At 31.7% G+C, this 266,172-nt stretch overlaps 8 protein-coding genes and 1 long non-coding RNA gene across 11 annotated transcripts; 6 read left to right on the top strand and 3 right to left on the bottom strand.

The window, feature by feature from the left end:
• Positions 1 to 6,549: 6,549 nt before the first annotated feature.
• LOC143079435 (phagosome assembly factor 1-like) lies at positions 6,550 to 73,947 on the top strand. Of its 2 annotated transcripts, none has more exons than XM_076254773.1 (14): positions 6,550 to 6,712; positions 11,786 to 11,868; positions 13,652 to 13,735; positions 42,277 to 42,320; positions 51,098 to 51,177; positions 57,407 to 57,486; positions 58,930 to 59,033; positions 59,493 to 59,605; positions 60,220 to 60,296; positions 60,675 to 60,815; positions 62,283 to 62,365; positions 64,285 to 64,399; positions 72,691 to 72,822; positions 73,716 to 73,947. In XM_076254773.1, the coding sequence occupies exons 1-14, from the start codon at positions 6,565 to 6,567 to the stop codon at positions 73,776 to 73,778; spliced, it is 1,347 nt and encodes a 448-aa protein (XP_076110888.1). In that variant the 5' UTR covers positions 6,550 to 6,564; the 3' UTR covers positions 73,779 to 73,947. The 2 variants fall into 2 exon arrangements, with proteins under 2 accessions (XP_076110888.1, XP_076110889.1); XM_076254774.1 differs by lacking the exon at positions 6,550 to 6,712 and adding an exon at positions 6,812 to 7,022.
• Positions 66,002 to 69,878, top strand: LOC143079437 (uncharacterized). Its single transcript, XR_012979408.1, has 5 exons — positions 66,002 to 66,407; positions 67,557 to 67,620; positions 68,101 to 68,182; positions 68,856 to 68,989; positions 69,739 to 69,878. It is a non-coding gene; the product is annotated as an uncharacterized LOC143079437 (long non-coding RNA).
• A 9,900-nt stretch (positions 73,948 to 83,847) lies between the features above and the next one.
• LOC143079434 (poly [ADP-ribose] polymerase 2-like) lies at positions 83,848 to 112,971 on the bottom strand. The gene is made up of 18 exons (XM_076254772.1): positions 112,853 to 112,971; positions 110,102 to 110,277; positions 109,067 to 109,190; positions 107,354 to 107,560; positions 106,452 to 106,652; positions 100,251 to 100,366; positions 99,584 to 99,756; positions 95,733 to 95,835; positions 94,945 to 95,019; positions 91,073 to 91,157; positions 90,716 to 90,854; positions 89,542 to 89,605; positions 88,685 to 88,816; positions 87,965 to 88,089; positions 87,167 to 87,266; positions 86,208 to 86,306; positions 85,397 to 85,521; positions 83,848 to 84,691 (listed from the first exon to the last, which is right to left on the bottom strand). The coding sequence occupies exons 1-18, from the start codon at positions 112,872 to 112,874 to the stop codon at positions 84,541 to 84,543; spliced, it is 2,217 nt and encodes a 738-aa protein (XP_076110887.1). The 5' UTR covers positions 112,875 to 112,971; the 3' UTR covers positions 83,848 to 84,540.
• A 9,884-nt stretch (positions 112,972 to 122,855) lies between these two features.
• Positions 122,856 to 186,935, top strand: LOC143079433 (uncharacterized). Of its 2 annotated transcripts, none has more exons than XM_076254770.1 (20): positions 122,856 to 122,969; positions 143,658 to 143,864; positions 144,669 to 144,885; positions 145,509 to 145,646; positions 146,127 to 146,398; positions 147,428 to 147,952; positions 148,540 to 148,704; positions 149,428 to 149,581; positions 153,241 to 153,421; positions 154,091 to 154,186; positions 155,095 to 155,364; positions 156,434 to 156,561; positions 158,046 to 158,275; positions 159,046 to 159,184; positions 159,744 to 159,987; positions 160,552 to 160,672; positions 161,751 to 161,901; positions 178,082 to 178,194; positions 178,958 to 179,165; positions 180,277 to 186,935. In XM_076254770.1, the coding sequence occupies exons 2-20, from the start codon at positions 143,741 to 143,743 to the stop codon at positions 180,908 to 180,910; spliced, it is 4,110 nt and encodes a 1,369-aa protein (XP_076110885.1). In that variant the 5' UTR covers positions 122,856 to 122,969; positions 143,658 to 143,740; the 3' UTR covers positions 180,911 to 186,935. The 2 variants fall into 2 exon arrangements, with proteins under 2 accessions (XP_076110885.1, XP_076110886.1); XM_076254771.1 differs by lacking the exon at positions 122,856 to 122,969 and adding an exon at positions 127,351 to 127,490.
• Positions 186,936 to 191,170: 4,235 nt separating this feature from the next.
• LOC143079432 (mediator of RNA polymerase II transcription subunit 10-like) lies at positions 191,171 to 196,179 on the bottom strand. Its single transcript, XM_076254769.1, has 4 exons — positions 196,003 to 196,179; positions 193,414 to 193,497; positions 192,733 to 192,835; positions 191,171 to 191,621 (listed from the first exon to the last, which is right to left on the bottom strand). The coding sequence occupies exons 1-4, from the start codon at positions 196,131 to 196,133 to the stop codon at positions 191,529 to 191,531; spliced, it is 411 nt and encodes a 136-aa protein (XP_076110884.1). The 5' UTR covers positions 196,134 to 196,179; the 3' UTR covers positions 191,171 to 191,528.
• An 879-nt stretch (positions 196,180 to 197,058) lies between these two features.
• On the bottom strand, positions 197,059 to 202,056 carry LOC143079431 (mediator of RNA polymerase II transcription subunit 10-like). The gene is made up of 4 exons (XM_076254768.1): positions 201,878 to 202,056; positions 199,300 to 199,383; positions 198,619 to 198,721; positions 197,059 to 197,509 (listed from the first exon to the last, which is right to left on the bottom strand). The coding sequence occupies exons 1-4, from the start codon at positions 202,006 to 202,008 to the stop codon at positions 197,417 to 197,419; spliced, it is 411 nt and encodes a 136-aa protein (XP_076110883.1). The 5' UTR covers positions 202,009 to 202,056; the 3' UTR covers positions 197,059 to 197,416.
• Positions 202,057 to 208,301, top strand: LOC143079430 (mitochondrial import inner membrane translocase subunit Tim21-like). Its single transcript, XM_076254766.1, has 6 exons — positions 202,057 to 202,452; positions 204,310 to 204,372; positions 205,368 to 205,465; positions 206,568 to 206,641; positions 207,083 to 207,182; positions 208,099 to 208,301. The coding sequence occupies exons 1-6, from the start codon at positions 202,173 to 202,175 to the stop codon at positions 208,186 to 208,188; spliced, it is 705 nt and encodes a 234-aa protein (XP_076110881.1). The 5' UTR covers positions 202,057 to 202,172; the 3' UTR covers positions 208,189 to 208,301.
• A 31,509-nt stretch (positions 208,302 to 239,810) lies between these two features.
• On the top strand, positions 239,811 to 254,000 carry LOC143079429 (TNF receptor-associated factor 3-like). The gene is made up of 9 exons (XM_076254765.1): positions 239,811 to 239,871; positions 242,528 to 242,766; positions 243,636 to 243,740; positions 244,256 to 244,429; positions 245,959 to 246,039; positions 246,886 to 246,960; positions 248,336 to 248,455; positions 249,655 to 249,747; positions 250,244 to 254,000. The coding sequence occupies exons 2-9, from the start codon at positions 242,536 to 242,538 to the stop codon at positions 250,397 to 250,399; spliced, it is 1,035 nt and encodes a 344-aa protein (XP_076110880.1). The 5' UTR covers positions 239,811 to 239,871; positions 242,528 to 242,535; the 3' UTR covers positions 250,400 to 254,000.
• A 7,149-nt stretch (positions 254,001 to 261,149) lies between these two features.
• On the top strand, positions 261,150 to 265,102 carry LOC143079428 (tyrosinase-like protein 1). The gene is made up of 3 exons (XM_076254764.1): positions 261,150 to 261,499; positions 263,477 to 263,589; positions 264,091 to 265,102. Exons 1-3 carry the CDS (start codon positions 261,158 to 261,160, stop codon positions 264,998 to 265,000), a joined length of 1,365 nt encoding a protein of 454 aa, XP_076110879.1. The 5' UTR covers positions 261,150 to 261,157; the 3' UTR covers positions 265,001 to 265,102.
• Positions 265,103 to 266,172: the final 1,070 nt, after the last annotated feature.

The raw sequence follows: 266,172 nt of genomic DNA, 5'->3' as shown, positions 1-266,172 counted from the left end.
TATTTTTTTGAATATAGAAAAAAGAGGATGAAGGTGATGAAAATTTAATAAAGAATTGTCATGCACAGGAGCGTCTGAAAACACCTACCTACAGGCATATAAATGTTTCATTTTAGTTTATAAAAATGTGTTTTCTGTTACAAATCATGATGTATTGTTTTGTGTGTACATGATATGCTGCCCATCAAGGGCCCTTCATAGCAATAATAAATATTCTTATATTCTTATTCTTATACATTTCTTGGAATTTGTTTTGTTTTCTATAAATGTAAAAGTTCATAATATCACGATTAAATATTGAATGATTTATGATTTTAAATATGAAAAGTATTCGTATTTATATTTACTCTGCTAAAAGCAGGAATACAATCATCCTGAAAAATAGAAAGACTTGAAACGATAAAACACATTTCAAATTGACCTAATTCGTTATTCTAGCAAACAAATTGAACAAGTAACCAAGATTACAAAAACTAATCTACATTTGTGTCCTATCAGATGTGCAAAAAAGCAAGCAAACTATCTATTAGCTTGTACGGAACTTCATGTTTGACTTCATCCATTTTTATTTTTCTTAACTTCATCCATTTTTATTTTTCATCCTCTGTTTGTTATATCATTTATACTGATATCGTTGTTTCAATTCGTCGTCAGTTCGTCGTTTATGTATCCATAATTAAGTTGTTCAAATTTGGTAAAGAGCCCGTAAATGAATGACATCAAATTTTCAAACATTTTTTAGTTCCTATGGCATGTCGCACTTCCAATGGTATTTTTTACCTGAATAATAATATGGCAAACATAAGGCAGAAGATACCAAGGGCAAGTTCAAAACTCATAAGTGGACAAAAATATTAACAACGCATTGAAAAAAAAAATACGATGAAATAGCAAACCTTTCTCAGTGAGAGAAAAAAAAAACGACACAAAAAATTAAAGACTAAAAATAATGTGAACCACAAAAATAAAAACAGGGTTGAACATGGGTGTCGCCGTGAATTTTGAGCCGTTTTTGCCACAAAACATTGATATTACCTTGTTCTAAACAAATACCCGATCAGACGCGGATGTTTGATTTTGAAAAGATTGGGGGGGGGGGGGGGTAGGGGCAAAAGAGGGGCCCTGTCGCGGCCTCTCGCTCGGTTAAATCCTCCTCTGCCGATTGCATTTCAATGAAACATCAGAGAAACTGTAGTCGTCCATAAAGTGCATTTTACTTTCTATTTCATCTTTTTCACTCGAATTATTCTTTCTGGGCGTTTTTTTAGGTGGGGGCAAACATCGACTCTGCGATCGCATCTGAGAATTATATATTATTGTACATCTCTATAATTTTCCTCTTCTTTCTTGCATTTCTTTTTTGTTTCCCTTGGTAAATGAAGTATGTGCTCAAACCAAAAAAAAAAAAATGTCGACTTCCCTTGTATCATGAGCAACTAATGGAAGTTTTTAATGACCTTGACTGGCTATACAGCCTTGCACGGTCGGTATTATGAGCCGATGATCGACGTTGGTTATCATATATAGTCTGCCAGTAATTTTCCTTTTTTTTTTCATTTTCAGTTTCTTTTTTTTAATTTCTTTGACTTGCGATTTGAATTAATCCCCGCTTAAATCAGGTCGCTATTCACTATTTAATTGTCGTTTTGTTCAGTGTTGAAGTCCATACAGTTAGTATAGATTTTTTACATCCTTCTCATTTGGTCTTGGGTGGAGTGTTGTCTCGTTGACAATCATGCATATCGTCATGCATCTTCTTCGATTGTGAAATTTTGGAAATTGCTTCCAGTTTCCAGTAACAAAAGCAACTGCTTGTCTAATTGTCGATATTGGAGACTCAAATCAGAATTTACTCCAAACATGTCCCCTTTTCCCTTTTCGTATTTTTACATTTCTACATACAACGTTTTGAATGTATAACACTAAGAAGACTGTATTAAATTCGTAAATACCGATAAAAAGGGTAGTTGTTTTGTGTGTAAAATATCAATTAATTAATAATCAAACTTAGCATTCGTACTATTCAGTTTTAGTATATTGTGATATATATGTGTTTTCAAACATTACATGTTGACTGCGATAGATTGAATAACAAATCAGATCATTTTAAAAACAAAAACGGTATCCCATACTTTTTTTAGCACTGAGAAAGAGGGCGTTTCTTATTATGCCTAAACAGTTTTTTATTTGCTGTCAAAATCATGTTCAAGTGTCGACAAAGGCAGATCGTTTAAAACATTTTTGAAAATTGATTTCTTCTTCAATGTAATAATTTGCTTGAAATGTCCCGTTCAAAGTAACGCATCTTTTATATTATGATGCAATGCATAATCCTTAATTTTAACAGAGACATATATATTGTATTATATGTTTCTGATTTCAAGTTAAAAAAAATGTACTAAAAAAGCTTTGCAATACAATTTCGTAATAAAAAATAAAGAAAACATATTTTTTATTTATTTATATGTTTGTGTTTGCTACAATTATATTAATTGGCGAATTTCAATCAGCTTCACTGTTGATAAACTTTAAGGGAAGGGTTAAAATTGAAAGTCACATTTTTTTTGTTTTAAAAGCAGAAACTATCATTTCCCTCGTAAAAATTGGCGTGGCACTCCTCCCACGAAACAATATTTGTATCATACTTTTTTCCATTTTCTTCTGTAATTGCTCAAACACTCTTTAAATCAGGCATGCTGTTAGTATTTCATATCCCTTTAAGCATTTTTTTTTTACAAAGATATGACCCGGGCTTTATAATTTGATCCCCATGATGATTCATCTCAATAGATGTGCTGCAAAATTGAATTTTCTATGAGTAGTATATCATGTATATGCCGAGTGTATGATATACCAGAGATGACGATGCAATATATTTTTGCTTAAAATAAACGATAAGCATAAATTATTTACTCTATTGACACTATAAACGACAGCTAAAAATTCGATCTGACGAATGCTGCTTCAAATTTTAGGCTCTTTTAAAAATTAAAGCTATTCCTTTATCGATAAGGAATTGATGGATAATTTATATCTCTTATTCACGTGCACTGCAACTCCAATATGCCTTAATGCAACTATAAAACTTTTCACACAATGAGTTTCACTTGTATGTTTATGACATCGTGTGAATCTGATCTGCATATATAAATGGTTGAGTTTTGAAGATCTTGATCTTATTCACCTTTTAAAGATTACTTTTAACAAATTTGGAACCGACTCCACCTTCTGTAAAACTCTTTGTGCGAATGCCGATAGTTTTTGAACGTTTGGGGTTAACCTGATCTAATTTACGCGATAGTAAGGATTCTGCAAATTTGCTGGAGTATGTTGGATTAACTTTTATATGGTGACGATAAACTAGTGTTAATTAATGAATGGCTATTATCTATTTTGATTTTATTGAACCATAAAAATAATTTTTGACTCTAAAATCAAAATAAATTATTGCCATTCATTATAAATAAATTTCTATCAAAAATAAGGCTCAAAGAACTTTTTATATCATTTATATTAACAATAACAACGTACACACATGCATGCATGTTGGCGTATGAATACACAACGTCAGAGTGGGCGTGTCGCCATCAAAGTTGACAACATTGAAAATAAAACTAATAATTTTAACCAATCAGAAGACAGTAAAAACACCAAATTTATTTATTGGTCCAATGGCAACTTTTTCATGTCCGGACGAAAAGGTGTCGATATATATCATTTTATATGAACCATGTTATGTATCATACAGACACGCTGAGTCGGATTTGTAGTCCTAGCTAATAGGTCACAGGAAGACATGCTCTACCCACACACATTATTCGAAAAAGATACAATAGAATGTGTTAACAATTATAAGTATTTAGGTTTAAATAAAATGTATATCTAGTGGACTTTTTAAGCAAGGAAAGGAAGAATTATACAAAAAATCACTAAAAGCTGTATTCAAATTACAAAGATCTTTATCATCTTCCAATCCAAGTATTTCTACTCTATTACATATATATGACCATACAATAAAACCCATTCTAATGTATGGCAGTGAAATTACAGGTATGTTTAAAACTAGCTCTGCAGCATGCCAGAAAGAAAGTGAATATTTATATACAGCATATTTATATGAATTATTTTTTAGATAAATCCAATTTAAGATATATGAAGTATATATAAGGTGTAAACAAAAAGTCTTCTAACCTAGTTGTGCTAGGAGAGCTTGGTAGATTCCCTTTATATTTTTCAGTTGTATTATCAATGCTAAAATATTGGTTTAGAATAAAGAATATGAAAGATGGTTTACTGTATGATACCTATATGTGTAACAAAAACATGTTTAATAATAATAATATTGAATGCTGGTATTCATCCATACATTTCATTTTTAAAAAGCTGAATATTCATAATTTGGAGGTGAAGCTCAACTTTTTTTATCAAGTCAGTTAAGCAAAAACTTTGTAATAGTTTTGTAAAATTTAGGAACACAAAAAGAACAGATACACAGAGTAGTAAATTAGATACTTATTTCAAACTTAAAACTTGTTTTTCGAAAGAAATGTATCTATCTTTAAACAATTTTCAATTGAGAAGTGCCATATGTAAAATTAGAATCAGTGCACATGATCTCAAAATAGAAAGAGACAGGTATAAAACATTATATATAGAAAGAGACCAAAGGCTTTGTAAGAAATGTACTCTAAATCTGGTTGAAGATGAACAACATTTTATAACTAGTTGTTCAGCATACAAAAATGATAGGGAGATATTTTTCAAGGAGATAAACTGTATTTGTCTTAATTTTATACATCTTTCAAATGAGGCAAAATTTGTTTGGTTATTTACTAATGAAAATTTGTCTGTACTTAGATATTTAGGGAGCTATATATTACATGTCTAGAAATGTTAATTAATGTATGTAATAACAATGATAAGTGTAATGATTCTATGGTTCTGATCCTGCCTGGAATTAAATTATATGATTTTATAGCATGAAGATAATAACATCTGTTTGAACTTTTTTTTAATGTTTCATTTTAGTTTATAAAAATGTTTTTCTGTTACAAATCATGATGTATTGTTTTATGTGTACATGTTATGCTGCCCATCAAGGGCCCTTGATTGGAATAATAAATATTCTTATTCTTATACATAATTATGTAAAGATCGAAAATACTAAAAACTGACTGACTGTTAACTATAAAAAAGAAGATGAGGTATGATTGCCAATGAGACAACTGTCTACACTGAGAGACAAAAATGTCACAGACATTAGCAACTATAGGTCACTGTACGGTCTTCAACAATGAGCAAAGCCCATACCGCATAGTCAGCTATAAAAGGCCTCGATATGACAATGTAAAACAATTCAAAACTACATGGCTAAATATTTTTTTCTACATAATTTACTAACAGATTTTCATGGCTAAGAAGAAGGTATTGGCCACAGAGCGAGAGAAATGGAAAAGAAATCCCTTTTAAGAGCAGTTCGTCTGACAAGTCATGTCTAAACGATGTCTGAATTAAAATCAGTTTTGAATATAAACGATGCTCCTATAAGACAAGAATGTCGAGACGTCTGAAATAGATGTAACTAAACTAACTGCACGTGTGAATAGCTACAGAGGAAGACATTCTTGTTGGTCATATCTCGAAAATGAAAGCGAAAAAAATAATTTGTCTGACCAAAACCGATGTTCGTAACCTTTATGGCTAAAGAAATGGTTGCTAGATTTAGAAGAAGTTATCCTTTAATAAAGAAAGTTAACAGCTAGGTATGACTGGTGCAAGAAAAGGACTGAGTTATCTTCATCCATATCTATATCTATTTGGAAACCTTCAAAGGAAGTGCAGCTGGCAGTATGGTACTAAATCCGAATGTTATATCAGCAAATTTTAAAAGGCTTGGTGATCTGAGTGAATAAAATAGGCATTCAGAATACACTTAAACGCATCTTTAATACTGATGAGACCGATATGAATATAATCTATGAGGTGTGGATTTAGTAAAATTTAAGGAGCTCCTGAATTATTGCATAATCACTATAGAAACGGCAAACTTAAGTAATCACACAATCATTTAAAACCCCACGAAGAGACTAAGGCTCAGATTCAAAATTATTTCCTAACACGATAACACATTGTAAAAATTAAGAATATCCTCAGAGACAGAATTGTTGAGGTCCTGAAATTATTGTGAATAAAAATTTACATAAATACAAAATCCTGCAAGACATGGCAGAGTTCAGTACATTACAGATGTGTGTAGACACCTGTCTGTAGCTTTTAAAATACTGCATGTGGTCATATAAATCATGATGAATGCGCCTTTTTTCTTCTTTTTTTTGTAGTTTGGTGGCTGTTTCATTGATGTATACTCAGCACCCGTCCCTTTACTTATATTGAACTGAGACTACTATGTGTTATAGTAGTCTCAGTATTGAACTAGATCGTAAGTCATTGCATGATGAGGTGTACATTCGTAACTTAAATAATTATTGAAGATACATGATTAATCTATCCGGCCAATTGAACAGACCAAGGATTTACTCTTTGGATTGACTAATTAGATATTTAATGTTAAACTGGTTCATCACCTCGACCTGTCAACTATCAGGGTGCACTCTAATAATTGAATATCAGTCACTTGTAGAAAATAGACAGAAAAAGAAACAAGACCAAGGGATCTATGTTCCAAGTGCATATGTGTACCCATGCAAGACATGCAAGTAGTATTTACTTTACAAATCCTTGATACTTAGGTGTGATAAATTATGTTTATTTCAGGTTATTTGAATTTGGCGCTAAATTAAAGATGCATTGCGCAGGTTGAATAAACCAAAACAAAAATGGCGATATCATAATGACAACAAACCAGAATCAACAGTCTAAAAATGTCTATAGAATTTTATAACGTTTCATTATAAAACCTTTATCTTAATGCCGATAGAAACTATAACTTTAAATTACCATGCTCGATCTAGAAGTAGTCCCGGAAAGGTCACTTGGAAACGAGCAATGGGAATTTATTCTTGGTGAGTATGACGATGTCATCTTTTAACAAGTCATTATGTCAGATTTCATCTGAAACTACAAATAAAAAAAAAAAACAAAGAGATCAGTGATATCAAAATTCATAGTGCTGATATCTGTAAATAAATTATTTCTATCGTTTCGTAATTTATAATGGACATCGATTTCACACAAAAAAAAATAAATAACAACGGTGAAGGTCGAATGTCACAAAACAGCTGATCACTATTGGATAAAAATACATGTAGAAACAAGACAATAAATAACAAAAATTGGGAATCATAGACTCAAGATTTTTGCATTTCTTGATCAAGATTTTATTTAACTGTTCTACATTTAATTGCCAAACCTTTTAAGTTAATTATTGATCTTTATTTTGATAGACAAAAGACTTGAATCTGAGATTGATCGACCAAAATCTTGTCCGATCCCATTCTCATTCGTTCTCTTATTTAAACAACAACCCAATCAAAGAGTAAAAAACAGAGCTGAAGGCCACCAAAGGTTTTTGAACACAGCGAGAAAATCCAGCACTTGAAGGCTGACTTCAGATGGCCCTTTAACAAAAAAGTGTATAAGTTCAGTGAAAACGGACGTCATACTAAACTCCTAAACATATAATGAAATAAGATAAAAGGAACATACAAGACTAACAAAACAGAGGATCCTGACTGCGACCGGGTTAAACATGATGAGCATTTTTAGTCAGATCTCAACCCTCCCTCTATACATGTACATGTACCTTTTTTTTATTGTTCAAATATCAAATGTACATTTAAACAAAGGGATTGGACAAAAGGCAGTGCCTATACAAATCCTTTCCCATACAAGATGGATTGAATAACATGCATGATAGTATATAATTTTCTGATAAGTTAATAGATCATACGTTGTTGCAGTGAGTCAGGGGAGGCAATTCCCCCACTTCTTGAAGTATTTTATTGTGTATATGTATATAAATAACTATGTTTACAAAGTCAAAGCAAGACCTACTGAAGGTGGTGTCGAATTTTATACCACATTAATAAGTGTTGGTAAGGAATCAAGTAGATCATTAAGTGATTTTTTACTCAAATTCACAAACTCACTGCAACAAAGTTGTTCTATTTATATGAATAACAAGAATTGATTGGCCCTTTTTTGCAATACATAAGTAATTTAGTGTACCATCTTATTACATGACTATTAATTTCTTGATTTTTGAAAATATAATTACTAATACAAAAAATAAAATAAAATATATATAAATTTATTTGCAAAAAGATGCTAAACACAATTGGTTGTTTTTTGTGTTAAAAGTTAGGTTTGTCTTTAATTAAGACTAAAGAGTGGTACACTGTGGTTATAAGCTGATTTCTAAACAGTATAGTATCACATGAAATATTATAAAAATCTTCCAGTTTCATGAATATATTGTTGTACATATGTAAATATCTCTGTGTTTTCATCAATATTAAAGTCTGAGCAACCCTGTAGTAGGACATCAAGATTGACATTATTAAAGTTACTTATTTTTCTAAAGAGCTTATATCTCTGATAAATGTAAGATGGACAAACATAAAAGAAATGAAAATTATCTTCTACTGGATCTCCACAGGCACATATAGAGCTGTCTGACAAATGATCACAGAAAAGGTGTTGTTTTAGATCACTAGCCTCATTTCTTAATTGGCAGTGGATTATATTAACTTTACGTGAACCAGTGGAAAAGAAAACAGGACAAGGACTTATGTCCTCATTCAGTTTTCTTTTAAATCCTGTAAAGCTTAAAATATTTTTAACTTCTCCATCAAGTGAATTCCACTTTTCAAGAGTATGTGGAATAAAACTGTTCTTATAGGCTGTGGTTCGACACTGAGGAGTTTTAAATTCCCTTTTTTTCCTCAGTCCATACTGGTCATTAGTGTTTGTATACGACAAGATATCAGCAGCAATATAACTAGGAATATCTCCAGAAATAGTTTTATGAAGAAACAATAATTTGTTTTTCTGACGTCTATTCTGGAGGGAATCCCAACGTAATTCCTTATATAATTTCCATCTAGGAGTTCCCTTTCGAAACCCAGTTACAATTCTGGCAGCAGCTTGTTGTACAGACTCAATTAGATCGGATTCTTCTTGTGTGCAGTTATCCCAAATTATGTTCCCATATTCTAAAATAGGCCTTATAAATGCAATATAAAGTCTTTCCAGAGACTGTCTATCAATCTTATGTTTTAAATATCTCATAATATTAAGACGTTTACAAGCTTTTGAATAAATATCCTGTATGTGACTAGACCATTTGGCATTAGATGATAAGGTTATACCAAGATGTTTATGTTCTGAGACATTTTCTAGAGGTGCATCATTCATGCATAATGATGTGACATCAATATTACTTTTTCTCGTAAAGTACATAGATTTGGTTTTGTCTGCATTGAAGGTTACACCCCATTCTCCTGCCCATTGATCTAATGATTCTAGATCTTGCCCCAGGGATTCAGCTGCTGATCTCTCATCATGTACAACACAATATAGACAAGTATCATCTGCAAACAGTTTTATTTTGTTTGTAACCACATCTACTATGTCATTCACAAACAATAAAAACAGAAACGGGCCCAAGATGGACCCTTGAGGGACTCCTGCCTTGACAGTATTCCAGTTAGAAAAAAACCCATTTACTCCAACCCTTTGTTGTCTATCAGAAAGATAACTTTTGAACCAGTTAAGCAAATTACCCTTTATTCCATATTTTCTTAACTTATATAGAAGTCCCATGTGCCATACACGATCAAATGCCTTTGACACAACGCAAAAAATAAATCTGACATCTTTCCCTTTGTCAAGATTTTTTACAATCTCATCATATAATAAAAGTAACTGATTTATAGTAGAGTCCTTGTTTCGGAACCCTGACTGTTGGTCAGTTAATATTGCATGATCATGTATATAGTTATGTAAATACTTAAAAATAATTTTCTCCAATATTTTGCTAAAACAATTAGTAACAGAGATAGGTCTGTAGTTTGAAACATTGTCCTGATCTCCTTTACCCTTGTAGATAGCTGATACATTTGCAAGTTTCCAATCACTGGGAACTATTCCTGATTGTAAGCTTTTATTAAATATGAATGTTAAAGGTGTAACCAGTGATGGGAAAATTGCCTTAAGAAATTTTGGAGGTAGCTTGTCAGGTCCAGCTGGTTTGTTAATATTTAAAATTTGGAAATGGTCAATCACATCCTGCTCTGTTATCACTATGTCAGACAGCTCATAGGGTGCCAAAGGTGGAACATTAGGCAGTTGAGGTTCTGTGTCAAATTTTGATATTGAGCAAAAATAATCATTTATGGCTGTGGCTTTCTCAATGGGGTGAATGAGAATCTCTCCATTTACCTTAATGGGAGAATTTTGACTCTCTTTATTTTTAAATTTGCAAACACTGTTAGCTATTCTCCACCACTTCCCTGGGGGGATTGATTTATCGACTAGGGAATTATGCAAGTTAATCAGGTACTGACGTTTAGCTTCTCTTACTAGATCAATCACTTCATTTCTAAGTTCTTTAAATTTTTTCCAGTCTGAAATTAAATTTCTTGATTTAGCTTTTTTGTAAGCACGGTTACGCTTTCGCATTTTAACTTTAATACTGGTTGTGATCCAAGGTTTGTCCCTGGGTCTAACCAATACTTTTTTTTTTGGAATATATGTGTCCATGACATGATGAACTTCTTGGTTAATTAGACCATTTATCTTATTAATGTCATGTACCTTTAGAATAGACAATGTAGATTAAACAAACACACAGCAATAATTTTGTGAGGTACTAAACCTTGGTGTTTTATATTATCTTTGGTGCTAATTGTTCAACCATAGGCTAGCATAGGGCCATGAATAAAGGCTTAATTTAATTGATTTGATAAGCACAGGAAAATTAAGAGAGAACCTGGTGTAGTGGTTAGTGCATCGGAATATATAGCTACTAAATGTACTAACACAAAGGTTCCTGGTTCGATCCAGGTTTAAGGGATTGAATTTTCGAAATCTAGGCACCATTTGGTCTTGAGAAATGATGATAGTCTGTTTGAATGGGACGATAAATTGCTGACTTGTGTTAAGAGAGAGTCATGAAAAAGTCACCCTTGTAGATTTTGAAAAAAAGCTGGCAAATGCTTTACAACAATACAAGGCAGCACTTGCACCCCCAAAGTGGAAAGGGATTAATATAAGTTGCAATAATTTGTTTCCCAATCAAATATAACTAAATATGCTAAAACTAATCAGAAATATAAGAATTGCCTGTATTTAAATAGAAGATGATGTGGTATGATTGCCAATAAGACAACTCTCAACCAAAGTTCAAATGAAGTGATTGTAAGCAATGACAAGCAACAGAACAGCCTTCAACAATAAGAAAAACCCATTATCATACTGTTTGTTGGCTTTTAAAGGCATAAACTTGAAACAATTCAATTGAGTAAACTAATGACCTAATTTATAACAAAACAATTTACAAAAAACAAAAATGACAGATATGAACCAACTAGTACATTGTACCACAACCACTGTAAGATTATTCCTTACTCATATGTATGAAAGCAAACTGAATTTTCCTACTGCCATACTTGCATGTATACGTATCATTCCGAATTCCAGGCAATAATTGCTACTGTTACGGCACTGACACTATGATAGGCAAACACCAGTCATTCACCCTGGGGATGGATGTACCCTATAAATTTGTTTTAACTCTGTAGAATGGGATATTTTTGTTTTACAGGTATGCCATTCAACCAGGCTATCAGTATATTAAAAAGACAAGATAGATACATTAAAGGGGTACAAGTATGGTATAGTGATCAGGTGAGTTGGAAAATATTCTTATAATTATATACATGTTCATTGTAGAAATATGTAATGTATAGGCTATGGACTAGTGACCCTATACTGACTGGATTCATTATCATTCGTTCATTACCAATTTATGTGGAATTTGTGAGTAGAGCTAATTTAACCTGGAATTCAAATGTTCAACAAAGTACAAATTTTCTATGGGCTTGTACGCAATCTTTGGCAAAACCATGCATTCAAATATCCACCAAAGTTCCTTAATCCAAGAAAATTGGTACACTTGAAAAAAAAAAATGAAGCCTCAGTACATTTTAAAATGTTATTCAACTACACCGTGTAGTTGTAGTAGCAGCAATTCCTCTATCTAATGTGGATTCATAATATTCGTTGGATACCAATTTTCATATATCTCTTAAAACCACAAAATTAAATATCCACGAATATACATTTTTTCCTCAAACCACGAAAATTGGTACCAACGAAAATAAATGAATCCACAGTATTGAAAATATATGTATTATAGCCTAGGATTGTGTTATAAATCAGTGCTATCACTCTCAATTACCAGCAATCACATGCATAACACAAAAATAGGATTCTTTTGAATTTGGTTTATAGCTGCGTTAAAAAATAGAATGCCCTGCAGCTCATTTTGCATGGTCCATTGGTCAGTGTTAGTTTTTATGCTAAGATTTGTTTTTCTGAATATATAGGCAATGGGTCAAGTTTATTAGGTGTATTGAATAATTTGTTAAGAACACATACATGTATCCATATGACTGTCTAACTTACCTTGATCTCATTGGCATTGATCATTAATAATGTTAAGTTGATGCAGTACTTGTAGTAAAACTTTAAACCTTAAAGACTTTTATATAAGTATCAATCATGATCAGTAAAGCAAACTAGACTTTTTGGTAAGTACTCTTGTTTTCATGCAATGGTATGGTTGAAGGTAATGTTGATAAATTGATTGCATGCAGCTAGTGTAATGCAAATATTTATAGATTATCGTTGATCATCTCAACGAGATTGATTTTCTCGCTTGAGCTAGGACGGCGAAAGCGAGAAAGGCAATCGAGTTGAGATGACCAATGATAATCTGTTTATCGCTATTTTACCTATGACGACATTGTCAATTTCATGTCAATTTTGTTAGCAACGCCACGTGCCTGCTTAGTTTCTAGGGATTATTATCAATCTCAAGCAAGAAGCATGATATGAAAAATTATCACAAAAAAAAGATCAAAGGAAAAATGCACAAAAAAGCGATAAACATGTATATAGATATTATTTATTGTGATTAATTGATTTGTGTTTGTGGATCGTCCAGTTGTAAATAGTTCATGCATTTTCAGGACAAGAACACATAAAAGACAATAAATTAAATAGGTGCCCAAAGAATTTTTAGCAAAGATCTCTTTAAGGGATACATAAGAGAAAATATGACCTGCCACTGGAAAAGAGGGTTTGTTGGGTAGAGATGGAAATTGCCTGATAGTTTGTCACACACAGACCTCTAAGAGGGGACATTGCAAGATGTTCATATATATTTGAAACAGCTCTTGGTACAATTTAAAATAGAATTAATTAGTTAATAGACGAAGGTCTGTGGTTCTCTCCAGGCACTGTAGCTTCCTCCACCAATAAAAACTGACCTCCATGAAATAGCACAGTGAAAAGTGTTGAAAGTTTGGTTCAATACAAATCAATCTATCAATCAATAAGTTGCCAGAAAACAAGTTACCACACAAGTATAAGTCGAGATGTGAATCCTATTTTTGTTTTGTTATAGTATCCCCTGCAGATGGACCTAGTGTTGAACCTGTCTCAAGATGGTGTCAGACTAATTTTTGATCCTATCTCACAAAGACTTAAGGTTAGTAGTATACATATAATTTTGACCAGCAGGAACCTGCTCAGTAGTTCCCCATTTTTGTTGACAAATACATAAATGAGATGATGTACAGCAACAGACAATAATCACTGAATTACAGGCTACTGACTTCAGAAAGGCACATACAGAATGGAGATGGATTAATTCGTTTGCTTTGGAAACCCTTCCCCTAGCCTGGGACAGTTGTGTAAGAGTACAACATAAGAACTATAAAAATCAGTTGTAAAGGACTGAACTCATTAGATCAATACTAAGCAGAAATACATCTAGTCTATTTTGATACAGGGATAGACACCAATGTTTACCCAATTGTCTGTGACAACAAAAAGGTGGATTAACTCTTATTTTCAGTAACCCAGATGATGTTTTAAAAAAATAAAAATTTCTCAAAATTAAGTCTAGAAGTGTATGTTAACAAAAGTCATAGTTATAAGTTGTCTTGTTCTTATTACAAATAAACATAGAACTTTTGGTGCAAGAATTTTTAATCATTGACCCTTTCCATACATATTTCTTACTGAAAAAAAAGGAAGTAAAATCACAAAAATACTGAACTCAGAGGAAAATCTAATCAGAAAGTCCATATTCACATGGCAAAATCAAATGACAAAACACATCAAAAACGAATGGACAATAACTGTCATATTCCTGACTTGGTACAGGCATTTACAAATGTAGAAAATGGTGGATTGAACCTGGTTTTATAGCGCTAAATAATGAATGCAGTTGACAGTGTCCTTATTCTGTATTTGGAGTAGTGATAGAACAATTTTTTTTGAAAACAATCATTTTCAAGTTAGTACAAGATTTCACTTTCAATTCAAGAGCAAATGATTGACAATGATTGATGCATTTCCTGTGTTTTAATGCATGAAATATTTGCCACTGGACGTTAAGCAACCAACAATCAATCAATCCTGTGTTTTATTTGGAGATTGTAACTATTTCAAAATTAATGTTCTGATCCAAAATTTTTACTGTATCTAGGTCAAGCGCATTTTTAAAGAGGAAAAAAAAGTCTTCAAAAAAAGAGCAACCAAAGACATATATATAACAATGAAACACACTTATTTTGTCACTGATAATGACTGATTGTGAAAAAATTGTCACTAAGTAAAACTAAGTGTTATTTGACTGTAAAGCTTGTTCCACAAGTCCAGTGAGTGAGGTTTATTTACTACTGGCAGTTAAAAATTTAAACAGTTAGTTGGTGAAAATAAATCTGTTTGACTTTCAGAAATTCAAAATCAACAACAGAAAAACAAACACATACTGCTTATGACATTTTTACAATTGATATATTGGATGTGTACTGATTGATATTTAACCTGGGAAACCCTTGTTGATTAATAGTTGAAATAGGTTTTTGAAATAGCTTTTAGTAACTGAAAGATCTCTAAGATCGATAATTTGTCACATGTCTTTTGTGCTCAAATGTAGATTTGGTGATTCATGCTTTTCCAACCAATTTTTACAGTTCTTTTGTTTTACTTTTAAGGTTATTTTTGGAAATTAATTAAACACTCACAAAATAAGTTTTACCCCACAACATTCATCCAGGAGCCTATGATTCAGAAGTTGTCATTGGGTGCTGTCTGCCATATTTATTTTGTCATTTCGTTTGCAATAGATAAGCTGGTTGGTTTTCAGTTTTGAATTTTTTATCATTTTGTCATACCAGTAGATTTATAGCCTTTAGTTGTTTATATCCTTGACTTTAGGTCTCAGGTGGAAACATTGTGGTTATCTCATTGACAATCATACCACATCTCCTTATTTTCATATTGAATCATCAAAAATGTGTCTGGCTATAATATTACACTGACTAGAAAAGGTCAGTGCAAAACAAATATTGGTATTACTGGCATTCTGACCACTAGAGGGCATAAAGCAATATTATACATGGATGTTTTGAGGAATGGTGAAGTAGGCTCTGAGGTGGGTCTCATTGGGGTCTAAGCATGACTAAGGAGTGACTATATTTTTTGTATGCGTAACACATGAAGGTCAAATTATTGTGCCATGAAAACTGGAAATGATGTCTAGCGGGACACGAGAAATTACAAAAAAAAAGTAGAATTCAAATGCTTACGTACATAGTGTAAGGGGGATACAGGAATCTGACAAAACAGTAAGTAGGATCCGGGATCAGAACACCCCCCCCCCCCTTTCCCCCAATGAGACCCGCTCTGAGGAGACTTTAGTTTCCACTTGTTGGCCTTAATACTACAGCATAGATCAATGACTATGGTTATTTTTTAGGAGCCATATTCTCAGATGAAGACAAAACTGAACTATGGTTCTTGTTTTAAAGGAGCCATATTCTCAGCTGAAGACAAAACTGGACTAATATATGGTTCTTCTTTTTAGGAGCCATATTCTCAGCTGATGACAAAACCTTTTCTTTTGTCTGTCAACTCTTTCCTTATTCATTTTGATGTCATAAATTGCTAATCAGGTACAATACTCTTGATAATAATTATGAAATATAGACAACAATGCTACTTCTCGCATTTTATATTTTATAAAAGATGCATCTAACACATTGCATTTGTTTAAAATTCTAAAAAAAAGTGTTATGTCAGACTTTTTAGTCATGTAAATTACTGCATGTATTGTTTTAAAAAACGTCTTTCTTAGAAATATTTGTTAGTTGTTGTTACTGCAAAGTAATAACTGTAATTTATTGAATTTTGTTTTGTAAAGGATACAAGAATTTATGTACATTTTACATGTATTTTTCTTGTTCAAATATAATTTACGGGTAGTCTCTGGGTTGCTTTGATAAGTTATCATGTACTTTATCCTGAAATAATAAGTGTAAAGTATGTATCATAAATAAATGAATCTTCATGTGGCAGGTCACATGATATTGAAAGAAATAGAGATTTTTAAGTTCAAAGAAAAAATCTAGTGTACAGCACCGTCTGAACCATGTACACCATGAAATAAGACTAGATATGACACAAAGCCTCATAAATTATCATTCAGAAAATTCCAAACTTTGTTTCCTTAGTGTCAAGAACTAACTTTTCTACTTGGCGCCCTTTTTTTTACCCCCCCCCCCCCTCCTCACATGCTGGGTTGCAAAGCATGGGAAATCCTGTATGTCCTTGCCTTACACTAAGACGTATGTTTATAGAAATCTTGCAAGAATTGTAGACCTTTGAGCGTGTACAAGATTTGGCTGACAAATGCCCAGTATTTGTGACTCCAGGCTTACAAGTCTTTGCCTTCACTTTTCAATGCTGGTAAGGCAGCAAATATCATTTTAAATCTGATATATATATGAACTAGCCTGTTATCAAACTCATGTACGACCTTGACACTCAAGGATTCTTTTAAACAAACTTCTAGATACTCCTGAATAGTCATAGTATTTTCTTATTTGGATTGCTTTTGGAAGATAAGTTTAGTATGCCAATTATGGATTGTTACAGTTTTTGTACAGGTTGATAATTACTATATATATTTCTCTGTCCCTCTAAGGATGCTACTATTTTGCAACTTTATTATACAAGATAGAACATAGATGGAATTTATTTTTGCTTTCTCTCAATTGTTAATGATGTGCAGTTCAGGGAAATTTATTTTGTGTAAAATGTAATTGACATTTTGTTTCAAATTAACATCAATGTAAATGTAATGATGCATTTCATTATCTTGTCATCTGATGATTAAAATTTGTATTTCTTAACAAAATACAATTTTTTTCTTTATAAAGATTCTTTTGTTCTTGTTAATTATGCAATTATTGCTTGATATTTATTGACAAAAAAAAGATATGTTTAAAAATTCCCTACTTTGCTTGTTGCAAGCAGTCTGAAAGTAAAATTGAGAATAAAATGGGCCACTAAACAAAATGTGTACTAGTTCAGTGAAAATGGACATCACACGAAACTCCAAAACATGAATGAAGTAAAATTATAAAACATGCAAGACTAACAAAGGCCAGAGGCTCCTGACTTTGGACTGGATCTGACTGGCAGTTAATAGACAATTTTTGTTCTAATAGCCCTTGTTTTCTTGTTGAAAGAAGCCATATAATACCATTCATCTATAAATTCATATCCATAATCAGCATTAGCCTTAGAACTTAATTCCATCCTTTTGATTGTCATTTATGGTAACATGAATTATATATGTTTTCACATTTAAACACTATACTCTTTAGAACTTTATTTCATCTTTTGATTGTCATGTATGGTAACATGTATTATATATGTTTTCACATTTAAACACCATAAGCCACAGCTGACCATCAATTAGAAAGAAGTTTTACGGTATTAAAGGGGAAGTATTAACAGTTATTCCATAGAGAGGCGAAAACCTCATCAAGACTTAAATGACCACCTTAAAACATATAATTATGTTTTTGTTACTTGCGCCATAAATCTGGAAGAAATAGACGCTGATCAATCATGTTAAACACATTATCTAAGATTGACCACAGTTGGTGTAATAATGCAGAAGGCAGTTGGTCAGTCCAGCTGTTTTTGTGGCCAAATCTTTACAAAAATGTGGTAGTGTTTGGGTTCATTATTTGACCATAATTGTTAAAGTGTCCTGTACCCATTGTGCTAGTTTTTAACAATGCAACTTTAATGTCTATGATCATTATCATAATTTAGGAAAGATGAAGAGTCCTGCAATGTTTGATTGTTTTATTGACATATATCTGTGACACTTACTTTAAAGAAAGTTTCTTTTTATCAATTTTTTTTAAATTTTATTTAATTTTAAGAATTATGACAGCATAAGAATATAGTTTAACTGTACAGTGATACTTGGCACACCTCATCTTAGATTCTTAATCTGCAGTGGTGTGCCATAAACCTAGCATTGGAAAAAAAAGAATTGGAATTTTATTTGAAAATAAATTCTTGGAATGAATGTTAGTGTTATGCAATGAATAGAATAACATGGATTTGTCACAATTGTTCAAACCACTGTAGCGTTTTAAGAAATAAAATGTAAAAATAGGTCTTTGAATCATTGTCTGGTGACAATAACTTGCCTTACTCCTCCTTAATGCAAGCTAACCTTACTTGACCTCATTTCTGCTTTATTATTGAGTATGCACAGTTAGTACAATTAACAAAAGTTATTAAAAAAATTAATGCATGTCTTTGGTAAAGTAAATAAACTATTATTTGACTTTTTATTCAATATGTTATTAGATCTTTGTTTCTGTCATTAAGATACATATCCTAGCTTGTGAGGTGATAGGTACAGTTTGACAGTAATTATGAGTAAGACATTGTATGCTTAATTTTAACAAACTAAAACAAGGACCTTTTGATCTGTTTTTAATTTAACACAGTGATCCTTTATATAATATATTCATAAAACAGAATATATTAAATGTCAGACATGGTTTTACATGTATAACTACAGATTCTGTTGTAATCCTTATGTTTAAAATTAACAGTATTGAAAAACACAAAAGATTGGGGAAATTTAAAAGGACAAATATGATCAAAATATTTAAATCTTCCTACTTCCTTCAGCAAAACTAATCAGCAATATAATATTTACAGAATGCTGAAACAACTGCAATTTTTATGTGACTCTTTTAGTAGTAGCTTGCATTGAAACATTGAAACATTGAAACATTTTATTTCACTAAAGGCCTCACATGAGGCATGATAGTACAACAATATAACAAACATATTTACAAATGCATGAATAAATGGGAAGGTAAATATCATTTGTAAATTGACATTACAATTTTACAGAACTTGGCTAAGCCAATAAGAACAAATTTATCTTTGCTATTCATTAAATTAGAGAAGCTCATAGTATTTTTAATTTTACAAATATCTGCAGGCAAAAATTTCAGCCTTTCAGCATTAAAGAAAGTACAATCATATATATAATGAAATTCATCTCCTAACACATTGCTGTTACATAAATCACATATTCTTTCTGATCTATCAATGCTATAAAATCTACCACATTCAATAGGTAACCTATGACTACTGCATCTATATTTACACAAATTAATTCTAAGATCAAAAGGCAATGTAGTTAAATAATCTTCAAAACCAAACTCAGACTTATACATTCTATAATTTAAACATTTTGAGGTATTAAATATCTGAGCCTTCCATTCATTTACAAACAAATTGTGGTAATAGTGTTTCACATTTTTAGACAACTGACAATTTGTATCTATATATTGATTATTCCAGGCATTAATAAAACCACATTCAGATATAATATCTTTTACACAATTCAACCACTTAGAGTGGTAAACATTACCAGAATCAAGTTTATATAGCATTTCATACAATGTTCGAGAAATTTTCTCTTTTTTGCCAGTAACAATACGTTTCCAAAAACCAACCATTCTTGCTTTAATATTAACAGACATTGGTACTCTACCTAGTTCACCATATACAATGCAATTAGGTGTACATTTTTTAACTTTCATTATATATTTACAAAATTCTAAGTGCAGTGATTCAATAACATCATTTTTCTCATACCCCCAAACTTCTGCACCGTACATTAATATAGGGGCAACCATAGCATCAAAAAGTTGTAATAATACATCAATAGGTAAATACAATTTTCTTGCCTTACGTAATACATAAAACATTGCTTTTCTGGCTTGTTGAACCAGTCTAGATTTATTAACATGAAAAGTACCTTTTCTAGAAAATACAATACCTAAATATTGAAATTCATCAATAACAGATAAACGGTCATAATTATATGTAAAATGAACATTATCAGCCTGTCAGCTTTTAGAAAATATAACAACATTGGTTTTTTCAGTATTAACTTTGAGATTCCATGTTTCACAATATAAATACATTGCATTCAATGCTGATTGTAACTCAACTGCAGATTCTGCAAAAATGACTGTGTCATCCGCATATAACAACAGATACAATTTAAAATACACTTCAATATCATCATTGTCAAACAATAAATGAGACATATTACAAACATCATTCAGACCACTATAAGCATGTGACATAAACTCAGTCAAATCATTAAGAAAAATAGAAAATAATAGGGGCGAAAGGTTTTCACCCTGCCTCACACCAATATTAGATGCAAAAAAATCTGAACAATTAGATCCTTAAATGACAATTTAACTTTTTGTTCAGGAGTTATGGTCCTTGAAAGATTGAAAAAAATCATGTTTTCCTGTGTGTTTGTGCTTTATTTAACTCATGAAACATTCAACCGAAGCTTTTAAAATTTTTATATTTTGTTACTGATGACAAAAAGGAGATCAATTTAAATATTGACTATTTTCACTTTCACCGTTCAAGAGTTGTGGTTCTTGAAAGATGGTGTATCCATTTGTGTCCATGCTTTAACTCATGGACCCTGGTTCAACCAAAGCTCATACAAATTTTAATATGTTGTTACTGATGACAATTTAAATAGATGTCAAGTTCAATACTGATGATTGTCACTTTTATGGTTCAGGAGTTATGGTCCTGATGGTATTGAAAAATGCCACTCCTCAAATAATTGTTAAAAAATCTGCTTTGCTGTCACTCTGACAGCATCGTGTTGAGATATTTTGTCCTTTCGGCAAGTATCTTGAAAAATATATCAAATAAGTAGAAACTGTAAACAGCAAAAATTATCAACCTAAAAAGTAGAGATTTTGCAGAATATAGTAATAATAATCCCCCCCGCCCCTCCTCATTCTTTATTTTGAGTTATTTGTTGGTGTTTTTTGTTTGTTTCATTGCTTTAAAAGTACATGAAAACAACATTATATGTGGCCCAGGGTAGAAAACATGAAAGTACATGATGACCAACGATGTATATTTTGTATGTGGGGGTAGGAAACCATCACGTTCAATCCTGTTCCTGGCTACCACAGTACACTTTAGAAATTGTTTGTGTTTACTCATTAGACATTGTTTTGTTTGCCAGAGGATAGCACCATTAAACTTTGATATTCAATCAAGCCTCTTTCTTCATATTTTCAGTTTACTAATTGAATAATTTGACCACAAATATCTAAAGTCAATTTGTACTCATTATAAAAAGATGATTTTTTGTTTATTTGTGAAATGATTTTTACACCTACTGATAGTCATGCCGATACTTTCATGTTTTGATACCATGTGAAAAACGTAATTAAGAACACGTTTTATAGATGAATAATATATATTGATCGGAATTAACAATTAAAACCTTGAACTGTATGCAGTAAAGCATTCCACATGTATAACTGCATGAATAAATACCTTTTATTTAAGCCAGCATCGTTATTATTAAATATTTATTTAAATATCCTCATTTTGTAAACATGTGTATTTGAACACTATATGCATGATATGAAAGAAAAAAAATTATAGAAAATTTTTATTTATATGATTCCTACAGGATTGGTTAACAGCGTTCAATATTTCCTTGTATGACACAAATAACAGAACTTAAAGTATAAAAAAAAAGAGTTGCGATAATAAATGAAAACTGCTTTCATGATACTTTATCATACTGTAATATTCCGAGTTTTCTAACAATGCCTTAAATTGTTAAATAAGCGCTTTGCAGAAGAAAAAGTAGGCTGAATTCATTGCTATTTTGTCATTTGATGATGATATTATTTTAGTTTTAGAGATACTATGGACAGTTATAAGTGTGTGGGTATCATTTTATTTCATTATAGTCTTTAATGTCATTAATATCTGTCTCTGTAATGTATGTTTTGTCGTTAAAAAGACATGTTTGTCTTCTCAGAAATGAAGAAATAAAAACAATAAAATTAAAAACAACTATATTGAGATTTAAATCCTTCTGATAGTCGTCAGAATCCCACAGGCCTGTAGCTTCCTACAAATGGGATTGGAGAAGTCTCTGATGTAACAAGGAAACCATTTCCTTTTGTCTCTATTAATAATCACACATGATTTGTGGTTAATGTACATAGTTTGATGTGGTTATAATCAAACTTCATTTGAGGTAAAAATATTGGAAAAATTAACCTAAGAATAGCTTTGTGTATTGCGTTATAGAAACATTCCTAATATGCTGTTTTAAATTGTATTTGAAACTGTTAGTCTTGCCAATGTTTGTTACCATATGTCTATAAACTACAGTTACATTTAGTTTGCACATAATCTCAGAAGCATTGTATCTATTGTGCAACAACACTGAGGTTGCGAGTTAGGAACCCAATCATGGCAGGTGCATTCCATTCATATCTTAATTTACTAGTAATGCCTGTTTTTCTGGCGTATATGGTGCAGGAAATGCTTACTCTTCCGAAGCACCTGATTTCACTCCCGATTTTTAGTGGAGTTCGTGTTGTTTCTTATTTATTATTTATAACTGTTGATGTAAATGTCCTTTGGTTTTGTGAGTCTTTGTTTACTCCTTGGTTTTGAATGTTATTGTCTTTCTGCTGTAGGTCTGTGGTACTCTCCAACTGAGTTCCTCTGTTTAGAAAAAATGGCCATCAAGAGTGCTGAGAGTGGTGTTAAATACAAGTAGGCAATCAATCAATCTATTGTGTATTATGTCACTATAGCTTTTGAATGTAAATGTCAAAAAGGAACATTTCATGTGCATCACCAGAGAACATTGAAGCAGGAGGCATTTATATTTATTACTAAATTTCATAACCCTGGGTTGTCCTTCTTCCTCGTCTTATTTGAAAACCCATAATAAGCAATGCCGAATGGGTGTCACAAGTAGAACATCTCAGCCCTTTGATGCACTAGTCCCCCTCTACAATTTATTTTATGGAGTTTCATGGTGTTTAGTCTTATTAAGTTCAATTTGTTATGTAAGCCCCAATTACTCAGTAAAAATCAGGCCATAGGCTAAAAAGGTGTGAAATGTCAAATTCAAACCATTGGATGAAAAGGTGAAAAACTTCTTCATGAGGTGATGGATTCCAACCAATAGTCAATTCTCTTGTGTGCCATTATTAAGAAAAAAGCTGGAGCGATTTTAAATTCGAATGGAAATAATGATATAAATTATTTATTTAAACGTGTAACAGTGTTTAAAGGCCAGTTAATATTGATCCTGACGTGCAAATATATTGTACAATGTAGAGTTGAGTAAACACTTCCTGAAAACGTAATGTACATCATAGAGTACATTCGTTTCTTCCGGAGAATCAATTACATCCCACTGTATAAATCAATATTTCTTGAAAAGTTAATGAACAGAGTAAGTACAAAAAGTTCATCGTGAAAAAACCCAACCCTTAAGTACATGTACACTGAAAAAATACACTAGTCAAACTGACTAGCTTACCTAGTCAAATTGACTGTCCACAGGATGACTATGTCAAAAGTCAAAGTGACTTTAAAAAAAGTTAATTGACTTATTATTTTTGTAAATTAACTAGCTTTGCTAGTCATTCTGACTTTGTTAAAATAGTTTTTGTACTAGACCAATAGTCAAGTCTATTTATCATCCTAGTCAAGTTATCTCTTGCTATGAACGCAGCCTGACTAGCCAGTCCCTAAGATAATGCATGTTCCACATGCATTTCCTCATTCTCAAAAGCGTCCAGTTAAGAGAGAAAAGAATTTGACTGCAAAATCTAAACATACATAGGCTTAACGAAATCAATCAGAAATAAACTTCAGGAAACGACTGACAATAAACCCCACTAAAGAAAACATGTCTTCGGTTGATAATTGTCTCATTTATATTATACCAAATTTCTCAATTATGTACTTCTTGTTGATTTTATAAACCTGTTAACATTTGTGTATTTCTTGTTTTTTTGTGTTATCTATTTTAGAACACTAACATTAGAATAGTAAATAGAAATACTCTAAACAAAGCAAAACATTTAATATCATTTATTTTGATAATCCTGGTCCAAACTTGGTCATCAATTGTTCTTGGTCCCACCAATACTTCTTGGACTGTTCGGAATTCATCCTTGTTCCCTGGTTCTACTTCCCAGATCTGCAAAATACAGAGATAGAATGTAAGATGTGAATAGAATTGAATAACCGATAGTGAAGTGTGTAATGAAACTTTAGTTTCACGGACTCATTTTTTTTATGTCAGCCAGGTACAACATATACATGATGTACTCCTGAATAGTGATTATTTCATTATGCCATATACACGCCACTTCCTGTTTCTGACCTAATATTTCTGAAATATTCAACTTTTTGGTTGTTTCTTTCAAAGTACATGTACATGAGCAGCAATGAATTACAGACAACAAATAATTATTATGCATTTTTATGAAATATACAACACAAGTTCACTTCTCAGCAGAAGAACTGGCTCAAGACAGCAGATGCATCTTTCCAATCCTAAAGGAACGAAGATTCCTTGTGTCGTAAAAAAATAAGTTGTTTCAGTTTGAATTTTGCATTTAAAAAAGTAAAGGTTAACTGAATTCATTTTTCGGTTCTTTATTTTCAAATGTACAAATGTCCATTTAATTTTACTTCAGTTTTATTTTCAATATTTTCTGTTCTTTGACCATACACTTTTTTCTTCATTTTTTTTACATTAATAAGGCCATTAGTTTTCTCATTGAATTGTTTTACCTTTGTCATTTCGGGGCCTTTTATAGCTGACTATGTGGTATGAGCTTTGCTCGTTGTTGAAGGCTGTATGGTGACCTATAGTTGTTAATTTCTGTGTCATTTGGTCTCTTGTGGAGAGTTGTCTCATTGGCAATTATACCACATCTTCTTTTTCATACCAAAATTTTCAACAAAAACAGGGAGCTCATGCCCCTGGGTCCCCTCTAAATCTGCCTCTGCAATACAGAGTGCAGTAGATACTTTTAAGTATCCTACAATCTTAATGAATTAAAAACATGCTTCCAATAAAATCTTTGAACAGTGTACAGTACACAATAAATAATTTTTCAAGAAATTTCTTTGTGCTGAGATTTCACCTAAGACTGATACAGTATAGCACGTTATTTTCGCTGGGTGTAAACTTTCGCTTATTTTCAGGAATAGAACAAAATCGCTAAAATTAAATTCCGCCAATGAAAAAGGGCACATGCAAAGGTATTGATAAAAAACTTGATTCCGCCAAAATAATAACTGCCAATTTCTTTTCGTAAACCTTATATATTCAATGAAAATTGTGAAATTTTATACCCACCAAAATAATTCGCTATAAGACTTAAAAAATATGTAAAATTCATAGTGTTGTTATGATATTGTAATTATTATGTTTATTTATGTTGGCCTAATTTGTGTTGTATGGCCTGATAGTTGTTTACCAAATAATCTTATAACTGTGCAGTTTAGGAATGATTGGAACTTTCTAGAATGATCCTTATAAAAGATGCGTAATTTAAACTTCTACGTTATTCCAGAAACTTCCGTTGTAACTTTCCAGGATTTTCCACAATGTTCCATTATAGAGTGTTCTAGAATTTTCCATGACAACACTATATATACAGACACTAAAGTTAAACTCTCATAATTAAACTTGGACATAGACATTGATAGACATTAGTATTCACAGCATTTGGATTGACACTTTTATTCTACAAACAACATCATACTGGATTGTGACATTAGTAGTGAACGTAATATTCAAATTGGATTCCAAAGGATTTCCGGATACAGATAAAGATAACAGATTGGACTCATATTTTGACAGTTAAGTTAACAGTAATATTTGTGTAATACTTTTTGTAAACTTTTGTATATTAAATATTGTTAAATTTTACTATTGGTTTGTGTCTTTTGTTGGCTACAATTTAAAGGCGATTTCTGGCCGTAACAGAAATTGGGGGCTCGTCCGGGATCTTAAAAATATTTTATTCAAAATTTGTTTAGTATTTTTATTATAACTAGCCAACAAAATTCTACAAAATGGCATTTGATGCTGGTAAATTTTTGAAAACGCCAGACCTGGAGAGTTTTGATAATTTAAAGAAAGAGGAATTAGTGTTGCTTGCTAAAGAACTGAAATTAGTTTTTAAAGTATCTATGAGAAAACAAATTATAAAAAATTTGGTTATAGACAAATTAGTTGACGCAGAAATTTTAGGTGAAGAGGCTCTTGAACTTAAGGTCGAAAATGTAGATGCCTTTAAATTAAAACAGCTTGAATTAGAACATGAATTTAAATTAAAAGAACTTGAAATGAAGTTAAAAGAACTTGAAATGAAGGAAAGGCTAGAGATGGAGAAAATGAAAATTGAAATGGTCAAGGAAGAAAGCAACACTAAAGTCCAGTCGAAATCAGATTATTTTGATGCAGCAAAAAATATACGTTTGGTTCCGAAATTTTGTGAAAAAACAGTTGATAAATATTTTCCACAGTTTGAGAAAATTGCAAATAATTTGAAATGGCCGAAACCATATTGGACTACGATGCTGCAAAGTGTTTTTGAGGGTAAGGCCGCTGAAATTTATTCCGCACTTCCATCAGAAAAAAGTTCTGATTATGATATGGTAAAACAGGAGGTTTTGAAAGCTTATGAACTAGTACCAGAAGCATATAGACAGAAATTTAGATCTTATAAAAAGTTTGATTCACAAACATATGTGGAATTTGCTCGGGAAAAAGAAGATCTATTTGATAAATGGCTTACTTCAAAGAAAACAGATAACAATTTTGATAACCTAAGACAATTGATGTTATTAGAAGAGTTCAAACAATGTGTTCATTTAGACTTAAAAACACATTTAGACGACAAAACTGTTGAGTCAATACATGATGCAGCTGTTATTTCAGATAATTATACTCTTTCACATAAAAGAAGTTTCAAGAGTCAAAATGTTAATACTTCCAGTGGAAATTACAAAAATCAAAGCACTGAGCATACTGATAGTAAGCCTGTTTCACAGAATAAGAGTCAGTCCAGTTATAATATGTCTAGTCCAAAATTTGATACTTTTGAGAAGAAGTCACTGACTTGTGCTTATTGTAAGAAGATTGGTCACCTGATGGCTGATTGTTTTAGACTCCAGAAGAAGAATGAACGAGATAATAAGCCAAAGTCCAGTGCTTGTACGACACCTTATATTACCAGTACGTTGGAATGTCCTGCGAGTCAGGCTTTTAAGTCCAGTTTTTGTGATTACATGGAGGAATATAAACCCTTTATGTCTGATGGGTTTATTTCTATTGTTGATGATACCACTCTTCAGCCTATTAAGATTTTACGGGACACTGGAGCTTCTCAGTCTTTATTGTTAGAAGGTGTGTTGCCTTTGTCCGAGAAGACTTCTGTTGGTGCCTCCGTTTTGTTACAAGGTGTAGAGTTAGGTTGTATAGATGTTCCTCTCCATCGTATTTATCTGAAGTCAGATTTGATAACTGGACCAGTTATTGTAGGTGTTCGTCCTAATCTCCCTGTAGAGGGTGTTACATTATTGCTAGGAAATGATCTAGCTAGGAACAAAGTGGTTGCTGAACCAATTGTTACCAGTGAACCGGTGGTGGATGTTAAATCACCTGAAGATGATGCTGAATTGTATCCAGCTTGTGTTGTTACTAGGGCGATGGCTAGAAAACAACAAGATGAGAATTTGCAAGAAGACCAGTTTGATTACATGGACCTTTCTGACACTTTTATAGCTGATATTGAAGATCCTGGTAACTCAGAAAAGGCTATTATAAAACCACCTAGTGTTCACAAAAATGTTATTATGCCATGGCCAGATGTGAACAGCCATTCATTAGACCGAAATAATTTACTCGAAGAACAACATAAAGACCCTGAGATTCTTCAGCTCAGCCAGAGGGCTCAACCACAGGAGGAAGCAGACAAAGTGGCCGAATGCTATTACCATCAAGACAATATTTTAATGAGGAAGTGGAGGCCTCCTGATGCTACCCCAGAGGAGGAATGGAGAGTGGTGTACCAAGTGGTGGTGCCTAAAGTTTATAGGCAAGAAATTATTAGTCTTGCCCATGACACCCCTTTGGCTGGACACTTAGGTATAAGGAAGACTTGCCTAAAAATATTGCAACATTTCTACTGGCCCAGACTTAGAAACGATGTTGCAGAACACTGCAAATCATGCCATATATGCCAGGTTGTTGGTAAGCCTAACCAGAAAATACCACCAGCACCTCTTCTGCCTATTCCAGCCTTTGACGAACCTTTCAGCAGAGTTCTAATTGACTGCGTTGGACCTTTACCAAAGACCAAGACTGGAAATGCGTATTTATTGACGATCATGTGTACATCTACCCGCTTTCCTGAAGCTATTCCGCTCAGAAATATCAAGACACCTACTATCGTCAAAGCTTTGATCAAATTTTTCACATTAGTAGGACTTCCTAAGTCTATTCAGTCCGACCAGGGATCAAATTTCATGTCAGGTTTATTTCAGCAAGTCGTATACCAGTTAGGGATTGCTCAGTACAGATCAAGTGCTTATCATCCAGAATCTCAAGGTGCCTTAGAACGTTTTCATCAAACATTGAAGAACATGATTAGAACTTTTTGTCTTCAATTTGACAGAGACTGGGATGATGGAGTTCACTTTCTACTTTTTGCGGTTCGAGAGGCTGTTCAAGAATCCCTTGGATTTAGTCCCTTTGAGTTGGTATTTGGTCATACTGTAAGGGGACCGTTAAAATTGATTAAGGAAAAGTGGCTTACTGAACATACTGACTTGAATCTTTTAGACTATGTATCTAGATTTAAAGAAAAATTGTATACTGCTTGTCAAATTGCTCAGAAAAACTTAAAAAATGTACAGAACAAGATGAAAATATGGTATGATAAAGATGCCAGGGACAGAGTTTTTGAGCCTGGTGATAGCGTACTTGTATTTCTGCCTGTCCCTGGACATCCTTTACAGGCTAAATATTGTGGTCCTTATACAATAGAGAGTAAAATCAATGATTTGAATTATATTGTAAAAACTCCAGGTCGGCGTAAACAAAACAGAGTGTGTCATATTAATATGTTAAAACCATATTTTGAGCGTACTAATGAATGTGATAGTAAACCAGTTGCCACTTTAGGCATGGTTAAATTTGAGAACAATCATGACAAACCAGATGTAATTGAACCACCTTTTAGTTCTAAAACTATGGAAGAGACAGTTAGATTGAAAAATTCTGAAATTTTATCAAATTTAGACTCAAAACTTGCACATCTGTCTTTTGATCGTAGAGAAGAAATAAAACCTTTGGTATTTTCTTTTAAAAATCTTTTTCCAGATGTGCCAAACAAAACCACTGCTGTTTGTCATGATGTTGATGTAGGAGATGCTTCTCCAATTAAGCAACATCCTTACAGGCTCAATCCACTCAAACTTGAAGTTATGAGAAAAGAAATTAAATATATGCTTGACAATGATATTATTGAGCCGAGTAACAGTGAATGGAGCTCTCCTTGTCTCCTTGTGCCAAAACCAGATAAAACTTTTCGTTTCGTGACTGATTTCAGAAAAGTAAATTCAGTCTCAAAATCTGATTCCTATCCGATTCCAAGGATAGACGATTGTATTGACAATATTGGTCAAGCAAAATTTGTGAGCAAATTTGATTTATTGAAAGGTTATTGGCAAGTTCCACTGACACAGAGAGCTCGTGAAATATCAGCTTTTGTTACACCAGATGGCTTATTTCAATATACTGTAATGCCATTTGGCATGAAAAGTGCTCCAGCTACATTTCAAAGAATGATCAATAATGTTATAAAAGATTTAGACTGTTGTTATGCTTATATTGATGATCTTATTGTATGTAGTGATAGCTGGGAACAGCATTTAATACATTTGTATGATACTTTTGATAGATTGTCACATTCAAATTTGACTGTTAATCTTGGTAAAAGTGAATTTTGTCAGGCCACTGTTGATTATTTAGGGCATACAGTTGGCCAAGGTCAAGTAAAACCTATTATGGCTAAAGTGGAAGCTATTTCCAAATTTCCACCTCCTACAAATAGAAAACAACTGATGAGATATTTAGGCATGATAGGATTTTACAGGAAATTCTGTTCAAATTTTGCTACTGTTGTTCAACCATTGACTCATCTTTTACGAAAAGATTCTAAATTTATCTGGAGTGAAAATTGTCAAAAAGCTTTTGAAAATAGCAAATCACTTTTAATTAATAGTCCAGTTCTGATTACTCCGGACTTTGAAAAACAATTTAAGCTTGCCGTTGATGCAAGCGATGTAGGAATAGGAGCTGTTTTATATCAAGAGACAGATGAAAATGTTGAAAAACCTATATCATATTTTTCTAAGAAATTAGATAAACATCAGAAAAATTATTCAACTATTGAAAAAGAGTGTTTTGCAATGTTGTCAGCACTTCAACATTTTGATGTATATTTGAATCCCACTGTATATCCTATTCTTGTTTATACTGATCATAATCCTCTCACCTTCATGCATAAAATGAGAAACAAGAATCAGAGGTTGACTAGGTGGAGTTTATTGTTACAGGAATATGATGTAATTGTAAAACATATTAAGGGTAAAGATAATGTAATAGCTGATGCTTTATCTAGAGCTTATTAAATCACTTTGTATATGATGTATTTTTGTTCATATTATTCATGATAAGTTTTTGTTACACTAAAACTTCTTTTAAGGGGGGAGGTGTTATGATATTGTAATTATTATGTTTATTTATGTTGGCCTAATTTGTGTTGTATGGCCTGATAGTTGTTTACCAAATAATCTTATAACTGTGCAGTTTAGGAATGATTGGAACTTTCTAGAATGATCCTTATAAAAGATGCGTAATTTAAACTTCTACGTTATTCCAGAAACTTCCGTTGTAACTTTCCAGGATTTTCCACAATGTTCCATTATAGAGTGTTCTAGAATTTTCCATGACAACACTATATATACAGACACTAAAGTTAAACTCTCATAATTAAACTTGGACATAGACATTGATAGACATTAGTATTCACAGCATTTGGATTGACACTTTTATTCTACAAACAACATCATACTGGATTGTGACATTAGTAGTGAACGTAATATTCAAATTGGATTCCAAAGGATTTCCGGATACAGATAAAGATAACAGATTGGACTCATATTTTGACAGTTAAGTTAACAGTAATATTTGTGTAATACTTTTTGTAAACTTTTGTATATTAAATATTGTTAAATTTTACTATTGGTTTGTGTCTTTTGTTGGCTACAATTTAAAGGCGATTTCTGGCCGTAACAGTGTTTTGATTTAAACTAAACTAATTATATATAAATACCCAATGAACTTATATTGCTTTGTTTTTCTCATTATTAATCACTCAAGAATGAGCAAGAAGGGCACATGCTGACATGTACGTTTTCTAGTCACCATTTCAACAAAAATGTCATAGTGTTTTGATTTGAATTAAACTTAACACCCAATGAACTTACATTACTTTGTTTTCATCAATATTAATCACACAAGAATGAGCAAGAGAGGCACATGTAAGTTTTCTAGTCATCATATGAAAATTAGATGTACAACATGTAAGAAAATTAGATGTACAACATGTAAGAAAATTAAGTGTACAACATGTAAGAAAATTAGATGTACAACAAATAAGAAAGTTAGATGTACAACATAAAGTACAACATGAAGTTCAATATTTACTACTTTGTTTTTTGATGTACAACATAGAGGTCAAAAGGATACATTTTTTTAAGTTTTTTACTAAAAAAATTATTAAATATGTAATACTAAAGGCAACACATTGGTTCATTAAAAAAACAAAGGATATGTCAAAGCATAAGGTTTGAAGTAACAGCTTATTATTTAATGGAATAAAAAGTAGATGTCAATTTCAATGCCTCTGTCGCAGAGAAGGGAACATTACTGTGGATTTATTTATTTTCATGGGTATCAATTTTCGTGGATTAAGGAAAACTTGCATATTTGTGGATATTTGATTTTGTGGTTTAGGCAATATCTGTATACTAAGCCTAATGAAAATTTGTTATTCGTTGGACACATGAATTTGTGGTTCACCTGTACCCACTAAATCCACGATTATCGATATCCAACGAATAATAATGATTCCACAGTAAATGCACATGTCTGTCTGTCTGTAGGCCCCAACATATGGGTTTTCATTCTCTATCATTAGTTTGCTTCAACCAAATGTAATGAAAAATGTACGTAATGCTTATTACTATAAACACAAATTGAGATGGAATTTAGGTGGTGCCACTTAACCATTCTTGGGTTATGCAATCAGGGGCATCAACTGTTTCCCATGGACAGGACAGAATCTCCATTTATTTCAACTAAGGTCAACTAAAATTAAATAGTTGATTTTCATCCAGATTTTTATAATCATTTTTTGTTAGATTACTCGAAGAAATACAAAACTGAAATTTGAAACAGGAAGTTTTGAATGAAACGAAATTATCGATGGTTACTGGTAACAGACATGAATAAAATACGAAAATTGTTTTTTTTTTAAATAAAAAAAATCGGGGCAGGACGATTTTAGAGGGGTGGGCAGGGATGAAAATCTATCAATTAATTTTAATTGGCCTAATAGGAAAGAAAGAATATTGAATGGTTGGAAAAATACCCCAGTATTATTCTTATTAAAGGTAATATAAGAGAGACATACATATTTTTACTGTATTTTCTGAACTTATTCTTTAGATATTTCGCTGAATAGGTAGGGGAAGGAAATGAATAGAAAATAGATTTCATCTGATTATATATCAGTTTATTAACATTGTAAAAAAACATTTTTCTTAATCTGTAATATAAGAAACTAAGCAGATGACACGAAAATTCCATGTGAGTTACCAGGGCTTCTTCTGGTGGTTGCCATTTCTGCATTTTGAGAAAAAAAATGAAAATTGTTGCCATTCAAATTCTTTATTGAAGATAAGAATTTGGCGGAAGAAATATAACTCAATTACCAACATTAGATTCATCACAACATATATAGTAAAACAATTTTTATGAATTTATCACATCCCAAATTAGAATTTAACAATTACTCGAATGAAAAATGAAAAAGTTGATAATGAAAAATTCAGAATATTGAACTGGAATTTTTCCTTGTAATATTTCTGGATTTTTTTCCTGTGTAAAATTCAATGAATTATTCTTTTGTGGTAATGATTATTGTTTATAAGGTATTGATAAATCTGAAAGTCATATGTCTTGCAAGGAAAAACTTCCAGAACAAATATTTTATTCATTGTAACCCCTCTCAGCAGGATGTTGTTTTATTGTTTTTCTATAAATGATGAATTATATTTTTATTGTCCCTTTGTATTGAACAATTCCCAAATTTGCAAAAACGAATTGAACTTTGTGTAGTATCTTATTAGCCCGTTCAAATGAATGTTGTCGGCCAACGGTTTGAATTTGTCTCTGTCAACTGCAGTCGTGTTTTTATAGGATCTTGTATCAGAAAAAAGTCTGTGGAACCGTTTAATTATTGAGTTAAAATGGAGTGTTGCAATGTATTTAAGATTATTATAAATCTATAATTAGTATGACAAAACAGTTTCCATTCAGGTCACATGTATGAAATAAAAGAAATCTATAACAAAGCAATTAGAATTACGAAAAATTTCATCGCTTGCTTTATCATAGTACTGGTATAATTTTGTGATGTTCTCAATTAGCATAAACCTTTTAACATAAAAACTTTTCCTGTAATTCATTTTAGAACTTAATGCTATTTTCTAGTTAGGTTTAAAAATTCAGAATACACCTATTTCGTATGTCCAAATTTATATTGCCTTCAAAATTTTCATTTATTATTGGAAATCTTTTCTTTTTATGAAATTTTTACAAGGGGATATTTTTGCAATTTTTCTTTTTTGTTACATAGGGAAAATAAACCTCATTTAATTTCCATTTGACAGTAAACCTGTTTGAGTTACACATTAAATCACGTCTAAGTAGATCTTCAAAGTTTAGACAATTGTTTTTTCAATGTATCATTTTCTTTGAATTGTCTCCTATATTCCCTTGCCTTCAGTCTCTTGTGAAAATGTTTTTCCATAAATTACTCTTAAACAACTCCTTAAAAATAACAGTTCTTGATGATTTGAACATTTTTTTTACATTTTTCTTTCAATCATGTTACACTTGTCCATTGCAGCTGTCCTTGTGCTAAAGAAATAAATTATTACTTTGAACTTGTAATTGGCCGTAAATTATCATTGTAATTTCATCTCCACCTTTTCAAAAACAATTTAAATAAAAAATATTTATCAAATGAAAGTGACTGTCTGTTTTATAATATTTTAATGATAATTGTTTAAGATTTTAGTGAATTATCATCTTTATTGAAGTTTCTTGTATGATGGATCATGAAAGACACCTGCAATTATGCTTCAAAACAAATATTGGACCACTATTGCAAATTATACATCAGGGGTTATAAGGTTCTAAACAATTTTGACTATTTAAGATAATGTTATTATTTAACATTTAATACAAAATTTCCTGCTGTTATTTCTTCAGACAGAAATTACAGCACAGAATCTATATACTAGTAGCATTAAGATTTTTTTTTTGCAAAAATGACATTTTTTTTACATATGCTGTTAACTGCTAGTAGTCTGTTGTTATTTATGTACTATTGTCATTTGGTTTATTTTCTTTGGTTACATCCTCTGACATCAGACTCAGACTTCTCTTGAACTGAATTTTAATATGGGTATTGTTATGTGTTTACTTTTCTACATTGGCTAGAGGTATAGGGGAGGGTTGAGATCTCATGAACATGTTTAACCCCTGCTGCATTTTTGCGCCTGTCCCAAGTCAGGAGCCTCTGGCCTTTGTTAGTCTTGTATTATTTTTAATTTTAGTTTCTTGTGTACAATTTGGAGTTTAGTATGGTGTTCATTATCACTGAACTATATATATATATTTGTTTAGGGACCAGCTGAAGGATGCCTCCGGGTGCGGGAATTTCTCGCTGCATTGAAGACCTGTTGATGACCTTCTGTTGTTGTCTGTTCTATGGTCGGATTGTTGTCTCTTTGACACATTCCCCATTTCCATTCTCAATTTTATTGTAAAAAATTGAGAAATTAGTTAATTAACATTTCTTAATTATCATTATACATGTTATATCAGACATAATATGCTGAAAACCAGGAAATGATAATGAAAAAAAAATAAAAAAATTTAATGACATGATATTGATATTTATTATTGAAAAATTGTGTGACATGTTATCCCTCCTTCATATGATGTTATATCACTCTCATCGGGAATCAAAGATTGTAAATTTTTTTTTTTTTACCTTCAATGTTACTAAAATTAAGAAATAAAATTAGGAATATGTCAAAGAGACAACCCCACAAAAGAGCTCCTGATTGGAACAGGCGCAAACATGTGGTGGTGGTTAAACATGTTTAGTGAGGTCTCAACCCTCCCCCTGTACATCAAGCCAATATAGGAATAACAAACACACATTTTAAAATATGTACAGTGAAACTCACTTTTAAAGAAGTCAGAATCTCATATCAGAATAGGTAACAAATAAATTAAACAAGATGACAATAATGGATGTTTTCAGAATTGTTTGTGTATTTGAAAATAAAGGTTTTAAAGTTAGAGAGCAAAAAAGCTTTATATGATATTTTTTTTATAACTAATTATAAATGTATTTAAAAGAAATTTGGTTGGTCTTTTTATTTTAAAGATTTTAACAAAGAAGCTTGCATTGATTGATGAAACAAACAGATGATATTATTTGTATAAAAAAGAAATAAATATTAGTTTGATAGAGTCAATTTATGCATTTATTGGACTGACCTCCTGTTCAGGTCATTCAAGACCACGTTCACTGATGACCTTTTCTTTTTGTCCGAAATTTAATGAAAGTGACCACTGGTCTTATTAATGAAGGTCCAGTTGTTTAGATAAAAAATCACAACAGTAAACTTCACATTTTTATTATACAAAGAAGAAATATTGTTGACTTTTGCTCACTTTAAGTGGCTAAAGAATGGTCAGTTTAGGGGTAGAAGGTTAATTTGGACATAAACTAGCCAGTGGTCAGCTCAGGACAATAGACTTCTCAGCTGTCCACCTGCCACTCTATTTATTCAGAATATGAAAAAATAATGACCATAAGTTTGATGGAAAATTAGCATTTCATATGGAGTTCTTAATTAAGTGTGTTCTTTAAAGGAGAGTATGGATTTTGAAAAGAAAATGATCAAAATTTTTAAATATTTCTAATTATTAGTGTTGTCAATGTTTAACCGGTTAACCGTTGGAACGACTGAATACCGAATACCAAAAATGCTAACCGGTTAACCGGAATTTTTTTATGCCCCACCTACGATAGTAGAGGGGCATTATGTTTTCTGGTCTGTGCGTCCGTTCGTCCGTCTGTTCGTTCGTCCGTCTGTTCGTTCGTCCGTTCGTCCGTTCGTCCGTCTGTCCCGCTTCAGGTTAAAGTTTTTGGTCAAGGTAGTTTTTGATGAAGTTGAAGTCCAATCGACTTCAAACTTGGTACACATGTTCCCTATGATATGATCTTTCTAATTTTAATGCCAAATTAGAGATTTTACCCCAATTTTACGGTTCACTGATAGAAAATGATAGTGCAAATTTCAGGTTAAAGTTTTTGGCTTCAGGTTAAAGTTTTTGGTCAAGGTAGTTTTTGATGAAGTTGAAGTCCAATCAACTTGAAACTTAGTATACATGTGCCCTATGATATGATCTTTCTAATTTAAATGCCAAATTAGAGTTTTGACCCCAATTTTACGGTTCACTGAACATAGAAAATGATAGTGCAAATTTCAGGTTAAAGTTTTTGGCTTCAGGTTAAAGTTTTTGGTCAAGGTAGTTTTTGATGAAGTTGAAGTCCAATCAACTTGAAACTTAGTATACATGTGCCCTATGATATGATCTTTCTAATTTAAATGCCAAATTAGAGTTTTGACCCCAATTTTACGGTTCACTGAACATAGAAAATGATAGTGCAAATTTCAGGTTAAAGTTTTTGGCTTCAGGTTAAAGTTTTTGGTCAAGGTAGTTTTTGATGAAGTTGAAGTCCAATCAACTTGAAACTTAGTATCCATGTGCCCTATGATATGATCTTTCTAATTTAAATGCCAAATTAGAGTTTTGACCCCAATTTTACGGTTCACTGAACATAGAAAATGATAGTGCAAATTTCAGGTTAAAGTTTTTGGCTTCAGGTTAAAGTTTTTGGTCAAGGTAGTTTTTGATGAAGTTGAAGTCCAATCAACTTGAAACTTAGTATACATGTGCCCTATGATATGATCTTTCTAATTTAAATGCCAAATTAGAGTTTTGACCCCAATTTTACGGTTCACTGAACATAGAAAATGATAGTGCAAATTTCAGGTTAAAGTTTTTGGTCAAGGTAGTTTTTGATAAAGTAGAAGTCCAATCAACTTGAAACTTAGTATACATGTTCCCTTTGATAAGATCATTCTAATTTTAATGCCAAATTAGAGAATTTATTCCAATTTCACAGTCCTTTAAACATAGAAAATGATAGTGTGAGTGGGGCATCCGTGTACTGTGGACACATTCTTGTTTTCAATTTTAATTAGATTTGATAGAAATGGGTATTGAAATCTTTAAATTGTTGTGTTTTCTTTAAAAATTGTCAATGTGGTAATTACTTTGACAGATCAATTGTCCAGTATATTGATTGGTAATGTTAATCCAAAAATATAAAATTAATTAGAGCTCGTTTCTCACCTCGTGGCAACATCATAAGGAAACATAATTAGTTTCATGTTTTTTATGCCCAACCTACGATAGTAGAGGGGCATTATGTTTTCTGGTCTGTGCCTCCGTTCGTCCGTCCGGTTAAAGTTTTTGGTCGAGGTAGTTTTTGATGAAGCTGAAGTCCAATCAACTTGAAACTTAATACACATGTTCCCCATGATATGATCTTTCTAATTTTAATGCCAAATTATAGTTTTGACCCCAATTTCATGGTCCACTGAACATAGAAAATGATAGTGCAAAGTTCAGGTTAAAGTTTTTGGTCAAGGTAGTTTTTGATGAAGTTAAAGTTACATCAACTTGAAACTTAGTACACATGTTCCCTATGATATGATCTTTCTAATTTTAATTCCAAATTAAAGTTTTGACCCCAATTGCCAGTCAACTGAACATAGAAAATGATAGTGGGAGTGGGGCATCCGTGTACTATGGACACATTCTTGTTTAACAGTAATTTTTAATAAGTAATGCAATTTAATTTTACGATTTACTTAATTATTTCATTTTTGATCATATATTGTGTAGACCTACATCTGAATGTGCAATCTCCATCATGCAAGACTTTGTCATACTTTAAACTAAATGCTAACTCAAAAACTGTAAAAAGCAAACCAACGTGAATGTAATCAATGTCTTTTAGATATTTTGATTTGAGCGTCACTGATGAGTCTTATGTAGACGAAACGAGCGTCTGGCGTACTAAATTATAATTCTGGTACCTTTGATAACTATCTTATACTTGATGGTAAGAATATCAGGATTAATCAATTAATTGAAACACCTCACATTATTTTCGGAGACAACAAGACAAAATGAAAGAATCATCGGTTTCAGACATATTCAATTCTACGAGATCAAGACATCTTTTTTTTAATTTTTCAATTTGAAGTTAGTGCAAACACCATACTGTGTACTTGATTATTAAAAGTCAAACTTCAACAGGAATCTTACAGACAAGCCTTATAAAACCAAAGTCCAAACTTCAATTCATCGTATTATAAAAAAATGTAAATGTATGACTTGGATGGAATGTAGTCACATTGACACTCATACCACATCTTCTTATAGAGATGTGTAGGGTACTTTTGATAAGGCCTTCAAACATTAACTTAAACTACCGGTTAATCGGTCAAACGATTATACGAGTGACCGGTTAGGCAAAAGTGTACGACTTGACAAGACTACTAATTATCTCTGAAATTGTAAATTTGGATAAAATATACATTTTAGATTTTTTGGTACCTACTTCAATCAAGTTTTCATTAGGCTAAAACTAGAATTAAAATGTTGCCTACCTACCCTCCTAATAAGCAGCCTACCAAAAAATTTTATTCATCAAATTGTGTCAAATTTTTTTAAAAAGATGATATCCTTCTCTTACTTTGTTTTTTTACTCTAAAACATGTAGCTTATGTTGTTCGCCATAAAAAACCAAACAAATCCCTGCCTACCTACCAACTCTACAAAGCATGGGTAGGCAACAACAAACAATGAATTGTTGAAGGGCGACCTTATGTCCTTCATTTTAGTATTACATTTGTGTTAGTTTTTGTAAAGGATGTGTATTTACTGGTTTTAAAGTCTTGGCAAAGACCTATATTGTTACAGAGGTTCTTTGTATTTAATTTCTTATTTAATTTCTTGTGATTAAGTATACTAACTAAAATTGTTAGTTTATTTTTTGGATTTTTTTTTTAGGTTGTTCGATCAATTATTCATCTGGATTAAATCAAATATTTATTGTCGTATAAACTTTACAGTTTGTGACGAAATTAAAGAGATTAAAGTTAACCAGAATTCCATGCTTACATCATACTCATACTTTTACTTCCTGTATCAAGACCTTGACATGAAAAAATAATATTGGAAACCTTTATCCCTTGAAGCTTTTTTGCTCTCGTTCTCCGTCATGGAAAAAACTGATGTCCATCATTTAATTTAAAAACAAAAAAAAGATGGTGTCATTGTCTGTGGCTGCAAGGGTTTTACGTAAAATAAAATGCTGAGATTTTTTATTACGGAACCCTTTTTAACGTCGTAGTATACTTTTGTCTATGTTAAAAAAAAAGTCAATATATTTTGCCTCTAGTATGGAATAATTTGATCATTAATTCATTATTAAGGATAATAGCTGTCAGAATTTATTTATTTTACTGAAATAATGACTTTTTTCCCAGAATTCTCTAGAGGTTATAATCTCAGTCATTATATTGACAATCCTACAAATTTTAATTGTTGATGGCTTTCAATAACTTCTCCAATAATTGTCATCGGAATTCAGCGGCAAGTTACGTAGAATCTATACTTATGTCATACCATCATTTACCTCATTCCATAATCTCCGTTCACTTCTTAATCCACGATCGACATAAAACTCAATTTGTATTGTGGTTTATAGCTTTATTCCATAAAATGTATATTTTTAGTATTAAAGAACTTGTTTATTAAAATGGAATCGTAGCTGCATTTGCATGTAAAAAGTGTGATTAATGTCGGGAAGAGTTTTGGGGGTGTTTATTTTGCAATAACTGTTTTTGGTTAAATTTTAAATTGGAATCGCAGATAATATTACTGGAAGGAAATGTTGTACTCCTTAAATCCTTAGATCAAATAACCTTATTAGGTTTTGATAATTATGTAATAAAGGTAGAATCCAACCCTATTTATTCCATATAAGGTAATAATGAAATGTTATAATTACCTGTTCTACTTATAAGGAATAATTTTGTAATTCCAGTTATCATGGTCTCTTAGCTTTCTGCAATGATTCTCAACAGGCGAACAGTTGACTTTAAAAATTTCAGATTTGAATAAAACAAGGTGTTACAAAAAACAATGTATGCTACTTTGTCTATTAGAACATATATCCAAAGATTTGTATAGTGAGATACACATCCTTGATTATACAAAGACGGGTTAAAATATATTTTCAAGGGAGATAACCTTTAGAGATTGAAAATATTTCAAGGGAGATAACCTTTGGAGATTGAAAATATTTCAAGGGAGATAACCTTTGGAGATTGAAAATATATTTTCAAGGGAGATAACCTTTGGAGATTGAAAATATTTCAAGGGAGATAACCTTTGGAGATTGAAAATATTTCAAGGGAGATAACCTTTGGAGATTGAAAATATATTTTCAAGGGAGATAACCTTTGGAGATTGAAAACATATTTTCAAGGGAGATAACCTTTGGAGATTGAACAACTGTCTATTCCTAAGAAAAGTGAATTTACATAATTTGTGATGTCCTGATAATAAAACAGGATAAAATAATCTATTCTATATAGAACAAGACACATCTTTTGCTAGCCAAGGGTGACATTCATTCCCTCCACCTCTGCTAGCAATGTTGAACAAGATAATCATTTAATTTAGAGAGAAATCTTCATTGCAAACGTTCCCATAAAAAATCCTTACAGGGTACATGCAAATTAATATGAAGTTTCTTTATATAAAAATAAAGAGATGTGGTATGATTGCCAATGAGACTACTATCCACCAAAATTCAAATGAATTGGATGTAAGCAATTATAGGCAACAGTACAGCCTTCAACAATGAGAAAAACCATACCATGTGGTCGACTATTTAAGCCTAATTTCAGCCAACAACATAACTTACAAAATCAGCCAATAACAAAACATAGTCAACACTTTCCCTGACATACAATTTTCCTTTAGCATATTACCTACATGTATCAGTATTTTAGAAGTTTTAAGGATTATATGATGGAATTTTATATTTGTATTCTCTGTGCATTTCAACATGAGACACTGTAGATATCTTCATATAGTTAATATGGATGTGTCACACACCAACATTTTCAACTAGTAAATAGTGTGTGTTGAATTTTGAATTATGTTTAGTATAGATCACTTTTATTTTTATATATTTTCAGGTCATTGAAGTGAATAACTTGGGAAAAGTAAAGTTAAAATATTGGTATGTATAATATTGTATCTGTCTAAAATAAATCTACACTTTCCATGATTTTTTATGAGTAAAGTAATACTTTTTTGTGGATTTAGTGGGTAAAGGGGTTATAAACCACAAATTTATAGTTAAACTACTCGGTCACCTCCCGTCACCTGGACACCTGTAATTGAGTGGTCAGATAGAACATGCTTCTTTTTCAATTTATGCTAATTAGATACAAATTGTACTTAAAACTTCAAAAGACATCTGCCTGATAACAAGTGTCCACTTCTGGCTAGCCTCTTAAACTGGACATGTAACTTGTTATACAATGTTGTATTTTAATACAAAACTAATATCTTTTGTTATTTTACGGAAGATGGTCAAGGCACGTGTGATGTATGTTTCTTTGTCCAGGGGTGGTTTGGATAATTAATTGTGAAAATATTAAATAATTTGTTTAAGTGATGTATTTAGAGTTTTTATTTCCACCCGTGTGGCCTTTGTCCGAAAGATCTGTAAGATTTAAAGGGGCTTAGATATATTGACGATGAAAAACTTATTAAAACAGTAAATATTCTATAGTCTGTGCAACTCTGTTTTGAAGGTTACGGAGATGCTTTTAAGTTTAGTATTGTCTAAACAAATAAAATTTTTATCAAATGAATATTTGTATGAAGTACAATTGATGAAATATTAACCAATTAATATTATTTATTCCTTCTTATTATTCAGTCCTGATATTTATTAGTAAATTGAAACTGATTTACTTTGTAATATTTTAAGGAGTACAGATTATTGTTTTGCTGACCTATGAATTTTACATGATTGTACAATGTCCTTAAGGATTTGGAAACTTCTGAATCTGTTGACCACAAAGTAAATCATGAAAGATCAAAACATCATTGTTTATTTTATTCTGTTATGTCACTCTCAGGAGTAATTAATTGAATTTATTGAAAATAGCATAAATCACAAATATTAGGATTTGATTATTGATATTAATACTACATTTTATTGCAATACATTTTTGTGTATTTGGTAGTATCCTGAACATACAACATCGTGAATTTAGAATTAATAAAAAAATATGTCTTTTGATTATTGATTTATGAATACATTTTTTTTAAATTGAATCTATAAATAAATGTTATTTCTAGCAGATGTGATAGATTAGAAGCCATCAATGCCTAGTAATTTCTGATGCCCCAATTATATTTTGGGAACTGGTCCTTTTTACAGAAATATGAAACAGATACAATGCAGTTCTGATCCAATGACCTTTTATATTTTTCTTGAAATGAGTTGTTTCCCGTTATACAATTCAAGTCCCGAACAGTTTTAAGCATTACATGTTCCGGTTAAAAAAATATGTTAAAACATTTTAGGCAGCAAAGCGGCTGAAAGATGAACTTGGTCACCAAATGGGCTAACCATTATTCTGAATTATGCCGCAGACTTTTTATACTATAAATACAGTATACTAATCTAAATATCAATCTTAATTTATCTTACAGTAAGCGTCACATGATTTTATGTGGGCAATTTAAATATTAAAAAAAAAAAATATGATAGCAATGTTTCAATGATTTTGCTATATTAAGTTCTGATATAATGTTGTTTTGTTCACGAGATATTTTTGTTTTGTTTTGAAAGAACACTGTCGCTCTTGGTTTTTTTTATGGTTTCAGTCTAAAACATATCAGACAGAAATTTACCTGACTAAACCCTACGTGTACTTCCCAATTTATCATCCTCATCTTTGTTTTTCGTGAAATAATTGACAAGCTTCGCTATTAGTAAAGCATAAATTTACTTGTCTGTATTTTTACTTCGTGGATACTGTTCCGACATTCAAGGTACAACATGTATATATAAATTGAAGAAGAATGTGAGCAATTACTAAGTTTTATCATAATATTTAAGTAAATGAGATGGACACTTCTCAGTACTATTATAAAGACCTACACGCTGAATCTTTTTTTTTTTTATTTCTCCTTTGAACACCTTATTCCATACTCTTGCGTGCTAAAAGAATAATTGGAGACTTGGAAAATTAGATTAAAACAAAAATTAAAGTCTTTGGATTGATCTAAACAGAAGTTAAAACATCTTCAAAATAAGAGGCTAGCAGCCAAATATTAATGGTGTTATTTTATTACAACAGCCAATGTGCATTTTGCTTTTACTCAAAGTCTTAGGTTGGCCATCGTACTACAGCGTAACCACCATCACACTTCAGCGTAAATATCAACAAGTTAACGTCACAATGTTACCATCGCACTTCAGCGTGTTAACCATCGCACTTCAGCGTAGACCATCACACTTCAGCGTGCCCATTGCGGTTCGGCGTACCATCGCGGTTCCAAGTCCTACAGAAGTTGGCGAATGATAGGGGAATCCTATAAGTCCCTTAATTTCCTTATGCAAAGAGAAAGGCTTCTTTCTGACTCACTTATAAAAATACAGATTGGTTATTAATAACTGTAAGAATGCACACATACCAAACATATATAGACATGAAATCCCCAATCAAATATTTTTTGTAAGTCTTTTATTTATATATCCTATAAAACATGTTATATGTATATATATTCTTTTGTTTACAAAAAAGAAAGGTATTTAACGCCAAGAAGTCCAAAGACATTTCCCACACGATGATAAAAATAGTCATTCTTAAGTAAAAGGATTATTTTTGTACATTAAAAAGGATTCCCGCTGATCAGTACCAAAGGAATTCGCTATAAATATAATCTATATTTAGTAACGTGCACTGTTGTTTTGATTAATATAGCTTAATCAATGATTATTTCCTTATATCGTTACTATAAAATGAAGACATTCTGATAAACAAAAGTTGCGTGTATAAATAAGCTATAAATAAATTTTATTGATATACACAAGTTTACAGTGTGTTGGAATCATTAGTTTAAGTGCTCGCTTGGGAAAAGAATATTTTTTATTTGTATGTCATGGAAATTGAACAGTCTAACATGATTTTGATTCAGCCTAGATTCCCTAATGATATAGGGTTTGGTGGCAGGCTTTGCATTTTTAGTTAGTTACAAATCTTCAAAGATAACTGTTTTAGCCGATCTTTGTGACAAAATAAACATATTTTTAAAAATCAAATATCCATTTAAAATAATTAATATTAATAAGGGGTCTCCATGACAAAGTATGTATGTGATAAAATCATAGATATTAACTAGTATAATAATTTTGGTGGGGAACTATATTTTCATTGAGTTACTTATTACTTAAGGTAACTAATATTTAGGGTATGGGGAAGGTGAAATGGGAGTGGAGTGGGACAGTATACATTTTTGTAAGTGACCTATTTCAATAAAATAAACATTTTAAAAGGTGTAGTTGTAATTTTTACTTGCATTTTTCGTGGATATTAAATTTCGTGGTTATATAACAAAGTCTGCATACATTCCTTTAGAACATTTGTGATTCTTTGAACCTTAAAATTGGTGGTTGCCCTGTTTCCACGAAATCCACGAAAATTAGTATCCAACGAATAATAATGTATCCACAGTATAGTAAATAACCCATTCATATTTTGTTTCAACAAATGTGTTTATGAACTGATGTAGCACATAGCAGCAATTGACATTTTTGTCGAGCCTTCAACTTTAGTCGAAAAAGCGAGACTAAGCGATCCTACATTCCGTTGTCGGCGGCGGCGGCGACCACAAATATTCACTCTGTGGTTAAAGTTTTTGAAATTTTGATAACTTTCTTAAACTATACTGAATTTCTACCAAACTTGGACTGAAGCTTGTTTATGATCATAAGAAAGTATCCAGAAGTAAATTTTGTAAAAATAAAATTCCATTTTTTCCGTATTTTACTTATAAATGGACTTAGTTTTTCTGCGAGGAAACATTACATTCACTCTGTGGTTAAAGTTTTTATACGACCGCAAAAATTTTAATTTTTCGTCGTATATTGCTATCACGTTGGCGTCGTCGTCCTGCGTCATCTTGCGTCTTGCGTCGTCGTCGTCCGAATACTTTTAGTTTTCGCACTCTAACTTTAGTAAAAGTGAATAGAAATCTATAAAATTTTAACACAAGGTTTATAACCACAAAAGGAAGGTTGGGATTGATTTTGGGAGTTTTGGTCCCAAAATTTTAGGAATTAGGGGCCAAAAAGGGCCCAAATAAGCATTTTCTTGGTTTTCGCACTATAACTTTAGTTTAAGTAAATAGAAATCTATGAAATTTTGACACAAGGTTTATTGTCGAGCCTGCAACTTTTGTTGCAGAAAGCTCGACATAGGGATAGTGATCCGGCGGCGGCGGCGGCGTTAGCTCACGTCTTAAAAGCTTTATATTTTAGAAGGTAGAAGACCTGGATGCTTCATACTTTGTATATAGATGCTTCATGTTACGAAGTTTCCGTCAGTCACATGTCCAATGTCCTTGACCTCATTATCATGGTTCAGTGACCACTTGAAAAATAAGTTCAAATTTTTTGTAATGTTGAATTCTCTCTTATTATAAGTAATAGGATAACTATATTTGATATGTGCGTACCTTGCAAGGTCCTCATGTCTGTCAGACAGTTTTCACTTGACCTCAACCTCATATCATGGATCAGTGAACAAGGTTAAGTTTTGGTGGTCAAGTCCATATCTCAGATACTATAAGCAATAGGGCTAGTATATTCGGTGTATGGAAGGACTGTAAGGTGTACATGTCCAACTGGCAGGTGTCATCTGACCTTGACCTCATTTTCATGGTTCAGTGGTTATAGTTTAGTTTTTGTGTTTTGGTCTGTTTTTCTCATACTATATGCAATAGGTCTACTATATTTGTTGTATGGAATGATTGTAAGGTGTACATGTCTAGCGGGCAGATGTCATGTGACCCTGACCTCATTTTCATGGTTCAGTTATCAAAGTTAAGTTTTTTGAGTTTTGGTCTTTTTATCTAATACTATATGCTATAGGTCAACTATATTTGGTGTATAGAAATATTTTATGATCTTTATGTCAGTCGCGCAGGTTTTATTTGACCGTGACCTCATTTTAACGGTTCATTGCACAGTGTTAAGTGTTTGTGTTTTGGTCTATTTTTCTTAAACTATAAGTAATGGGTCAACAATATATGTTGTATAGAAGCATTGTTAGCTGTACATGTCTGCCTGGCATGTTTCATCTGACCTTGACCTCATTTTCAAGGTTCATTAGTCTTTGTTTAGTTATCTTGGTTAATGTTAAGTTTATGTGACAGTAATGAAGCTTAGCTTTATACTTAGGACTATCAACATAATATCAGATTAGTATAGAAGGCGAGACATTTCAGCGTGTGCACTCTTGTGACTACAAAAGAAAGGTTGGGATTGATTTTGGGAGTTTTAGTTCAAACAGTTTAGGAATTAGGGGCCAAAAAGGGGCCCAAATAAGCATTATTCTTGGTTTTCGCACAATAACTTTAGTATAAGTAAATAGAAATCAATGAAATTTAAACACAAGGTTTATGACCACAAAAGGAAGGTTGGGATTGATTTTGGGAGTTGAGGTCTGAACTGTTTAGGAATTAGGGGCCAAAAAGGGGCCCAAGTAAGCATTATTCTTGGTTTTTGCACCATAACTTTAGTATAAGTAAATAGAAATCTTTGAAATTTAAACACAAGGTTTATGACCATAAAAGGAAGGTTGGGTTTGATTTTGGGAGTTTTGGTCCCAACAGGTTTTTAGGATTAAGGGGCCCAAAGGGTCCAAAATTGAACTTTGTTTGATTTCATCAAAAATTGAATAATTTGGGTTCTTTGATATGCCGGATCTAACTGTGTATGTAGATTCTTAATTTTTGGTCCCGTTTTCCAATTGGTCTACATTAAGGTCCAAAGGGTCCAAAATTAAGCTTAGTTTGATTTTAACAAAAATTGAATCCTTGGGGTTCTTTGATATGCTGAATCTGAAAATGTACTTAGATTTTTGATTATTGGCCCAGTTTTCAAGTTGGTCCAAATCGGGGTCCAAAATTAAACTTTGTTTGATTTCATCAAAAATTGAATAATTGGGGTTCTTTGATATGCCAAATCTAACTGTGTATGTAGATTCTTAATTTTTAGTCCCGTTTTCTAATTGGTCTGCATTAAATACCAAAGGGTCCAAAATTAAACTAAGTTTGATTTTAATAAAAATTGAATTCTTTGGCTTTTTTGATATGCTGAATTTAATCATGTACTTAGATTTTTGATTATGGGCCCAGTTTTCAAGTTGGTTCAAATCAGGATCCAAAATTATTATATTAAGTATTGTGCAATAGCAAGAAATTTTCAATTGCACAGTATTCAGCAATAGCAAGAAATCTTCCATTGCACAGTATTGTGCAATAGCAAGAAATTTTCAATTGCACAGTATTGCGCAATAGCAAGAAATCTTCAATTGCACAGTATTGTGCAATAGCAAATATTTTCAATTGCACAGTATTGTGCAATAGCAAGAAATATCTAATTGCACAATATTGTGCAATAGCAAGAAATTTTCAGTTGATTGGAGTTATCTTTCTTTGTCCAGAATAGTAGTTGAATCAACTTAAATCATTGTTTTATACAATACACAATGTATATTCACTTTTACTACCAACTGACAAATTAAAACAATCTTTACCATTCAGTGATAACAAGCACTTTTTGTTACATTTTAATATTTTATGATGTATTTAAATGAGTAGTTATTGTTGCAAACTCCATTAGAAATTTGAATTGAGATCAGTTTTGAAAAAAGGGAAAGGGGGATGTGAAAAAAAAATGGTGGGGGGGGGGGGGGGTTAAATTTTTCTCATTTCAGATTTCATAAATAAAAAGAAAATTTCTTCAAACATTTTTTTGAGAGGATTAATATTCAACAGCATAGTGATTGCTCAAAGACAAAAAAATTATTTTAAGTTCATTAGACCACATTCATTCTGTGTCCAAAACCTATGCTGTGTCAACTATTTAATCACAATCCAAATTTAGAGCTGAATCCAGCTTGAATGTTGTGTCCATACTTGCCCCAACCGTTCAGGGTTCAACCTCTGCGGTCGTATAAAGCTGCGCCCTGCGGAGCATCTGGTTAAAATTTTAATAACTTTCATAAACTATCCTTGATTTGTACCAAACTTTGACAGAAGCTTGTTTATGATCATAAGATAGTATCAAGAAGAAAAATTTGTAAAAATAAATTTCCACTTTTCCGTATTTTACTTATAAATGGACTTAGTTTTTTTGCCAGAAACAAAACATTCACTCTGTGGTTTAAGTTTTTAAAATTTTTATAATGTTCTTAAACTATCCTGGATTTCTACCAAACTTAGACAAAAGCTTGTTTCTGATCATAAGATATTATTCAGAAGTAAATTTTGAAAAAAAAAATCCCTTTTTCCGTATTTTACTTATAAATGGACTTAGTTTTTTGTCGAGCCTGCAACTTTTGTTGCAGAAAGCTCGACATAGGGATAGTGATCCGGTGGCGGTGGCGGCGGCGGCGGCGGCGGTGTTAGCTAACTTCTTAAAAGCTTTATATTTTAGAAGGTGGAAGACCTGGATGCTTCATACTTTGTATATAGATGCCTCATGTTACGAAGTTTCCGTCAGTCACATGTCCAATGTCCTTGACCTCATTTTCATGGTTCAGTGACCACTTGAAAAAAAGGTTCAGATTTTTTGTAATGTTGAATTCTCTCTTATTATAAGTAATAGGATAACAATATTTGATATGTGCGTACCTTGAAAGGTCCTCATGTCTGTCAGACAGTTTTCACTTGACCTCGACCTCATTTCATGGATCAGTGAACGAGGTTAAGTTTTGGTGGTCAAGTCCATATCTCAGATACTACAAGGAATAGGGCTAGTATATTCGTTGTATGGAAGGACTGTAAGGTGTACATGTCCAACTGGCAGGTGTCATCTGACCTTGACCTCATTTTCATGGTTCAGTGGTTATAGTTAAATTTTTGTGTTTTGGTCTGTTTTTCTCATACTATATGCAATAGGTCTACTATATTTGTTGTATGGAATGATTGTAAGGTGTACATATCTAGCGGGCAGATGTCATGTGACCTTGACCTCATTTTCATGGTTCAGTGGTCAAAGTTAAGTTTTTGAGTTTTGGTCTTTTTATCTAATACTATATGCCATAGGTCATCTATATTTGGTGTATGGAAATATTTTATGATCTTTATGTCAGTCACGCAGGTTTTATTTGACTGTGACCTCATTTTCACGGTTCATTGCACAGTGTTAAGTTTTTGTGTTTTGGTCTTTTTTTCTTAAACTATAAGTAATAGGTCAACTATATATGTTGTATAGAAGCATTGTTAGCTGTACATGTCTGCCTGGCATGGTTCATCTGACCTTGACCTCATTTTCAAGGTTCATTTGTCTTTGTTTAGTTACAAAAAATGTATCTTGGTTAATGTTAAGTTTATGTGACAGTTGTATTAAAGCTTAGCTTTATACTTAGGACTATCAACATAATATCAATGATGAGTATAGAAGGCGAGACATTTCAGCGTGTGCACTCTTGTCTTCCAGTTAACATTACATACAGTCTGCAGTTAAAGTTTATAAAACATTTATTAGATTCATAAACTATCCTGGATTTTTTACCAAACTTGGAAGCTTCTTTCAATCAAAAGACAGTATCGAGAGGGAAATTTTTATTGATGTTTTTCCTCATTTTTGTTGAGTCTGCGATTAACAGCAAAAGTAGGCGAGACACTGGGTTCCGTGGAACCCTTACGAATTTTTCTAATGTTACACACTTGATTTTTAACAACATGTTGTTTGTTTTTTTCCAGTGGAGTCCACTTCAGCTCTCCACAAGTACAACCTACTATAGAACAGATAGACCAGTCCTTTGGAGCTACTCACCCTGGAGGTATGGTTGTTAATCATTGCATATTTGGTTTTGAATAAATTTGAGAATGAAAATGGGGAATATGTCAAAGAGAAAACAACATGACCACAGAGCAGAAAACAGCTGAAGGCCACCAATAGGTCTTCAACACAGTGAGAAAATCTCCAATCCGGAGGCGTGCTTCAGCTCAAACAAAATATGTATTCTACAAGTTCAATGAAAATTGAAATCGCACTAAACTCCGGAACATATAAATGAAACATACAAGACTAACAAAAGCCAGACTTGTGACAGGCCCAAAAATAGTGGGGTTAAATATGTTTTGTGAGATCTCAACTCTCCCACTATACCTATAGCCAATGTAGAATAAACAAACACCCACCAATATGCACAGTAAAACTCAAGTTATTGAAAAATTTGTTCTGTATTGAAGTTTACCTATACCAATATTATTGAAGTCTATAAAAATTGGTATACCACAAATAATTATGAATGCATAGTATAACTATTTTTAGCAGCAGACATTTATTTTGAGCGCCAATTTACATTTTTAGAAATTGTACAGTAAAAAGCAATATGTGTTTTGTTGATAAACCGTCATATATCTTTAAGGCATTAGTTTGTTTACTCAAAAATTTATTTTATTCATGTAAAATGTTTGATATTTTGGGTAATGAACTTGCCTCGAAGATTCTCACCAAGTTATTGATATGATGGTAACCATTCATTCATATTAAGACGTCAGTTTCCAAAGAAAGAATCATTTGAAAACATAAAAAGAATATTGTTTCATTATGTAGACAATATTGACGGTTAATTGTATTCATCAAAAGTCATTGATCGAGATTATAAGGCTGGAGGACAGAAGGTTCCGTTCAATAAATTCTTGAATTGTCTCGTGTCTAATGACCTTTAGAATTGCAAAGACCGTTAGCTACCCGTACATTTGTTTATTAAGAATTTACATGGAGAAGGACATGCAAGATTTTTTTACAAATTCTTATGAGCATTAAGTTTTTTTTAATTGCACATGAACAATTGTTTTCGACTCCTATCTTCAGATTGATATGACCCTTTAAGAGTGTCATTATAACTAGATTATTATTTATCAGTTATCATAGTGAAAATGCTCTTTGTTAACTAAAAATTATGTAAATAATACAGTTTATTTTGCCATTATTGACAAGTATGTAACTAAAATATGGGGGAATAATTAAATTACGAATAATAAAATTATTGGTACCTTGGATAAAGAAAATTAAAAAAATTTTCTATTGAAAGTCGACAAGCAAAAGACACTTTTTGTGTCCCCTACGATAATTGCCACTGAAGATGGTGATACATAGATATTGGTTCTTTGGCTAAAGACAAATATTTGATAGTCCTTTCCTTCACATATACCACCGTGCTCTGTCACTCTGTATTTGACTTGGTTTTGAGATGAGTGCAGGATTTACCACCAACCTCACAATGTGTATCATCAGTGAATGGAGATTAAATCAAGTTCTTCCTTCACATATATCACCCTGCTCAATCACTCTATATTCAACATGGCTTTGAGACAATTGCAGGCATTAAGTTTAATTGCATCATTTTGTTAGTCTATTATCCTTAAGATCCTTGCTTACTGCTCAATAATAGAGCAAAGTGAAATACAACGATGTGTGTATAGGTTTTCAGTTTATTTTTACACACAGATATTGTTAGATTTTAGTTGCGAGCCATAATTTGATGAATGAGCACGATGAATGTACATCAAAGCTGCCCATTGTGTCTAGTTTCTGATATTTTACCATATTTATGTAGAAACTGATTATCTGTTTATTGTTCTTTAAGTGGTCTCTCTCCCCCCCCCCCCTCCCCCCCCTTTAAGACAGTTTAATGCTTGATGAAAGCAAGACTTCTCCTCAGACATTGTGACATTGCTGATGCTGCCTTCTCTGGTCTCAAATCCATGTTACAAGAAATATGGAGTGACTGAGCAGGGTGATACATGTGATATTTGCTAAGGGAAGTACTACCAATTCATTTATTGGATGTTTCAACATTGCATTATTTATGGGATAGAATCCTTTTGTTACACATGCAAGCAGCCAGGCAATTTTTTTTTATAGCATTCAATTTGTTGAAAATCATTTATGAATTAATGCAAAATGCATTTTTTATTCAAAATTTAATAATAATAGTCTAAACATAACTATTTACATCAGAACCAACAGTTTAATTTGCACATCTGATTGATAAATTCATTGTTTACAAAACATGCACATGCACAGTCCTGGTCAGATATGAAAAGTGTTTTTAAAAGGTGTTATTAGATATACATGTAAGAAGATGTGGTATGAGTGCCAATGAGACAACCCTCCATCCAAGTCACAACTATGTTAAAAGGTAAGTCAATATAGGTCAAAGTACGGTCTTCAACACTTAGACTTGGTTTACACAAAACAGCAACCTATAAAGGGTCCAAAAATGACATGTAAAATAGTTCAAACAAGGAAACCAACACTAATCTATGTAAAAAAACAGAAATGAGAAACACAAAAGACAACCACTGAACAACAGGTTCCTGACTTAGGATAGGTGCAAAAACCTGCAAAGGGTTTAAATGTTTTAACAGGTGCCAACCTTCACCCTAACTTGAAAATTATAGTGTAACATCACAACATACATTTATCAGGAAGGACGTGCACCCTGCGCCTATAGCGCATATTGACAAGTAATGGCGCATACAGTGACAAATGTAAGCACCCATGTGGCGCACGATATTTTTCACTTCGTTTTTGAAACGTTAAGATATCGTCAAATGAATTTCCGATCGTGTTCCGTGCCGCCATGTGTGTGTACACAACTGTGGGTTACAATGTACCAAATAAAATTACATGGGCGCAGCCATTTTATGAAGGGAACATGACATAGAGATAAAAATAGATGGCTCTCTGTGATTGGTTGTTATTTCATTTATGTATATTTTTTTTTGGAAAGCATAATGAATAAAGTTTCATGCAAGCACATACTGTCCTTAAATGTATAGGATGAAGGGTCGGAATTTTTTTTTTAATGTTGATCAAAATTACGGAAAATTTAATGTGAAATCGTAAGGTATCGTAAAAAAACCCAAAATACTTCAAGAAAAGCCATGGGACCATATATATTCAAGTGCGGTAAAATCACAAATAGATATTGAGCTTCAATTAGACAACAACAGTTTTTCCATAATTAGTTTATTAAAGACGCCATTTAAGGAAATAATTGCTAAAAATAGCATTGCCGGTAATGGGGCCCCATTTATATTCTATTTTAACTTATGGATCAGAAGTATGGATATCAGAATTCAAACCAAATTTTGAAGCATTAGACAAAAGTAAATTAGAAAAAACACAAAATTCCATATTCAAAAACATACTTGGGGTTCATGGAAAGTCTTCCAATCTAGCAGTGCGGTGTGAATTGGGCACTTTACCCATTAGCATTAAATGTTATCAACTTATGTATAAATACTATGTGCGTCTCAGTGATATTGGTGAACGGTCTGGTGGTCCGCATGAAATTCTCAAGGCTGCTTTTGAAGTGGACAAAACTCTCAGAAATAGAGAAAATTCATGGTCTAATAAACTATCTGAATTAATGAAATATATTGGAATACCCTTAAACAAGCATTGTAATAGTAATTTCAAACAGAAACTAGAAGATTTCTACAAAAATAAAATTATATTTGAACTATCTAAGATAAAAGATGGAAACTGTGGTAAACTTTCATTTTTTAGTAAAATTTATACTAAATTTAAACAACAAGAATATTTAAACTTTAATATTCCTAAATACCTTAGAAAAAAACTCACTAAATTAAGAATAAGTGCACACTCATTAGCAATAGAAACTGGTAGGTATGCAAGACCAAAAATACCCTCTAATGAGAGATTTTGTAAATTTTGCACAGGAAAAATTGAAAATGAGATACATTTCTTGATTGAATGTCTGCAATATAACAAAATTAGATCTAAATATAAAATTAATGATATTAATTCAAATAATTTGGATGAAAATTTTACCAAAATGTTAAATCCTATGTCTGAAAAAGAACTAAAATCTATTTGTATGTATATTGAAGAAGCTCTTGATTTGAGAGACCACCATACCGTTTCATCAGATAATAATCTTTTACAGTAGTTTGTGAATATACATATATATATCTTATATTGTGTGTTTTAAGTAAATTTATGAAAATCTAGAATAATACTGATGTATAAGTTTATGGTATCAATATCAGTTTTTAATGTATTGGTTGGTATACATAGAATTGGCTTATGACTTGTTATATGCATCTTTATTTCATTTATATGTTGTTTAATATTATAATTGTCTGTATTTGGATCACGCCTCTATTGTGCTCTTTCCAATAAAATATTGAATTGAATTGAATTGAAATTGTGTAATGTTCTTCAAATAATAGGAGCACCTATATAATTTTTAGATGTCTCGTGTGTTTCACTATCATAATAGAAGTAAGAACCATGCGATTTAACGTCTCAGTGTTTTCCTATTGTAATAATAGAACCATGGGGTCTAACTGATAACCTGAAAAACGTAATTAACCATCATTCATGATATATTTATTTTATAAACAACTTTAAATTTGTGAAATTTGGCTAGCCGTACAGATGAGATTTATCTCTTATAATAATCTCATTTAGTTTAGCTTGCTATTATTTCGATTGAAAAACCCCATAGCCTTTTTAGGAATATAGTTTTTGTCACCATAAACTTAACTGTCCTGTCATTTTTTGGTCTTTGGCTCGTTTTGACATCTTGTAAACATGACTTCAGCGATTTGTTGTTTTGTTCTATGAATTAATGGTACTCTGTTATTCTTGTCACTGTGATGAAGTTATAATAATACAAGAAGTGCAGTGGAAATGCCTGAAATGTCCTCTGATACGGAACGTCTGGAATAAGTATGGTATCGACGAAGACCCAAATTTAATGTACAAAAAAACTATGAACATGAACAAGGCAACAGTACCAGTTTAAACATTGTAAATAAAGGTTGACTTAAATATTGTTGGGGTTGGAAGAAGTTATTGTATATTCATTGAAATTGAAATTACAAAATCACAGGAACAATATCCATGATTTTATTTAAAATCATAAAGGTAAGTATCAACATCTCTTTGCCAAAATAACCTGATACTTTTTTTTACAGAAGTCAATTCAAATGGCCCACTCACTTGACAACATGGCCCATTATTTTTTAAAATAGCCCATTGAATTTATTTATGAGGGGCCCTGGGCCCATAGTAAAAAAAACCTTCCAGATCACTGAACATATAAAGTAATACTTAGATTGTAATTTGCCTTGACATTACTGACTCAAAGAGGATGTTGAACCAGGATTTATTATTTATGTGGCCAATTTTCTATATTCCCAATATAACTGAATGAAATTCTTTTAAGGTTTTTAAAAAGAACATTTGGTGTTAATTTGATAATTATATTGTACTCCAACACAAAGAGTGGGTGGTTTAATGCATTAACTTTTTCTGTGTGTCTCTCAGTCCATCAGTCTAACTTTTAAGTCATGTTTCATAGCTTCTGTAATATGTGATATTTGGTTTTGAACTTTATTATGATGGGTTGTACTTTTTCAGAAAGTATTACATTTCTGTTTGACAAAACACATCTGACATATACTTTGAATTTATATAACGGGGGTAATATAAAAATAAGGACGTGTTGTGACATCTGAAATGAGGAATCATAAGCTAATTGGTCTGGATCTTTATAATGATTAGTTGTACTGTGTAAGCAATTTTCAAATCTAACTTCCTGTTTGATGATACTTTTGAATTTTTTTTTTTAAACTAGCATGGAATTTTTTGCCTAATTTCTAATAATAATTTGGGATATACTTTGCCTGAAATTGCATGCAAGGAGTTATTCATGACCACACTCTACAATCTATCCATTGATCAAATGAAATTGAATTGAGCTTTGTTCTTTTAATGTTTTCAAATCAATAACTATATGTTAAAAGTTTTGAAAAAATATTGTAAACATTTTAACTTCTCATTGTAGCCTCTTTTTTTTTTTATAAGAAACAAAATGTGCACGGTACATATTATTACATTATAATTCTAGCTTATTTTCTATTTTAGATATTTGTATCAGTTGTTTATAAATGCAAATTGATTATCATGGATGAAGAAAGATAACTCTAATCCAAAATTCATATGTTTGGTTTCTTTTTCAGTTTACAACTCTGAGAAGCAATTGTTTGTGTTGAATTTTAGAGGATTATCGTTTGATTTTCCCATAGAATCCAAGTTTGAGGTAAGGTAGCATTTTATTATGTTCTGTTGAATATTTTTTTAACAATTATATAGGAAAAAATGTTAAGTTATCTCTATTTTGCAAAACTAGAAAGAACATTATATTTGTTTGTTGATAAAAGAAGATCTGGGAAAAGACCTCAGTGAGACAGAGATTTTGTTTAAAAAATTAAAATTCATGTCATTGTTTATGTCTTAAAAAACACTTATAAGATATTTTATGTTCTTAAACAAAACAAATTTCAAACTAGTTTTTGTCGAGCCTGCAACTTTTGTTGCAGAAAGCTCGACATAGGGATAGTGATCCGGCGGCGGTGGCGGCGTTAGCTCACTTCTTAAAAGCTTCATATTTTAGAAGGTGGAAGACCTGGATGCTTCATAATTTGTATATAGATGCTTCATGTTACGAAGTTTCCGTCAGTCACATGTTCAATGTCCTTGACCTCATTTTCATGGTTCAGTGACCACTTGAAAAAAATGTTCAAATTTTTTGTAATGTTGAATTCTCTCTTATTATAAGTAATAGGATAACTATATTTGATATGTACGTACCTTGCAAGGTCCTCATGTCTGTCAGACAGTTTTCACTTGACCTCAACCTCATTTTATGGATCAGTGAACAAGGTTAAGTTTTGGTGGTCAAGTCCATATCTCAGATACTATAAGCAATAGGGCTAGTATATTCGGTGTATGGAAGGACTGTAAGGTGTACATGTCCAACTGGCAGGTGTCATCTGACCTTGACCTCATTTTCATGGTTCAGTGGTTATAGTTTAATTTTTGTGTTTTGGTCTGTTTTTCTCATACTATATGCCATAGGTCAACTATATTTGGTGTATGGAAATATTTTATGATCTTTATGTCAGTTGCGCAGGTTTTATTTGACCGTGACCTCATTTTCACGGTTCATTGCACAGTGTTAAGTTTTTGTGGTTTGGTCTATTTTTCTTAAACTATAAGTAATGGGTCAACTATATATGTTTTATAGAAGCATTGTTAGCTGTACATGTCTGCCTGGCATGGTTCATCTGACCTTGACCTCATTTTCAAGGTTCATTGGTCTTTGTTTAGTTATCTTGGTTAATGTTAAGTTTATGTGACAGTTGTAATAAAGCTTAGCTTTATACTTAGGACTATCAACATAATATCAATGATTAGTATAAAAGTCGAAACATTTCAGCGTGTGCACTCTTGTGTAGAAATCTTATACATTTTCTTTTATGTTCAAGAATGTTCCCTTAAAACTCCAGTAAAATTTCTTCATATCATAATTGTAAGTCATTAGTGTTTGACATTGTTTTTTTGAAATTGACTCTTTGTGTGTTTTTGTTCCCAGAAATGCATCAACATAGATACTTACATTCTAAAGATATAGGAAGATATTTCTATGTATTCATTTATTAAATATATTTACAACTTAAGCAGCATTTATCTGTATTTTCAGCCTAAATATGCCCATGGTTTAGGATCATTACAGTTTCCTAATGGTTCCTCCCCGGTTGTATCTAGGATGTGTATATATACAGGAAGTAGTTTAGTTGAGACAAAGTAAGTTAGTTTTCATGATTTATAGAAAAAAACCTTTGCTGCTCAATCTTAAATTTACCTGTAATTTCATGTTTAGACAAAGAAAATGTAGTTAGGAATTTCATGATGTACGGGAAATTATCAGTTATTTCTACATGAGTAATGTCCCTTTGGAATTTACTTTAAATATTGAAATTTTATTGTAAGCATTCATACACCTACATTATTTGTAGGATTTTTATGAAACTTGGAGAAGTGCTGACCAAATATATTTACCAGAGTTAAATGCCTTTTAAATACAAATTACTTGTATACTTAAAATAACATAGCTAGCAATCTCAAGATTGGTTTCTTGTTTGACATTTATTAACAGTTTTAAAAACACCAATTTTTTTTGAGTTATTGGCCTTTGGCAGATTGATGCAACTAAGGAAGACATTATAATGCTGTTCTTTTATTGCTTGTTTCTTTATATTTCAGAGCACCTCCACTGCCAATTCTTTGTTTCCATGGTAACTGTTATTTAGATTGTTTAGAAGTATTAAGGGAAAGAAATGTGACTAAAGGATTAAAGTTCTTGCTAGTAACTGAAGGTTTGTATAGTAAATGCTTTTATATGTCTACATTTTAATATACAGCAGATGTATTCTTCATAAAAATTATATACAATTAAGAAATTCATGGGCTTTCCTGGATTTCATTTAATCAGGAATTCTTTTAAAAAGCTGATTATTTGAAAGCCAAGTGTGTATAAGAACCAAAGCAGTAGAAGATATACATGACTGAAAAGGACCTAAAAAGGATAACCAAATCCATCTAGTTTCAACTTTTCCAAAGGTAGTTTAATAATGTATTTTTTTTTAAATATAAATTTATAAATTGACAATTGGAGAAGGGTTTGTTATTATAAATTATGTCTGTACCAAAATATTAACTACTGAGCTGAAGGTACCCTTTGGACTGAAAGTCCATTAGAAGCCATATTTGACCCAGTGCTGTAATATTTGAAAGTCCTATTAGGAATGATAAAGAATGCAGCTATACATCAATCAGACAGCAACCTATTAAACATATTCCTCCCAATACATTTGACTGAACAGATTACCTTTAAACTTAGTCTACAACTCAACAGTAATGAATTGTAATATGTGTTAAGCATACAAATGTGTAGATAAAATTGAGTCAATAGAACAAAATTTTATTTCAGGAAATGGTCCTGGTAAATTAATAGACCCAAGAAAAAAGATAGTAGAAAGAATAGTACAGTTTGGTGATTCCAGTCAGGTAATAATTTGTTAAGCTTACGTAGAAATCAAATATTGCTAAGCCATAAGCCTTTGGAAATTTTGCAACTAATGCCATGCAATACTCTCAGAATGCTCGTTTTTCTTAAATTGCTCTTTTAATAATAAGATAGAATATTGAATACTTGCAAATAAATAGTTGATAATTTTTCAACATCTTTCTGTTTTTCTGTTGTCATACAAAACTGAATTGAAAGGTAAAAGTATGGATAAGAGCGTGTTTTCAAAATATTTACTTGTAAATCAAAACTTAAAAATGAGTTTGATTATATTTAGGACTCATATTACTGTGGCTTCCTAATACATTATTGTATCTTAATAAATATAATAAATTTTCATGATTTTGTTTTCCTTATAGGATGTTATTAGTGCCTTAGGTTGTCCTGGAAAGGTGTACTATAAAGCAGAAGATAAAATGAAGATTCATTCCCCTTATGTTCACAAGCGGATACGATCTCAATGTTCCGATTATTTCTTTAATTATTTTACCCTTGGTGTTGTAAGTATTGGTACATATGTTTGAAAGACTTACAATTCAACACAATAAAGTTATTGTGTATTAATAGTGATATGCACAGTTTGAAATATTTTGATCAAATTTAAAAAGAATAAAAATCTGATAACCAAATTCAACCCTGCAGGATCCTACTCCTATGCTTGTGCTAGTCATTCATATGGGCGTATGACATTTGCGTCGATTTTGAAAATTTTCATTCTTTCATTTGCGCCGATTTCATTTTTTCATTTGCGCCGATTTTATATTTTTTCCTAATTGGATTTACAGGTAAGTTACAGGTAAGTTTATACTTTTATATTGGCTGAGCATAGAGTATAAAGACAAATCAAGTGACATTGCAATTGGTAAATGGCTATCCCAATGTTTCAGGTTACCATTCCTTTCCCTAAATGAAATCGATGACTGCTTCACGTTTGACATTGTCTGACGCTCCGCTCCTTCTGATGACAAATGTCATACATTCTTAGACAACGTACAAGTACACATTCCATAATGGTTAACTAATTCGTGATGGTGTCCATAAACTTAACGAAGGGATGATTTCAACTTCACCATTTGGAACTCTTGGTTTAATAGCTTCCCTGTGAGAAAATGCGAACTCTAGAAATGCCCCCACCAGTACGTATGCCAGACAAAGAAAAAGATGGCCTTCGTTATCGACAATTACGCCAAATATAGAAGATGCGAAATCATACGAAAGGAATATATTAGATGTGTTGCCTATACATACTCGGCAAGAACAGATTGTATTCCGTTTTTATGGATTTGAATGCTGCACATATATTTTTAATTTGTCATTTAAGTATAAACAAAGTGCTTTTATCTTAGGTTTTTACTTCTTGATTTTAAGCAGGAGACAACAGTTTTATACATGTTATGATTGACAATTCATAACATATGTACAACTGGCTAACGGAAGAGGTCTTTAATGATAAATGAAAATAACATTACTGGGATGGAAAGTTGTCTCATTGGCACTCATACCACATGTTCTTAATCATTTCACCTGTAATTTACCTGTTATTTACCTGTAAAAAAATCGGCGCAAATGAAAAAAAAAATCGGCGCAAATGAAAGAAAAAATCGGCGCAAATGAAATGCAGATCGGCGCAAATGCAAAACGCCGATTCATATTTGAGATGGAAAAGTATTCAGAAATGATGCAGAACTAGTGAGTAATCTTTCTTCAAATGTTCAGCAGTTGATATGCTACCATTTGCATGATAGACCTGCCATTCACTCTTTATTATACAAAAAAAACAAAAAAAAACAGAAAAATTTTGTTTAACTGGTATTTCATAAAAATGAACAAATGCATTTATGTGAATCTTAAATTATAACTTGGATATATACTCCTGGTCATTCTCATTCATGCAAAAATCGACATACTATCTGTAAACCACAATTATCTCAATACACAAAATAATCAATACATACATTTTATTTCAGGATATTTTATTGGATGCCAATACACATCAAGTAAAGAAGTTTATTCTACATACTAATTTCCCGGGTCATTATAATTTTAATATGTAAGTTACAATATTTTACGTTTTTGCAAAATGCAACAGTTGTTGTTTTCTTTTAAAGACATAATTTTTTGCAAAGTAGATTCTGAATTTGGATGATGTAGATTTATTAGGAAAGTGAAGTTGATTTTTGTCGAGCCTTTCGACTTTAGTCGAAAAAGCGAGACTAAGCGATCCTACATTCCGTCGGCGTCGTCGTCATCGGCGTCGTCGTCATCGTCGTCGGCGGCGGCGTCCACAAATATTCACTCTGTGGTTAAAGTTTTTGAAATTTTAATAACTTTCTTAAACTATACTGAATTTCTACCAAACTTGGACAGAAGCTTGTTTATGATCATAAGAAAGTATCCAGAAGTAAATTTTGTAAAAATAAAATTCCATTTTTTCCGTATTTTACTTATAAATGGACTTAGTTTTTCTGCGAGGAAACATTACATTCACTCTGTGGTTAAAGTTTTTAAAATTTTAATAACTTTCATAAACTATCCTTGATATGTACCAAACTAGGACAGAAGCTTGTTTATGATCATAAGATAGTAACAAGAAGAAAATGTTGTGAAAATAAATTACCACTTTTCCGTATTTTACTTATAAATGGACTTAGTTTTTCTGCGAGGAAACATTACATTCACTCTGTGGTTAAAGTTTTTAAAATTTTAATAACTTTCATAAACTATCAAGGATTTGTACCAAACTTGGACAGAAGCTTGTTTATGATCATAAGATAGTATCAAGAAGAAAATTTTGTAAAAATAAATTTCCACTTTTCCGTATTTTACTTATAAATGGACTTAGTTTTTTTGCCAGAAACAAAACATTCACTCTGTGGTTTAAGTTTTTAAAATTTTTATAATGTTCTTAAACTATCCTGGATTTCTACCAAACTTAGACAAAAGCTTATTTCTGATCATAAGATATTATTCAGAAGTAAATTTTGTAAAAGAAAAAATCACTTTTTCCGTTGTTTACTTATAAATGGACTTAGTTTTTCTTCCAGTTAACATTACATACAGTCTGCAGTTAAAGTTTATAAAACATTTATTAGATTCATAAATTATCCTGGATTTTTTTTACCAAACTTGGAAGCTTCTTTCATTCAAAAGACAGTATCGTGAGGGAAATTTTTATTGATGTTTTTCCTCATTTTTGTTGAGTCTGCGATTAACAGAAAAAGTAGGCGAGACACCGGGTTCCGTGGAACCCTTACGAATTTTTATTGTTTCAAGAAATATGATAGTCTGTTGATTGACATTTATCTATTTATTTCTAAGCGACAATGCTTACACCACTTATTTATATTAAAAAATGAATATAACATGTTATAAATTTCATAAGTATTAAGCACTTACCTGCAGTTATCTTCATCAGAAACACTTAAGGTGGTACCCAACACTTTCACTAAAGTTAATTTGGCTCGTTTAATTTTCATAAAATCTTGACAAAGTATTTACTTTGACCCTTTTACAAAAATATAAAAAAATTAAAATAATTTGAACCAAGCGTTTTATCAGAAAAATTACACTGGTTATATAGCAGCTTGACAAACACTAATTTTGATCATTGAAAAGCTTTATATTGCCTTCATAACGCAACGTAATTAAAACGTTTAGCTGATATTACAAAGTTATCCCCCTGTAGTGTTAGGTACCGCCATAAAGTCAAATATTTAAAAGCAAAGAATGTATAAGAAACAAACAGGTGAAAGGCTATATCACCAAGAAGGAGGTAAAAGTTGCCAAATCCATTTGAGGTCAATTTTGATTGAGGGAGTTGAAACCCTATTTTCTAATGATTTAAAAAATTATGAAATGGTCAGTTTTAGAGAGATTTGTTATGAATCATATCAGTACTAAATACTTGGCTGATGATACCTTCGGGGTGAAATGAATACACGAGTACACAAAGTATATATCTGTTTGTAGGTACTATAGATGTGAGTGTAAGATTCCTGTGATGGTAGAGAACACTAAACCTAAACTGATACAGACAGGAGAAAATGAGGACGAAGAAGTGAGAGTTATTACAGCTTATTCTAAAGTAAGCCATTATTACCGTACAGCTATGGCTTATATAAAAGTACTTATTGTTATGTACTGATGTTAAGAACAAATGGAAAAAGTTTGTGTGATTTGCATATTTTTATACGACCACAAATTTTTTTTGCGGTCATATAAAACATTAATGGATCTCTTTGAAATTTAACTAGAAGGTTCAATACCTCAAAAGGAAGGTTGGGGTTGATTTTGGGGATGATGATCCAAACCGTTTAGGAATAAGGGGTCCAATACAAGCATTTTTCTACTTTTAGGATATTAACTTGTGTATAAGTATTTCAATTGCTCTGAAATTGTACCACAATGTTTAATACCACTAGAAGAACATTTGGATTCATTTTGGGGGTTATGGTGCCAACTGTTTAGGGCCAAAAAAGGGGCCAAAACAAGGATTTTTGTAGTTTATGTACAATAACTTATGTGTAAGTGTATGGATCTCTCTGACCTTGTACCACAAAGTTTCATATCACAAAAAGATTGAGTTTTGGGGTTATTGTCCCATTCATGCAGGAATAAGGGGCCATAAATGGGCCAAAAACAAGCATTTTTCTAGTTTTCAGACAATAACTTGGTTTACAGTCAATGACTTGTGTTTAAGTGTTTAAATCTCTTTGAAATTATACCACAAGCTTCCATACTACAAAGGGATGTTTTTTTTTGGGGGGGGGGGGGGTGTTATGACTTAAATCTTATAGCAATAAGGGGCAAAAAAAGGTGGAAAACAAGGTTTTTTTCTGGTTAAAGGACAATTTAGACCATTTAAAAGCAGTGTAAGTGAGGTAATCCAATTTTGATTTAAGGAATACAGTTATTTATCTATGTTTGATTACCTCCTTTACCCTTCAAACTGTTTGAAAATTATGTATTAAAAAAATGACGATGTATTTAAATGAGAAGTTCGTGTTAAAAACTATAAAACTATAAAAACAGCAGTGTATTGCTTAAAAGCATTTTTTTTTCATTAGACCACATTCATTCTGTGTCAGAAAGCTATGCTGTGTCAATTTCAAATATTTAATCAAAATCCAAATTCAGAGCTGTATCAAGCTTGAATGTTGTGTCCATAATTGGCCCAAGTGTTCAGGGTTTGACATCTGCGGTCGTATAAAGCTGCACCAAATTTGTCACATAAACAATCTGAAACCAGGAGCTTTAAAAAAACTTGATGAACCAGTTATTTTTAAACCCAGTATAAATTATATATAAAAGAATACAAAAACAAATATTCTAATATGACATGCTTCTTTCACTTTGTGAACAAACCCATGCTCTAAATCCAATAACATTTGTTTGCACATGCGTATATTGACTTCTTCAGAATAATGAATTTGATCAAATTATCATGCACTTAAGGTATCCGACCCATAATAAAGATTTACGGAAAATTTTCCGGAGTTTACCGAGGTGTCAATTTTTTCAACACCTCGGTATTTTCCGCCTAGTAAGCGAAAGTATAGTTATTATTTTTAGAATGACGATTAAAATATCAGAAAGGCTTAATTGAAGTATATTTTCATTAACTATAGAGTAACCGCTCATTTTTCCGAAAAATTGTCCAATTTTGACAATCCGGAAACAGAAGTTATGGTAAACAAATATGGACGACTCGGTCGGCTGCCAAGACAGACGAAGGCGTTTTACCAAAAAAAGTACGCCGATTTAAGTCTCTTCGTCTTATCGTGATGCAGAAATAATGTGTGCAGTTTGGATGCAACTGGTTGTCAAATATGTTGTACCGGCATAGGAAGATTAGTTGATAGAAGGAATGTAAACACATCACGCACTTGTCCTTTTCATCTGGCGATCTGCTCTGGGAGACGATTTGAATGGATCGTTCATTTTTATGTTTTAAAGTTCTGTATTCATATGTTAAGTGTATATCTGGATGGAATTGAACCGACTTCCTTATGGTTCCTATTACATGGAGAACCTAGTAAACCAAAGGCCAAGCTGATGCCAAGCTTCAGTGTAAAACTTTGAGCAGGTGCCAGGTAATTTGCATTTACAAATCCAAACATTTTAAAACTTGAGTTGGACAACATTGTCATGTTAATTATGCCCCACTACACCAGCTTGTCTGGCAAAACAGCCGTTAGATGTCATAGTAATCTAAACTAGATACATGTATGAAAAAAATGATTATTTAAAAAATAATCCAGGTCTGTCAGTTTATATGTTTGTAATAATTTAGGAACAAACACCCAAGTCAAGGCAAAAAACAAATACAAACATATTGATAACAATAGGCTACCCTTCAACATGTTCAAAAGTTGAATTGCCATGGTACACATACAATGTACATGTATGATCATATTGTATTGTACAATGTAGCATGAACCATCAATGACTGTTAAACTTGTCACAATGACACAGACACTGCCACAACACTAATTAATTGATACATGTATATACTAGCATGACTATACTGTAATATATATTTGATAATATCCATCTAAAAATCATCTGATAATTTAATCAGTATTTGATTAAAAGTAAAATGCTCATGTACATGATGTAGGATACAAAGAAACATAAATAAAGAGCAAACAAACAATTGACCGTATATATCTGGGAGTTTTTTCTGTTTAATTTCTATGAATGTAAGAAGAAGTTGATACTTTACATGTACAAAACAATGTACGTGTACTTCCCATTTTAATCTGATATCCATACTATAATTAATTTTTTTTATACAATAACTAGTCGAAAAATTTAAATACAGACAAATATTCAACGACTGAGCGAATAAGACACAAGTTCACCAAGGTGCATTGTCCCTGAGTTAATTTTCAGCGTTGTACATGTTGTAAGGTCACAAGTTGTAAAGCTTTTCAATATTTGAATTCTTTGATTATTTATTCTTTTTATTACATCATGTACATGTACATTGGCAAATAGCATTTTTACAACAAATATTATTCTATTATAACATGTATGTGTTTTTTAATATATGTCCAGTTTTCACTTTATTATATTTGGTAAGAAAATTTGTATTATAAACTAACAAACATCATTTGTACATACATACATGTTCAAATGATGTACATGTACATTGTACTGCTACATATATACATTCCTTATCTATGTGCTATCAAAATGAAGAACATTTTTGTAACAGAAATTTATATTTCATTTTTTAGAGAAACCATCCTTGTTAAAGATGTGACATTAATCCCTCCAAACCTACAAAACACAATTGATAAGGTAAGTTGCAGATTATCTGAGATATTTTTGATTATCATCCCAAGAAATGTAGCATACATGTATTACTCTTCTTTCATTTATATATGATAATGAAGATACATGTATCTTGTAATTTGTACAGTTGTATATGTATTTCTGCCATCTGTCACTGTTAATTTAAATGTACATTAGGGGTCAGTAAATAATCAAAACATGATACATGTATAAAGACTAATGGTGTGTATTTTCATTAAATAATACACAGGGTTTTTTTTTGTGTTCAGATTGATAGCAATTTTGTTGTCAATTGTTGTAGTGTCATTGATAAATGAATGAAATAAATGGTTGTACCTAAAATTATTTGAAACATGTGTGAACTTAACTTATAGATACAATTTACATTGTATTATAACCAATTTTTATTTACATTTGTATATCTATATGTACATGTACATGATCAATCTATCAATGATGACAAGGAACTTTTTATTTAAATTTCAGAGATGCTAATTAAGCTTGTTAATGACTGTGGAGAACTTATGCTACATTTACCTAATACACAGACAAACACAGATGGGCATAGGTAATAAATAGAGCAGTTTTCTAAGATACATGTTCATGTTTATTGTTATATCATGTATATTATGCCTTGTCTTTAAAAAGTATAGATATGAAACATGAACAGATATGTACATGTTCCATGTTTACATGTATTAGAGAGTTATCTAACCTGTTTAAAAGCTGATAACTACTTAGTACTATCAAAATTTTAGTCTATTTGTTTCTCTATTTGTCCATGATTTATCTTATAATGGATATAAAGTTGGATAAAATATTCATAATGCTTGCATTGGTACAAAGTCATTTTGAAAATAAGAAGATGTGGTATGATTGCCAATATGAAAACTCTCCCCAATACATGTACTTCACATGACATATAAAGGAACCACTTTAAGTCACCATACAACCTTACACAATAAGACAAACCCATACTACATAATAAGCTATAAATTTAAACAATTCAAAGGAGAAGACTAAATACAACTACTGAATTATTGGTTATACAGCATTAAAATACAACTACTGAATTACTGGTTCCTGACTTGGGACAGGCACATACAGAATGTGGCAGGGATAAACTAGATTGAACTTTATTAAAAAATTACCCATTATCAAACTAAAAATGCCTATTACTAAGTGAACTCAGATAACTCTGCTGTTTACATATTTGTTAAACTATAATTTGCTTCTTGTAGAAATTAGCCTGTGAGATCAAGATGCAGATATATCCACCAGATACCAAATGCCACACCAAAGCAGACATTTTCAAATGTTGAGAGACCTATGAATACATCTACATCCTTCTTCGGACTTTGAAACAACTGATTGAGTATGTTAGCTAACATTTAATCAATTATGTTTGAACAGTGCTACACAACAGCCTGGGTGGATTATGCTTTTTCCACCGGCCCACTCCAACTTTAATCTCTTTTTTGTTAAAATATTGATATCTAATGCTTATCTGCTTTTTTTCAATTGATTGTACTTGCAAGTCTTTTGATTAAACAAAAGAAATTGCATGCCCACTCCTATGGGTGGGTAGAGTTGACAATCTAGAAAGTTTGCCCACTCCCACTGTGGACGGGTGGACAACGCAAAATCCACCTGAGCTGTAGTGTATATTTGAAAGTCAATGACTTCTATTAAAAAAAAAGAAAAAAGAAATCTAGAACTTTACAATCTTTTTTTTTAATGCCCCTATTTATATACAAAAAGAAGATGTCATATGATTGCCAAAGATACAACTCTCCACAAGAAACCAAGTGACACAGAAATTAACAGCTACAGGTCATTGTAAGGCCTTCAACAATGAGCAAAACCCATACCGCATATTCAGCTACAAAAGGCACTGAAATGACAAATGAAATATTATGCATGGTGGGGGTGAAATAAAAAGTGTCTTCTGACCCCTGATCCCCCTACATTTATTTCTGGAACATCCCTCAGTGTTGCAACACATAAACACATTTGGTAGTCAGATTGCTTTCAACCATATACTATAGTGATAGTTTTCTTCTTCAGAATGCTAAATTTAAAAGTTTTAATTAATTTGTGATGAATTATCTTTTTTACTTCCAGTTAGGCAAGATGTTATCTCTCATATCAAAGAGATAGAATATGAAACTGGCAGCCAGTATTGATATAATGTGGTACTAAAAGCTCCAATACCATCAGGGGCTGAAGACATAACAGGAATTGTGTGGGATTTGACCAACCTTAGACTAAAGAGAAAAGTTGTTGCTGCATTACAGATATTTTGAACTCAGCAATTTTTATTAATGTTTTTAATGTTAATTCTCTCTCTTATGAATACTATGATATCTATACTTGCAATGAGCATGAATTGAAGTTCCTCATGTCTGTAAAACTGTTTCCCCTTGACATTGACCACATTTCATGGATCGGTTAAAAAAAGTTATGTACCCATGGTCAAGTCCATGTATCAGATTCAAAAAGCAATAGGTCTGCTTAATTTGGTATACTGTATGATTGATCCTGATCTCATTGTCATGCTTTATTGATCAATGTTAATATTCAAAAGATTTAATATTGATTGTACATTGTATATATAGATATGATAATATTTATTTGTATCCTTTGAACCATCATGACCATGTTATACTTTCATGATAATGTACAAATAAATATTGAAATGTGATAGAGTTTATTAATATCATCGAAGAAGATTATTTCTATTATTTATTATGTGCATGAAGTAGAATAAACACTTTCTGAAATATTTCATGGGAGATAATTAACCTAACTGAGTTCAATGTTGAACAGGAATGATGGGGTATTTTTTAATGAGCTCTAGTTAATGCTGGTGTGAAATATAAGAAAATGTATCCTCAGTCTGAGCCCTAATGCTTTCATGTGATGTGTGGTGTTGCACATTGGACAAAATCGAAAACATGTAGCAAAACCATAAATATTGTCCAACATGTTTAACCCCACCACATTATGTATGTATGTGTCGGTCCCAAGTCAGGAGCCTGTTATTCAGTGGTTGTGGTTTGTTTGTGTGTAAAATATTTGTTTTTTGATAATTTTTTTTTTAAATAAGGCCGTGTGTTTTCTCGTTTGAATTGTTTTACATTGCCATTTTGGACCTTTTAAAGCTGACTATGCGGTATAGGCTTTGCTCATTGTTGAAGGCCGTAGTTACCTATAACTTAATTTCTGTGTCATTTTGGTCTCTTGTAGAGAGTTGTCTCATTGGCAATCATACAACATCTTCTTTTTATTATATACTTTTGAAATATGAGCAAAAGGAGAAAATTTTCATATTTCAGGTCCTAAAATTACCTTGACCTTTGACATTTTGACCTCAAGGTTGAAGCTAATCCTATATCTAATGCATATCATAAAGTTATCATAATTAACAAATGTAATGAAAGATTATAGTACATAAAGGTAAGTTTACTATAGAAAATTGAGCAAAAAAGGAGGTCATTGTATAATTTTTGCTCCTAAAATTTCTTGACCTTTTGACCTGTTGACCCCTAAAAGTTGAAACCAAACCAAGATCTTTTGAATATCATCAAATGGTCTTTATTTACAAAGGAAGTGAAGATTATGGGACCAATAGGCAGATACACTTTTGAAAATTTAGCAAAAAAGGAGATTTTTGTTGATTTTAGCTCCAAAAATGACCTTGACCTTTGACCTTTTGAACTTTACATGTCATAAATATCATAGTTTATTCTTATTATAAGATTATATGAAGTATGGTTAGTTTTGCTAAAGATTTACATAAATTATACCAAAATACATCAGAACAGGGATACCAAGTCTCCATTTACAAACTGTGACCTTGACATTCTAAATCAAAATTTCTTGAAATTGGTACGGTAAAAGTTTCTAAAAAATTTTTTTAGGATGGAACAATATGTAAAGTTAATTTAAATGTCATTTTTTAATGCTCTGCTAAAATATTCACTTTTGAACTAGTGAAGATATAAAATTGACAAATTTTAGACTTTTCTCCTTTTTCTATTATTAGTAACAATAACACAGTTCTAAAAATAGAATAGCAAAAAAACAATTTATTTTTTATGTTTAATTTTACAAGGTTACATGTAAGGTTCCTTTTAAAAGATAGATTAGTAAATTATACTATATAGATTTCTTAAAATTACATCCTATTAAAACCCCTTATTTGGCATTTGAGGACAAAAAAGGGGGGGCACTGTAACCCAGCTCTGCTGTTAACCTCAAATATTTTGCGGATTTTTATTTCATAGTAAGAACTCTTAGACCCCCCTACTTACAATCCTTGATAAAAATTAAAATTATTTTGCTTGTTGTATATTGGCTAATTATGGGCCGAATACCTTAATATATTTCCTTATCTTTAAAACACTTTCAAACTCTTAAATGGTGCACATGATGTTACTAATTCATTTATTATGACTGTAATGTGTTGCATTCCGAAATTGACATATTTGACCTAGATATGACAACTGTTCATGCTGGCTGTTCAAACTCCTCCCTCTGAAAAAAAACGTTTGCTTCTCTACCAAAAAAAAGGGAGGTTCATGGAAGAGCCTACACAAACGCTTTTACACTTATACTTATCGGACATAGAAATTACCTTAATTGTCCTATTCAGAATCGAAATAATTGATGCAAGCTGTACTTTATTGTAGTTTTAACACAGGTAGGCATTATATTTGTGTTATTTTAGCCCTCACTATCACTCGGGCAAAAATAATCACGATTATATAATGCCTACCCATGTTAAAACTACAATAAAGCATAGCTTGCATCAATTATTTCTTAAATTAAAAGTGAAAGGCTGACCATCTTATGCATGTATGAATTGGGAGAAGTTTCTTTCACAAATGAAAAGAGATGTGTAATTGAACTTTGAGATTATGCGAAAACAGACTTTTCTTTTTGGCCAAATCTCCCTACACATTATAAATTCAGAAACTTTTGCGAGGATTTTATAATTTGCAAAAAATGTGATTTTGTTGAGAAAGTTCATTAATTTCTCTGATATACATATAAATAAATTATTTATTTCAGTGGGATTCTGTTCAGAATTACTTAATACGACCAGACCAACAACCAGTGATATTAAATAGATCAGCATCTACAAATACAAGTAACCCCTTTGGATCTACATTCTGTTATGGCGTACAGGATCTTATATTTGAGGTAAATTATTTAAATAAGCTGTGATTTTTAACCTGAGTCTTGCCAGAGACAAATGTTGCAGAAAGTTCAGCAAAGGGATGCTAATCCAAGAGTAATATAAAGCATAATTTTTCAGAAGGTGGAAGAGCTAGAATTTTCGTATCTAGTATAAAGATACCTTATTATCTGATCTTTCTGTCTACTATTTGTCCATTGTCCTTCAACACCTTTTTCAGTGTTCAATGACCTTTTAAAAAAATCAGTTTTTCTTATTGTGCTTTTTTAAAGTTTTGAGTTTTTGTAGAATCGTTGCAAGGTATCCATAAAAATTAGAAGATTTGGTATCATTGCTAATGAGATGAATCTCAAAAGAGACCAAATGTATTGTAGTTAACAACAAAAATTAGCAAAACTCATATTGTAGAATAAGCTATGAAAGCCCTGGAAGTGACAAATGTATAACATTCATATGATAAAACTAGCAGCCTGAATTATGTACAAAACAAAAAGCAAAAACAAATATGATATACAGCAAGCGACAACCACTGAATAACAGGCTCCTGAAATGGGACAAGCACATACCAAAAAGTTCATCAGACAGGGTTCATCTAAACATGGCCTCTTTTCAGGGTTCAATGGGCAATGTTAAATTTTCAGTAAATGTATTAGGTCAATTTCTCAGAGGTCATTGTCAAGTATATTCTGTGTAGAGATAAACTCAACACAGATACCAGGATTGAAATTTTGTATTTGGCCTTTTTAGTCTGCAAAAGATGCTCGAATCAATAATCCAATTGAACAATTGAATGGTAGAAATGATTTTGGAGATCTTTTTCTGATTTTATTCAATTTAAAAACTTAAAATGTTTTATTATATATAAGAGTGAATGCACTTGTTTGATGTTATATTTCAGGTAATGCAGAACCAACATATAGCATCAGTAACTTTATATAGACCTAAATCTAGTGTATCTTGATCTCACGTCTACTTTGATTGGCTTAAACTTTCTCAGTTGATCACACAGATGCCAACCTGCAGCAACAACAATAGTGATTGGCTAATGAACTAACCTATCAGAGATATCATTGGAACTAAGTGTAATTACTGGTCCAATCTGAATGAATTAAAGTATTTGAATTAACTAATGTACCAATCATTACTGTTATTTTTGTGTTGCCATGACTACAGAAGAGGAGAGAGAAGAAATACATCGCTGACTGAAGAATTCCAATTGAAGCTCAAATTATGAAAAAACCAGTGGACCAGTTTAAACGGCAGGGATGGCCTAGACAAAAAAACAAAAACAAAAAAAAATCTCCACATTTCTCATCATTAAATGTTTTAGATATTGATTTTGGAAGCTGATTTTAAAGATGATGCGCCCGAGTGTGATTAGTTGTGTCGGAATGGAACTATTTTCATACGGATCAGTGAATCATTGCTATATGTCGCTGTATGAATTTAAATTTTTTCATACTTAGCCTGACCACTATATATGTTGCTGTCTGAATGAAAATGTTTTCATACTGGTCAGTGTACCATTGCTCTATGTTGCTATATGAATCAAATTATTTTCATACTGGTCAGTGTACCATTGCTATATGTTGCTGGCTGAATGAAAATGTTTTCAGAATGATAAGTGTACCATTGCTATATGTTGCTGGCTGAATGAAAATGTTTTCAGAATGATAAGTGTACCATTGCTATATGTTGCTGGCTGAATGAAAATATTTTCAGAATGATAAGTATACCATTGCTATATGTTGCTGACTGAATGAAAATATTTTCAGAATGATCAGTGTACCATTGCTATATGTTGCTGGCTGAATGAAAATGTTTTCAGAATGATGAGTGTAACATTGCTACATGTTGCTGGCTGAATGAAAATGTTTTCAGAATGATGAGTGTAACATTGTTATATGTTGCTGACTGAATGAAAATGTTTTCAGAATGATGAGTGTAGCATTGCTATATGTTGCTGGCTGAATGAAAATGTTTTCAGACTGATCAGTGTACCATTGCTATATGTACCTGCCTACAGAATTAAGTCAAATGTTTAATGATATTCTATTTACCTAAATTAAATGGTAGCAATATTGTACCTCTGTTCATAACATTCATTATGTATTTGTTGCAATGTTTTTTACCATACATAATTGAGGTTGCTGATTTTGTCATAAATATTAATGTAATTTTGTGTGTAAAACTTAATCTACAAAAACAGATGGTTTGATCTTTATCAGATTTTTTAAAATAGTAAATTTTAAAACCACTGAGTGTTAAATATTCTTTTCCAAGCAATCCTTGTTAAAAAATAGCAAATATTATGCATGTGCTGGCATATATGCAGGTTATCAATTTTTACTAGTTTAAGCATTATTATTAAATTATATTGTTATTTTAAGATATATATTTGTTTTTTAAAGTGCTAAGAGTTGTATTTTACTTTGACTTAAAAAAATCATTTAACTTTAAGATAGTGGTACAAAATGTGTATACTTTTAGGTTTAATTTTATTTTGAATATTGAAATTTATGCTAATTGTGACATTATAAAAAGATACATAAGTTTTCAAAATTGACATCTTTTTCTATCTAGTCATTGTTTTAACTAATATTCATTTGGATAATAGCCATCAAATCTTTATTTGAAAATAAAACTAGAAAAGGGACATTTTTGGGCCTTTTAAAACCTACTTCATTGCAACAAGAATAAATCATTTTCCCATAATCATCTATTTCAATGATCTCGTTAAAATATTTCTGTGTGAGAATGTGAATTGAGTGAAAAAAATTCTTTCAAAATACGCAATTATTATCAGGTTTATATAAAAAATGGGATACAATTACTTTGAAAAGAGACAAAAATGGGATACAATTACTTTGAAAAGAGACAAAAATGGGATACAATTACTTTGAAAAGAGACAATATTTCAACACAATGTGTTTGATGAATAACTTGCATGATACAAAATTCAAAAAAAATTGTGTTTGTGTCTGCATGAATATCTTAAAACAATGAAGTGAGTGTTCAATTTTATTTTGAGCTTTTAGAAATAAAACATTTATTACTGTCATTTTGTGGGTTTGAGAATGATCATTCTTCATTTTTAGAAATCTTATGAACAGGTAATATATATCTTATTTTCTGCAATTATAAAAAGTAGGACGATAATTAACATTGTCATTATTAGTCTCCTACCAACGAAGTCGAAGGGGACTTTAGATATGTTTCAATATAAATTTCAGCCTTTAATTCCTACCACCTTTTTATCCTTTAATGAAATATAACTTCTACAAAAGATTTTAACTTTTACTATTTTTCCTTTCACACAGAAATTGTGCTCAAAGTTATGTCAGTATTTGTGAGTGACTGTGATTTTAGACCATCCATTTCATTTTATCTTGTTAAACTTTAGTTTTAGGTGCTTGTTTATTTTATAACCAATTATTTTACCATTAATGGTACATTGTCAACCATTTAACCTTTAATTTTATTGAAGAAAGTTCTTGCTCTGATTCCATAATATCCATATCACTGAATGAATGATAGTTCAAAGAAAAATGGCAACCACTATCAATCCTGAAATTTGTTTAAATGGCATATTTAAATTTTGAATTTCCCACTTTAGGAGTAGGGAAGATAGAAGTTTTTTTTATGAAATATGGAAAAAAATCTAAAATATCGAGTTAAACAAAAGAATTGGAACAAACGAAAAAAAATGGAGAAAACAAATTTTGAAGGGTAATGTTCGGAATAGATTGTATTCCTGAGGTGTCAAACAAGAATTCAACTGATTGTGATATTGTGCTTATTTGTACATACTGAATATTGTAATATATTTATTCTTTGTGTAAAATAATCGTTATGATTGTGTATGAGTAATTAACATGAATAAAGTATTTAAATGTATTTATGTATAGATATAAGAGAAAAAGGGAAGAAATATGTACAAAAAAAACGACAAAAGGGAATCAACTAACACAAAAATAAATAATTTACTTAAAATAATGCAATAGTTGTTTTCATATATGCAAATATTTCAAACCTTTCGATATATTGTCACCATTGCTTAGTCAGTTTGAATATATGCATTTTTTACCCACTGCATTTAAGTCTATGTCATTAAAAAATATAATTGCTTTGCTCTGAACACAGGTACCGTATTTGGCCGTGTATAGTATGCAGTTATGTATAGTCCACACCCCCTTTTCATCCCCTTAAAATCGAGAAAAAAAGTTTTTTTCACCCACCCTTCCATCCATCTATCTGATTATAGGTTGTCTCTTTGATTTTACTCACATCATTTCAAGACTTATTGGAATTCCAATGGGGACTAACTGTGCACCACTTATTGCGGACCTGTTTTTGTATTGTTATGAGTTACAATTTATGACTAAAATTAGCAAAGACCCATCAAAACAACATTTGATACAAAAATTTAACAATACTTTTAGATATTTGGATGATATATTGGCTCTAAATAATGACGACTTCAGTATGTATACTAAAGAAATTTATCCTGTAGAACTTACTTTAAATAAAGCTAATGATAACAATGACCACTGCCCTTTCCTCGATCTTGATATCTATATCATAAACGGGAAGCTTAATACAAAAATTTATGATAAAAGAGATGATTTTTCATTTCCTATTGTTAATTATCCATTTTTAGATGGTGACGTTCCCTTGTCACCATCTTATGGTGTTTATATATCTCAACTTGTACGATTCGCTCGTGTATGTAACAATGTATTAGATTTTAGCGAGAGAAATTTATGTATTACTGAAAAATTATTACACCAGGGTTTTCGATATCACAAACTGGTCAAAACATTTACTAAATTTTATCACCGGTATAAGGAAATAATTCGTAAATATAACTCAACATGCAGACATCTTATACGTTCAGGTATTTCACATCCAAAATTTTATGGAAATATTCTTTATAAAGCACAAAAATGTCAGTATTCTCCTCAGAAACTAACAAAACCTTTAAATAGACTTATTAAAAGGGGATATAGTTACGATACTGTTGTCAGGTCATTAAAGATTGCATATTTTGGCTTTAACATTGATTCACTGATAGGGTCTTTGCATCGGAACTAAACACATTTATTTCTAAAAAAAACAGTTGTTGGCATGACACGGGTTATGTTCTTCTCATATATTTTATGATAGTATGATACTAAACCCCTAACGGGAGGGATTGTACCTGATATTCATATGATGAAGACATAATCTTTCAATCAGTTTAATTGAGGTCTGGAGCTGGCATGTCAGTTAACTGCTAGTAGTCTGTTGTTATTTATGTATTATTGTCATTTTATTTATTTTCTTTTGTTACATCTTTTGACATCAGACTCGGACTTCTCTTGAACTGAATTTTAATGTGCGTATTGTTATTCTTTTACTTTTCTACATTGGCTAGAGGTATAGGGGGAGGGTTGAGATCTCATAAACATGTTTAACCCCGCCGCAATTTTGCGCCTGTCCCAAGTCAGGAGCCTCTGGCCTTTGTTAGTCTTGTATGATTTTAAATTTTAGTTTCTTGTGTATAATTCGGAGTTTAGTATGACGTCCATTATCACTGTACTATTATGCATATTTTAGGGGCCAGCTGAAGGACACCTACGGGTGCGGGAATTCTCGCTACATTGAAGACCCATTGGTTGCCTTCGGCTGTTGTTTGCTCTATGGTCGGGTGGTTGTCGCTTTGACATATTCACCATTTCCTTTCTCAATTTTATTGTTTGTGTAAGGTATTTCAATTAACAATTACCTCTATCTTATCTAATTTATATCTAGGATGAATTGTAATTCTTACGGTCTTCAGTTATGTGCCTTAAACATTTTTGATTTTAACATTTTTTTAGAACAACTAATAAAACATTTTTCATTGCTAATATTTAACTTTAATCTGAGTTTTATCTGTAGGGCATTGTGTTGTGATAAATGATATTGATTGCTTACAGTTCTTGAAACAAGCAAAGATTACATGTTGAACAATTATGCTGCATGTTTATATGAACATGATGGATTTTCTCTTATACCTAAAAATAAAGCTATGAATATCTGCTTATTTAAATGATAAGTTGCAACTTAACTTAGACCATTTTCAACTTCTTTGTAGATACCTTATAGAGAATTGTTCTATAAGTATTTTGGATTCATGAGTTCTTACTTTTGTAGTTACCCTGGTTAAAGAACAATCACAAATTTAATAGTCCATAGATATGAGTGTTGACTTATTGGCAGAATTTATAACAATAAGAAAATCAAATATCCATGATTATAGTTTTTCCTCTACTTATGAAAATTTGGTACATTGTACTCACAAAAATGTGTTAAATCCACAGTAATTTTGACTTCCACACTTTTCCTTGTTTTCAAAATTCCAATAGGGAACATAACTCTTATAATTGTATAAATAAACCAATTTTTCAAGACATTTCAGCCATTGGCCTTCTTCAGTTGTTTATTTTTCCTCTAAATAACATGGCTGACATTTCTTTTTCAATCACTGAAAAGATGTTGACAAATAGTGTTTGTGAATAATGGTTAATCCAGAGAAAAGAATGTGTATGTGAATAGAAATGTAGTGTACAAACTAGTTCCTTGATATTAAGACAAATTGGTCTAAAAGGCATTGTTGAACTTGAAGGGAAGTTCTACCCTGAATATATTGTACAGCAATTGTGTGTTCAGAGTTGAAAAACTGTGAAAAGAATCAAAGCTTGCCAATGTTGTAATTTTTGCTGTATATTTCATTTTGCATTTGTGATAGCCTTCTCAGGGTGCTTCGAATATGTTTTTTAACGTTATTTATAGAAAGTTGCTTTTATTTTACTCCTGAAATTTGATTCTTATATTTTATCAAAAAAGTGTGTATTAACTTTTTCCAATATAAAATAATTTTATAGTGCTTACACAAATACCATAAACATTGTTTTGGATAACATAAATCTTGCCGAATAATACCATTGGATATGCAAAAACAGGAGGCTGAAAAAATTTTCCCTTGCTTCAGTTGCTATAGAAAATATTATACTTTGTTTAAGAAATTATTCAAAAGGTACTGCAAAATTTCATTTAAATGATAAATTGGATACTTAGTCAACAGTCCTTTTATATGAAAAAAAGCAAATACAGCATATGAATTTAATGCAAGATGTTTGTTTCACAGATGTACACAGAGATTTCCCTACAGTTTTCTATATATATATATATATATATAGTGAAATTAATCACAAACATTGAAATCTCATTACAGAAACTCCACGTTATACAGTAAACAATAAGCTTATTTTAACAACTAAGTGAAATATTTTTACATAAAATGAATACATAATTTTTGTTTCAAATAGCAAATGAATTACAACGACCTACTCATCAGCCTTAATCCATACTTATTTTTCCCTTGATATTAATCATTCCACAAGTTGTATTTTTTTATTTCTATACAGAAGAGTTTAAACATCACTGTATCAGAGTCTAAGATAAAAAAAAGAAAATAGTGTACAACAGATATCTGTTGTAACTATTTTGTTAACCAATCACAAAGTTTGAAAAAGTGTTTCAAAACATACCCATAATGCATTAGATTGAGCAACAATGAATCAGCATTTCTGTACTTATTTATTGCTTGACCATTGTTTACAATTGTATGATATGAAGCTTGTGTATAGAATTTTTGTCATATTAAAGTATGAAAGCTCAATTTGTATGTGGTCAACATACTTAAAATGTTGCACAAGTATGTTGTATATGAATCTTTGTGACAGATCTATAGCCGTTCTTTGTGTAATCATTCATGCATTGTATGTATTAACTTTTATACATGTGGAGTGAAAAAGTATGTATTAATTGAGTTCTTTTTTTATCATTTTATGTATCAGCCCTGGGTTTAAAGATTGGTCTTTCATGTATGGAAAGGAAAATAGGTTTATGGTCAAGTCAAAGTAACTTACTGTCGTCTGCAGATGAATTGTTAATTTGATGTCTGCTCTTCATTGTTTAATAGTCCACATTATGTTAAGAAATCCACAAGGTGTACAACCTTACTGAAGTTTATCTTGTTTTCAATTTAATCATAAAATGAAGATTGTGAAAAGTCAAGCACATGTGCTTATTAAGGTGGTACCCAACACTTTCACTAAAATTAATTTGGTTCGTTTAATTTTCATAAAATTTTTACAAAGTATTTACTTTGACCCTTTAACAAAAATATAAAAAAATGAAAAAATTTGAACCAAGCGTTTTATCAGAAAAATGACACTGGTTATTTAGCAGTTTGACAAACACTAATTTTGATCATTGAGAAGCTTTATATTATTGCCTTCACAACGCAACGTAATTAAAACGTTTAGCTGATATTACAGAGTTATCTCCCTGTAGTGTTAGGTACCACCTTAATTTTCAAATTTTCTGAAAGCTTAGAAACATGGCCATATGTCAGCTTTCTTTTTTTATTTTAAATGCAAGGATATTAAATAAATAATTAGATAAATATTGATGTTGCATGTTTTTTCAGACATTCAAAATACATGTACCTTAAAAAGATGAAGTAAATATACAAGATTGGTATACATCAGTGTTGGAAAAGCAACAATTCAAACATTGAGTCAAAGGGGTTACACATTTTAGATTATATTTAGATTCATCACAATAACATGCCAAAAATTCATAGGATATTTTTCATTACTTTGACTTGGCCTTGTTAAGGAAATACATTTATTTTTCTGTGTAAATGAAGTTTTTGAATAATAGATGGATTATAATTGATAGGTATACCTTAAATTTGTCCTTTAAAACGGAACGGATATTAATTCACACACACAAAACAACAACATTGAAGCGTTGTGGTACTTTTTTATTTGGAGGTTAAAGAGGTTAATTATACCAAAACTAATATTTTATATTGTTACTGAATTCATAAGATAATAATAGTTCAAAGATCATTGGCTTACTATTGAAATGATGATAAAATATAATTTGAAGAAAATTGTTAAATGGATGTATGAATTTTTCATATTAATGCATTGATGAACAATCCTAACAGGGGATAATTACAAAAGTTTTTATATAACTACTAAAATGTATACTTTTATTGTGTGAAAGTATGAACTGATTTCTCCCTGTCTCACCCAACATCCTGAAGGAGACAGGGAACATGCACCTTTTCTTGTGATATGTAAAAAGGTTTTATGGTTAAAGGTCAATAAAATGAAACACCTGCAAGAAGATTAGAAAGACTTGAAAAACTCAAATACCTTTGGCTCTAGTTTTTATTATCTCTCTTACTTAGAAAAGTCTCAAAAGGTTAAAGTTCTTTCTAGACTGGAAATCTTAAACTTTGGAATCTTGAGATTTCTTTGGACTTGAGTTCTTCCATTGTTTAATTTCAAATTTGGTGTTTTTATCATTCAAAATTTATAAAATATGAAGATGTTTTTATCCTTTGAAATTTATAAAATATGAAGATAATTTCAGAAACAAAATGAAATTAGTTTCATATGTTTATATTATATAACAGTCATAGACTATTACTTTGAATTTGATCCTCCAGTTCAAAAAAGGGGGATATAGTTGTTTACTAAATTTGTTGAGTCTAGAAGTTATATAAAAACTTTTGAGATGCTCCCTTACATTCATGATAATCACTCATTTTATGAGATTATACTATATTACGAGGGTATAAAAAATATTGGTAACACTTTCATATTATTCCAAAATTTTAGTCAGTAATTATTTCTATGATCTTAACATAATATTTGTTTTAAAAGGTGAAATTGATTTTATGATTTGAAATTTTTATTGTGTTCAAATGTCATTGAAATGAAGTAATTTATTTTTATTAAACTATGCAACTCCATCGTTTGTGTGTTTTTTTTTGTTTTTTTTATAGTTAATTGACAAGTGTTCATGTGTGCATACATGATGTATGTCTTGGTAAAATGAGTTGTTATATTATGAATTCACATTTATCTGATAACCAGTTTAATTCTAAATGTCAAGCTCTAATTTGTCAGTGCTATTAATATAAATACAAGGAGATGTGGTATGAATGTGAATGAGGATATATACAGTGCTAGTTTACAAAGTTATAGTCTGCAAGAAGATGTGTCAACCTACCTGGACACAGTTGAAGGCTTTATATTGACCTATAGATACTTACTTCTATATCACTTGGTCTCTGATTGTCTCTGACATTGGAAATAATACCACATCATATTTTTGTGTTCTTGTGTACTATGGTTTTCATTTTGATATTTAAGGTGGTACTAACGCCACAGGGAAATAACTCTGTAAAGTCAGCTAAACGTTTTAATTACGTTGTGTTGTAAAGGGAATAGAATGAAATTCAAAACAGTGTGGCTGTGGCCATTGATTGACACATTAAATTCATCTATTGACTGGGACAATTTAGGTGAACGTTTGTATGTAATGACCACTGCTCACTATGTACTTTTTAAAGACACTTAAACTATGGGGTCACCAAAGGTTCTCAACACCTTAATAAAGTAATTCGAAAAATTAATCAGAAATAACACGATGTTTTGATTTATATCAATTATATAAATCAAAACATAAAGGTTATTCCTGATTAATTTTTCGAATTATTTTATAATTAAAGGCGTTAAGAAACCTTTGGTGACCCCACAGTTTAAATGTCTATCGTAGGTACGTCGTGAACAGTGGTCGTTACAGACAAACGTTCACGTAAATTGTCCCAGTCAATGTATGAATTTAATGTGTCAATCAATGGCCACAGCCACACTGTTTTGAATTTCATTCTATTAAGCTTCTCAATGATCAAAATTGGTGTTAATCAAACTGCTATATAACCAGTGTAATTTTTCTGACAAAACGGTTGGTTCAAAATTTTTGAAATTTTTATATTTTTGTTAAAGGGTGAAAGTAAACGCATTGTTAAAATTTTATGAAAATTAAACGAGCCAAATTAATTTTAGTGAAAGTGTTGGGTACCACCTTAACTTGAGCACTGTCTCATCGATAAGAGAATCCATAAATACAGGAGCAAAGAAGGTTTAAATCTTTTTATTTTAAGAGGTTTCAAATCTAACAACTACAGAACTTAACAGAACAGTATACATAAAAAATGAATGATATATAGCCTTACAAATGTAATGAGTTCATAACATTTTAGTATAGGCAAAAACATATTAATCCTTAAATTTGATGAAATAAGTTATTGATAAAAATGAGTTTGATGAAATATTTCATATTAATGAAAAATGTTGTGAATAAAATTGACACAAGAATATATGACAGGTCAATAAGGACATGCTTGTACATTTTAGTGTGAGGCACTCTAACAAATAACTAATGCTAATGTAATAAACTTATAGTTTACAAATTATAAAAAAAAAATAAAAATACAACCTTCACATTTTTTTCATGATTATAATTTTAAACCTATGGAAAATAAGTCTCTCTCCTTTTGTTCTTGATGCCAATGCATTGCAACATATTAATACTCATTTCTACATCAAGTTTATAGATTCATCTCACCTATTCAAAGTCAACATGGTATTATATCTATAAACAATAAAACCAGAAGGCTACACTAGAACTGTTCACCACACAATTCATCTATAAAAGTGTCAAGCACAATACTGTCACTACACTTGTGCAATAATTCGTTTGTTCTAACAACAGAAGTAAACATTTGGTATCATTGTAACTACTTCCCCCTCAGTATATCACCAACTCATTTAAAACTTGAATTTAACTTGTATAAGATATTTCATTCTTATTTGCTGAGTATTATAGACGATGAATTCATTATAGTTCAGTGTATATCCTGAAGGGTTCTTCACACCGGTGTTAACTGGTTTACCAAGAGGTACAACGGTTCCACATGGTCTGAAATCAAAAGAAACATTTTACCATATAGTCAAATGAATTTGTATGAAAAAAATAGACTTTTCTAAGGTAACCTTCACCAAGAAATAAAATGTACTAATGTAAATTCATTTATTTACTTAGGTAGGAAATAAGCTAATCATAGATACCAGGATTAAATTTTGTATTAACACCAGACGTGTGTTTCATCTTCAAAAGACTCATCATTAGTGACGCTTGAATCCAAAAAAGTTAAAAAAGGCCAAAGAAAGTACGAAGTTGAAGAGCATGCAAGACTAAAATTCCTAAATGTGTTGCCAAATACAGCAATTAAGGCAATAGATTCATGAGGAAGAAAAGCCTTAGTATTTCAAAAAGGAATTTTCATGAATTGGGGAAAAACATGTATTTTGGTGGATACTAAAAACACTTGATTTAAGTGATTTTGATTTTTTTTTACATACATATGAATATTAAAAACTTATGAGACAACTATCCTTCATAGTTATTGTTTCCCTTATGTTTTATTTTGATACTTACAATGTTTTGGTTATTGAGGGGTCTGGACCTTATTGGTTTACTTTTTTTAAAATTGTTATTTGGATGGAGAGTTGTCTCATTGGCACCCCCACAACATCTTCCTATATCTACTTATGTTTTATTTTGATACTTACAAAGTTTTGGTCATTGAGGGGTCTGGACCTTATGTTTTATTTTGATACTTACAAAGTTTTGGTCATTGAGGGGTCTGGACCAATTGATCCCAAGCCTCTTACACTGTGTTTTCCTGCAGGTAATTTATCTGCCTTATAATCTGCTGCTAATAAATCATTCGTTTTGCCCAATGAAACCTGAAATAATAATATAATTCTATGTTAATGTGTACTTCACAATAAATCTGCCTGACAATGTATCCTCTAGAAACAAAAATGGTAATCCCACCTCACCAAAGGTGTATTTACTTATCCCAACTTTGATTAAAGTTTCAAGTAAATTGATGAGAGCATACCAAGTTAGTGTACAACATTTGGAAAATGGGCATGAATCTAGCAGTTAAAGTCCCTTAACTCTGGAAAAAAAATCAACCAGAAAATGTTCACTAAACTTTTAGCAATCCTTACAAAATTATGTTTCTAGTCAATTGATCATTTATGCTTGGTATAAAGTAACATTTAAATTGCCATATAGAATTGTAATCTGGGCGGTGCAGGAAATTTTTTATTTACTATAATAACTTGAGTTTTGCAAGTATGGTAATACACATACACATTGTTTTGCAACATGGATATAGGAGTAAATATAATCAATGACTTGACATGTGCATATATATGATCTTCAGAATGATCACCTCATTGCACTATAGCGTGTGTTTTCTAAAAAACACAAGAAGAGAATAATCGCAACCTGAACAAAAGGCTCAATATATTTATCCAGTCAGTAACAATAGGTTTTTGATTGCACTGTGTGCAATATTTACCTGATGAAATGATACCCTGTCCATTAAAAGACAGGAGTAGTAAGGATTAAGTTCACATACCTCACTCAGTAAAATACAACCAATATTTTTAGATCTTGATGCAAAGCAGTAGTTAGCACTCTTACTGGACATGTCAGCAAAGTAGACACCTTTACCAAACTGAAAATAAGAAAGAAAAAAACCATTTATAAACATATAGTATTATAAATAATAGATGCTATGATAAAATTTGATAAATTATAAATCATATTTTTATTTCAATCACTATTTGATACTTTAAACATAGATTGTTAGCAAATTGTAATATTCATGACTTTAATCCTTAAACTTTTACGCCTGTGTGTTAAATTAGTGCTTCAAATATAAGTTTGCCCTTCACATCAATAATATTGCTTTATATAAAACATTCACACAGGGCCTACTTTTGTGCATATCACGTGATTGGAAAATAAGTGAAACTAACCCAACACTTAATTTCCCTATTTACAGTATTCTACATAGAAATTTACTGACAAATTCCATTTGACGACGTTTTTGCAATATTTATTGGTTTCGGTTTTGTCAAATGCATGTGAGGATTTTGTGTCATGAATTAATACAAAATATCTCTTCCTTTCGGTTAATTCTAATTTCCTTTTCTCTCTTTTGATTGAAGCTGTGATGTTTTTATTTTATGACAATCAAATTAATAAAACTTGGGTAATTATGATATAGATCAGAGTTTATATATATTCAGGTGTATAGGTCCTTAAGTTTTACAAAAGTTGACCATAACCTTTAACTTACTTAAGACAATGGAACATGCAGGTTGACTAAAGCTACCTTGGTTTAAGAGTATTTAACTATTGATGGCAATGAGTAGTCGAGTACTCAAGTATCTTGACCGAGTATCCGAGTATTAAATTTCAGATCTTTTGACATCCCTATATTTAACAGATAACTTACCAACTTATCAATGACAGGAACTTTCACTAAAAAAATTGCCTCTCTTGACACAGAATTTCTATCTGGTAACTTACCATGTATCCAGTTACAGGAGCTTCTGGTGGAGCAATGCGTAAACCTTGACTAAGAATTCCAACCCAGTTTGACAGTCTAGAACCATGCCACAATAACTGTCTGTAATGGATATACATAGGATATGTTTATAGATGGTATATTTCATTGAATAAGCTTTATTTCAGAAGACTCAATCTCCCCCCATATCCTGATGAATAGAAAACTCACTTATTTTTCAATATTTGTAATGTCTCAAAATAGGTTGTTTGAAAGTTTCATATCCTGATGAATATTCAAATCACTCTCTCTTTTTGAACTTGTAATATCTCAAAATAGGTTTTGTTTGAATTTTACATACTTTAATAAAATTTCCTTTATTTTGCTTTGTGTATAAATTATGTAAATGTAGAATGAATATTCATCATTGTCATACAATTCTAATCAGCAATTATCACGATTTCAGGTCATGTGCTCTGTGATTGGAATGATTTAACTGATTAATGTCTTTTTTCAGTTCCTGTTCTTATATGAGATCAGTGATTTTCATCATTTGATTTGACTATCATCTTGCAAGTAATTTTTTTTATAAAGATATAAGAAGATGTGGTACAAGTGCCAATGAGACAACTCTCCATTCAAGTCACATATAGTTTATATTCAGTAGCAGATTTTCACTACCAAGGACAATTTGACAAGCATAATGGTTATGTCTGTTTTGTCATTGGGAATAGTCCCCAATATCATCCCTACAAAACTCTAGAATAATGCTTCTTTTATTTAAATTTGTTTCTTCTACATTCACATGATTCATACAGCACCTGTTTCCAAGGTCTTTGAAATTTTTATCTTCTCCATGTTTCTTCATCTCAAAAAGACTGACTATTTCCATCTTATATTGACTATGAGTCGCTGCATGTGTATTAAGTAAATATTCATTTACCATCTGAAACAAAAACAGTATACACTGTAATAAAAGATCTGTTATAAATCAATTACAAACTAATGATACAAATTCATATTTGTTTTAAGATTCATCTTCTATGATAAAACAACTACTCTAACAAGCATGCTGAGAGTATTGCATACTGTCCCATTCCCGATAAAATTCATTGTATGGAACAAAATGCTAACTGGATCTATAAATGGTGTAAACTATTAGACAAACATCAAGTCAATATCTTCAAGCATGAAAAAAAAGGCCTCCAAAAGTGATTATTTAATTGAATTTTCTATGTCCAAGGATCATAACTCTGCACAAAACCATCAGACTGGAACAAAATTCAAACTTGATCTGTAACTTGTCATGATAAAACAATACAACAACTTCAAGCATGGAAAAAAAAAAGTGTGAAAAACTGAATTGCCGGACTGACAGATGGACAGAGTGCAAACCTCAAGTCCTCTCAACTTCATCTATAGGGGACTAAAAATTAAAATGTAGCAAAATGTTAACAAACGACCAAACAATACATTGATCTATAATGTGTTTATCCCACGTGTTAATCATCAGTGTTGTTTTAGAAAGCATGTGTATTTACCTTATAATCATCTGAAGATTTTTCTACAGGTACAATATCAACATTGAGTGATTTATAATGTCTGTCTATTGGGTTGTCAGACATATCTCCTTGTTTCAGTACTTTAATTGCAATCTCAATATCACTTAATGCCTGAAGAAAGAATAAAAATCGAAGTAAAGTATATAAAATTCTTAAAAGTTTATATTTGAAATGGTGAATTCAGATGAGTCAATATCCCTAATGCGCCTCAAAAGTTGTGTGTAAACAAAAAATCTCTGTGTAGTGATACAAGACATGTTTCTATTTTAACCATTTGTGTTGATTTGTAAAGTCGAGGAGCATAGAATAAATGTGTGAAAACTATGGTGTTATTAAATGTATTCAAAGTATTAAATTTTCAAAGAACTTATTGTGTGAAAAAAGGAATTTTTTACCATGAGGAGCCGCATCATAAAAGAATTTTCAGGATATGCTAAATTACAATAAAATGAGTCTCACTTCGTACCCCTAAAAAATAATCACATATGTGTAAATGTCTTAACTTCGAAAACCAGCCATCATACACACACCCAGGTTTATGATATGGACTGAGGTTTCCATTGCCACCTATGGAAAGTCAATTGCACAAATTGCCCCAGATGTGAAACATTCCAAATTTATTGACAATGCTGCTATTTTCTAGTTTCTGTTATTAAGTATCATACATTCACATATTTTTTACAGAATTAGCCTCCAAAATGGTCAGCCATATTTCGTGGTCTTATTTTAACCTTTACACATTAACTTCCTACTTTTTTTGATGTTGAGTTGTTTACAATTTTATAATGCTTTTAAATAACATAAAAAGAATCTTACCTCTAGTAAATGAATCTTACCTCTAGTAAATGAATCTTAGCTTTTACTTCTTCTTTTGATCTAATCAATGGTGGCTGTGACATACTGAAAGCAAACAAAACACAAGATTTCTAAACAAGAATGTGATCATAGTACACAGATGCCCCACTTGCACTATCGTTTTCTATGTTCAGTGGACCGTACAATTTGGGTAGAAACTCTTAATTTGATATTAAAATTAGAAAGATCATATTATAGGGAACATGTGAACTAAGTTTCAAGTTGATTGGATTTCAACTTCATTAGAAACTACTTGACCAAAAACCTGAAATGTGACAGACTACGACTGGGTAGACTAACAGACGAAAGGATGCAGAGACTGAAAAACATAATGCCCATAGGTAGGGCATATAAATAATATTACATGCACCTCCATTGTGTATAATTAAAGGCCATTTAAAATTGGTTCCAATTGTTCCATAAAATGAGGAGAAAAGATCATTTTCAGCTGAAAAATATCACATTCTAAACAATTTTTTGTTCTGCTTCACAATTCTGAAACTGATTAAAATTTGACTTTGATTTCCAGCTACTGCTCACTGATGATACCCCCGCTGCAACTGGATATTTTATATAGTGTAGACATATAAATATTTGGTAAACATGAAATTGTTGAGTGATGAATCTGAAAAAGCATCACACGGTATAGCTAACTTGTATCAACAGTGAAACCAAATTTCAGAATCCTTATGATGTAGTACCTGAGAAAGACAAGACAAAAAATATTCTTAGACGGATGGATGGATGGACAGACAGAGGTTTAACAGTATACCCCCATTTTTTTAAAGCGGGGGTATAATAAATATTATCAGAGTATAACCATGTTGTATTCATATTCTAAGTTTCTGTCAAATCAATATAAGAAATCTCTTTTTACAAGAACATGATCATGTGAAGAACTATGGGCTGTTTCATAAAAACCTGCATAGAAACCAGTATCCAGGGATAGACCTTTTATTACAGAATAACCACCCGTCTTAGGAACTTTTAAAACCCGCATACATTTTTAACTTGTACAATATAATTTAATTTAACCCACCTAATGTAAAAAAATCAAATTGCCCTTCCCCGAGTCTATTGTATATTTTTTATGTGACAGCCCTAACAATAAGTGTTGCTTCTGATTCTTGGTTGACCTTTGTATAATTGTCTTACCCAAAAGTATGTGGTATTCTGGTGTAGAATTCATTACAGGCTTGTGTCAAGTGTTGACCAAAATCTCCTTTGTTTATACAAGTTTCTATCTTCTTCAATGATGCATAACCAGCCTTCACTTGGTCAGTTGTTAATTTACCTGTTCAAAAGAAAATTTATTTAGCAATCACTTTCAGATTTTTCAAGCATCTTTAATAAATGTTTTTAATGATTATGTAATTTAAACCCAAATTTATTGTCATTTGAAGACATCATAATGAATAAGTGTACTAAGTTTCAAATTGATGTGATCTCTGACTTGTTTAGTTACAATAATGCGGATGGGAGCATGAAACGAATAAAAATAAAAGAATTTACCCAATGGAGCCTTTTTAGCATCATATTTCATTTCTTTGACAGCATCTTCCATAGACTTTACATCACATATCAAATCTATCAAGTTCTGAAAATAAACATATTTCAATAACAATGACTGTACTAAAAAGCCTGCCTAAATATATCTTATGGTTCATGTTAACTTATTGAAAATTTTAGGAATAAGATGGACAAATTTATTAGTATGTACTCCTAAATAATTTCAGTGAACATGACAATTCAGATATCAATTTCATATAAAAATATTTGATACTACAAAATGTATATTATATAGAGATTAAAACATGGCCTTTTCCATATCAGCCTGGGTATCATGCAGAGACCCCCATATCAGCCCGAGACGGAGTCGAGGTGCTGATATGGGTCGAGGGATGAAACCCAGGCTGATATGGAAAAGGCCATGTATTAATCGCTTTATCATATACTTCCGACAGTAGTTTCATGTAAGGCAAATAAACAAATGCAATAACTAAAACAGTCAAAAACTTTATAAAGAAGTTAAATCATGAATCAAATATACTAAAATTGTCCAACAACAGCATCACTACCTCCATATATATATGTATGGTAACATTTCCTATAGAGGCATTTTGAAACATTGGAAATTTGGAAGAGTTTTATGATCATTACTACTCCATGTTTGTTGTACTATAAAAATGATTCTTAATTGTCAACGGCATTTGTTAGTAAGTACTAAGCTATCCCCACAAAAGTTCCCGTAAATTTTGACGTCATCATAAAAAATATCTGACGTCACAATGGAAAAGGAAACAATCGATAACACCAGAAGTAACTTGCACGAGAAGCACTGTTATGGGTTTTTGCACGAGACGCCCCTGATATGGGTTATCAGCCCAGGTGGGAAATTATGGCTTGTGTACTTCGCTCATTACACATATGCAAAAGCTATCATATCAATGCTAAGTATATGATAAACAGAGATATTGTTGGCTTTTTTCAAAACTACCTCTACTTCTTTTTACTGGGAAAATATGCGTCATTTTCATCAAATTGGGAAATTTATAATGACCATGAATTTGACTGGAACTTCAATTTGCAGACCCCTTTCAAGAGGTAAACCCTTATTTGAAATAAGACACTTAATTGTCAGTGATGATACATAAATAGACCCTCAAATCTGCACATAGTCATTTTGGGCAAGAAAAATGTTTAAATGAGTGTTTTCCAGTTTGTATTCATGCACAATTACTACTGAGACTGCACTGTTTGGGAAAAAAGTTGTCTTTTTGGGAATAATTTTAAGCCATTTTTTTTCAAATTGGGAATCTTCTCCAGGGGAAAAAGCCTTTATTTTCCAGTAATTTAAGGCAAACAATATCACTGTTATATGACACTCATACAAGTTTCTACAGATTCATATATATTTGGATATGGTCTCATATTCACTTACCTCAAATCTTTCAATTAAGAAATAATTGATGCACACTATACTTTATTGTAATTTTAACATGGGCAGGCATTATATTTGTAATTATTTTTGCCCGAGCCATAGTGAGGGCTAAAATAACACTGATACAATGCCTGCCCATGTTAGAACTACAATAAAGTATAACTTGCATCAATTATTTAGATTCTGATTAGGACAATTAAGATAATTTCTATGTCCGATGTGTATAAGTGTAGAGCGTTTGTGTAGGCTCTTCCATAAACCTCCCTTTTTTGTTTGTAAACAAGAAAACGATCGGCAATGTGATTTTTCAGAGGGAGGACTTTTTAACAGCCATCATAAACAGTTGTTATATCAAGGTCAAATATGTAAATTTTGAATTGCAACACATTAGTTATAATAAATGAATTAGTAACAATTGTGCATCATTTAAGAGTTTGGAAGTGTTTAAAGTTAATAAAATATAGATTTAGAGCATGGGTTTATTCACAAAGCAAAAGAAGCATATCATATTAGAATGTGTTTTTTTATTGAATCAAGTCGTATAATCATTTCTAACAATTTCCCTTTTCAAATCAGACCACGGAACCAATATATCTCCTACCAAACTTATGTAAAAATTGACCCCAAGATCATATTCTCCATCAAAAATGGAATCTGTGTATAATCTCCTAATGATTGGAAAAGCAGTTTGAAAATAAATGAGGAATGCGTTGCAGATGCCATGACTTAACAAGAGGCTCTCAAGAGCCTGAATCGCTCACCTGGTAAACAATGCCTTATTGAACATATTGAACCATGCCAGGCAAACATGTACAGCTAACAATTCTTCAATATTACAAATATATATGACTTACTGTTTATAAATAAAGAAAATGAGACCAAAACACAAACACTTAAAACTTAGCAATGGACTGTGAAAATGAGGTCAAGTTCAAATAAAACCTGCGTAACCGACATATAGATCATAAAATATTTTCATACACCAAATATAGTTGACCTAATGCATAAAGTATTAAAAAAATAGACCAAAACTAAAAAAGTTAACTTTGACCACTGAATTATGAAAATGAGGTCAAGGTTAGATGACACCTGTCAGCTAGACATGTACACCTTACAATCATTCTATACACCAATTTTAGTAGACCTATTGCATATAGTATAAGAAAAACAGACCAAAACACAAAAACTTACCCCTATGTTCTATTTAAAGTAAGGGCGGCCATGTTTTTTGACGGATCAAAAATCGAAGCACACACTTTGTGCAGGATAATCTAAGGAACTATCATGCTAAGTTTCATCCAAATCCATTCAGTAGTTTCAGAGGAGAAGATTTTTTAAAGTTAGCAAATATGATGAACAAATTGTGAAAAATTGTCATTAAAGGACATTTACCCCTTAAGGGGTCAATTGACAATTTTGGTCATATTAACCTATTTGTAGATCTTACTTTGCTGATCATTTTTGCTGTTTACAGTTTATCTTCATCTATAATAATATTCAAGATAATGACCAAAAACTGCAAAATTTCCTTAAAATTACCAATTAAGTGGCAGCAACCCAACAATGGTTTGTTTGATTCATCTGAAAATTTCTGGGCTGATAGATCTTGACCTAATGAACATTTTTACCCATGTCAGATTTGCTCTAAATGCTTCCGTTTTTGAGATATAAGCCAAAAACTGCATTTGACCCCTATGTTCTATTTTAAGTAACGGCGGCCATGTTTTTTGACGGATCAAAAATCGAAGCACACACTTTGTGCAGGATAATCTAAGGAACAATCGTTTTAAGTTTCATTCAAATCCATTCAGTAGTTTCAGAGGAGAAGATGTTTGAAAAATTGTTAACGACGACGACGACGACGACGACGACGGACGCCAAGTGATGAGAAAAGCTCACATGGCCTTTTAGGCCAGGTGAGCTAAAAATGTAAGGCAAATTCTGCAATTTTTTAATTCACAAAAAATATAACTAAAGAATGGCATAAGTGATGCCATTTAAACTCAAACTGCATTTTATTTACATTTAGTATAAGTTTTATAACATTTGGTTGAGGCAAACTAAAGTTAGATAAAAGAAAATAATTTTGGGTCAAGGTATGGACGTTCAGTCGTACAGACAGACACTTGGGTAAACTATGGCGGGGGCATAAAACCCATTACAGACCAGCTTTTCTTAAAAAAACAACAATGTATAAATGAATATCATTTGTACAGGACTTTCCTTATATTGTTCCTACAGAGATTGATTTGAAATAGCTAAATGTAGAAAATATGACAAAAATTAAAAAAAACAGAACGATGCAATCCAATGCAAATAGTTGCCACTGGTGGTTAGCATAGTAGAATTAAATTTTCTTCATTACCACATTATTCAAAATCTTTTTTTTATCTTTTACAACTCAATGCTTGGTTTAAGATTTGTGGAAAAATATGAAATTTACCTGAAGACTTTTGTCTAGCTTTGAGTCTGGATATTTCATATCTTTTGTAACAGCAGTATCTACAACATCTTCTCCCTATAAAAAAGAACAAATATAATAAAGTAAGTGAGTCCACATCGTTAAAAGTGTCACTTATAAAAACATTAGTATCTTTAAGCAATCATAAACAATATTTTTTACAAGGATGTGTACAATTTTTTTTCTTAAATGTAATCATGAAAACAAAGTAAAATTTTTCATTTGAATTAACAATAGAACAATGATGTACAGGTTGTCATGCTTAGCCTTCCACAACGTGTAATTCAAAGTATCTGTACACAGGAAGTAGTTTTCTGACCAATTTATTACTTCTCATCACTATTTGAGCAACACTGAAGAAATATTCGTTGTCAAAATGCACATCAGGTGATGATGATGATGAAAGTTTTTAACGACCTTGACTGGCTATACAGCCCTTGCATGGTCAGTACATCTGGTGAAGCAGTATTGGTACCATCAATGCTATTGAGATGCTGACCAAATTCCAAGACAAGTACAATTGTTTTGGTGAAATATGCGATAAGTTTTTTTTAAGTTCATTCAAAATATTGAAAATTCAATGCATCAGCACAAAATGTTTGGGTACAGTATAAACTATCGTTCAACCATATAAATTATTATTATAGTCACAACATTTTTAAAATATGCATAATTCCGGATGTGGTGTTTGTTGTTATGCAGTTTTCAATATCAATTGCATATTTAAATGGTCTGAATTTCAATCAACAATTTTAAGTTTTTTGACTGACCTTGCTATCTTCACCATAATCCATAGCTAACATATCATATTTCCCAGGTGAGTGAACAAATTTGCTGCGATTGGCCCAGTCATTTTTTGTTTTATCTGTAAATCTTAATATCAAGAAAAAATAATATATTTAATAACAAATATTTAATACTCATTCACCGTAGAAACTGTCAGAAGTTCATTTTTTCATAGAGAAACATTACCGTACATGATCATACATGGATTTCGTAAAATGGCTGCCTTATTATAGAAAAACAGGCATTTATATTATTGATATCCACTTTATCAACAAGAATATCAAGCAAGCCTGCTAGGGTGAGCTGATAAGTCAGTCTTACAAAATGAAAAGTCGTTACTGTGGATTCATTATTATTCTTGGGATACCAATTTTCGTGGATTTCGTTGATACAGGCAAACAACCGAAATTAGATGTTCAACGAATGACAAATTTTACAAAGGCTTGTATGCAGACTTCGGTAAAACCACGAAATTAAACATCCACGAATATGTAAGTTTCCATGAATCCACGAAAATTGGTACACACGAAAATAAATTAATCCACAGTATCCTTTTTATCAGCAATTTGTCTTGACTGAAGAGTTTTTGGTCGAGAATATGAAATAAAATGGAATAGTGAGTAAACTACTTTTAGGCGTACACAACATTAGGATAGTTGTAAAGTTGTATGAATGAAGTTGCATGCATTTCATTGCTAAATTGGGATGAATTTAGGCATGTGATGTTACTGCACAGATACATAACATCATTGCCTAAAATTTTCAAGTATCAAGTCTTGTCCATGATCTTAAAAATATTAGGGAAAAAGATCACAGGGAAAATGTACAAATTGCCCATAAAATGTCATACATAACAGTTAAAATCAGTATAGCTGAATGAATAAACATAAAGCCACTTGTGTTCATCATCCAGTAAATCTTCTGCATACAAGAAACGCAGAAAGTGTGTATTGATTATTATTCATGGAATACCTATTTTTATTGATTTAATAAGTATCGCAGAAAGTGTGTATTGATTATTAGTCATGGAATACAGTCGACTCTCGTTATGTCGAAGTCAGCCGGACCAGAGAAATATTTCGACATACACGTAGTTCGACTCAAACGAACACCGAAAGTTCGACAATCTAAGGAACACAACTCTTGCTTAGCTTGGTAAAGCTAAAATAAATCCAGGTGAATATGGCAAGGGGATCGATATTATAGTATTCAATTGTTTCAATTAAAACAAAAATCCAATGGCTTTTCCAAGAGAGTAATTTCCAATCGACAGTTTCATAATTCAGGTCGCTAATAGCTGACAAAATTGTTTATTCTAGGATACAAGAGATTTAAGAAAATTTTGATTTCTATTCATTTTGTTTTATATGTTTATCTCACTCTTTCTTTTCAAAAGAATATATAACAAGATTAAAGACGCCGTTTGAGTAGTTTTTAGGTGATCATCAACGGAAGCCATAATCCTCACTTTATACACACCCAAGCTCATTAGTGTAAATCACAAATTAATTGTTTTGTAAACAATTTAAATACTTTTTCATGAACATTAACAATGTATCACTAATTATTTATAAAAATTCTATGAAAGATAATCTTAGGTAAACACTCATGGAAATAGCATGTCATAAATCAATGCGACCGGAAATTTAATTACATGTGTATTGTCAGATTAACTCTTCAATCCATTTAAATCCCGGAGGTCATGTTTTGACATATGTGTATTAGTTCGAGATAAAAAATGAATTTTGAATGCTTTTGTTAATCTTGGGACTGTAAATTTCGTTCGACTCAACCGAAATTTTGACTCATCCAATTTCGACTCATCAGGAATCGAATTACATACTTTTGTATGGATAAAGTTCAGGACCACGTGAAAACTTTGACTCATCCGAAATTTCGAGTCAACCAAGTTCGAGACAACAAGAGTTAACTGTACCTATTTTTATTGATTTATAAGTATCGTAGAAAGTGTGTATTGATTATTATTCATGGAATACCTATTTTTATTGATTTAAGTATCGCAGAAAGTGTGTATTGATTATTATTCATGGAATACCTATTTTTATTGATTTAAGTATCGCAGAAAGTGTGTATTGATTATTATTCATGGAATACCTATTTTTATTGATTTAATAAGTATTGTAGAAAGTATGTATTGATTATTATTCATGGAATACCTATTTTTATTCATTTAAGTATCGCAGAAAGTGTGTATTGATTATTATTCATGGAATACCTATTTTTATTGATTTAAGTATCGCAGAAAGTGTGTATTGATTATTATTCATGGAATACCTATTTTTATTCATTTAAGTATCGCAGAAAGTGTGTATTGATTATTATTCATGGAATACCTATTTTTATTGATTTAATAAGTATCGTAGAAAGTGTGTATTGATTATTATTCATGGAATACCTATTTTTATTGATTTAAGTATCGCAGAAAGTGTGTATTGATTATTATTCATGGAATACCTATTTTTATTGATTTAAGTATTAAGTATACATTTACAATAGGCTAGTATCAAAAGCTAACCTTGGCAAAATCATGAAATCAAATATCAATGAAAATTGGAAACCACAAAAATAAATAAATTAACAGTAAATGATCCTGATATTGCCCAAGACATTATAACAAAGTCTCTAATTTATTTGTTTAATGGTGTTTTACATTGCTTTCCATACATGTTTTTTGTCAAGGAAATTTGAGCATACACCAACAGTAAAATCTATTAAGAGACATAAGTGACATACATGTATATCAAAATCTCAGTAGACTGACCAGAAAATTGACAGTGACTTATGGTTGCTAACTTCTGTGTCATTTGGTCTCAAGTGGAGAGTTGGGTCAATATCTTTAATTGTTTTTACATAGGCTGTAATGGTAACGTTTTTTCCTGTAGCTCAGTCCACATTGTAAACTTTGATATGTATGATAGCTCGTTTTGAAGCTGTGACATTTTCACATATGTGGTTAAATTTTCAGGTACGAAGTGAGATTACTTTTTCTGTAAATTAGCTTACACCAAACATCCTTTCGTGATGAGGCTCCTAGTGATAAAAAAATCTCTTTTTTAACACAATAAGTTCTTTGAAAATTTAATATTTTGAACACTTTTTATAGCTCCATAGTTTTTACACATTTATTCTGTGTTCCTCTACTTTCCTAATCACCACAAATGGTTAAGCTCAGTTATTTGTAAAAAAATAGAAACATGTCCACTACCACTACACAGAGTTGTTGTTTACACATGACTTTTTGAGTGCCTCATTTCGAGGTGCATTAGGGATATTGACCCAGTTGGTCTCAATGGCTAACTTATCACATCTTTTTATTTTTACATTCAACAGAATACTGGATATAACAAAATACTTTCATTTTGAATATTATAAAGCAATGGCTATTAAGACTTACAAGTGTGTCTTTCTATGTTATAATGTTCATGATGTTATACTACTGTTTCAGGTTAGGGTGATGGTTGGTGCTTGTTAAAATGATTAAGCCTGCTGCATTTGTTTGCACCTGTCCTAAGTCAGTAATCTGTTGTTCAATGGTTATCGTTTGTAGATGTGGTTTATATGTGTTTCCTCGTTTCTCACATATATTTTTTTATAGATAAGGCCCTTGGTTTTTCATGTTTAAATTGTTTTACACTTGTCATTTTGGGGCCCTATATAGCTGGCTTATCTGTGTGAGCCAATGTTCCCTATTGAAGGCCGTACTTCAGCCTATGATGATTTACTTTTTACACATTGTGACTTGGATGGAGAGTTGTCTCATTGGCACTCATACCACATCTTCTTATATCTATTGACAGATTAATACACAACTTACTTTTTACAGAATGTTTTCTTAGCCACATCTAAATTAGTACCACATGGAATTAGGTTATTTTGACCTTTATAACCAACACGCCCCCATCTAAACCAAACATGGTAGGACTTCTTACTGTCTTCCTCCAATAACTGTATCATAAAGTATTTGTTGTTGTTGTTCCCAACATTAGTCTGAAATTAATGGTCAAGATAATTTTATTTACAAGATTTTATTTTTCCTTTTCTTACATTGAATACTTTATTCAACTCATTGATGTGTTGTTATTCCTTTTTTCCACTGACATTTTTTTTTGATATGACTCGTCATTCATATTTCAACAGAAGTTTTTTTTACTGATATTTTGCCTGCCATTACTTAAAATCACAAAAGTTCCAGCTTAAATTTGCATCACAATTCATTTAACAAGTTCACTTAAGATTGAATTCATGTTGAAGCTGTTTGAAGAAGTCAGACGGATATTCAGAGCAAAATCTAATATTGTGGAGAGTTGTCTCATTGACAATCATACCACATCTTCTTTTTATTTATATATTTTTTTCAAACATTGTTTCAAATTTTAAACATACATTATATATTTCAACAAATTTAAGTCTTTTTAACATGCATCATTTTATTATGAAATTGTAATTTTTAACATGGAGTTAATTGTATCTTTTTTACAAACCTGATTTAGCATACAATCCCAGATATCTTTTCCTTCATAAAATACATGTGCTTTGCCTAACATTTGAGTACATTCTGAATCTACAGGTGCCTTGCCTTTAATGACAACTGTCTTTACTGTAAATACAATAAACATGAGCTTTGCCTTATAACTGAGTACATTTTGAACCTACTGGTGCTTTCCCTTTATATGTAACTGTCTTCACTAAAAAAAATAAGGCTCTAAAGAGCCTGTGTCGCTCACCTTGGTCTATGAGCATATTAAAGATTCATGACAAAATTGTGTTTTGGTGTTGGTGATGTGTTTGTAGATCTTACTTTATTGAACAATCTTGCCGCTAACAATTATGTTTATCTATAATGAAATTGGCCCAGAAGTGACAATGGAAAATATTTGTAAAAATTTACAAAAATTTACAAAATTTATGAAAACTGTTAACTAGAGGCTCTCAAGAGCCGGTATCGCTCACCTGATTCTACTTGGGTTTTTGAAATCATATAAAAAAAATTTCTAAAAGATTTTAAGTCATTTGTATGCATTTCCCATAGGGTCCTATGTTAAACTAAGTCCCCCGCTGGCGGCCATCTTGGATGATGGATTGGCTACAAAGTAACAACACTTGGCCAGCACCTCATAAGGAAAGGAACATTCATGATATGTTTGATTTCATTTAATTCAGTGGTTCTTTAGAAGAAGACTTTTGTATGCATTTCCCATAGGGTCCTATGTTAAACTAAGTCCCCCCCACTGGCGGCCATCTTGGATGTTGCAATGGCGACAAAATAACAACACTTGGTCAGAATCTCATTAAGAACATTCGGCCATCTTGGATAATGGATCGGCAACAAAGTAACAACACTTGATCAGCACCTTATAAGGAACATTCATGCTATGTTTTCTTTTATTCCATGCAGTGGTTCTCTAAAAGAAGTCATTTGTATGCATTTCCCATAGGATCCTATGTTTAACTAAGTCCAGTGTTTTCCCTAGGCTATTCAAGCATAGCGGTACCGCTACGCATCAATTTCGACCGCCATGCTTTCATCATTGCCGCTATGCATCCCGCTATGTGTGAAAATCGTAGCTGTGTAAAATATTTATTATCGATATTTTAAAAGTGAAGTGAAAAGTAACAAATATCCGCAGGTGATTTAAACTCATCCGACTGATAATTGGATGCATCATGTAGCGCGTGCCGGGATTTTACAACCTTCTTAATTAGTTCGTTATACTTCTAGACTTCAGTTACATAATAGAAGTTGCCAGATAGCTAATAAATAAATAGTCAAATTAATCTCCAATGCTCAAGACGTGAAGTACTTTCTGTGAAGAAAAAAAAATAAAATAAGTTTAACCTTTTCTGTAAATTGACTTTTACCTGTGCCGTGGCTAACTTTTAAAACGGGTTTTTGACATCGTTGTTTAACAGAGATCTTTACAATGTATAATCTTGGTCAGGTTAGTTTATAAAGCTAACATAATTTCACCGAGAATGAACAACATATAATTTTTTTAATAATTTTCGCAGTTACTTCAACAGTTTATAGAAGGTCATAGAACGTCGATGAACTATTTTTTGATTGGTCTTAACTAAAAGATATTTTTAGATTAGTTGCGGTTGATTGATTTTATCAAAGAATACACATCTCCGGGCCGAGTAAAAGACGGTCTTTTTATGAAAAATTTAAAAGATTTGATAATTTACGGAATAATTGTTTTTTTAATAAACTTGTGTTGTTTTATTTTTATTTTAATGGGTCACAAGCTTAAATACGCGTAGCGGCCTCAATTACCGTTTTTAAACAAGTGATCACAAGTGGGGCTAAATTTCTTTCACTTCGGCAAGATAGGAATTTTACAATTATGAATCGTTATAAATATATCAAAGAGGGGTGTATTGAAATCGATAGTTAATTTTCATGAAATAAAATGTCAGCTTAGTTTCAGAATAGGTAATTGCCAAAAATGTCATCCGTCGTATGTCAGGTATAAGTCAGTGACGACTTCTTTAATTAACACAAATATACTTTATTTTATTGTTTCCTGTATTAAAAATGTCTGAAGTAATGATGACACTCAAACTTGTATTTAACAACTTGCTGTTGATGATGAAACCATTCTATCCGCATATAATCCCTGCACTACAATATTTTTTTCAGACTCTAGCCAAACATTTCAAGTCAGTTGGAAGTGAAATAGAAGTTCTGGAAGAATGTTAAACACTGAGAACACTGTTAGTGAAAGAATGTAAAGACATGACATTTAGGAAGACAATGAACAAAGTTGCCAGTCTTGGAACTTTGTATCCTTGTCTGTCTAAGTATGCAGCAATTGGTCTTGTTTTGCCAGTTTCAACAGCTGATTGTGAAAGATGTTTTTCCTGTTTGAACAGAGTGAAAACATGCTTGAGAAACAGACTATGCCAAAAAGTGCTGAACTGTTTAATGCATATATCAATTGAAGGACCAAAGGAGGAAGCTTTTGATTTTGACAAATGTGTAGTGACCTTTGGAAAGTTAAAACAGAGGAAAATATCAACAAAATAAGGTGTACCTGACATTATGTGTAAATAACTATTGCAGACCAGGGCTTCCAAAATTTTTTTGAGCCAGTCGGACATTTTAATCCCTAAGACTAAGTCACAAAAGGCAACTATGGTAATCAGATGGCCATCTCAATGATTGACATTAGATTAAAAAAGAACGATATTAAACTTTACTTTGTTATGAATTTGTTGTTTTGACGTAAACTGTTAAATTGGCAGTGCATCATTCAAAGTGTGCACATCAGCGTGATCATATCTCCTGAGACTCTTTATTTGTGGAAAATGACTTTGTCTAAAACTTTACTTTCGCTTTTAAAGTCACATTTTCAAAACCGGATGTTGACTTGACAATGGTAAAACATGGACCATAAACGGATACCTAAAATCTGTGTATGTTACAAAGCACGACTGAGTGAAGAAGTTCTTTTCATGTTATTTCTTCAACAAAATACTTGAAATGAACGTTAGATTCAGGTATCAATGATAATTTTAGCATTTTTGAAGAAATGTAGGATGCATAATTAAATTTCCCAATGTCTGGTACTGAAAATAGTTTACCTGTCACCTGAACAGGTAGTTTTCAGCTGGATAACAACTAATTAGCCTTGATTAAAATTAGAAAGGATTGAAGGGTTGTTTTGATAATAATTAATCGTCATGTCACTTTTATGACCCGAAATGTGTTGCTGTTAAAGGCAAAAGGTTGGGTCAAAAAGATCGTGAATTATGTTAAAATGACCGAAAAAAACTTGAAAACTAAAAAATATATGACCGTTTCATGCTTTGCCCAGCCAAATTTTACCGGACATAATACAATTGTCCGGAATATATGACCATTTTGGAAGCCTTGTTGCAGACTGGATTATTTTATTTTTATTATTGTTTGTAACTTAAGGGCTTTCATTTATTCCTCTCATCTGTGATAAATGCTTTAGAGTTGCATGATTTGTATGAATTGCTATAACTATAATAAAACAATTAGATTGGTATATTGCTTTTAATATATACATTATGTAGTGTAAATAGTTCTGAAAAAAAGAAGTGTCGCGCGACGCGTTGCAAATTAACCATGGACCCACCATGCATGAGAAATTTTCTAGGGAAGACACTGTAAGTCCCCATGCTGGCAGGCATCTTGGATGTTGGATCCGCTACAAAGTAACAACACTTGGTCAGCACCTCATAAGGAACATTCATGCCATGTTTGGTTTCATTCCATTCAGTGGTTCTCTAAAAGAAGACATTTGGATATATTTCCCATAGGGTCCTATGTTAAACTAATTCCCTTGCTGCCAGTCATCTAGGAAGATGGATCGGCTACAAAGTAACAACACTTGGTCAGCACCTCATAAGGAACATTCATGCCATGTTTGGTTTCATTCCATTCATTGGTTCTCTAAAAGAAGTCATTTGTATGCATTTCCCATAGGGTCCTATGTTAATCTAAGTCCCCATGCTGGCAGCCATCTTGGATAATGGATCGGCTACAAAGTAACAACACTTGGTCAGCATCTCATAAGGAACATTCATGCCATGTTTGGTTTCATTCCATTCATTGGTTCTCTAAAAGAAGACATTTGGATATATTCCCATAGGGTCCTATGTTAAACTAAGTACCCCGCTGGCAGCCATCTTGGATGATGGATCGGCTACAAAGTAACAACACTTGGTCAGCACCTTATAAGTAACATTCATGCCATGTTTGGTTTCATTCCATTCAGTGGTTCTCTAAAAGAAGACATTTGTATATATTTCCCATAGGGTCCTATGTTGAACTAAGTCCCCCGCTGGTGGCCATCTTGGATAATGGATCGGCTACAAAGTAACAACACTTGATCAGCACTTCATAAGGAACATTCATGCCATGTTTGGTTTCATTCCATTCAGGGATTCTCTAAAAGAAGTCATTTGTATGCATTTCCCATAAGGTCCTATGTTAAACTAAGTCCCCCGCTGGCGGCCATCTTAGATAATGGATCGGCTACAAAGTAACAACACTTGGTCAGCACTTCATAAGGAACATTCATGTCATGTTTGGTTTCATTCCATTCAGTGGTTCTCTAAAAAGAAGTCATTTGTATGCATTTCCTATAGGGTCCTATGTTAAACTAAGTCCCCCGCTGGTGGTCATCTTGGATGATGGATCGGCTACAAAGTAACAACACTTGGTCAGCACCTCATAAGAAACATTCATGCCATGTTTGGTTTCATTCCATTCAGTGGTTCTCTAGAAGAAGTTCAAAATGTAAAAAGTTAACGACGACGGACAACGGACAACGGACGCCAAGTGATGAGAAAAGCTCACTTGGCCCTTCGGGCCAGGTGAGCTAAAAATTGACTATAAAGGACAATAACTCCTTAAGGGGTCAATTGACCACTTTGTTCAAGTTGACTTATTTGTAGTTCTTACTTTGGTGTACATTATTGCTGTAAATAGTTTATCTGTATCTATAATAATATTCAAGATAATAACCAAAAGCTGCAAAATTTTCCTAAAATTACTAATTTAGGGGGCCCAACAACAAGTAGCCCGATTGGTCTGAAAATTTCAGGGAAGATAGATCTTAACCTAATGAACAATTTTATGCACAGCAGATCTAAATGCTTTGGATTCAGAGATATGAGCCAAAAACTGCAGTTTACCATATGTACTATTTTTAGCCAGGGCAACCATCTTGATTCACGGACGGGGTCATCTGACTCATTTTTTAAACAAGATACCCTGATGATGATTCTGGACAAGTTTGGTTAAATTTGTCTTAGTAGTTTTAGAGGAGAAGATTCTTGTAAAAGATTACAAAAATTTACAAAAAATTGACTATAAAGGGCAATTACTCCTTAAGGGGTCAACAGACCATTTTGGTCATGAGACTTATTTGTAGATCTTACTTCGCTGAACATTATTGCTGTTTACAGTTTACCTCTATCTAAAATAATATTCAAGGTAATAACCAAAAACGGCAAAATTTCCTTAAAATTACCAATTTAGGGGCAGCAACCCAACAACGGGTTCTCCGATTCATCTGAAAATTTCAGGGCAGATTGATCTTGACCTGATCAACATTCCCCCCCCCCCCCCCCCCCCCTCAGATTTGCTCTATGCTTTGGTTTCAGAGATATAAGCCAAAATCTACATTTTACCCCTATGTTCTATAGGCGGCCATCTTGGTTGGTTGGCCGGGTCACCAGACACATTTTTTAAACTAGATACCCCAATGTTGATTGTGGCCAAGTTTGGTTTGATTTGGCCCAGTAGTTTCGTAGGAGAAGATTTTTTAAAAGTGAACGACGGACGACGACGAACGCAAAGTGATGAGAAAAGCTCACTTCGCCCTTCGGGCCAGGTGAGATAAAAAGCACTATGAGAGTAAAGCATAGTCTCCTACCAGTTAAAAAGTCATTATATTGAAACAAAACGCAAAAAAAAAAAATATTACTTGCATGCATTTTTTTAAGGTCAAAGGACTATTACTTAGCAAAATAATCATCTCAATGGAACAAAAAAATTGAACTAGATCTATAACTTGATCTGTAACTGGTCATGAAAAAAAATGTACCAAATATCAAATTGCTCAAGCATTAAGAATAAAAGGGTGGAAACTTATTTGCCATACTGACAGAGTGTAAATCTTAAGACAGTGAAAAGCTTTTCGTACCCTTTTCTTCAGAGCCATTTTCATCAGCTCCTGATTTTCCTTTCTTCCCTCCACTTTTAGCAGCTTTGCCTTTGCCTTTACCAGCTGACTTTGAGGTCGTAGGTTCATCCTCAGGTTCTACTTTTACTTTCACAGCATCTCCTCTACTTGATACTCTTTTAGGTGCTACCTTCTTTGGTGAATCTATTGGTTCAACGGCATCTGTATCACAAATAAACGTCCTCATATAGATTGAACTTTTTACAAAGTATCATATCAAATTGAGTAATAAGCCTATCAAAATTTAAATTAAATAGTAAAACCAATACTTTCTTTCCTTCTATTTTTATTAAAGCCACATTCATCACTATGTGCTATTTGTGCCAATCAGATTTTATTAGTAGACAAAACCAGAGTGCCTGGAGAGAACAACCAAATTTGGGTAGGAACAAACAAATAATATCCATCAGCTTTAAAAAACATCTGTATTGTCACTATCAAAAAAGAACATTCAAAATCTTAAATCTTTGATTATCTTTTTTTCCTCAGCATTTTCACATCATTTGTTCAAATATATTTTAATTATTAGTTTTCCAATAATATAGGGTTATTGCATAACTATTGGGGAATATTGTTGTCCCGAGTAAAGTTTTATATTGCACGAGCTTGCGAGTGCAATATATGTTCTACTAGGGACAATATTCCCCAATATTCATGCAATAACCCTTTTATTGTATAGCAATATAATATTTGAAAGTAAAAATTGGTTTAAACTAAGATTTTGAAGTTGATGACGTCTTGAATTTTGAAGATTTATTGCACTAGTGCAATATTAGAATTTATTGCATGCTAACTTTTGGTTATTTTCTGTGGGAAATATGATACTGCTATGCAATGAAAGTCATTCTTCTAACTTTTCTCACCAGATTTACATCGATCAATAGTACGAGCTACATTGGTGACTGTATTAACCTGTTCCATTTGAGCAAAGTCTATATCATAAGCTCTGTGGTTGGCCACTATATTGAGATCCTTCCCTGAAATTCTGGCATTCTCTATTTCGACAGAATGTTCAGCATTGTATGGAATCCATTTACCCTTCTCATCCTCCCACTGCCATACATAGTAATCTAAAAGAGATAAAGCATTATATGGATTTCATTTACCCTTCTCGTCATACCACTGCCATATATAGTAATCTAAAGAAGATAATTATAGTTAGTTCTCATGTTGTGTTGTTACACCACATTGCCAAGGAAAGGGTTAAGCACTCAAACATGTTTTTCTTAACATGATTGTCCCAAGTAAGGAGACTGTAATTCAGTGGTTGTTGTTGGTTTCTGTCTATCATGTTTGTTTTTCATAAATTGTTTAATTACATAAATCAGGCCTTTAGTTTTCTAGTTTTAAACGTTTCACATTTTTTCAAGTCTTTTATAGCTGAGTCCTTAATATAGATTTTATCGGATTGTTGAAAGCTGATTAGAAATAGCTGACAGTCCATGCAATCATTAAAATTTAATATAAAAATAATATCAGTTAGATTTAGTATTTTAATGTGTGGTTATTCGTGTCTTATATAAAAGGTGTTGTGAATAGGAAATTTTTATAGTCCCACAACATCTCTCATTTATTTTTTTGTGTCGATTTTGAGGATTAAAAGGAGTAAACTGTTTTCATCAGTTGTTTTACTTGAAATGCAAAATGATTAATTAATTACTAATGTCAGTCAGGGGCACTACTTGCAAAAGTATTTTTCATTTACTTCAAGAAGTAAAAAAAAAATATACACATATAAGTTAATTATAATGTTTAAATAGTCTCCCCTTAATTTTCTCAAAAATTTACTTGTATCAGTGAATTTGTCTTACAATCCCACAAAAATAATCAAGTTTTGAGAAGTAAATCATGCCTTTAATGATTTTTTCGAGGTTAGCTCATAATTTTTTATTAGAGTTCATCTCATTAATTCAACAAAGAAACTGATTGCGCAAGCTCTTAAAAGTATTTGCACAAGGCCTTCAAAAATTGCTCCTTGGGGCTTGTAAATAATCAGTGTTCTGAAGATAACAGACAAATGGGATTTTCATTGTCCATGAAATCACACTTAAATGATTAGTAAAGACATCTGCAAAGGGCAGACAATTCAAAATTCTTTTTGAGCAACAAAATCCTAAGAATTCAAGAAAAGAAGATAGGATGATTTTTTACTTACACAAGTAAAAAATTCTGAATGTATAAGGGACATAGCTCAGCTATTTTTTTTACCTATACAAGTAAATAAAATTCACTTGTATAAGTATCCTACAAATTTACTTATGCAAGTATATTTATATTACTTCAAGTAAATAAAAATTACTTGTTCAAGTAGTACCCCTGACTGAATGTACTTTATGCATGTGATTTGTCTAATTCAATTGAATTAAATCAAAGCGAGAACTCAACCCTCTATATATCGTTTTAGTAATGTTTCTTCAAGGTCTAATCAAGGATGGACCATACTTATTTTCATATGAACAAAGTGTTGAGAGAAAATAAAAATTTGAGCTACATATTTTTTATCTTGGGATTGACAGTTTGCATCTATTTAAACATACACATCAAATAAACAAACAGAACACATCAATTAAACATACCATCACTCTTATCATCTTTAACAGCTAATCTGACCCTTCTTGACCACCCAGTCTTACTGTTCTTCTGTACCATTTTGTCAAAGACAACCTCTAAACTGGCACCACCAGCAACATCAAAACTCATCTAAATTTACAACAGTTTTTAATCATATTAGCATGTTTAAATGTTACTTAGGTTTCGTGTTGTTCAGTCTTTAGTTTTTTATGTTTTGTATTGTGTTCGATTGTTTGTCTGCTGGTCTTTTTTTCCCCTTCTTTTTCCCATGGCATTGTCAGTTTATTTTCGACTTATGAGAGTTTAAATGTCCCTCTGGTATCTTTCTCCTTTCTTTTAAATATAACTGAAAATATGATGACACTAGATACACCTTAATGCTTTTGACAACAATATTCACTAAACTGTACTGAACATTATACGAAGTTGTATAATAACCAATTCATTTAGCTTGAACTAATAACATTTTTGAGAGAAAAATAGTCAATAGAGGATAAAAAAGGAATATATTTACTTTAAACATTGTACTTAACTATAATACATGTAATAGTTATGTATTTACTCTGAACTGTTGTCTAGTTATAGTTGTAGTAACTTTGAACTTTAATATTACTTTTTATTGTATAGCAATATAATATTCCCCACAGAAAGTAACCAAAAGTTAACATGCAATAAATTCTAATATTGCATTAGTGCAAAAATCTTCAAAATTCATGACGTCATCAACGACAAAATCTTAGTTTAAACAAATTTTTACTTTCAAATATTATATTGCTATACAATAAAAGGGTTATTGCATGAATACTGTTGAATATTGTCCCTCATAGAACATATATTGCACTCGCAAGCTTGTGCAATATAATGTTCTACTCGGGACAATATTCCCCAATATTCATGCAATAACCCTATAATACAATAATAGTTACATTTAGTTTGTTCTGTCATGTCTGTAGAAGTAATATTTTGTTTGATCTACAAATAGTTTGAAATTGATAGGTACATTTACTTTGTACAATAATATATTTTTTACTTTGACTCACAGATGGTTTCTTTAAATTAAAAGCATCAGTAATACTTTCATTTTTATCATCAGAGTATTTTGTCCAGGTAGATTTGTCACCTTCCCATTCCCATCTGACTGTTACACCATCAATCTGTGAACCAAGTTTGGATTTCTTTGTTGGTACTGTATCTCCACTGCCATCTTCAGTTGTATCTGTAGTGGAATGAAAAATATGAAAAATGATTAATAAAGATTGAACGCTAAAGTTAACCAATTTCGATAACTTATTGACGATGTTATTTATGTATTATTGTCATTTTGTTTATTTTCTTTGGTTACATCTTCTGACATCAGACTCGGACTTCTCTTGAACAGAATTCTAATGTGCATATTGTTATGCGTTTACTTTTCTGCATTGGCTAGAGGTATAGGGGAGGGTTGAAATCTCACAAACATGTTTAACCCCGCCGCATTTTTGCGCCTGTCCCAAGTTAGGAGTCTCTGGCCTTTGTTAGTCTTGATTATTTTAACTTTTAGTTTCTTGTGTACAATTTGGAGTTTTGTATGGTGTTCATTATCACTGAACCAGTATATATTTGTTTAGGGGCCAGCTGAAGGATGCCTCCCTGTGCAGGAATTTCTCGTTGCATTGAAGACCTGTTGGTGACCTTCTGCTCTTGTCTGCTCTATGGTAGGGTTGTTGTCTGTTTGGCACATTCCCCATTTCCATTCTCAATTTTATTGGAGGAGTCGATATTTGCAACTTTTTTATTCGGTCAATTATTTCTTGCTTAACAGTATTTGACTTATTAAAGTCGTATTTTGTCTTGCATTAAAGGGAGACAAATCCTAAAACTTACAATTTTAGACTTCTGTGAGTCAAAAGCAGATTCAGACTTATTTATGTCTGAGCTCTGACTGATAATTAGCAAGTTTTCATTAATTAATTAAAATCAGCTCTTTTTAATTTTAACTCATACTTCTACCAAATTGTACCCAATATTTTTAAACATTATAATGCTTCATTCTTTTATTATTTTGTAGTTGATCTACTAATATAATTTATATTTAAAAAAAAAATCCTCAAGTTTGCACGATCCATAGATTATTTGAAAAGGATATTTTACTGAATATTGCCTTGGACATCGTCTTTTATTTTTAATCAGCCGACAGACCCGTTCAACAACCATACATACAGATAAGCTGACTTGTAGTTATTTCCAAGTCTCTGTACTGGTCATACAACATGTATGTTGCTACATGTATATACAATGATATTATATGAAAGAAAGTTACAACAACTATGTATGTAAATAATATCCAATAAATCATGGATACGATTTTGGTTGAGTATTAGTTGCTGAAAGAATGATTTGTTGTGTACCTGATTTTAGGTGTGTAACTGAGAGGACCATAGCCTCACCGGACACAATTACGAACGATTAGAATGATTTGTTGTGTACCTGATTTTAGGTGTGTAACTGAGATTACCATAGCCTCACCGGACACAATTACGAACGATTTTTGAACTGTGATTAATATTTTTTTTATGTAGACTACTTTTGTTGAATTGTGTAATATTTATACCATAGAATTTAAGATGTATGAAGGCTTTCCATTTTGCATCATATCCCACACAAGTTTTTATTCACATTAGGACACTTTAGTAAGATTTGTGTGACCTTGTTTTACGAGTCAAGAGAGCCACATATGGACGCAATTCCGAACAGCACTATATTGATATATCTTGCAAAAGAAATTAATGACAACAGTCTAGATTGATAAAGCATACATTAATCTTTATCTCAAACACATTTTCATAGGAAAATAAGATGCACAAGTTTGTTTTTTACTTCAATTACTTCAGCAGTGGTTGCAGACAAAACGTCGGTCATGTGTAAAGGAAATATTTCTGATTTTTTTGTTTTTGTGCAAGTTCCTCCTTTGAACATGTTGAAGGAGCACTAAATTTAAGTTTATCCATTTCGGTGGTGTACTTTTCATTCATCTATGATATTTTTTTATATAGGTCAACATTTCTTTCAGAGTTTTCTGGACTTTTCAATAAAATTAACATATTTTCTTTTGACAGTAAATAGGGTCACAAGAGTCTAAAAAACGTCAATTGTGGGGTTATTTGGGCAAGATAAAAGGCATCATGCATATGAACAGAATCAGGAGATATTTTTCTTTCTATATATTATCAAAAGAAGGCAATATGCACTTACCTTTATGTTTTTTTATATAACTTGCAGGCCAGATTGCCGTTCTTGTATTTTCAGAATGATTTTGTCATCGTCATCAACATTCACCAAGTGCACACACATTGTTTTATCATGAAAACAAGGGAATTTTAATAGGGTTTTTATTTACATGATTTATAAAAACATTTATTGATAAATATAAATAAATATGATCTCAGAGGGCAAACATTGGAAATTGTTCGTAATTGTGTCCAGTCGTAATTGCGTCCTGTGGGCTATCAAATTTATGAAACACATGTGTTTGCTACATAATCTAGTCTCTAGACTTATGCAGACTAAAATAATGCACATCAAATTCCAGACAACTCTTTAACATAACCTACGTATAAATTAAGCTAGATTTAGGTCCTGCCCTTCCTTTAAACTTTCCTAAATGCATAAGTTTGTCTGTATTTATAGAAGATATAAACAAAAATCGACTTTTTGTGGTGTAAACACTGCCATCACCGATGAACCGTAAAGCAAATCACTGTAACATGCATTGGATATAGCTGACAGTTTCTTGTTCAATGTCGTTTTCTCACCTGTTTTCTTCCTTCTTGGCATTTTAATTTGTTTAACACTGCTAATTTCTTTTTTGATGACTGTAGGATTTTCTGTTTTGAAAGATTACGCTTGATGAACTATTTATAGAAATGATAATTTTATGAAACGAATTTCTACGATATGAACGCGGACCTAAATGAAAACATCTTTACTCGGCACGTGCCCGAATTGGAAACAATTACTACTACTATATTTGCCAATGTTTAAAACAAATATATAAACATAAAACTAGAGGCATGTTATATCATATGGGTCTGTTAAAGCTAAATTCAAGAGTCTTTGACTTGCTTCTGAAAAAAAAAACATAAAGAAAATCATTCTAAATAGTTTTATCTGAGACTACTATAACACATGTGTTATTATAGTAGTCTCAAGTTTTATCAAGAATTTTTACAGTTTTTTTAAAATGATTTCAAGGACGTATATTAGTTTTACGTCCTTGGTGATTTATAAAGAATTTATATATATACTCTTTCTATATACAAGTATATTTTACTGCAAATGCAACATTCTTATTCAATTAGCCTGGGGTCCTGGCTAATCCTGTCAGTATAGCCAGGCGTGTATCAATGTACTGCCTGTCAATGATTGGTTAATACTAATTTTGTCCTCAATGTTTGTTTTACATCTGTATCCAATCAATTCTTGTGTAACATCAATTAGTAAAAATTAGACTGTAATTATTTTTCTTTATGAATTGATGTATAGTGTTATCATATCTAATTAGAAGTATGATGATAATTAGTAAGCAGAAAAGGGTTAATTCTTATCAGCAATCGCCTGGTGAGAAAGTTAAAAGTTTAAGATTTCACATGTCCAAGGTATGGCACGCGGGAACCACATAAATGAGATAATCACAATTTATCGGGGATAATGATAGATTATCGGTCGACAATTATAGATGTACGGCGTAAAGTATACTTTACGGTTGTAAATGCATTTACGAAATTATCGTCGACAATCTATCATTATCGATCATAAATGCATTAACACTCGACAATCTATAATAAAGGAACGCGGGAACCACATTATTGGATAATAACAGTTTAACGGGCGATTCGTAAATGCATTTACGCCCTGTTTTCGATAGCGATTCATATGTACCCAATCACAATAGATTATCGACAATGCTAATTAATTTTGTCCAATCATATCCATCGATTCAAATGACAACACGTTTAAGTCAAATTGATCGTCTAGCTAGATCTCAACAACCGGCAATTAATAGTATTTTAGAATACTGTTTATCTGTAAAAATTGAGACGAAATTAATTACATGCAAGTTTACAGTTATTAGTTATTTTTACGTTTGCAACAGAGATCAACAGACACGAATCCTGGGAATATTAATTATTATACTTATAATAATTTTACAAAGTTAATAAGTTATAACTGGCACTAATTTCATATACATGGCAAGTCGTTGTAGAATAATTTACTTTCTATTTATCAATATTACATTTATTATTTTTAATGTAACAAAATAGTTTTTTTTATATCAAATATTTTATATTAAAAAATCGTGCATTTTTTTTTTATATATTAACTGAGACACCTATATGTTGTAAAACATTTGGTTAATAAAGAATTGATATATATGTACCGTGACATATATTGTTTTTCCGGATTGAATACCATAGTATTGCCCAGTGCTTCTGTTTAAATAAAGTAATTTGTTTAGTTGTAAAATCAATTACCAAGTGATAATCCATTTAGAACTTCACCTCCAGCTTAATTTCAGGGGATTAATTAGAAGGCAATAAATTGCGCAATCGCTCACCTGTAAATCCAGTCACAACTCGGGCTACAGAACTAATTATTGGAAAATCGGACACATATAATTTCACTGTGTAATTAAGAAGCAAACCTTAGCAAATAAATGCGGTACAGAAAAGTTTCTTGCAATATCAACTGATCATTACCAGATTTTAATTTTTAAATTAAAAGAAATGCCGCGAAAGTAGCTTTTTATTTGTTTGGTGTATAAAATAACCATAAATCTACTTATTCATGGTATGGCATCAATATTTCTGACCTGACACTACGTACTTTATATTGCTTAATTCTATAGAATTTAATATGCAATGTTTTAAAGTAAGTAAGCCTCACAGGCAGACAGCTTAAACTCGAACGAATCAAAATATTTTAATTTGGCAGAACTATAACCAATGAATATCTGTAGACAGAATATATTCAGAAACAAATTTTGTACATGTTGCTATTGTTTCTAATAATTCTCGCAATTTGTAAAGGAATTAAATTCAAATAGTTTTTGTTCACCGTCTTCTTTGAATATATTAAATCCATCATTTCTCGTTCTTTCGTGCAATTTGATATTATTTTTGTAAGATTATCAGATTATTACATGTCATTTTTCATATCGCATGTATTATCAGCCCTAGGTTCAATATCAGCCCAAGAGCCGCATTGCTCGAGGGCTGATATTGACCGAGGGCTGATAATACATGCGATATGAAAAATGACATGTTATGATCTTTTTATCATATGCTTCAACAGTAGAGAAAAATAACAGATTCATGTATTGATCCTTTTACGTGGTTCCCGAAAAGAAGTTGAAAGAGTAAAAAGTTCACGGACGTCGGACTCAAAATTAGATACATTCAATATGAAATCTTTCGATCATATGCCTCAACAGAGAGAAAAAAACACATTTTAATATGGACGAATCGACAAAAAAATAATAATTCAACAATATACATAATGAACATTGTTTGGAAAAGTCAACTTTTTTAAAGTAACTTTCTAAATCATGTTTCAGAAAAACTTAAAAAATGCATTTATTTAATATATTTTTTTTAATTCAATTTTATTATTTTACACAATTTACTTTCCAGTATTCAAATAATTGTTTTGTACACTACTTTGTAATGTTTTTCACTGAAAACGTAGCATTGAGGTGTATTTTCCGGAATTTACCGAGTATCACCGGAATGCCATGTGATAACGTTACGGAAAGGCATGTGATAATCGAAGCATGTGATAAACTTTTCATATCAGCCCGCTAAGCACCAATTCGTAAAATATGGAGTTTACGTTAATTTAATGTTATTATCATCAAGGATTTGTATAGTTCGAAATCTAACTATACAAATCCTTGTTATCATACAGTAAAAATCATATGTTATTTAGTCTAAGTATATGATAAAGCTATTTATCCTGCAATTAGGTGTCCTACTATAGAGATACAGCTCTACAGATATCAATTCAGTTCAATTCAAAGTTTTATTGCCATATAAACTATACAGTTTGTGACATATAACAACAACAAAAACAAATAAAGACAATAACTAAGTAACTCAATATGCATACACAAATTCAGGTAAATATTAAAGGGTCCCCTGTCCTAAGTTCCATCGCTATGCTGTATCTGTATACTGTACAGATATCGCTTTAAAGCTCCGACCACTGTCGGACTGAGTATTGTTTGAACCTGTGTGACCACAGAATGTGTATTCCAGTTGCATTCCAATGACGATGACAATAATGTCGATTTCAAACTTGAATGTGTATGATTGTGTTAGAAAATCAACCATGTCAATTTCAGCATGCATGTTTAGTGAATGTCAAGTCTGAAACGTAGGACAACTCGTACACTTCTGTTTCAAATTTGACAATGTTTTGTTATTTGTTTTTACTGTTGAAATTAGTTGTTATTTTAAAATAGATAATTATTCACCTTGTGCGATGTATTATTGTTGACCATTCGAGATTCTTTTTTTGCGAACCCGTCTTCAGCGTAATGTGTAATTTTGATATTGCTACTCGGGCCTCAAGGGAACACAAATCGGGAAAAAATGCTAAATATGTTAGTTTTTGTGTCTTTCAAAACACAAACAATATACAGAATTAATTGCAGGATAAAGACTCGAAACAGGTGTAGTGGCTCGCTAAAAGTTCGCATACACCTTGTTGCCTAGCCTCGTACAAATACAGCTGATATTTAAAGACACTAAACAGTTATTGTCTATATATATATATATATATATATATATATATATATATATATATATATATATATATATATATATATAGTGATGACCTAAGGTTATTTGCTAGTATAATAGTATAACATCTATATTTCATCGACAATCATATGAATTTGTATTTATTTTCCATGTTTCCAACTAAGGTTTGACTTGAAATAACGATGAATTATTGATTGTGATTGTTTTAATGCCAGTGACAAATATTTCATGTATGTGTAGGACTATGATATAGTGATGACCTAAGGTTGTTTGCTAGTATTATAGTATAACTTCCATAGTTCATTGACAGTCATATTGATTTATAACTAGTTTTCATGTTCTGTATAAGGTTTGAAATGAATTCTTGATTGTGGTCGCTTAACATCCAGTGGCACATATTTCATGTTTTTTAGGGCTATAATATAGAGATAACACAAGGCTGTTTGGTAGTATAATAGTATAAGTTTTATGGTTCATTGACAATCATACTAGTTTGTACTTAGTTTCCATGTTACCTTCAATGGTTTGACATATTAATGAATTATCGATTATTGGTTGATTAACGTTCAGAGGCAAATATTTCATATATTCTTAGGACGATGATATAGGCACGGAGATGACATAAGGTTATTTGCTAGAATAATAGTATAACTGTCATAGTTCATTGACAATCATATTACTTACGTCTTTCTACCTTTCAGTGGAAAGACCTATTGATTTTGTTCTGATTATTAGGTCTTTCCACCTCTCCGTGGAAAGACCCATTTATTTGGTTTTGATTATTAGGTCTTTAAACTTTTCCGTGGAAAGACCTTTTGGTTTCGTTCTGAGATTTATTTATTTTCTTCTGCCACATTTTGTTCTTGCGAAGTATTGTGGTTTCGCAAGATGTCGCCTAGATTTTTTCGCATATGATATCGAACAGTTATTGCGCTTTTGAAACTGACCCTGTTAAACCGTACACTTTACATTGTAAGAGTTATCTCCCCGAACACTGTTTTCCTTGTGTCCACTACTCCTTCACAACCGTAAAAGATTACGACAAATTTATTTTACCAAAGTGCTTGCTATATCTTCAAGATGATAAGTTGGATTGCACCAAAGTTCTCCGGAGTGACCATATGAGAGTTATTTCCCCTTATGCATATAAACTCATAAACCTTAAGCCGTATAAACATAGAGTCGCTTTATTAAAGATCCTTGTGTCACAACTTAGAAAATTAGGCCAAGGTCAAGGTCATGTTCAAATTTTGACATTCACTTCAAACTGATTTTACTCAGAAAAATGTTCGGGGTAAAATTTTAAAAAATGTGAGCAAAATGTTACTCACGACATCATTTAAGTCGAGAGTATTTGTCGAAATTATACGCTTAGTATTATGGGGGGTTTTCATGTCACTGAAATGGAAAAACTAACAAATTAACTAATTATAGCTTCAGACTTTACAGCTCTAATGATGCGTACATGCAATTTATCTTTGTAAATCATCCAATGCCAACACATACCCATCTAGCCCCCTTTTTTTTAGGAATCCAATTTCTATTTTATTTTTAAAAAATGCTAATCCTTCTCAATTTTTGAATAAATTTCTTTCTGAAATACAAATCTATTCCTGCAAAATAAAATCTGCTCCAAATCATGTACATGTAAATACATTCAAATAAGAGCATTGATGAATATCCTATAGTCAAAGCAGGTACTTGATGAATATCCTGTAGTCAAAGCAGTTACTTGATGAATATCCTATAATCATAGCAGGAACTTAATGAATATCCTTTAGTCATAGCAGATAAATGACGAATATCCTTTTGTCATAGCAGGTACTAGATGAATATCCTGCAGTCATAGCAGTTACTTCGTGAATATCTTGCAGTCATAGCAATTTCTCGATGAATATCGTATAGTCATAACAGTTACTTGAAAAATAACATATTGTCATAGCAGGTACTTGATGAATATATTATTGTTATAGTAGGTATCTGATGAATAGCATACTGTTATAACAGTTACTTCAGGAATGTTCTATAGTAAAAACAGTAGCTTGATGAATATCCTATTGTCATATCAGCAGTTACTTGGTGGATATCCTATTGTCATAGCAGTTGAATAATGAATATCCTATAGTCATAGCAGCTACTTGATGAATATCCTATAGTCATAGCAGTTACTTGGTGGATATCCTATTGTCATAGCAGTTGAATAATGAATATCCTATAGTCATAGCAGCTACTTGATGAATATCCTATTATCATAGCAGTTACTTGTTGAATACCCTATATTCAAATAAGGGATTTGGTGAATATCTGATAGTCATAGAATTTCCTTAATGAATGTCAAAGCAGTTCATGATGAATATCCTATTGCTATATCAGGTACTTGATAAATATCATATACTAACTCAAAGCAGGTACTTGTGGAATATCATATTTTCATAGGAGTAACATGATGAATATCCTAAAATCATAGTAGTTACTTGAGGAATATTCAATTGTCATAGCAGTTACTTGCGGAATATTTTATTGTCATAGCAGTTACTTGAGGAATATTCTATTGTCATATCGGTACTTGTTAATTTTTCTATAGTACTAACAGTTACTTGATGACCAAGTGACTATATTTCTATACCCCAGTCACCCTTGGGGTTCCCTAATAAGTGTTAAGACACACTAACTTCATAAAATATTATATGAAATGATATATAGATTTCTGTACAAAAGAAAAACCCAAATAATTACACAAAAAAAAAAAAAGAACCATAGAGCATAAATCTTTAAAGATTTCTTGTTTATGAATGTTGAAAATTTGTTTCTTACTGTTAAACAGTCACGAATTAATTTATTGATTATAACATTCTTAAAAAAAACTTTTATTTCTTTTTCCCTGTTATGTCAACGTTTATTGGGGCCAGTTGTTATAGAAATTTAACTTCTGACACCTCTTAGCAATATAACAGGTAAACATGTGATAATCTAGCCACCTGTAATATGCATTTACCTGTAAAAATCAAACCTTTTAGAGAAAAAATACAAATATACATGTATTTGATAATAAAAGGTATTTTACTTTGTAAACGATAGAGAAAACAAAACTTTATTTATGTGTGGAACTTTTAATTTTTACAAGAAGCTTCAATATTCGTGGATTGAAAATTGGAAACTAAGTTCCTCTTGTGTCCATTCTGTTGCACGAATTGTCCAATGCACTTTACCATCAAAGATAATACAAGGATGTGAAGTCCGAAATTTATTTTTTAAAACACCTGTTGAACATGTTTTAGAAAGGGTAACTTTTGCTTTAAGGAATTAACTTCAAGGAATTAACTTCCAAAGGAAAAAGTTGACCGCCAATCAAAATCGATTTTACAATTGGCTAGCATTTCCGGTTTTATCTAAAATTATCGAATTTACGACTTGTGTTTTAATTCACTTGGTCGAGGTTAACTATCATTGTCGAAACAATTCACCTTGTCGACTGTAAATGCATTATCCAAGAAGTAACTATCATTGTCTGCGCGAGAGTCACATTAATTAGACCATCTATGATGGTCGACCGTAAAGTATACTTTACGCCGTACATCTATAATGGTCGACCGATAATCTATCATTGTCGCCGATAAACTGTGATGATCTATTAATGTGCTTTACGCGTTCCATACCAAGGTGTCAATTGGATTCCAATTGTGCTGGTTTACATCAAACATCAAAATTTATGCAAATATTTATTCAGCCTCACTTTAGATTCAGAGTCAACTGGCACTGAATCGATCACATGGTATTTGTTCCCCACCTGGCCCTTACGACGCGCAGCTAGATTGGGCCGGATCCCAGGCTATTATTCAATTCGCTAGTAATTATCTCCCTTTGTATATCAAGGATTTGTAAGGTAAATTGAATGGATGACAGAATTTCAAATGTGTAAGAAAAGATCTCTTTTTATTGAATTAAAACTATACAGATTCTCAGTACTATATGATCAGTACAATTGGCGAGAGATATAATTTATTTGTAATGTTTGCAAAGATCGACACACAACTGTTACCTTGAAAATTGTCTGTCATACTGTTCGTATTTTCTTTATAAATTCTTAATAGCCGACATTTCTAGATCCTAATAAATGAGTAATCAAGTGCGTTTAAAAGTAATAAGAAAAAAAAGACTGAGTGTTAAAATCATCATTAATACTTATGTAAGCCACCTTTTATATTTTTTATTCTAAGCCTTGAAAATAACTATTTATCAAATTATGGCTTTTGACCAATATCGGTCTGATAAAATGTAAATTTTTAAATTTCAAATTTCAAAAATAAAAAAAAGAGAATGTAAAGCATTAAAGGCATGTATGAATGTAAGATAGGAGGATTTTGAAAATAGATAACTCAGCCTTGATAATCACAAAAATAAATGGTTTGTTCTGTGGTAGTTTGAAAATAAATTACCTGACTTGCAATGTATAGAAAATAAATAACTCAGCAGGTCTAATCGAAAGTATATGAGATGGCACCAGATTCTTCATAAATTCATCTTTTTTCCCAAAAAAAATCAAAAACACTTCCCAAATTTTTTAATAACAAAAGTATAAATATTATTTAAATATACTTAAAATGTCTGAAAATTGGTTTCATTTAACTTGAAGTATATTGTCTCAGGAAACCTTACCTCACTTTTATTTTAACTTGGCCGTAACTCCATGTAGGAAATTTCAAAACCAAACGCTTGTCTCCATATCAAATTGTGTTCACGGCCTTGCAAGAAGAAAGTTCTGTTTTCCCTCAGACTTATAGCCCTGATTTTTCGGGATCAATGTTTCTTATTTATTTGTCTTTTGTTCATTGATTGCCCTTCTGTATTCTGTTAGTGTTGCATTCCTTTTGTAATCTAGTAATTTTGTTATGAACTTGATCATGAGTTTAAAAAAAAAAATACAGCAGCCACAGGCTTAACTATGTGAATTCCATTTTTGCTTTATCATGCACATTGGTCTTTTGATGTTTTCCCTACAAACTTCAGTCTTACACTGAATTTATACATTTTGCTTTGAGACCAAAATATTGTCAAAAAATTATTAAAAGAAAACTTCATTTTCAGATTATGAAAGGGTCTTCCGAACACCCAGAAAGCATGATTTTGCATCATTTGTTCTATAGCTTCTTGGGCCTTCAGTGGCTCCAAAACCCTTCAAAAAAAATTTTGCCTCGCTCCGCTCGGCATAGTAGGTTTGCCAAAACATTTAAAAGTGCCTAGTTATAACTAAACTTAATACTATGTGTATATGCAGTTGGGAATTTAAAAGATTCATTTCTGTAGAGGGGGATGGTTAATCTAATTAAATGTTACATAATGACTTGACTATACTATATGCATTATTTATAAACAAAACATTTAAAAAATTGTATGTTTTTCGAATATCAAAAATATAGTTGTGAAAATGAATAATCAGTCCCTTGCTTTAATGAAAATGAAAAATCTTGCTTCAATAGTGCAGAAAATGAATAATCTGTCCTCTTAGTTTGCAAAAATAAATAACCGATCAAAAACAAATCCTCCTGGCCCCCCCAGAATATCAAATGGTCGTCCCCTAAGGACAATGCTGGGTTTTAAATATTGCTTTTTGGAAGCTTGAACTAAAATGTATTGCTCCCTGTTGGAAGACAGTGAAATTTAATCAAATATTGTTATCCACCTTGAGACTGGAATTTCAGTCAGAATATCTTAATCAAAATATACAATACAGAACTGAGATATCCGTCAGATTGAACCAGAGACATATAATACATGTATTATATGTCTCTGATTGAACCGATTCATGATTTATTCATTCTGAGACTACTATAACACACATTAGTGTTAAGGATGTATAACAGTAACTAACTAACTAAAGTACGTCCTTGTTAATTTTAATCAATGATTTGTTTACATAGTCACTATACAAATCTTTAACTAAACATAATTTTATTCGTTTTGTAAACAGTATTTTGTAATATTACAAATTTTATATTTCCCGCCATATCGAAATGTACCGAAAATACGTCATTTACTACGATGTGCATGGACAAGTCCGAGTTCCCACGATAGACGTACCTGTAGTAAAATCACACCTGGGCTGAAAAAGGTAAGTAAACGTAAAATTAAGTCCTGGCAATTATTGATTAAACTTTTTAATGAGGATATGTAAGAAATTAAGTGTAATGAACTTGTTGATTACTGTCTACTCAAATACACACATAATATTAATTTTTTTATGCTGCACAGTACGTCACGGTCACACTCACTGCCCAGTTCATTTGTTTTGTTGAGAAAATACATATCCCCTTTTACTATCAATTTAGTGGGAAATAATATTTAACAGTGAACAAAAATTGAGTATATTTTATTTTGGATTTTTTGTTTAATTTAGTAACATTTTTTAATACACCACATATGTTCAAAACTTCAAATAAGGTTACCTATTCCTAAATAATTTAAATGGCTTGACAGAACTTGATAACTTGCCAAAATCTAGTACAGTCTGCACAAGTGTGTACATTATAAACCATTTAAACTTTTATTTAATTTCATGCTTCTTTGTATATCTCAATAATCAGGTGCTTAAGTGGTTCAAAACATGTCAAAAATAGTTTTCTCTTTCAATAATTAAAGAAAACACCAGTATGGTAAAAGAATATTCTGATTCACAGTTTTCTCATCTTGTAAAATCCAATGCATTTCTAGAAAAAGAATTATGGATGTAAACTTTCTTTGCGGTATTATGTCCCATGCTGCGATTTTATCTCTTTATAGCCTTCTGACAAAGTGTTTGTGGGCAATTTTTTACACCCCTGGTGCTCCATCTGTTCCAATATGGTATATGGTTTGTCCCAGTTACTCCTTCAGTTTTCAAGCAAAAACTTTTATATTACTTAATGTTAGTAAATTTACTGAAGATACAAAGTAATGATTTTATGGGGTTATCAGTGGTTTCATTATCTTTCATGTTGACTGGTACTTTCCTCGTTTCTAGGTGGTACTTTTCAATTTATTCCATGAATATCTTATATAAAAATTCCTACATTTAAGCGGTACTTGTCAATATCATAGGAGGGTAAAAGTACCGGGTACCGCCTCCTAATGAATGGCCTGGGATAAAAACCCGGTTATGTGTAGGTGTTATATATTACCTGAATATAACAATCCTAGGATTGAGTCATTTCTCATCTATTAGGTCGCTCATCAATGTGGGGATGTCCGATCAGGATAACAACTAGGTAATGACTGTCAAATATACCATTGGGAACCCCAGATTTCCTTAATATGACGTGGTAGTCTTCCCAGTGTACTTGGTAATAGTAAACCCAAGTATATGTAGTTCCGAGTATACCATATTCATAACACATATTGTCAAAATTTTGAATTTCTTTGAATTTTCCACAAGTGATGTCCCTTTATCATGTTTATAGTATTATATTAATGCATAATTACATGCTTTGTCTTGCTACCTCTTAGATTATAAGCAAGACTAGTACTTCTCCCATATTTAATTAAATGTTGCCTTATAAAATGTTACAGGTACATGTACAAGCAAAAATAGACCAAAGAAAAAAATGAAAAGTTCTGTTGATCACAATTTTTTTTTCTTAAAATTCTTCCTGATTGAGATTTCTAAAGTTGTTATTTTAAATATGGGTGATTAAATTTTTTTGTGAACCTGTTTACTTCTTGGAAGTCTGTAAAATAGGAGATGTCTTTCTCAATGGATGTATATATCTTATAGATCCTGGCAAGCATAACTACTTATAATAGTAAAATACATATGTATGTATGATCAAACAATTAAACATTTGTAAACATGTGTGTACAAAAAAGTGAAATTGACTTCTTGGGACAGTTAACTACAGCTTTTGTTAGAATTCTGCGACTGCACTTCTGAAGTCTACTCATCTTGTCCACTTCATTTGAACTTTGATGGAAAGTTGTTTCATTGGCATTCATACCACATTTCCTTATTTTTATATTGATATCTTGTTTAAAAATTAATTGTTTAAACAACATTCCTTTAGTACATATTATCCCCTTACAATTGATTGGATGAATCATACTCCTTCAAGTTAATTGGATAAATAAAACTCCTTAAGTTAATTGGATGAATCATACTCCTTAAGTTAATTGGATGAATCATACTCCTTAAGTTAATTGGATGAATCATACTCCTTAAGTTAATTGGATGAATCATACTCCTTCATCATACTCCATCATTCTGCTCAGAGTTAATTGGATGAATCATACATTTTTGTATTCCTTAATTGGATGAATCAACATTTTTGTATTCCTTAATCATTTTGTTAATTGGATGAATCAACATTTTTGTATTCCTTAAAGGGTAAATCATATTCCTTGAGTTAATTGGATGAATTAAACATTTTTGTACTCCTTAATTAATTGGATTTATCATGCTCTTTTAGTTTATTGGATGGCTTATGGTAATTGGATGAATCTTACTCCTTAAGTTTATTGGATGACTTAAGGTAACTGAATGAATCATACTCCTTAAGTTAACTGGGTGACTTATGGTTACGGATGAATCATACTTTTGAAGTTGATTGGATGACTCATATTGAATAAATCAACTACCTTAAGTTAATTTGGATGAATCATGGTGGATGGATCATACTGTTTAAGTTAAATTGAATGAATCATGTTGGATGGATCATATTGTTTAAGTTAATTTGGATGAATCATGCTGGATGGATCATATTGTTTAAGTTAATTTGGATGAATCATGTTGGATGGATCAATTATTCCTAAATTTAATTGGATGAATCATATTCCTTCAGTTATTAAAAGAATCATATAACATGGACCATATTCCTTAAAATTGGATGACTGAAGGTAATTAGGTGGATCACAGGGTTCTCGCTAAGGATTTTTGAAGGCGAGTCCAGGGACTCGTCATTTTTGGCCATGATGAGTCCAACAGCTAGAAGAAAATAATTTATTGCAATATAATGTAATATTATAGTCTCCATATCCTAATAGAGCAATGAATTACATTAAATTCAGATCACTTTTAACCTTTTGCTATAAAATGATGATATTTGTGTTTAACTGTGTTCAGTTTATATACAATATTTCAATCTTGATGCATCTGTGGACTCATCAGTTTTGTAAATGGTGAGTCCAGACAGATTTTGATGAGTCCAGGACTCATGGACTCGCCTTAGTGAGAACCCTGGGATCATACTTCTTAAGTTTATAATTGGATGAATCATTCTGCGTACACTGCACACATATACAAATAATGAGATGTGGTATGATTGCAATTGAGACAACTATCCACCAGAGACCAGAGGTTGGGTACATTGTGTACGTAATCAACTGCAGGCCACTCTATATTTGACCTTAGGGGTTTACATGTCTCATTGCCTGATTATGCATGAAATAACTACCACTGGATGCTAAGCAAGCAAGCAACACTCATTTGATTACAGAACTTTGTTCAATAGGCAGACAGATATAAGTTATGAGAGTCACAGGTCTCAATGTCCAGAAAATACATGAAATACTTGCCACTGGATTTTAGGCAAGCAACAAGCAATTAATACAGAGCTTTGTTCAAAATGCAAACATGTATAAGTTATGAAAGTCACATGTCTCAAAGTCCAGAATATATATATGAAATACTTGTCACTGGACAGAAAACAAGCACCAATCTATTAATTACAGGTTCATTGAACAGGCAGACATTTTTAAATCATGAATCTCAAGAAGTCTCATTGTCATGAAAATGTATGAATTACTTGCATTGGACATTAAGCAAGCAAAAATCTATCAATTGCAGGTTTTAAGCTGCCAGTCATATACATGTACATGTACATATACTAGTCATAGGGGTCACAGATCACATTGCCCAAAATATATTTGCATGAAATAATGACCACTGGATGTTAAGCAAGCAACAATCAATCAATTACAGGTCTCCAATAGGTCATCATATTGTATATATGACAGTCAGAGGTTTGGAATATGCATGAAATATTTGCCACTGGCCACTCAGCACTCAACAATTAATGATTCACAGGTTTTGTTCAATAAGCAGACATATAAGTCATGAGGGTCACAGATCTTTGTTGTCAGCCTTAGTCAAATTTCCAAGTTCTTATTTTTGAGTTCAATTTACATTTGTTCAGAAAAATTTGAAATTCAATTAGATACAAATGTATATATGAATGTTTGGTGGGAAGATTTTATCTTTTTAGAAGACAGTCTAAGCACCTGTTTGTATTGTGTTACAAATAATTACTGCAATGTACAAAGACATATATCTTATCAGATGTTCTTTGTTGTGACAAATTAAGTCCCTAAGGTACAAATCAATATTTATTGTTTTTATCAAATTTTGTATTCTAATAAGCCATGCTTCAAAAAGTTGTAGGAATTTTTTAATGATTACATCAACAGTAGTATTAAAGGGTCATAAATGTTATTAAGGGTGAAATATTTTTATAACCAGGAGCATTCTAATATTGTATAGGTTTTGTACGCTTATACATTTGAAAGTAATCGAAGGTTCATTTAAGGTTTTAATATTTACCTACATTCCTGTGGATATTAAAATGAAAAGAATGTGATTTAGATTTGATTCAGACACCTGAGCCAGGTAAACATAACAAAATGCTGTAAAGAAAATTGAGAAATAATAATATAGATGTAGATATGACACATCTATAGGTACATAATAACATATACTCATATTTAGGATCAACTGTGGTTTGACAAATATTTGATTAAATTGTTTACTAATTGTGCTTCAACATTTTAAAGACTCAGATGTGTGAATAATTATCTAAAACATTAAGGTCATACCAACCTACATTAACAAACCTGCTATTACTGTTAGTTCCGAAATTATTGCGTGCATTTTTTTATTGCAATTTTAATTGTTGCGATTTTGAGAAAAATTCTGTTCAACAATGTTTGATTAATATAAAAAAATTCAAAACACGAAGTTTTAATTATTGCAATTACCCTTGTTGCATTTTTTGCAATAATAAAACCATCGTTAGTGCTACAGTTAACAGACCTGGCTACAAACCTGATTATAAGTATAATTCATTAGATCACATTCTGGGTAAAGGGGACAGGATTGTAATTACAATATTAAGAACATCTGTGAAAGGGATATTCCAGAATGTTCAACCAACTTGTGATGGCATGACGATACAACAGTATAATTTCTAAAGGAATTATTTCAACAACACCACTTGAAACTCTTGGTTTAATAGCTTCCTTGTTAGCAGCAACCCTCTATCAAAGAAATCATGTTAGGAAATCAAAACATGACCTGGAATTATTGTATCAACCGGGAGATATACTCTGTATGCCGGCTCTGCTAGAATGCCTTATATATATAATTCCTCTTAATATTAACATTTTTACGACTTTCTGCCAAAAAAAAGTTGTCAGAGGAATCCTGCAGTAGATGAGTAAATTTCTTAAACTGTTATATAAATTTTTCAAATCTTATTATCAGGCAAATAATATAACATGATTAGTATTGCATTAAATTAAAACTTGCATTTTAAATTTTTTATGCATGTAACATGATTTGTGCATCACTGTAAATGAATCCATCTTTTCTTGAAATTAAATTTGCTAGCCTAATAATGGCACAGATAATTTCAATTACCACATTTACAACACTGACACATTAAAAAATAAACTTTTTGTATCTGTATGTTGACAAAAGTTTAAGTGTTTACTTTGCAAGTACAAAGATTCTTTTGAGCTGACAGGTTAGAAATTGTGAAAAGAAAAAAGGAAATTTTTGTGAAAATCTGCACTTTTTAACACTGGGAAGTTTTTTTTTTTTATCTCTACTGTAGGTCAGTTGAATTTTTAGTGCAGTAATCTATCCTTGAAAAATTGATCACAATCTTAAAAAAAACATGGTTATCTAAGTAGGTGTACAGTGATGGATCATTTACTTTTAAATGCTGTTGACTATTTATGGACTCTGTTTTATGGCTGAAGCTATAAAACTATCGAAATATTATCTAGACAGTCAAGAATTGCACACCTATTGCCCGAGGACAAAGGCCAAACTTTGAGCTTTCACCCTATCTTTGCTCTTCATCATTTGTAGTTATTTTACCTAGCTCTTTGATCTTGAATCAAATGACTTTGATTTCTCAGGTAATCACAGGTAATATCAGACACTTTTTCCTACAAAAAATATAAATATATCACAATATGTAAATAAATCATGTAGTATTTATATTTTATCCCATTGAACGACACCTTTTTCTGTGAAAATAAGTTTTTTTGGTTAATATTTAAAAGAGTGACCTGTGGTATTTATCTAAACAAATATAAATAAATTGGAATGTTTTATTTGCACTTAAATGTTAAAATAATGAAAAAAAAAATCATAAAATGTATAATGAGTCAATATGACATTTAGACTTGATTTGATCAAATTGTAAAATTTTTTTTTAGACTCTTGGATGCCACATGCAAGTACCAATAACTCCTTCAATGCTACCCCTCCTCTTCTCAGTAACAAACTCAACTTGAAAAGGAAGGTAACAATACATAAAAAAAATGCTTTAAAAGATTGATAGTAAGGGAAAAAGAATAATAAAATGTGTATAATTTTAACTAAATTGAAATATTGAATGTGAAAGAGGATTTTTTCAGATTTTCCACATTTTTTTATGTGTGATTTCCCCCCTGTTTGAGGTGTTGAATTTACTTAAATCCTCATCAAGGCAAGTTCCAAAGGAGTCTGAATGGCATTTTAGCATATATTTACTCTAGAATAGTACTATAATTATATTAAAACAGAAGCATAATGCCCTCTCATGCTTAAAACATCAGATGTAATTTAGAACTTGGCAGTTAGGGTAGCACATATGCTGTATCATCTATCGTGTTATTTTCTAGTTTTGAATTGTTCTGTGTTTAGGCCATTAAAGGGACAGATAATATATTGCTCTGTTCAATATTTGTGTTTCATGGCATTGTAATGAGATTTAGAATGGATAGTCAAATGGCTGAAAAATTAGACACACATGGAAATTTCCATATAAACCTAAATTCAATTCAATTCAATATTTATTGTCATATAAACCTTGAACAATAAGTTTGTGACAAATAATATAAACATACACAAAATACATTTAACAAACTAAACCATGAAAACAAAAAAAAGCAAAAAAGCAAAACAATCTATCTATATGATATATAAATATATTTTATAAATAAATCAAGAGTCCCCTGTCCTCAGTTCTAATGCCTGTTTAAAATAGGACCCTAAGCTTTCTACTTCTTTTAAGGTTGATGGACAAAGAAGATGTAATTTCCTGTGTCCCGCTAAACTTCATTTCCCATTTTCACGGAACAATAATTTTGACTTTCACGTGTCAAGCTTACAAAAAAATCGACAATCCTGCATCACGCTTAGACCCCAATGAGACACACTTCTTTATCAAATTATCTATTGGGGTAACCAAGCTTATATAGATATGTAAAGTATGTAATGGAGTACATTGTTGCATATTTTCACAATGAAAGTGTGTAAAAATATGATAAATATGAATATGTGTATAAAAAATGACAATGATTGAGATGGATAATCCTTATCATTCTTTTGAATTTGTTTTTGTCAATAAAATTGTCTCGCTGACATTTCTGAGGTGTTTGAAGTATATAAACATGTACTTTTTTTTAAAATTCATAATTCATTTTCAAAAACAAAATTGGAACTATCTTATTGAAGACCAACTAGGAGGTTTACATATATAACTTATGAGTAATGGTAAAAACCATTTGGAGACACATGTATCATTTTAACACATAATTCATAACTTTGATACAATGTACTGTGTTTGATATTTTGTACAGTTTTTGCTATAAAGTGACACATTTTAAAGATTCTAGTTGACAGCTGAGGTTATCTTGATCCTATGTTTGTTTTTTTACTCATTGTTAAAAACATTACCGTACTTATTAATCACAGAGGGAACATAATGTATAAATAAAGGCAACAGTAGTATACCGCTGTTCAAAACTCGTAAATCTATGGACAAAAAACAAAATCGGGGTAACAAACTAAAACTAAGCATGCTAAGGGAAACGCATTAAATATAAAGCATGCTGCAATCACACATCACTCAGTCAGCAAATCCTAAAATGTGATATTTAGTACAGTCATAAGATTTGTTCTATGGGTTTGGTATTTCTGCATACTTCTGATATTTTCGTATACAAGATGCTAATGTGCAAATAACATAGATCAAGTCTGAGTTTTGGTGATATTTTGAAACGTATACAAGATGCTAATGTGCAAATAACATAGATCAAGTCTGAGTTTTGGTGATATTTTGAAACGTATACAGGATGCTAATGTGCAAATAACACAGATCAAGTCTGAGTTTTGGTGATATTTTGAAACGTATACAGGATGCTAATGTGCAAATATCACAGATCAAGTCTGAGTTTTGGTGATATTTTGAAACGTATACAGGATGCTAATGTGCAAATAACACAGATCAAGTCTGAGTTTTGGTGATATTTTGAAACGTATACAAGATGCTAATGTGCAAATAACATAGATCAAGTCTGAGTTTTGGTGATATTTTGAAACGTATACAAGATGCTAATGTGCAAATAACATAGATCAAGTCTGAGTTTTGGTGATATTTTGAAACGTATACAGGATGCTAATGTGCAAATAACACAGATCAAGTCTGAGTTTTGGTGATATTTTGAAACGTATACAGGATGCTAATGTGCAAATATCACAGATCAAGTCTGAGTTTTGGTGACCTCACTTTTACCTGTCAAGAGCAATGCCACTTAACAAATGGGAAAATTGCTGCAGTGTTTTGTTTCTTTTTTCCAACTTAAGTTTGTCTCAACCAAATGTTATTAAACTTTTACACAATGCTTATACCATCATGACCATTAAACATAGATCAAGCTTGACTTTTTGTGGGGTCAGTTTTTTCCATTCTAGAGTTATGCCCCTTTACAATTGGAAAAATTGCAGAAAAAATTCTGAATTTTTTGTTTCCGTTCTGTCACTAGTTTGGGTCAACCAAATATTAGGAAACTTATACACAATGCTTAGAAATATATCCACAATAATCAGAAATAGTATGAATTTGGTTGCATCACTTGTAGCTTGAGTTATGTCCCTTCATAATGTTATATGCAAGTGGGGGCATCATCTGTGTCATATGGATACATTCCACATTTATTTTGTTGTATGTTTGAAATCATTAATTCATTAATTACAAACAAAAATGATTTTGCAAATTATTTATCTGCGGTAATAAATGACACTTTTTTAAATATGTCACCAACCTCTGGGGGTATTGTATCCTTATTTAGGTTCACCTGTTAAATATACCTGTATAACATATACAATGGTATGTCTTACATTAATTAACAAACTCTTGCTGAGTTTATGCTTCAACTATGCTGTGTAATAGCAGAGCTTCAGGGATAGAATGAATTTGTAAACAAATATTCAATTTTTTCATTATATATTTTTACAAATACGAAATAAGAATTCTAAATGTGTAGAAACTTTGAATGAACTATAAAATATTATAAAAAGAGAGGCAAGTTGAAAATCAGTATTTTTTTAATTGGTACAATCAAGGATTTGTATATTTGCACTATACAAATCCTTGGTACAATTAAATTCATGATTTGACAACCAAAAAAAAAAAGAAAATCTTTATAATCATGATAATAATACAGCTTATAGGATACATATACACAATTTTACACAGATATAAGAATTTTACAAGAGATATATAATATATATAAATATAAAGGTGTGCATGAAAGAACATTAATACATAAATAATACATACTACATAATACAAAATACTAGCAGAGAATGATATTATACTTAAATAAAGTGAGAACAAATATACTATTTATCCTGAATTTTCCATCTGTCACTGGGTGTTAAGCAAGCTAGCAAAATGCAATCAATTAATTTTAAACCTAAATGGGTATACAAATAGAAAATAGAGTACAATTTATTTTCAGCTCATACATTGAGGGGGGCAGGACCTTTTTCGGGACGTTGGGATTGGTGTTTTTAAGCTCGGAATTTCTGGATTGGCCCTTTCAGGATCTGGGAATTCTTTTTTCAAATTTCGGGATGTAGGGATTTAAAATTCTTTAAATTCAGGACCTGGGGATTTCATGTTTTTAAGCCCAGGATTTCGGGATCAGGACCTCTCCGCTCCCCCTCATACATGTATGATAATCATTACCTATATCTTTTTGAAACTTGTCCATTCAGTTCAACTTGAATGTTATGGTTACAAACAACATACATGTAGTCAAATATAAAAGTGTACATGTTTGTTGAATACAATTGTTAGATGTTGAAATCAACATATATTGCTGTAAGATACTAACAGCTGGCATTATGTGTTGCAAATAGTTGTAATTGCATGCAGAGGTACATGCATCTTAATTTTTTTTAATTGACCTGAATAGTAGAAATCATACACTTTTTAAAACAGATAAAGTAAAACAAAAATTTAAATTACTAGAAAATTGAACAATATAAAAGGAGATGGGTTTGGATTGCCAATGAGACATCTCTCCACAAGAGACCAAATGACACAGAAACTATACAAGTAGTAAACAGGTCACTGCGTGGCCTTCAACAATGAACAAAGCCCATACCGCATAGTCAGCAGTGGCGGATCCAGAGGGGGGGTTCCGGGGGTCCGCACCCCCCCTTTATTTTGGCCGATCAATGCATTTGAATCGGGACATATGTTTTGCACCCCCCCTGCACCCCCCCTTTGCCCTGGGCTAGCACCCCCCCTTTCGAAAATTCCTGCATCCGCCACTGGTCAGCTATAAAAATCCCTGAAATGACAAATGTAGAACATGTATGGTTATAGCACATGGATGATTTCTTTTGTAAGTGTACATATTGTTGAATGCATAAGGGCAACAATTTACATGGATATTTTTCTTTTGTTCATGAGAAAAGTCTTTAATCCTCGTAAATATTTGTATTTAAATGTGGGAAAACAGATTAATCTAAAGGGTGAAAAAAAAGAAGTCCATTTAAGTAGTTTTGTTTGATGTGGAAAAGATCTCCACGTAACATTCCGTTGTTGAGTGTTTACAATTTGGCGGTAAAACTCTTTAAAATTGTTAAATTTTATTGTTACTAAAAACCCTGTAAAATTAAATACTTCAAAGTTATGTTTTGGGTGTTAACCTGATTTTAAATATCACACATGTATGAGAAAATATTCATTTTACCCAGGACATTCAATCTACCTGTTGCTAATATTTCACAACTAATACAGGTCTTATACATGTTTTATTTACATGTTCCCATGTAATTTTGCATAGACATTAAACATAGTAACATGGAATTTACAAATATATGACTTCATCTAATTTGCTGTTTCAGAATTTTCTGAAGTTCGGTGTAATATTTTTACAAGTGCGCGCCAAAATGTTTCGATTGACTCGACTATCAACGTCCTAAACAATGGGAATTAAACCAATAACAATGGTATACCCGGTAATTTTCATTTTGGTGTGCAAACAGTTTTATTACCCACAATCCTTATTAGATTCTGAAACTGTGAATTGTGTTTTCCACTATATCTGGGAAGCATATTTTAGTACATGTATCCATGTCTCTGAAGTTTCCATTATATTAAATGGATTTATTTGATACATTTTGACTCAAAACTCTCAGTTTATAGATGCTATTATTTCACTTAAAAAGTAAGGTTAAACTCTGGATCCCTTAGACACAATTAACCTTAGAATCATATTCATATACTCTGAGATTCAATTAAATTTGTCTCCAAATTTGGTTAAATGAACTATTTGTGATGCATGTATTATCCACTTTCACTTTGGACCACCTAGAGTGTGGGTCTGTGGGAGGTACTGTGTTCCAACCCTTGGCTGAGTGAAAATGATTTAGACTTTGAAATTGGTATTTGCTGCTTCTCTGTTCACATTGCAGCTTTATAAGAAGATATAGAGTAAAAACTGGTTGGCTCATTGTCAGAATAATGTGTCCAGGTATAGTGACATGTATTACTATAGACAGTAACCTTGTGAATAAGCATGTTAAAATCAGACTAAATGTGTCATTCAAGTGCAAATCTGAGGGTTGATATTAATATTACGTCAACAGGCTCTCATTCTGAATATACATTTAGTTTGCTGCTGGTATTACCAATGTTATTTCAACTGATCGGGCGGAGGTTACATTTTGATTTGCATAAGTACAGTCTATTTGAAGATGTGTGTGATAAGGATGATTTCCGTTATAATATTCATTGATTTTTAATCACCTATCAGTGTCACCAAACGAATTACAATGTAACAATGACCATAACTGGACACTTCATTGATGAGTTTCTCCCAAAACACCTATCAGAAGATGGACTGATCAATGATGAGCGAACCGTTTTAAATCCGCCCAGTCAAGTGAAATAAATGAAGTAATAGTGCTGGACATTAAACATCCATTCTCTATCATCATCTTTTACTTCGGTTTTAGAAAATTCTTTGATATATAATTTATCAAAAGCAACCTACGTCATGTACGTTAGACTTTCAAAATTAAATAAACTGATTAAAGCTCTTCTAAAATAATAGAAAACGGTCTTAGGGAAACAACTAATATATCAAAGGAAAAGTACAGCAATTCATTTCTTCGTCTGTTATAACCAATTTGAGTAGTGCTAAGTCATTTTTTACAGAATTCATCTAGTTTCTGTATTAAAAAAATAAGGGGTTGTTACGTTTTCATTTAATGAACAAAATTCCATGCAGACAAAGAGGTCTAGGTATTTTGTCTTCATAGGACTACATATATACAACAAAAAAATGGTTTTAAATTAAATCTGATGGATTATGTGCTTGATGTATATTTTGAAATAGGATTTGTTTGGTATTGTTTTATTGACATGTGATATGAATTTCACACGTTAAAAGGAAATACATATATGATTAGAGTGTTGTCACCTAGACTGAAAACTGATCATAACAGAATTGTCAAGTATATCTACACCCTTTGTTAGTCTAAACAAAATATATAACAGGTGCATTCAAATTCATTAAATTTTATGGAAATTGGTCTACATTTCAAGTGCTTTTTAATTAATTATTTAAAAAAAGGGTACTTATATTTACTCTTTTTATGCATTTATTACAGTAATGATAATTGAAATCATTACTAATCAATGTAAAATAATTACTAAGGTAGAGCAACCGTTGCGGAGTAGTTAAAAGTAGTTCATCTATACTGGATCATAAGCCGGTAAACACTGAGATTGTGAGTTCCAACTTTGAGGATTGCTAGTTTTCCTGATCACGGTCAGTGGTTCTCTTGGGGCAATCCAGTTTCCTCCACCAAAATAATCTGGGGCTATAAAAAAGCCAAAAGTTCTAGAAGTGGCATTTTAACAAAAGGTTATGTAAATTTCTGACCAGTTGAGCAGTTTAATTTGATGAAAGCCATTACAGTGACAGATCCAGGGGGACGTAGAGGTCATATTTCTGCCATATCCCTTTTGAAAACCCTAAAAAATTATTATATGGTGTTTTTCACTTTTTATAAGGTTGTTTTTTTTTTGGCATTATATGGTGCAGTTTTGTTTTTTTTTTTCAACCATATTTATGGAATTAAGCCTCACCCCTTTAAAACATACTTGCTTTGCCTCTATGGGTCAGAATTTTGAATGCACTGCTATAGGTGAAGTAAGGATTGTAATTTGTAACCACTGGATCCAACAACTGTACAACATCTCTTATTGATTTATTGAATGATTTGTGATCATCCTGAAAATGTGTGGTGCTATTTGCCACTTGAAATTTAGCAATAAATAAACAAATAATCTAAATATATCCTTTTACCTGTCTTGAAGCATTTATTTTTATTGTGTTGGGATGTATAAATAGAAAATCAGGTAGACGTGCAATGTATATTATACATGTTATATTTTATTCTGTAAAAATCATTACACTGAGAAACTTTCATATAGAGAGAATAAAATTTCCTTTTCTTTTATCTGACTTGTGAGAAGTTGGTGCACTTTGTGACATTAACTTAAATTTCAGACAATAATTGTCTGTTTAAACTTCTTTTGATAGGTTTGAGTTTCAAATGGATTTTTGTTAGATTGGAAATTTATTGATGTAATCCATTTCAAACAGATTTATAAACATCTGAAATGGACATTATTGTTGAGATTTTTGTAAACTCAGGTAATATGTTTCAAAGAATTTTCCTTGTCAAAGCAAAACCCATTCATATGTTAACAAATTGTCATGAAACTGATCACTTTAGTTATAACTTAAGCAAGAGGTATTCAAAACATAATGGGCTAGATGTTGAAAAGATTCCCTATATTTTAATTAATTAAATATTGTGGATTCATTAGTAATATATGAGGACTCATTGACAAAAACCAATATTTCCTGGTGGATTCTGTGGGTATAGGTAACCTAGTCCAATTGTAGGTCTATATTGTTTGCTTTCAATATTTTTAATTCGCTTACTTTATTGTAGATGAAATAAAGGAAACATAGACAAAAATCTGCTGTACAAGATTATGCAAAATTAGATGGTCATTTAAAATAATTAATTTACAATAATTTCTTCCTACTTTAGGGTAAGATTTTAAATTGATTCCAAAGTTCCTCTTCCTTGAACCTATCTAAGTTTCAGTAAGCATCAAGTCTGAGCGTTTCTTGATTCAAAGTTTTATTTTTTTGGACCTAACTTCTCAGAATTTAGATACATTAAAATAAAAAACCACAGGAATTTTGACCAGAAGAACCTGAACATATTATTGATAAATCAGATAATTATTAAAATAAGTTGGTGATACATCAGATTTAAACTGTGAAACATATAAACAAAAAATCCTTTTATATATATATCGTGTGACACATATATGTCTACATGTTTAAAAAACTACAAAATTTTCATATTAGAATTGTGAGTTGGCAGGGAAAATGAAATACTAGACTAATCAGTTCTGGAATTAGTAAAATCTTGAAATATATAAATGGGCACAGTTAGGGTAAGGTTTAAGCCAATTTTTTTTCTGTTTTAAGATTAAAGCAAGTTAAATTTTTTAATCAGTATAATTAGTTGTAATGTAAACATAATTTTGTATTTTTATTGATTGTTAACTGTAGATTTTTTTCTGTTTCTAGACTATTAAACGAGAAGACCTCATTTTGTGTGTCGCTTCTCTTCCTTCCACAATAAATCAATCATCATGCCTCTGTTTCCTATAGGTAACATGCATAGTCGCATTTGTCATTCATTCTTATGATTATTCAGATTGAGTTATTTTTGGAGAAAAACGACAAATAAGGAGTCCGGGTATGATTCCGTCATCAAACTGAATTTTAGTCATAGATAAGACTTCCGGTTTGAAACATGCACAAATACAACCAATCGTATGATAGATAACAAAAATGAAAAATAAATAAGCCAATCAGAGCGTTCTTAATATCATGGTGTTTAGATCGCAATAACCACAATTATTATACCTCCTTATAGAGGACAATTATTTTTCGCGTTTATCTACATGTTATAAACTACGATTATACTACTTCAATATATAGAGACTCTTTGTATTCTGTCTACTGTTTTCTTTGAAATGTTAACGTTTACTATCTAAGGGGTCATACCAGTTGCATATATATTAGAAATAAGTAAAACATGTGACACCAGTACAACCAATTGTATGCTAGATAACAAAAATGTTCATGGTGTTTAGATCGCAAGAATCACAACTATTACATGTAAACTACGATTATACTACTTTAATATATAGAGACTCTCTGTATTCTGTCAGGGACTTTCTATGTTAGTATAGAAAGTCCCTGATTCTGTTTACTGTTTTCTTTGAAATGTTTACTATTATTGGGTCATACCACTTGCATATATATTAATGAGTAAAACATGCTCAACTTCATCTAAAACTACCTCGACCAAAAACTTTAACCTGAAGCGGGTAGACGGACGGACGACTGAACGAACGAACGAACACACTGATGCACAGACTAAAAAACATAATGCCCATAAATGGGGCATACAAATTTATGGTTGAAAGGGAAAATAGTGATTTGGCAAAAATGAAAGTAAGGTAGAGATTAGAGGGAGGCAGGACCTTTTCGGGGCGTCGGGATCGGGTGTTTTTAAGCTCGGGATTCGGGGATTGATCGTTACGGAATCCGGGAATATATTTTTCGATTTCGGGATTTCGGGATATGAATTTCTTTAAATTCTGCTTCTCGGGATTCCATGATTTTAAGCCCATGATTTCGGGATCAGGACCCCTCCGACCACCCTTCAAATTAGCCCAAGTCGGTCTTAGTCATTTATACATGATTCATATCCTACCATTGGTATGTTAATAAGGCTCTCAAAAGAAAAGTCACTGATGGATTGTCCTAGAAGCATATTTTATTAGACTAATAATGGTCTATATATAAGCAATTACATTTATTTCATGTTTGAAACGGTGCAAATTTTTAATTTGACTTGACTTTTACCAAAAGAAGAATTGTAGCAAAGGAGAAGAATAATTGTGGTCTGAGGCCAGAAACAAGAAAATAATTTAATTTAACAGAAAGGAAACAAATATCGGACTTTGGAAAAAGGGAGAGGGCTTTTGATACCTTTTATGAAATTCTCCATACATAATATCTTTTACAAAAATCATCCTACAACGGTTCACAAACTGTATATGCCCGTGATTCCGCGGGTGTGTTCTAGTTAAGATTTAAATTTTAAAATAAGTATAATGAGTTGTAATGCTATCATACTGTAGTATTTTAATTGATTGTTGTATGCTTATAACTGCCAGTGGCAAATATCTCAATGGAGGAAATTAAGATATAGATTGTGATATTAGATGTTTTATTGCTGTTTCTCATCTGAATAGTTGATAAAAGGTCAATTGGTGCGAGGAATGCATTGAAGGAGGTCACTTCTTGGGCTGTTTTCTGCTTTGGTAGGGTTGTTGTTTCTTTGACACATTCCCTATTTCCCGTTCTCAATTTTATTACGACTTTTTATCATTAACTTTTCCTAATACTACACATGATTGTAGACAGTTGTATTCAGTGCATTTACTTTATTTCTATTAATGAATATACAGGACAATAGTTTGACCTGGTTTGACCTGACAAGGTGACTCTGCAGACTGACAGTTATTCAAAATAGACTAGTAATATTTGTACATATGATATACATGTATAAGAAATAGCAGTGAAATGACAAGCTTTTTTCCCCTTTTTCCCTTTGAATATACATCTTTTAATTATGCTATTCCTTTTCCCTGTACTTTGATAATAAAGTGGCATGACTAATGTTTTGGTGTCTACAGCTTTAAATTAAGTCTCTTAAAAATAGGACTTTGTTGACCTAGTGCAAAACAAATGCTCATACATTAGTTTTTACTATCCTAAATTTTATGTAATAATGTATATACAGTGCATTGGTAACTGGTTTGCACCTAATTACATCAACTGACAGAATATCTTTTAACACCTTTGTATATTGCTATCAATCTGTTAATTACAGATAAGTCATGTTAACTTAGCTTTCTATGTGTGATTTATTTGTCAAACATGGGTTATGCATGTCTAACGGTGGATTTACACTTGTATAAGAGGTAAGAAGGTAAATAAACAAATGTACAGTTGTTTAAACACATGTATTTCATGAGTGTTTCTCATTTCTGAGTTTTTATATAGACAAGACCATTGGTTTTCCTGTTTGAATGGTTTTACACTAGTCATTTTTGGGCCCTTTATAGCCTGCTATTTGGTGTGAGCCAATGCTCTGTTTTGAAGACAATTTTTCCTATAATGGTTGCAACTAATAGATAAAGGGTTATCATTTTGGCACTCATACCACATCTTCTTATTTTTATGTCAGTATTCAGTCATATTTGAAATTTGGGTAGGATATCATCTATTATGGTGGTTTATTTTATTTCAATCCTATAGTCAAATAAGGATCTGCAATCTTTAGTATTTTAATTTCTGTCTGAAGCAGCCACTTAGGCTTAATCCTGAACAGATAAAATAGGTCCTCGCATGATTTTAAGATATTTTTCAGAAATTCCATTGTAGTAAAAAGTTTTGTACAACCTTAGGCCATAGTTATTATATTTTTAGTTTTACGAAATTTTTTGACAAAACCAATGGGTAGGAGGACGAAAAAAAAAAAAAAAAAAAAAAACTGCTGCTGCTGATTTTTTTTTTAATACCAACCGTCAATATCAAAAAAAAATATTTTTATTTCACCAGGAGATTTTCTACTAGTGTAACAACTATTTTTTTTTCTTGACAAGGTTTGAATTGAAAATCAATGTGCAACAACTTACTAAATCACCAAGAGCATAAATTTAGATTCTTTCATGCAGTTATGAACTAAAATTTATTTTTTTTGCATGAAAAACACTGGGTCGGAGGAGAAAAAAAAATAAAAATCAACATTTTTAATTTTATTTTTTTTCCTATTTGGCAAAAATTAGGGTAGGAGGGTTCGTAAAACTAAAAATAAAAAAACTACGGCCTTAACCTTAACATTGGCAGTCAATCTAGAGAACAGTCCTAATTTAGACATTATTCAGTATATAATGGCATTTCAGGATAGGAAACAGCTACTGAAACAATCTGATTAAAATACTAATTCTGTGTCCAAGCTTTTCTTACAAGTATTTGAAAGCTCTTTGATCTACTTCTGTTCCCAATGGTTTTGATAGATACATATACCTTCAATATATCCTTGTATTCAAAGAGTACAATTGTACCTTAACATATTTAATATAAAACAATACAACTATTAGTTATTTATTATGATGTTTTCATAAAGGAAATATTTATTCCAATCAAAGTATAAATGTTTTATAACAAATCTCTTATTTCAGAGTCACCATGTCATGTTTAAATTCATGAATCCCATAATGGGTTTATACTTAAATTTCATACTTTAAAGTGCATATATAATTCACAAACGTACCTTTTACATGTAAAGTACATCAACTGTTTGTCAGATAAAGAATGCACTTTATAATCATAAAAGAACGATTTTTTATTTTATTTAGTGCAATATATATATAGAAAAATGCAAAATAGTGTCAGTTTAAATACAAATGCAGCTTTATATTTCAGTTTAAAATAAATGCACTATCTTTACCATAGCTATAGAGATGATTAAATAATAAGACTTGGATTAAGATTTTCATGTATATTTATGGAAAAAGGTTGTGTTTTACCAATTGTTTATAAAACACATGGCTCAATGATACATCAAATGCTCATACAACAGCACATAAAGTTCATTATTTAATGTTATGTAAAAAATATTAATAGATATATGCTAACCAACACCATATTGATGCATCCTTATACCTTTTTACAAGTTTTTTATGTGCATGCACACATCTCTTGTTTTCATAAGCAATATAGAAAAGAAACATGAAGATGAAATATTCAGCATTCTCAATCAATAAAAAAAAAGTTATGCTCTAAGGAACCATTTGGTGTGTTCCAGCTTTTAGCTTTTAATACCGTGTTACTGTGGATTCATTAATTTTTGTGGGTACCAATTTTTGTGGATTAAGAAAAACTTAAAAATAAAATTGAGAATGGAAATGGGGAATATGCCAAAGAGACAACAACCCGACCATAGAAAAAAAACAAACAGCAGAAGGTCACCAACAGGTCTTCAATGTAGCGAGAAATTCCCGCACCCAGAGGCGTCCTTCAGCTGGCCCCTAAACAAATATATGCTAGTTCAGTGATAATGAACCCATACTAATTTCCAAATTGTACACAAGAAACTAAATTTAAAAATAATACAAGACTAACAAAGGCCAGAGGCTCCTGACTTGGGACAGGCGCAAAAATGTGGCGGGGTTAAACATGTTTGTGAGATCTCAACCCTCCCCCTATACCTCTAGCCAATGTAGAAAAGTAAACGCATAACAATACGCACATTAAAATTCAGTTTAAGAGAAGTCTGAGTCTGATGTCAGAAGATGTAACCAAAGAAAATAAACAAAATGACAATAATACATAAATAACAACAGACTACTAGCAGTTAACTGACATGCCAGCTCCAGACTTCAATTAAACATATTGCATATTCGTGCATATTCGTGCATATTTAATTTCGTGGTTTTGCTGAAGTTTGAATACAAACCTTTTGAGAATTTGTCATTCTTTGAAAGTTAGATTTCATGGTTTACCTGTACCCAGGAAATCCACAAAAATTGGTATCCAACGAATAATAATGAATCCACAGTAAATAATTAGAGCTCTTTTTATAACCGTAAGGGTTGCTGGCAAATAATGATTGAATAAATGATAAAAAAAGAAAAATTAAATGAAATAATGTAATATTCAGCACATTTATGGTGAAGTCACAGAGTTGTATTGGAATATTCAGTTGAAGAGTTCACTTAAAGCAGTGCAATGGACTTTTGATAAATGGGGCAACAAACTGAATAGGTCTAGGACACTGAAAATTAGCAAATAGAAAGGTTTTTGCAATCATCAGGGATTCAAATTTGTTTTAAATTATGAAAGGTCCAGGACCATTTGAAATTTTCAGTGAAAGGTCCTCCATAAGAAATCAGTTTTTGTGTATAAAGCATCAGTGTAAAGACTGGTATGTCCTTGACTTCTGTAATTCAAAAATGAAAATATAGCACTAAAAGTATTCAATGAATTTAACTAGGACTATAATATTTTAATTTACCTATTTCAGACAATGATTCCTAAAATAACTAAAGGGCAAAGAAACTTGGATGTTTATTAAATCATGTGATCCAGTTGTCATGGAGATAAAGAATGATGGGATACCATTCACCAGGCACTTTGAAGAAACTACTTTCTATTCTGGTTGTTTGCCTGTACATAGGTTATTCTGGAGGATCAGTAGAATGTATGCAGAAATGTTTCTGTAAAATTCCAGGTATGTGTACTAGTCTTTCAAGATACAGAAGAAAAGAGGCACAAAATATCAAGATTATGAATATGAAGGAGTTTTAAGATGGAGACTCAGCAGCAAAGATAGATTTGTAGTGGTAGTAGGCTGGTATTATGTTTTCCATTCTGTTAGTCCATCCAGTCCTCTGTACAATACTGAATTAGAGTATAGTTCGGGTTGAAAGTAGTTAACTATATGCAAAAATTCTACTTATTCCACATTGTTTCCACTCATTGTAAGATGCTTTGATCATGATACTGTAAACCAACTAATTTTTGCGGATACTTTATTTCACGTTTTAACCTTTCTAGACCACTTCGCGGCTATTTAATTTCGCGATTTTCTGACTTACTTGAATAAGTTCAATAAGGAATGGTCTAAGTTTCACATATTCGTGACGATTTATATTCGCGTTATTTTTCTACTCGCGAAACACGGGAATATAAACCGCTCGCCAAAATAAGTTGGTTTACTGTATTAATTGCTAAATCTTGGGTTCTTTCCCTTACTGAGAGTACACATAGTGTTAGGAAATAGCTGCATACTGACGACAGTTTATTGACAATATTCAGAAATGGGGAATGTGTTAAAGAGACAACAAACCGACCATATAACAGACAACAGTAGAAGGTCACCAATAGGTCTTCAATGCAAAGGGAAATTCCCGCACCCAGAGGCGTCCTTCAGCTGGCCCCTAAATAAATATATATACTCGTTCAGTGATAATGAACGCCATACTAAACTCCAAATTATACTGCCATATTTTATTTTTAAATTGTTGATTTACAGATGTGCCAAGAGTGAAACGGCTGTACCATTATGGATCCAGTGTTCCAATAGTTCTGGAAGGCAGTGATCGATTGTCACAGAATATCACCAACTATGTCTTAAAGATTTTATTAGAAGAGATCATAGGCTATAGTCAAATCAAAATAAACTATCAATCAGGGGCGTTATATAATACATCGGATGTCCTTAAAAGACTGGATCCATATCAAGGAGAGATGTAAGGATATTCATTATCGAAGTAAGAAGATGTGGTATGACTGCCAATGAGACAATTTTCCACTGGAGAGACCAAATGATATTTAAGTTATGAAATAAAGGTCACTGTACAGCCTTCAACAATGAGCACAACCCATACAGCAAAGCAAGCAATCAAGGGCACCTAAATGAAAACTGAGTGTCTGATTTATGAATAAAACAATAACAAAAAAAATGTGATACACAGCAAATAACAACAACTACTGAATTAAAGGCTCCTTACTTTGAACATGCACAAACAGAATGTATCTGTGTTAAACATGATTGAAGGTGCCCAACTTTCTTTTCAACTGGGACTGTAGTGTAACAGAACAACATCAGAACAAATGTTACCTTTTTCATTAATTATAGTTTAATTAAGAAATAGATTAAGTATTGCCAGTCTTAGTTTCTACAGATCCTGATTTTCCTGATGTTCTTTTGTTAGTGTGCTTGTCTCACTGTTAAAGCATGTTTTAAGTTTGAATCAGCCAATACAATCAATCAACTAATGTTCCACAATTACATCAATTAGTTGAACACTTGAAAATAGTAGAAAATTATAGTTAAAATTGTAGGAATTAAATCTGATTATTGTGATTTTAGTAAAAATGATGAAGCCATATCAAAGTTACCAGTATCTATGATCAACCTGGAGGTACCAGTTCAAAATGGTTATGACACAAGTTCATGGACCAATACTGATAGAATACAAAATGTGGGCTTTCTTGGACCAAAGGGGAGGTAAGATGCACTGTAGTAGAAAACACATTTGTTTATTTTTTGGAACAAAAGGACATTTTTGGTAGTTTAATACAAAACAATGGTTGATTCCACATACCAAAGATGGGGAACATTGCAACCTTAGGTAGAAAACGAAATAAGTTCTTGAGCAGACAAAAAAGGGCAAAATGAAAGTATTCAGAAGCTTGCTTTTTTAAGAAAGAGTATATATTAAAATTTCTCAGACTTAGTACCGGTAATTAGTACTTAAATAGCAGTCATAGTAATTGTGTACTTGAGTTATCACTGAGAATGAGTAGAATGCTGAATAAGTTTAGTTTTGATAAATTTCTTTTGAAGAATTTAGAGCAGCACTTTCTACATATTTTTGATCAACAGTAATGAAGGAAACCCCCAAAAAAACACTAATACTGAAAATGATGAGCACTGGCCAAATCACAACATAGTATCAAATTCATTTTATCATCATATATATTTCAGATTAGGCTGGTTTGCGTCTACACACATGGTTGATGAGCTATGGAGATTAGGGATCATATCAGATCATTGGAGGTCACTGTTTTCTAAGAGTGTGGCAGAAAAGTTTGCATTGACTAGCCAGTATGAGCTACTTAAGAATCTGACAATTGTAAACGACACAACTAACAAGCATTACTGTGATAGTCCTATTTGTGAGGACGGTATTTTTTATGGCTATGGTTGTCCAAAAACCAATTTTTCTAAGTGTTCTACATTGATAACGTCTTTTCCAGGCAAGTTTTTTGTACCATGACATGAATTTTATAATTTTTATAAACATATTGTATACTACAAGAGACACAAATGATACAAACAGGATTCTTCAATCCAGAGTTAGTAGAAAAAGAAGAGTACACAAACAAAAAAAACTTTCTTGCATAAATATATAGAAAAGTTTGATTCTACAGCTTATACATGTGCATTTATCGGGGTTGCGATCAATATCATAGAGGCTACATAGATTGATGACTATTAATCGGTAGCTAGCCTAGCTGCTCTACATAGATATTGATAGCAGCTAGGCTAGCTACTCATTCAGTAGCCAAAAATCTACGTAGCACTACATAGCCGCTACGACATTGAAAGCGACCCTGGTAAATTTGATCAGCTGATATTTTTCTTAGCATTTAATACTCTTGCATTATGGTATACCATTTGCAAATTGATTCAAAAAACTAGATATCGCTTGGTTCAGCTTTTTCAGTGTGATCATTATAAAAATAAGCAGATGTGGTATGATTGCCAATGAGACAACTATCCATCAGAGATTAAAGCATGAGGATGTAAACAAGTATATAAAAAAGAAGATGTGGTATGATTGCCAATGATACAAGTGTCCACAAGAAACCAAATGACACAGACATTAACTACAGGTCACCTTACAGCCTTCAACAATGAGCAAAGCCCATACCACATAGTCAGTTATAAAAGGCCCTGATAAGACAATTTAAAACAATTCAAACGAGAAAACTAACGGCCTTATTTATATAAAAAAATGAACGAAAAACAAATATGTAACACATAAACAAACGACAACCACTGAATATAGGTCACATTACGATCTTCAACCATGAGCAAAACTCCTAGTGTATAAAGGGCTATAAAAGGTCCTGTTATAACAAAAGGTGAACCAGCTAGAAAAAAAATCCTGATTTATGCTAAAATTATAGACAAAAACAAATATGTCCCACCTTATTTGTTTTAGCCTAAAGAAAGTATGATCTTTTATAATTCAATATCATGTTATATTTTTTTTTCTTCAGATTTTGATAATGGTGCTTTGATATCCCAGGTCAAAAGTCTTGGTCTTCCTGTTAATGTTGTATATATTGGTGACAATTTCAATACATTTGTACTAGACAGATTAAAGAAAAGTCTTCCCGTTCTGTTCTTTGACATTAATCCAAGTATCTTGACATCGACAGAAAATGTGACAAGAATCAATTTCCCACTGTGCCAAAAGAACTCTTTCTTTTATCCAAACAACTGTGATTTTGAAGGAAATCAATACAAAAAATTTGTATGGACAAAGATTCGCTATAGTGCACCAGAAGTTTATCATGTGATCTCAAAAATGAAATTTACTGATGAGATTTATACTCAACAGTTTATTAAACGTTATAAATATTATGGATCTACAGAAAAAGCCGCTTGTAGTTATTTAAGATACCATCAAGATGAGTGGCAAAAATGGATCCCGCCAAATTTATCCAGTAAAATTAAAGTATCGTTACTTAGTTTCTTTCCCTTATCTGGATCTAGATGGCGACAACCAGGATTAATTCAGGGTAAGTTCAAATATCAAACATTTATACTTATGTTTATATATCTATACAATAAGTATGTCTAAACAAGTGTCAACTTTAATACAGATCCGTCCGTTGGCTCACCAGTGAAGGTGATACATGGCTAAAACACATATTATATTCATAATTACTATAAATATCAGCCCAAAAGGGTTAAATCTGCAGCAAATCTGTTGTTGAAAATATTAACTGTTACTTGTTGATTACCGGTAAGGTTTTAGACCATTTCCAAGAAGTTTTTGAAAACAAATTCACTCTAGTTTGCAAGTTTTGATCCTTCATGTGCTTCCTCCCCTTAATTAAAATATTGTTTCTTGTGGATTTCTTTTAAAAAAAACTTGTCTAAATAAGGCTGAAAAATATGCCACAACTAATCTTAGGAAATAAAATTAAAAAAAAGGGCAAAATAAAATCTACTCAAAATTTATGACAGAATCTCAGAAGGAAATTCCCATGTTTTTGAAAGCTAACATATTTTATTTTGCTTTAGATAAAAAAAAAAACCGGCAAGATACTTTAAGACCCTACTATTTAGCTTTAAATACATTTACATTTTAATTATTTTTCAGGAGCTAAGCTTGCTCTTGACATAGTGAACCAAAATCGACATATATTACCAAATCATGACTTAGAAATGGTTGTTGTCGATTCTCAGTGTCAGCCTGGTATAGCTTTGAAAGAATTCATTAGATATGTTGGAAAACGATCAGCTATTCCTATTGCAGGAGTTTTAGGTGAATATGATAAAGATTAAGTAAGGAGATGTGGTATGAGGGCTAATGAAACAATTATACAACAGGGGACTTCTGAATAAAGCGGATACAGACTTAGTTTGTATAAAAGACCAGAAATAATAAATGATAAAAGATTGGGAAAGGGGGGGGGGGGGGGGGGGAGTGATGACAGCAATATTACAACATATACTCGGTCTAAATAAATTCATAGAAAATGAACTGTATCCAACATTGTCCAAGGATATGAAATTCACTGTGTTATTAAAAAAAAAGGGTTATTGGGAAAATATTTGCAAAAATTTCATCAAGGTGTTCATTATATCATTTTTTAACACCTACAAATAATTAGTGAAGTAATAATTATTACAAATGTTCTTGAAAGTAGAATTTTTCCTAATATGGTAGTATAAGTAAACTACACTACTTTGTTTTTGTGAAGTTTATAACTCAGTTCAGAGGAATGGGGATATCCCTGCTTTTCTTCTGAAAGTCCATTCACATTTTCCCCAGGAAATACAAATCACATCTTCCTGAAATAAGGTTTTAAACTCTGATGTGTTTTCTGATCTGTTGCATAATATCTTCATTTTTTATGAAACTTGAAACTATTGTATCATAGGTGAATAATGGCTCAGTCAGGAATTATTAATTCAGTATTTTTGTTTTTACATCTTGCTTATATGAATTGTTATTTGAAGGTCATTTTGAAATGTTTGTTTGCAGGTCCAGCATGTTCAGATGAAACAGAACCTATTGCTTCATTGTCCCGCCATTTTAACATGTTAACTGTTAGTTACGGTGCTGAGGCTTCATCTTTGTCAAACAGAATTAATTACCCTTTTTTCTTCCGAACTATCCCAGAAGTTAGCCATCACAAGTAAGTTTTACAAAACATTTATTATGTATAATACACATCATATATTCAAATAATTTGAAAACATTGAGTATAAGTAGTTCTATCAGAATTTTTTTAAAAGGAATTCAGTAATAGTAACTACCCTTTTGAAAATAAGGGAGGGATATTTGTATAACATAAAATTTATACATAAGAAATGCCTACAGTAATTGATCTTAAAATAATAATGGACATGTAATGATTATTAATTTTTATGCGACCGCAAAAATTGAAAATTTTTTGGTCGTATATTGGTATGACGTTGGCGTCGTCGTCGTCGTCCGAATACTTTTAGTTTTCGCACTCTAACTTTAGTAAAAGTGAATAGAAATCTATGAAATTTTAACACAAGGTTTATGACCACAAAAGGAAGGTTGGGATTGATTTTGGGAGTTTTGGTCCCAACATTTTAGGAATTAGGGGTCAAAAAGGGCCCAAATAAGCATTTTCTTGGTTTTCGCACTATAACTTTAGTTTAAGTATATAGAAATCTATGAAATTTTGACACAAGGTTTATGACCACAAAAGGAAGGTTGGGATTGATTTTGGGAGTTTTGGTTCCAACAGTTTAGGAATGAGGGGCCAAAAAAGGGCCCAAATAAGCATTTTTCTTGGTTTTCGCACAATAACTTTAGTATAAATAAATAGAAATCAAAGAAATTTAAACACAAGGTTTATGACCACAAAAGGAAGGTTGAGATTGATTTTGGGAGTTGAGGTCCCAACAGTTTAGAAATTAGGGGCCAAAAAGGGGCCCAAATAAGCATTATTCTTGGTTTTCGCACCATAACTTTAGTATAAGTAAATAGAAATCTATGAAATTTAAACACAAGGTTTATAACCATAAAAAGAAGGTTGGCTTTGATTTTGGGAGTTTTGGTCCCAACAGTTTAGGAATTAGGGGGCCAAAAAGGGGCCCAAATAAGCATTATTCTTGGTTTTCGCACCATAACTTTAGTATAAGTCCAAAGGGGTCCAAAGGGTCCAAAATTGAACTTTGTTTGATTTCATCAAAAATTGAATAATTGGGGTTCTTTGATATGCGGAATCTAACTGTGTATGTAGATTCTTAAGTTTTGGTCTAGTTTTCAAATTGGTCTACATTAAGGTCCAAAGGGTCCAAAATTAAACTTTAGTTTGATTTTAACAAAAATTGAATCCTTGGGGTTCTTTGATATGCTGAATCTAAAAATGTACTTAGATTTTTAACCGGATTTTTGTGACAAAAATGTCGGTTATTGATTTGGGGATGTACGGCGGTCAGGCGGGCGGTCAGGCGGTCGGGCAGGCGGGCGGCAATCAAATGTTGTCCGTGCATTAACTCATGAACCGTTCAACCAAAGCTTTTAAAATTTTAATATGTTATTACTGACAACTATACGAAGGTCAAGTTCAATAATGGCGATTTTGACTTTTACCGTTCAGGAGTTATGGTTCTTGAAAGATTGAAAAATGGAGTTTCCAGTTGTGTCCGTGCATTTACGCATGAACTGTTCTACCAAAGCTTCCCAAATTTTAATATGTTGTTACTAATGATAGAATGGAGGTCAAGTTTAATAATGACGATTTTGACTTTTACCGTTCAGGAGTTATGGTTCTTGAAAGATTGAAAAATGGAGTTTCCAGTCGTGTCCATGCATTTATGCATGAACTGTTCTACCAAAGCTTCTGAAATTTTAAAATGCTGTTACTGATGACAAAATGGAGGTCAAGTTCAATAATGACGATTTTGACTTTTACCGTTCAGGAGTTATGGTTCTTGAAAGATTGAAAAATGGTGTTTCCCGTCGTGTCCGTGCATTTTCTCATGAACCATTCAACCAAAGCTTTAGAAATTTTAATATGTTGTTACTGGTGACGAAATAGAGGTCAAGTTCAATAATGACGATTTTGACTTATACCGTTCAGGAGTTATGGTTCTTGAAAGATCGTAAAATGGCGTTTCCATTCACGTTGTTGCATTTACTCATGAACCATTCAATCTAAGCTTTTCAAATTTTAATATGTTGATACTGATGACAAAATGGAGGTCAAATTTGATATTGACGATTTTCACTTTCACCATTCATCAGTAATGGTTCTTGTGATATTGCCAGGACACAAATAAATATAAATAAATCCAGTTTGCTGTCGTTGTGACAGCCTCTTGTTGATTATTGGCCCAGTTTTCAAGTTGGTCCAAATCGGGGTCCAAAATTAAACTTTGTTTGATTTCATCAAAAATTGAATAATTTGGGTTCTTTGATATGCCAAAGCTAACTGTGTATGTAGATTCTTAATTTTTGGTCCCGTTTTCAAATTGGTCTACATTAAAGTCCAAAGGGTCCAATATTAAACTAAGTTTGATTTTAACAAAAATTGAATTCTTGGGCTTTTTTGATATGCTGAATCTAAACATGTACTTAGATTTTTGATTATGGGCCCAGTTTTCAAGTTGGTTCAAATCAGGATCCAAAATTATTATACAAAGTATTGTGCAATAGCAAGAAATTTTCAATTGCACAGTATTCAGCAATAGCAAGAAATCTTCAATTGCACAGTATTGTGCAATAGCAAGAAATTTTCAATTGCCACTATTGCGCAATAGCAAGAAATCTTCAATTGCGCATTATTGTGCAATAGCAAATATTTTCAATTGCACAGTATTGCGCAATAGCATGAAATATCTAATTGCACCATATTGTGCAATAGCAAGAAATTTTCAGTTGGAGTTATCTTTTTTTGTCCAGAATAGTAGTTGAATCAACTTAAATCATTGTTTTATACAATATACAATGCATATTCACTTTTACTACCAACTGATAAATTAAAACAATCTTTACCATTCAGTGATAACAGGCACTTTATTTTACATTTTAATATTTTATGATGTATTTAAATGAGTAGTTATTGTTGCAAACTCCTTTAGAAATTTGAATTGAGATCAGTTTTAGAAAAAGGGAAAGGGGGATGTGGAAAAAAAATGGGGGGGGGGGGGGTTAAATTTTATTATTTCAGATTTCATAAATAAAAAGAAAATTTCTTCAAACAATTTTTCAACAGCATAGTGAATTGCTCAAAGGCAAAAAAAAAATTTTAAGTTCATTAGACCACATTCATTCCGTGTCAGAAACCTATGCTGTGTCAACTATTTAATCACAATCCAAATTTAGATCTGAATCCAGCTTGAATGTTGTGTCCATACTTGCCCCAACCGTTCAGGGTTCAACCTCTGCGGTCGTATAAAGCTGCGCCCTGCGAGCATCTGGTTTTTTCATATGGACATACATTTTAATGTATTTTGTTTAAATTAAAAATAAAGGTTTATCTAAAGTGTTACCTGTGTTTCACTCTCAAGCATAATTTTAATGTCATTTACATACAAAAAATCAAAAAAAATCAATAATATATTTCAATATTATTAAATTTGACGCAACTGTCGTACAAGTGAGAGGTTAAGCGCAGTAAAACCAGGTTCAATCCTCCATTTTCTACATTTGAAAATGCCTATACCAAGTCAGGAATCTGACAGTTGTTGTCCATTCGTTTTTGATGTTTTTTGTCATTTGATTTTGCCATGTGATTAGGAACTTTCCGAATTTATTTTTCTCGGAGTTCAGTATTTTTGTGATTTTACTTTTTTTTTTCATTATTGTGTTTAGGTTTGTATATGAGAAATTTTTCCATGCAATGAATTGGAACCAGCTAGGTGCCATGTCTGAAGGAGGCCAAGAGTTACCAGAATATCATTTAATGCTCCAGGAATATCTCCATCAGAGAGGGGTCTCTGTAATTGTCAAACATAACATCCAGGGAACACTACAAAATTCAGATGTATCAGAGGTTGGTTTTTAGCTTTTAAGAGAAGTAAGACATTCAAATATTTGTAGAGAAAGACTAACTTAATTATCAGAGAAGTTTATTAAATCCCCTTCAATGAATTGCAGTGATTCAATATGTATGTTAGTCTTTAGTCAATGCATGGTTTGAAATCAAGATTAATGTTCAGAAGTTTATGAAAAATTATGTGATTTATATTCTTTAACTTTTTGCCAATTACCGATTTGATTCTGTTGTTGCACACTTTTTAACCAAATTTCTTAGACTGGTTCTATACCGGACAAAATTGGCTTTTGCCAATGCAAAGCATGACAATTTAAAGTGATGCATCGGTGGTTTAACTAATTTTTCATGAAAAATAATTTCTGATGTCAAAAGTATTTAGCTAAACAACAAAATAATGTAATTAAAAGATTTGAAAACCTTGAAAATTACTCACATTACGCACAGGTAAATTTGCTATTTCTGCTAGCTCTCCATTGTTAATAAGAATTAATGTCCCTCATAAGGGAAACAACTAAAAGAGGGATCTCTAATTTCAGGGTCAATTACAGGAATTGGCAAATGGACTATTCTTGCATCTTTCTTTTTTTCATTTCAGATATAATTGATGTGATCTATATTCTTTAAAAACTGTTAACAATTCTTGTATCTTTCTTAATTTCATTTCAGATATTTGCTGATTTGAGGTCAAAGAATGTGAAAATAATAATAGCTGACTTTTACATGCCAGCAGCTAGAGCAGTCATGTGTGAAGCTTGGAGACAGGTATGTACTACATCATATATTTACATGCCCCCCCCCCCCCCTCCCCCAAAAAAAAAAAAATAAATAAATAAATAAATTTACAAATATGCATGGGTTGTCCTCAGCTTAATATCTGAAGAGGCTCTAGAAGAATATCTCACTCCGCTCAGTGAAAGTTTGATGTTACACTAACACTAGGAGTGAGGTCTATATTTTATGCTTTTGCCTAGCCTCCAGATATTATCATGTGTATGGTATGTTCATGTATACTGTAGTTTCAGAAAATTTGTCAAGTTGAACAAGGGCAAAAATGGAAAAATTAATTACTGTAAATTCAGAAATTATTGCAAGGTTTTTATTATTGCGAAAAATGTGGCAGAGTTGTAAACGCAATAATTTAAACTCGCATTTTGAAATATTTTATATGAATGAAACAGGATATTTCTCAAAATAGTAAAAATTTAGAGTCTAAAATGACAAAATCGCAATGATAAATACACACAATAATTTCTGAATTTACAGTATTACATTTTTTTAGGAAAAACAAATAATGCTATCAAAATATGTTATATGTTAATTTTTATCTGTCCCAATTTGTCTCAATTGTTGCTAAAATGAAAAAATAGTAAACATTTATGAATCAACAATCATACATTCTGAATGTAGTAATTATTGACTTTTTCAATTATGAAATTACACATCTGGTATACCACAATGTACTATAGGGGGCCTCATTGGCCGAGTGGTCTAAGTAGTTACTAGCCAGTCAACACTGAGGTTGTGAGTTCAAACCTTACTCGTGCAGGTGCACTTGACTCCATTGTCATGGAAAGTCAGTGGTTTTCTCCACCAATAAAAACTGGGGTATAAAACTAAAAAGACAAATCGATGTACTTTAAATATTTCATTAAAAATGTTTTATATTTCAGAGAATGACAAGTCGAGAAGGTTATGTTTGGTTTCTTCCTTCCTGGTACCCTAATGACTGGTGGGATGTTGATTTTTACAATAGTTCACCCAATCCAAAAGAATCACGGACCCAGGAGAATGTACCATGCTCATCGGACATGATGAAGTATGCTACGGATGGCTATTTTGTATTATCCAAGACATTTTCTGATTCTGACAACACGTTAATTGTTGGGAACATAACAGTTGGACAGTACAAACAGATGTATGCTAAACGTGTTGGAGAAGCAGTAAGTCAAATGATTTTTCATTACTTTGGTATTAATTTGTAAATAAATCAGGCCTTTTAATTTTCTCATTTGAATTGTTCATATTTTATTATGTTGGGGCCTTCTAAAACTTGCTTTTAGTATGAATCATTGTTGAAGGTGGTATGATAACCTGTAGATGCTTACATCTACATCAGTTTGACACTCCTGTAACTTATTATATACTATTGCAAACTGAAGGTAACCAGACATATTCCGTGGTCATTATACAGCCTTCTATGGCAAGCAAAGACCATTAACCCCTTAATCATTTAATTATATGGGTGTGTAAGAAAAGCATAAAAAGGTTGGAATATAATCATTTTTTTTTATGCCGTATTTATGGGCATTATGTTTTCTGGTCTGTGCATCTGTTCGTTTGTCCGTCCGTTTTTTTCCATTCATCTGTCTGTCCTGCTTCAGGCTAACGTTTTTGGTCGAGGTAGTTTTTGATGAAGTTGAAGTCCACTCAACTTGAAACTTAGTACACATGTTCTTTATGATGTGATCTTTCTAATTTTAATGCCAAATTAGAGATTTTATCCCATTTCACGGTCCACTGAACATAGAAAATGATAGTGCGGATGGGGCATCCATGTACTGGGGACACATTGTTGTTTTTTACATTATGTTTCATTTGAATTTAAATGTGAAATAGAGAGAGAAAAAGTAAAGCAGTTTGGTAATGGTGGTATGAGATTATCTTTCTTAAGGTTTTATTCTTCAGAACGTTCACTTGATATAACTACATAATTATCAACAATGCACAAGGCTTATATACTTTAACAAAAAATTAAGATGGGAGAAGACTGTATAAGTTTGATTAACTTGTGTCTCATTCCTTTTGCATACTGTAAATTAAAAAATTACTGCGTGTATTTATTATTGCGATTTTGTCGTTTAGACTATAATGCGATTGTAATTTTTGGGATATTGAGAAAAATCCTGTTTAACTCATATAAAAAAAAAAAATCAAAATGCATAAAATTAAACATTAAGACTTTCTTTGTGAATATGAATTCCAACTTTTCCAGCTATAATTTTTTTACAGAAAGTAGCAGGGAGTGCCTTTGCCAGTTATGTATATGATGCTGTGTGGGTTTATGCCTATGCCTTAGATAAACTGTTCAAAAATGAACCAGGAGCCTTGGAACTGATTCATTCCAAATCTACAGCTCAGTAAGTGATATAAGAATTTCAATGATACACATTTCTGTAATTTTGATATCTTTTAATGTAGAATCTTTATTCAGGCCAGGATTTTTTAATTTGTTGGTTTACGGATCCGCCGACCCGATTTTGACGATTTCCAGAATAAAAATAAAATTGACTTTTCATGCTTTTTTATTCCCGCTGACCTTAACAGATGCATCATCCCTGGAAAATAATTTAAATATTCTTTTTTTCATGAAATGAAATGTATTAATCACTATAAAATTGATAACACTTTCGGTTATGAAAAAATAAAACTTCCAGTTTACGTTTCTTAAAGTAGACAAATCAACTGACCTTGAAATGTTGTTTGCGCAAATAATTTTGCGGAACGAAACCTGTGTTTAAAACCAATTACACAGTACATTTGTTTCCCTTATTTGTCATCAGTCCGTAAGATGCATCATCTCATAGAAATAGACTTGTCCAAATGTGGACAGGTGGAAGACATCAAGTTAAAGTACTGAATATTAATAAATCGTTTGGAAATTTCTTGTTTCAAATATAATAAAAAAATATCATCCATTTGGATAAAAAACAGAAATGCATGACAACAGATTAACCCAAACTTCTCGTTTTTCCAGTGGACGAGTCTATTACGTTTTTGACACGTGTGCTGAAACTTATTTTAGTTCAACGTTTTTACATTTATTTCTTTATCAGTTTTCGTGCTTGAAGATCATTATTCACCAAGTTTTCTGGAATTGATTAAGATTTACGCATATCTGTTTTTCTTGTTTTAATAATTTTCGTCTTTGTCCGTGCACACCCCCCTTTTTTACGGGAAATTATTAGACACTGTTATGCGATGTTTATGACAGCTGAACAATAATATTTTATCGAACTAAAATTTAAGAAATGATGACAAAATAGCATTACAAACACATTCTTAGAAAGGTGAAATATATATTTATTTTGCATAATTTTCTGTCTTGAAAGATATTTTTTTTCTTTTTTTTTCCCGACCGAGCGACCCGACTTTTTCATGGGGAAAACTCCGTAAACCAACAAATTAAAAAACCATGGCCTCATTAACAAATAATTCAATCTATATTATAGTTTTTACAAAGGAAAAAGTTAGTTATTATTGAGATGTCTTCCCCTCTTTTCCCTGGCCATTTATTTCCTCGATATTTGCATTGATAGATTCTGATTTTCAGGATTCAATGGAAAACCCTATTATATCTGTGAAATAGTTTGCTTAGTGGATTGATAACTTTATTAACTGTACAAATAAATGATAGAAAATGTACCTAGAAAAACTAAAATCACAAAAATACTGAACTCAAAAAATTTCAAAACAGAAAGTCCATAATCAAATAATTATATAGTAATATAATACTTATGTTCTTACTATGAATAAGTAAATGATTGAACAAAGATACCCTTTTTCTACGTTGCTGTGCCTTTCACAGAGTATTGAAAACAAATTATTCTTTTTCATTTTTAAGGAAACTAGCAGACTATGTGAACCAGACAGATTTCCATGGGGTCTCGGGACATATTAAGTTTAATGGCAGTAACCGACCAGGAACTATAAATATATTACAACACTTCCACAATGGAACAAGACTTGTAGGACAGTTTACGCCTGGTTTACATGGTGGAAAACTACAAATTGATGAAAAGAAGATACGCTGGTTAACATCACATGGTAAACGACCTTCAGATGGTCATGTAGGTAAGCAAAGCTCCAAATATTAATATTACTTTCAATTGGTTATTTTGAACAAAAGTAGCATTAAATTCATTAGATAGTTAGTTTAACAATATAAAAAAGAAGATGTTGTATGACTGCCAATGAGACAACTCACCACAAGTGACCAAATGACACAGAAATTAACAAATATAGGGTATGGTATGGCCTTCAACATAGTCAGCTTTAATGGCCCCAAAATGAAAAATGTAAAACATTTCAAACGAGAAAAAATAACGGCCTAATTAATGTACAAAATAAGGAACGAAAAACAAGTATGTATACAACAACGAACAACAACCACTGAATAACAGGCTCCTGACTTGGGACAGGCACATACTGTTTGTTTATCAAGTTCCTTCACTCAAGCATTTTGGAATGATTTACTGTTATCAAGTGAAAACTTTCAAGTTGAAGGAAGCTAGTATTTGTCTGTTTATATTTAATTTACACAATATGAATTTGTTCTGTGTGAAGTCTTAAACAAGTTATGATTTATTATAACCTTGTTGATATGTATTTGTAATGTGTTTAAGATCCAAAATAATCTGCCAAATATTAGCAAGGAGAAAAAAAACACCATTCAAGCAGTGATGACTTTAAGTTGTTTTCTCAAATTTACCTAGTCTCAACATTATTTTATACTGGAAGTGGAGATAATCTCCCTGACAGCCAACTGTTCTACAATAGACTAAATACATGCCTGCAGTCTCAACAAGTTTTTAAAACAAAATGATAATTCTTATTTTTTGTAGATTTTGAAGAATGTGTAATAGAAACTTTCCGCAGAGCTTTTGGCGTAACGTGTGAGATGGCTATAGTTATCGCTAATGTCATTGGCTTTGGTGTCTTCCTGATTTTGGTTGTATTGGTGCTAGTTTTTATAAAATTCAGGTAATTTGATTTTCTCTTAAGCTTTCATGATGAAAGAAATAGATGTTTATGTGTTACTGTGGATTCATTATTATTCGTTGGATACCAATTTTCGTGGACTTCGTGGGTAAAGGTGAACCACGAAATTAAATGTTCAACGAAAGCCAGATTTCCTATTGGCTTGTATGCAATCTTTGGCGAAAACCACGAATTTAAAAATCAACGAATATATAAGTTTTCCTTAATCCACCAAAATTGGTACCCACGAAAATAAGTGAATCCACAGTAGTATGCATGAATTATCTCCCTTTGTAAAGATGTTTATCTATAGTTTCATATGTTTTGTTTTTCTGCTTTAATTACTTTTGTCTGCAGCAATACATTTTGAACCAGCAGTCTAAAAGTTAAAGCATACTCATACTTATACTTTGAAAAGGTTTATAAAAAAAATACATAAGATAATTGTATATTAATTGAACAATTCTACAAAGCTGAGATCAGATTGGTTATGAATTTTGAATTTTACATTGTAAATGAATAAATTAATCAATGATTCATATTTGGAATATATTTATTTTAGATATGATGCCAAAATGAGAAAAACACATGAAAGAATGAAAGAATTAGGTTTGCTCTCTCCCGACATGTCTCCATGTTTATCATTGGATGAATGGGAGATGGCGAGAGACAAAGTTGTTTTGAACAGGAAATTGGGAGAAGGAGCGTTTGGAACAGTATTTGGCGGAGAAGCGTTCCTTGATGGTCGTCTATGGGTGGCTGTAGCAGTTAAAGCATTAAAAATTGGAGCTAGAGTTGATGAAAAGGTTTGTTATATGATTCAATCTTGACAGTGATTTATTGAGTACATTTGGCTAAAGACAGTCACTTTAGATTTTCCCCTGACAGTTTAACACTGTAAAATTCCTTCTGCAGAAGGAAGTCTCCAGTGTTTTTCATTTACATATTTTGAAGGATAACAAGAATGTATGCAGAAGGGTCTAAAATTAAAAAAATGTTGCTTTTTTTAAAGGATGCTTCTTATACTCTAACATCTTGTTTAAATACATTAGGGAAAACTTTTGTTAGGCTTTAACCATCAACAGTTTGGCTTTGAGGTAATCTATAATTATGACGAGATACTCCATTTCAGAATGAGACATGCTGAGTCTTAATAAGTAAACAACTTCTACATCTTAATAGCCATTTCCTGTTTTCTGACTGTTTGAAATTTAAACAGCACTCATTGTACAAGCAAAATTTTTGTGATAGCTTGTATGACTTCAATGAAAGGGAATGATTAGTTCTACTTAAGAATATTTACATGTTATACCAATGCATACAGCGAGGCAGAGGTAGACCTGCTTATTACAAGATTTTTTGTATTTCAGATTGATTTCCTAAGTGAGGCAGATATTATGAAGAGATTTAAACATCCTAACATTGTACAGTTACTAGGTGTGTGTACCAGAGGAGAACCTGTCTATGCTGTTATGGAGTACCATCTGCATGGTATGTTACAATCACAAATTTAGATTTTCTATATAGATATATCAATCATGATTTGTATGCAATATGTCTTCCTATATGGTATAAATTTGAGATAAAAAATTCAATGACTGCACAATAATTTGTATGTCCCATTTATTATGCCCCATTTATGGGCATTATGTTTTCTGGTCTGTGCGTCTGTTTGTCCCTCCGTTCGTCCATCTGTCCCGATTCAGGTTAAAGTTTTGTTAAAAGTTTTTGGTCCAATCAACTTGAAACTTAGTACGCATGTTCCCTATGGTTTGATCTTTCTAATTTTAATGCCAAATTAGAGATTTTCCCCAATTTTCACGGCCCATTAAACATAGAAAATGATAGTGCGGATGGGGCATCTGTGTATTGGGGACACATTTCTTGTTGGTTATGTATACCTTCTAACAAAGACAATGTAGACTAGAACTACACCTTTTTAAAATGTTGTCCTGATAGCACAATTTAGATATTGAAAATAGAACAATAATATGATTTTGGACTATTCGTAAGGGAGACAACTGCATGCCTTTACAAAGTCTGCAACAGTAGATTCAAACGTTATCACAGTGGCATCCCAATTCTTCTTAAAAAAGAACTAGAATCATGCAGTGTAAAAAAAAAAGATAAACAGTTATAAGTTCATGATCAGTACAGCATAAAAAAATGACACTATTTGTAGAGAAAAAAATTGTGAAGGCAAAAGTGTTGAAAATGTTGTAATTCCATATCTGTTGATGACCTATACATATCTGGACAGCTTTATAAATATTTTGATATGAGCGTCACTGATGAGTCTTATGAAGACGAAACGTGCTTCTGGCGTACTAAATTATAATCCTGGTACCTTTGATTACTATTTATTAAGTATAAGGAACTAATAATTCATATCAGTTTGGAAATTATGTCAAAATTCCACTAAGAAAAACAGCCTTCTTATTGTCTGTTATAAACCAAAAAAGAAATATATCATTATTTTTTTTCAATTTGAATTACAATTACAGACTTGCTGCATTATCATATTTGAATGAGGACAATTTTCACATTTTGAAATACTTTCTTGTTGCAGGTGATTTGAAAACCTATTTATTGTCACGCAGGAATTTAGTAGGAAGTGATTGCAAAGAAGCCTTTGATATCAGTTCTGAAAGACTAACACAAATGGCATTGGATGTAGCCAGTGGTCTCAAATATATGCATGACTTGAAATATGTTCATAGGTAAGATCTATAATAATGGAATATATTTATGACCTAGCCACCTTTTTGTCTAGCCTTTGTCTTTAGTTGAAAAACGAGACATAGCGATCCTACATTCCGTCGGTGCCGTCCACAAATATTCACTCTGTGGTTAAAGTTTTTGAAATTTTAATAACTTTCTTAAACTATACTGGATTTCTACTAAACTTGAGCAAAAGCTTGTTTATAATGATAAGATAGTATCCAGAAGTAAATTTTGTAAAAATAAAATCCATATTTTCCGAATTTTACTTATAAATGGACTTAGTTTTTCTGCCAGGAAACATTACATTCACTCTGTGGTTAAAGTTTATAAAATTTTAATAACTATTATAAACTATCCTGGGTCTGTACCAAACTCAAACAGAAGCTTGTTTTGGTCATAAGACAGTATCCAGTAGTAAATTTTGTAAAAAAATAGATCCATTTTTCCTGTATTTTACTTTTAAATGGACTTTGATTTTTTGCCAGGAAACACAATATACCACTCCTTTAGCCCCCCCACAAAAAAAAAAAATTATCTTCAATTTTTGACCCCCCATTTTAAAGAAAAAAACCCCTTTTTACATCCAAAATAAAAATTTTACCAACATTTTTGTGTGTTTTTTAACTTCAAAATTAAGAAGAAAAAAACACACTTTGTATTTATACCCCCCATAAAAAAAATAAAAATTTTTTTTTGTAAAGAGCACACCAAAACCTTAATCCTGGGGTTTTTTTTATAAAACTCATTTTTTCCCCTAAGGGGAGTAGTATAGTACTTGAACAACTCCAGCGCCCCCCCCTCCAAAAAAAAAAAAATTTGACCCCCAAAAAATTACCCTCATTTCAAGTAAAAAAAGCCCTTAATTTTCATAAAAAAAAAAAAAAAAAAAAACACCCAAAAAACACCAAATTTTCTTACTCCCAAAAAAAAATTTTTTTTTACTTTTTTATGAAAAAAACCAACAATAAAAACACCCAAAAAAACCCCCAAAAAATTCCAAAAACAAAAATTAAAAAAACCGGGAGAACCGGCAGAGAAAGAATTCTGTGGGATTTAAGAGAAAAATAATTTCCCCAGTGCGCCCCAACCTTGATTTTTAATTAATTTTATCAATATAGTCTAGTAATAAAACGGATCAATACGACTACAACTTAAATTGCTTTTTACATTTGTGAAGTGCTATAGACTAAATCGATCATTGGAAATATTTACATGGTTGTCAAGAGTATGTTTACATGTTGCCTAGACAATGTTGTCATCACATGTAAACATATAGCAGACTGGTGCGGTCTTTCGTTTTAAATTAACAGTGGTGAGAAGACGTGAATTAATGTTTCAAGAAAGTAATTCTACAAAAGAAATACAAATGGAAATTCAAGAGTGTCAGGCACAGCCTCAACCACAGAACTGGTCATGGAGTTTAGAAGAAAGTAACATTTTGATAGAAAATATCAGTTACTATCAGAGAATGATTGTGACAATCGAAAGAGCTAAGAGTTTGGGACCGGTTGAACTTCCAAAAGCTCCGAAAAGAAAGGTGCAGGACTTATTTAAAGAAAAACTGGGGAAAAAAAAAAAGCAAACTATCACGACCCCTGAAGAACTTCACACCTTTCTAATGAGCAGAAAGGCGGATTTATCAAAGACAATTTCGAGGCAGAAGTTTAGTTTTAATATAGAAGGCGACCCTGTTAAACAGTTACAAGAAGCATACAAACACTTGGGAAGACATAACGCCCAAGGTATGCTGTTTAACATTCTTTTCGGTGATTTCCTTAATGCTTTGAGAGACTGGTTTATTTCAGCAAAGGTCAATACAACGTGGGACACATGGTTATCAACTCAGATAGATATATCTATACCTCATGCTCGGAAATTAAGACAACTTTCTAATCTACTTAAAGGATTTAAAGGTTTTCTGAACATTAATGTTTCAATCAATGATATTCTTTCAAAACAAGAACTTATCAAACAAATGTTAGCAATTGATCAGTTTGCCACCTTTTGGAGACAGGTAGACAATATTCCAGCAGATGATGAACTTACTCCGTCACAAGAAGTTTGATATGTATGTGATATTGTATTCCATATAAGGAGTGATCATACATAATCAGTAGGTGGGACATAGTAACGGTTATTCATAACCGGGTAACTTTTAGTGGATGTGACAGTTCTAACTTTGAACAGTTATATTATGTTTATAGTGTTTGATTTGTATGTATTTATTGCACTTTTGTTTTTAAATTAAAATTTTGAAACTGATTATTGTTTTGGTAGTAAATTAACCGTAAGTAAATAAAGATTTAAAACTTAGTCATCTGTAATTCTTGTTCATAGAAAGAACCTGTTATTTCTTCGCCTTTTAAATCAATTATTTTATAAGTAAAAGGAATTGTATTTAAAACTTTTTCAATTACAAATATTTCTTTAGTCCAACGAGTAGTATAACCCTTTTCAAATTTACCCTTCTTTTTTGTTATTCTTACTCTAGTACCTGCTTTAAATTTAGGTTTTTTAATTTTCTCTTCTTTTTCTGGATATAAATTTTTATACACTGTTAATTCATTTTTTAATTTACTTGCTTCAACAGGTGTCATTTTAATTGAAGAATGTACTGTATTATTATAATTTTTAACTAATTTATCTAGTATATCATAATATTTTAAAGTTTCATTAGCAGTAAAGTATTTATACATATGTTGTTTCATTGTTCCTATCCATCGTTCCACTACACTGGATTTTTCTTCATTCTCAGTTGAATATAACTTTATGTTATTATCTTTTAACAATTCTTTTACTTGTCGATTATAAAATTCGGATCCTTTATCTGACCAAATATATATTGGTTTTCTTTCTTTAAATAATGTTTTAAATGCTTCACTCACTGCTACTCCTGTTTTATTTTTCAATGGAATCAACCAACCATATTTACTAAAAACATCTATAACTGCTAATAAATATTTATAGTGTTTATTTTGTTTTGAATATGGTTGCATATCTATCAAATCAACTGCCCATGTTTGATCTATTGAATTAACATAAACACGTCTTTTAGGAAAAGATTTTATAACTCTATGATGTAATTCATCTGCTAATTTATTTGTTAGATTTGTTTTAGACATTTTTAAGTAACTAAAATGTTTTCTTAAAAAATGGAGGCAAAAAAGGATAAATTTTTATCCAAGCGAGGAGATTCATATAAACTTGTTTTGACAAAAGAATATAAACATAAAGCAAGTATTTATGTATTTAATTATAAAATTAGTCTAAAGGATGAAAAACAAGAAACATTTACAAATGCTTTTGATCACATGGTAGACTATTCCATAAAAGATTACCCTAATGGAAGAATTAAAATAGTACCTATTCATGAAATCATAATTACTAAACATAAAAGCTGGCCTATAAGAACATATAATACAGTTAAAAAGTTATTCATGGATCAAATGGAAAGATTATTAAATAGTGCTGAAGAATTAAATTTAGAAGAAGTTATTTTTGAAGTTACTGTTATACCTAATAAAAAAGGAAAAGGTAAAGCTTTAAAAATATTAGATACCATAAATAAAAGAAGTATTATCCAAATAAAAAATGATGATACAATATGTTTATCAAGGGCAATTGTAACTTCTTTAGCTTCCCTATGGGGAAACAAGTTGTTAGAAAATTTTACAAACTCACAATTAAAACACATTAAAGAGGGTAGACCATTACAAAAAAGATTAGCTGAAGATTTGCATGAACAATCAGGAGTAGAAATAAAAGAAGAAGGTAATAATTTAGATGATTTAAAAGCTTTTGAAAATTATCTTAATATTAGGATAATTGTTTTTACATCAAATAGTACAGAATATATTGTATATAATGGTAATGAAGAATATAATGAACAAATATATTTATATTATCATGATGAACACTTTGACACTATAACAAATATAACAGGATTTTTAGCTAAACGTAGGTTTTGTAAAGTATGTTTAATTGGTTATACTGAACAACATACATGCAAAGATAACACAGTAACAACTATCAGAAAACAACATATTTGTGATAAATGTAACAAAACATATACAGGTAAAAATCACAAATGTGGTGAAAAAATATGTTTAATATGTTATGAAAAATACACGGAAAGTAATGAAGAACACTTATGTTATATGAAACCATCAGTACCAAAACAAGTAAAAAATAATAAATATATATATTTTGATTTTGAAGCAAATCAAGAAACAGGAATACATATAATGAATTTTTGTATAGCTTACGATTTAGAAAATATTTATTGTTTTAAAAATAACTATGTAAAAGTATTTAAATGTGATTTCAATATTGATGATTTAAACTTGTTAGAATTAGACATAGATGATTGTTTTAGTGATGTAGAAAAAATTAAATATGAAACCCCTATAGGAAATTCTGTAATAGACAACTTTTGTAAATATTTCATAAGAGATAAATTTAAAGACTACACTTTTATTTCACATTATGGAAAAGGTTATGATATGCAACCGATTTTAGGATACATTGTAAAAAATAAAATTGAACATAACATAATTTCTTCTGGACTAAAATTAACATTTATATTTATTAAAGGAATAAATTTAAGATTCATAGATTCTATAAATTTTACATTATGTGGATTAGCTGCTTTCCCAAAAACATTTGGATTTGTGGGTAACAAAGGTTATTTTCCACATTATTTTAATACAACAGAGAATCAAAAATATGAGGGAATTTATCCTGATAAAGAATATTTTGGTTATAATACTATGACAATTAAAAATAAAGAATTATTTGATGAATGGTATAATAAAGTTAAAGAAAAAGAATTTAAATTCTATAAAGAAATATTTTATTATTGTCTATTGGATGTTTTAATTCTTGCCAAAGGTTGTACCTTATATAGAAAATTATTTTTAAATATAACCAATAATTGTATCGATCCATTTCAATATATTACAATTGCTCAATGTTGTACAAAAATATTTAAAACATTAATGTTGACAAATGAAACAATTGGAATTCACAAAAAGATGACAATTAAAGAAGTACATTCACAAAAATCAATACAATGGTTAGAGTATATTTCTTTAGAATATAATATAATGATTCAACATGCTAAAAGAGGAGGTGAAAAGAAATTATTCATTAATAATAAATGTTATAAAGTCGATGGTTATTATTATGATAGAGAAAATAAAATGCGTAATGTTTATGAATTTTTTGGATGTTATTGGCATGGATGTACAAAATGTTATAGTCCTGAAGAAATATGTAAAAAAGATAGAAATAAAAAAACTATGAAAGAGTTATATGACCAAACTAAAGAAAGACTTAAAACTATTGAAGATTATCTAAAACCAAATGTAAAAATTCATACAATATGGGAATGTGAGTTTGATCAACAAAAATATCCTGAAGTTGATCCACATTTAAAACCTATTGATAAAAGAGATGCATTTTATGGAGGAAGAACAGAAACTATTCAATTATACAATAATCTTTCTGATTTAAAAGGTAGATATGTAGATTTTTGTTCTCTGTATCCATCAGTAAATAAATATTGTAAATATCCTATAGGACATCCTATTACATATACAGATATTTCTGTAGATGATTATATAAAAAATAATTATTTCGGAATAATGAAATGTAAAATATTACCACCTAAAGGATTGTATCATCCTGTTTTACCTTATAAACAATCAACTAGTGATAATACACATAAATTACTTTTTGGATTATGTAGAACATGTATGAATAAAATATCTTTTAAATGTAAACACATAGATGCGCCAAGCGATCCTACTTTAAATAAACATGATAAAATACATGAAATAAAAAGATGTAAAGAATGCAAAAATATTAAAAATGAAAAATGTATACATTCTGATGAGGAAAGAGTTATAGTAGGTACATGGCCTACAATAGAAATAGATAAAGCAATAGAAAAAGGTTATAAATTACAAAAAATATATGAACTAGAACATTTTGAAAAAACATCTACAGATATATTTAAACTTTATGTAGATACGTTTATGAAATATAAACAAGAAGCTTCAGGATGTAAATGTGATCCTAAATATTGTAAAAATCCCCATAGGGATTGTAAAAACGATAAAGAATGTAAAACAAAAATACAATACATTATAGATAATACTGCTTATGATCTAGATATTGACAAAGTTAAGTACAATTCAGGATTAAGATTTATAGCTAAAATATGTTTAAATAATTTATGGGGACATTTTGGTATGAGAGATAATTTTACACAAAAAGAATATTGTTTTACTTTAGAACATATAACTAAAATAGTATTTAATGAAAAATATAAAGATATAAGTACTATGATATTAGATGAAGATATTGTTTTAACAGAATATAAAAATAAAGAAGAATACTCTAAACCTAATCCAAGTGTAAATGTTTATATAGCTTTGTTTACAACAGCACATGCTAGATTAAAATTATATGAACTATTGGATATTCTACAAGAAAGAGTTTTATACATGGATACAGATTCTTGTATTTATAATGATGATGGTTCTGAAGATTGTAAAAAGATAGAAAGTATGATGGGAAATAAATTAGGAGATTTAACAGATGAAATTGTTTCAAAACATAACGCTAATCATATAAAACAATTTATATCTGCTGGTCCAAAAGATTATTCTATGAAACTAGATACAGAAAAACTAGTTAGCTGTTGTAAAGGTTTTAGATTAAATGCTGAAGTAGAAAAAAAGATTACATTAGATAAAAAAAATAAAGCCAGGGATTTAACCTCAAGATGTACCAAGTGGTCTGTGTATGTTAATTAAAAGTATCAATAATGTCAGCATCTTTATTATCACATTAATTATTAAGTGTAAGCTGGAATGTCAGTTTGTATAAACAGTACTTATATTATTATATATAAGTACCATACTTAATCAACATATCTTTTGTTGTCATCGCAAGTAATATATCAATGGATAACATTACAACATCATTCATATTAAAATCCACTTTTGGTGCTGGCCTCCTTAATACCTTTTTACCTATTTCTGCATATCCAACTGTTAACAATGTTTCCACTCCAGCATGATATAACATATTTGCTATTTGTTTTCCGTCTTTTTGAGTTGTCATTTTAATGTACTAAATTTAATTAAATTCAAAAGGATCAATTTCTTTCTTTTGTTTTTCTGGTTTTGTTATTTCTCTAATCATTCTTTCTGGTTTCTTACTTTGGTTGTAAAAAAACAATCCCAATCCAACAATACTTATAGAAAAAAGTACAAATTTATAATCAACTAGGGAACTGGAGTGTTTCTTGACAGAAGGAATATGTTCGTTTGATTCATAATCTGTTTCTGTATCAGAATCTTTTGTTATTTGTTTGATTTTTGAATTTTCTTTTTTTAATTTTTCCACTTCTTTTTTTCTCAATTCTGCATTTCTTATTCTTACTTCTGCACCTTTCTTACCAGCAGCTACTCTTTTTGGGTCTTTTGGTCTGGGTTTTTTAAATACTTCTTTTTTTTCTTCTTTGTTTTCTTTTTGTTCAGGATTTTCATTCATCATTTTTTATGTCATTTTTTTCATCTTTTTTTCGGAAATCGAGCGAAGCGAGTGGTTCGATATGTCTTGCTGTTGTTAATATTGCAGTAAAAGGAGCAAGATACATTCCATATCTATAGTACAGTTCACAACATGTATTAGTTAAAGCATTATTGATAAAAGGATCTTCCTCTAAGTCTTGTATCAAAATTGGTGGATTAACAACTTTGAAAAACTTTGATACACCCATGACATATAAATTTATAAAAGAGTTTCCTAATGTCTTGGTCATACTAGCTCCCAATCTTGCTTCATATTTACAGTATAGTTTGTTTATTTGTTCTGTTGTCATTTTATCAATATCTGACAGTTGTAATTCTTTACCCAGATATTGTTTACTACTCCCACCAGCAACAACAGCTGATAATCTTTCGCGTTTTTTTTCTTGAAGGGAACCGTTCACTTCGCTCGCTTCATCATCAATATTTATGTTTTCCACAATTTGCTCGCTTAATAATTCTTCAGCATTCATTTTATACGTTTCAAAAAACGGATATAATTTATTTTTAACTTTAAAAAAATTAAATACAACATATCCAACCAATGATAAGACTGCAGTGTTTGTTGCAATTGTTAGTATTTCCAACAGCATTGCTTTTTTTTATTGCTTATTTTGTTAAATTACTTAAGCATTACTTAAGAATTACTTATTTTGGTTAAATTACTTAAGAATTACTTAAGCATTACGTAAGCATTACTTAAGCATTACTTAAGCATTACTTAAGCATTACTTGAGAATTGCTAAAAAAATTAATTAAGTAACCAATAATCAGTAGGTTGATCTGTCTTTAATATTAATTTACGATGTTTCTTTTTTTTAAGTTCTTCCTTTATTCTTTGTCTTTCTTCCAAAGTAGGAATAACATCATTTTCTCTTAGACAATTATCAAAACTATCTCTATCTTTTGTGTAGAACATGCATAACCATTTTGTTTGTTCTCTTAAATCTTTTAAAACAGAGTTGTATCTCTGTGAAATGACCCACACTGATTGTTCCGCATGTCTTCCTGAAAATGCAAGCCCGGACAGAATATCTTTTTTCTTTGTTAGTTCTTTTGTTGCACTGCAGTCATCAATGATATATAATGTTGGATGACCAGCATATTTTTTAAAGAACATTCTTAGTAGTTCTTGTAGCTTCTCTTCTTCATAAAGGGAACCGTTCGCTTCTCTCACTTCAACAATAGGATTAACAATTATTAAATTTTTTGTTTTTGGTTTTCTAACATCACCAATCCATTCACGATTTTTGTATGCTTTGTTCCATTGGATGGTTGGACAAAGTATGACTATATATTTGAAAACTCCACTATATTCTCCTTCTAATAAATCAAGAACAAACTCTGTTTTTCCACATCCTGTTTGTCCACATATAATAGCACAATGGGGATATTTTGGTAATTCATAAAGGGAATTGGAGTGTATCTCGCTCCGCTCGTTTGTTTCCATTTTTAAAGGGGAACCGTTAGTAATTAACTTCTTTAAATCTTCCATCTTCAAAATTAATTTGTGCATCTTGTATAACAAACAGATAAACATTTATTAATTTATTTGCTCCTGCTGTTTTAATTATTTGGATAGTAATACCTTCAGAAGCATTTTCAATTCTTCTACCTGAACCGTGTAACGAATTGTCATCTGTTGAACGTAAATCTAACCATAATGCGTAATTAGTTGTAAGATATTTTTCTAATGTTGTATAGGATAAATTTAAATCCTTTAAAACTTCTTCTGTTGTTTTATTTCTTTTTGAATTTAAAGCAAAGAATTTATTTATTTCATCCCATTGTTGATATGCTTTCATTCCTTGACTGTATAGTTGATTTGGAACACCTTCTATTGTCATTTCTACTTTTGTTATGTTAGGATTATAATAAGTTTCGGTACTTGTTCTTTCAGGATCTTCGAACAACATTAAAATTCCTTTCATACTTCTAGCTGGAACATTTAAATTTATATTCCACAATGTATCAGATTTGTTTTTGGTTATTTTTCTATGTCTTAGTATTCTATCGTATAAAATAACCATCTTACCATTAACTTGTTGTCTTATCTGTCTTGCTAATTCTGTATCAGTAACCATATCAAATTCTAAACAAATGTTTTTGATTGTATAACTTGCAGATGTATCTGTTGATTTTATAACATTGCTATAATTATTAAATGTAAGTTCATATTCAAGTCTATCACCAAGACCTGCTTGATAAAAAGGCATATGAGTTTCTAATAGTTCAAAATCAAGTGGGATACAAAATCTTGCACTATATGCAGTTGCAATTGCTTCATCGCCTATGTCTGATGCTTTATCATCCGCGCCAACTCTGTGTTTTAACATGTTTGTTTCACCAATACCTTGGTATGCCATATTTAAACGTTCAGATGTAGATTTCCATAAATCAACATAACAATGATAAATATCACTATCATCAATTGACATAATTTCATTTCCACTTATACGAATTGTTGTTTTTTTAACTATTGCTCTTCCTATGTTTTGATATATAGTTGCATTGTCGTCTGTAGATGTGAGTTCTATTTCAAATGCCAATCTGGTTGTTCCAGGAACAATAACATCATTATTGCTTAGATTGGGGAATCTTACTAATAGCTGTTGATTTTGATCAATAGTTGAAGGATTATTTGTTATTGATACACTTTGACGAATACCTTTCACACCACGAGGTTCTCTTATTTTTCTGTAAGGATTTAATTTGTTTCCGTAAGCCGACATTTTTAAGGATTAAATTTGTTATAAAAATAATTCAATTACCACTGATACTAGAGTATTGATACATGTATAATTATTAGTCATACTAATAAAACTTATTAAATCTCCAGCCTTAACTTCAAAAGGTGTATAAAAGTTATTAAAACCGTGTGTGACACCATTATCCAAACTCATTATGTAACTAGTTGACTTATCATTAACAATCATCTTAATGGCTATAATATCTGTGTTTGTTCTTAAACTTACTAAACTAATACCCAATATTTGTCCTGGAAAGTTCATTACATAATAACCACCACCAACACCAAAATTAAACTTTTTATTTCCATGTATTGGACCATCAATTCCAGCATATATACTTATTATTTTTCTGTCTGGTTTATTTTTAATATTACTAACTATATTTTCAACATTTAAAACTCTGATGCTTAGGGCAGCGACACTCCGGTGTAAATCTTTATCCTTAGTATCCATTGTTTGAAGCTCACTCTTCATATTTAATATTTCTTTTTCTACGTTTTTTTTTTTGACACCAAGTATGCTCATTTTATTAAATAAATTATATAACTTCTAAAACACAATTAATTGGTAAATGATTAATTATCTTGTTATTATTTTCATCTCTTATTTCTAATTTCAATTCTGTTATAACATCATTTACTAAACACTTATATTCCGGATGCTCAAATCTCGCTGTTATAACTTCACCAAACTCTTTATTCTCGACTGGAATAACAGCCAATAATGTACTCGGCTTACCGTCAAGATAATTATGAGAAGTGCTAACTTGTTCCAAATGGATATATAATGATTTATGGATAGCAAAATCCACAAATTTGTTTCCATAATGTAATTCATTAGGTTCGAATTTACGTTTATTATTAAATCCTAACATATTTCCCAAATCCTTACTTATCCTTAACTCAGTAGTAGTGTTTAATGAAGCGATACCATTTGCTTCATTTACGGATAATACAATATTTTCTTTTTGAAATTCATCCACTATTTGTTGAAAACTATAATAACCATTCATAATCCTTTTCTGTGTCTCTCCGGATTTCTTTATAAACCCATGATAAACATTATACCAACATATATTGTATCTTATAAATTTCAAACCAATACGTTTATTTCCATTTCTGTTATTTATGTATTGTTCTAAGTTTATTGTATTATCAATATTTGAAATAGTATGAAACATTTTTAATATAAAAAAATGATAACAAAAGAATTTAAATATAATCCTAATGTTTCATATAATCCAGGTATTAAATATTCTGAAAAAGATCATCAATTAAAAACAAATCTTGTAAATCAAACAATATTTGTAAATCAAAAAGAGAACTTTAAAACAGCTTTTCCTGATTTATTTCAAAACTATCAAAACCCATCAATACACACTAACGAACCATGGAATACATGGATTAATTCTTCATTTGATTGGTGGCAATGCCAGTTAAACTTTGCAGTATGGTGTGCAAGTACAGGATGTGGGATTTCTCATAATGATCATATACAAAATACTTCAAATCTTACAAAGTCTTTTTATATGTTTCATTTATATTATTGCATTGCCAGAATTTTAAAAGAACTTAAATCACCTTTACCAACAGATTCTTCTTTCTGTTATTACAAGAATCCCTATGACAAAGCTGCATATCAAAAATTATGTGATGAATTTAATATTTCTCCAAATACAGATTGGAGACAAAAACTAGAATCTTCATCTCAAGGATTAGGAAGTTTTGAAGAATTTTATAAACCAAGTGATGAATATAGACAAAATCATAGAAAAGATGGTCCATTCTTTAATATTCATGATACACTTAAACATGAAAAAGATATAAGTATGGCTTGGACAACATTTATTTTAGATAAATCAGAAGGTTTTACACGAGCAGGTATTGAACGTATTAATGAAAGTATTAAAATTTACGTATGGGCTTTGTTGGGTGCACAATCTCAAACAAAAACAGAAATTTTAAAAGTAGGAACAGGATTTGATGCACAAAAACAATTCTTAGCAAATGTACAAGATGTAATAAATAGTCCTATTGATTTACCCACTCAGATATCAAATTATCAAAATGTTTTAAAATACGCAAGAAGTAAAGTTGATTATGCTTATGGACTTGGTTTATATATGTCTCCCAGTGATATGGTTTTACAAATTGGAAGTATTGTTGGTTATAATAATAAAATTATAATTGCAACAGAAAATCAAACACTTGGGTTAAATGATGATTTAAATAATAAAAATTTTGATCATGTTGATTTTAAACCAAAAGAACCTATAAAACCACAAGAACCTATAAAACCTGAAAAGCCTAAAGAACCAAAAATAGATCCAATAAAAAAAATTGAACATGAAGATCATGAAGATAATAAACAAGCAATAATATTTATAAGTATTGTAATAGGATTTACAGCACTTTATTTTTTCAAATAATCTCTAGCAGCAGTAAACAATAAACTAACAACTAAAATAAGCAATGCCCATAAGTTGTTTGCAAACCAATTTACTACGTCTTTTGTTGCAGTTAATAACCAAGATAAAATAGAACCTATAATACCTGGTAATGCAGCTGCTAGTTTTCCTGCAAGAAAAGATAATAGTTTTCCAAGATTTTTTAATTGTTTTTTTATCCAGTCTTGTACACCACCACCTTTTGATGGAGGAGAAGGAGAAGGAGAAGGAGAAGTAGTTCCACCAGTAAATGTTTCAACAATAACACCAATAATCATTCCAAAAGCAGTTAAAACACTAACTATTGTTATTCCTTGTTCTCTGAATAATGTTCTTATTCTTTCACCTAATGTTTTGTCTTCACTTAACATTTTATGTATTGTTTGTTTAAATCTGTTTACTTGACTACGTAGTTTTTCTCTATTAATATTAATTGTATCTATTCTTGCACTTCTCTCAGATTCCAACTCTCTCATTCGACTTCTTATTCTATCTATTTGTAATTTTAAATTGTCTTCTTTAGCTTGTTTTAATTTGGCATTTTCTTTTGCTAAGTCTTTATTTGTTTCATTCAGTTTTGCTAAATTATTTTCAAGCTCTTCTTTTACTGTTGTCATTGCACTGATTACACCATCCATCTCTCTTTTTTCCATATATGTTTGTGTTTCATTATCTACTAAAGATGTTCCATGTTCAATAAATGAAGTTTCTATTTCTTTCACATATGTTTCTGCATTACTTGCTGTTTCTAATAATTCTTGTCCTTCTTCTTGTGTAGATATTTCTTGTAATGGAATTTCTATATAATCGAGTTCATTTAACATTCTCTTAAACCCTGCTCTACCTTCTCTTAAATTATCAGATATTTTATAATCATCTACACCTAAAACATCCCTGACAAAATTAACACCGTATTCTCTTTGAAGAGTGCTAAATTTATAAAACTTTAATACTCCTTTTTTAAAATATGTTAATGCAATATTATTACCTTTTTCATCTTTTACATATAATATTTGGTTTCCTTTATAATCTTCTCTAACTAAAAAACCTATTTCACTACGTGTTGTTTCACCATTTTTTTTATAAAATTGTTTAATCATTTTTTTTATAATTTCTTTTTTACGAATTTTAGCATCATTTTCTGATAAATCTCTTGATTTTTCAAATTCCTTATTTATATTATTTTGAAACTCTTCATCATCATCATCTATTAATGGTGTTTTTTCTTCATTATCATAATCATCATCATAATCATTTATTTCAAAAACAGGATTATCAAACTCATAACCTCCTTCAGCCATTTTATTCATCTAAAATATTAGATAATAAACAATAAAAAGAACCTGTTAAAAACAACTTAAGATAAAAATAATTAAATTTTTTATTTAACATTATTTTTACATTTTTTACTAATTTTTCTTTTGTTTCTTCATCCATTTATTTAATTAAAAATTGATTCATAGTTTGGTGGATTTCCGTTTTCAACTAAAGTTCGTATTACGATTTTGTTTATAAAAATTATAGATTTTCCATTTTTTTTTTTAATTCGTTTTTTACTCTATTTTCTGTTTCCTCAATTAGTTTTTTTCTTTCATCATCTGGTAAACTTTTTAAAATTACTTTTTTTTTATTTTTTTTCATCTCATTAAATTTTTCTAATTCATCTAAAATAAGTTTAAATTCATCTGCACTTATCTGTCCGTCAGTTAAAGATTTTGATATTAAATCTTTTATGCTGTTTAACTTGCATTCTGCCATTGTTTTAATTTCATAATGTTTTTTTGATTTTGTTGTCAACTTTCTTCTAATTAATTTAACTAGACCTCCTAAACTTCCACATACAACAGCTGCAATTTGTATGGGAAGAAAGATAGGAAAAGCTATTCCTATACCAGCTAAAACAACAGATGTCGAAATTAAACTTGTATCAACACCATCAGTAACATTAACTCCGCGTTTATATTTTTTGTATAGTGATTTACGTTTATCTCTCTCATTTATTAATGTTTTTTCTATTTCTGTTATTTTTTGTAGTCTATAATTTTGTCCATCTTCTATAGGTAATTCTGGATATAAATCAGGAGCTGTAGGTTGTTTCATTTTTAAAAGTAAAAATTGATTTTTTTTTTTCTCTTAAATCCCACAGAATTCTTTCTCTGCCTGTTATCCCGGTTTTTTTAATTTTTGTTTTTGGAATTTTTTGGGGGTTTTTTTGGGTGTTTTTATTGTTGGTTTTTTTCATAAAAAAGTAAAAAAAAATTTTTTTTTGGGAGTAAGAAAATTTGGTGTTTTTTGGGTGTTTTTTTTTTTTTTTTTTTTTATGAAAATTAAGGGCTTTTTTTACTTGAAATGAGGGTAATTTTTTGGGGGTCAAATTTTTTTTTTTTTGGAGGGGGGGCGCTGGAGTTGTTCAAGTACTATACTACTCCCCTTAGGGGAAAAAATGAGTTTTATAAAAAAAAACCCAGGATTAAGGTTTTGGTGTGCTCTTTACAAAAAAATTTTTTTATTTTTTTTATGGGGGGTATAAATACAAAGTGTGTTTTTTTCTTCTTAATTTTGAAGTTAAAAAACACACAAAAATGTTGGTAAAATTTTTATTTTGGATGTAAAAAGGGGTTTTTTTCTTTAAAATGGGGGGTCAAAAATTGAAGATAATTTTTTTTTTTTGTGGGGGGGCTAAAGGAGTGGTATATTGTGTCAGGAAACAACACATTCACTCTGTGGTTAAAGTTTTTAAAACTTTAATAACTTTCTTATACTATTTTGGATTTGTACCAAAATTAGACAGAAGCTTGTTTATGATCAAAAACTGGTATTTAGAAGGATTTTTGTTTTTAATTTTGTAACTGTATTTTAAATTATAAATGGACTTAGTTTTTCGTCCAGTTAATATTACATACAGTCTAAAGTTTTCATATAAGTTGATCTCTTTCGTTTGTATGAGTCATTTGATTTTGACTTTGTATGAGCTATTATTATAAGGCCTTTCTGTCATAAAATTGTACTAAACAATATATTAATAGTAAAATGCCCTAATAAACATTTTATTAGCTTCCAGTAGAATTAAAATTGCACTTATCAGTTGCAAGAGGATTACTTTTGAAACACTTGTGTCTGAGCTTGCATAACTATGTATGTATTAGACCGTTGGTTTTCCCGTTTGAATGATTTTACACTAGTAATTTTGGGGCTCTTTATAGCTTTTTGTTTGGTGTGAGCCAAGGCTCCGTGTTGAAGGCCCTACATTGACCTATAGTTGTTTGCTTTTATAAATTGTTATTTGGATGGAGAGTTGTCTCATTGGCACTCACACCACATCTTCCTATATCTATGAAAAAATATTTATATATTCAGTCTGGTTCTTTGTATTTTACAGAGATCTTGCTTGTAGAAACTGCTTAGTTCATTCCAACCTAACAGTAAAGATAGGAGATTTTGGAATGACTAGACCAATTATAGAATCTGATTATTATAGATTTACTAAAAAAGGTAAGGCATATGATACTAGTTAGAAAAGGTGGAAATTATATCAATCAGATCCATTAAAGAATTAAGACACCATTACAGAAAGTACACATGCCAACTATCCAGATTGATAGGGATATCCCCCATGAGAGTTGTTGACCTGATTTTGAAACTCTTTATTATACAAACGGAACACATCAAACAGGCATTCAAATAGGTTATCAGGATATTTAAGCTCAAATATACTCATTAAAACAATAAAGTAGTAGATTAAGAACACTTAAGACAATATAGGAGGAGCTTATGCTTAAAATCTTTCATGGACATTTTGATAAGTTGGCAGTATGAGAAAGCAGTCATTTGACTTTAACTAGATTATATCCTTATGCTCAGAAGTTACATTACCTCTTCTTTGTCTTTTGAAATAGTACCAAGAGGAGCAGTGTCAGATCCTGTTTGCAAACCAAGGACACAGAGTCCATTTCAATCAAAATGTAGATTTCTGTGCATAATTGTATTTAATGTATGCTTGTCATTGTATATATGGTATTTAGAAATAAAATTGAGAAGGAAATGGGGAATATGTCAAAGAGACAACAACCTGAAAAAAGAGCAGACAACAGCCGAAGACCACCAATTGGTCCTCAAAGCAGCGAGAAAATCCCTCACCCTGAGGTGGGCATCAGCTGGCTCTTAAATAAAAAATGTGCATTTATGAACACCAAACAAATCACGGCCAAGACTACACTCATTTTCAGAATGATATTAGCATCTCCTTGTTATTTAGGTATGTTACCTGTTAGATGGATGTCACCAGAAAGTTTATGGGATGGACTGTTTACTTCAAAGTCAGACATATGGAGCTATGGAGTATTGTTGTACGAGATTGTCACATTTGGTAGTTTTCCATACCAAGGTCTTACTAATAACCAAGTTATAGAATATGTGAAGAATCAAAATAGACTAATATTACCAGGAAATTGTCCTGAAGATATGTAAGTTTATATCACTTCTTTGAATTCCATTTTGTCTTCATTGATCCTTTTCTTCTGTTGTTATTTAATTTTCCAAACATTTAGTGGTTACTAATTCGCCTTTTCAGAATCTAAAAGGACTATCTCTCATTGTTCGTACACCAAAATGAAAATAACGTTACGTTATTGGATAGATTTCCATTGTTTAGAACATTTTAAACCAATCATTTTTGTGTACGCTTTCGAAAATATAACCCAGAATGCAATAGATTCTGAAACAGCGAATTATAATGTATTAAGCCCTTGTATGCTAAATGGTTGTTAATACAAGCAAAAAACAAAAAAGAAAATGCCATTGACACTTTAAATACTTTGCCTTAATTGCAAGATGTCCTTGAGATCCTCTGGAGGATTTGAAATACTTTTTTTTTTGCCACATGTATTATGCCCCATTTATGGGCATTATGTTTTCTGGTCTGTGCGTCCGTTCTTCCGTCCGTCCGTCCATTCGTTTGTCCATTTGTCCGTCCCTTTCAGGTTAAAGTTTTTGATTGAGGTAGTTTTTGATGAAGTTGAAGTCCAATCAACTTGAAACTTAGTAAACATGTTCCCTATGATATGATCTTTCTAATTTTAATGCCAAATTAGAGATTTTATCCCATTTTCACGGTCCACTGAACATAGAAAATGATAGTGCAGATGAGGCATCCGTGTACTTGGGACATATTTTTGCTGAACTTTTGTTACGGAGATCTAAAAATCACAATACATCGTATATATTGGTATAAATTTCATCAAATAACAGTGTGGAAACAGACTAGCTGGATTACATTTGTTGGATATACTCTTTATTTATGCAATAAAACTCTGACCAGAAACTAAAAAATACTTATGAATGTATGCATGTTAGAATTACCTATGTCCAACTGACAGCAAATTCTGAACAGAGAATTCATTGGGACATGTCTGTGTAAAATTATAACTGTTTTGGATGTCATGTTACCCGGTTCTAAAATTTTCATTTGCTTCATATACAATAAATTCCATTGCACACTTAAAAAAAAAAATTATTATATCATATCTTAATAAAAAAAAGGTATTTTAATCAATATTTTTCTTTTTCCTATTTCAGATACAGATTCATATATAATTGTTTGGCATCAGAATCAAAGGATCGTCTGGACTTAATAGATATTATTAGGTTTCTGAAAGCCAACCCTTCATTTTTGGAGCCATGTCTAGATGCTCCAACGAACAGTGTTTATCTTGCTGACGATCTAGACCCAATAGAATTTAAATCAACGTCTTGTCACTCAACAATGACCAAATCACATTCCACAAATTTTTTAAACTTTTTTAACCGTCTGTCTCAAAGTTCTCAGGACGCAAAACGTTTGAGTGGCACGAGTCAAAGTATAAAGTTGTTGACACCTACAAAAACATTGGTCAAACCTGCATTCAGTCCCTCAAGTCCTCCAGGACGACAAAGAAGTAACAGCATTGGAACGCCCCAGACTCTTCAAAAAGACAAATATAATAATGATCATTATGAAGTCCCAGACATTAGTCCTACAGGATCCATCTCAAATAAATCCCATCGCCATTCACATGAAATCCCCTCATCATTTTCACAATGTCTTCCATTACTTACGTCAAGTGAGAAAGGAGATCGGGGAGACGAGACCAGTGATTATTTTAGCGACAATTCAAAAGAGCTTTGTCAAAATTTAACCTTTGAAATGTGTCAGACTATTACCTCTGTATGATCTCATACTTTTTATGCCGTCAATTATATAAATAGATTTGGTCCGTTTTTGTCAAAATGTGATTTTACAGTACTGAGTTAGTAAAATTTAAGCAGTATTTATTTTAATGAAAAGTAACCTTGAAGTTTTAACATCATGCCACATCTCTTTTAATACAGAAAACAAATAATTTGATTTGCTAACTTTTTTATTATACGACCGCAAAAATTGAAAAATTTTTGGTCGTATATTGGTATGATGTTGGCGTCGTCGTCTGTGTCGTCGTCGTCGTCGTCGTCCAAATACTTTTAGTTTTCGCACTCTAACTTAAGTAAATGTGAATAGAAATCTATGAAATTTTAACACAAGGTTTATTACCACAAAAGGAAGGTTGGGATTGATTTTGGAAGTTTTGGTCCCAACATTTTAGGAATTAGGGGCCAAAAAGGGCCCAAATAAGCATTTTCTTGGTTTTCGCACTATAACTTAAGTTTAAGTAAATGGAAATCTATGAAATTTTGACACAAGGTTTATGACCACAAAAGGAAGGTTGGGATTGATTTTGGGAGTCTTGGTTTCAACAGTTTAGGAATTAGGGGCCAAAAAAGGGCCCAAATAAGCATTATTCTTGGTTTTCGCACAATAACTTTAGTATAAGTAAATAGAAATCAAAGAAATTTAAACACAAGGTTTATGACCACAAAAGGAGGGTTGGGATTGATTTTGGGAGTTGAGGTCCGAACAGTTTAGGAATTAGGGGCCAAAAAGGGGCCCAAATAAGCATTTTTCTTGGTTTTCGCACTATGACTTTAGTATAAGTAAATAGAAATCTATGAAATTTAAACACAAGGTTTATGACCATAAAAGGAAGGTTGGGATTGATTTTGGAAGTTTTGGTCCCAACAGTTTAGGAATAAGGGGCCCAAAGGGTCCAAAATTAAACTTTGTTTGATTTCATCAAAAATTGAATAATTGGGGTTCCTTGATATGCCGAATCTAACTGTGTATGTAGATTCTTAATTTTTGGTCCCGATTTAAAATTGGTCTACATTAAGGTCCAAAGGGTCCAAAATTATACTTAGTTTGATTTTAACAAAAATTGAATCCTTGGGGTTCTTTGATATGCTGAATCAAAAAATGTACTTAGTTTTTTGATTATTTGCCCAGTTTTCAAGTTGGTCAAAATCGGGGTCCAAAATTAAACTTTGTTTGATTTCATCAAAAATTGAATAATTGGGGTTCTTTGATATGCCAAATCTAACTGTGTATGTAGATTCTTAATTTTTGGTCCCATTTTCAAATTGGTCTACATTAAAGTCCAAAGGGTCCAAAATTAAACTAAGTTTGATTTTAACAAAAATTGAATTCTTGGGCTTCTTTGATATGCTGACTTAGATTTTTGATTATGGGCCTAGTTTTCAAGTTGGTCCAAATCAGGATCCAAAATTATTATATTAAGTATTGTGCAATAGCAAGAAATTTTAAATTGGACAGTATTCAGCAATAGCAAGAAATCTTCCATTGCACAGTATTGTGCAATAGCAAGAAATTTTCAATTGCACAGTATTGCGCAATAGCAAGAAATCTTCAATTGCACAGTATTGTGCAATAGAAAATATTTTCAATTGCACAGTATTGCGCAATAGCAAGAAATATCTAATTGCACAATATTGTGCAATAGCAAGAAATTTTCATATTTTCAATTGGAGTTATCTTTCTTTGTCCAGAATAGTAGTTGAATCAACTTAAATCATTGCTTTATACAATATACAATGTATATTCACTTTTACTACCAACTGATACATTAAAACAATCTTTACCATTCAGTGATAACAAGCACTTTTTTTACATTTTAATATGTATTTAAATGAGTAGTTATTGTTGCAAACATTTAGAAATTTGAATTGAGATCAGTTTTGGAATAAGGGAAAGGGGGGGGGGGGGGGGTGTTCGGGTTCAATTTTTTTCATTTCAGATTTCATAAATAAAAAGAAAATTTCTTCAAACATTTTTTTGAGAGGATTAATATCAACAGCATAGTGAATTGCTCAAAGGCAAAAAAAAAATTTAAGTTCATTAGACCACATTCATTATGTGTCAGAAACCTATGCTGTGTCAACTATTTAATAAAAATCCAAATTTAGAGCTGAATCCAGCTTGAATGTTGTGTCCATACTTGCCCCAACCATTCAGGGTTCAACCTCTGCAGTTGTATAAAGCTGCGCCCTGCGGAGCATCTGGTTTTATTTTAATTGCAGTTTATCCTTTAAATTCTTTGTTACAAGAATACTTTTATTGTTTCATTTTGAGGTCAAGTTAATTTTAAAATTATATTACAGTGTTTCTATTTTCTTTTTACTTTGTTTTTTTTTTATTATCCTGGATGCCAGAGTAGTGTTACAGAAAAAAAACCAGTATGACAGTTCTAAAATAAACAATACTTTAAGAATATTAAATCCTAAGGGATCATCTATTACTTTATTTTTCAAAAATATTTCAAAGAATTTTAAAAAGGAACATGCCAGTTCTAAACTTTAACATTAACTATATCTTGGTGGAAATAATTAGATCCTTATTATCATTAGCAATGACAAACTTTATCTGTTAAATTCAGCATGTGCCATACATGAGTATTTTTATTTATTCATTCAACAAATTATTTTGAAGTAATAAGATAGATGGTCTCAAAGTTATGAAATTTTAATAGCGGATCACTTAAGAAATATATAAGTAATTTGAGGTTTTCTGATGCTGTTCTTGCCTGCTCATTAAGAAATATTATGTAAATTTATAACAACACAAAAAAACACTTGGTGAAGGTGCTTTTTATTTTAAAAAATTTTGAAGCTTCCACATACTTGAATTCATGCTTTCCAAACAATTATTGAAATGTCACTTGTGTCTTATGTAGACGTCTCGTGTACAAAATTTGAAAATTTACTGTGTTTCTTTTAACTGTGTTTCTGATACACGTGTGTATAATTTTAACCTTTGTAAGGTAGTATCATTTGTATGATGCAGTTATACACATAACTTTTGTTGAAGGACTACTCTTATACAAAAAGTGCTTCCTTAATTTGTAAAACTGAATAGTGTTAGTATTTGATCTTACTTTAAGCCTGTCTTGGTTGCCCCTGAAACCTTTGAGAGGATATCTTGTATGCAGAGGCATAACTGTAAAAGGTTCCAATTATGTCATAAATATTTGATACTAAGGTGAATAAATATTTGTAGACTTCTGAAAATCAGGAGATGGGGATGATTATCAATAAGACAAATATAAAACAGAACCTAAAGAACAAAGATGTAAACCAAGTATAGGTTGATTAAAAATGGTGGAATCTGAAATAATTTTATAATCTATTACATTTTTTATTCTCAATTTTTTGGCCACCAAAAAGAAGTCCATTAAGACGTTTAGCGGCAACCTGCGGGGAAGTGAGCATTTTATAAACATTTTAAAGAACAATTATTTTGTTGATAATAAAAAAATAGTTGATGGATGTTGTCTTCCATTCAATAAAGAAGAATATATTATGTTAATGTTATGTATATAAGCATTGTTTTTTGTTGTTAGATCTCTCTATTTATACTTTGGTGTCATGCCATATTCATTGTTCATTTTATTGTTTGTTTTTTAGCAAATTTGTTAGATTTTTTCATTTTTATTGGCCAGCTAATTCTTTTACCACATAAAGATTAAAGTACTGTTGATGTCAATTGTTAAAAATTGAAACAATCTGCTGTGTTTTTTTGTGGTGTTTGAAAACAAGATTATCTCCATAAATTCAAAGAAATCCATAAATATGTTTTTGTCAGGGCAGTTGTATGCCTCATTTTTGTCGAGCCTGCAACTTTTGTTGCAGAAAGCTCGACATAGGGATAGTGATCCGGCGGCGTTAGCTCACTTCTTAAAAGCTTTATATTTTAGAATGTGGAAGACCTGGATGCTTCATACTTTGTATATAGATGCTTCATGTTACGAAGTTTCCGTCAGTCACATGTCCAATGTCCTTGACCTCATTTTCATGGTTCAGTGACCACTTGAAAAAAAAGTTCAAATTTTTTGTAATGTTGAATTCTCTCTTATTATAAGTAATAGGATAACTATATTTGATATGTGCATACCTTGCAAGGTCCTCGTGTCTGTCAGACAGTTTTCACTTGACCTCAACCTCATTTCATGGATCAGTGAACAAGGTTAAGTTTTGGTGGTCAAGTCCATATATCAGATACTATAAGCAATAGGGCTAGTATATTCGGTGTATGGAAGGACTGTAAGGTGTACATGTCCAACTGGCAGGTGTCATCTGACCTTGACCTCATTTTCATGGTTCAGTGGTTATAGTTACATTTTTGTGTTTTGGTCTGTTTTTCTCATACCATATGCAATAGGCCTACTATATTTGTTGTATGGAATGATTGTTAAGTGTACATGTCTAGCGGGCAGATGTCATGTGACCTTGACCTCATTTTCATGGTTCAGTGGTCAAAGTTAAGTTTTTGAGGTTTGGTCTTTTTATCTAATGCTATATGCCATAGGTCAACTATATTTGGTGTATGGAAATATTTTATGATCTTTATGTCAGTCGAGCAGGTTTTATTTAACCGTGACCTCATTTTCACGGTTCATTGCACAGTGTTAAGTTTTTGTGTTTTGGTCTATTTTTCTTAAACTATAAGTAATGTGTCAACTATATATGTTGTATAGAAGCATTGTTAGCTGTACCTGTCTGCCTGGCATGGTTCATCTGACCTTGACCTCTTTTTCAAGGTTCATTGGTCTTTGTTTAGTTATCTTGGTTAATGTTAAGTTTATGTGACAGTTGTAATAAAGCTTAGCTTTATACTTAGGACTATCAACATAATATCAATGATTAGTATAGAAGGCGAGACATTTCAGCGTGTGCACTCTTGTTATGAAACAGGGACTTGTATAGGCTGGTACTTTTGCATCATGAAAACAAAATAGACACAACAGATTCAATTTTAGGATACTGTGAATTCAGAAATTATTTCATGCATTTATTTTTGCAATTTTGTCATTTTAGACTATTACGCAATTTTTATTTTTGCGTCATTGAGAAATGTCCTGTTTGATTCTCATACAAAAAATCAAAATGCAAATTGAAATTTTTGGGATTATAACCCTGTGGCATTTTTTGCAATAATAAAAACATTGCAATAATTTCTGAATTTACAGTATACGATAACAGCTATAGAAGGCTGTCAAATGAAAACAATAATTAAATTATCTCATTAATGGTCACAAATTCAAGAAATTTTCAATGATTGATTGCACATATTAAATAATGAATGCATTTTGAACTCTTTCTTGTCATCAAATAAGCATTAAGGTTCAAAACAATATTAGCAAATCAACAAATTATTATGAAAAGTGACAAAAAATTCTTTTTGTTAAAAATTCCTCAAACCTAATTTATCTACCTGTAATTTCAATACAAATTCATTCTCTGAGATGAAAAGAAGTGAAAGCTTAGATTTCAGATCATTTGGTTTTAAGGTTGTTTGCATTTGGATACCATAGAGTTAGTTATCTACACATGTACCTTGTTATAGCATCTAGAAAGAAACCATTAATTTCTTTGGATTCATTTTTGATCCCACCAAACAGATCAAATTCAAATTTGGCCGGCCCACGCCGGGTGCCATCGCATTCACTGTACAATTTTTCTTCAATTAACTATATTTGTATTCACAAAAATAAATGAATCCATTGTAAATTGTATACAGGATTAAAACTGACCATAACTTAAATACTTAAATCAAAAGGTGTAATTATTTATTTAATTCATATATATTATTCAGTCATAGATATCACAAATTATCCATGTTGTGAACATTCCAAACATATATTATATATATACATAGATTTCAAAAATATTTATTATATACATTAAATTAGTGCTAATTAAATTGGCATACATCATGTTTTTATATTATACACATATATTTTATGAAGAAATTTATGTGGTTTTTAAACTGTGTTCACTTAGTTTTGAATGTTGAAATAAAGAATTAAAAAGAGTGTTCTTTTTGTACAAAGGTTCTCAGAGGTGGCTTTATGGGAGAGTTAGGTCCCCTTACCTATATAAAGCTACATGATAAATGAACAGATTTAATGTCATGGATGAATACCTCATATATACTATTCTTTGTTTTTTTATTGTAGACTTTTTACAAGTACCATTCTAAACGTTGGCTTGCTCTTTTTGTAACTTTTCAATTTGTCTTTTTAGTAGGGCTTTAATGTCTGAATGCTATTGCTGGTCGATCGTAATTAAGATTTGGGAGGTCTCTTTTATGAAGGTATATACAGACTTTCTGCTTCAATGTGTCCCTTTTTTATGTATCAGGTATATCAACCAATCCTCACCAATTGTAAAATGTCAATGGGTCAGTAGTTTTCATCTTTTGGTTAGATATCTGTATAATAGATATAAGGAGATGTGATATGAGTGCCAATGAGACAAATCTCCATCCAAGTCACAATTTACAAAAGTAGACCATTATAGATCCAAGTATGGTCTTCAACACAGAGCCTTGGCTCACACTGAACAGCAAGCCGTAAAGGTACCAAAAAATACTAGTGTAAACAAAACCATTCAAATGGGAAAACCAACTGTCTAATCTATATATAAACTGAGAAATGAGAAACACTAATGAACCACATCAGCAAACAACAACTACTGAACATCAGATTGCTGACTTAGGACAGGTGCAAACAATTTTCAGCAGGTTTAAACGTTTTAACGGTACCAAACTTTCACCCTTTTCTGAAACAGTAGTATAACATCACAACATAGAAAGGCAAACTATAAAATATCAATTGGAATGACTTAACTCAAGCACAAGACTGATATGTAAATTGTAAAATATGTTCATGCACAAAATATAGTTGACCTATTGTGGCATTGCCTACATTATAAGAAAACAGACCAAAACACAAAAACTTAACTTTAACCACTGAACCATGAAAATAAGGTCAAGGTCAGATGACACCTGCTAGGTGGAAATGTTCACCTTACAATTGTTTCATACACCAAATATAATAGACTTATTGCTTATAGTATCTGAGATATGGACTAACCACGAAATCTTAACCTTGTTCACTGAACCTTGAAATGAGGTCCATTTCAAGTGAAAACTGTGTGATGGACAAGGTACGCACATACCAAATATAGGTATCCCATTATTCATTATAAAACGAAAGTAAAAAAGAATACAAGAATTCTTAACTTTTTTGTCCATATAGTCACTAAACCATGAAATGACACCAAGGACACTGGACATATGATGGATGTAAATGTCATAACAAAGTATGTTTATATAGATCACTATCCCTATGTCAAGCTTTCTGCATCAGAAGTAGTAGGCTTGACATAAAATACAAATCTAGAAAAAGGAGCTCCATAATCTATCAATATTTTTTGTGCTTATTTTGTTCATAACTAATGCTCTTCTGACTAATAGTATCAATTTTAAATTCTAGACTTATTAATTTCACCTAAGTATATCCTGAAATAAAGGAACCTGAGTGAATAATGCAGGAGAGCATAAATTAACAAGAAGAACTGTGAGCTGATGCTCACTAATAAAGTTGAAGAATTATTAATCTAAAAATGCATTACACGGTTAAGCCTGTTCAAAATAAGGCCTGATAGTAAATTCAGCTCTTGTTCGTCCTTTTTAAAGTTTTGTAGAATTTATAACCTGAAGGAAACTGATGAGATGTACAGTGCTTTGCTTTTGCACCAATGGCATTTCATTTGCGCCAAAATAATCTCATTTGCACCAAAACAAAACATTCCATTTGCGCCAATAATACAGGTAAATACAGCATGTACAGGTAGAAAGTATAAACATAAAAATATAGTATATATGCCAATACACATAATTAATAGCGCCTGATGATGTTTCATAGCCTGACTGGTTTTGGTCCAAAAAGGATTTTCATCAGAGACAGAATGGTGGATTAATGTTTGCACCCTATTTATATAGATATGGTAACCGGCGGTTCAGAGTTAACCAAAGATAGAGATTTAACTGGTGGTTTAGAGAAACATGACCAGGCGCTATTAATTATGTGTATTGGTATATATACTATATTTTTATGCTTTTACATTTTCCCCTGCTGATACACATAATTAGATAGTATAAACAGTTTTATTCAAAAGATACTTTTAATAACAACTTTTTTAATTGCATAATAAAAACATTTCCTCCAAAATTAGTCATCGTAACCATAATGAAAGCAAAAAGTTTGTTCTGACACATGACTTGTGAGCAATGGCTAGGATGTACTAATTTACTGGATAACCTGTAAGTATGGTCATAAATATCATTTCCTCTATTTAGAAATAAGGAGATGTGGTATGATCATTGCCACCAAAGACAACAGAATGCCTTCAAAAACCGGTCCTATATAGTCAGCTATAAACAGCCTCAACATGAATTCTGAGAAAATTATATAATTAACAATATCCATCTTCACACCTCAAACATGTGAACTCTTTATAATTATAACCTAAGTGACTTGCAGTTTTATATTAAACAAATAGTATAAATTTTTTAAAATTAGTTACCGAGAGGGAATACTTACACAAAATCATCTTATTCACGATGTAACAATCAATATCTTAAACTTTTCCGTTACCTGTAAAATAGGCAAAAGTAGTTTTTGGCGCAAGTAAAAGATTGAATTCTGTAAAAATTGGTGCATATCTAATGCTCCAAAATTTAATAGGACAGAAAAATGGTCTGACAGACAGACAGACAGGCAGGGGTAATACAGTATACCCCTCATTTGGTTCAGGGTATATATAATGACAAAAGCCAAGTTAAACCAGATGCTCCGCAGGGCGCAGCTTTATATGACTGCAGAGGTCAAACCCTGAACGGTTGGGGCTAGTATGGACACAACATTCAAGCTGGATACAGCTCTGAATTTGGATTGTGATTAAATAGTTGACACAGCATAGGTTTCTGACACAGAATGAATGTGTTCTGATGAACTTAATTTTTTTTTTTTGCTTTTGAGGAATTCAATTTGCTGTTGCATATTAATCCTCTCAAAAAAAAAAATATTTGAAGAAATTTTTTCTTTTTAACTTCTGAAATCTGAAAAGAGAAAAATTGAACCCCCCCCCCCCCCCCCCCCTCAATTTTTTTTTCACCTCCTACTTGCCCTTATTCCAAAAATGATCTCAATTTAAATTTCTAATGGCGTTTGCAACAATAACTACTCATTTAAATACATCATAAAACATTAAAATATAAAATGTCATACAGTCATGGTTAAAATTAATATTAATTAATAGTAACTTCTAAAAAAATAAAAATGGGGAATGTGTCCAAAGGGACACAGATGATGCCCCCGCTAGCATTTAACTTTATAAAGGGACATAACTCAAGAACTGTAAAAGTGAAGCTGCCAAAAATTGAACTTAAATGGAGTTTAGAGGTAATAATCATTATATACACATTTCTTTAAATCAAGTTGAGACAAACTTAAGTTAAGAGAACAAAAACTAAAAAATTCTTCAATTCTTCCATTTGTAAAAGGACATAACCCTAGAATGTTAATCAAAGTGCTTGTAATCACTGAATGTAAAGACTGCTTTAATTTATCAGTTGGTAGTAAAGTGAATATTGCATTGCATATTGTATATAGCATTGATTTAAGTTGATTCAACTACTATTCTGGACAAAGAAAGATAACTCAAATTTTCAAAGAAGATATCATAAAGCATTGGTTTTAGGTGATTCAACAACCATTCTGGACAAAGAAAGATAACTCCAATTTATTGTCTTGAAACTACAAAAATGCTTGTTTTTGGCTTGTGTTTGACCCTTTATTCCTTGACTGTTTGTCCAATAACCCACAAAATATATCCCAATCTTCTACTGATGATATTAAAAATTGTGGTACAATTTCAGAACAAATGAAATACTTAAACACAACTTTTTGTACTGACACTAGATAAATGTTTGTTTTGGGCCCCTTTGGGCCCCTAATTCCTAAACCTTAGGGACCATAACCCCCAAAATCAATCCCAAGCTTCCTTTTGTGGTTATAAACATTATGTTAAAATTTAATTGATTTCTATTTACTTATACTAAAGTTATTATCCGGAAACCATCCGTCTTCGGACGACGACGATGCCGACGAGATACCAATATACGACCTCAAAATTTTTTGAAGTCGTATAAAAATCAATAGGAAGATATTTTTGTGTGTAAAAAAGTAAACATTGTAGATTTCAATTGTACATTTTATTATCATGGTACAGGATAGCTCACAGCTCATACTTATGATGAAATTACAATCACAGAGGGAAGGAAAAGTATCAAGGATTCTTGAAAAACATTCTGTAATTCAACTGGAAAATGATACTTCCCATCTTCAGCAGAGCATTGATGTTTTGATGAATATTGAATTTAAAAAAAAGTTCAATACAATATAGCTAGCAAACATAACATCAGATTCATTTCACAATTCATTTCCATTCACTCATATCTTCACAAAAATTCTGTTCTGTGAACTGTTAATCAAATAATGAATATCAAGTTTGCAACATTTCTCTCCTAGTTTATACATGTCACAAAATAACAATGTTCAGGTTGGTTGGTCATCTCGTAGGGCCCTGTAAGTGTTGATCTCATTTGGGAAAACCTTTGTCAATTCCACCAATAAACTAGCCTTGAATCTCTGAAAACAATCAGGTAAGATGGTTTATATATTTATCATTACTGTCGATCACTTCTACTGAAATAAACTTTTCATTTATCTAAATATTGGCATAAAAAATTTGTAAGAGTTCCATGGAACCCAGTGTATCGCCTACTTTTGCTGTTAATCGCAGACTCAACAAAAATAAAGGAAAAAATCAATAAAATTATTTCTCTTGATACTATCTTTTGATTGTAAGAAGCTTCTGACCAAGTTTGATAAAAATCCAGGACAGTAAAAGAAAGTTATTAAGTAAAATTTTACAAACTTTAACCTCAGACATGACAGAGTGAATGTATTGTTTCCTTGCAGAAAAACTAAGTCCATTTATAAGTAAAATACAGAAAATGGATTTTCTTTTTTTACAAAATTTACTTCTGAATACTATCTTATGATCATAAACAAGCTTCTGTCCAAATTTGGTACAAATCTAGGCCAGTTTAAGAAAGTTATTAAAATTTTAAAAACTTTAACCACAGAGAGGATGTAATGTTTCCCGCTAGAAAAACTAAGTCCATTTATAAGTAAAATACAGAAAAAATGGAATTTCGTTTTTACAAAATTTACTTCTGGATACTATCTTATGATCAAAAACAAGCTTCTGTCAAAGTCTGGTAGAAATCAAGGATGGGTTTAAGAAAGTTATTAAAATTTCAGAAACTTTAACCACAGAGTGAAAAGTTGGTGAAATACTTGCATAATATGAATATATCTGATCAAAATTACATTTAAACAAGAATGTGTCCATAATACATAGATGTTCCACTCACACTACCAATGCCTATGTTCAGTGAACCCTGAAATTGGGGTCAAAACTTTAATTTGGCATTGAAATTAGAAAGATCATATCATGTGGAACATGTGTACTAAGTTTCAAATTGATTGGACTTCAACTTCATCAAAAATTATCTTGACCAAAAACTTAAACCTGAAGCTGGACAGATGGATGGACAAACAGAAGAACGATCAGACCCACAGACCGAAAAAAAACATGATTTCCCTAGGTGGGGCATAAAAATTGAGGCACAGGAAAATGATACAAGCATGGGGCACAGAAGTATGCATGAAGACTGATTCTCTCTAACATTACCTTTAAATTATCTATCTTTCCTTTGACTTGTTCATTCTTTGCCAATGTTTTCTCCAGACAGTCCTTTGTATAAAGGTTGGGATTCTTACCCTGATCAATGTAACTAAAAACAATTAGAAAATTAGAAAATAATTCAAATGCATGTAAATGCATTATGACATAGTATTACTTTGATAATCAGTGTTAATATTTATCCCTATACAAACATATATGCTGAACTCAACAGGTATCGGTTTAAGTTGTTAGTTTTCTGTTACTGATTTTTTTTAAAGCATGGCTTGTATATAACATTTAAATGCTGCTACATGTTTTTTTTTAGTAATTACCTTACAAATGTGTCAAATTAATATATATAAATGTAATCCATCATGTTGCTCAAAACAAAGCTGTCGTAATATTGCATGCATCTATTTGCCTCTGATGATTTTACTATGATATGGAGTTTTATGGGACTGTCATACAAGTGAGAGGTTTAGCTACATTGTAGCTATAAAACCAGGTTTAATCCACCATTTTCCAAATAAGAAAATGTCTGTACCAAGTTAGGAATATGACAGTTATTGTCCATTAATATGTTTGATGTGTTTCAGCTTTTGATTTTGCCATTTGATTAGTGGTTTTCCATTTTGAATTTTCATGGAGTCCAATATTTTGTGATTTTACAATGAACTTCATACTTACTCAAAAACCTCCAATGGAACACTGATATCAGCCATCTGTGACTTCATTTTGTCTACCTCCTGTAATCCTGTGATCATTTCATTTCTACAAAAAAAAAAGGTTCATAACAATTTTTTTTTCAATCCGGATATCCCTCAGACATTAGAACTGTATTGGATTATAATATAAAAAAGCCTGAGGGTTATGCAAATGCATGCATTTGATTATAATTCCTAATTCCGTTGGGCTTTAAAAATTAAAAAGATAACAGTTTTGAATGATGGCGGAAGACAATTTAACGATGGCGCGGGTCATTTGACGATGGCGCAAGACATTTGAACGATGGCAGTGCGCCAACGTTAAACTGGCCATGGAGATCCCTGTCAATTATGCTTGAACATGTTGAATTATTTTTGTGAATTAAGTACTTTCAATTATCAGATCTAATCGAAATAATAATGAATAGCATCATGAATCACCAGTTAATCAACAATGCGGTCTATATATATTTCTTGTTTATAGAACAGGCACATGTGCAGTAATTCAGTACTGATCAGTGCTGTAGAGGGGGGAAGCCAGACATCCCGAAATTCGAGAAAAGGAATTACCAGATCCCAAAAATATCAATACCTAAATCCCGAGCTTAAAACACCTAATCCTGGAGTCTTGATATAGGTACCGGTCCTTCCCCCCTCTGTGGTCAATCACATGAATTTTATTATGCCTGGCACTATTAAAGAAGTATTAGATTGGGTCAGGATTCGAGGCTAACTATTAACAATGCCAAAATGACCAAAATTCCCATAGCCATACATTTGTAGCTATAGCAGGAACATATACTGTAAACCAACTTACATTACTACATATAAACATATACATTTTAAACATGAATACATGTATGTCCATCATATCCATAGATAGTAGGGATATAGAAATAATTTATCATACAAAAAGCAAGGACGTATATTAGCATGTGTTAGTTATACGTCCTTGCAAATTATCGTCGTGTCATATGTTTTCGTATGTCATATGTTTTCGTATCAATCACATTTTGTCGGTTTCGACTGCATACGCGTACATTGTGACGTGTTTAATGGTTTCTATATTTAGAACAACAACACCACTACAAATTGACAAATATAAAACATATTTAACGTTGCTTTTTAAAGACGTTAGAACAAATTAAATAAAACTGACCTATTTAGCCATTTTTATTTTTTAAAATGTCAAAAATATGCACCACTAGAATAGTTGTGGAAAAAAGTTCTAAAGGGTTAAAATCAAGTCCAGATATGTTTTTTGCATATAAGACACCGGATCTTCAAGCCATGTGACTGTCATGTATTTTTTTGGCCGTTTTAATTACAAAACAGCTAGTTAAAATTAACAGGAATCTAATATAAAATGGTTGTTCAAAATCTAATTATTCAATAATTTATTGACAATTTTTTGAATACATCCTTGATAGGTGAAGATGAAAACAGTCTTCACTTTTTATATTTAATCATACATTTTGAAAACTGCATTTTATTTTAGGGGGAAAAAATGTACTTTGTACAAACCAGGTGTCAATCTGAAATTAATCAAAATCTAACAAATTCAGCACATGAAACACCAACCTAAAACTATTTACTATAGTCGCCGTCAGCTGAAACTCGTAGCGGTTATCGGTAAAAATAATTTAAACTATCAACCACATTCACTCATGATAGAGTTTTTTACATTCCATTCATAAATTGCAAAAAGAAAAACCACTACTGACCTACCTTTTAAGTGATTGCACTGTGATAATCCTGACCTTCACATTTTCCAAGACAATTTTGAATGGTGGAATCCGCCACTGTTTTTACCGGAAGTGTTTCCGTGGAGTTCAATTTCATAAAATTTGCATAAAGCACGGGAAACCTTATCACATCAATGAAAAGAACATTTCAGGAAACTGCGTAAGTGACGAATGTCATATGTAAACAAATGATCCTCATAAAAACAAAGATGGCAGAATTACAATGGAAAACATTCTGGAAAATGTGAAGGTCAGGGTTATTACAGTGCGATCACTTAAAAGGTAGGTCAGTAGTGGTTTTTCTTTTTGCAATTTATGAATGGAATGTGAAAAACTATATCTCGAGTGAACGCAATTGATAGTTTAGATTATTCTTACCGATAACCATTACGAATTTCAGTTGACGGCGACTATAGTAATTTTCATTCTGAAAAGTATTAAATATTTTTTTTTATGATTCAAGGATCACCAGAACCAAGACTTTAGAAAATATTGATTTCCGGATTTTATAATCATTTCCTGTCAGTGAACTGATCAAATTTTTCTTTCATACGAAAACATACATGTATGACGCTGTTTTTTTTTACATACAAAAATTGCAAAGTAATCAGAAACAGTAAAAAATCGTAGTAAGCCTTGACAAAAAAACTAGATACCTAAAATCAATCTACATGAAATGCTTTTTAAATTTGAGTAATCACCTGAAAAAAAAAAAACTCAACAGTGAAAACCGTAAGCAGTGAAAATTGTTATAATTTAGTACGAAAACATATTACACGATGATATGGCTACGGAAGAGAAAGAGAGTCACATCGAACTTTACTTACAGCTTTTTATTCAAAACTGCTTGGCTATTTGGTTGCACATCGCTCACAATTATTCCTACTTGTCTGGTAGTCTCTATAAAAAGCTCTAATTGTTGTTCCAATGCCTCAAAACGACTAATTTTCTCGCTCATGTTTTCTATTTATTTTCGACCGGAAATTAGAACGGGAGATAACTCTAGCATTTAACTTTATAAAGGGACATAACTCAAGAACTGTAAAAGTGAAGCTGCCAAAAATTGAACTTAAATGGAGTTTAGAGGTAATAATCATTATATACACATTTCTTTAAATCAAGTTGAGACAAACTTAAGTTAAGAGAACAAAAACTAAAAAATTCTTCAATTCTTCCATTTGTAAAAGGACATAACCCTAGAATGTTAATCAAAGTGCTTGTAATCACTGAATGTAAAGACTGCTTTAATTTATCAGTTGGTAGTAAAGTGAATATTGCATTGCATATTGTATATAGCATTGATTTAAGTTGATTCAACTACTATTCTGGACAAAGAAAGATAACTCAAATTTTCAAAGAAGATATCATAAAGCATTGGTTTTAGGTGATTCAACAACCATTCTGGACAAAGAAAGATAACTCCAATTTATTGTCTTGAAACTACAAAAATGCTTGTTTTTGGCTTGTGTTTGACCCTTTATTCCTTGACTGTTTGTCCAATAACCCACAAAATATATCCCAATCTTCTACTGATGATATTAAAAATTGTGGTACAATTTCAGAACAAATGAAATACTTAAACACAACTTTTTGTACTGACACTAGATAAATGTTTGTTTTGGGCCCCTTTGGGCCCCTAATTCCTAAACCTTAGGGACCATAACCCCCAAAATCAATCCCAAGCTTCCTTTTGTGGTTATAAACATTATGTTAAAATTTAATTGATTTCTATTTACTTATACTAAAGTTATTATCCGGAAACCATCCGTCTTCGGACGACGACGATGCCGACGAGATACCAATATACGACCTCAAAATTTTTTGAAGTCGTATAAAAATCAATAGGAAGATATTTTTGTGTGTAAAAAAGTAAACATTGTAGATTTCAATTGTACATTTTATTATCATGGTACAGGATAGCTCACAGCTCATACTTATGATGAAATTACAATCACAGAGGGAAGGAAAAGTATCAAGGATTCTTGAAAAACATTCTGTAATTCAACTGGAAAATGATACTTCCCATCTTCAGCAGAGCATTGATGTTTTGATGAATATTGAATTTAAAAAAAAGTTCAATACAATATAGCTAGCAAACATAACATCAGATTCATTTCACAATTCATTTCCATTCACTCATATCTTCACAAAAATTCTGTTCTGTGAACTGTTAATCAAATAATGAATATCAAGTTTGCAACATTTCTCTCCTAGTTTATACATGTCACAAAATAACAATGTTCAGGTTGGTTGGTCATCTCGTAGGGCCCTGTAAGTGTTGATCTCATTTGGGAAAACCTTTGTCAATTCCACCAATAAACTAGCCTTGAATCTCTGAAAACAATCAGGTAAGATGGTTTATATATTTATCATTACTGTCGATCACTTCTACTGAAATAAACTTTTCATTTATCTAAATATTGGCATAAAAAATTTGTAAGAGTTCCATGGAACCCAGTGTATCGCCTACTTTTGCTGTTAATCGCAGACTCAACAAAAATAAAGGAAAAAATCAATAAAATTATTTCTCTTGATACTATCTTTTGATTGTAAGAAGCTTCTGACCAAGTTTGATAAAAATCCAGGACAGTAAAAGAAAGTTATTAAGTAAAATTTTACAAACTTTAACCTCAGACATGACAGAGTGAATGTATTGTTTCCTTGCAGAAAAACTAAGTCCATTTATAAGTAAAATACAGAAAATGGATTTTCTTTTTTTACAAAATTTACTTCTGAATACTATCTTATGATCATAAACAAGCTTCTGTCCAAATTTGGTACAAATCTAGGCCAGTTTAAGAAAGTTATTAAAATTTTAAAAACTTTAACCACAGAGAGGATGTAATGTTTCGCTAGAAAAACTAAGTCCATTTATAAGTAAAATACAGAAAAAATGGAATTTCGTTTTTACAAAATTTACTTCTGGATACTATCTTATGATCAAAAACAAGCTTCTGTCAAAGTCTGGTAGAAATCAAGGATGGGTTTAAGAAAGTTATTAAAATTTCAGAAACTTTAACCACAGAGTGAAAAGTTGGTGAAATACTTGCATAATATGAATATATCTGATCAAAATTACATTTAAACAAGAATGTGTCCATAATACATAGATGTTCCACTCACACTACCAATGCCTATGTTCAGTGAACCCTGAAATTGGGGTCAAAACTTTAATTTGGCATTAAAATTAGAAAGATCATATCATGTGGAACATGTGTACTAAGTTTCAAATTGATTGGACTTCAACTTCATCAAAAATTATCTTGACCAAAAACTTAAACCTGAAGCTGGACAGATGGATGGACAAACAGAAGAACGATCAGACCCACAGACCGAAAAAAAACATGATTTCCCTAGGTGGGGCATAAAAATTGAGGCACAGGAAAATGATACAAGCATGGGGCACAGAAGTATGCATGAAGACTGATTCTCTCTAACATTACCTTTAAATTATCTATCTTTCCTTTGACTTGTTCATTCTTTGCCAATGTTTTCTCCAGACAGTCCTTTGTATAAAGGTTGGGATTCTTACCCTGATCAATGTAACTAAAAACAATTAGAAAATTAGAAAATAATTCAAATGCATGTAAATGCATTATGACATAGTATTACTTTGATAATCAGTGTTAATATTTATCCCTATACAAACATATATGCTGAACTCAACAGGTATCGGTTTAAGTTGTTAGTTTTCTGTTACTGATTTTTTTTAAAGCATGGCTTGTATATAACATTTAAATGCTGCTACATGTTTTTTTTTAGTAATTACCTTACAAATGTGTCAAATTAATATATATAAATGTAATCCATCATGTTGCTCAAAACAAAGCTGTCGTAATATTGCATGCATCTATTTGCCTCTGATGATTTTACTATGATATGGAGTTTTATGGGACTGTCATACAAGTGAGAGGTTTAGCTACATTGTAGCTATAAAACCAGGTTTAATCCACCATTTTCCAAATAAGAAAATGTCTGTACCAAGTTAGGAATATGACAGTTATTGTCCATTAATATGTTTGATGTGTTTCAGCTTTTGATTTTGCCATTTGATTAGTGGTTTTCCATTTTGAATTTTCATGGAGTCCAATATTTTGTGATTTTACAATGAACTTCATACTTACTCAAAAACCTCCAATGGAACACTGATATCAGCCATCTGTGACTTCATTTTGTCTACCTCCTGTAATCCTGTGATCATTTCATTTCTACAAAAAAAAAAAGGTTCATAACAATTTTTTTTTCAATCCAGATATCCCTCAGACATTAGAACTGTATTGGATTATAATATAAAAAAGCCTGAGGGTTATGCAAATGCATGCATTTGATTATAATTCCTAATTCCGTTGGGCTTTAAAAATTAAAAAGATAACAGTTTTGAATGATGGCGGAAGACAATTTAACGATGGCGCGGGTCATTTGACGATGGCGCAAGACATTTGAACGATGGCAGTGCGCCAACGTTAAACTGGCCATGGAGATCCCTGTCAATTATGCTTGAACATGTTGAATTATTTTTGTGAATTAAGTACTTTCAATTATCAGATCTAATCGAAATAATAATGAATAGCATCATGAATCACCAGTTAATCAACAATGCGGTCTATATATATTTCTTGTTTATAGAACAGGCACATGTGCAGTAATTCAGTACTGATCAGTGCTGTAGAGGGGGGAAGCCAGACATCCCGAAATTCGAGAAAAGGAATTACCAGATCCCAAAAATATCAATACCTAAATCCCGAGCTTAAAACACCTAATCCTGGAGTCTTGATATAGGTACCGGTCCTTCCCCCCTCTGTGGTCAATCACATGAATTTTATTATGCCTGGCACTATTAAAGAAGTATTAGATTGGGTCAGGATTCGAGGCTAACTATTAACAATGCCAAAATGACCAAAATTCCCATAGCCATACATTTGTAGCTATAGCAGGAACATATACTGTAAACCAACTTACATTACTACATATAAACATATACATTTTAAACATGAATACATGTATGTCCATCATATCCATAGATAGTAGGGATATAGAAATAATTTATCATACAAAAAGCAAGGACGTATATTAGCATGTGTTAGTTATACGTCCTTGCAAATTATCGTCGTGTCATATGTTTTCGTATGTCATATGTTTTCGTATCAATCACATTTTGTCGGTTTCGACTGCATACGCGTACATTGTGACGTGTTTAATGGTTTCTATATTTAGAACAACAACACCACTACAAATTGACAAATATAAAACATATTTAACGTTGCTTTTTAAAGACGTTAGAACAAATTAAATAAAACTGACCTATTTAGCCATTTTTATTTTTTAAAATGTCAAAAATATGCACCACTAGAATAGTTGTGGAAAAAAGTTCTAAAGGGTTAAAATCAAGTCCAGATATGTTTTTTGCATATAAGACACCGGATCTTCAAGCCATGTGACTGTCATGTATTTTTTTGGCCGTTTTAATTACAAAACAGCTAGTTAAAATTAACAGGAATCTAATATAAAATGGTTGTTCAAAATCTAATTATTCAATAATTTATTGACAATTTTTTGAATACATCCTTGATAGGTGAAGATGAAAACAGTCTTCACTTTTTATATTTAATCATACATTTTGAAAACTGCATTTTATTTTAGGGGGAAAAAATGTACTTTGTACAAACCAGGTGTCAATCTGAAATTAATCAAAATCTAACAAATTCAGCACATGAAACACCAACCTAAAACTATTTACTATAGTCGCCGTCAGCTGAAACTCGTAGCGGTTATCGGTAAAAATAATTTAAACTATCAACCACATTCACTCATGATAGAGTTTTTTACATTCCATTCATAAATTGCAAAAAGAAAAACCACTACTGACCTACCTTTTAAGTGATTGCACTGTGATAATCCTGACCTTCACATTTTCCAAGACAATTTTGAATGGTGGAATCCGCCACTGTTTTTACCGGAAGTGTTTCCGTGGAGTTCAATTTCATAAAATTTGCATAAAGCACGGGAAACCTTATCACATCAATGAAAAGAACATTTCAGGAAACTGCGTAAGTGACGAATGTCATATGTAAACAAATGATCCTCATAAAAACAAAGATGGCAGAATTACAATGGAAAACATTCTGGAAAATGTGAAGGTCAGGGTTATTACAGTGCGATCACTTAAAAGGTAGGTCAGTAGTGGTTTTTCTTTTTGCAATTTATGAATGGAATGTGAAAAACTATATCTCGAGTGAACGCAATTGATAGTTTAGATTATTCTTACCGATAACCATTACGAATTTCAGTTGACGGCGACTATAGTAATTTTCATTCTAAATATTTTTTTTTATGATTCAAGGATCACCAGAACCACGACTTTAGAAAATATTGATTTCCGGATTTTATAATCATTTCCTGTCAGTGAACTGATCAAATTTTTCTTTCATACGAAAACATACATGTATGACGCCGTTTTTTTTTACATACAAAAATTGCAAAGTAATCAGAAACAGTAAAAAATCGTAGTAAGCCTTGACAAAAAAACTAGATACCTAAAATCAATCTACATGAAATGCTTTTTAAATTTGAGTAATCACCTGAAAAAAAAAACTCAACAGTGAAAACCGTAAGCAGTGAAAATTGTTATAATTTAGTACGAAAACATATTACACGATGATATGGCTACGGAAGAGAAAGAGAGTCACATCGAACTTTACTTACAGCTTTTTATTCAAAACTGCTTGGCTATTTGGTTGCACATCGCTCACAATTATTCCTACTTGTCTGGTAGTCTCTATAAAAAGCTCTAATTGTTGTTCCAATGCCTCAAAACGACTAATTTTCTCGCTCATGTTTTCTATTTATTTTCGACCGGAAATTAGAACGGGAGATAACTCTAAATATTTGACAGGGGTAGATAACTCTAAAGATCTACATGGCTGGAGCTATTGGCATGATAAAATATCCACAACTTCTACAAAATATAATATGATTTATTCTAAATGAAACCATAAAAATGTGCACACACTTTTTCCTCAGCAGACCACAATTTTTAAAAAGACTGACATGCTGTTCTACACAAAGTTTTAGACTTTTTTGTGGGAAAGCCACTCCACAAATAGAGCATTATCATTGCTTAAGGTCAAACAGCCAAGTGAAAATAAACCAAAGGCAGTACCAGCTGATAAATTTATCAAAGAGATATTTTAGTAAACAAGTACCAAAGAATGAAACTAAGAAAGAACTTGATATTAAAAGAGAAAGTCCATATGCTGGTCTAAGTGCTGCAGAAAAAGGTTAGGCACTGGCTACGATTACATGGAAATGTAACATTTATAGAAATATTATTGTTACATTGGAGACTAATTGCCGGAATGTAAAGTTGGGTAAGGAACCGATTAATTACGAATGTAACAATAATTATTGAGGCTACAGTTACATTGCGTTATTGTTACACGAAAAACAGCAATGTACGCTTGATTTATTAAACTTAAATCTTCTATATAGTTTTGTTGCTTAATTCATTCATGTCTACTAAATAATACTTGTTATAATAATAAATAATATATATTATTATTCAACAAATGGTGTTTAAATAGTTTTAGGTATTTATGGATTTGATGTTCTTAAAGATATTACTTCAAATTAGTAGTGCCAAAGGCGAAAAATATAGTTCAATGGTTTGTTGTTGAAAACTCGGGCTTAGAAAACTGTTCACTTTTAAGTATTTAACTGCACACCTACTCGTATTACTGTCATTATACTTTGAACAGAAGAGATTCCTATTACCAATTTTGTTTGGGTGAAAAATTTAAAACTTGCATGGGATGCGTTTGAAACGAAACTGAAACAATATCAAGACAGAAATTTCATACAGCTATACAAACGCACTTACCAAAAATTGATACATCAAAAGCAAAGTTTGCTAACTGTGAACTAACTCTGTGAACTTCTGTATACATGCATAAAATTGAGAATGGAAATGGGCAATGTGTCAAAGCGACAACAACCCGAACATAGAGCAGACAACAGCCGAAGGTCACCAATGGGTCTTCAATGGAGCGAGAAACTCCCGCACCCGTCGGAGGCATCCTTCAGCTGGCCCCTAAATAAATATGTATACTAGTTCAGTGATAATGGACGTCATACTAAACTCCGAATTATACACAACAAACTAACATTAAAAAATCATAGAAGACTAACAAAGGCCATGCAAAGGCTTCTGACTTGAGAAAGGCGCAAAATTGCGGCGGGGTTAAACATGTTTATGAGATCTCAACCCTCCCCTATACCTCTAGCCAATGTAGAAAAAACAAACACACAACACTACGCATAGTAAAACTCAGTTTAAGAGATGTCCGAGTCCGATTTCAGAATCCATGGAGGACGTACTATAAAAAAATAGAAAAATTGTATGTTATACTTGTATGTATTGTAAATATAAAATAGTGTCTTCAACTTTAGTACATATTACAAGTCCCATCGAACATTGCTGTTTTTCATGTAACAATAACTCAATGTAACCGTAGCCTCAATAATTATTGTTACATTCGTAATTAATCGGTTCCTTATCCAACCATGCATTCCGGCATTTAGTCCCCAATGTAACAATAATATTTTTATTATTGTTACATTTCCATGTAACCGTAGCCAGTGCCAAAAGGTTAATCTGTAATACATATTAATTCTGTTAATACAGTTGGATTAAGTTTTGATGTGATTTAAAAAGCTGTGCAATGGTCCTTTTTTCACATAACAAAATGTATGCAATAATTTCTGAATTTACAGTAATTTTCAGTGAAATAATTAAAAAAAATTATGTATTAAGCATGAGTCATTCATGTATATTGTTTCATGTATGTTAAAAGAAAAATACAGTTGATGTCTTTTCACTAATATTCTGTAGTCACAAATGTAATATCTGCGATTATTCCGGGAACGTCACGCACAAACCTTCGGGACATTTACTTGTTACGTAACGTTGCTACGGCAATACCAATTGTATATTTTGTAGCCATTATTAAATTACTATCTGAACCATCAAGTCTTGCTCCGATCTTTCAATGATTTCTTTAAAGTGATATAAAATTAGAAAAAGGTCAATTTCAATGATTGGAAAAAACTGTATGAATTAGTATTTGTTCTGATTTCAGTGAAAGAAGCAGGAAAAGATGCATCATATATTGCCATTATAGTAGCAGGAATAGGTGTTATTGGTAAGATTTTTTAAAAATGTAAAGACTTCTTGATTTCACAAACAAGAGTTTTATGAAACATAACATATTCAGAACTGTAAACAAGACAATGCCAGATACCATGGTTTCATTTGTTTCAACAAATAGAGTTGAGAACTAATAACACATGAGAATTAGATATAAGAAGATGTGGTATGAGACAACTCTCCATCCAAGTCACAATTTGTAAAAGTAAACCATTATAAGTCAAAGTATGGTCTTCAACACTGCGCCTTGGCTCACACCAAACAGCAAGCTATAAAATCTGTTTTCATAGTAAGTACATGTGTATAGAGAATATCACACTTGTATTGACAGAGAAACCAATATCATTAGAGATCTGCATAAGGGATTATTTTGATGAGGGTTAGTGTGGTGTGATATTGAAAAAGCCATATCATATATACTTAATTATATATACGTCAAATAAATGTTTTTTTCAGTAAAATTCCTCAATGTTTTAAGATGACTTTTGAAAATTTTTTGATCAGAATGCATGTTACATGTTCTATATTAAACCATGGCTAAAACTATCCTTTACTATATTAAATTTATAGTCCTGTGTCATTTTTATTTGCCTGTCAGCCAGGTAAATTGTAATGTTGATCTGACACACATGACCTTATTTTTCCTATAGTTGAAAATTATAGAATTAGTTCTACCACCTTTTCCCTGTATCTGAAATTTTATCAGTGGATCATTTTTATCCTCAAAATATTTGATATGTTTTAAAAAATAAATGACATTGTTATTAGTCACAATTAGTCAGAAAGTTATGAAATGGCAAAATCTCAGGCTTAACAGTTGCAGAGGTCAAATATTTATCTGATGTAAGCCTGTATAAAACATACTTTCACACACACTTTTACCAGTCTCTGTTCTTTTAAGGTAAACATTGCAGAAAAACACCATTATGTGCAATACCGAAGTCAGTATATCATAAATGTAAATCAATAATTAAATGACAATATTTTTAGGTGTGGTGTTTTATACGGTTGGAAAAGAACTATTTTCAAGTCAAAGCCCTGCAGGTGTTTACAGTAAAGCATTGAAAAAGTGCCAAAATAATGATGAGGTAAGATAAAGAATAAGAAAATGTCATGTACAATGTATAGAACATTGGTATAACAATCTACACTTACAATAGTGAAATGGTTTATTGGTTATATTTTAAGTGAAAATACACCATATCATGTACCATATTTGATGATATACAGTAAACATAAGGTGACTCAGACAAAAAAAAAACCTTCTTGGTGTTGATTTTTCACATGCTGGTGATTGTTGGTGATTCCCCTTAAATAAAGCTTTCTTAATATTTCAATAAGTTTCATATGTATATTGCTGGATTGTTATCATGAGTATTGTCACCTTCAATCTCCAGAAATATAAATCTTGATAGTGATTCACTCAGCACCAGCAAGAGTGAATTTTCACTGAACACTAATTGCATTTGATTTTCATGGTTCAGTGAAAGTAACATAGTTCTTAGTTACATTGTAAGATTCTGATTTAACATGTTTAAGGTTTTCTTTAGTGAAGGAGATGTGATATCACTTAAAGTTCTTCTCAGAATAAATCAAAGTTAGTGCTTATTGTTAATTCTAGAACAGGAAGCAAATGTAAAATCACAAGATAGATTTATCATAGAATGCATTGAGTCGTGAGTTATTTAAAATATGAACATTCCTACCAGATCTCAGTGCATTGCGGCTTCCTCCCAGGGGCGGATCCAGCCATTTGAAAAAAAGGGGGGGGGGTCCCAACCCAGAGTAAAGGGGGTTCCAACTATATGTTCCCATTCAAATGCATTGATCGGCCAAAAAAAAGGGGGGTTCCAACCCCCAGGACCCCCTGGATCCGCCAATGCCTCCACCAATAAAAACTAACTGCCATGAAATAGCACACTAGTGTTGAAAATGGTGTTTAACACCAATCAATCAATTAATCAATCAATCATTAAAATATAAACAATTTGACCTATTTTTCATTATGCAGTAATAATATTCAAGGTTTTGCAAATATTGGATAAAACAAGTCTTGTATCAAGATGGAGTCACTGACGGTTTCATCCATAGGCAATGATAATAGATATCAATATTATTTATTGATGACTGAAATGTTATACATTTACATTATTTATAAATATTAAAACTGTCTGTTTATTTTTTAAACAGGTACTCGATGTATTAGGAGAGCCAATTACAGGACATGGCACTTCAGGGAGCAGGAGACGGAAACAGCATGTGAGGTATTCAGTCATATTATAGAACAGTAGTGCGTTAATGAGGAGCCTTGGTGAATGATTGAACTAAGGAGTTTATCTATGTACTGTAAATTCAGAAATTATTGCGATGTTTTTATTTTTGCGAAAAATGCAAAAGGGTTTTAATCACAATAATATAAAAAAATTCTGATAACTCTGGCTTCCTCCAACAGTGAAAAAGGCCTCCTCAGTATAGCCATTAGTGCATGCAGTGGATGAAATCAACAATGACTCAATCAATCTGATCTGTTTAACAGAAACAGAGGCATACTTTTCAGATAGGGTCATGTAACATAATAGATTTCTAATTATTACTATTGTTTAAAAAAAAAGTAGTAGGGGAAATAACTGTATTGTTTGTCAAGCATCTTGAGTTGTCTGTATAAAGTTTAACTGATGTTTGTTATGATGCTACATTTTTTACAGCTCACAAGAATTTATGCAAAATGGTGTTAAGCACATGAGGGTAGTCTTTAAAATAGAAGGGCCTTACAGAAAAGGAACTGTTCATGTAGAAGTATTTCAGGTACTGTAAATTTTATTAACTTGTATTTTTATGATGGTAAATAAAGTTATTTTAGAAGTTTTTAAGTGTGTATCAATAATAATTAAATAAAATGCCAATGTCAATGTATAAAATATGGAATTTTTACACAATGCAAAATGATTAATCTGATTCTCAGATAGAATAAAATTTTGCTTCAACAAAGTCTAGAACAGGAAGCAAATGTAAAATCACAAGATAGATTTATCATAGAATGCATTGATTCGTGAGTTATTTAAAATATGAACATTCCTACCAGATCTCAGTGCATTGCGGCTTCCTCCCAGGGGCGGATCCAGCCATTTGAAAAAAGGGGGGGTCCCAACCCAGAGTAAAGGGGGTTGCAACTATATGCTCCCATTCAAATGCATTGATCGGCCAAAAAAATCCTCCACAGCTGAAACACTGTCACAGCCATACACAGCTATGTACAGATGAACCTAAACAAGATTGATTGTTTGACACAAGATTAAGGTCACATTACCCTTAAATTATACTAAAATTTAAGGAAATTACCATGTGTTGCCTTAGAGGAAAATCCTGAAACTAGCAGAAAAACTGTCAAAAAAGTTCCAACTTGAATACAACTGTGGCAAGGAAGCTGCATTTGAAACTTCCCCCAATTTAGAAAAAGCTAGTTCATATAACATTCTTCAGCTCACTGATTGAAAACACAGTTTGTTTGCCAGGGTATAAAATGTTACCTGTGTTTATTCTTTTGTAATTTCAAAATTTAATATTTATCAAGCTTATCTTGATAAAAGCCATGATGTGTTAATGCCATCAGGACAATGGACTGTAAATCAGAGAAAAGTAATTTCAATTTTAGGCCAAAATGGTATGTCCAAGAATTTTTGTCTTGCACATGAATATTACATATTTCATTTTTTGTTTTCAGGACGAGAGTAAGAAGTACCAGTTTAAGCATGTAATATGTGAGTTACAAGGCTACCCAGCAAGAACAATTGTTATAGAAAATAACCGATGACATCATAATCAAGATCAATAACCTGTGATTGTTTGCAAGAACTCAGTGATCATTTTTATTCAACCTGGTGTTTTGATAAGAAAAAATATATAATATAAATAGTTTACAAAAGATGTACTTGTTTTTATCTATAAATCCTTACCTCTACTTTGTTTACTGATTTTATGGTATTAGATTAAGTATTAATTGATGATCAGTGTTAATGACAGGATACAAGCAGTTTCATTAGATTAGTTATTACTTTAATGAATATTTGATGAAGTTAAAAGTGTTCTCCCTCTAACCCATATGACATCAATTTATAACAACACACTAAAAGACATAGTCATACCATAGTATCATTTATCATATTTCCATTCTGATAAAATCCAATAAAACACAAAAAAAGTTTAATACCAAAAATACTGAACACCCAGGAAAATTTAAAACGAAAATTCTGTAATCATTTGGCAATATCAAAAGCTCATACTCATCAAACAAATTGATAACAACTGTAATATACCTGAAAGAGGGACGAAAGATACCAGAGGGACAGTCGAACTCATAAATCAAAAATAAACTGACAATGCCATGGTTAAAAATGAATAGGACAAACAGACAAACAATAGCACACATGAAAAACATAGAAAACTAAAGAATAAACAACATGAACCCCACCAAAAACTAGGGGTGATCTCAGGTGCTCCAAAAGGGTAAACAGATCTTGCTCTACATGTGGCAGCCGTCATGTTGCTAATGAGATAACAAATCCTGTAAAAAGTCTAATTCGGTAGGTCACTATTATGAAAGGGAAGGGGATTGTAGTTACGACGAAAGGAACATATGATATCATTTGTGAAACGGTTATTCCATAGCGGTCAACCAACTCGTGATGGCTTCCGTAAAATTTACGAAGAGATGATTTCAACTTAACCATTTGTAACTCTTGATTTAATAACTTCCTTGTGAGCAACAACCCTCTATCAAGAAAATCATGATAGGAAATGTACACCGTATGCGGGTGCTGCTGGAATGTAACTACTTAGAAATGGAAAGTTCATAATTGGAAAGCTGAAATCATCTCTTTTGTCGTAAAGTTTTGTTTTTAATCGACCCTCATTGTCAATTTCTAGATGTAAGTCAAGATATGAGGCAGAAATAACTGTATCTGTTGTATCCTTTATCTCTAGTTCAATGGGATAGATGCGTTCGACATAGTCACCAAACTTTGAATTATTAAGTGAAATACCATCATCTATATAGCGGAAAGTAGAGTTAAAGGATATTGATAACTTCTTATCTTTCTTCCTAAGAAGTTCCTGTATGAAGTCAGCCTCATAAAAAAACAACAGGTCGGCAAGAAGAGGTGCACAATTCGTTCCAATTGGAATGCCGATAGTCTGTTGAAAAATACATCCGCCGAATGTAACAAATATGTTGTCAATAAAGAAATCAAGCATCTTGATAATGTCAGTTTCAGAGAATTTTTTGTTTGAATCAGAGTGATCTTTTACAAGGAAGGGTTTATCCCTTCTTAAGACAAGATACTTGTATCTTCGTTGGCCATTCTTTTTTATGAAACAAAGCAATACCAATTCTTTCAATTTGTCTTTTAGTTTGGAATGTGGAATACTTGTATACAGTGTAGAAAAGTCAAATGTTATAAAACTAGTACAAGATGAAAGAGAGTTAGATTGTATGTACTCACCTTTGAGATCTTTGGAATTTTTAAGTATCCACATCTGATTCACGCCACCTCTAGAATAGGCAGTTTCACAATAACTTTGAAGCCCGTCTTTGATTGATGATAAAATAGATGTTACTAATTTAGAAAGAGGTTTCGTGGAGCACTTGGAAGACCCAGCAATATACCGTTGTTTGTAAGGACACTTATGCAGTTTAGGTATCCAATACACAGTGATGAAAGATCCAGTTCATCATCTTTGTTTGAAATTCCAAAGGAACATAGAACAGACCTATGATTATCCAGGATTACCTCATTGGTAAGTGTCGTGAGGGTATATGTTGGGTTTCCAAGTGAATTGTCAATACCTAATCGTTTATCAAGCAGTTAATGTAACGAGTTTTACACATAAAAAAACCATGTTGTTTGGGGCCTTTATCTGCTGGACAACAACAAATTTGTCATGAAGGTAGGATTAGCGTTTTGCAACATTAGGGTCTTTAAAGATTGACGTTGCATGGGCATTGATAGACCCATTCAGTTTCTAAATTCTGATTTGTATCAACGACCTCAATGCCTTAATCCATTCAGAAAGAGTGTCTCCGTCTTTCTTCTCACGCTTAGCCCATTGCCTCGGATAATCCTCGACTGAATCCATCAAAATTTTAAAGTTGTATTTCCAATTGATGGATTTCGGCTCACGATAATTTGGACCTTTCGATAAGATATTTCGTAGGGAAGTGTTATTAACAATGTTGAGGTCACTGGTAATAACGTGGCCAGCCGGATTATTATGTGAATTGGAAACTAACACAAGTGCAATCAGGAGGTTTAGACTTGAAGTCGTCAATACTGAGATCCTGCAAAACCTGTTTGTAATTGAAAATTTTAGTTGCAATAGGTTTGGTATAGGTAAAAGAAATGATAGGTACAGACTGGTCTTTGAAATAAGGAGGTATTTTCGATTGAACTAATTTATGGTGAAGGATATTGCCTAAGTTGACGCCATCAATACCTTTGTTGGCAAAGGAAAGATTAAGGAAAGATCTTTTCTCTTTTTCATCTTTTCCAATGCGGACTGGCTCGAAAACTCTGTGACTTGCAATATCCGAAATTATAGCTGTAAGTTTGTATTGGTTTGAATGAAGGTATGTAACATTGGTTTCCAAACATAAATTGAACAGAGAATGAAGTTTTGAAAGGGGTAATGCATACAGTTTTGTGCGAATGTGATGGATACCTAACGGCTTTTGTATAAATGGCAGCAAGTCATTAACAGAGACATCATGGAGAGTAGGTTATGTACGATGACCATGGCTGCGTCTACGTCGAGGAGTAGAATTGAAAATATTCATCACATTCACCGAGCTACACGAACGATTAGATAGAATACCTGACTTAGTACAGGCATTTTCTTACGCAGACAGAACCCTGTACCCTGTATATCATTCAAATCATCTTTGGATGACAAACCAGCATATATATGTAACACTCAGAAACGTGTCCTTCCCCCCAAACGTGTCCGATTCCCCCAAACATGTCCACATCAACGTCACTGAACTGCAACAACATGTCGTGTTGTCAAAGGGCGCCAACGCGTGTCATTTGTATAAACGCTCAAACGTGTCCATTTTTTAGAATAAATAAATAAACCCCCAATCGTGTCCAATCCCCCAAACGTGTCCATACCAAGCTTTTTATTTTACTGGAACTATCATTCGTGTTCATATTATAAAAACGTAGGTTATTTGTGTGGTTTTTTTTATTATTATCATTGTATACTCATTTTACGATCTTTTACTATTTCATTAAAAGATCAAAATAAATTAATTAAATTCTTTTTCTATGCGCATTAAACTGTTTGTAGCATTTCACTCTTTATAATGTGCCATACGTTGTATTTTGGAAGGCAACATTTTTTCTAATTTCTGCAACTTTTATTTGAAACGGCCTCTATATTACATAACAGACATTGAAGTAGTTCTTACTGAAGTCATAAACAAATCGGTCTTTACTGGCATTTTTTTTTAGATTAAAATCCAAACTAGTGGTCATCCCAAATAACCGTAAAAATTTATGCCCAAATTTAAATTCCCGGTTTGATAATATAACTGTTCCAGACCGTATGAGTATTTGGACCGTACGCGTACGGTCTGGACCGTACGCGTACGGTCTGGACCGTATGCGTACTTTTTCAAAATACGCATACGGTCGGACCGTACGCGTACGGTCTGATTAACATTAAGAAGTTAGTCAAGTTTATTAGATACAAATGTATATAACAGATCAACAGAACTTATGTCTCAAATTAATATAAAAAGTTCAATAGTAATGGAAATAAAAACTTAATATTTTAACTATTTAAAATAATCACGCTTATTTAATCTGTTAATCTCCTGTATTTAGCATGTCAGTAATTCGTTAACTGCATGCAGCCCATTATGCTCATTGAAATTGAAGTTATCGGAAGTAAACATAATGTGGGGAGACAATTGTTATAGAATATTTAGGAACTTTACAAAAAAAGACAAAGGAACATGCATGAACAAATCATGTTAATGTAAAAGAAAATATGACGTTCCTTGTGGTACATTTGTAGCAAGTGTCACCTTGGTCCAGAGTAACAAAATAGGATTCAGATATACAATTAAACAAATATTTAATGTCAATTGTTCGCTTATTCACTTTATTCATCTATTTGTAATAATAACAATTTGTATAACTAAAAATAAAGATTTTGATAAATGTTTGTTTAAATTTAACCCATATGATCCCAAAACATGTCTGCTCAGCTGGACCGTACGCGTATACTCATACGGTCCGACCGTACGCGTATGGTCGGACCGTACGAGTATACGTATACGGTCCGGACCGTACGCGTACGGTCCAAATACTCATATGGTCTGGAACATAACCATGGAAGTAATATTTAGAAGGAATAACAACGACTAATTAGCATGTATTTATAGCATGCTGAGCTCTGTACTAAAGTCATACGATTTCATCCAATTATAGTCTCAGCGGTAAGACGCCTTTGGTTACTATCTGCGTTACCGCGGTTGTAAAAGGCATCTGGAATTTCTTATCAGTCACGTGGTTTTATCGAGTCCGGTTATTATAGCGCACCTGTGGGAAATCCCTAGTTTATTAATAACAAGGTAGCGCTGTATCACATAGAATATCTACCTTTAGAAAGAAATCGAATGGTGAAAAAAACTTGAAAAACGGACGAGAATTGTTCAAACTACAGCAGTTTAACATGGAAAATTGTATTTAATTTAGCATATTTTTGCTTTTTACCGTTTGTTTTAAACTGTTCTAAAAGTATTTTCCGGTTAAAAGCGGATCCCGAGTTAAACAGTTAAATACCGATGAATCGATCAGGTTTCACATGATGTTTAACAAAATAATGTAGGCAAATGTAGGCATAGATTTTTTTACTGTTGAAATGTGCAAAGTTTATCGAGATTGAATGAAATAATTAATATTTACTTTCAAGTATTCTAAATTTATGTATATGTCATAAATGTCATTGATTGCATTATTGAAACTGGACAACTAAAACGGGGATAATATTTTCGTAAATATATATTTAAAAAGTGTTTATTGTGGAATGCTTGTATTAATATAATAAGCTATACAGCAAAAAATATAACAAACCGACGAAATGGGCTTGCATCTATCTGTCCTACGGTAAATTCATTTTTACACAAATTAGTTTATGTATCAAGAACTTAAATTGAAGGATAGAACCGTTTAGAATTGTTAATAATTTAATTGACTATAAATACACGAGAGATTTAGATTTTTCGTATTTAATAAAGGGTGTCCAAACGTATTTTTTGTACAGTCATCTTCTTAACTTTATACGGAAATGGTTTTTTAATTGTCTGTAAATTTTAAAATTGAAATGACACAACTTTGTTCTCCAATTTCGTATGTGATAGCTGTCGGTTTTAACTGTCGGGCAAGGGGGGTTCCAATAACAGCAAAACAGTAAATTGATTTGGCTTAAAACAGATAACAAGGAATTGAAAACGGACAATAACAGATAACAGTAAATGAAATCTTAAAATCAGTCCGGTTCAGGACCAATACAGTAATTCTTATTATATAACTGGTTGAATGGATCTACAATGCAGCTAGGCCTTAACAGAGACATATATATTCACTTATTTCAAGGATACTTTGTCAAGAAATTGAATTGAAGCTGTTAAAGACACATCTTTATTTAAAGCAACATTTTCTGAGCTTCACTTTTCACTAAGTGAACCAGTTAAAAAGCTTTTAAAAAATTGAAAGTCAGGGTTCTCTTTCATGTAAATACAAAGAGGATGAGTAGCACTTCTAAATGTGAATGCTAAATGCAACAGATGTTGTGTAATTCACAAAGGCAATTTTTCACTCACATGCTCAAATAAATGATACATATATACCATTTTTGTATTTTGTAAATGAGTATAAAAGGAGATGTGGTATGATTGCCAATGAGACATATCTCTAAAAGAGACAAAAATACACAGAAATCAACAACTAAAGCTCATCATACCGCCGTCGACTATGAGCAAACCAATACTGCATAGTCAGATATAAAAGACCTTGCTTATGACAAACGAAAACCAATTCAAACGAGAAATTTAACAGCCTAATTTATCTACAAAATTATGAACGAAAACAGCCACTGAATTACAGGCTTCTGACTTGTGACAGGCCCATACAGCATATGGTGGGTAAAACATGTTGGTTGGTGCCAAACCCTTCCCTAACCTTATACAGTGGTGTAACAGTACAACATACGGTTTATTATTTGGTCATTGAATTAAAATTCTATACAGTGTATCAATGCTTTTTTTTTATAACAAAATCCATATGATAAGTCATTGTAAAAGTGATAAGTGAATTTCAGTTAAATTTAGTCAAATTGTTATTTTTCAAATTGTAATTTGTACAAAAAATGTGTACAAAGTCAAAATACAAATGATAATTTGTAAGAAAAATGTGTAGAAAGTTAAAAAACAAAAAACAAAACTATAAATTTTACCTTTTTTTTGGTACAAATGATAATTATTTGTACAAAATTAACCATCTAAAACATGTTCACAGACAATGGAATTTATTACAAAGAATAATAATAATGTATACTGCAATGGTCCTGGACCCGACTGTTTTAAATATGTTTATGTGATGTATGTTACTAGAATCCTTCTGCAAATACGTGACCTCCATATCACCAGTGGAAAGACCCCAATAGATATAAGAAGATGTGATATGAGAGCCAAAGAGATAACTCTCCATCCAAATCACAATGTTCAATTTTCTTAAATTTCTACTTAAAATTGGCTGTCAAAATGGTAACATTTCAATTTTCAATAACAGTTAACAGCTAATACAATCTCACAATAACAGATAACAATAAAAATAATAGTCCTATAACAGCTAACAAAAAATAAGCCAATAACAGCTTACAGTAAATATATTTTCAGAATAACAGATAACAAAGAATTAAATTACCCCATAACAGCATAACAGTTTAACCCCTTGCCCCCCCTCGATATTGAACCAATTAACGAGTTATTGAAAGATGGGCGGTAACGCAGATGAAACCTTTGAAGTGACGACGATGTTATTCCTTCCAATATTACTTCCATGATATAACCTATCTACAGTATATATCGTTAATATGATATCGTTCAAATAACGAATGAAATATTTGGCACTGGACGTTATTTCTCTTGTTCGTGTGTCTTTAGTGACGCTCCTAACCTAAAACTTATTAAAAATTAGAACTGTTAAAAAAAGGGAGGTCAATTCGACTGAAAGCCCACCGTGCAATATTCTGATTAATATAAAAGGCATCATCGGAGTTTATTAGTATAAAATAATTTACATAGTAAACGATTAATTCAACTGTACTAGAATTATTTGTATGTTCGCTTTAAATGAGCATGAACTACTTGCAACTGAACAATAAGCAAATCAAGTCAAAAGTTAATGCATATGTTACATATTAAATTTTCAGTAATGATAATCATTAACAACCGGCATTGAACAAGTTAGTGCTAATAAATTACCACTTCATCAACTGTGTCCCCCATCAAAGAACTACCGTGAACGTTATTGATGTCGCGTTTAGGACATGTATTAGCGCTTAAAAACGCGAGACGTTCTGGCGTTTAAAAACGGACACGTTTGGGCGAATAACAATAGTATCGGTCACGTTGGGGGGTTCTGAAATCGGACACGTTTGGGGAATATTATAAGTTATATGGTTCGCTACTGACCCCCTACGGATCCATAGAGGGTTAGTAAAATCCATAGGGGGTGAGGCCGTAGGCCGAGCCCCCTATGGATTTTACTCACCCTCTATGGATTCGTAGGGGGTCAGTAGTGAACCGTATAACGAATTTATCGCACGCAGGACTTTTCCTGCTGCGTTTTGTAGAAAAATAAACAATGAAATACAACATCAATAGACGACGTCACCATTAACAGTAGGACGTGACGTCATGAACCCCCTATGAAATTTACTAACCCCCTACGGTCTCATAGGGGGTCACCACGTGACGGCGCTTAACCAATCACAACGTGATATTTTACCCGCAGTGCGATAATGAATATTATGGACACGTTTGGGGAGAATAGACACTTTTGGGAAATGATTGTAACAAAACGCTGATAGAAGTCTCCAAAACAAAGTTCCATAATTACAGTCATTTCCGGGGTAGCTGGATATTAGGAAAAATCTATCAAAATTGGTTTGATCCAATGAAAGATATGCATTAGTGATCCCTATGAATGACTCTGATGTCATTCAAATGTTCTTGTTATGATGAACAAACATACACATGGTCTAGGGTTTGGGAAAAATAAAATCACAAAAATAATGAACTCCGAGGAAAATTCAAAACAGAAAATCCCTACTCAAATGGCAAAATCAAATGATAAAACACATCAAACAAATGGACAACAACTCTCATACTTGGTACAGGTGGGAATGACCCCTTTATTGAGTCTTACCCTGTATGTCATTCGAATCATCTTGTCATGACAAACCAGAATTTATATGATTAAGGGTTGATGATCTCCACCACTTACAAAATATTAGATCTTTCTCAAATGGGAGAGGATTGGGTAACCCCTTAGGACTGACCCTATATATCAATCAAATATTTGTGACATAACAAACTAGAATTTTTATAGTTAAAGGATGGGGTTCACAACCATTTAACAGATATTAAAATATTGGGGGTGGGAGGAAACCCCGAGTGTGTGACACTATTAATCATTAAATCTCTTTTTCAAATTTTCAAATTTGGGAAGCGTAACACTTCGATTTTTTTTTTTATTTCTCTGCAATAAGATTCATATGTATAGAACTTGAAAGTGAAAATGAAATTGGGCCTAAAGCGTGCCATTGGCTATATACCTCTCCACATCATACAAAGCTTCTAAATATATGAGATGAATTATAATTAACCTTTTATTTCTGACAATCGTTTCGTTTCTTAATCTAATTGTACCGCTATTAGTAAATTGAATTTCATAAGCAAGACCCGTTTAACTTGTAATTCCCGAAAAACTTTTTATAGTTAAGCAAAATATATGTCATCCTCCTTTTCGGATCTAAATGGGAAAACATTGCATTTTATTACATTTTATGTCAATTGGTCTCTGGTAGAGAGTTGTCTCATTGGCACTCATCATACCGTATATTATATGTTATTCAGGTCTCAGACAGGGTGTATACTGTGACATTCCCGGCTTAGAGTTTATATCCCCTGAGCCGAAGGCGAAGGGGATATAAGCCCTAAGCCGGGAATGTCACAGTATAGACACTTTCTGAGACCTGAATTACACATATATTACGGATTACCCCTGACTTAATGTTATTATTTTTCCAGTACAGGTATTTGTTGACAACACATATATAAGTTGAAAAACCCAACCTGATATGTTCGGCATACGTGAAGGATTTTCTAATTTGCTGTGAACATAATTTTATCGTGTATGTAATAATTTATAATAACAGCTTTAACATCAAATTTAAGTATTAAAAGTGTAAATTGCAGGATTTTGTATCTAAAATGTATTATTGACTGAAGCACGTCATTATTTTCCCTCTGTGAGCCTCTGGCAGTCTGATAGCTCTGCAGGTGGCAGTTAGGTCCGCTGCTGTATGCCCTGAGGTAATCGGTGCCCTGAGGTAATCGTGGTAATGCGCCATTGATTAAATACGCACGAACATATAGTTCTTATTTAGATAGATCTTAATACCAAATTTTGATGTGACCAAATACCAAAGATGTCAAGAAACTTCCCAAATGATTTTATTATTGTATTCACCGATCATTTATTTCGTATGTACGTGTAGGGTGGGGATGGCTGGTAACATTATAAACTTTTTTTTTTTTTTTTTATAAAAGTTCAATTAATGATCTGAAGTATTCATTCATGACAGGGTTACCTGAGGTAACCCCAATTATAACAACAAATACAACCATTAAACTCAAGTCAACTGAGGTAACTTTATATATACATCACATAAACAATACAAATCTATGAAGTCCTACATTCTAAATTAAGAAATTGTGTTATCAAAATATAAATGTATACACTAGCAAAGTATGTACTAAAAATTCTTTCATAACAGGGTAACCTGCGGTAACCCAAACAATAACAGCAAATACAACCTATTTAACTCAAGTTAATTCAGATCACCTTTACATATACATCACATAAACAATATAATTTCAATGAATTCCTACATAACAAAAGAAGAAAATGGTTTGTTACAGCATAAATGCATATACTAGCAAAGTATCTACTAAGTATTTTGTTATGACAGGGTTACCTTAGGTAACCCATAAAATAGCAACAAGTATTATCCATTGATATCAAGTTAACTAAAGTCGCTTTTCCGATATATCACATAAACAATACACATCTATGAGGCCTACATGTAAAATAAAGAAATTGTTTGATTACAACATAAATGTTTTCACTAGCAAACCATCTAATAAGCATTCTTTATAACATGGGTACCTGAGGTAACCCAAGACATAATTACAAATATTACCCACTTAACTTAACTGAAGTAAACTGAGATCACCTTTACATGTACATCAAATAAACAATACAACTTTCATGAAGTCCTACATTTAAAATAAAGAAGTTTGTTTATTACAATAAATGTAAACACTACCAAAGTATCTACGAAGTATTAATTCATGACAGGGTTACATGAGGTAACCCCAATAATTACAATAAATACAACCCATTCAACTCAAGTTAACTCAGGTAACATTTATATATACCTCGCATACACAATACAAATCTATGAAGTCCTACATTTTAGATTAAGAAATTGTGTCATTACAGAATAAATGCATATACCAACAAATTTTCTACGAAGTATTCTTTCATAACAGAGATACCTCATGTTATTTCAAAAATAACAACAAATATAATCCATTCAAATTAAGATAACTTAAGTCGCCTTTCCTGAATATCATATAAACAATACTTATCTATGAAGTCCAAAATGAAATAGTAAATGGTTTATTAGAAGTTAAATGTATACTCTGGAAAACTATCTACGACGTATTCTTACGTGACAGGGTTACCTCAGATAACTAAAACAATCACAACAAAGATAACCCATCTATAACTCAAGTTCACTCAGGTTACCTTTAAATATATATACATCACATAAACAATACAAATCTATGAAGTCCTACATTTCAAATTCGAAAATTGTGGAATTACAATATGAATGTATACACTAGCAAAGTATCAACTAAGAATTCTTTCATAGCAGGGTTACCTGAGGTAACTTAAACAATAACAGCAATTATTTCATATCGGTTGAGAATAAGATTCTCTTATTGGATAAATCGGGGTCACATGGCATTCATTATTCTTCAGTAATAAATTCCATCGGTCATTAACAGAAAAAAACGGACCAGAAAACCGGTCGTTAACGAACTTTTAAATGATAATGACCTGTGGGGCGTGGTTTCCGTCTGATATTGACCGTTGGGGCGTGGTTTCCGTCTGATAATGACCGCTAGGGCGTGATTTCTCTGTTAATGACCGGTGGGGCGTGGTTTCTCTGTTTAGACAGATTTACCTTTTATGAAACATGTTCCTGATTTTAATATTATATGTTTTCGTTAAATATAAAATTAAAGATAACTTGATTAATATTCATATACTGAAAAATTGCACTAAAATGAATGGCAATATTACTACGACTGGTCTTCACTCTTTCTCATAGAAATCGTACAACAACTCGAGTTCGCTTAAGGCATTTTGAATTTACGAGAATTTTCCAAAACATGGTTTCTCAATGAAATAAACATAATAGTTCTTGAAAAACTTGTCATTATCGTGATACATGGACTACCCGTAGGACAGTGGTATTGACTGCGACAGCGATAATGACCTCGCCTTTGGCTCAGTCATTATCACTATCTTAGTCAATACCACTGTCCTGTGGGCAGTCCATATTTAACGATAATGACCAGTTTTTCAAGAACTATTATATAAATACAACCTATTTAACTCAAGTTAATTCAGATCACCTTTACATATACATCACATAGAAAATATAACTTCAAAGAATTCCTACATTAAAAATCAAGAGGTTGGTTTATAACACCATTAATGCATATACTAGCAAAGTATCTACTAAATATTCTGTCATGCACGGTTACCTCAGGTAAATCATAAAATAGAAACAAGTATTATCCATTCATATCAAGTTAACTTAAGTCGCCTTTCCAATATATCACATAAACAATACCCATCTATGAAGTCCTTCATTTCAAATAAAGAAATTTTTTGATTACAACATAAATGTTTACACTAGCAAACTATCTAAAAAGCATTCTTCATAACATGGGTACCTGAGGTAACCCCAGACATAATTACAAATATAACCCACATAACTGAAGTTAACTGAGGTCACCTTTACATGTGCATCACATAAAAAATACAACTTTCATGAAGTCCTACATTTAAAATAAAGAAGTTTGTTTATTACAATTAATGTAAACACTAGCAAAGTGTCTACGAAGGATTCATTCATTACAGGGTTACCTCAGGTAACCATAACAATAATAACAAAGATAACCCATCTAACTCAAGTTAACTGAGGTCACCTTTATATATATACATCACATAAACAATACAACTTTCATGAAGTCCGACATTTGAAATAAAGAAGTTTGTTTATTACAATTAATGTAAACAATAGCAAAGTATCTACAAAGAATTCATTCATTACAGGGTTACATCAGGTAACCCAATAATAACAACAAATACAACCAATATAACTCAAGTATCACCTTTAAATATATATGCTTCACATAAACCATACAAATCAAAAAAAAAAAAATTCAAAAAGGAAAATCAAAAATCAAAAGGCAAAATCAAAAGTCCAAACACATTAAACAAATGGATAACAGAATGGTTCCCTGAGGAAACCTGACAATGCACAGAAGCACAATGGTTCCCTGAGGTAACCTGACCATGCACAGAAACACAATTTTTCCTGAGGTAACCTGACCATGCACAGTAGTACAATGGTTCCCTGAGATAATAAACTGACCATGCACAGCAGTACAATGGTTCCCTGAGGTAACATGACCATGTACAGTAGTTCAATGGTTCCCTGAAGTAATCTGATCATGCACAGTAGTGCAATGATTCTCTGAAGTAACCTGACCATGCATGGTAGTGCAATGATTACCTAATTACTTACCATGCACAGTAGTACAATTGTTCCCTGAAGTTATCTGACCATGCAGGGTAGTACAATTATTCCCTGAGGTTACCTACCATGCAGAGTAGTACAATGGTTTCCCGAAGAAACCTGACCATGCACAGTAGTGCATTGGTTCCCTGAGGTAACCTGACCATGCACAGTAGTACAATGATTCCTTGAGGTGAACTCACAATACACAACAGTACAATGGTTCCCTGAGGTACCATGACCATGCACAGTAGAACAACGTTTCCCTGAGGAGACTTGAACATGCACAATAGTACAATGGTTCCCTGAGGTTACCTGACAATGCCCAGTTGTATTGTGGTAACCTGGTGTAACATGACCATGCACAGTAGTATAATGATTCTCTGAGGTTACCTACCATGCACAGTAGTACAATGGTTCACTTAAGTAACCTGAATATACACAGTTCAATGGTTCCCTGCAGATTAGTATAATGGTTACCTGGGGTTACTTGACCATGCCCAGTTGTACAGTGGTTCCCTGAGGAAACCTGACAATGCGCAGTAGTACAATGGTTCCCTGAGGTAACCTGACCATGCACAGTAGTACAATGGTTCCCTGAGATAAACTTGCCATGCACAGTAGTATGATGGTTCCCTGAGGTAACCTGGCAATGCACAGTAGTACAATGCTTTCCTGAGGTTACCTGACCATGCATAGTTGAACAGTGGTTCCCTGAGTAACCTGACAATGCATAGTTGAACAGTGGTTTCCTGAGTAACCTGACAATGCATGGTATTACAATGGTTTCCTGAGGTTAAATAACCATGCACAGTAGAACAATGATTTCCTGAGGAAACCTGACAATGCAGAGTAGTACAATGATCCCCTGAGGTACCTTACCATCACAGTAGTAGAATGGTTCCCTGAGGTAACCTGACCATGCACAGTAGTAGAGTGGTTCCCTGAGGAGTTAAGAAATGACATTAGTTAACATGTGCACTTGACCATGTATAGAAATGCAGAAGTGCGCTGAGGAAAACTAATAAAAATAGTGTTTTGTAAAGTTTATACAAAATGTGGTACCGTATAGCGGGTTATTTTCGCGGGGTGTAAATTTTCGCGGATAGAACAAAATCGCCAAAATAAATTCCGCCAATTTAAAAATGTACATGCAAAGGTAATGCTAAAAATGTTGAATCCGCCAAAATAATAACCGCCAAAATTTTTCGTATACCCTTTTCAATGAAAATGAAAAGGGTATACGAAAACATAGTAATTAAAATAGAGAAAGGAAATGGTGAATATGTCAAAGCGACAACCACCCGACCATAGAGCAGACAACGGTCGAAGGCAACCAATGGGTCTCCAATGTAGCGAGAATTCCCGCAGCTGTAGGTGTCCTTCAGCTGGCCCCTAAAAATATGCATAATAGTTCAGTGATAATGGACGTCATACTAAACTCCGAATTATACACAAGAAACTAAAATTTAAAATCATACAAGCCTAACAAAGGCCAGAGGCTCCTGACTTGGGACATGCGCAAAATTGCGGCGGGGTTAAACATGTTTATGAGATCTCAACCCTCCCCTTATACATCTAGCCAGTGTAGAAAAGTAAAAGCATAACAATACGCACATTATAATTCAGTTCAAGAGAAGTCCGAGTCTGATGTCAAAAGATGTAACAAAAGAAAATAAATAAAATGACAATAGTACATAAATAACAACAGACTACTAGCAGTTAACTTACATGCCAGCTCCAGACCTCAATTAAACTGATTGAAAGATTATGTGTTCATCATATGAATATCAGGCACAATCCCTCCCGTTAGGGGTTTAGTATCATACTATCATAAAATATATGAGAAGAACATAACCCGTGTCATGCCAACAACTGTTTTTTTAGAAATAGATGTGTTTAGTTCCGATTCAAAGACTCTATCAGTGAATCAATATTAAAGCCAAAATATGCAATCTTTAATGACCTGACAACAGTATCGTAACTATATCCCTTTTTAATAAGTCTATTTAAAGGTTTTGTTAGTTTCTGAGGAGAATACTGACATTTTTGTTCTTTATATAGAATATTTCCATAAAAAATTGGATGTGAAATACTTGAACGTATAAGATGTATGCATGTTGAGTTAAATTTACGAATTATTTCCTTATACCGATGATAAAATTAAGTAAATGTTTTGACCAGTTTGTGATATCGAAAACCCTGGTGTAATAATTTTTTAGTAATACATAAATTTCTCTCGCTAAAATCTAATACGTTGTTACATACACGAGAGAATCGTACAAGTTGAGATATATAAACACCATAAGATGATGACAAGGGAACGTCACCATCTTCAAATGAATAATTAACAATAGGAAATGAAAAAAACATCTCTCTTATCAACAATTTTTGTATTAATCTTCCCGTTTATGATATAGATATCAAGGTCGAGGAAAGGGCAGTGGTCATTGTTATCATTAGCTTTAATTAAAGTAAGTTCTACAGGATAAATTTCTTTATCATACATACGGAAGTCGTTATTATTGAGAGCCAATATATCATCCAAATATCTAAAAGTATTGTTAAATTTTTGTATCAAATATTGTTTTGATGGGTCTTTGCTAATTTAAGTCATAAATTGTAACTCATAACAATAAAAAAAACAGGTCCGCAATAATTGGTTCACAGTTAGTCCCCATTGGAATTCCAATAACTTGACGATATACGGAATCTCTAAAGCGAACAAAAATGTTATCAAATAAAAATTCAAGCGCATAAATAGTATCAAAGCATGTCCAATTGACATAGTTCTTTTGTTTATTGCTACTAAAAAATGATCGCAAAGAGTTTGAACATATGTACTCGCATTCCGACTTTTTAAATGCCCAGTTAATTAGGGATGTGAATTTTTTCTTAATAAGAATATGAGGCAAAGTGGTATATAGAGTAGAAAAATCTAAACTTTGAACAGATTTAAAATCACCATTGTATGCATGCAATTTTTTGACACTCCAAAAGTAATTAATTCCACTATTTTCAAGGGCCTTATTTGAACAATTTATTATCAGGTTTTTTTATTGTACCAAGTGTACTAGTAAGTAAAACAGACAATTTAGTAGTTGAACAATGGACAGTGGCGGGTCCAGGGGTGTTCTGAGTATAGGCACTTTTTTTTTTTTTTTTAGATCAATGCATTTGAATGGAAACATATAGTTGGAACCCCCTCCTTGTGTCCTGAATTGGGAACCCCCTTTTTTTAAATGGATGGATCCGCCACTGCCCCTCATGCAGTCGGACAAGATGGACTGATTTTCAATAACCTATCTATTAAATGTTATCATTTTCTACTTATATATGTTACTTTAAAAGAAGTAACCAAAATCAATATATGCGTAATCTGTCCATATGTTGGTGTCATATATTATTAACTACTAGTATTTTAAAGCCAATCGAGTAAAATACGGATCTATTAATGTATGCTTTGCTTAATATACTTTGATATAATTGATAGAATACTTTTCACATATCGATTGTTTGTACAACTTTTATGAGAAAAAAAAACGTATGTGCCTGCCCCAAGTCAGGAGCCTGTAACTCAGTGGTTGTCGTTTCTTTACTATTTGTTTTTGTTCATTTGTTTTATATAATTAAGGCCGTTAGTTTTCTCGTTTCAATTGGATTTCATTGTTATTTCTGAACCTTTTATAGATGACAATGCGATATGGACTTTGCTCATTGTTGAAGGCCGTACGGTGACCTACAGTTGTTAATTTCTGTGTCCTTTTGTGGACAGTTGTCTCATTGGGATTTATACCACAGCTTCTTTTTTATATGTATCATTATTGAACGCATACATATCGTCATCTAGGTTCTTCTATTTTAATTGTATATATATATATATATTTATATCTACTACCCCTTTCGAATAAACAAAGAATGGTACACAAAGAAGCTTTAAATAAAATACATTTCAAACAAAGATAAGAAAAAACCAACGAAAGTGTTAATTATTGAACAATTTTGCATTAGTGTTAATGCTAATCTTACAGTGCAAGATGCATACACTTAAATTCAAATAATGCCGTGACAGTTTATAGCGATATTTTTTGTAACAGCTCAGTGGCGGGTCCAGGGGTGTTCTGGGGATAGGAACCCTTTTTTTGGAGATCAATGCATTTGAATGGGAACTTATAGTTGGAACCCCCTCCTTGTGTCCTGGATTGGGGACTCCCCCTTTAAAAAAAAGAAATGAATCCGCCACTGCCCCTCATGTAGTCGAACAAGATGGACTGATTTTGATAACCTATCTATTAAATGTTATCATTTTCTACTTATATATGTTACTTTAAAAGAAGTAACCAAAATCAATATATGCGTAATCCCCCCCCTCCCCGAAAATCAAATGTTTGCTGCCTTAGGCATGTGTGGATAACTTTTAATCTCTAATAGTTAGTTTAAATAATTGTATGTACATTTATTTACATAAATCTCTATGAAACCAGTTTTTGACAACTATTATTATAAAAGTTTAAATCGCCATTCAAAAAGTGTTTTCTTTTTAATTATTTAAAGTCATTTACGTTTCACTAAATAAATATCTGTTCACGTTGCAATGATCACAAATAAACCAAATATTTGAATTTTTTTCGTGAATTATTTGTCGTAACTTATTGTAAAAAATTGTATGTGTTCCTGTTTTCTCCTATTTTTCGCACATATACTGTCAGTCGAAATAGAAAGTACAATGATGTATTTTTAGTTTATTCTATTTTTAGATCATGTTATTACTACGCAAATGGGCACTATTGCCACGATTACCTGAGGGCACCGATTACCTCAGGGCATACAGCAGCGGACCTAACTGCCATCTGCGATAGCTCTTGACTACGTCACATAATAACCGGTGTTATGATGACGTTTTTGAGGTTCCAATTGGGGATAAAAACGTCGTATATACCCCGGCAGTTTCCTGAATATATACTGACATCTCTATGTTGTTATCCAATCACAAACCTCGACACATTTGTAATCCGTAATATATCTTCTCATTTCATATAGATTTATGCATTACCCAAAATACGATATATTTTGTTGTTTGTTGCTTACGTTACTTTCAGTGGGAAATATTTCATTCATATTCAGTACAACTAATCAAATTGATTCTTAAAACTCAAAATAAGTTATGATGATACCAAATTTTGTTTTCATTGACTCGATCACTTCGAGTGAGATTTTTTAAATAAAAAAATTCGTCGAACGACCGATATAGGCTAATGAAGAAACACAACATAACTTCAAAATATATATTCAAAATGTTTTTATTTAATGCATATTATCGTTATCCAGTCATTCCCAAAAAATGGGTACAATTACAAAATTTCAGTGTCGCCGGCAAATAACCACAAAATACAAGCTTAACATATGTCACAGATAATCTTTTTCGTGTTCTAAGTGATAAATATGTATACTAAAATAAAATTATATTCTTTTGTACGGAAGCCGATAAGGGACATTAAAAAAAAAATTATGTCGTAATTACGACATAGCAAAGTCGTAATTTCGACATAACATGTCGTTTTTACGACATCGCTAACATGTCGTTGTAACGACATCGCTATGTCGTAATTCCGACATAACATGTCGTAATAACGACATACACTATGTCGTTTTAACGACATAGCTATGTCGTAATAACGACATCTCTATATATTTAATAGAATATGTATTATGATTGCCAAGAGACTAAATGACACAGAAATTAACAACTATAGGTCATCATAATGCCCCCAATAATTAGAAAAGCCCCCGCATAGTCAGCTATAAAAGAGGGACGGTCGAAAGATACCAGAGGAGGAGTCCCCGAAATGCTGTGTGGCAGACAGTGTTATTAATTAATTATTAGCTCCCTTGGTAAAACTCCAAATTTCATATTTAATGTTTTTCATTGTTAAATAATTTACATGAAGCTTAATAAGTATATATTTGTTAATTGCATAGCATTTGCTATTTGAATTCATTGGTTAAAGATATTTATTTATATTGTAAAGTTAAATTTTTGCATCGTCGCAAAATCTCTGGTACCTTCTTTGGTTACCCTCTGTAAGAAACTTATATATTTTATAGATCCAATTGATGTCAAACAAAGTTCCGATCGTGAAAGGACTATATTGCATGTCAATTATGATAAAAAAAAAATATTGCATGTCAAGGTCCATAAAAACGTCTATTTGTTTCAGTCCTGCCAAGCTGTTCACCTCCCTGTAAATAAGCGGCAACTACATGGCTTCTTGTAATAAGGGTGAACTGAAGTATTGATTGTTCTATATCTACTTTCAAACGGTGGGCACGACATTCCTACAAGCCCTAGGATTTTAAAAAACAGAATCTTCAAAATTTCATCCGCAAAACAAAATAAAAATGTTAGAAAACACGAACCAATTTTAAAACAAAATCAATATATGTTTTAAATTATGTTTTACAGCTCTTCATCATTTAGTAATTAAAGCTATGTGAAAAAAACGGATGTTCAACGTTACATTTATGAAAAACTGTTTTAACTCTTATGTAAAGTAATCATATTTCTTATTCTCTGATCTTTTTGATTCTTGGCAGAAACAGCGACAAGTGTCGGTTCTTTGTGGCATTAAAGCCGTTATTTTGCCAAATTTCATTTGACTCGGTGGCTGAATATTAAGCTGGAATAAGAAAAATGTCCAACGACGTTTTTCGTTAACTCAACGACTGAAAGTGAATTTTATAAGTAGATATAGCAGAAAATGAATAAAAAGAGTAAGACACTAATAATATCTAATAAAAGTACAAATATTTGCCTCATTGTTCTTGAGTTCAAATATTGCTGATTCAATAAAATCTTCTCTTCACAGTCGTTTTTCTAACGGTAGCCATTTTGTCCAAGTTGATATTTCATTTTCAAATCAGTTAACGCGTATTTTTTATAATTGATCAAATTGAAAACAAAATTTAGATACACGAAGAGTAAAAAATGCCAAGATTCTTTTCTTATTAACTACATATTTGGGTCTTTAAGGAATAAAATGATACCACACATTACAAAACGGTAGCCAATTTGTCCAAACGTCTGAAAACGTCTAAAATCCGAAAGACGCTAATTTCCGACGTTACATGTGCTAAATTTTCAATTAAATGTTCATGATAATTAACAACAAATCGTGTTATGAAATTTGGAGAAAGAGGTTGATGATTGCTGCAGAAAAAAAGAATAGTGCATGTTGCTATAGACTCCGCCCGGGGACATAGGTTCCTTACAGGTTAAATTTTGCATTTTTTATAAATCGTTTATAGCTTTTAACGATTTATTTAATAGAATGGGGAAATGGGGAAAAAATCACATCATCTTCGTCCACTTTTTGCAAAGACAAATTGGAGACACCAAGACAGTCCTCTAAATGTAAAATGCAAATTGAAATTTATGTTGCGGAAGTACTCTGAAATAGACAATTTAAAGTCGTCACTTCAGTAATGTCCATCACCAATAATAAAAGACTTAATACCAGTTCACGGAATGTTTTAATTCGCGATTTGTCCTGTTCATGTTATAACTTTCGTGATGAAAGTAATTCCTGTACTATCGAAGCCGGAACTTTTCGTCAATATAAACTTGTCCATGAAATGGAGGTAATTGAAAGACGAATCCCAAACAGGGACGAAAACTGTTTCATCGAATTAATAAAAAAAACGGGATTATATTAGCCGTTTTCGCGGACGATCCAGGAGTAGATTACTATATTTTGAAATATATATCAGAAGTTGAACACTATAGATGACTTGGGAAATAATTCTCAAGCCAAGGTTCAAGTAATTGAAGGGGTGTATTTCGACAACTTGTGTGCCAGGGAAAACACAATTCTATTCAAATTTAACCAAGGGTAAAAATGTCCGATTTACTTGCAGTGTCAGATATATTTGAATTGGAGTTGAATTAAGATATAGAAATTTTACAATGACAGATGATATGCACCTTGAAAGTTAAACATCCTATGAAAAAAGTTTTGTACATCTAAAAAATTTTTTTTTTATTGAAAACCCTTTACATGTACTTCCTCCCATCTTTCCTTCCTTGCGACAGTTCTGCATTTTTTGTTAAAATAACTTAAAAGATAAACATTATTAAATCGAATCATTTCCACAACTTTAGGTAACTTATGATAAAATGACATAACAAATTGAACAGAACCAGAATCAACCAACATATAAAAAACCGAATAAAACTTGCAAAAATTAATCGAAGTCAAACCCTCTTTGACGCCGCATTTTAAGTGTAATGTGGTGTTGTAGGAACATCGTGCCCAACGTTTGAAAGTAGAAATAGAGCAATCAATACTTCTATTCACCCTTATTACAAGAAGCCATGTAAATTGCGCTTATTGATTGGGATGTGGAAAGCTTAGTTTGCCTTGGTAGGACTTTAGGTACAGTCAAAACCTATTTATATGATTGGAAATCATGCCCAAAGTGACTTTAAGCAAAGTTGATACATCAAATTTTAAAATCCTGCCTTTAACTTTTATTGCAATGAAACGAAAAATAAAAAAAAATCTTCTCTTTCTCTTTTTTTTTCGATTGTCGCATATAAAAATCCAACCTACGTAACGCGTATTTTGGAACGCACTAACCAAGAACAAATCAAAATGATGATTATTTCATTGAAAGCACCCATAAAGCTTCTCAATAATCAGTTTTGAGAAAGCAACTCAACAGTATTGTTACATATTTCCATGTATCATGTAAATAAAACTAACCTCCGTTTAAATAACCTCCGTGACGCAGTTATTTACAGTTAAGTTGTCAGACTTTTTTATCAGTATCAGCGGCTGCCGACACTGCCGAAAGTCATTTTTGTAGCAGACATCATTTGTTATAAAGAAAATAGACAAACAAAATACAGATTTTGAGAAAAAAATGTTGCTTTGAGAAAGGTAGGTTTACTTGTTTTTTCCCTATTATGTGAGCAACATTATAACGTTATATCAGCCATTTTCTTAGATTTAAAATAGTCTACAACACAACTTGTGTAATTACGACGACAATTATAACTTTAACAGCGGTTTATGGCAAACATTTTCAAGATTATTTAGGACTCATCAATGTAACGGAGGTTATGCAAATAAAAAAAATCTAAAGATGCATGTAAACACGATCATACCAATTGAAATTCTTGTACATTGTTATAGATACCAAATCAGTTCATCAATTATCACTAATAAAAATCAAAACATAGACGACATCATTGATTTACGTTACGGAGGATAGAAATTTAAGGAAAAAAGGTTTTTTTTTCTCTAACAGGACTTTACTCTTTTTAGATAACGATTTACTAAGAAAAATGTTTAATTCTGTTGTCTTGTTTGTCATTTAATTCCAATATTTACATTCATTTATATGTTTGCTGTTGGTAAGAATTGGAATTGTCCGTTATGGAGGTTTTAAATGTCGTTACGGAGGATAGAAATTTTCGAAATTAAACTATTTTGACTCTAAAACTTCATAGTTGAGTATAATACATACACTATGGTGTGAAGGAAGATGACATTATCTGTATAGAGCTAATAAAATTAAGTTGAACAGTATTCGGTTTAGGTAAAACATATTTTTGAGTGAAAGTTCATGAATCGTTACGGAGATTTTGACAAGAACAAGTCCATTTGACTAAAAGAAACATATAACTTGATAGAAAACAGTTTTTTAGTTTGTAATGTCAATAAATTGTTTAGAAAAGCTAGCATTAAAGAGTTAAGTGTTACAGTACTATGTATCTGCATTCAGATACTGGTTTGATATCAACCTCCGTAACAAAGATGGGGGTGTGGATTAATACAAGCATAAAAAATACATACAAGTGATTCAAAACATAAATAATAGGGTTTTTCCTGGAAAGCTGTATTATGAAACTAAAATATTATACAGCATAACATTTCATTAGTTTAAATTTATTACTAAATAAGTTGTGAAAACTACTTATTTGAATTATTTTTTAAACACTATATTAATTTAGACCTTAAAATTGGTATTTGCTTTCAATATATACAGAATAATACGTATAAATCAGTTTGCTATGGTGGTAAATGTAACCCATTTCACATGAGCCTGGATTTAAATCTTGTGTTTTTCTCTAATGCAATTTTTAAGATGACTTCATACAACACTAACCTCCGATACGTTCATACTAACCTTGTTATACAAAAAATGCTAATACTAGAAAACAACTAAAATGGTGTAAGTAAAAATTAAAAAAATGACAGACTAGATATAGACACAGAAGAAAACAACACTCTCTCTCTGCTCAGTTGAAATTTATTTTTTAACAGTGTCTTTACCTTATACATAAAAGTTTATATGTCTTTAAATAATTCAATACAGAAATGCATCATGTTTGTGAATATTAACCTAAAAAATAAAGTGCAATATATTTTGTTCCGTTCTACAATTAAGAATAAAGGATCATAAACTTTAACGTTTATAAGCTTTTCATATATGTAAGAACCACGATAATATCTAGACTTATCGATTTTAATTTTTTTGTATGATAAAGAAAAGGTCAAAAACTGGAACAGTAAAAATTACACGGTTAATCCTCCGAGGAAGCGTATTTCGTTAATTGGGTTTTCTCTCCCACTATATCAGTATCGTTAATAATTATGCATTTCTTTAATATTTTTTCGAATGTTTCTAAATTTCACAATACGAAAAGCAAGTGCACTTGTTATTTGGATTACCCGGTAATGACGTTACATTATAAATATTCATATATTTAACACGTTTTTAAATTGGTCACGTTTAAATGGTTCAACGATTTGGATTATAAATACATGTGTGACATATCTATCCAACATAATAATCCAGAGACTGATAAAACTATAGGAATATACGATTTGTCTCAGGTCAGTTTAGTTTAAACATATTTATTTATAGTGGATTGGGAATCAAGTTTTGCAACTTATATTAATGAGGGTTTGGATGGGGTTAAATGATTAGAGAATAATGCCCTTAAAAAATGAAGATTAGAGAATAATGGGCCAAAAAAAATAAAGATTAGAGAAATGTGTGGTCTAAAAATATAATGAATATTGAACAATCAATAAAAGAAAACTCTAAAAATTAAGTGTTTATAGAATTTTTCCTTCTTAAAATTTAAAGAAAATTATCAAAATTATTTGTACAAGAGCATGTCCAAAATGCGAAAAACGTCCAATAGCTTCATGTTAACGTGACAAATGGCCCACAAGGAACCGTGTCTAACAAAACCTGTAGATCCATATAGATACTCGACTCCGAAATAAGCCAGTTAACTAGAAATGTTCACGTGTTGTCTTCCGGTCAGTATCGCACAGAAGCCTCTACTTTGCTTACTTCTATTGTCGAAAACCTCCATGCCGTATCGCACCTCCGACACCAAACATTTTCAATGCTGGAATATGCGAGGGATTTCAGCACTATCACTGGAGAATCTCTTAAAAGAGTATCTGTTTGGTCTCTAAAGTATTTCACACACCCAAACTCCTACTATCCCGTTCCTAACAGCAACATGCCTTTATAGACGTTTTCGACATTAAATTTGACTTAGAAATAAAAGAAGGTATCTAAAACTGATGTAGTTGCAATGAAATCATGGATAGAAAATTACCGACCCATTAGACAAAGAAGCGTCAGAGATGAAACAACCAAAGACAAAGCTGGCACTTTACCAATTTCTTTATACTGAAATCAGGACATTCAAAACAGGGGACATATTGAATTCAGAATAAGCAATGAAGTGCGTGTTACAGAAGAGCAAATGAATAAACCAAACGAAATTTTAGTTGACGAAATTTTAGATGACTCCAATAATTCAGATGAATATGACTCATCCAGCAGTAGTGATGATAGCCATGATACACAGGAACAAACTGAAAGTGAAAACATTGGTCATATCAGTAGGTCAGGTCGTGTTATAAGGGCCACTGTGAGATTAGACTTGTAAGAGACGTTAAGGACATTTTATTGTTGTATAATTGTTCATATATGTTAACTCAAAAAAGGCACAATGAAACTGTATTGTTAGTTTTCTCGTTTGAATTGTTTTACATTTGTCATTTGGTAGCCTTTTATAGCTGACTATGCGGCATTGGCTTCGCTCATTGTTGAATGCCGTACAGTGACCTATAGTTGTTAATTTCAATGTCATTTTGTCTCTTTTAAAGAGTTGTCTCATTGCCAATTACACCACATCTTCTTTTTTATATGTAGTCAAAATCACTGGAAAGAACTGATGAGAACTTGGACTTGTTACTTCAAGGAACTAGCATTTAAAGCATGCAGAACAATACACATCAACACGTCATTGTTGAGAAACAAATGAAAACCTTGCTGTTGTTTGGAAATGACCGTTCTCATTCATTTAAAGGAATGTTTTTTACTTTTTTTTTAAAGATTAAAGAAAACTGGTGGAAAAATTAGAGAATAATGCGTAAAAAATCACTTTTAAAGAATAGACTTATTTTTTGAAGATTAGAGAAAAAAGGGGTGAAAATTAAATGTTTACAGAATAACAGACCCCCCATCAAGACCCTCATTAATCCCTTTCCACTTTGCGGGTGCGAGTGCTGCCTTGTAGAGGCATTAGCCTGCTCTTTTTCGAAATCTACAAGAGTGTCTTTAACGTGCAAGAGATATGGCTCGATCTCTCTTAACACGGGTCAGCAATTTATCGGTAATTTGTACATTTTTCCTTTGATGTGTATTCGCTGATAATGTCAGTATCAGTGGACTGGCCGTGATATAAAAATTATTGGGTTAGTACGCAAATGACATGCGCGAATGCAACGCGTAAGGATCTCCTTTCCCCTTTCATTCACAAAATTGAGCGTGATTTTTCTCGCACAAACGCACGAGTGTTTTGGCGAATGAAACACTTGTCATTGTTTGAAAACTTTCACAAAGTTAGTTTAGCCTTTTTGAACGATTGTTGTGACAATGTGAACAGAAAGGGTATGAAAAACCCGATAAACTTTGTAAAAAAATGCGTAATCTACACTATTAAAAATGATTATTGATATATAAAGCTTTCCTTGCTATTCACAAGGACGTACAACTAACATATCGTGCATGCTATTCCAATCTGAGTTTTTATGTATACAATACCAATACATAACCTGGTGCTGTTCAGAGTAGTTTTCATTTTCTGTTTCTTGAGAAGTATTTGTTTTACCCATTCAGTAACTATAAAGTGTTACAATTCATATTTAGACGCAACACATAAATAGTGACCAAAAAGGTACCGCTATCGCATAGAAGCTAGAAAAAAATGCATTTTCGACATTTTTGAGGGACCACCAAATACAATTTTAAAAGAAGATGTGGTTTCATTGTCAATATAAAGACAGATAGTTATAGATCACAGAAAAGTTAAAATATTCAAATACAGATCTATATAGGATGAATTTAAAAAGGAAAAAAAAAGGGGGGGGGAATCAAACTATGACAACGTTTTGTGTGGAACAGACATAAGGCAAAAAGATGCATTGACCATAATTGTAGCCTTTAATGGCTTTATAAGGGGTAACTGATCCAGGTCGCTTTCCACTGAATTCGCTTCTGAAATTAAAGGTAATCGCAGGGCCTTAACTCCAAGTTTCATATTTCTGGTCCGTGTTGAAAATAAATGAACGTGACTTTGAAAAAAGCAAGAATTTGAAGCTAAAGCTATTAAAATGATTGAAATAATTATGAAGTCGAAAAGAAATGAGCTTGTTCAGATAATTTACAGTCAGCTTACATTGGCATTGCAGCTATTTGTCTTCTTACAGTGCTTTTTATATAGTTTTTAAAATTATTTCAATAAAGAAATTTGACTTACCGGTATGCTACCATTATATTTGGCATTGTTAGAGCCATGTCCAAAACAGAATATTAATGAAACGCAGTACACTTGTTGCTTATGATATGATCTTTCTAATTTTAAAGCCAAATTAGACTTTTGACCCCAATTTCACGGTACACTAAACATAGAAAATGAAAGGGGGAGTTTCGGGTTAAAGTTTTTGGTCAAGGTAGTTTTTGATGAAGCTGAAGTCCAATCAACTTGAAACTTAGTACACTTGTTGCTTATGATATGATCTTTCTAATTTTAAAGCCAAATTAGACTTTTTACCCCAATTTCACGATCTACTGAACATAGAAATGAAAGGGGGAGTTTCAGGTTAAAGTTTTTGGTCAAGGTAGTTTTTGATGAAGCTGAAGTCCAATCAACCTGAAACTTAGTGCACTTGTTGCTTATGATATGATCTTTCTAATTTAAAGCCAAATTAGACTTTTGACCCCAATTTCACGGTACACTAAACATAGAAAATGAAAGTGGGAGTTTCAGGTAAAAGTTTTTGGTCAAGGTAGTTTTTGATGGAATTGAAGTCCAATCAACTTGAAACTTAGTACATATGTTCCCTATAGTATAATCTTTCTAATTTTAATGCCAAATTAGATTATAACCCAATTTTTACAGTCCATGGAACATGGAAAATGATAGTGCGAGTGGGGCATCCGTGTACTTTGGACACATTCTGGTTTTTTATTATTAATATTATTATTATTATTATTATTATTATTATTATTATTATTATTATTATTATTATTATTATTACCTCTATTTTCTCGCCCACTTATAATATTATATTTCAAGCGATTTTTGATTAAGAAACATCCTCGCGATTTGTGATTAAGAAACATCCTCGCATATAGAATTTATATCTTAAATTGTCTTCAAGAAATGGTTCGAGAACTTGATTTTCTTTGAGATAAGGAAATGTGTATTGTATGTCAATGAGGCAGTAACCATAAACAAAAATAATCAAGACATTTTACATTGTCTATAAGGTTTATGTATATAGAGGGTCGCTATTATTGAAATCTTGTGGACTTAGATTTTTTTTTGTATTCATAACGTCGGAATATTTTTGGTTAATCGCACAAACGTTTTTCCAAAACAAAATCAATGAATATATACAGGTGTGTTTTGTACTATCTAAATAACAACCCAGAGGCGGATTTATGGTGCACCCGGGGGGGGGGGGGTTGAGGGGGTAAGGGTGTAATGGACTTCAAACAATTTCAAGTTCTAACGCTGCCGATTTTGTAGGCCCCCTTTTTAAAATCCTAGATCCGCATCTGCCATCATGCTCCTCCTTCATTCTTTCGTGCCTTGTGACCAGATTTGTCTAGTCATCAGTACGATGATGAATACATAGAAAAGATATCATTGAATTTAGAATTTTAGTTTGCTTTATTCTAATTTTTCTAAATATAAAAAATATAAGAAAATGGTCATATGATACTGAAGTTAAGTTTATTACATAGAATGTGACAACTGTATGGGGAAACGCTGATTTAGAAAAATAGAAAAAATTGATGGAATCCCTGTTTTATTAGTGGATGTTTTAATCATGTTAATGCATAAAGGGAATTCGTATATTATAAAATAAGGCAAGTTCATGGAATGACGAACATGAATATATTTAGGGGAAGGATCTATACCATTTACAATATATTCCAACATATTCAAATGACAGGGGGTGGAGATGCCCCCATCCAGTATTGCCCTGTATATCATGCAAATTATCTTGGCATTGCAAACCAGAATACTTATGGATTAGGGTTGGGGATCTTGACCACTTACACGATAGGAATGCTTTCTGAAACGTCAGGGAGTTGGGGTTACCCTGGAGACTAAACCTTTGTTTAATTATTTGATGCATATGATGACAAGCTAGAATCATAGATGTAATCTATGCTAGAATATATATGATTTAGGAGACGAAATCTTTTTTAAGATATCAGAACTTTCTCAAATGGCAGGCGTAGGGGGCAACCACTACGGACTAACCAGTGGCGGATCTGGAATTTTTCATAAGTGGAGGCCCACTGGCTGCCTACTTCAGTGATTCCCTATATAACCAACCAACATTTTTCAATAAAAGAGGGGGCCCGGGCCCCCTGCCCCCTAAATCTGCTTCTGCTTACCTTTTATTCCATTTGATGTGTTTTATCTTGTCCATTCGTTTTTGATGTGTTTTGTCGTTTGATTTTGCCATTTGATTATGGCCTTTCCGATTTGATTTTCCTCTGAGTTCAGTATTTTTGTGATTTTACTTATTATAAAGTAGAACATTGTCAATTAAAAAGATTGTGTCTAACACGAACTGTTTTCAAATTTAAATCATCGTTGAAATAACAAAAATCAAAATCCCATAGGGATCTACAGTGAAATCATCATTCCTTGCTGCCCTCAAATAGGGACAGTCTGTACTATCTTTAGTATAGAAAGTCCCTGCCTCAAAGTACCCTTTTAAAACCCCCATTTCAAAAACAAAACCCTGATTGCACCACTAGACATGTAAGTCTAACATATATTAATGAGCCTGGGGGGGGGGGGGGTTGAGGGGGTAAGGGTGTAATGGACTTCAAACAATTTCAAGTTCTAACGCTGCCGATTTTGTAGGCCCCCTTTTTAAAATCCTAGATCCGCATCTGCCATCATGCTCCTCCTTCATTCTTTCGTGCCTTGTGACCAGATTTGTCTAGTCATCAGTACGATGATGAATACATAGAAAAGATATCATTGAATTTAGAATTTTAGTTTGCTTTATTCTAATTTTTCTAAATATAAAAAATATAAGAAAATGGTCATATGATACTGAAGTTAAGTTTATTACATAGAATGTGACAACTGTATGGGGAAACGCTGATTTAGAAAAATAGAAAAAATTGATGGAATCCCTGTTTTATTAGTGGATGTTTTAATCATGTTAATGCATAAAGGGAATTCGTATATTATAAAATAAGGCAAGTTCATGGAATGACGAACATGAATATATTTAGGGGAAGGATCTATACCATTTACAATATATTCCAACATATTCAAATGACAGGGGGTGGAGATGCCCCCATCCAGTATTGCCCTGTATATCATGCAAATTATCTTGGCATTGCAAACCAGAATACTTATGGATTAGGGTTGGGGATCTTGACCACTTACACGATAGGAATGCTTTCTGAAACGTCAGGGAGTTGGGGTTACCCTGGAGACTAAACCTTTGTTTAATTATTTGATGCATATGATGACAAGCTAGAATCATAGATGTAATCTATGCTAGAATATATATGATTTAGGAGACGAAATCTTTTTTAAGATATCAGAACTTTCTCAAATGGCAGGCGTAGGGGGCAACCACTACGGACTAACCAGTGGCGGATCTGGAATTTTTCATAAGTGGAGGCCCACTGGCTGCCTACTTCAGTGATTCCCTATATAACCAACCAACATTTTTCAATAAAAGAGGGGGCCCGGGCCCCCTGCCCCCTAAATCTGCTTCTGCTTACCTTTTATTCCATTTGATGTGTTTTATCTTGTCCATTCGTTTTTGATGTGTTTTGTCGTTTGATTTTGCCATTTGATTATGGCCTTTCCGATTTGATTTTCCTCTGAGTTCAGTATTTTTGTGATTTTACTTATTATAAAGTAGAACATTGTCAATTAAAAAGATTGTGTCTAACACGAACTGTTTTCAAATTTAAATCATCGTTGAAATAACAAAAATCAAAATCCCATAGGGATCTACAGTGAAATCATCATTCCTTGCTGCCCTCAAATAGGGACAGTCTGTACTATCTTTAGTATAGAAAGTCCCTGCCTCAAAGTACCCTTTTAAAACCCCCATTTCAAAAACAAAACCCTGATTGCACCACTAGACATGTAAGTCTAACATATATTAATGAGCCCTTAATTAATCTGATTGGTGGTTTTGGAGAACGCGTGCGATCAAAAGTTGCACATGTTACAACAAAAACATGTTTCTGTAGTTTTAACAATCTATGAATGATGTAAACACATATATATCTACCCCAATGTTTTGAAAGTGTGGCAATTTGGGAGGGGTCAATTGCCAGTGTAAGAGATATATGCGTTACTTGAAAATAGCCAACACCAACACTTTGTAGGTTTGGATCTCTTATTTTGTTGACTAAATGATGACTTAGTCTATATGCATGGTCTATATTTCATTTAGTGCGAGTGTAAGTCCGTTGTACAATTAAAAGAAAAAAGAAAAGTAAACACCACCTATAAACATTTAAAAGTGATTTATCTAATTGGGAAACTTTATTTCTCTTCAATTGGAAAACCTTTTCGCTGGTATTTATAGATAAAAAAAAAACCTAAATCTATTTATAGGACCAACCATTCAATGTTGTGATTCGCATCGGACATAGATAAACAGTAAGTTTTCAATCAAAAAGCATGAATTTCAATTTATTCATATTAAATTTATGTTATTTTTCTATCAATAACCATTTGCCATTAACATGATATATAATTCATGTGCGTATTTAATTGGTAGAATCATTTGTGTTTTGAGTTAAAAATAGAATTAAATGTTTTTTACAGTTTGTAATCACAACACGTTTACATATCATAATTTGTATACTACAAAAGTATTTCATGTATATTAGCATTGTATGACAGAAAATGCCCTGGCATACTTCTAGTATTCTGCCAAAGACTTCAAAAGCGTCTCCCGGTCGCGCGCTCCTGCTCTATTATCCAACGTAATAGGACAGCATTCAACTCGGAAACAACAGTTCGAAAGATCACTTCATTCATTCAACTTGCTTGAACTCTGCAACTGTCAATGTAAATGGGGATGTACATGTACACCCGTTCATCTTCTTGAATATATCATTAGAAAATTCTGTTTTGCTCTGCAAATTAGATGGAATATATGCTATTATTACCATTCATGCATTTTCTACATAAGAAAATGCCTGTACCAAGTCAGGAATATGGCAGTTGGTATCCATTCCTTTGATTTGTTCTGGTTTTTGATTTGCCATTTGATTAGGTACTTTCCTTTTAGTTTAATTTTCCTCGGAGTTAAGTATTTTTGTGATTTTACTTTTAATATACAAATCGACGATTATTCTAGTATATACAGATCTTTGTCGTATGAATTGCTATAACATGTCGCTGGTAGCTCATACACAGCTCACAGATGCATCGAGTTTGGTCAACCTATTCGTGATTGTTTATAATTAAGAAAGTTGTAGCGTCGATATCAATCGTTCGTATATATATTCTTAACAACTCTGTCCGAACATTAGCTATATTGTTAGACTGAGGGTATGCCATTTTGGTTTGTTTGATTATACATTTTAACAAGCGCACCTTCTATAGTTTTATTAGTATCCTTAATCGCAATATACACATAAGAACTAGCATACATGAGATTCATTCACTCACTGTAATGTTGGTTACTTATACAAGGACATTCACAATATATCTAAATAATGAAACCAAAAATAGTTTGATTAATCAAGAATTAATCAGTTATATGAGTTCCGATTAAAAAAACTCTCCATTCAAGTCACAATTAGTAAAAATAAACCATTGTTTAAGTACATTTATGTAATAAAAGGAAATACCTAGATTTCAGGAAATATTTCTCACCCATCAAAGTGTTATTTTTGCGGAAACAATCGTAGTGTTAGATAATGTAAATCATATTTCATAAACTGCTTGATAAAGGAATTTGGTTTGACAACTCACCTGGAAACTCAACATACTTCTACATCATTGAAATCTGTCTAGGTTTTATTATATATTGCATTATTTATATTTACCCCCACGACACTTACCACATAGTAAATTCTGAATAATCATAGGTCTGTTCTATCATTCCTTATAAGTTTTAACCAAACACAAAGAACTGGATCTTCCCAAATTGTATTTGATAGCCAAATTGTACAATTGTCCCTTCAGACACCGTTATATTTGTTGATCGCCAAGTGCCCCACAAAACATTTTTCCAAACTATTATACAAAAATCACCAATCAATGCACCCGGCTTCATGTTTTTGCTCAGCTACACACACAATGAGCGGTATGAATCATAAATGAATACTAAAAAAAATCATAAGATCTGTAGGAATACATTGAGTCTTAACAAAATTAAAGGCAGATTAGGAGAATAAGTCCAACTGTGTATGATAAAGAATAGCGAACGTAGATAAAATATTTTGTTTAAAGGAGGAATAGATTAAGAGGCTTGATTTCTTACCAGAAAACGTACGTAGGATCGTGTTTTTTCCACAAACAATTGGCATTCATACAAGAACCAATTGAACTTCTTTTATTGTCAATTTATATTCATGTGAGACCGACTTTATAAAAGAGCTTTTTAAGAAAAAGTAAAAGATACTTGGATTTTCCTTTGAGAAGGTATATAATTTCCTTTCACCAAATAATTCAAAGTTTGGCGCGATGTTGAACTTATCTACACCAGCGATCTTGAAATAAAGGATAGCATAGATACAGTTAAGGCTGCCGTGTCTCATATCATGACTAGGAAATTGACAATTGGCTGAGAACATAACCTTTAAAGAAAATAGCATACTGTTAAAATATGAGGAATACAAAGACTCATAATTAAAGTTCAAAATAAAGGCAGCAGTAGTATACCGCTGTTCGAAAGTCGTAGATCGATTGAGAGAAAACAAATCTGGGTAACAAACTAAAACCGATTGAAACACATCTACTAAAAGAGGAAAACAATGGAAAAAGAGAAACACTGAAGTACAAAAAAAAGGACAATGCAACATACACAGAAACGAACTGTAAGATAACAACTGCCATTTTCCTGACTTGTTACAGGACCTTTAAAAAAAGCAAAGATACACGACAACGCCGCTGCTGAGTTAATTTTAAAATATGTATCAAATGAACATTAAAAAAAATCGCATGTGTATGTAAACGCAAAAATATACTTCACACAATTGTCGTCTTTGTCGCTTTTTTACAATGGTTTTGTCAGCCAGTCTTCGACTTATCAGTTATAATTTCATTTGATATCCCCCTCCTCTTTTTCATATACTTATAGGTTTTATTATGGCAAGTCTGGAGTTAGCATTGACTTTGCCAAAGGAAAAAATAGAGTTCGTTGTGAAGGATGACCGGTTTATTTGTCCAATCTGTGAGTGTGTTTTACGAAGACCGATGCAGCTTCCTTGTGGACACTGCGTATGTGATGGTTGTATCACTACTCTATTTGATTCTGATGGATATGGCCATTGTCCTATGATTCAAGATAGCTGCATTGAAACGTTCGCTGAATCGGAGGTACATTGAAATAGTGATTGTAGCTAGGGATAGGAATTATAATAACTATCCTTTGGCATTAAAAAAATCTTACAAAAAAAGATAACAAAAAGGGCTTCTATTATACAACAGATGTCGTATGTGGTCATAACCGTCTCTCATCACAAATGAAAATGTACATCCTCTATTTCTTTATTGTACAATATATTAAACCTGGTATCTATAATAAGTTTATTTGAATATTCAAAGAATAGACAATAAATGAGATTTGCTCAGTATATTACATGTATCTTTAACAAAAAAGTAGGAAAATTGTAGCAAATTTTATCATATAAATGCATAGAATTAAATAGAAATGGATAAAAAGATGAAGTTAAGGTACATGAACATATTTATTTTTATTATTTTCTCAGTTTTCTAGTTTTACATGTAACATGAAGTTTAGATAAACACAGATTAAATAAACGCATTAGAGTAAATTTAACAAAACGAACACGAAAAGAAATAAAGCCCCAGTAGGATACCCTGTTCAAAAGTCATTATTCGATTGAGAGAAAACAAATCCGGGTTATAAACTAAAACCGAGGAAACCACTTAAACTGTAAGAGGAAAACAAGGAAACAACAGAAACACTGAAAGCCGACAAAACAACAAACGACAATGCTACATACATAGAAACGAACTATAAGATAACAACTTCCATATCACTGACTTAAATTTACAACAGATTTTTGATGAAACCCTCCTTAATTTTTAAAACAAGGAAGTTAACACTGGAAAAGGATAAATATAAATATATCGAAGGTTGGCTCTCATAGAGTAAAATACTGTCGGGTTGGAATGACAGAAATATTCAAAATTATAAACTTGGTCTTTTGGATTTTCATTAGATTCATCATGATTATGGTTTGAGAAGAGATATTTTGTCTGCTTCTGTACATTGTCCAGAAAAAGAAAATGGCTGTCCTTACACTGCAAAACTTGAAAAAATCGAGGTAAGCTTATTGACGTAATTTGAACAAACTTAAAAGTTATGTATGATATATTTTGAACTTCAGCGTTAACATTTTTGCAAAATGTCACCCCACCCCCTCCAACCAACAAAACAAAAGTAAAAGAGAACAACAGTAAAATATAATTCGTTAGACATTTAATGTATCTACCTCATGCAAAACTCTGATTACTTGCACAGCTTTGGCTTTATTTTTTGGTCCTTTATTGTCTATAGCTCTTCATATTTTTAATAAGCTTTGTATATTCAAATATTTTGGCCTCGAGCATCACTATATAGTCGAAATGTGCATCTTGTGCATAAAAAATGGTACCGTTTATGTCATTACAGCTTCTATGAATGTTAATTAAAAAATAAATTTTAGATGAAACATATCAAAGTGTATATTTTCCATAGATAGTTACCTCAAATCAAGTATAAATCCCCTTTAAAATCATTTTCTTCTGCACATGATGTGTCAAATTGTTAATAGGTGGGCTATATTTTGACATTTTACAGAGTCACTTGTCATCAGATTGTGAGTGGAGGCTTGTAAACTGCACATTTAAAGACAAAGGATGCGATGAAAACATACGTTACAAGGACCTACAGGATCATATATCTACATTGTGCCTACAAGCTCCAGTTGTTTGTGCCTTCTGTCAGTTACCAGTTTTAAGAGGCAAGATGAGGGTTGGTATCTAATAAATATATTGCTTCCCAAGTAGTGTATTCATAAAAAGAGACCATTTAAGAGATTGAAATTTCTGTGTCCAAAGATCTAGGGTAACTCTTGATTCAAATTGTAACCTTATTTAAGGAGCAACAGTTATTGTAGTTTGTTTGTTCCACTTATATGTAGTATATTTTGAATTCTTATCTATCTGATGCGTTAAGCCTTTTTCAACTGATTTTTATAGTTCGTTGTTAAGTTGTAATGTTACACCACTGTCCCAGGTTAACATGTTAAACTCTGCTATATTCTCCATGTATGTGCCTGTCCCAATTCAGTAACCAGTAATTCTGTGGTTGTCGTTTATTTATGTGTTACATATTTATTTTTGTTCATTTTTTGTACATAAATTTGGCCGTTAGTTTTCTCGTTTAAATTGTTTTACATTGGTTTTTTTTGGGCGTTTTATAGCTGACTGTGCGGTATGGGCTTTGCTCATTGTTGATGGTCGTTCGGTGAAATATAGTTGTTAATTAATGTGTCATTTTTATATTTTAATATTTTATAATGTATGTGAAAGAGAAATTATTGTTGCCAACTCCATTAGAAATTTGAAACGAGATTATTTTTGGAATAAGGGAAAGGGGGAGGTAAAAAAAATGGGTGGAGGAGGATGGAGGGGTAAATAAGAATTTGTGTGTGAGGGGGAGGTACAATTTTTCTCATTTTAGATTTCAGAAATAAAAATGAAAATTTCTTAATGATTAATATCCAACAACATAATGTATTGCTTAAAAGCAGTTTTTTTTTAGATCATTTGACCACATTTATTCTGTGTCAGAAACCTATGCTGTGTCGAGTATTTAATCACAATCCAAGTTCAGAGCTGTATCCAGCTTTCATTTTGTGTCCATACTTGCCCCAACTGTTCAGGGTTCAACATCTGCGGTTGTATAAAGCTGCGCTCTGCCATCTGGTTGTCTCTTGTTGAGAGTTGTCTCATTGGCAATCATACCACAGCTTCTTTTTTACAATTAATACAAAGAGATGCTGTAAAGTATAAATCTGTTAAGGAACATGTCTCCACGATTAAACAAGAAACTATCTTTGCATTTATAATTTGTTGAATAACATGGCACTTCTGTTTCTAATATTATCTTCTCTTTAAGTATTATGTGTGTATTTATTTGTTTTCAACTTGTTCTGAAAGTACTTAAAACCTGTCGGAATCAAAAAGTAAAATCACAAAAATACTGAACTCAGAGGAAGATCAATTGGGAAAGTCCATAATCACATGGCAAAATCAAATAACAAAACGCATCAAAAACGAATGGACAAGAACTGTCATATTCCTGACTTGGTACAGGCATTTTCAAATGTAGAAAATGGTGGATTAAACCTGGTTCTATAGCGCTAACCCTCTCACTTTAATGACAGTCTCATCAATTTCCGATATCTTTACATTGATGCGTTAAATAAACATCACGAAGAGTAATTGAAATGTAATAAAATATTTGTTAGTTTTTGAAGCATATACTCTTTTCTAAAGGCACATCAGGAAGATATATGCAAGGAAATGCAATTATCTTGTCCGTATGGATGTGGAATTCAATCTCTAAAGAGAGACAGAGTAAGTAGTTTTATGTATAATCCAGTTAAATCGCAACCAAATTTCGAAATTCAGTCTTTTCTAGATTAAATTTCATCTGACAAACGCCTGTGTAGTTTCATAAATTTGATTGAAAGGACGCGTTCGCTGTTATTTCTTAACCGTCCTTTCCCCCTTCCGAATGATGCATTTAAAATTTAAGTAAGACAACAAATTTAATTAAACAGTAAAGGCTTTCATACATTCCGCTATTCTAAAAGCCACAACTACACCTATATTTAACTCAAGCTGTATATTTATTCCTTACAAAAATTATACACGTTGACATCGTTGATTATGTGAAGTCAAATCAGATCGCTGCTAGCTAAATGTTCCTTAAATGCTAAATATCTGCTATAAAAACTTTAAAAATCACCGATGACAATGATCAGTATCAAAGATAACTTATATACCAAGTGGCACATGTTTCAAACACTAGGACCTTATTTCAACCGGTCAGGAACAAATCTCACAAAGCTGGAACTTATTTAGCCAGTAAAGTGACAAAATTCACACAGAATAAATTTCTTGTGATATTTATTCCACTGGAACTTTTTTTCACAGGAACAGGTTTTGGTTCACAAATGCACATGCAATCATCTTTTGGTTTTAATTGTTCGCTTTAAGTGAACATTTGTTCTATCATTTATGTCACATAACATGAAAAATATTTGAAGAAAAAAACATATTCTTCCATAAAATTGATTTACGGGAATTCAAATAAACAACGTAGAGCGAAAAACAACTCTCATATTATTATTTTATGAATTCGGTTTCCTTCCCTCATTTGCAATTTTCTTTTCTATTCGCTGTCTTTTGTGGTTATAGATGACACAGCATATGAAAGAATGTTGCAACAGACTTATTCCTTGTCAATATCAGACTTTCGGCTGTACCTTTAAGGTAAGTATCAGGGTTTTATTGCTACAATTATTGTGGGGTGAAATGTATAGTTGATGAAATTTGAATATATAATATCAACAACATAAATCAGAGTCTGGGAATTTAAAAAGTAAAATAACAAAAATACCGAACTCCGAGGAATATTCTAAACGGAAAGTCCTTAATTAAATGGACAAATCAATAGTCCAATCACATCAAACGAATGAATAACAATAACTGTCATATATTTCTGACTTAGTTCAGGTATTATTTATAAAGTATCCTTTCAGAAATAAAATCGTGCTGATTTGGTATTTCGAAACTGAAAATCAAATCTGTATTATCGAATATGACGGATGCTTTTCTGATTAATCACTGAAATCGTATTTATGTGTATCTGCTGAAATAGATATTTCAAAATAGTTTGTCCGATATGTAGTGGAGATTCGTATTTTGAAATGACAATCAGGTTTGAATTTGAGGCAACAGTAGTTTATTAATGTTTAAATTTTAATAATCAATAAACAAGATACAATTTAAAGTAAAACATAGATTTGAGAGAAACGCAACAATTCCAAAGGAGCAAAACCGATAGGTGATGAAAAACCTAGAGAAATATGTTTTTTTGTAATAGTGGAGAGCAATAAACATACTTTGGAAAAACCTTCATGGGTGTCTCCAAATATCTAAGCACATATTTTAAAAGGTCTTACGGAATAGTCGAAATCTTAAAGTTCTGGGCTTTAAGGGGAAATTAACTCAAAGGAGAACATTGAACTTATCAGTAAAACAATTTAACGTCAAAGTATTATACTTATGATACATTTGTAAAAGTAAAATTCTTACCATTTATCGCACATTTTTGTTTAAATTTGGCAGTTTATTCATTAGCTTTGTGTCAAACATGTCAGTCTTAACAAGAAAACAATGATGCTATTTTGTAATTTTTAATGTCAGCATTTAAAATATGATGTTGGGTATTCATCAATGAATTAAGCAAAAGACAAACATATAAAACATGCCTTTACTAGAAACACATGATATAGCGTACCGAATAGCTTCATATTCTTTCATGTGTCTGGATGTGAATCCTGAGCTTTTGATATTTTAGGATGCACTTTCAGATCAAATGATCTTTATACCAAAGGCCAAACGTTAATATATGTAATATCTTGGATGAGATCAATAATCATCCAAGAATAATTATTTGTGTCATGTTAAACTTAAAAAGTGTAACAAAACAAAAGAAAGGTGCTGGAGTTATTTTTCTTATATAGATTAAATATGTGCGGCGGTAGGCCATATGTGGACGCTGTTCATTTACTTCCTCTATAATATTTTAAATGGTATAAAATTTGATGAACAGTTAATTGAGAAAATTGATTATTGTATTCAGGGTAAAATTCACGAACATATTAATCATGAGGAAATATTTCCACACAAACACCTGGAAATGAGCGTGATGGTCGTGAAAGATCTCTTGCACGGAAAAGAAAAGACCAGAATTGAAATGAAGGTTGGTGAAGATAGATAGTAATGCCATTAACAGTACCATTTTGTTTTATTGCACCATAGGCGCATTTCGACAACTGATGCCTCTTCAGCAATGCATAAGGCCAACCTATTAAAAAATTAAAAACCTTAAACAAACGTTTAAGCTATACCCGAACGAGACAGCCGAGATATGCACGAGGGAGCTACATTCACGAGAGCTATTTTCCTAATGCTTGTTGTTTAAATGTTTGGTTGGATTTCTTTCTTTGTTTGTAGAAATGTTTGCTCACGTATTCTAATGAAGAAAGAATTTTATAATTAATATATAGGCGGTGCTTCAGCTAGTATACATTATACCTTGCATTATACTTAAAATTCAAAAGTAAATATGTACAAACGAAATTGTTAAATGGAGAAACATGACAACAGTACTATGTTATAAGATGTCATGATAAATAAGATACATAAAATAAAGTAGCATCGTAAGTCTTTATGACAAGATGGGATAATCAATAACACTATATTTAAGTATAGTACAGCATATTATTCCGAGATTTTTAATCATTTTTAGATGAATTGGGCATGACTGGCAAGGATATAAATATAACTAGTATAAACATTAAGTTTCATACAAATCAGGGGCTAGGTAATCATCGTGTCGAATACCTGGAGTACTTTCTTTCCAGTATGTCTTCATATGGTCGATTTTTACATTTTCGAACGATTATAATTAATCCTCTAGTTCTTTTACAAGACGACAGCAGAATTGGTCAACAACATTTTCCCGTTTTTCATGATTTGTAAAACGTCAGTCTTAACAGCGGTTATAAAACAAGATACATCGCAAGAATACCCAAAACCAAAATAAAAAACATATACATACTCAAAAACTATTCAAGGCTAAAACTGTGTCACAGTATTGGAAAAAAATGAATCCGCTGCATTCGGGGTAGTTTTATCAGTTCTAACCTGTCAGGTAATGACTATGATTTCTGACGAAAATTATATAATTAGTGTGACATCATGTGTTCATGTAGTAGAGGAAATGTGCTTTTTGAAACAGAGGAATTACAGCTATATTTATATTTACACCATACTTCGGATTTTGTAACATCTAAAAGGATATTGGTTATATTATTGTAATTTTGATATAGTTTAATGATTATTCGATATAAAATATTTATATGAAATGTAAATAAAAACTGTTTTTCATATTCATAGGGAATAGCTAAAGAGAATCAGTGTTTGCGCAACACTGTCAATATGCTAACAGAAGAAATAAAACAAGTCAAAACTTTTCTCGGAATACCAAAGGTATATGAAAGCTGTATTTTTCTATAAGATCATCGCACACACTTATATTACATAAACTTGTTAAAGAATACTTTTGATGGATCTATCACTATCCTGCAATGATAAATAAAGTAGAATTTTATGATGATCATAATTGTCGTATCTTTTTAGGATCACCCATAAAAAAAAAAGTCGTCAAGATTTTTTTAAAATTTTTATAGCCATCTCTACGGTATTGATTTCCTCATGGTTAGATATCGAAACTTGCATTGCTAACACAAGATAAAAGTGAAACCCATTACTGAGGTGAAAATAATTGGCTCCTTTTCAATAATGTCATTAGAATTGAGGACGTAAGTCGTTTTAATTGAAACTTTTTCTTTGTTTTGTTGATGTTAGTCTTATGCAGTTATAAGTATTTTGACAATAAGTACTATTGTTTTATAAACTTTTCAATAACTCTTGCACAGTTCATATATTAGATATGTTTTTTAATTCTTTAAAAATTGTTTTGTAGAATTTTGCAGACATTGCTCTTCGACAATCAAGGAGTCTTCCTACAGCATTGTCAACTTTGGTGGAAAAGCAACAAACACCAATGCCGTCCTGTATGTTTGTTCCACGTACTAAACCACAAAACCAAAGATCTCGTCATAATTCGTCTAGCAGTTAAAAAGACAAACAAAGATATGATGTGTAACCCGGTCATCTAGCTGCGAATGAATTTTGAGATATATCTCATTTGACTTTAAGAGGATTGATTTTTTTTTCACAAATATGTTCAAGGGGGAGGGTTGAGATCTCACAAATATGTTTAACCCCGCCGCATTTTTGCGTCTGTCCCAAGTCAGGAGCCTCTGGCCTTTGTTAGTCTTGTATTATTTTAATTTTAGTTTCTTGTGTACAATTTGGAAATTAGTATGGCGTTCATTATCACTGAACTAGTATATATTTGTTTAGGGGCCAGCTGAAGGACGCCTCTGGGTGCAGGAATTTCTCGCTACATTGAAGACCTGTTGGTGACCTTCTGCTGTTGTTTTTTTCAATGGTCGGGTTGTTGTCTCTTTGGCACATTCCCCATTTCCATTCTCAATTCTATCGTATTTTTGTTTAATTCAAAGATTGAATACACGCAAAAATATAAACTGTTGCATTTTAGATATAACATAAAATGATAATCAGTTGATCAGTTGATCAGTTGATCATTTTTAGCTCACCTGGCCCAAAGGGCCAAGTGAGCTTTTCCCATCACTTTGCGTCCGGCGTCCGTCGTCCGTCGTCGTTAACTTTTACAAAAATCTTCTCTGAAACTACTGGGCCAAATTAAACCAAACTTGGCCACAATCATCATTGGGGTATCTAGTTTAAAAAATGTGTCCGGTGACCCGGCCAACCAACCAAGATGGCCGCCATGGCTAAAAATAGAACATAGGGGTAAAATGCAGTTTTTGGCTTATAACTCAAAAACCAAAGCATTTAGAGCAAATCTGACGAGGTAAAATTGTTTATCAGGTCAAGATCTATCTGCCCTGAAATTCAGATGAATCGGACAACCCGTTGTTGGGTTACTGCCCCTAAAATGATAATTTTAAGGAAATTTTACTGTTTTTGGTTATTATCTTAAATATTATTATAGATAGAGATAAACTGTAAACAGCAATAATGTTCAGCAAAGTAAGATTTACAAATAAGTCAACATGACCGAAATGGTCAATTGACCCCTATGGGAGTTATTGCCCTTTATAGTCAATTTTTAAGCATTTTTCGTAAATCTTAGTAATCTTTTACAAAAATCTTCTCCTCTGAAACTACTGGGCCAAATTAATCCAAACTTGGCGACAATTATCATTGTGGTATCTACTTTAAAAAATGTGTGGCGTGACCCTGCCAACCAACCAAGATGGCCGCCATGGCTATAAATAGAACATATAGGTAAAATGTAGATTTTGGCTTATAACTCTAAAACCAAAGCATTTAGAGCAAATCTGACATGGTTTAAAATTGTTTATCAGGTTAAGATCTATCTGCCCTGAAATTATTTCCAGATGAATCGGACAACCCTTTGTTGGGTTGCTGCCCCTGAATTGGTAATTTTAAGGAAATATTGCTGTTTTTGGTTATTATCTTGAATATTATTCTAGATAAAGATAAACTGTAAACGGCAATAATGTTCAGAAAAGTAAGATTTACAAATAAGTCAAATGACTGAAATGGTCAATTGAACCCCTAAGGAGTTATTGTCCTTTATAGACAATTTTTAACAATTTTCATGTTTTTTCTAACATTTTCCACTGAAACTACTGGGCCAAGTTCATTATAGATAGAGGTCAATTGTAAGCAGCAAGAATGTTCAGTAAAGTAAGATGTACGAACACATCACCATTACCAAAACACAATTTTGTCATGAATCCATCTGCTTCCTTTGTTTAATATTCACATAGACCAAGGTGAGCGACACAGGCTCTTTAGAGCCTCTAGTTTATTTTTTTATTAAAATATTTAATCGCTTCTATCTTATGTTTTATATTATCTAGAAAAGTGATAACATCTTTTCAAAGGACAATCAAACCCCATCATGAATAAAACTACCATTATTTTCTTTATCTTTTTTTGCTTATTTTTTTTTCTCTATCCTTTTTTTTAACTATTTTTCTCTAATATTATTTTTTTATTACTCATTATTCTGAACTTGTTGTCCATCATTTACTACCGCGTTAACCCCATTCATACCTTCTTTGGAAGCCTGCCTATTTTCATTCACAATTTTCTTTAACGATGGCGATCTAATGTTTTATATATTGCATTAAATTTGTCAATTTAACATTATCTAACCTTCCAAATGGCATTTGATTTGTTATTGTCGGTTGGTTACTATCTAATTGAAATTAATTCTACAACATATCTAGCACAATTTATTCGTCAATTTCTTATTGTGATACTATCATATTTACTAAAGAAACATGTACTTTTCGTGTGCCCTTTGCTAAAATGTATGACAAAGCTCTATATATATACATTATATATGGACATGATAGAGGGAGAAAGATGATAAATTGATTGAAAATTCATTAATTATTATTTCCTCATTGTTTTATGTTGATACATCAACACATATCTGGATGTTATACATTTTTAATCGATTTGTGGTTAGAACAATTAAATATTATCATTAGTTTACACAAAATTACAATGACTTTCAGATACTTCAGATAGAAATAGTTTTGTTTTGCGCTTTTTCTTTATTGTTGACTGACTGAACACTAGTTGAAGAAAATATAAATATGGTGACATTATTTTTGAAAAAAACTGCAGATTAGATAGAAAGCCTTAACTCATTACAAGCCGGCTAAAATATTAATTCTGAAAAAAAGATATTAATGATATCTTCAGACAAAGCTTTCTTAACGTATTTCTGATTTTTGTGTGCAGATCATGTCATGTAAATAACCAAAATGTGCAGAATAACATGGAATTCATTAAATGTCACGTTTTGAAGCTTAAGGCTATAAAGCTGATATGCAATTTCATTTTTAAAAATCGTTGAATTTTGCATGTTATTTATAATACTACATTGACTTTTTTATAAATTTATAACAGTTTACTCCCAAACATAATTCATTTTAACATACACGCTTCTTTCAATGTTGTTGCATGCATTTACACGTTCATGTCTGTAAAGAAATCGTAAAATTCAATATAATGAATTGTGCTCTAACCGGTGCAAGAGGCCGTTTTGAATTCGCGGCGAAATAATGGTTTTTGCTCCATGCTGAAGGCCTCACTGTGAGATGATGAAAATGAAAGCTGTTCTTTTGTTTTTTTGACTTTTTCCTCTCTCTCTGAAGTGGGTTTTATAAGTCAAATGTATTTAGAAAAGTTTCACAAATCAAAACCACATGTAAACAAATTGTATTTAAGCAGTATAAAACAATTTTAGGAGAAGAAAATTGCTTACACATTTTGAGAGATATCTAACTGCCAAAAAATCAAGAAAGATTTTTCTATTGGAATTCTATGAAAAGGATTTCGTATTAAATATACAGATGCCACTTCAACAACTCTTCTTTATTTTGGGATTCTTTGTTCAAAGTCATCGAAACTTATTTAATATTGTTTTTGATTTTTATGATTTATTTTCGGAAATACGAAAAGGTTCATTTACATACAAATCTTCAAAATCAAATTACTGGTAAATTATTGGTTCTTGTCAATAAGAGCCAGACTGCTTGACAACCTTGGATCATGGTGATAACCAATAAAAACAATTATTCAAATATATTTTTGAAACCTTTGTTCGTGATTAAAATTTATGAAATTGATTTGCCTCGGTCAATCATTCATGAATTTACGGTTTCGGAAGGATGCATAACGGTATCAAATCGTCGAGTAAAAATTGTTTTGAAAAATGTTTTTTTATGTTAAAATGACAATCACTTATACTTGGTACCTTTTATTTACTCTTTCAATCTTATTTTAAAACTAACCTCCGGTTAACAAGTTACACAGCTAATGAGTATGTTTTTCTTTCTTTAAGGTCCAATCCGAACGCAAACAATAAAAACATGATTGATTGATTATTAGATATCTGATTGCTGAACAAATAGTTGCAAATATTTTAAATGTATTCAGTAGAAAGAAGATGACGATGATGATGATGGAAATATATATACGAATAATTAGATGCGATATGAGTGCAATTAGACAACTCTCCATCCAAGTCACAATGTATAGAAAGTTAACAATTATATGTCAAATTCCGGCCTTCAACCAATTGTCAATTGATGATAGTCAAATCTAGAGTATAATCTATTATTATAAACCATACCAGCAAAAGACAACAATATTGTAGAATTTGGGCTTGAACTTTGTAATTTGCGGGAATTTGGAAAAAGCAAATTAAATCTTCAGAAATCGGGATTTGATTATATAAAGATGCGGGAGTCGGCATTTATTTTTCTCGGGAATGCAGGTTGAGATAAGATCTACCAGAGAAAAAAATCTGACACAATATGATTTATGGGTACTCAATGCGTCAAGATGGTCATTGTCGTCTAAATTAAAAAAAAATATTTTGAACTGGCAGTTAATTCTAATTTAGTTTTCATTCCGGATATCAGCTAAGTGTGGCCCTGCTATTGCAAGTTTACACATTACCCACATTACACTATGATAAAATCCCGAATTCCCGACTGGCTATTCCCGAGTTTCCGCGAATTCCCCAAACCTGAATTCCTGAAAAATGTCTTTCCGCCCCTTTTTGTTAGCATGAACGTACTCGAATTTGTTATTCTAGCAAAACAATATCATCTGAGATAAATATTCCATACGATACCAATGGCCAAGGAAGTGAAATCTATATAGGTCACCAACTACCATTAATAATGAGCAAACATATACAGTTTAGAATGTGGACGAATTGTGATACTAGTTTGTGTACAGAAGTCAAATTATTTGCTTTTTGAACTAGGAGTACGCACACCAACACATGGTGCTGTTGTGATCAATACACGATTGTCAATATGTTTTTAGCGCCTCTCATCAGGATAACAGACGACAAGGAAGTAGGAATGTTAAAAGTTCAGTCTAACTATAGGTAAAAGTGCAATAAATACCAATGCTATTTCAACATTTAAAACTTTTGTTTTAAATTCATTTTGTGTATATTGATGATTAATTATTTTTTAATTGACATTTGATTGTCATGTTTTTGCAGTAATAAATGACGAATGAAAAACGTGTTTGAAATGTATTTATGATAAATACTGAAATACCTTACAATGATTTTGGTTTTATTTAAGTCTGCTCTTGTTTTGTTGGTCCAGAAACTGCTTTTGATTCATCGTTTTAGATTTCATCCGTGAAATATTTGCCTATTTGTTTTTGTGTTCCTGTTAAATGCTTCCGCTACTAATAATTACACCAAGGGTGACTGGGGAATACGAAATATGTGCACTTGGTCTTCTTCCTACCGGCAGTTAAACGCTTGCCAAAGTGGGGCGTCCGTTTGGCTATGCTGTATGTATCAAGTTTGCAGCCACGTCCAGTCAGAATGGACACGTCAACTCTTTGATGGGTCCGTAGGAGGCCTGTTGCAAGGCAAAATTTCCTTCCCATATTTAATATACCCTAATTTCCCAGTGGCAGTCCAAATTTACCCGACCATCATCAAGGATGGCCTATATCATTGCAAACCCTTCCTATTTTATTCTTTGTTAACTTATTTTGAACATGCATAAAATATTTGCCACTGGACGTTAAGCAACAATCAATCAATCAATCAATTATATATTTATAATAACGATAGTTACATCTTTTCGATTCAAAATAAAAAATCTAAAAACATCTTGAAATATTATTTCATTTAAAACACTTACGCACTTATAAATTGTTTAAAGATGTTTTTGAAACAGAGATGTATTTGAGGAAGAACATTTCAATACGATACAGAAGTGCATAATTCTTCATAGAATGGCACTTGTATTTTAATTTATAAAATTATTGTTTTATTCAATGTATATATTATGATGATTGTATTATATGTATTACAAGTGGTGAGACTCTAATAAAATATTGAATTTGAATCTTTAAAACAGAATTATATTTGTAAAAATATTGCAGGAAACTACAGTAGCGGCTTTGTTGAACATCGCTATGGTGTTGAATAGAAACGGGTCGGTATAAGAACTTACCTATTTTAATAATAGAATATGTTTTAATTGTAACGATATCATAATTGAAGATGAGAAGCATGTAATTTTGAAATGTCAACTATATGTAGATTTTCACGCTTTTTGTCAAGTCCTTCTTTTTGTCATAATTGTTACATCGCGATGACATTCTAATGAGGGTGGTAAAGGGGGGATGCTTGCACGGAAAAAACGTAAAATAAGACATAATTTCACGGTGAACGTGAAATAATTTCTATCATGATCGCTGCACGAAAAATAAAGACTTTAATGTGAACCTTTTGTGATTGAGTCACTGTCTTCTTGTATATATAAACTCTCTGTTTATTTTGATATTCCCGATTTAGTATACACATTTATGATATAAATGGTTTACGGCTTTTAAAAAAAGTATTTCTTGACGAGACCCTGCCATGAGTTTGAATTTTATTTAAGAATTGAATGCTTCTTTTTGTAACTTCATTGGGGTGTAAAAGCGTTGACCGAAGTACATTTTGTATGAAGCGCGCAAGCGCTTCATACTAAAAATGTGCGCACGGTCAACGCTTTTACAACCCTATGAAGTTACAAAAAGAAGCATTCAATACTTATAATTACATTTTTTTAGCAATGATCATGAAAACACGAATTTTATTATTGTTTTATTTAATTCACCTGTGCACTTTATTGTGGGACCACGTGTTATCATGAATGAAAAGTTTTATTGAGCAATGCAATTGCTTACGGAATAACACGTGATGTGCAGTTAGCCAATCAGAATTAAGTTTCATAATGAAACATACATCTATAGTGCCTAACAAGATTTTGTGAGGTAGACGAAATTGACTTTAAAACGATCGTATTGACTTTTGATGTGCAGAAATAGGCAGATCGGACATATTTTGACTTTAGTTACTTACTTCTTAAGTTTGGGATTAATTGTAATCAACATATTCCAATGAGACTGAAAAATGCTTTTTTTTTATTATGATAAATAATAATTTTACCTGCCGTAGTCGTGCGTAAAATATATTTCGGTATTTCTCTTACGAAAATGACTTGTTTAATGGAACAAAACGTATTATTTGTAAACTTTCTCTTTACTCTTCACAATAGGCTTTTAAAAAATAACCTTTCAACTGTATATTACGAAAATTTTGTGAAAATCGAATAAGTGGCAATTCTTACCTTTCATACCTTAACTTTCATTGATAAAACATAATATTGACTCGTCCAGTGTCCAGTTTGAAGGTCATTTTAGTTACCGTACACATTCATGCACGTTCTAATTAATCAATTGTCATGTATGAAAAGCATAAACAAGTTTGAAGGTAAACAAATAACAACTTAATCCAATCAAATTGCCTACGATTCAATAACAATGACCAGTCCACATCATAAAAATGTATAGGGGTAAACTGGGTAGGGAGAAAATGTCAGATATATTAAGTTCATTATTTTGCAATAACGAGTAAAAATTTGTTAACCAATAGATTTGTTATAATTTCATAAACATGTCGTTATGTATTGGTATAGTTTTTGGATCTTTCATTAGCGTATTTAAGGCTGTAGAAAGTTTGGCCTTCAAAAGTCAACATAATCATTGACTTTATAAAGAAAATTCGCCTTTTTAAAACATTGAATGTTTCACAAATAATACGCGACAACAAAGCAAAATCATTTCTTAAAACACTGCAAAAAAAAATAATTCTGATTGATGCAGTGGTATTGTCATAAATTGCACTGGAGTGAACAGTGGTACATCAAACGTCGAATTCCCTCACACAATGTTATCACACACTATAATGTAATTATTTGAGCACGCAAAAAAAGCATTTGAAATCACGATGCACGTAAAATTAAATAAGCAGAACATGTTGAACGAGGCACCTGTCTTGCACGACTAATCGTCAAATAAAAAAGGGAAAACACGTTGAACGTGAAATAAAAAAACGGCAATCACGTTGCACGAAAATAACGCTTTACCCCCCTCTCTAATTTATTGTTGCCACAGAGATTTTCTACTTACGTAACTTTCGTTTTTGACTGGTTACCGATCTATTAATACGCGTAAATTATTGAGTGCAAAATAACATTCTTTATCGCTTGTTATAAATTCATTTCCCCAATGAATACTCATAAAAATATTTTTTTTAGAACAAAAGTTAGTAATATTAAAATGTTTTATCAATAGAAATACCGTATACATATAAGTAAAAGATTGTGAATTTCAATGCACAAGTACAGAAAAAATGTGTTTACACATGCGGAAGAATATCTCAAGAACTTTTTGCGAGAAAATATGAATCCCTTCTCAAATCCAATCTATTAGAAAAATAAATTTCTGTTAATTAACCTCACTTTCATGATTTTTTTCTGAGACAATTGCTTGTGATCAATCACAAGAATTTGCGGTCATTGGATGTTCAGTACTTCAGTTCTTCGATTATAGTATGTCAGATTACGTTTTTATATTTTTATTTAGGGATCAAAATGTTTACTCTTTTTAGAGTGGCTCTTGTTTTAGATTAATTGAAGTTGTAATAATACGTGAATGTTGTAATAATACATGAATGTTGTAATAATACGTAAATGTTTTGTAAGGGCTGAGATTTAAATAAAATATTGTCTTGTCTTGTCTTTTATTAACAGACATAAGACTCATTAACATTTACAATGTTGAATGAAATGCCTGCAACATATAGAGCTGTATAACACGTCATTTTTAAAAGAGATATTCATGTTGAAAAGTTAAAAATATTTCAAGAAGATATACAATTTTAATGTTAAAATTCCAGTTACATTAGACAATCTTCAATCATGATCTACCATTCATAAATTCATAAATGTTTTAGTCCTTCTTACATAATATCTTAATCGTTGCTTCTGATCGTTTTGAACAAAATATAAAAAATTGTATGAGTTCTGTATATAATACAAGAAGAGGCGAAATAAACAAAGGGACATTTATACTGATAAATCAAAAATAAATTGACAGCGCCATAGTAAAAACCCAAATAGACCAAATGGCAAATAGTGGTACACAATACACAAAATAAATAAAAAAAAAAAACCTAGAGACTGAGCAATACGAAACACGCCAAAATCCAGGGGTGATCTCAGGTGATCCGATAAGCTAAGCAGATCTTGGGGTCAGTTTCACAAAAAAAAAACCCAAAAAAAAACCAACTTGTGACTAAGATTGATCGTAAGTATACAGAGTTGTTTATGGCTTACGATCAATCTTAGTAAGTTTTTTTTGAGTGAAATCGACTCCTGCTTCACGTGTGGCACCCGTCGTGTTACCCATGTAAGTTATAACCCGGTAATAAGTCTAATTTGGTGGCTAACATTCTGTTGAAAAAAGGACGGGATGGAATTTACGACAACTAGAACATATCAGATGCAATTATGCTTGATGCTTGATTTTTTTTAACTGTGTGAGAAACATTATTTTACTAGTATCTTCCGCATGTAAATTCAGATAAATTTACATAATAAACTATTTTCTTTATCAAAACTAGTTTGTTTTTGTAATTATGGATTCTTGTATGCATTTATCTAGTCAATTAAAATCAGACTGATTGATAACGTAGTGTAATTTACAATAAAAAATGCCAATTCAATCATATTTTTGTTTCAATTACAATAAATAAATGTGTTTTGAAAAAAGTTATTTGTTTTGTGTTTTGCCGTAGGATAGGTAGGATGCATACCTGCAGCACATTGGTTAGTATACTATTTGATTTTGAGAAAAAAATGTACTACTTTTATATTTTACTTTGAAATCAATACATTTGCTTGTCTTTATGACCTTATTTTTTGTTTACATATTCGAAAAATAATTATGTCGTTCCTTGAAATATTTCTTATTTCTTTCGAGATATTTATTGCCATCATATATGAACGATGTGCAGTAACGATCAAACTGTATAGAACCATGGTCTTCAAATATAGAAAGACTGGATGTTTTGCCAGGGTCGCAAATGTTCTTCAAGCGTTGAAAGATCGGCTGCTTTGACAGTGTAAGCGTCTCTTGCAGGTATCACCCGCAATGAAAATCAAGACTCAATGAAAACTATCACGAGCTTAAATCGGACAGAACCGACAAATCAGAGACCACACGACTGCAATAAGTACGACAAACGCAAAAATGCGGCAGGGTTAACCATGTTTTGATAGATCTCAACCCTCCCCCTTTACCTAAAGCTGTAGTGGAATAAACAAACAGACTACGTATAAAAAACGCACAATAAAACTCAGTTTAAAAGATGTTAGAATAGGTAACAGAAGAAACAAGGAAAATCACATGAAAATCAACCACAATCCCTGCAATAATTAATATTTCAATAATTAACAGCATTTATTTTTAATTTGGTAAATTAAACGTAGAGACATCATAGTAATCATCATACTATATTTTGAAGATGTTTTAAAAGTTTTCAGAAGTAAAGCAGTCGTTCACCTTTTCATCTTACAACCGATTCCATTAAGTGTGAAGGCAAAGGTAATATCTTTGGTTAGCTTGCTTGCTAGCTGAACCGTTAAGTCATTATTAGGTCAGGTAAACTACCCTCCTTTAAAAGTAGACTCATCCACACTCATGACTGCACGATTCAGCTAGCAAGCAAGCTAACCAAAGTTATCACCTTTGCCTACACACTCAATGGAATCGGCTGTAACTAGAATTGTATTATCATGATCGTCATAAGTCTTTGTAAATTATTATGTTATAATGGTATATTATTTTATAGGTCGGTCTATTTATGACTGTGTTGTTGTTGGATTTTCCTCCAAGAATAGTTGCTGAAATAAGCTATCAAATAAATTCTACTGACAGCAAACCAGATTGTTTTAAGAAAGGAATCAATATAACATGTTTCAAAGAATTTCTGCAACCGGCAACAGAGACACTGAACGATACAAGCTCCTCTAATTTCTTATCGGCATTATGGAGAAAAATCAACAGTGAGGCTGAAACAACTGGTAAAACTCGACACAAAAGGCAGGCAGGTGGTGTACCAGTTAGACGGGAAGTTAGAGCAGCCCCATACGAGAACAACTTTTTACGTTACGCACTAGCTGTACGGACGTTAAAGAACCATTATGTAAGTATTTTTTTAGCTTGATTTTATACACTGTAAAAAGAAATTAGTGGAGCTTCATATCTGTTATTAAATAAAATAAACGGTACAAATTTTCCTGCATCAGATGTATTAATTACCAATCAATTAATCAATCAAAATATACACCGTTTGAAGCTCTTAACTCTTGAATTTCTACTGTGAGTAAATTCTATAGAGACGATCAGGTATCGTTACAAGGGAGTAGGTATGATCAGAGCCATTATGAGGTCCCTGAAATTATGAAATAATGCCGGACTTTTTTTAGACGGCTATGTTCCTTTGGTTCCATCATACGGTGTTTATATATCCGACTGTCCATGACGTTAAAATACTATATCCCTTGGATCATTTTTCAGTTGATTTTGGTCTCTGATGCATGATTTTTTTTCATTATTAAAGGTTTCGGGCTTTTAACTAGCTGTCAGTAACCGCGAGAACTCTCAAATCGTACTTTCATGTTTATTAGACTGGTTGCTACTATTTGTTATGCTTTTTTTTTATTAAGTGTTTACTTATTCAGAGTTATACCTCGTCTAGATACCAGCTTTGATAAGTATTTGTGTGTCTTTAAATTTTCACTTCTTCGTACTATGGGGAAAAATATTTTTCCATTTTAACGGTATATCTTACTACAAAATTATTTTCATTGACCTGTGTATATTTTTGTATTTGGCGGCATTTTGTTCAAGGTTATTTCTGTTTTTTTTTAAATTGTTTAAAATCTCACAGCGGTATACTACTGTTACCTTTCTTTCACCATATATTTTATCTATTTTGTATTTACATTGTATCATAGATCAAATTTATTCGTGCAGTGTATGTTCACTTGTGTTAATATTCTTTTGATTGAGTTAAGCCATTTCAATTGATATTTTAAAGTTAGTCTTTCTATGTTGTGATGTTACACAATTGTTTCAGATACGGGTGACGGTTGGTGCCTATTAAAACGTTTAAACCCGCTGCATGTGTTTACACCTGTCCTAAGTCAGAAATCTGATGTTCAGTAGTTGTTGTATGTTGATGTGGTTTATAAGGGCGTCTTGTTTCTCGTTTTTTGTCGAGCCGGCGACTTTTGTCGCAAAAAGTTCGACATAGGGATAGTGATCCGGCGCCGGCGGCGGTGGCGGCGTTAGATAACTACTTGAATGCTTTATATTTTAGAAGGTGTATGCTTCATACTTTGTATATAGATGCCTTATGTTACGTAGTGTCCATCTGTCAAATGTCCATTGTTATTGAGCTCATTTTCATGGTTCAGTGACTACTTGGAAAAAGATTTTTTGTAATGTTAATTTCTTTCTTAATATGAATAATATGAAAACAATATTTAGTATGTGCGTGCGTTGCAAGTTTATCATGCCTTAAATACACGCTTTTATCTTAGTTAGTGCAAAAAATTGACGTATAGTGTATTATGCCGTCCTAAACACGCTGACGTTGTTTTATTTGTAAATAAATTTGGCATTTTACACTACACGCATTTTAAAGAAGAAATTCAACAGTTAGTGTAGGTTATGAGTCGAAGGATATTTAATGCATGCTCAGAGAGCGTCGAGGTAAAAAAAAAAAAATAAAATTAAAAACCTGCTACATCAAATTTGAAGCAGACCGTCGGAACACCAGATAGAAACCCACATTATAATAATTCTTTTAAACACTTTGTTTATTAGTCTTTTTTTTTTTTTTTTAATTTTGAAAAGCAAGGTAAACAGTTTGGGGGTAATATGAATCATTTGAGTATCAAAGTTCTATTTTATTTCCATCTCATATATAGGTTATAGTTGTCCACTTTGCAACATACGGGATATGACCGTAACATTTGACAAAAATATTTCCAGTTAAGCTAATTGATTACTCATGATTAGGTATAATACAAGCTAAAAGAAACCCGGTTTTAACAAAACAATAAAACTAAAACTTAAGCAGATCAAATACGGTATATATTTATTTATTTTCTAGGGAGTTCGTCGTGATATGAATACCTATGACATCCTTGCAAGCATCCACACAGGAAGTAATCGAGAACATCGAGGGTCAGCTTTCTTCTCATGGCACAGAATTTACCTGTTGTTGTAAGTGTAGTAAATAGAGTATAAGCCTTTAATTTGAGTTACAGCTCTTTTCTTTAAAAGCATGCAAAACAAACCTTTGATCAACTTGCTTGCTATCTTTGGATGTTTGTTTACAAAGGTAGGTAGTCTGTATCAGTCTGTTTATTCTATACTGGAATTTGATTGGACAAAAAACACTAACTTCATTGACTGTCAATTTTTATAGTCCAATCAAATCCCAGTATATATAAAAACAGACTGAAACCCCGCTTACCTATTGTTTACAAACATCCAAGCAATCATAGCAAACAAGTTGATCAAAGGTTTGCTTTGCATGCTTTCATAGAAGAGCTGTAAATGTTTTTCTTACTTCTTACGTTTCCTTAACAAAAAATAATAAGAAAATTATTGTTGTACTTAATTTTGAACCTTGTAAATCTTTTCCTTCTTGACATTTTAGATTTTTCTTATGATCACAATTTTTTTTATGGTTAAGCTATTAATTCCATTGAATCTTTTCAGGTATGAAGCTGCATTGCAAGCTGTTTATGGACCAGGTGTAACTACTCCATATTGGGACTCTTCGTTAGATCAAGCGATGGGAAATAGACAATCAAGAACAATTTTATTTTCAAATAGATATTTTGGTACACCGCTTGGTCGAGTTACCGAAGGTTTTTTTGCAAATTTACCTGGTAGAAGAATTACACGTGCAATTAACGGACCAGGAGGATTAATTTCCAAAAATGCAATTGCTGCCGTGCTATCAAGAACAAGTCATAGTCAGATTGTACGTCGAGAACAAAGCAGATATTTTTGGGAAGGCTATCACAACATGGTACACCGTTGGGTAGATGGAACCATGGCAAGTGGTTCCATTGCTGCTTTCGATCCAATATTCTGGTGTCATCATTCATTTATTGACTACATTTGGGAATTATTTAGAAGACGTATTACAAATGCCCCTGCTGATTATCCATTAGGTTTTCCAACGCATCCTCCAAATGGTCAAATGCGATTTAACGATTACAGATATCGACCGAATCCGCCAATTACAAATAGAGAAGGTTACAGTAACCGATATGCTCGTCTTCGACGATATGATCCTGCGCCATCATGCCAAAATCTGTGTTCAAATAGTCCAGACTTGATCTGTAACCAAGGTAGAGGTATATGTATCTCTAGAGAGGCATTGCCTGGAGGATCAGCGACAATGGGTGCAGCTAGTGGCTCCGCGTTTGCGGCTTCCGGTGCGGCTCAAGCTCCAGTTGATATTGCTGCTGGAATGGCAGATGTGACAACAACAGTGGTAGTCTTACAGAGTATCCGACAAGATTTATTACAAGATTATCCAAATGGTACCTCTCTTAATTTGTTCATTGCGGATCAATTCGACCCTTACACGCGTTATTTATCTGTTTTTAGCGTATAATAAATGTGTCATGTGTAATGCTTACACCGCAAGTAAAATATCAGGCACATGTCTAAATTGACTTACTGTTTTTTTCTTTTTTTTCAATAAAAATGTTGTTGTGGTAAAGGCTTCGTTATACACAGGTCCATAAGTATGAATGTTACATATTTAAAGTATTGTTGTTTTTTTCGTTGATTTATAGATCAAAACTTAATCAGATTTATAATTTGCACCTTTTACAGTAGTTATGCATAACATTTTAACTGCTGCACCTGAATTACATTTTGATTGTTAATTTATATATTACTTAATAACAAGTATTTATCCATTAACCTTCATCTAAATTTGTGCATTTTTGAAATCGTTGAATTGCCGAAATCAAAACACTAAAGCATCCACAGATTGTAATTTCTAGTATATTTTTAGACAGATGTTTTTGGAAAAACTCATCAATAGAGTGTACAATTATTCGTCTCATAACATATACTCTTTCTTTAAGGCTATCAGTTTGGGTAGGTGATTAGAAATCCATTATAATGATAACGGCATCATCCCACATCTTCATCTATACTGTCATTATGCAAATAATACGTAAGCTCGATTAGTTGAAATAACATTTGTATTAGTTACATGAAATTGAAAAAAATATCATGCTTGAATGTTGAAGTGTTTTATGTCATATTGACAGCTAACATGTCAAAAGTAGGTGTTTATGAAATGACTATTCAGTAAAGGGATTTAATATTCAAAACATATGTATAACTGTATCTGTAAAATATTAATTTAAAAACAAACCTCTTTGATCACAGTAAACTGTTATCATGGTTATAATATTGTAACACTAAAAAAACTAACCATAGCTTTTAAAGGCGTACCACCACTCATTCGGGCTCGTAGTACATATTAAAAACAAAATGGTTGCTAAACATAGATGTCCTAAGTCAGTTATCTGATGTACAGAAGTTGTCGTTTGTTTATGTGATTTATACGTGTTTATCGTTTCTCGTTTTTTTTATATAGATTAGACCGTTGTTTTCCCATTTGAATGGTTTTACACTAGTAATTTTGGGGCCCTTTATAGCTTGTTGTTCGGTGTGAGCCAAGGCTCCGTGTTGAATGCCGTACCTCGACCTATAATGGTTTACTTTTATGAATTGTTATTTGGATGGAGAGTTGTCTCAATGGCACTT

The sequence above is a fragment of the Mytilus galloprovincialis genome, chromosome 6 (genome assembly GCF_965363235.1).
Source record: "Mytilus galloprovincialis chromosome 6, xbMytGall1.hap1.1, whole genome shotgun sequence".
Classification (NCBI taxonomy): Eukaryota; Metazoa; Mollusca; class Bivalvia; order Mytilida; family Mytilidae; genus Mytilus; species Mytilus galloprovincialis.
This window is presented reverse-complemented; position numbering and strand designations above follow the sequence as displayed.

Excerpts from the sequence above, each read along its gene's own strand:
- LOC143079430 (XM_076254766.1), top strand. The coding sequence starts at position 202,173 with ATGTGCACACACTTTTTCCTCAGCAGACCACAATTTTTAAAAAGACTG. Across the intron at positions 202,453-204,309 it reads TCTAAGTGCTGCAGAAAAAG|TGAAAGAAGCAGGAAAAGAT; the intron begins GTTAGGCACTGG and ends TTCTGATTTCAG. Across the intron at positions 204,373-205,367 it reads AGCAGGAATAGGTGTTATTG|GTGTGGTGTTTTATACGGTT; the intron begins GTAAGATTTTTT and ends CAATATTTTTAG.
- LOC143079433 (XM_076254770.1), top strand. The coding sequence starts at position 143,741 with ATGATGGGATACCATTCACCAGGCACTTTGAAGAAACTACTTTCTATT. Across the intron at positions 156,562-158,045 it reads CATTCCAAATCTACAGCTCA|GAAACTAGCAGACTATGTGA; the intron begins GTAAGTGATATA and ends TTCATTTTTAAG. Across the intron at positions 159,185-159,743 it reads CTAGTTTTTATAAAATTCAG|ATATGATGCCAAAATGAGAA; the intron begins GTAATTTGATTT and ends TATTTATTTTAG.
- LOC143079435 (XM_076254773.1), top strand. The coding sequence starts at position 6,565 with ATGTTAAACTGGTTCATCACCTCGACCTGTCAACTATCAGGGTGCACT. Across the intron at positions 13,736-42,276 it reads CTATCTCACAAAGACTTAAG|GTCATTGAAGTGAATAACTT; the intron begins GTTAGTAGTATA and ends ATATATTTTCAG. Across the intron at positions 59,606-60,219 it reads GTTCTTGCTAGTAACTGAAG|GAAATGGTCCTGGTAAATTA; the intron begins GTTTGTATAGTA and ends ATTTTATTTCAG.
- LOC143079432 (XM_076254769.1), bottom strand. The coding sequence starts at position 196,133 with ATGAGCGAGAAAATTAGTCGTTTTGAGGCATTGGAACAACAATTAGAG. Across the intron at positions 193,498-196,002 it reads GCAGTTTTGAATAAAAAGCT|AAATGAAATGATCACAGGAT; the intron begins GTAAGTAAAGTT and ends TTTTTTTTGTAG. Across the intron at positions 192,836-193,413 it reads GTTCCATTGGAGGTTTTTGA|TTACATTGATCAGGGTAAGA; the intron begins GTAAGTATGAAG and ends AATTGTTTTTAG.
- LOC143079431 (XM_076254768.1), bottom strand. The coding sequence starts at position 202,008 with ATGAGCGAGAAAATTAGTCGTTTTGAGGCATTGGAACAACAATTAGAG. Across the intron at positions 199,384-201,877 it reads GCAGTTTTGAATAAAAAGCT|AAATGAAATGATCACAGGAT; the intron begins GTAAGTAAAGTT and ends TTTTTTTTGTAG. Across the intron at positions 197,510-198,618 it reads GAAAGATAGATAATTTAAAG|AGATTCAAGGCTAGTTTATT; the intron begins GTAATGTTAGAG and ends GATTGTTTTCAG.
- LOC143079429 (XM_076254765.1), top strand. The coding sequence starts at position 242,536 with ATGGCAAGTCTGGAGTTAGCATTGACTTTGCCAAAGGAAAAAATAGAG. Across the intron at positions 242,767-243,635 it reads AAACGTTCGCTGAATCGGAG|ATTCATCATGATTATGGTTT; the intron begins GTACATTGAAAT and ends GATTTTCATTAG. Across the intron at positions 246,040-246,885 it reads AATCTCTAAAGAGAGACAGA|ATGACACAGCATATGAAAGA; the intron begins GTAAGTAGTTTT and ends TTGTGGTTATAG.
- LOC143079434 (XM_076254772.1), bottom strand. The coding sequence starts at position 112,874 with ATGCCAAGAAGGAAGAAAACAG. Across the intron at positions 107,561-109,066 it reads TAAAGATGATAAGAGTGATG|ATTACTATGTATGGCAGTGG; the intron begins GTATGTTTAATT and ends TATCTCTTTTAG. Across the intron at positions 106,653-107,353 it reads TATTGATCGATGTAAATCTG|ATGCCGTTGAACCAATAGAT; the intron begins GTGAGAAAAGTT and ends TTTGTGATACAG.
- LOC143079428 (XM_076254764.1), top strand. The coding sequence starts at position 261,158 with ATGACTGTGTTGTTGTTGGATTTTCCTCCAAGAATAGTTGCTGAAATA. Across the intron at positions 261,500-263,476 it reads GGACGTTAAAGAACCATTAT|GGAGTTCGTCGTGATATGAA; the intron begins GTAAGTATTTTT and ends TTTATTTTCTAG. Across the intron at positions 263,590-264,090 it reads CACAGAATTTACCTGTTGTT|GTATGAAGCTGCATTGCAAG; the intron begins GTAAGTGTAGTA and ends GAATCTTTTCAG.